The sequence below is a fragment of the Bufo gargarizans genome, chromosome 5, assembly GCF_014858855.1.
Source record: "Bufo gargarizans isolate SCDJY-AF-19 chromosome 5, ASM1485885v1, whole genome shotgun sequence".
NCBI classification, from domain to species: domain Eukaryota; kingdom Metazoa; phylum Chordata; class Amphibia; order Anura; family Bufonidae; genus Bufo; species Bufo gargarizans.
This window is the reverse complement of record NC_058084.1, coordinates 489,976,524-490,264,881: the sequence shown is the minus strand read 5'-3', so window position 1 is coordinate 490,264,881 and position 288,358 is coordinate 489,976,524. Positions and strand designations below refer to the sequence as shown.

General features: G+C 45.5%; 2 protein-coding genes across 3 annotated transcripts; one reads left to right on the top strand and one right to left on the bottom strand.

The window, feature by feature from the left end:
• Nucleotides 1-71,693: 71,693 nt before the first annotated feature.
• Nucleotides 71,694-196,442, top strand: NIPBL (NIPBL cohesin loading factor). 2 transcript variants are annotated; one of them, XM_044295230.1, is made up of 48 exons: nucleotides 71,694-72,470; nucleotides 128,097-128,240; nucleotides 132,142-132,307; nucleotides 134,160-134,290; nucleotides 135,266-135,365; nucleotides 136,557-136,708; nucleotides 136,790-136,950; nucleotides 138,585-138,678; nucleotides 140,013-140,621; nucleotides 146,461-148,557; nucleotides 162,702-162,881; nucleotides 162,965-163,144; nucleotides 163,301-163,372; nucleotides 163,476-163,565; nucleotides 163,835-163,938; nucleotides 164,019-164,105; nucleotides 165,275-165,506; nucleotides 166,052-166,203; nucleotides 166,338-166,418; nucleotides 168,289-168,389; nucleotides 169,787-169,919; nucleotides 170,000-170,082; nucleotides 170,168-170,300; nucleotides 172,250-172,393; nucleotides 172,905-172,994; nucleotides 173,105-173,316; nucleotides 173,563-173,665; nucleotides 173,776-173,874; nucleotides 173,959-174,105; nucleotides 175,338-175,472; nucleotides 175,767-175,865; nucleotides 175,971-176,024; nucleotides 176,111-176,219; nucleotides 177,469-177,605; nucleotides 177,692-177,832; nucleotides 178,829-178,922; nucleotides 179,227-179,381; nucleotides 179,462-179,552; nucleotides 182,633-182,806; nucleotides 188,653-188,843; nucleotides 189,105-189,212; nucleotides 189,297-189,497; nucleotides 190,931-191,077; nucleotides 191,177-191,457; nucleotides 191,582-191,756; nucleotides 192,361-192,552; nucleotides 194,598-194,658; nucleotides 194,973-195,115. In XM_044295230.1, exons 2-47 carry the CDS (start codon nucleotides 128,177-128,179, stop codon nucleotides 194,637-194,639), a joined length of 8,523 nt encoding a protein of 2,840 aa, XP_044151165.1. In that variant the 5' UTR covers nucleotides 71,694-72,470; nucleotides 128,097-128,176; the 3' UTR covers nucleotides 194,640-194,658; nucleotides 194,973-195,115. The 2 variants fall into 2 exon arrangements, with proteins under 2 accessions (XP_044151165.1, XP_044151164.1); XM_044295229.1 differs by lacking the exon at nucleotides 194,598-194,658 and having other exon boundaries at nucleotides 71,695-72,470; nucleotides 194,973-196,442.
• Nucleotides 196,443-218,019: 21,577 nt separating this feature from the next.
• Nucleotides 218,020-286,651, bottom strand: CPLANE1 (ciliogenesis and planar polarity effector 1). Its single transcript, XM_044293185.1, is given in 58 exon segments — nucleotides 218,020-218,655; nucleotides 219,369-219,517; nucleotides 222,209-222,337; nucleotides 222,809-222,898; nucleotides 226,208-226,323; nucleotides 226,628-226,789; nucleotides 226,878-226,930; nucleotides 228,346-228,505; nucleotides 228,593-228,724; nucleotides 229,519-229,549; nucleotides 231,050-231,190; nucleotides 231,322-231,409; nucleotides 231,685-231,896; nucleotides 232,435-232,570; nucleotides 234,128-234,219; nucleotides 235,264-235,356; nucleotides 236,563-236,634; nucleotides 236,885-237,016; nucleotides 237,226-237,283; nucleotides 238,364-238,475; nucleotides 239,096-239,205; nucleotides 239,967-240,629; nucleotides 240,781-241,065; nucleotides 242,430-242,628; nucleotides 244,068-244,138; nucleotides 244,216-244,295; nucleotides 249,304-249,440; nucleotides 249,521-249,684; nucleotides 250,594-251,500; nucleotides 252,448-252,730; nucleotides 253,047-253,155; nucleotides 253,905-254,036; nucleotides 254,038-254,061; nucleotides 256,243-256,352; nucleotides 256,868-257,006; nucleotides 257,101-257,265; nucleotides 257,520-257,737; nucleotides 258,164-258,303; nucleotides 258,386-258,608; nucleotides 258,915-258,990; nucleotides 258,992-259,061; nucleotides 263,486-263,669; nucleotides 264,631-264,711; nucleotides 272,273-272,484; nucleotides 273,147-273,859; nucleotides 273,972-274,127; nucleotides 276,215-276,319; nucleotides 276,321-276,471; nucleotides 277,982-278,164; nucleotides 278,242-278,345; nucleotides 278,429-278,464; nucleotides 278,466-278,586; nucleotides 279,933-280,039; nucleotides 282,232-282,467; nucleotides 283,008-283,127; nucleotides 283,388-283,511; nucleotides 284,342-284,479; nucleotides 286,448-286,651. Coding segments are annotated over 57 exon segments (9,318 nt in total). The 5' UTR covers nucleotides 284,423-284,479; nucleotides 286,448-286,651; the 3' UTR covers nucleotides 218,020-218,514.
• Between the last annotated feature and the right edge of the window lie 1,707 nt (nucleotides 286,652-288,358).

Sequence of the window (288,358 nt, the reverse complement as noted above, 5' to 3'; positions counted from 1 at the left end):
AGAACATCGAAAGTTTATAGGGCAGACATCCAAATGGATCATCGACGTCACAGGGACGTGCGATCAGGCAAAAGTTATCTAGAGTCAACAAAGCGGCAGCAGGCCCTCGCCCATAATGTTTTTGTTGGTCAGCTCACCTGCAGGCCCTCAACCATAATTTTTTAGATGGTCAGCTAAGCAGCAGGCACTCTCCCATAAGAGTCTGGTCAACACAATCCTCACCTCCGGGGGTCACATAACTAATTAGCACGGAGGAGTCTCGTTGGTTATCGGAATTAACCAGACAAATTGCTCCATTAACTCAGAACGGCCATGCACCACCACCCACAGAATCGAGAAAGAGCTATCGATCGGACAATCCTTTCCGTGTCCTGGCCGGGTGAGGTTTGCTGTGTTGAGTCAAATTAAGCCGTAGGCTCCACTCCTCGTGGTGCCCTTCCGTCAATTCGTTTAAGTTTCAGCTTTGCAACCATACTCCCCCCGGAACCTAAAGACTTTGGTTTCCCGGAAGCTGCTCGGCGGATCATGGGCATAACGCCGCCGGATCGCCTTTGAACCTCTGACTTTCGTTGTTGATTAATAAAAACATTCTTGGCAAATGCTTTCACTGTGGTTTGTCTTGCACCGGTCCATGAATTTCACCTATAGCGGCACAATAGGGATGCCACCGTCCGTCCCTCTTAATCATGGCCCCAGTTCCGAAAATCAACAACATTTTTGGCTGAACTTGCACTTTATATACAAGTAAATATACAGGAAAGAATGTTTCCTATCAATTCGGACAACATCGTTCCCTGCAGCGACCTGCGAGTACAAGATGCATCCAGACATCCTCCCCATGCTGTTCCCGAACCATTTCGGTGGTGTTTACATCAATTTCTGACATTTTCCTATGAACCAGACACCCTCCCCTCTTCAGAGCAGGCTCGGGTTCTCCCATTGACTTCCATTATACTCAGGTCCTCGGTAGAGCATCCCAATATGTTTCGGCCCAAACCCCCGAGCCTGCGAGCACTACGGTGCTCAATCAACACTAATTACAAATCAAAAGTGGTAATTTGTTTCACCTCATATATCAAAAGGCGTACAACACTTTTACAATGTGACTTTTTAAAATATAAACTTGATTATCTGCCTATTTCTCTCTATTTGCGACATTTTAACACCAATGGCACTAAAGTGCGACTTTTTTAAACTAAAATGTGCCATTTCAGCCAACTCTGCCAGACCGCACTTGAGACACTTAAAAGATATTTACGACATTTCCAGTGGTAAATTGCGACTTTTGTCTCAGACTTGGGACGTTTTTTTTGTTATTGTTTTGTTTTTTGTTGAATGACAAAACACTGCAGTTTAGCTCATTTATATTAGGCTACTTTCACACTAGCGTTCGGCTGTCCGCTCGTGAGCTCCGTTTGAAGGGGCTCACGAGCGGACCCGAACGCTTCCGTCCAGCCCTGATGCAGTCTGAATGGAGCGGATCCGCTCAGACTGCATCAGTCTGGCGGCGTTCAGCCTCCGCTCCGCTCGCCTCCGCACGGACAGGCGGACAGCTGAACGCTGCTTGCAGCGTTCGGGTGTCCGCCTGGCCGTGCGGAGGCGTGCGGATCCGTCCAGACTTACAATGTAAGTCAATGGGGACGGATCCGTTTGAAGATGCCACAATATGGCTCAATCTTCAGGCGGATCCGTCCCCCATTGACTTTACATTGAAAGTCTGGACGGATCCGTCCGAGGCTATTTTCACACTTAGCTTTTATATGCCAAAATAATGCAGACGGATCCGTCCTGAACGGATCCGATCGAACGCTAGTGTGAAAGTAGCCTAATACTTCCCGATCACCTGTTCCCATGACACGACAGGTTGGTTTTTATTTTCATGAATGCAACTTTTTCACAAAAAGTCACATCTTTCTGCTATTAATGCGACTTTTTACACAAAACACAACCACATAAGCTGGCTTAATTGTCAGCAACAATTTGAGTCATTTCTGCCAAAAAGAGCATGATAAATGAGGCGTAATATGCGCCAATTTGATAGCCACGCCCACTTTGACATTTATAACGAATTTCTGGCGTGATGCATTCTTTATTGTGAAAATTCTGGAGAAAACAGTTGATATTTTTGGCGCAAATCAAAACGCCATTCTTTTTGGCGCATTTTATGCCATAAGGCCTCTTTCACACGACCGTATGGCTTTTTCAGTATTTTGCGGTCCGTTTTAAACGGATCCGTTGTTCCGTTTTTTGTTTCCGTTGTGTTTCCGTTTCCGTTCCGTTTTTCCGTATGGCATATACAGTATACAGTAATTTCATAGAAGAAATTGGGCTGGGCATAACATTTTCAATAGATGGCTCCGCAAAAAACTGAACGGATACGGAAGACATACGGATGCATTTCCGTATGTGTTCCGTTTTTTTGCGGATCCATTGACTTGAATGGAGCCACGGAACGTGATTTGCGGGCAATAATAGGACATGTTCTATCTTTAAACGGAACGGAAAAATGGAAATACGGAAACGGAATGCACACTGAGTACATTCCGTTTTTTTGCGGAACCATTGAAATTAATGGTTCCGTATACGGACCGTATACGGACCGCAAAAAACGGCCCGCAAAACGGAAAAAAGAGGCCTAATTCTGGTGCAACATGCTTAGTAAATGTCCCCCATTGTGTCATGAGAAAACCATCTCAGAATGGCTTGGATAAGTAAAAGCGTTCCAAAGGTATTACCACATTAAGGCCTAGTTCACACGAACGTATGGCTTTTATAGTTTTTTGCGGTCCGTTTTTCACAGATCCGTTGTTCCGTTTTTGAGTTCCGTTGTGTTTCCGTTTCCTTTCCGTTTTTCCGTTCCGTTTTTCCGTATGCCATGTACAGTATACAGTAATTACATAGAAAAAATTGGGCTGGGCATAACATTTTCAATAGATGGTTCAGAAAAAACGGAACGGATACGGAAGACATACGGATGCATTTCCGTATGTGTTCCGTTTTTTTTGCGGACCCATTGACTTGAATGGAGCCACGGAACGTGATTTGCGGCCAAATATAGGACATGTTCTATCTTTCAACGAAACGGAAAAACGGAAATACGGAAACGGAATGCATACGGAGTACATTCAGGTTTTTTTTGCGGAACCATTGAAATGAATGGTTCCGTATACGGAACACAAAAAAACGGCCCGTACACTCGCAAAAAAAACGTTCGCATGAACTAGGCCTAAGTGACACATGTCAGATTTGCAAAAATAGGCTCTGTCAGGAAGGTGAAAAATGGCTGGGTCCTGAAGGGGTTAATGTATATGTCATGTGTATACATTAGGGCCTCATGCACACCGCCGTTGCCCGGCTGTTCTGTGCATTGAGGACCGCAATTTGCGGTCCCCAATGCACGGGCAACATCCATGCGGATTCCGCAGACGCATCCAGACCTATTCAACTTGAATGGGTCCATGATCCATCCGCACTGCAAAAAAGTAATGCATGCACTACTTTTTTGCAGTGCGGCGGCACAGAGAGAAACTCGATGGAAGCACTCCATAGTGCTTCCGTGGGGTTCTGTGCCTCCGTTCCGTACTGGACCTTCCGGATTGCGGACCCATTCAAGTTAACTGTTCCGCATCTGTGACACGGTCATATGCATGAGCCCTAATCCTAAAACAAAACCATGTTGTGATTATTTCTTGAACAGCGCTGCCATCTGGTGGTCACATGTGAAAACTACATCCATAGTTATAATTCGGATTGCCATCTTCATGTGTAAGGCTACTTGAACACCAGTGTTTTTGATGGATCCGGCAGGGTTCAGCAAAAACGCTTCCGTAACTCATAATACAACCATCTGCATTCGTTATGAATGGATCCGGTTGTATTATCTTTAACATAGCCAAGACGGATCCGTCATGAACTCCATTGAAAGTCAATGGGGGATGGAACCATTATTATATGTCTGGGCGATGGGGTAGAGTGGCAAGACGAAAGCCTTTTCTTACGAAGTAAAACATCCAAGCCAGGCTACATTTTTCAAAAACACATCTGAAGTCTCCCAAAATCATGTGGGAAAAGGTGTTATGGTCTGATGAAACCAAGGTTGAACTTTTTGGCCATAATTCCAAAAGATATTTTTGGCGCAAAAACAACACTGCACATCACCAAAAGAACACCATCCCCACAGTGAAGCATGGTGGTGGCAGCATCATGCCAAGGGGCGGTTTTTCTTCAGCTGGAACTGGGGCCTTAGTTAAGCTAGAGGGAATTATGAACAGTTCCAAATACCAGTCAATACTGGCACAAAACCTTCAGGCTTCTGCTAGAAAGCTGAACATGAAGAGGAACTTCATCTTTCAGCATGACAACGACCCAAAGCATACATCCAAATCAACAAAGGAATGGCTTCACCAGAAGAAGATTAAGGTTTTGGAATGGCCCAGCCAGAGCGCAGACCTGAATCCGATTGAAAGTCTGTGGGGTGATCTGAAGAGCGCTGTGCCCAGGAGATGCCCTCGCAATCTGACAGATTTGGAGTGTTTTTGCAAAGAAGAGTGGGCAAATCATGTGCCACGCTGATAGACTCCTACCCAAAAAGACTGAGTGCTGTAATAAAACCAAAAGGTGCTTCAACAAAGTATTAGGCCTCATGCACACGACCGTTGTGTGCATCCGTGGCCGTTGTGCCGTTTTCAGTTTTTTTTCGCGGACCCATTGACTTTCAATGGGTCCGTGGAAAAATCGGAAAATGCACCGTTTTGCAGCCGAGGCCGTGATCCGTGTATCCTGTCCGTCAAAAAAATATGACCTGTCCTATTTTTTTGACGGACAACGGTTCACGGACCCATTCAAGTCAATGGGTCCGTGAAAGAACACGGATGCACACAAGATTGGCATCCGTGTCCGTGATCCGTGGCCGTAGGTTGCTTTCATACAGACGGATCCGAAGATCCGTCTGCATAAAAGCTTTTTCTGATCTAAGTTTTCACTTCGTGAAAACTCATTTCCGACAGTATATTCTAACACAGAAGCGTTCCCATGGTGATGGGGACGCTTCTAGTTAGAATACACTGCAAACTTTGTACAAGACTGCCCCCTGCTGCCTGGCAGCACCCGATCTCTAACAGGGGGATATGATAGCACAATTAACCCCTTCAGGTGCGGCACCTAAAGGGGTTAATTGTACTATCATATTCCCCTGTAAGAGATCAGGGCTGCCAGGCAGCAGGGGGCAGACCCCCCCCCTCCCCAGTTTGAATATCGTTGGTGGCACAGTGTGCGCCCACCATCGCCCCCCCTCCCTCCCTCTATTGTAATAAATCGTTGGTGGCACAGTGTGCCCCCACCATCGCCCCCCCTCCCTCCCTCTATTGTCTTAAATCGTTGGTGGCACAGTGTGCCAACCACCATCGCCCCCCCCCCTCCCTCTATAGCAGTAACATTGGTGGCAGTGTGCGGCCTCCCATTCCCCCCCCCCCATCATTGGTGGCAGCGGAGTTCCGATCGGAGTCCCAGTTTAATCGCTGGGGCTCCGATCGGTAACCATGGCAACCAGGAAGCTACTGCAGCCCTGGTTGCCATGGTTACTTAGCAATAGTACAACAGTAGAAGATTCATACTTACCTGCTTGCTGCTGCGATGTCTGTGACCGGCCGGGAGCTCCTCCTACTGGTAAGTGACAGTTCTTTAGCAATGCGCCGCACAGACCTTTCACTTACCAGTAGGAGGAGCTCCCGGCCGTTCACAGACATCGCAGCAGCAAGCAGGTAAGTATGAATCTTCTACTGTTGTACTATTGCTAAGTAACCATGGCAACCAGGGCTGCAGTAGCTTCCTGGTTGCCATGGTTACCGATCGGAGCCCCAGAGATTAAACTGGGACTCCGATCGGAACTCCGCTGCCACCAATGATGGGGGGGGGGGGAAATGGGAGGCCGCACACTGCCACCAATGTTACTGCTATAGAGGGAGGGGGGGCGATGGTGGTTGGCACACTGTGCCACCAACGATTTAATACAATAGAGGGAGGGAGGGGGGGCGATGGTGGGCGCACACTGTGCCACCAACGATTTATTACAATAGAGGGAGGGAGGGGGGGCGATGGTGGGCGCACACTGTGCAACCAAGGATTTATTACAATAGAGGGAGGGAGGGGGGGGGGCGATGGTGGGCGCACACTGTGCCACCAACGATTTAATACAATAGAGGGAGGGAGGGGGGGCGATGGTGGGCGCACACTGTGCCACCAACGATTTATTACAATAGAGGGAGGGAGGGGGGGGCGATGGTGGGCGCACACTGTGCCACCAACGATATTCAAACTGGGGAGGGGGGGGTCTGCCCCCTGCTGCCTGGCAGCCCTGATCTCTTGCAGGGGAATATGATAGTACAATTAACCCCTTTAGGTGCCGCACCTGAAGGGGTTAATTGTGCTATCATATCCCCCTGTAAGAGATCGGGTGCTGCCAGGCAGCAGGGGGCAGTCTTGTACAAAGTTTGTAGTGTATTCTAACCTGAAGCGTCCCCATCACCATGGGAACGCCTCTGTGTTAGAATATACTGTCGGATCTGAGGTTCACGAAGTAGCTCATATCCGACAGTATATTCTAACATAGAGGCGTTCCCATGGTGATGGGGACGCTTCAAGTTAAAATATACCATCGGATTGGAGAAAACTCCAATCCGATGGTATAAAAGAACTCCAGACTTTACATTGAAAGTCAATGGGGACGGATCCGTTTGAAATGGCACCATATTGTGTCAACATCAAACGGATCCGTCCCCATTGACTTGCATTGTAATTCAGGACGGATCCGTTTGGCTCCGCACGGCCAGGCGACACCAAAACGACTTTTTTTTCATGTCCGTGGATCCTCCAAAAATCAAGGAAGACCCACGGACGAAAAAACGGTCACGGATCACGGACCCACGGACCCCGTTTTTGCGGACCGTGAAAAAAAACTGTCGTGTGCATGAGGCCTTAGTTTAAGGGTGTGCACACTTATGCAACCATATTATTTTATTTTTATATTTTTTCTTCCCTCTACCTAAAAGATTTCAGTTTGTTTTTCAATTGAGTTGTACAGTTTATAGGTCACATTAAAGGTGGAAAAAGTTCTGAAATGATTTATCTTTGTCTCATTTTTTTTACAGCACGGAAACCTGACATTTTAACAGGGGCGTGTAGACTTTTTATATCCACTGTATGTGGAGGCAGGGTCATATTAATGCTGGGTGGCATCTCCCCTTGTGGTGATACAGGCTGCCACTCTGGCATGGTAGCGGTCATACAGATGCTGCATATCTGGCTGAGCGTAGTTCATGGGAGATGCGTCGCCCCATCCAGTCCAGACATTCTTGATGGAGGAGAGATCTGGTGATGGAGCTGGCCAGGGGATCTGCTGGAGACCTTGAAGAGCACGTTGTATAGTGTGGGCAGCATGTGGCAGGCGTTATCTTGTTGGAACTCCACAGGACGGAGATGGTGCAATTACATCATCGTGACCGCCTGCCCCAGAATGCAGACAACTCGGGCTGCTGGCCAGTAGAGGCCTGTATCTCAGACGGTGGTGTGGAGAAGAAGTTAGTGATTTAGATATTTTTTCTTTATCACCTATACTAGGGGCACTATAAGCATACCTCCCAACCATCCCAGATCCGGCGGGACAGTCCCGGATTATAGTGGCTGTCCCGCTGTACGGGGGAGGTTTGTCCCGCTTTATGGCAGCTGTCTCTGCGTCCATAGGAAGCAGAGACAGTTGTCATAATGAAGCAGAGAGCCGTCGCCTTCATCACCTCCCTGCCTCATCATCCCTTCCCCCTGATGGCTCTCCACACCTCCGGTCTGTGCGGGGGGCGGGGCCGGCAGTCTGCCTCGGCTCCGCCTCCTTCACAGACTAGAGCAGCCGATGTGTATGGAGCAAGGTAAGTATTTGGTGTTTATTTTTTTACTTTCTGTGAGGGGTACAATGTGGGCATATTACTGTGAGCACAGCTGGGCATATTACTGGTAGCACAATGTGGGCATATTACTGTGGGCACAGCTGGGAATATTACTGGGGGCACAGCTGAGCATATAACTGGGGGCACAGCTGGGAATATTACTGGGTGCACAGTTGGGCATATTACTAGGGGTACAATTTGGGCATATTATTGGGGGCAGATAACTGGTCATATTACTGGGGGGCACATAGCTGGACATATTACTAGGGGCACATAACTGGGCATATTACTGGGGGCACAGCTGGACATATTACTAGGGGCACATAACTGAGCATATTACTGGGGGGCACAGCTCGACATTCTACTAGGGGCACATAACTGGGCATATTACTGGGGGCACAGCTGGGGCATAATTCTGTTAATAAGGCACAATGTGGGCATAAATACTGTGCGATGGCATCAAGGGGGAATAATTACTATGTGGGGCATTAAGGGGACTGGGTGGGATTAGGTGTATAGTTATGTTTTGGGTGAAGTTAGAGACGTGGCCTAGTGCGGAAAAAATGTGTCCCTCTTTGTTCGTTTACAAAGTTGGGAAGCATGTTTACGGTAAGTACTAATGCACTACATGGGGGCATAACTAATGGGGCACTATAACTACAGAGGCACTACAAGGGAGCATTATAGCTACTGAGAGCACTACAGGGGGCATTATAGCTACTGAGAGCACTACAGGGGGCATTATAAATACCTGGGGCAGTACAGGGGGCATTATAAATACTGTGGACACTACAATGGGGCATTTTAAATATTGGGAGCACTACAGGAGGCATTATTAATAATGGGAGCACTACCAGGGGGGATTAAAGCTACCGAGAGCACTGAGGGGGCCAATAATAAACACTGGGGCCCTGCAGGGGAAATTATAAATACTAGGGGCACTACAAAGGGGTATTAAAAATACTGGAGGTACTACAGAGGCATTATAAATACTTGGGGCACTACAAAGGGGCATTATACATACTAGGGGGGCACTACAAGGGGCAATTATAGCTACTGAGAGATACAGGGGGGCATAAATACTGGGGGCACTGCAGGAGACCATTAAAAATATTGGGGGAATATTATAACTGATGGGGGCACTCTAGGGGGCTTTATTACTACTGTGGGCACTGTGGGGCATTATTACTACTACTAATGAGGAACAGCCCAGGGCCTCTTGGCCACTTAATCCGCCCCTGTACGTGATGACAGTAGGCGCCCACCTGTGAACTCTGATGCGACCATCAATTGCAAACAATGGAGTTCAGTGATGAAAGCTGGTTCTGCTTTGGTACTAATTAGGGATGAGCGAAGCAGGTTCGGACTGTTCTGTCTAAACCCGATTCATTTCAATACTTCATTAATAATATGCGCTTCTTCATACACAATGTTGAGGCAATCTTCTTATCGCCACCAGTAACACGAGACTTGCTTAATCTTGTGCCTGGCCCATTACAGTCAGTATCTGCACATACATTAATCCGAATCCGAACTTGGGTTTGTGGCTCATTTGGATATTGAAACATTCCCTCAACCCTGAGTTTGCAGGAGGACTGGAGAGGGCAGTTACTACTGTATATCATGCAGTTAGTGGACACTCTGTGGCTGCAGTATACTATAGATCAGACCACGAGGATACTGTATAGTTTGTGGTATAATTTGTGGTTACTGTATAATATGCGGATATGAAGATGTGGTACATTATGGAGTTATGTCTGTGTGGTATGAATGATATGTGGATACTTTATATTATGTACATTTTGATACATTAGATATTGTACAGTATATAATGTAGTTATTGTATATTATTGAGATATTGTATACATTGTAGTTAGTGTATATTATGTAGATGCTGGATATTATGTAGTTAGTGCATATTATGTAGATATTGTATACTTTGTGGTTACTGTATATGATCTATTGTATGAATGATGAGTAAATACTGTATACTTTGTAGCTTTTTGGATATTATGGAGGTATTGTAGATAATGTAGTTAGAGTATATTACGTAGATGCTGTATTTTATGTAGTTAGTGCGTATTATGTAGATCCTGTATACTCTGTGGTTATTGTATACTATGTAGCTGCTATTGTATGAATGATATTTAAATACTGTTTATTATGTAGCTTTTGTATATTGTGGCGTTATTGTATATAATGGGAGACGCTGTATATAATGCACTGTAGTTGGTGTATATTATGTAGACACTATATATTATGTGGTTACTGTATATTGAGAAGATACTGTATAGTTTTGTGGTGTATGCTATGTGGATATTTTATTGTTACTTATACTTTGCAGATGCTGTATACCGTGCAGCTACTGTATATGCGCTCTATGTATTTTAGCAATTTCCGGGCACAGGTCTGGAATATAAACTTTCTTTCTGGCAGTAGAAATAATGTGACGAGGCCTCAGCAGTGGATTCAGCATTTGGTTGGAGTGAAGAGTTTTGTTTTGTAGTGCACCTTGGTCACATCAGTCATCTTCAGTCCCTTGCTGCCATCTCCATAGGAACTGTTGCATCAGATAGCTGGCACCAATAATTTATTTATCAGCAGAGGACAATGAGGCAAAAATATGTCAGCCGGTCCCAGGGAAAATTCTGGGAATATGACTAAGAAGTTTCCTTTTATCCTCTTTCTTCTCAGAACTGTGGTGGCTGGGTTTACGTGGGACCTCGCATGCCTCCTGCAGACACTACGCCATCACTATTGTGTCCCAGCTGTAGTCTGCAATATATTTACATGGAAGAAAGTGGATCGGTCTGTGGTGCAGCCATCTTTCAGTTCCTAGTGGTCAATGCAATATTAGGTGGACTGGTGGACAAGCAGTCTGGGGTCTTATCCCCGGTGTCCTTTTGGTATGATGTGTGTAATCTCTTGTGGCCCAGTGGTCTGATCTATAATGTCATGTGTCTTTGTGGTATGATGTGTAACCCCTGGTGGCCTTTTTATCTGATCTATAATCTCTGGTGCCCTTGTGTCAAGATGTGTAATGTCGGCAATGCTAGTGGCCTGAACTGTAATCTTTGATGGCCTACTAGTCTACTTTGAAATCTGTGGTTGACTTAAGGCATGATGTGTAATCCCGGGTGGTTTTGTGGTATGATGTGTAACCCTTGGTGGCCTAGTAATCTGATCTGTAGTCCCTGATAGCCTAGTAGTCTTATCCGTAATCCCTGGTGGCCTTGTGGTCTGACATGTAATCCCTAGTGTCCTTGTGCTATGATATGTCATCTCTGCTGACCTAGTGGTCTGATCTGTAAACTATGATGGCCTTATAGTCTAATATGAAATCCGTGGTCGATTTGAGGCATGATGTGTAATCCCGGGGGGTCTTGTGGTATGATGTGTAATCCCGGGTGGCCTTGTGATGTAACCCTTGGTGGCCTAGTAATCTGATCTGTAATCCCTGATAGCCAAGTAGTCTAATTTGTAATCCCCAGTGGCCTGGTTGTATGATGTGTAATCCCTGGTGGCTTTGTGTTCTGATATGTAATCCCTAGTATCTTTGTGGTATGATATGTCATCTCTGCTGGCTGCGTGGCCTGTTCTGTAAACTATAATGGCCTAGTAGTCTTATATCACATCCCTGGTCAATGTGTGGTATGATGTGTAATACTTGGTGGTCTAGTCATGTGATGTGTATTCCCCTATCCTAGAAATCGAATCTGTAATCCCTGGTGGACTTGTGGTATGATGTGTAATACTTGGTGGCCTATTAGTCTGATCTGTAATCCCTGGTTATCTTGTGGTATGATACACTACCTGTCCCAAAAAAAAAGTCGCCAAAAAAAAAAGTCGCCACCAAAAAAAAAAAAGGTCACACACTCTAATATTTCGTTGGACCGCCTTTAGCTTTGATTACGGCACGCATTCGCTGTGGCATTGTTTCGATAAGCTTCTGCAATGTCACAAGATTTATTTCCATCCAGTGTTGCATTAATTTTTCACCAAGATCTTGCATTGATGATGGTAGAGTCTGACTGCTGCGCAAAGCCTTCTCCAGCACATCCCAAAGATTCTCAATGGGGTTAAGGTCTGGACTCTGTGGTGGCCAATCCATGTGTGAAAATGATGTCTCATGCTCCCTGAACCACTCTTTCACAATTTGAGCCCGATGAATCCTGGCATTGTCATCTTGGAATATGCCCGTGCCATCAGGGAAGAAAAAATCCATTGATGGAATAACCTGGTCATTCAGTATGTTCAGGTAGTCAGCTGACCTCATTCTTGGAGCACATACTGTTGCTGAACCTAGACCTGACCAACTGCAGCAACCCCAGATCATAGCACTGCCCCCACAGGCTTGTACAGTAGGCACTAGGCATGATGGGTGCATCACTTCATCTGCCTCTCTTCTTACCCTGATGCGCCCATCACTCTGGAACAGGGTAAATCTGGACTCATCAGACCACATGACCTTCTTCCATTGCTCCAGAGTCCAATCTTTATGCTCCCTAGCAAATTGAAGCCTTTTTTTCTGGTTTGCCTCACTGATTAGTGGTTTTCTTACGGCTACACAGCTGTTCATTCCCAATCCCTTGAGTTCCCTTTGCATTGTGTGTGTGGGAATGGTATTACTTTCACTATTAAACATAGCCCTCAGTTCTACTGTTGTTTTTTTCGATTTGATTTCACCAAACGTTTAAGTGATCTCCGATCACGATCATTCAGGATTTTTTTCCCGCCACATTTCTTCCTCGAATACGATGGGTCCCCACTATCCTTCCAGTTTTTAATAATGCGTTGGACAGTTCTTAACCCAATTTTAGTAGTTTCTGCAATCTCCTTAGATGTTTTCTCTGCTTGATGCATGCCAATGATTTGACCCTTCTCAAACAGACTAACATCTTTTCCACGACCACGAGATGTGTCTTTCGACATGGTTGTTTAAGAAATGAGAAGCAACTCATTGCACCAGTTGGGGTTAAATAACTTGTTGCAGCTGAAAGATAATCGCCCATGCAGTAATTATCCAATAGGAGGCTCAGAACTATCTGCTAAGTTAAATCCAGATGGCGACTTATTTTTTGGACAGGCAGTGTATATAATCCTTGGTGGTATGATGTGTAGTTGCAGGTGGCCTAGAGGTCTGATCTTTAATCCCTAGTTGTCTTGTGGTATAATGTGTAATCCTTGGTGGCCTTATGGTAACCAAGTGGTCTGATCTGTAATCACAGATGGCTTAGTGATTGTTTCTGAAATCCTTGGTCATTTGGTGTATTATTTAGTCCCTGGCAGTAATCCTTGTCAGCCCAATAATTAATAATACTTGCTTGTCCAGTGGTCTGATCTGTAATTTCTTGTAACCCAGTTATCTGAACTGTAATCCCCGGTGGTCTAGTGATGTAGCCTTTCCTTCCTGGTAGCCCAGTAATTTGATGTGTGATTCTTTGTGGCTCAACAGTTTGATTTATAAGCCTGATGGTCCAGTTGTCTGATCTGTAATGTGTTGTGTCCTATTGTGAGCTGTAATCCCTGGTGGCCATGTGGTCTGTTCCTTACTCTTTGGCAGTTTGATCTGTAATGCACCTTTTTGGACCTAACTAAGGTTTGCTAATTTAGGAGGCAGATAGCTAAAGCCAGTGGCGTACCGCCCATAGAGGCAGACCACGCCACTGCTATGGGGCCCGCGGCACTGGGGGGCCCGAAGCGCAGATAAGGCCCCGCCCACTCATGACCTGCAGCCGGCTATACGGCTGCTTTTCTCCACAGGGCCCCCCCCATGTTTAGCTGAATCGCCTCCCAGAGGCGCGGCTAAGGCCCTAGACACCCGCCCCCCTCCTCAGCGTCGCGCTCTGCAAACACCCGATCTTCCTCTCGTCGGCGTCCCAAATCCCGCGCAGGCGCAGTGCCGGCGATTGCCTGCGCCTGCGCTCTGATAATACGGCTGAGGGCAACAGCTTCAACATCGTCACTGGGCATGCGCCGAGCCCAGTGACGATGTTGAAGCTGTTGCCCTCAGCCGTATTATCAGAGCGCAGGCGCAGGCAATCGCCGGCACTGCGCCTGCGCGGGATTTGGGACGCCGACGAGAGGAGGATCGGGTGTTTGCAGAGCGCAGCGCTGAGGAGGGGGGCGGGTGTTGAGGACTTAGCCGCGCCTCTGGGAGGCGATTCAGCTAAACATGGAGGCGTTAGTAGTTTTCATATTTAGGCGGGCACGGCACTTCAGAGGGGCACCGTTCCTGGGCACCGTGGAGAAAGAAAAACGCCCCTCTGGGCTCCAGTCCTTACAGCGTCATTTGCATGTCCTAAGAATCGATTTTTAGAAGAAAGGACAAGACTGACATGGAAAAGAAGAACACAGATGGAAAAAAGGTACTTTATTAAACATGGATCCATGAGTACCTTTTTTCCATCTGTCTTGTTCTTTGGATTGTGAGTCTTGTCATTTCTTCAAAAAATCGATTCTTATGATATGTAAATGACGCTGTAAGGAGCCCAGAGGGGCGTTATTCTTCCTCCACGGTGCCCAGGAATGCCCCTCTGAAGTGCCGTGCCCGGCTAAGTTTGAAAACTTAGGGTCCATTCACACGTCCTGTTTTTTTTCATCCTGAAAAACGGTCCGTTTTTTTGCGGATCCGTTGTTCCTGAAAATTTTTCCGTATGTCATCCGTTTTTTGCGGATCCGCAAAAAACGGAAACATGTATACATTTCAATAATCAAATAAAGTTGTTTGGATTTCTTTGAAAAAAAATTGAAAAAATAAAATAAAATTTGTTATGTGTTTCCAGGAACGGAATCCGCAAAAAACGGATGACATACGGAATGACATCCGAATGTCATCCGTTTTTTGCGGATCCATTGACTTTGTATTGTACCAGGATCCGATTTTTCAGGACAAGAATAGGACATGTTTTATATTTAAACGGACATGCGGAACGGAACAACGGAAACGGACAGCACACATTGTGCTGTCCGATTTTTTCCAGGACCCATTGAAAATGAATGGGTCCAGATCTGGTCCTGATCTGTTCCTGAAAAAACGGAACAGATCAGGAAAGAAAAAATGGACGTGTGAATGGACCCTAATAACGCCTCCAAGTTCATCTAAATCGCCTCTCGCTGGCATCCCAAATCCCGCGCAGGCGCAGTGCCGGCGATTGCCTGCGCTATGATAAGATGACTGACGGCACTGCGCCTGTGCGGGATTTGGGATGCCGGCGAGAGGAGGATCGGGGTGTTTGCCGCAGAGCGCGGCACTGAGGAGGGGGGGTGTTGAGCACTTAGCCGCGCCTCTGGGAGGCGATTTAGATGAACTTGGAGGCGTTATTAGTTTTCAAACTTAGCCGGGCACGGCACTTCAGAGGGGCGTTCCTGGGCACCGTGGAGAAAGAATAACGCCCCTCTGGGCTCCTTACAGCGTCATTTACATATCATAAGAATCGATTTTTTGAAGAAATGACAAGACTCACAATCAAAAGAACAAGACAGATGGAAAACAGGTACTCTGTTAAACATGGATTCATGAAAAAAAATTGGGGGTAAATTGCTAGTGACAGATTCCCTTTAAGGCTACTTTCACACTTGCGTTCAGAGCGGATCCGTCTGGTGTCTGCACAGACGGATCCGCACCTATAATGCAAACGCTTAGATCCGTTCAGAACGGATCCGTTTGCATTAACATGAACAAAAAAAAAACAAACATTTTTTTTTTTGTTCATGATAGTGCAAACGGATCCGTTTTGACTTTACATTGAAAGTCAATGGGGGACGGATCCGTTTGAAAATTGAGCCACAGTGTGTCATCTTCAAACGGATCCGTCCCCATTGACTTACATTGTAAGTCTGGACGGATCCGTTTGCCTCCGCACGGCCGCCTGCTGAGCGGAGGACAGACGGAGCCATACTGATGCATTCTGAGCGGATCCGCATCCACTCAGAATGCATTAGGGCTGGACGGATCCGTTCGGTGCCGCTTGTGAGAGCCTTCAAACGGAACTCACAAGCGGAGCCCCGAACGCAAGTGTGAAAGTAGCCTAACATGGCACCCCAAATAAGGAGACCTGCAGGCTGCAGCAGATATCCCATGTGACAGGTCACCCCCAGGAAACCCCTAACAGTTTCTGTAGGTCATGTATAAATTTATTTAATGGGGGTGTGGCATGGGAGGAGCAAAGTCAGGAAGTGGGAGGGGCCATGGTGGGTAGTGGGCGGGGTTAAGGGGCCCAATTCAGATTTTTGCTATGGGGCCCAGTGATTCCTATGTACGCCTCTGGCTAAAGCACATGAAATATTAATAAGTCCTGCAGAGTTTGGCTGGACTGGGCAATAATCTAATGTGTACAGAGCCTACAGACTCGCCAGATACCTGCCTTTGAGTAAGAAAAAAGGGGACCTGCATGTTGGATTTCAACAAGCCCACTCTTTTGTTCCCCAGTAAGATAAGCCACTGCCAGAGGGTCCTGGGTAGAGGATAAAATTCTGTCAGCCTGCAGCCACCACTAGGGGGAGCTCACAGCTTCTGTTCAAGTCATTGGGATCTTTAGACAGTTTGCGCCCTCTAGTGGTGGCTGCAAACAAATTATTTGAGGACAGGATATCAGGAAATTAGTTTAATGCAACCTCCCTAATGACAACAGCCTCCAATATCAATTGTGTAGTCTGTGTTTTGAGAATGTATGTATCTGTATATGGGTGATTTGGGATAGATAACTATTATATCTACAAAGCAGTGGGCAAACTCACAAAAAAAAAGGTCATAACAACTTCCTGCAGGTGCCACTAGGGGAACTTACTGCCTAGATTTATACAGCTACCATTGAGTTCAATACTATGAAATTCCACATGGAGTACTCACCACTAAAGGACTAGGCCACTAGGGGAACTCACTGCCTAGATTTATACAGCTACCATTGAGTTCAATACTATGAAATTCCACATGGAGTGAGCTTCCCCTAGTGGTAAACTGTATTAAGTCGGAATTTTGGAAATAAAAGCAGCATGTTGGACACCAGGACATTTAGCAGAGCCTTTAGTGGGGGGTAGGGCGCATTCTCATATTTGCTTTATTGCTTGACTGCTGACTACCAAATCTATCAAATCTCACATATTAATAACTCCTACGAAGAAATCTAGTATAATAATTGCATTACATGGAAGACAAAATATGCAGCAAGTAATAAAATGTATAATTAAGTGAAACTCAATAAACTGACAGCGGAGAGAAGCGGGTCATATCTTCTACTGAGGGTTATGATACCAGGGCTTGTTGTACAGTGTAGTCACAGGCCGAGGGCTATGTCACAATTAATATTTCCAATCTTTGCTTATGCCCAGGACACAAGATACTTGATGGTACACAGAAGGTCCAGGGAATGTTATATCAAATGGCAGCTCCGAGGCCCCAGTGTGAAATCTGTATCATACCCCCACCAACCATGCACCATTTGTAATACTGTCATGTTTTCTTATGTGGCTGAGGACCAGCAGCAAGGTATTGAATAATTGGCGCACTACTTTGAATGTCCCTTATATAATGACCTGCATAAGATGTACAGTATACAGATAATGGAGACGTCACAAGTGGCTTGACATATACCCTCAAGAAGGTTTTAATTGGGAGCTCAATGTGTGAGACAGAACCAGTGGTAAACTGCATGGTAGTTATCTAGCTAGTGGAGGTGAGTGGCGCTCGTAGATTGGCACACTACCTCAGGGCCTAAAGAAGATTGGAGCAGCAGCAACACCTGCAGCAGAGAAAGGTATCCTTGGAGGAAGTGTAGCTGACTTGCACTTCCTAGCCCTAGCACTCTCAATTGTCAGTGGAGCTGAGGATAGCCGGGGCTGGAGAAACAAACCAGCCAGCTTGCAAAATGTAGAGAAATGCCTGCAAAGTAGTTATCTAGCTAGTGTAGGTGAGTAGCACTCATAAATTGGCATACTACCTCAGGGCCTAAAGAAGGTCACAGCAGCAGCAACACCTTCAGCAGAGAAGGGTAGCCTTGGAGGAGGTGTAGCCAACTTGCAGTTCCTAGCCCTAGCATCCTCAAGCGTCAGTGGAGCTGAGGATAGCATGGACAAGGGGAACAGACCAGCAAGCTTGCAGCACGTAGAAAAATGCCTGTAAGGTAGTTATCTAGCTAGTGTAGGTGAGTGACGCTCGTCAATTGGCACACTACCTCAGGGCCAAAAGAAGGTAGGAGCAGCAGCAACACCTTCAGCAGAGAAAGGTAGCCTTGGAGGAGGTATAGCCAACTTGCACTTCCTAGCCCTAGCACCCTCGAGCATCAGTGGAGCTGAGGCTAGCCAGGTCTGGAGGAACAGACAAGCCAGCTTGCAGCAAGTAGAGAGACGCCTGCATGAAAAATGGCACACTAGACTGTGTGCATATGATTAGTGTTGAGCGAACCTGTTTTTTAAGGCTACTTTCACACTCGCGGCAGAGTGATCCGGCAAGCAGTTCTGTCGCCGGAACTGCCTGCCGGATCCGGGAAAACGTATGCCAACTGATGGCATTAGTAAGACTGATCAGGATCCTGATCAGTCTTAAAAATGTAAAAATGCATCGAAATGCATCAAAACGGACCCGGCATTTATTTTTGTCACCTTTTCTTCGGTCTGCGCATGCGTTGACCAGAAGGACGGGTCGGGCATTCCGGTATTTTAATTGCCGGATTCAGCACTAATACATTCCTATAGGAAAAAAATGCCGCATACGGCATTCAGGCAAGTCTTCAGTTTTTTTTCGCCGGAGATAAAACCGTAGCATGTTACGGTTTTCTCTTTTACCTGATCAGTCAAAATGACTGAACTGAAGACATCCTGATGCATCCTGAACGGATTACTCTCCATTCAGAATGCATGGGGATAATCCTGATCAGTTTTTTTTCCGGCATTGAGCCCTTTTGACGGAACTCAGTGCCGGAAAAGAAAAACGCTAGTGTGAAAGTACCCTAAGTTCTGCGTCCAAAGTTCGGGTTCGGGTTATCGAAGAATCCCATTATAGATTCCAAATTCCGTTATGGTCCATGGTAGCAGAATCCATATAGGGATTCTTCGATAACCCGAACGCAGAACTTAAAAAACAGGTTCGCTCAACACTACATATGATGTGTCTCGAAAATGGATAGTACAAACTGTGTAGACACCTGTACCACGAAGAGGCCCATAACAAGTAGCATTAACCATCTTCATTGCTACCAATGAGAGGGAGACTTGAGGGAAGAGTTATGGCTGCCCATTGAATCTGTGTGCAATATCTGAAGCTCATTGCCAGAGGAAAGAGCAAGCCTTTTGCCTTTTAAAGAGACTGTGTTTGCTAAATCAGTGACCTCTATCCAAGCCTGAGAGACTGTTGTAACCATTAAGCTTGCTGCCTCACATGAGACTGTAACCATCAAGCCAGTTGCCTCTTGTAAGAGCTCTGTAACCGTCAGACTTGTTGAACCCCTTGTAAACAGTAAATATGGCTGTTCCTTCTTCCATTGAGTGGGAGGCCACAAATACCAGGCCCTTTGGGTCCCCAACGATCCCAATAAAATGGTTTTCCCACTGCATTGAATTAGTCAGACTGATCAACACAATAGGAGTGATTTTCACAGGCCCCATACAGTATGTATTATCCATGCCTTTCATCCAAGTCCAAGGGCGTCAGATACATTCCGTGTGGCCCCAAGATGGTGGGTACCTCACAGATAAACCCACATACACACAGTGCTGACAAGCAGACAGCCCCATATTAAACCACTAGGTGGCACAATGTACCATTTCTAAATGAGATGTCTTCGATGTATCGCTTGTTTTAGCTATTTCCCTTTATTTATAACCTTTCATTCATATCGCACCGACATATTATGTAGTGCTATACAGAGTATGCACCCGCCATCACAAGATAACTGCTATACATCATAAGCTAATGTCCTGACTCATGCACTGCCCAATTTATAGGAGTTGTCCAAGATTTTAACATTGATGGCCGATCAATATATGAGCTGACTCCTGGTACCCCCGCCTATTAGCTATTTGAAAAGACGCATTGCTCACAGCATATCAAGCACAGCGCCATACATTGCATAGTGGCCGTGCTTGGTATTACAGTTCAGCCCACTTCACTTGAATGGGACTGAGCTGCACCTAGGCCACGTGAACGATGAGCGTGATGTATATTGATGAGCGAAGCGAGCTCCGTAGGCTACGTTTTTAGGCGCTAAAAAGTTTGTTATAATACTGTACGGAGATTCATCTCCGTACAGTATTAGAATGTATGGGCTCTGATGAGCCAAAGTAAGTTACTTTGGTAATTGATTATTACAGTGAAGAACCACTTCAAAACTTGGAACCAAACTTGGCCAAGTCAGGTTTCAAGGTTTTTCACTGTAATTATCAATTACCAAAGTTACTTACTTTGGCTCATCAGAGCCCATACATTCTAATTCTGTACGGAGACGAATCTCTATACAGTATTATAATGAATTTTTTAGCAAAGCGACTTTGTATGTAGCATCAAAAGTCACTTCGCTCATCTCTAGTGATGTCACTGGCCAAGGACGAGGTAGTAGCACTAACTGCCACAGCCTCTTCAAACAGCTGATCGCGGGGGTGCCAGGTGTTGGGCCATCGCCGATCACATACTGATGACCTATCCCAAGGACAGGCTATCAATATCAAAATTTCTGATTAACCCCTTTAATAAGAAGGAGCACTCTTGGGTGCACTGAGGGGGCAGAGTACCACACAGGGGTCTCAGGTGATCATTAAATTAAATCCTTGTGTCATGCTCCGCCCCCTCAGATCATGGCGACAACACAAATGGAGGTGGATTGTACAAATTTTCACACAGGAATTTATTAAGCTGACTGATGACAGGGATTAACCCTCAACACTTTTAAATAATTTTTTTATACCATTTATTTTGGGAGGCTAGACAAAAAAAATAAAAAAATAAAACTGTAATTCTGGCATTGCGATTTTTTTTTAATGGCATTTAATCGTATGGGATAAGGAACATGGTATTTCAAGATTTTGGAATTTTTTGGACACAATACCAATTCTGCTTATTTTTATTGTTTATATGATAAGAGGTGTGAATCTGTAATATTTTAGTTTTGTTTAACTTTTATTAAACTTTTTTTTTTTTTTGTCCCCTTAGGGGACTTGAACCTTTGATCGTTTGGTCACAAAAGTATTGCAGTATATTATGCCTCTGGCAGGGTGCAATAAGAGTACTAACATGGCACGCCTGAGTAACTTTACTAGGCCCCCGGCTGACGTGATACCCTCTCGGCACCCTGCCATTGTGTCATGACAAAAGAAGCCCCCCTCTGTATAATAGCTTAGAAGCTGCAGCATATAAGTGGTTAAACAGCTAGGACCAGCGTTCTCTCTTATCCCGGCCATTGCAGGTGGTGGTATAAAACATCCGACTCAGCTCCTGAGCCCGTGCCATACACCCCCTGTGGCATTACCATGTACATGTTGGATAATGGCTCTTACACATTGTGCGACATTTTTATCCCCGTCTGTTCCACAAGTTCACAAAGAAAATCCAGCTTTAACATCAAAGCATTTCACACGCGTATATATAACACAATTCACCACTAGAGGGAGACAGCTGTACCAATAATGACTGACATATAGTAACTGTCTCGGCTGCGATTGGGTTGCGACTTGAGCACTAAAAAGAGCTTAAAACGATCTGAGATGAAGCTCAAAATGAATTATTAGACACGTAACGAAATATAGAACAGATTATGTACTGGGGTGGAATATAAATGTCTCAGTTGTCCAGACACGTAGCGATCAGGCGGCGTTCACGTCACATATTTGTCCCGCGTTTAATGCATATGTCGGGAAAAAGGATGAAAAAGCGGAGTAAAAAAAAAATATGGCAAAAAACAAGGGGATCCGCTCACTTCTGTTTCCCTCAGGACAGGTGCTCCAATCCAAAAATGAGTCACCCCTCAGAATGGTAAGTAAATATGTAAAAAGGAAGGATTGGTCACTCTTATATGGAAATATAGGGTATTTGTTTTATTAATATTGCTAATATAAGTTAAAATGCAAAAACAATAATATAAAATACATAAAATAGAACAATCTCCTATATCTATTCTCTATTTGTAACGTATATAACAAAGACGATCATAATCTCAATGCTGGACAGAAAACAGTGTCACAGTGTCTCCACCTGAATTTGGTAGTCTGTTATGTGGAAGACAAATTGATACAAATATTCGCCCAGTGATTTGGATACAGTTTCAATTGAATAAATAAATCAGCTGTATAGTAGTAGAGAATGAGTCTCTAATATTTGTGTCAAAGTCCATATATATGAACGTAATCCCACTCGTTATTTCTGCTCCTTTTCTTGATGTTATAGTATACGGCACTAATAGTCCATGCAAGATGCTTTGAAAACACAGTGAGTATAGACGATTTGGCCACTATAGGCCGATGTTGCACCGTATGCGTCTGCTGACTGATGTACTATATTTTTAAAAAAATTATCGCTGTATGTACAATTTCAGTCTTCACAGACAATGTATTTGATCGGTGTTAGCTGAATGTTATACCCACTGGGATAGTGGGCTTACCTTAGTTGAAGCCGTCGGATAGAGGTAAGGGCTTGAATGCGAGACCCTGCTTAGCTGGATCAGCCGGCGTCCCGGCTGTAGGGCTGCTCGCGTCCCACGTGTTCTCCGCGGGAAATTTGAACCGGATATGCAAAGTCCTTCTCTCTCAGCGCTGGTAAATGACGTATTGCGATGCTTTCAACAATGGATCCAAGACTTTCTTTTTCTTTATAGTGCACTTGATAGAAGATGGGGTATTCGTCCAAAGGTGTGACGCTAGACGCGTTTCGGGGAAACACTGTCCCCTTCCTCAGTAGCATACTCCCATCTTGTAAAACCTCGTAATTTATACTGATGTTGGTTATCACCAAGGTCCGGACTGGACTCTGGAATGTTTCATTCAGGGTCAATGTAGCATTTTTAAATATTTTGATGCATTGTTTTCATATCTCAATCTAAGTCATTGTCATATTTGTACCTAACATTTTGGTCTACAGATATAGGGTATCATATCAGATATTGATATTTCATTTCTTAATTTTAAACATATGATAAAAATACACTTTAAAAGTATGTAAAAATATAAATAAATAATACCAAACATACTCAAGTCTGTTATTCCAAAGCTTTTTTAGAGGGTTTGTTCATCCTTCATTTAAATCTTCTTTTCATTAAAAAACACACTTCACTTCCAAAAAACGCACCTTATTGCAAAAAACGCAGATGCGGTTTTGCTGCGTTTTCTACAAATTTGATGCGCCCTTTCTCCTCTTTCACTTCCCAAGTATCCAATATTATTCAAAGATGTTATATATATGCTATCTCCTATTGTGCGGTGTATATAGTAATAGATGTAGTAGTACTAGCAGAAGTGATAAGTGGTTAAACAGCTAGGACCAGCGTACTTATCACTTCTGCTAGTACTACTACATCTATTACTATATACACCGCACAATAGGAGATAGCATATATATAACATCTTTGAATAATATTGGATACTTGGGAAGTGAAAGAGGAGAAAGGGCGCATCAAATTTGTAGAAAACGCAGCAAAACCGCATCTGCGTTTTTTGGAAGTGAAGTGTGTTTTTTAATGAAAAGAAGATTTAAATGAAGGATGAACAAACCCTCTAAAAAAGCTTTGGAATAACAGACTTGAGTATGTTTGGTATTATTTATTTATATTTTTACATACTTTTAAAGTGTATTTTTATCATATGTTTAAAATTAAGAAATGAAATATCAATATCTGATATGATACCCTATATCTGTAGACCAAAATGTTAGGTACAAATATGACAATGACTTAGATTGAGATATGAAAACAATGCATCAAAATATTTAAAAATGCTACATTGACCCTGAATGAAACATTCCAGAGTCCAGTCCGGACCTTGGTGATAACCAACATCAGTATAAATTACGAGGTTTTACAAGATGGGAGTATGCTACTGAGGAAGGGGACAGTGTTTCCCCGAAACGCGTCTAGCGTCACACCTTTGGACGAATACCCCATCTTCTATCAAGTGCACTATAAAGAAAAAGAAAGTCTTGGATCCATTGTTGAAAGCATCGCAATACGTCATTTACCAGCGCTGAGAGAGAAGGACTTTGCATATCCGGTTCAAATTTCCCGCGGAGAACACGTGGGACGCGAGCAGCCCTACAGCCGGGACGCCGGCTGATCCAGCTAAGCAGGGTCTCGCATTCAAGCCCTTACCTCTATCCGACGGCTTCAACTAAGGTAAGCCCACTATCCCAGTGGGTATAACATTCAGCTAACACCGATCAAATACATTGTCTGTGAAGACTGAAATTGTACATACAGCGATAATTTTTTAAAAAATATAGTACATCAGTCAGCAGACGCATACGGTGCAACATCGGCCTATAGTGGCCAAATCGTCTATACTCACTGTGTTTTCAAAGCATCTTGCATGGACTATTAGTGCCGTATACTATAACATCAAGAAAAGGAGCAGAAATAACGAGTGGGATTACGTTCATATATATGGACTTTGACACAAATATTAGAGACTCATTCTCTACTACTATACAGCTGATTTATTTATTCAATTGAAACTGTATCCAAATCACTGGGCGAATATTTGTATCAATTTGTCTTCCACATAACAGACTACCAAATTCAGGTGGAGACACTGTGACACTGTTTTCTGTCCAGCATTGAGATTATGATCGTCTTTGTTATATACGTTACAAATAGAGAATAGATATAGGAGATTGTTCTATTTTATGTATTTTATATTATTGTTTTTGCATTTTAACTTATATTAGCAATATTAATAAAACAAATACCCTATATTTCCATATAAGAGTGACCAATCCTTCCTTTTTACATAAAAAAAAATATATATGTTAAACGGATATTTGTTTTTTTACAATGGGACCCTATGTTGACGGACGGGCATCCTTTTAACAGGATAAAATCGTAATTTGAATACCGCCTTATTCTAAGCTCCCATGGGTAGTGTGCTGTACAGCTGAGAACCGTGCGCCATGTACAGGTTAATAAAATATAAGCTGGCGTAAGATGCGCCAAAGAGGAGCACTCCTGTATAATACTGGTTTCTTCTTATGTGGCAGAGGGGCCCTTTAGGAGCTAGGGCCCGGGTGGGACTGCTTCCTCTGCACCTTTTATCCCTAAACCCCCAAAACTCAGCCTTTTGCAGTTCCTCCCCTCAAGTTCAATGGGGACAGAGAGCTATGACCCTACTCACCCCCAGCTTTCATGAAGCCTTATGAGGGCATGATGGGAGTTGGAGTTTTGCAACAGCTGGAGGGCCACGGGTGGGGGGATGTTATTTGCTCTTCATCACTTGCTACTATAAATGTAACATAGTAACATAGTTTATAAGGCTGAAAACAGACATTTGTCCATCCAGTTTGGTCTGTTATCCTGCAAGTTGATCCAGAGGAAGGCAAAAAAAAAACTGTGAGGTAGAAGCTAATTTTCCCCACAAAATAAATTCCTTCCCGACTCCAATCAGGCAATCAGATAACTCCCTGGATCAGCGACCCCTCTCTAGTAGCTATAGCCTGTAATATTATTACGCTCCAGAAATACATCCAGGCCCCTCTTGAATTCCTTTATTGTACTCACCATCACCACCTCCTCAGGCAGAGAGCTCCATAGTCTCACTGCTCTTACCGCAAAGAATCCTCTTCTATGTTTGTGTACAAACCTTCTTTCCTCCAGACGCAGAGGATGTCCCCTCGTCACAGTCCTGAGTATATATAGATGATGGGAGTGATCTCTGTACTGACCCCTGATATATTTATACATAGTAATTAGATCTCCCCTCAGTCGTCTTTTTTCTAAAGTGAATAACCCTAATTTTGGTAATCTTTCAGGGTCCTGTAGTCCCCCCATTCCAGTTATTACTTTAGTTGCCCTCCTCTGGACCCTCTCCAGCTCTGCTATGTCTGCCTTGTTCACAGGAGCCCAGAACTGTACACAGTCCTCCATGTGTGGTCTGACTAGTGATGTGTAAAGTGGTAGGACTATGTTCTCATCACGGGCATCTATGCCGCTTCTGATGCAACCCATGTAAGGCCAGAAATGCTGTCCTCATACTGAGCTCATGTCTCCTGTCCATGGTACTGAAAACAGCAGCTCCTTAGTATTATAGAATTGCCTCTAGACACAGCAGAATTGTGTTTGCTTTGATCCGTTCACTCACAGATCGGCGTTGGGCATTTTTGACCTTCACGCTATTTTTTCCCTCCTCATTTCATTCATCATCAGCTCTCCAATCTCCTTCTACTTGATATTAAAACCTACTCTACGTCTAACTATCCTCCTTGCTCCAGAGCATCTAAAATGATAAATGAAGGGACGTTGCCCCATTTTGTGTCTGCAGCTCCAATGCTCGTCTTTACATCTCCATGGTAACAGACTACAAACAACCCAGGTGTAGTCTGAACTTGCAGTCATACGCCCTGTCAGGAGTTCCCCATTTCTTACTACCCTACCGAATGTAATGTAGATGATGGTAGGAAGGTATGACTGCAGGATCAGACCACACAGAGTTTGTAGTCTGTTACCATGGAGACATGTAGGTCTGCATAGCAGCTGCAGACACTAAACAGTATGAGGTTTGCAAAGTTGTTCATCTTTTATTTTAGCTGCAGTGGGACTGGACGACATCTCATTAAAGTGAGGCAGTAGATGACAGAGTATGACTGCAGGATCAGACTTAACTGAGTTTGTAGTCTATTTATTTGAATTAAAAATATCAAGAACCAAATAGATTTTGTAGCAGAAGGGGTTAATCATATTCTCACACACAATTATTTTATTAATGAGACCGATTAGTTTTTACAGACGAGAGGCACAGCCATGGGTTATGCGAATCTATTTATGGCCCATTGGGAACAGGAGTACATTGGACCAAGATTGGGGGTCAGCCTGGTGCTCTGGTGTCATTACATAGACGAAATCATCTTTATTTGGAAAGATACTGAAACAAATCTACATACATTTTTGATCAACATAAATAACTAAAATTAACATTTTTCAACAAATATAAGTAAAACACAAGTTAAATTTCTTGATCTAATAGTCAAAATCAATGGGAATAGATCAGTATGTAGTACATTCCGGTGATGAGAAATAATTATATATTATATTCCAGCTGCCACGCTGGCTAATAAATATTCCCACAAATCAATTTAGAAGACTCATAAGAAACTGTACTAATGAAGAACTATTTGAAAATGAAGCCAAAAATTTGAGAGAACAATTACAAATTAAAAACTACCTAAATGAAATAATAGAAACTTCCCTACAAATGGTAAGAGCCATGGATAGAAAATAATTATTTATAGCCACTAAAAAAAAAAAAAAAAAAAAAAAAAAAAAAAGATGAAAATACACGTATCATACTACCATTTAATACACAATATAAAACAATAGAGAAAATCATCTGAAAACACTGGCATCAGCTTATGAAAGATATACACTCACCTAAAGAATTATTAGGAACACCTGTTCTATTTCTCATGAATGCGATTATCTAGTCAACCAATCACATGGCAGTTGCTTCGATGCATGTAGGGTTGTGGTCCTGGTCAAGACAATCTCCTGAACTCCAAACTGAATGTCAGAATGGGAAAGAAAGGTCATGTAAGCCATTTTGAGCGTGGCATGGTTGTTGGTGCCAGACGGCCGGTCTGAGTATTTCCCAATCTGCTCAGTTACTGGGATATTCACGCACAACCATTTCTAGGGTTTACAAAGAATGGTGTGAAGAGGGAAAAACATCCAGTATGCGGCAGTCCTGTGGGCGAAAATGCCTTGTTGATGCTAGAGGTCAGAGGAGAATGGGCCGACTGATTCAAGCTGATAGAAGAGCAACGTTGACTGAAATAACCACTCATTACAACCGAGGTATGCAGCAAAGCATTTGTGAAGCCACAACACGCACAACCTTGAGGCGGATGGGCTACAACAGCAGAAGACCCCACCGGGTACCACTCATCTCCACTACAAATAGGAAAAAGAGGCTACAATTTGCACAAGCTCACCAAAATTGCACTGTTGAAGACTGGAAAAATGTTGCCTGGTCTGATGAGTCTCGATTTCTGTTGAGACATTCAAATGGTGTCCGAATTTGGCGTAAACAGAATGAGAACATGTATCCATCATGCCTTGTTACCACTGTGCAGGCTGGTGGTGGTGGTGTAATGGTGTGTGGGATGTTTTCTGGGCACACTTTAGGCCCCTTAGTGCCAATTGGCCATTGTTTAAATGCCACGGGCTACCTGAGCATTGTTTCTGACCATGTCCATCCCTTCATGACCACCATGTACCCATCCTCTGATGGCTACTTCCAGCAGGATAATGCACCATGTCACAAAGCTCGAATCATTTCAAATTGGTTTCTTGAACATGACAATGAGTTCACTGAACTAAAATGGCCCCACAGTCACCAGATCTCAACCCAATAGAGCATCTTTGGGATGTGGTGGAACGGGAGCTTCGTGCCCTGGATGTGCATCCCCCAAATCTCCATCAACTGCAAGATGCTATCCTATCAATATGGGCCAATATTTCTAAACAATGCTATCAGCACCTTGTTGAATCAATGCCACATAGAATTAAGGCAGTTCTGAAGGCAAAAGGGGGTCCAACACCGTATTAGTATGGTGTTCCTAATAATTATTTAGGTGAGTGTAGTAATAGGCCCACACCTACCCATAAGCCCATTAATAACATATACTAGAGCTCCAAATCTGGGCTTAAAAATTGAAAGTGCTCCATCAATAAAAAATAGGTCAAGCAAAACCCAAACCAGCTGACTAATGTTAAAAGGTTTTTTATAGGTGTTGAGATGCAGTAGTTGTAAAACTACGAAGTTGAAAAAACTAAAATAAGTTCAACACACAAGACCCGTTCCCTCCAAATTAAAGAACATCTAATATATGACTCTTCGGATGTTATTTACCTTTTGGAATGTCCACGTAAAAAACAATACATAGGACGGACCAAAAGAACACTCAAAAAGAGAATAGCGGAACATATCTCCAATATTAGGAAAGGTTACGAACTACACACTGTCTCTAAACAGTTCAAGGAATTCCATAATAAGGATCCAACGTCGCTCATCTTTGTAGCATTTGAGAAAGTTAGAAGACAGTGGAGAGGAGGCTTTCATATTGCAAATATGTCAAGAGTCGAATCCAGAAGGACTTTCGAGTTTGATACAATAATTCCTTCAGGCCTCAATGCTCAAAATGGAACTCTTTAGGTTCCTATAGAAATGGGGTGGGTGCCCTTTTGAGGGTGGGACATTGATGTCCGGCTGTCTACCAGCACCTCGATCTCCCCTCCTTGAATGGGCCCCCATCCTTCACCTCCCTTCAAGTAGACAACCATATATGAACCAAATATGCAGTGCTGCCCATAATTATTCATACCCCTGGCAAATTTTCACTTAAGTTACTTTTATTCAACCAGCAAGTAATTTTTTTTCGGGAAATGACATAGGTGTCTCCCAAATAATAAAAAGACTGTGTACAAGAGGCATTATGGTGGGAAAAAAACATTTCTCAGCTTTTATTTACATTTGAGCAAAAAGTGTCCGGTCCAAAATTATTCATACCCTTCTCAATAATCAATAGAAAAGCCTTTATTGGCTTATACAGCAATCAGACACTTCCTATAATTGCAGACCAGCTTTTTGCATGTCTCCACAGGTATTTTTGCCCATTCATTTTTAGCAATGAGCTCCAAATCTTTCAGGTTGGAGGGTCTTCTTGCCATCACCCTGATCTTTAGCTCCCTCCACAGATTCTCAATTGGATTCAAGTCTGGACTCTGGCTGGGCCACTCCAAAACGTTAATGTTGTTGTCTGCTAACCATTTCTTCACCACTTTTGCTGTGTGTTTTGGGTCATTGTCATGCTGAAATGTCCACTGGTGCCCAAGGTCAAGTTTCTCTGCAGACTGCCTGATGTTGTCGTTGAGAATCCTCATGTATTGCTCTTTTTTCATGGTGCCGTTTACTGTGATTAGGTTCCCTGGTCCATTGGCTGAAAAACACCCCCAAAGCATTAGGTTCCCACCACCATGTTTGACAGTGGGGATGGTTTTCTTTGGGTTGAAGGCTTCTCCTTTTTTACGCCACCTGGACACTTTTTGCTCAAATGTAAATAAAAGCTGAGAAATGTTTTTTCCACAATAATGCCTCTTGTACATCGCCTTATTATCTTTTGGGAGACACCTATGTCATTTCCCCGTCAAAACATTACTTGCTGGTTGAATAAAAGTAACTTTAAGTCAAAATTTGCCAGGAGTATGAATAATTATGGGCAGCACTGTAGATAGAAGAAACTAAATTAAAAGAAACAAGCAAAATATAGTAAAAAAAAAAGGGAAAATAAATACCAATGTGTTGCAAAACAGAAGTCATGTTGCTCTTCCATGATATAATGTATGAATAGACAAAGCTATCAAGTATTTTTCTCTTTTTATAAAAAAAATGCATGAAAACTGCATGAGAAACGCATGTGCGTTTTTTGTGATTTTGCGATTATGTTACTACTATACATTTTTTTAAACTATTTCTATATGTCTTTGAATGTTATTAATATTCTCCATATGGGATTTGTGATTATTTGTGTTTTTGGACTCATAATATTTGGATTTGCTTTCTATAATACCTTGAACATAAATACATAGAGCAAACAGTATACATAGCATATATATGGAGAGCTAGAATCCAGACCAGCTATTCACAATTGCTTATAACTGGGACACCTTGATACCCCTGCTCCTCATTAGTAGATGACCCTATAAAAACACTGTTCATGCCCACTGAAGAAGGAGCATGTATACTCCAAAACGCGTTTGGGATTTGAACAGTGTTATCTCGACTAAATATAAAGAAAATAATATGCCACGATCCAGCAAGTGATTTATTTACATCACATATGGACATATACAGCGCCATTGAACTTCAATTATAAAGGTACCTCCCCCACCCACTCCGAATCGCTAACATAGAAAGCTGGACGAGAGCATCGTGAATAACCACGTGTCACATGAGACGCCAACAGAGCGGCTGGGAGTTCGGAAAAAAAACGAAGCGAGGTGATCGGAGTGAGGTGCCTGGCAGCCTTACCACCAAAGCGTGAGTTACCCCATGAAGGGATATTATTTGGAATAAGGAAGAGATTTATTACAAACTAATAATCCAAATGCAAAAACAGTTGGACTCACTGGAGGATTCGTTCCCAAAAAAAACAGTATTGAAAGAGATAATAAACAATGATTGATATTGAGTGGTGATATATGAAACCTAACGACATAGAAGATCTACAGCACTAACAACTATCATCCTATTATGATTTAATCACCAACTACCAACCATCTAGACCATTATCTACTTTCACTATAAGTCGGGACATTGCTACAATCTGAAGAATTATTATTAGTGTACAGGTGAAACTCGAAAAATTAGAATATCGTGCAAAAGTCCATTTGTTTCAGTAATGAAAATGAAAAAAAATTGCATTAATGCAGCTTAAAATTAGAATTTTGTGAAAAGGTTCCATATTCTAGGCTCAGAGTGTCACACTCTAGTCAGCTAATTAGTCCATACCCCCTGAGCAAAGGGGACCTCAAAATTGTGACTTTGGGGTTTCATAAGCTGTAAGCCATAATCATCCAAATTATAACAAATAAAGGCTTGAAATATCTCGCTTTGCCTGTAATGACCTTTTAAGTTGCATTACTGAAATAAATGAACTTTGCACAATATTCTAATTTTTCGAGTTTCACTTGTGTATCGACTACAGGAGGACTAATAATAAATAAGAATATTTTTACAATTGTGTTTTTCCCTAAATATTAAGGACAAACTAAACCTTTTCTTTTATATGTCTTTTATATACTATAATATTATTAGGGATTATTTGATGTTTTTGTAGGGATATTTTGATATACCTTTTATCATCAATTTGTTATTGATAGAATCAAGATCAGTCACCAACCAATTTAAGATTTCTGATCCAATCGACACATCTTGGATTCTAGTATATAATTGATTTGTCTGATCATGATTAACTATCTCAATTATCACTAATCATGTATATTGAATAGTATTCATACCATTTGCTATCTATTTACGGGTCTATCCTTTTATGTGCATTTTGTACATTTTTATTCTTTAGATTTTTTATTCAAATAAATATACTATATATTCTTCTAAACTGTGTGTGCCATCCATATATACTTATGCTATCTAATTTTTATACCAGGCGGAGGGTACACCCAGGATAGAGCACCACAATCCAGAAAGTCCGAACAAGTGAGCCACAAAATTTTATTTTATACTTACATAAGAGTTTGTAGTCTGTTACCATGGAGACGCATAGGTGTACATAGGAGCTGTAGACACAAAACGGTAGGAGATTTCTCATTAAAACTAGCAGTACAACATATTGATGCAGACTTTCTCTCAACTGATAATCTTGCTGGCTTTTTGTCTGTATGTAGTTCACAAAGTTTTTGTCTTCATGCTCTTTTTATCCTACATTTTTATTGTTGTATAGAAACAGCTATATGGGGTTCTGGGATACGTATACCTTCTCTATTAATTTACTTTCAGGAGCAAGCAAAAACCATTCCACCATGATTTATATATAGAAGAAAAAAGTTGTGGTATTATGGAAATCACAGGAACGATAGGCATGGTAATGATATGCAAATGAGAAGAAAATGTAAATGAAATAGTCAAAACATCTTGATTTATTCAGTATAGAGTATGAGTGACACACACTTCCACACCGTGGCATGCTATCAATTAGTTTATTAATGGTTGTCTGAGGAATGTTCTCCACGCTAAATGCACTTGAGCACACAAATCATCAAGATCTGCTGCTGACAGCTCTCTTTGCAATTGCCGACCAATGACGTCCCAGATGAGCTCAACGGGAGACAAGTCCGGAGATGCTGCAGGCCATGGTAGCACGTTTAGGTCATGCAAGCTGCTCACAGTAGCACAAGCAACATGCAAGGTATTGTCCAGTTGAAAAACTGTTCCTGGGACACTTTAGAGAAATGGCCGGACCACTGGATCTACGACCAAATCAATGTAATGCTGAGTTGTTAGTGTACATGAAATCCCACTCCACACCATAATCCGGAGAGAAGGACCTGTATAATGTTCCCTTCTGAAGGCCTCTTCATGGAATTGCTCACGTAGTCTTTAGGCCAATCTCTGGGTACCATTGCGTCCGAGACAAAAGAGGGATTCATCTCTGAAGAGAATAGACCTCCATTCCAACCTCCATTGCCGTCACCTTGATAGCCTGAGAGCGGTGGTGAAAGGTCAATGGGCACCTGTAGCTGGACGTCCTGCAGGTAGCCCACTGTCGTACAGATGCCTTCTGATGGTTTGAGTAGACACTGTTTGTCGCCCTAGGCTTGGGATGTGACAATTTCACTTGCAGTACAGAAAGGATCAGTACGCGCCATTCTTCTAATCAGACGATCCGTCCGTGCAGAGGTTCTCCTAATGCTGTCATTCCAGTTCATTGCTGTTCATCCAACCACCAGGACACACAGTGCTGACATCTCGGCCTCGGTGCATAGCAATCTACCGGAGCCATAAACCAAGGCCTCTCAGCTCACGGCTTCTGTCCCTCAGTGTGTGCACATTGATAAACAGGAGGCATCACACAATCATTCCACACAACCTGATCCGGTTTTTGAAGTTTCATGTGACTTTGCTGTTAATATGGCTGTTATAACCCTCCCACCTACCACAGATTGGAGCTACGTGCTTGAAAATGTCATCATCTGCAGATCTTAGCAACACCTGCAATATCCTTGATTTGTAAAACCTTACGGCTCGTCCTTCTTGGTGCTGCAATTTCAATGTTGAGGAGGGTGTATATATATATATATATATATATATATATATATTGGTTATTGGTATATCGTTACTGTACTTTTGTGTTTTTAACATATATATATATATTTTTATTTTTTTTTGGGCACTTCCAGGTGCTATAAAGGTGTTCTCCAGGATCTTTATATTGATGGCTTATCTTTAGGATAGTCATCAATATTAGATCAGCGGGAGTCTGGATCTCGACACCCCCACTGGTGGCGGAAACAGGAACTACACAGATCCATTTACTGTGTTGTGGCCGCAGCTGGTTACTGCAGCGTTGCTCCCATTAACTTCCAGTCACTACACAGTGTATGGCGCTGTGTAGTTCTGATGCCTCTTTCCGATGCTGGAGTTACTGATAATAAGGTGAACTATGGTGGTGCAGGGAGTTGGACCCCTGCTGATATGAAATTTAACAGTCCTGGAGAACCCCTTTAAAGGGCTTGTCTAAGTTATCTGTATTGATGACCTATCCTCAGGATAGGTCATTAATATCAGATCGGCGGGGTTCCGATACTCAGCACCCCCACTGATGAGCTGGTTGAAGAGAAGGCGCGTGCCAGTGCAGCCTTCCCTTCATTGTTTACCTGCTCACCATCGTAACAGCAGCGTTGCATTGCGATTTCAGCTCTTGGGTCGCCTACAGATGCCACGAACAGTCTGGTTCCAGCACTGGCTCTCATGGAGGTTGACTGCGCACATGCACCCTCCTCCGTATTGCAATGCATTGGAGTAATGGGAAACGACAAGCACTGAACGTCCTCCTGAAGAACACCTCTAACGCTAGGATGGATGCTTCGCTTGCTGGAATCATTGCCGCCATTTGGAGGCGTCGTCTGACACGCTGTATGACTGTTTAGATAGATTTCTATTAGGGTGTTTAGCGTGTAATGCACCTATTATTACACATAACTGCAGGCTCTGCATTTCGTGCACAGTTTGTCAGGAAAGATGGGATAATAGCTGGAGAGCGCTGACAGTTATAGCTTTATTTACACTTACAAATGTACAAGTGACTCATTGCAAGAGCACTTACTGAACCGTTATTGTACCCACAATGCAGGTTAGGGTAATAAATGCACATAGCAGCATAATGTATATTTATTTCCTGGCTCAGGGTTAAAAAAAAGGGGCAAACAGAAAAGTGGAGGTAATTACCAAGTAAATCCTAGAGGTTGGATACCCTCTGATTATAACAAATATTATTTTGTAAAGTGAGGCGTCTAATGGTTCAGTGCTTTAACACATTCACTTTGTGCTGTCCAAGTTCAAGTTGTGTGCTGATGAAAAGCTTGTTTTACTATTGTTTAGCTATAGATTTGAATGATAGAATTCTATCTGCAAGCACCAGTAGGGGGAGCTCCAGACTTTACTCCACTCCATGTAAAGCCATCACTAGTGAGAGCCCAGGAACTTACTGTATACAGATATATATAGCCACCACTAGAGGGGGCTCAGGAGCTTACTGCATACAGATATATACAGCCACCACTAGAGGGAGCTCAGGAGATTACTGCATACAGATATATACAGCCACCACTAGAGGGGGCTCAGGAGATTACTGCATACAGATATAAACAGCCACCACTAGAGAGAGCTCAGGAGATTACTACATACAGATATATACAGCCACCACAAGAGGGAGCTCAAGAGATTACTGCATAGAGATATATACAGCCACCACTAGAGGGAGCTCAAAAGATTACTGCATACAGATATATACAGCCACCACTAGAAGGAGCTCAGGAGATTACTGCATACAGATATATACAGCCATCACTAGTGAGAGCCCAGGAACTTACTGCATACAGATATATACAGCCACCACTAGAAGGAGCTCAGGAGATTACTACATACAGATATATACAGCCATCACTAGAGACAGCTCAGGAGATTACTGCATACAGATATATACATCCACCACTAGGGGGAGCTCAGGAGATTACTGCATACAGATATATACAGCCACCACTAGAGGGAGCTCAGGAGATTACTGCATACAGATATATACAGCCACCACTAGGAGGATGTCATGGTCTTACCTTCTTACTGTTCTCCTTCGTTTGACATGTGCTGGCGGCCATCTTGGTTTCTGGGTTTCTTGTGGCCTCCCACCCTGCGGCTTCTCCTTCCCACTGGGAGGAGCTGGATGCCTAGCTCATATATATAGGAGGTCTGTGGCTTCAGTTCCTTGCTTGGTCCTCCTGTGTTCACATGCTTCTAAGACTGCTGCTGCTTCTGGTTCCTGATCCTGGCCTCATCTGACTACCCCGTTGGTTCCTGATCCTGGCTTCGTCTGACTACCCTGCTGGTTCCTGATCCAGGCTTCGTCTGACTACCCTTCTAGTTCCTGACCCCTGTCTACGCAAGACCCTGCTTCGGTTTAGACATCCGTTTGGACTTTTGCTTACAGCTTGATTTTCAATAAAGCCTTCTTATTTCCACTTATCTCTTGTTGTACGTCTGGTTCATGGTTCCATGACATTAGGACCAAGCCATGAATTTTGACGGTACAGGGCCATCCTCGCTACCTACGCTGGTTGCCAGACTTGATCAGCAGGATCACCTGTTAGGTCGGTTCGCTGTGGCGTTGCAAACCCTGCTTGAACGCACGGCTCATTTCGCTTCCGTTGCCGATGGGTCGGTTGTCGCTCCTGGGCCCGCTCCTACCGCCGCTCCGGTTGTTGCGCAAGAGTCTACCCCGACACCTGTTGCTGCGCCTGCGGTGTCTCGGGGTATGACCGGTTCTGCCCCCCTTCCACAGCGCTTTGGGGGAGAGCCAACTCAGTGCCGAGGTTTCCTTAACCAGGTGGGCATTTTCGTTTGGCATGTCCGAACCGTCCGGGAAACGCTCGCACCTGAGATCCTGTCGGGGGCAGATCTTGGGTGGAGTCTCCTCGTCCCCGGTTTCCCGTGTTGACAAACCACTGATCACTGTTGTCCTCTCCTGGGTCGGGGGCTCGGTGACGACCCAGGCGTTGGTGGACTCTGGTGCTGGTGGTTTGTTCATTGATAGTGTGTTCGCTGCCGCCAATTCCATTCCTCTGCAGCCTCGAGGTTCCCCACTGGCTCTTGAGGCGATAGACGGCAGACCCCTTCTGCCGCCACACGTGACTCATGAGACCCTTCCAGTGGGGATAGCCATTGGTGCCGTTCACAGAGAGTCGGTCTGTCTCCAGGTGATTTCGTCTCCACACTACCCGGTGGTCTTGGGGTACCCCTGGCTCCAGAAGCATAATCCGACTTTCGATTGGAGATCGGCCGAGATCCTCTCGTGGTCACCGCAGTGTGGGGCTAGTTGCATCCATGGGCCTGTCAAGTTGCTGTGTACTTCCTCGGACTCTCTGTTGCCTCCTGAATACGAAGAGTACCGGGATGTATTCGATAAGGTGCGCGCGGTTGCCCTACCTCCGCACCGCCCATACGATTGTGCCATAGAGTTACAATCTGGTGCCGTTCCTCCTCGTGGCAAAGTCTATCCACTGTCGGTAGCGGAGAATGAGGCCATGGAGGAGTACGTGAGGGAGGCGCTTTCACGCGGACACATTCGCAAATCCTCGTCCCCGGCAGGGGCTGGATTTTTCTTTGTGAAAAAGAAGGGCGGTGAGTTGAGGCCTTGCATCGATTACAGGGGTCTCAATCGCATCACGATCAAGAACGCTTACCCGATACCCTTGATTTCCGAGCTGTTCGATCGCCTCAAAGGGGCCACGGTCTTTACCAAACTCGACCTGAGGGCGGCATATAACCTGGTAAGGATCAAGGCGGGCGATGAGTGGAAGACCGCGTTTAACACCAGGACCGGTCATTATGAATCCTTGGTTATGCCCTTTGGGTTGTGCAATGCGCCCGCAGTCTTCCAGGAATTCATCAACGATGTTTTCCGTGACCTGTTGCAGCAGTGTGTGGTGGTCTATTTGGATGACATCTTGGTATATTCTGAATCCATGGAGGCCCACATTATGGATGTCAGACGAGTGTTGCAACGGTTACGAGAGAACAGGCTGTTCGGTAAGCTTGAGAAATGCGAATTTCACCGATCCCAGGTAACCTTCTTAGGTTACATCATTTCCGCTGAGGGGTTCTCCATGGATCCTGAGAAGGTTTCGGCTGTCTTACAGTGGCCCCAGCCCAGTGGTCTCCGTGCCCTGCAGCGCTTTTTGGGCTTCGCCAATTATTATCGGAAGTTCATCAGGGACTTTTCTATGCTAGCCAAGCCTCTCACGGATCTGACCAGGAAGGGCAGTAATTTCCAGGTCTGGCCGCTCGAGGCCATCCGAGCTTTTGAGGCTCTAAAGTCCGCCTTTGTGTCGGCTCCGATTCTGTCGCATCCCAACCCTGGGTTGCCCTTTGTCCTCGAGGTGGACGCGTCTGAGACGGGAGTAGGCGCCCTTCTGTCTCAGCGTAGAACACCAGAGGGTCCTCTGCTTCCCTGTGGGTTTTACTCCCGGAAACTGTCTTCCGCGGAGTGCAACTATCAGATTCGGTGACAGGGAGTTATTGGCCATCGTGCAGGCCCTTAAAGAATGGAGGCACTTGCTCGAGGGTTCGGTGGTTCCGGTTCTCATCCTGACGGACCACAAGAATCTGACCTACCTTTCTGAGGCCAAGAGATTGACACCACGTCAGGCCAGATGGGCTCTGTTCTTGTCACAGTTTTAATTACGTGGTCTCCTACCTACCCGGTTCCAAGAACATCAGAGCGGATGCCTTATCACGGCAGTACTCCGAGCTGTCCGGGGAGGAGTCGATTCCGACTTCGGTCATACCTCCGAATCAGATCCTGGCCTGCCATTCGCACCAGCCTGACCTCTCCCCTGGGTGAGCAGATTTTGGCGGCTCAATCTGGTGCTCCCTCTGGGAGACCCAACGGCAGGTGTTTTGTGCCTGAGGAGTTGCGCACTCGGTTGTTGCGAACCTACCATAACTCCAAGGCCGCGGGGCATCCTGGTAAGAATCAGCTGTCCTGGGCTGTTTCACGTCTGTTCTGGTGGCCTTCTCTACGTTCCGACATCGCCGCATATGTAGCGGCATGCTCCGTTTGTGCCCAGAGTAAGTCCCCTCGGCACCTTCCGTTGGGCCTTTTGCAACCCATAGCCACCGGGGAGCGCCCATGGTCACACCTGGGGATGGATTTCATTGTGGACCTCCCTGCATCCCGAGGCCATACGGTCATTCTCATGATTGTGGATCGGTTTTCCAAAATGTGCCACTGTGTTCCTCTCAAGAAGTTACCCTCTGCACAAGAGTTGGCCACGATTTTCGCCAGGGAGGTCTTCCGGTTGCACGGTTTGCCCAAGGAGATTGTGTCGGATCGGGGGAGTCAGTTTGTGTCCAGGTTCTGGCGCGCCTTTTGCTCCCAGTTGGGGATTCATCTCTCTTTCTCCTCGGCCTACCACCCTCAGTCCAATGGGGCCGCAGAACGATCCAATCAGGCCTTGGAGCAATTCCTTTGTTGCTATGTCTCCGATCACCAAGACAATTGGGTTGACCTCCTGCCTTGGGCTGAGTTTGCCAGGAACACGGCGGTGAACTCTTCCTCTGGGACGTCTCCCTTCATGGCCAATTATGGGTTCCAACCTGCCGTGTTACCGGAGGTATTCTCTCCCCAGGATATTCCGGCTGTGGAGGATCACCTTTCCGTCCTACGTGCTTCTTGGGTACAGATCCAGAGGTCCCTTGAGGTCTCTGCGCAGCGCCAGAGACTCCAGGCTGATCGCAGACGAGCGCCCGCTCCTTCCTACCAGGTCGGAGACCGTGTATGGTTGTCCACCCGCAACCTCAACCTTCGAGTGCCCACTCCCAAGCTGGCGCCTCGCTTTGTTGGTCCCTTCCGAGTGCTTCGCAGGGTAAACCCGGTAGCCTATGCCCTTGCGCTTCCTCCTGGCATGCGGATCTCCAACGTGTTTCATGTCTCCCTGTTGAAGCCATTGGTGTGTAATCGTTTCACTTCCTCGGTTCCTCGGCCCCGTCCGGTCCAAGTGGGCAATCGTGAGGAATATGAGGTGAGCAATATCCTGGACTCACGCCTGGTCCGCGGTCGGTTGCAGTTTTTGGTCCATTGGCGTGGTTATGGTCCAGAGGAGCGTTCCTGGGTTCCCTCCGCAGATGTCCATGCTCCTGCTTTGCTCCGAGCCTTCCACGCACGCTTCCCTCAGAAACCGTTCCTTACTCCGCGGAGGAGGGGCCCTTGAGGGGGAGGTACTGTCATGGTCTTACCTTCTTACTGTTCTCCTTCGTTTGACATGTGCTGGCGGCCATCTTGGTTTCTGGGTTTCTTGTAGCCTCCCACCCTGCGGCTTCTCCTTCCCACTGGGAGGAGCTGGATGCCTAGCTCATATATATAGGAGGTCTGTGGCTTCAGTTCCTTGCTTGGTCCTCCTGTGTTCACATGCTTCTAAGACTGCTGCTGCTTCTGGTTCCTGATCCTGGCCTCGTCTGACTACCCCGTTGGTTCCTGATCCTGGCTTCGTCTGACTACCCTGCTGGTTCCTGATCCAGGCTTCGTCTGACTACCCTTCTAGTTCCTGACCCCTGTCTACGCAAAACCCTGCTTCGGTTTAGCCATCCGTTTGGACTTTTGCTTACAGCTTGATTTTCAATAAAGCCTTCTTATTTCCACTTATCTCTTGTTGTACGTCTGGTTCATGGTTCCATGACAGAGGAGCTCAGGAGATTACTGCATACAGATATATACAGCCACCACTAGGAGGAGCTCAAGAGATTACTACATACAGATATATACAGCCACCACTAGAAGGAGCTCAGGAGATTACTACATACAGATATATACAGCCATCACTAGAGACAGCTCAGGAGATTACTGCATACAGATATATACAGACACCACTAGAGGGATCTCAGTAGATTACTGCATACAGATATATACAGCCACCACTAGAGGGAGCTCATGAGATTACTGCATACAGATATATACAGCCACCACTAGAAGGAGCTCAGGGGATTAATGTATAGAGATATATACAGCCACCACTAGAGGGAGCCCAATAGATTACTGCATACAGATATATACAGCCACCACTAGAAGGAGCTCAGGAGATTACTGCATACAGATATATACAGCCACCACTAGAAGGAGCTCAGGAGATTACTGCATACAGATATATACAGCCACCACTAGAAGGAGCTCAGGAGATTACTGCATACAGATATATACATCCACCACTAGAAGAAGCCTATGACCTTACTGCATACAGATATAGATAGCCACCACTAGAAAGAGTTCAGAAGATTCCTGCATACAGATAAACACAGCCACCACTAGAGGGAGCTCAGGAGATTACTGCATACAGATATATACAGCCACCACTAGAGGAAGCTCAGGAGATTACTGCATACAGATATATACAGCCACCACTAGAGGGAGCTCAGGAGATTACTGCATACAGATATATACAGCCACCACTAGAAAGAGTTCAGGAGATTACTGCATACAGATATATACATCCACCACTAGAGGGAGCTCAGGAGATTACTGCATACAGATATATACAGCCACCACTAGAGGGAGCTCAGGAGATTACTGCATACAGATATATACAGGCACCACTAGAGGGAGCTCAGGAGATTACTGCATACAGATATATACAGTCATTACTAGAGGGAGCTCAGGAGATTACTGCATACAGATATATACAGCCACCACTAGAGGGAGCTCAGGAGATTACTACATATAGATATACACAGCCACCACTAGAAGGAGCTCAGGAGATTACTGCATATGGATATATAAAGTCACCACTAGAGGGAGCTCAGGAGATTACTGCACACAGATATATAGAGTCACCACTAGAGGGAGCACAGGAGATTACTGCATACAGATATATACAGCCACCACTAGGGAGAGCTCAGGAGATTACTGCATACAGATATATACAGCCACCACTAGAGGGAGCTCAGGAGATTACTGCATACAGATATATACAGCCACCACTAGAGGGAGCTCAGGAGATTACTGCATACAGATACAGTGGGGAAAATACGTTTTTGATACACTGGTGATTTTGCAAGAATTCCAACCTACACAAAATGGAGAGGTCTGTAACTTTTATCGTAGGTACACTTTGTTCATTCACGATAGTAGACAGGCAGTAGTTCTGGACAGGCAGCAGACAGGTAGATGTGGTCAGAGGAAAAGCTGGGGGCCAAACAGCAATAATACCTGCTGGCCCTTTAGGCACTATACAGGCCTATGTTTCTCATGGTTCTACAAATGATGGGTACTATAATACTCCAGTTGTACACCTCGCCATCAGTTCCCTACTTCTTATTACCCTACAAAATTACAAAATTAAGAAGCAGGAGATAGATGGAAGGTAAGGCTACTTTCACATTAGGGTTAATATTTTTCGGTGTTAAGATCCGTCATAGGGTCTTAATACCGGAAAAAAGCGCTTCTGTTTTGTCCCTATTCATTGTCAATGGGGGACAAAACTGAACTGAACAGAACGGAATCCTCCAAAATGCATTCCGTTCCATTCATATGCCGGAGAGCAGCATACTGCGGTTTGCTTTTAATCCTGGGATGCGGAGCGAATGGGACGGATCTGTTTTCTCTGACACAATAGTAAACGGATCCGTCCCCCATTGACTTTCAATGGAGTCCATGAAATGTTCATGGCAATGTTAAAGATAATACAACCGGATCTGTTCATAACGGATGCAGATGGTTGTATTGTCAGATTAGACTGCAAGGTCAGACTACACAGAATTTGTAGTCTGTAACCATAGAGACACCTAGGTGTGCCTAAGAGATCATTGTAAGTCAATATTTGGTCAGGTGCTATCGATGTCCTTCATACCACAGATCTGGAACAGCATTGTGTCTTTAGTTCTAAACAAAGCCTTACAGTAGAAAATAGTACCGGAAAAAAAAAAATTTTGGGAACGTATTAATGAAATAGAATTTAAAAAAAATTTCATTTTTTTATTAGATAGAAATGAAGTAAAAAAAATAACACATATGTCTCCATTGCCAGCCTGTCACCGAAGGTGAGGGAAGGGAAGCAAACCAAGCACAACAAAATTACACAAAACAACAGGCTAGGCCCCGCAGCTAGGGAACAGGGAAAGGTAACCTCCTGATAATCCCTGAATCTTTCCCTGACTGCTACCAACATGAACAAATCTCGATGGTAGAAGTGTTCATGCACTCGAACCTAAGCCCTGCTGCAACTGATACAAACCCTCAGCTAGGGAGCAGGCGAAAAGACAACCGGTTCCTTGCACAGGATGAAGGAACCTGCGTCTACCTAAGGCCTAGCCAGTACAAACAACAGAAGAGAAGGAAGGAGGACTTAACTGAAGACGAACTGGGAGCAGAAGATCCTCAAAACACCAACAGAGAACTCTAGGAGAAACTATAAACCGCAAGGGCTATAGTGAGAGGCTGGTATGAATAGCATCACTAACTAACTAATGAGCAGAACCTGTGAGGGGGTGGGATCCTGCCCAAAGCCACAACAAAGCAATCTGTCAGATAGATTCACGTGCAGCAAGTCTGACAGATCTTCTCAGATCACTTACGGGCAGAGCGTGACACAGCCCATCACACGAGCCTGTATTTATGTTAGTAGCTAAAACAAGAAAAAAAAAAGTTAAAGTGGCTCTGTCACCCGGATCAACCCTATGCAACCAGGCATATAGGCCGGTAGGGTTGCTGACACTGATTAAAATGATACCTGTCTTATGTCTGTAGGTTGTGGAGAGTCGTGGAGAAATACAAAAAAACAATGCAACAGCACTCTGCAAACACAAATAAAATACAATAGTGCCATAATCATAGAAAATATTCTGGTACTAATAATACACTTATTTTATAAGTTTGAGATTCTTGACAAATACATTTTGTACTAAATTATTTGTGCCAGTCCGCCAACGACAAGGCGATCTCTCTTAGACAAGAACCTAACACCAAATACTACCTTTTATGGTGCCATACTAACCACCATAAAATACAGGGAATGCAGGTTCCACTTGCATGCTCGGATGTGCTAACTGACCCCCTTTTTCTTTGCAGTCTGCATTGGAGGTGTGATGACTCCATTGCTTGTGCACTCCGGACTAGCCTGTCTGCCCCATAGGATGATTTTAATTAGTGCAAGTATAAAGCTGTAGCCTGCTCTCCCTACATTCATTGGAAGCCATCTGGCACCAGGAGAGGTATAGAGTGGGCTCGGCATGCATGTTGGACCTGCATTCCCTGAATTTAATAGAGGCCATTATGGCACCAAAAGGCAGAGTGGACCCAGCATGCATGTGGAACCTGCCCTCCCTATATTTTATGGTGGCCAGTATGGCACCATAACAGTGTATGGTGTTCGGTTCTTGTCTTAGAGACATTTTCTTTGAAAGGACCGTGCTGCTTGTCTTAGAGAGATCACCTTGTTATTGGCGGATAGGCAGGCACAAATAATTTTGTATAAAATGTATTTGCCAAGAATCTCAAATTTATATAAAATGAGCTTAGCATTGGCACCAGAATATTTTCTATATGGCATCATTGTACTTTATTTGTGTTTGCAGAGTGCTGTTGCATTGTGCTTGTCTTTGGTTTTGTACTTTTAGCCATGGCGGTGTGCACCTGCGCATTGGGATATGCTGACTGACTCCCTTTTTCTTTGCAGTTGGGGAGAAATGTGAACTTTAATGAATATGTTAATGAGCTATTGGAGCACAACGAAGGTGGGCTTCGATAGATCTGAATATGGTTGGCGTGGTCTGGAAAATCACACGGAAATAATCACCAGCTACATGAAAACAATGGGAGCGTGGATGCTGCGCAACTTTTGGCTTTCATTTCTGGGCAAAAATCCTTTGTGTTAACATAGCCTTAAAGGGGTTGTTAACTTTTTGGGAGTCTTTGGGGTAGAGCCCCCCCCTCCTGGCCACTGCAAAGGGAAGCATACGTATCTGGTCCCAACTCCTTTGCTGCCCCACCACTGCTGCCTCGCTTGGGTCCCAATGGCGGATTACAATAGGGGCGTTCGGGTCGGCAGCCCCAGGCCTAGCATCGCCCAATGCCGGCCCGAACGCCCACATACTGCGACGGGGCACAGGAGCGCATAGTTCCCTGCCCCGCTGCTGATAGCCACCATAGGCTTCAGGCCTAGTGGGCCTGAGGCCTATTCGGTAGTGAAATCCCGGTGCAGGAGGGATGCATCACAGTGACGTGTGCGTGCCTGGACGTGAGTGAGTATTTAGCTTTTTTAGGTTTAGGTTTTTATTATTTTATGTGCCAACTTTGGGGGACATGGGGACACACACACAGGAGGACATGTGAAGAGACTACATCGGGGGGAATTACTATATTGGTGCTGGCTGTATGGGGCAAATTACTATGTGGGGAAAAATTATTATGGGGGATTACTGTGTGGGGGCAAATTATTATGGGAGGGATTACTATGTGGCGACAGTGTGGGGGCAAATTATTATGGGAGGGATTACTATGTGGCGACAGTGTGGGGGCAAATTATTATGGGAAGGATTACTATGTGGGGGCAAATTTTTATGGGAGGCATTACTATGTGAGGGAAAATTATTATAGGAGGGATTACTATGTGGGGCAAATTACTATATGGGCAGTGTGTGGGAAATTACTGTGTGGGGGCAAATTACTATGGGGGGAAGTGTGGGGAAATGATTGTGTGTGGGAAATTACTGTGTAGGGGGAAATTACTGTGTAGGGGGAAATTACTATGTGGGGGCAGTGTGGTGAAAATTACTGTGTGGGGCAAATTACTATGTGGGGGAAATTACTGTGTGGGGGTAAACTACTAGATGGGGGCATTGTGGGGGAAATTACTGTGTGGTGGGCAAATTACTATGGGGGATTACTATGTGGGGGGAGTGTCACGAGGGTATCGAGAACCACGCCTGACTCCGTTATACCCGGGGTCAGGAAGTCGCAGCGGTTGGCTGCACGCTCTATTTAAGATAGGGCTGTTTTCCTTATAGTAGCTTTCTGGGTTTGCTTTGCAAACCCTTTTGGCTCACTCAGGGATCCGTAGCTCCTTCTCCTCAGCTGTTCCTTGTCCAGCACTCCCAAACCTCCTTATATTCCTCTCTCACACTTCTCTGGTTGCCAGAGATAGAGCTTCCTGCCTGGACATCTATCCTGACCCACTGGAGCTGTGTTGCTGCGTTCTCTGACTGTTGATTCAGAACGCTACCCTCCGGATCCCTGTTGGACCTTTGTGGACTGCTGTGGTCGCCCACCTGGGTGTATGTGTTTGTCTGTATTTGTCTGTCCTCTCCATGGTGTTTCCCTCTTAGTGCAGTGGTGCGGACTAGCGATCCCACCGGCCCGTTCACTATCTAGGGCTCATTTCAGGGAAAGCCAGGGTTTAGGCACGTGATCGCCGCACGGGTGAGGAACCCGTCTAGGGACGTCAGGGCAGTCAGGTGTCAGCCGCAAGGTGAGTTAGGGGTCACCACCTTTCCCTCTCCCTTGGGCAGGGCTTTCCCTGTTTTCCTCCCTGTGCATGACACCGGTCATTACATTATCTCTGGCCCTTATTTTGTGTAGGTAAAAAAAAAAAATAAAAAATTTTTTTACCTACTTAGAATCCAGTATGGATCAAATTGCTGCTCTGTCCAAACAATTTCATGGCCTGTCTTTGGAGGTGGTAGGATTGAAGGCGTCGGTCCTCCAGCAACAGCAGCAATTACAACTGACCGCAAGCCCAGCGGTTGCTACTGGTAACCAGGTTGTTGCGGAACCCAAGGTCCCTCTCCCTGACAGATTTTCTGGGGGAAGGGACAAGTTTTTGACATTCCGTGAGGCCTGTAAGTTATATTTTAAACTGCGCCCTTACTCCTCTGGTAATGAAGATCAGCGGGTGGGGGTTGTTATTTCCCTGCTGCAGGGGGACCCGCAGTCCTGGGCGTTCTCTTTACCTACTGATTCCCAGGCTCTTCGGTCAGTGGATGAGTTTTTCGGGGCCTTGGGTCTCATATATGACGACCCTGACCGAGTAGCACTGGCTGAATCAAGATTACGGAGACTCTTACAAGGAGAACGGCCGGTAGAGGAGTATTGCTCTGAATTCCGTAGGTGGGCTACGGATACCCAATGGAACGACCCGGCTCTCAGGAGTCAGTTCTGCTCTGGGTTATCCGAAAGGGTTAAGGATGCGCTTGCATTATATGAGACCCCCTTTTCCCTTGATGCGGTTATGTCCCTTTCTATCCGTATAGAGAGACGCCTTAGGGACAGGTTGAAAGAACCGGAGAAATTGGTAACTCCTCCCAAGCAGCAGTTAGTCTGTACGGACTTAGACGAGCCTATGCAGCTAGGAGGAACTACTCGTCAGGTCCGTCCTCCTGAGGCTCGCCGTAGGCGTGGGGTTTGTTTTTTTTGTGGGGAGAGGGGTCATTTCATTAATGTCTGTCCTTCTTTCCTCAGAAACAAAAGACCGTCGGAAAAACTACTAACCCCAGGCTGTGTGGAGGATGTCAGCCGGGGGGTATACGTCTCCTCCATACGTACATCGCAATTTGTGTTGCCAGCGGTTATTATTTTTGGTGATAAGACGGAGACTATTTCTTTCTTTTTAGACAGTGGAGCAGGGGTAAATTTGATAGATGCCCATTTTGCCCGCACTTTGGGTTTGTCTCTCTGTACGTTACAGAGACCCATTCCCATATTCGCTATTGATTCTGCTCCCCTGTCTCAGAGAAACCTCACCCACATTGTTCATAATTTACACCTTCGGGTAGGGGACCACCATAACGAGATGCTTTCAGGTTATGTTCTGGAGGGGCTTCCCACTCCGGTGGTGCTGGGTCTTCCCTGGTTGGTAGCGCACAATCCAGTAGTGGATTGGCAGGCCAGGGAGATATTGGAGTGGAGTGAGCAGTGCAGAGAAAATTGCTTAAATAGCAATTGCTTAGTCGCCTCCATAACTACCCTACCTACATTTATTTCGGATTTTGAGGATGTTTTTTCTGAAAAGGGTTGTCAGAAGTTACCACCTCATCGTCCTTATGATTGCCCGGTTAACCTTATTCCCGGCGCAAAATTACCCAAGACCAGGTTATATAATCTTTCGGGTCCAGAGAGACAAGCCATGAAAGATTATATCTCCGAGAGCTTGGCTAAGGGACACATCAGGCCCTCTTCTTCACCCGTGGCTGCAGGGTTTTTCTTCGTTAAAAAGAAAGATGGGGGCCTGCGTCCTTGCTTGGATTTTCGCGAATTAAATCGGATAACCATCCGAGACCCATACCCTCTTCCTCTCATTCCTGACCTGTTTAATCAGATTGCGGGTGCTAGGTGGTTCTCCAAACTTGATCTTAGGGGGGCCTACAATCTGATTCGTATTAAGGAGGGGGATGAGTGGAAGACAGCGTTTAACACCCCTGAGGGGCATTATGAAAATCTAGTTATGCCTTTCGGTCTGACCAATGCTCCTGCCGTCTTTCAACATTTCGTTAATGACATTTTTAGTCATCTAATCGGCAGGTTTGTGGTAATATACCTAGATGATATTTTAATTTATTCGTCTGATCTGAAAACACATGAGGTGCATGTCAGACAAGTACTGCAGGTCCTACGGACGAATGAATTATATGCTAAGATTGAAAAATGTGTCTTCGCCGTTCAGGAAATACAATTCCTGGGTTATTTTTTATCTGCTTCAGGTTTCCGTATGGATCCTAGGAAGGTCCAGGCAATTTTAGATTGGGATCTTCCTGAGAACCTCAAAGCACTACAACGGTTCTTGGGCTTCGCGAATTTCTATAGGAAATTCATTAAAAATTATTCACTTATTGTAAAACCGCTTACTGACATGACTAGGAAGGGGACTGATTTTTCTAAATGGTCTGACGCCGCTAAAGTTGCTTTTTCCTCTCTAAAAGAGAGGTTTACCTCAGCACCTGTACTAGTCCAACCTGATGTCTCTCAGCCTTTTATTGTTGAAGTCGATGCGTCAGAGGTGGGAGTGGGGGCTGTGCTGTCTCAGGGTCCGTCTCCTGGCAAATGGCGTCCTTGTGCTTTCTTTTCGAAAAAACTATCTGCAGCAGAAAAGAACTACGATATTGGCAATAGGGAACTATTAGCTATTAAACTTGCGTTTGAGGAGTGGCGTCACTTCTTAGAGGGGGCAGTCCACCCCGTCACTGTGATTACGGACCACAAAAATCTCCTGTACCTCGAATCAGCTAAGCGTCTCACCCCTAGACAGGCTAGGTGGTCGCTATTTTTTACCAGGTTTAACTTTGTTATTACCTATCGTCCTGGGGCAAAGAACACCAAGGCTGATGCACTATCTCGTTGTTTCCCTGGAGGGGGTAATGTGAGTGATCCGGTGCCCATTCTACAAAGAGGAGTGGTTGTCTCTGCGGTACACTCTGTTTTGGAGGGGAAGGTGTTAGAGGCCCAGGGGGACGCCCCGGTCTCTTGCCCCTCAGAGAAATTGTTTGTACCGTTGAACCTACGTTTCGAATTATTAAAGGAACATCATAATTCGGCACTTGCTGGGCACCCGGGTAGTAAAGCAACCTTGGAGCTATTGTCTCGTCGTTTTTGGTGGCCAAGGTTGCGTCAGGATGTATTGGATTTTGTGTCTTCTTGTTCTACCTGTGCGCGCGCAAAAGTTTCACATACACGTCCTGCAGGGTCTCTATTACCACTCGTCATTCCCAATAGACCGTGGACACATCTGTCAATGGATTTTATCACTGACTTACCTTTGTCTGCGGGTAAAACAGTTATTTTGGTAGTAGTGGACAGGTTTAGCAAAATGGTACACTTCATTGCGTTACCCGCACTACCTAATGCTAAGACTCTTGCTCAGGTATTCGTCAGTGAAATCGTGAAGCTTCACGGGGTCCCCTCCGATGTTGTTTCGGATCGGGGTACCCAGTTTATTTCTAAATTTTGGAAAGCTTTTTGTTCCCGTTTGGGGGTACACTTGTCCTTTTCCTCAGCTTTCCATCCTCAGTCGAATGGACAGACTGAGCGTACCAACCAAAACCTTGAGACATATCTAAGATGTTTTGTGTCTGAAAACCAAGAGTTGTGGTCATCATATTTACCGTTAGCTGAGTTTGCCATAAATAATCGTCGTCAGGAATCCACTGGCAAGTCACCATTTCTGGGTGCATATGGTTTTCATCCCCAATTCTGTACTTTCAAAGAGGGGGGGTCTTCTGGGGTTCCCGAAGAGGAACGTTTTTCGTCATCTCTTTCATCGGTATGGCAGAAGGTGCAAGCTAACTTGAAAAATATGGGAGGTAAATACAAATGCATGGCTGATAAGAGACGGTCGCCAGGTCCGGACCTAGGAGTGAATGACTATGTGTGGTTGTCTACTAGGAATATTAAATTGAAGGTTCCCTCTTGGAAACTGGGTCCTAGGTTTATTGGCCCTTACAAAATTGTAGCCATCATCAACCCCGTGGCTTTTCGCCTGGAGTTACCTCAGACTTTTAAAATTCATAATGTTTTTCATAAGTCGTTACTCAAAAAATATGTTCCACCTCTAGAACCATCACCGCTGCCACCCCCTCCTGTTGTCGTGGATGGTAATCTAGAATTTCAGATATCCAAAATTGTTAATTCTCGTCGGGTCCGCCGCTCTCTTCAATATCTGGTGCATTGGAGAGGTTACGGTCCCGAGGAAAGAATGTGGGTTCCTGCGTCTGAGGTAAACGCCGACAGGTTAGTTCGGGTTTTTCATGCCTCTCATCCTGAGAGACCTGGTCCTGAGTGTCCGGAGGCCCCTCGTAGAGAGGGGGGTACTGTCACGAGGGTATCGAGAACCACGCCTGACTCCGTTATACCCGGGGTCAGGAAGTCGCAGCGGTTGGCTGCACGCTCTATTTAAGATAGGGCTGTTTTCCTTATGGTAGCTTTCTGGGTTTGCTTTGCAAACCCTTTTGGCTCACTCAGGGATCCGTAGCTCCTTCTCCTCAGCTGTTCCTTGTCCAGCACTCCCAAACCTCCTTATATTCCTCTCTCACACTTCTCTGGTTGCCAGAGATAGAGCTTCCTGCCTGGACATCTATCCTGACCCACTGGAGCTGTGTTGCTGCGTTCTCTGACTGTTGATTCAGAACGCTACCCTCCGGATCCCTGTTGGACCTTTGTGGACTGCTGTGGTCGCCCACCTGGGTGTATGTGTTTGTCTGTATTTGTCTGTCCTCTCCCTGGTGTTTCCCTCTTAGTGCAGTGGTGCGGACTAGCGATCCCACCGGCCCGTTCACTATCTAGGGCTCATTTCAGGGAAAGCCAGGGTTTAGGCACGTGATCGCCGCACGGGTGAGGAACCCGTCTAGGGACGTCAGGGCAGTCAGGTGTCAGCCGCAAGGTGAGTTAGGGGTCACCACCTTTCCCTCTCCCTTGGGCAGGGCTTTCCCTGTTTTCCTCCCTGTGCATGACACCGGTCATTACAGGGAGTGTGTGTGAAATTACTATATGGGGCAGCGTGGGGGTCGTTGCTATTGAGGAGGCACTGTAGGGGCAATTCTATAATTTTTGGGGACACTATACAGGGATTATCTGGAGAACAATATAGGATGTTATTACTGGGGACACTCTAGGGGACATCATATCTGCTGTGGACACTATAGGGACATTTGGGTTAATTTATCAAACTGGTGTAAAGTAGAACTGGCTTAGTTGCCCATAGCAGCCAATCAGATTCCACCATTAATTTTTGACAGCTCTTTTGGAAAACCAGTTCTACTTTACACCAGTTTGATAAATGACCCCAATTATGTCTACTAGGGTCACAATTTTTTCAGCAGTATAGTGACCTGGGGCACCACGGGCAAAGTATTGGGGGTGGCAGCAAAAATTGAGAAATCTAACGTGTCTGTGTTACAAACTCTGTAGAGATGAGGTGCGGCTAAAACAATTTGTCATGGCGGTCTGGGTCAAACGGAGGAGAAGAGGAAAGAGAAGGTCTACATGACAGGAGATGTCCCTGGATGTAATAGGTGTGTGGTGCTGTATTCTCCTCCAAGTAGTTTTTATTAGCATTATATGTATTTTAAATTTGGCAACCAAATTTTTCAGTTTAGGAGCCAATTTGGGGTATTTTTTTTTTGTCTGGAGATGTCATATGGCCTAGGAAGAGACTGTGGCACTCACAAAGCACTGCAGCCTCTTTATAAAAAAAAACCCAAAAAAACAAAACTAAAATGGAGAGAGGGGCCCAAGTTGGGTAGACAGACCCGGGTCTATCATGCACTTAATCCACCCCTGTTGGATCCCCCACTGTCAACATCTGCTTTGACGGCACTGCAACCATCGACTGGCCTCTGCGTTGACTAACCCTTATTGTGTCGCATCAATTGGTCCCAGGACACAAGGGCAGCACGTCACCGCAGAGGCCAGTCATTGGCTGCAGCGACGTCAAAACTGATGTTGACATCGGGAAAACCAGAGTGAGGTAACGACGGAAGAGGGAACGAAGGAGCTGGGACGCAGGTAAGTACGCTTCACTTTGCAGGTCTGACCAGGAGACGGGAGGTCTGCCAAATGACCCCCAGTAGATGAACAACCCCTTTAAATTCAATGACAATTTCCATGTGCAATCCGCACCAGTGGACACGTTACTGTTTTCCCACAACGTGGATTTTTAAATGCTCCGTATGATCTACAGCTGGGATTTGCCATTGAAAACAGAGGCAGTCTGAACACAGATTCTGTGCGGAAAAGGTGGGAAAATTCCACCGTGTGAACATGGCTTAAGGAAGCGATATGACGTCGTATTAAACACCATAAAGAAGCCAGGGACAGGGCATTGCTAGGGCCCAAATATAGTAATATTTTGGAACCCCCATTGCACCTCTAGGCTCTATCCCATTGCATTACTAAGCCACACCCCAGCTTAGCAGTGCAGCCTGGGCACTTTGGCTACTGCTCTACATCTGGGAAGGGCCCCCCTTCCTCCAGGGCCCCTCTGCAGCTGAACTAGATGCACAGACAGTGTTCTGCTCCTTTTGTCATAGCTAACAGGAGGCCCCTTGCAATTGCCCGGTTTGCATGGTGGTATAGATCGCCAACAGCATATATAGCAGAAAGTATAGTGCCTAACACTCCGCAGTACAGAGCTGCAGGGACTCCACGCCGTCTGCTGAGATCTAATGCCATGAAATAAATCTGCCTTGTGTGCACCTACCCCTCGGCTACGCTCCAGATTCATGTTTTCACTTAATGGTGCATGTGGCGGTATTATTCTCAGTTGCGAAATCCATTCTTTAGATGTGGAGGGCGCTGTTGCCGCAAACTCTATTCAGATCAGTGGGACGGAGGGAGAAATTCTGCAACAAATCTGCCGCGTGTGAACAAAGCCACATGCATCTCCTGCCTTTAGAATCTATCCTTAGTTTTGGCAGATCGCCTATAGAATGCATCAAAAACTTCCCAATCGAAAGATCTAGTCATATGCAAATCTTGGTTAAGTTGTGGGTCGTCATTTTTTCCTACATCCTTGATTTTCTGGCGTTGTGAGATTGGAGAGCGGAGGAGCTCGGTAATGACCGGATAAAAACAACACAGAAACCGAAGTGGCATGATGCACATCTAGAGGAACCAAGTGTCACGCTTCGGTGTGGGAGGAAAACACCACGCCTAGCATAAGGGGGAAGGGGGAACAGGGAATCAGGCCTGAGAACTAGGGAAGAAAGATGGACACCTCCTAGTAAAACCCTAACCAAGATCCTGACTGACTACCAGTACGAACAGACCCCAGAGGTAGGTGAGTTCATATGCAGGAATACCTAGAGTCCTATCTAGCCCTATAGGACCCCGATACTAATGGCAGGGACGAGACTACCTGTCCCTTCAAAAGGCAGGACGAACAGGAGTCTCCTTCAGGCCTCATACACACAATAGGGAAAGGCAACGCACAGAATCCAAACAAAATACAAAAGGGGAAGGAAAGACTTAACTTCAAAGGGGCTATGGAAGCACAAGGAACTCTGCCGAGATCCACACACCAGCTGTCCACAACTGAAACTGAAGCTATAAACCGCACAGCATAGTGGGAGAAGCAACTATATATAAGGAAGGTTAAATGACCACAATAGTAACACCTGAGACAAGGGGTGCGGCCATTACCAGAAACAACACAGATGCCTATTGATCCACAAGGAAAACCTGTCAGATCAAACCATGTGTTGTCAGTCTCGCAGATCTCCTGCCACCTGTTGCGGGAACGTCCATGACACCAACCTTTGCTGATCCCCGCCGGTTCTTCCCGAGGCCAGACCTCATCTACATGTGTAAGGACAGACACTTAGCATCTCCAGTGCTATCTACACCCAAAAATGCACACACAACCTGTAACAGACTGTTCTGTATTGCATTTAACCCCTAAGGGGCAGGGCGGATACGCTGCAGATTTGCCATCATGGGAATTCGGTGCCATTGTGTGGAAAATCTGCATTGCTTTACTGCACCAGCAAGGTCCATAAGATTTTAAGAAATGATGATTTTTGTTTTCACTGCTGGTGACGATTTTAAATCCACAGCATCCGTCAATTAATACTGCGGATTTCACGTTTTGCAATGTACAGGGTGAAATCCATGACAAACCTGTTAAAATCTGCAGCGGAACTGGACTCACAGCAAAATCTGCAGCAGAATTTTCTACTGCAAAAGTTTTCCCCATATGGCGGCACCTTGAGGCACATGATTTTTCTTGCGGTTTTCGGTGCAAACATGCTGCGGAATTGCTACAGATTTCACCCTCTGTATGAAAGAATCAAAGTTGTAGTAGATATTTGCAACAGCATCTCAAGGGTAAATATGCAGATGGTCCAAGCGAATTTCCCTGCTCTTCTTGCACGTACTTGTGGATTTTGTTGCAGATTTGATGTGGTTTTGCCGCAGATCTCACTCTTCCATTGAAAAGGGTGAAATCCGCGCCAAAAATCGCAAATTTTTTTTCTTAAAATTGACCTGCTGTGCAGATTTAGGCTACTTTCACACTTGTGTTTAACTTTTCCGGTATTGAGATCCGGCAGAGGATCTCAATACCCGAGAAAAACGCTTCCTTTTGGCCCCATTCATTGTTAATAGGGACAAAACTGAACTGAACGGAGTGCTCCAAAATGCATTCCGTTCCATTTGGTTGCGTTCATATACCGGAGAGCAAACCGCAGCAAGCTGCGTTTTTCTTTCTGTCATGAAGTGCGGAGCAAGACGGATCCCTCATGAGACACAATGCAAGTCAATGGGGATGGATCTGTTTTCCTCGGACACAATAGAAAACGGATTCTTCCCCCATTGACTTGATGCTCATGCTGGATCCGTCATGGCTATGTAAGGCTGGGTTCACACCTGAGCGTATTCGATAGGCGCTTTTTACAGGCGTTTTTGTATTTTGTACGCGCGTTTGTGTGATTATCCACAGAGGCATCCAATGAAAAACTGCCACAATACGCTCAGGTGAGAACCATGCCCATAGGGAAACATTGGTTTCTGCCTGTTGAGCGTTATACAGCGCGTAGGAACGAGCTGTAAAACGCTCAGGTGTGAACCCAGCCTTAAAGATAATATAACCGATCAACCTGCCGCATCAGGCAAAAACGCAAGAGTGAAAGTAGCCATAGAAATCCGCAGTCTGTCATTTCTTGTGATTTTTTAGTCCGGATTTTCAATGGAAGGGTGAGATAACTGTAAAACTGCATTAAATCTACACCAAAAACGACAAGTAACACATGCAGTTTTTGGTGCAGATCTGCTGCGGAAACGCACTGAAATCTGCACGAAAATCTGCAATTTTAAATTTTAAAATCTGCACTCGTGTGCAGGTACTATAAGCGGTGAAAAATTGTATGCAGAAAATCGGCACCAAAAAAATTGCACATAAATCTGCACTATTTATTGAGTTTTTTATGATTTTGTTTTGCATATTTTCAGCTATCGTTAACCACCTCATTGAAGTCTATGGGGAAAACCACTCTACACTCTACAACTGGCATGCTGCGGGTTAGAAAATCCTTACAACGGGTCAACTTCCGAATGGAAGAAAAAAGCAAAGCGTACAAAAGATTTGGAACTCTATTACAGTGCGGCTTTTCTGCACAAAAATCCACACAGAAAAACCGCACTTTTGTCGCATTCGGTCACAAAGTGGATTTCCCACTTTTCCCCGCTCACACCACTTTTCCGAGGTGGCGGAAAAAGGGGGCGAGTGCCCAGCCCATCTTATTTACCATTTTCTACGCCAGTTTTTGGCATAGAAAACGGCTTAAATCATTGTCAGCAAGGGGAGCTGGCGTAGGTTTAAGCTTGTACGCCGCCGGAACATGCGCCTACGTTATGTAGAGGCTGGCACCTCTACATAAATTAGGCGCATCCACCGCCAGCGCAGGGGTAATAAGACCGACATTAAATCGCCAATCTTAATAAATGACCCCAAAAATGGCCATGAGATTTGTCTAATTTCATACACTTTGCAGGAGCTATACTACGCTGTGTTTTTTCTTTACGGAAAAACTGTAATAAAATTTGTGTCCAAGAAATTTTCACCAATACTACAAAAAAAATTAAAAATCACCATATAAATCTGCACTATTTATCGTGGTTTTGGAGCATTTTTGGTACAGATTTGATGCGATTTTGCTACATCCTTTTCTACAGCAGAAGATCTGTAGCATTTCAGTATTAAAATCGTAATCGTAGTGATGCGGAGAATGAAGGGAACAGCTCAGTTTTACCACATAGGGAACATCATAAAAACAAAACCCATATACAGTTGCAAGAAAAAGTTTGTGAACCCTTTGGAATGATATGGATTTCTGCACAAATTGGTCATAAAATGTGATCTGATCTTCATCTAAGTCACAACAATAGACAATCACAGTCTGCTTAACCTAATAACACACAAAGAATTAAATGTTACCATGTTTTTATTGAACACACCATGTAAACATTCACAGTGCAGGTGGAAAAAGTATGTGAACCCTTGGATTTAATAACTGGTTGAACCTCCTTTGGCAGCAATAACTTCAACCAAACGTTTCCTGTAGCTGCAGATCAGACGTGCACAACGGTCAGGAGTAATTCTTGACCATTCCTCTTTACAGAACTGTTTCAGTTCAGCAATATTCTTGGGATGTCTGGTGTGAATCGCTTTCTTGAGGTCATGCCACAGCATCTCAATCGGGTTGAGGTCAGGACTCTGACTGGGCCACTCCAGAAGGCGTATTTTCTTCTGTTTAAGCCATTCTGTTGTTGATTTACTTCTATGCTTTGGGTCGTTGTCCTGTTGCAACACCCATCTTCTGTTGAGCTTCAGCTGGTAGACAGATGGCCTTAAGTTCTCCTTGAAAATGTCTTGATAAACTTGGGAATTCTTTTTTTCTTTGATGATAGCAATCCGTCCAGGCCCTGACGCAGCAAAGCAGCCCCAAACCATGATGCCCCCACCACCATACTTCACAGTTGGGATGAGGTTTTGATGTTGGTGTGCTGTGCCTCCTTTTCTCCACACAAAGTGTTGTGTGTTTCTTCCAAACAACTTTGGTTTAATCTGTCCACAGAATATTTTGCCAGTACTGCTGTGGAACATCCAGGTGCTCTTGTGCAAACTGTAAACGTGCAGCAATGTTTTTTTTGGACAGCAGTGGCTTCCTCTGTGGTATCCTCCCATGAAATCCATTCTTGTTTAGTGTTTTACGTATCGTAGATTCGCTAACAGGGATGTTAGCATATGCCAGAGACTTTTGTAAGTCTTTAGCTGACACTCTAGGATTCTTTTTCACCTCATTGAGCAGTCTGCGCTGTGCTCTTGCAGTCATCTTTACAGGACGGCCACTCCTAGGGAGAGTAGCAGCAGTGCTGAACTTTCTCCATTTATAGACAACTTGTCTTACCGTGGACTGATGAACAGAAAGGCTTTTGGAGATACTTTTATAACCCTTTCCAGCTTTATGTAAGTCAACAATTCTTAATCGTAGGTCTTCTGAGAGCTCTTTTGTGCGAGGCATCATTCACATCATGCAATGCTGGTGTGTGTTTTTTATAGTAAAGCAAAAGTAACAGCTCACGATCCTTCACGCTGCACGGAAAGGGGCAATCCCCAGATCAAATCCAGCAAAAAAGGTCCCAGCAGACGTTCTAGTTTTCAATCAGTTGTATTCTTTAATTGTGACTAACAAAGTAATAACAGGATGCGTTTCGGCCCGTCCAGCCTTTCTCAACTGCATGATGACAATGAAAACCTGGTTACATTTATAGGTGCAGGATCACCTGGTCATGACATCATCAGCTCATTAAACAAACAGGAAATGACATATATAACATAACAGAATGTTGTCACCACCAGACATCTGAGAAGCTCTGACAGACGTCTAGAACCTCCTCCTTGAGGTTCCTTTGTTTTGCTTTCATTTTCTCATCTCGTTAGCCTCTCTCAGCTGTCGTGTAGTTGCACTGATTGCATCCCTTTAAATCCTTTTCCCATAGTGCATCACTTTGCGGTTTATACAACTTCCTGGAGTGTGTGCATGCTGTTCCTACTTCTGAGTCTTCTACAAGATAAGTTTTGTTCATTTATTTGTGTTTTTCTGTTTGCTGGATCCCAGGTGACCCTGACTCCCTCCGTATCTAGTGTAGGGAGCCGGTGGTCGTGTCCCCTTCACTATTATAGGGTGTTCAGGTGTTATACAGTCGAGGTACGAGGATATGCGATCATCTACTATTGGGATTTTCGCATAGGCTGAGCAGTCAGGGAGAGAGCCAGGTCTGATGCAGGGCTCTCCCTTTTTGTTCCTTAGTTTTGGATCCAGTGAGTCGTATATTCATTTTGTGTTTTCTAGTTTCCTGCACACTTTCCGTGACATTATAAACCGCCAAAACCGTCTCAAGCATGGATCCGGTTTCACTTTTGACTGAACGCTTCCAGGGTCTTTCATTGGAGGTAGCTGATCTCCGTAAGACTCTTTCTCAGTTTCAAGTGACCGGTTCAGCTTGCGTTCATGGAGCTTGTTCTGAGCCTAAGATCTCGCTCCCGGATACGTTCTCCGGGGGTAGTGAGAATTTTGTGCGTTTTAGAGAGGCTTGCAAACTCCATTTTCGTCTACTTCCCCATTCCTCTGGTGATGAGGAACGGAAGGTGGGGATCATCATATCGCTGCTCAGGGATAACGCTCAGTCCTGGGCTTTTCCGCTGCCGGTGGGGGCACGGCCCCTCCATTCAGTGGATGAATTCTTTTTAGCCCTGGGTCAGATATATGATGATCCGGATCGTGTTGCTCTGGCTGAGTCTAGACTATGTCTTTTATGTCAGGGTAAACAATCCGCAGAGATATACTGTTCAGAATTTCGGAGATGGGCAGCTGATACTGGTTGGAATGATGCTGCACTCCGAAGTCAATTTTGCCATGGTCTTTCAGAGGGATTGAAAGATGCATTTGCCTTTCATGAGAGGCCTACCTCCTTGGACTCTGCCATGTCTCGGGCCGTTCGTATTGACAGGCGTCTTAGAGAGAGAGGAGAGATCACTCCTTCCTGTCATACTCAATCCCAGGACAGTGCGGTGGTCTCATTCTGTGCACAGGGGTCTCAGTCGCTGTCAACCCCTTCTGAGCAGGAGCCCATGCAGCTGGGTTTGATTGCCTCTAACAATAGAAGATTCAGCCCTCATGGGAAGGTTTGTTTCTGTTGTGGAGGTATAAATCATTTGGCAAATGTTTGTCCCTCTAGGAGATTCAGGCAGTTTATTTTAGAGTAATAAAGAAACAAAAAGGAAAAAATCCTTTAAAAATGTTTCATCTGTTACCATTGGCAGGGTTGAGGCGGAAATTGAAGGTTTTCCATTTGCTTGTAGTTCCCGTTTTGTCCTACCTAGAGAGCAAGAACATTTTTTGTGAGATTTTTGTGGATAGTGGAGCAGCTGTCAATCTCATTGATAATCAATTTGCTATAACTCATGGTTTCCAGGTATGCACTTTGGGAAAGGATATACAGACGTGGACAAAATTGTTGGTACCCTTTGGTCAATGAAAGAAAAAGTCACAATGGTCACAGAAATAACTTTAATCTGACAAAAGTAATAATAAATTAAAATTCTATAAATGTTAACCAATGAAAGTCAGACATTGTTTTTCAACCATGCTTCAACAGAATTATGTAAAAAAATAAACTCATGAAACAGGCATGGACAAAAATGATGGTACCCCTAGAAAACACAGAACATAATGTGACCAAAGGGACATGTTAATTCAAGGTGTGTCCACTAATTAGCATCACAGGTGTCTACAACCTTGTAATCAGCCATTGGGCCTATATATATGGCTCCAGGTAATCACTGTGTTGTTTGGTGATATGGTGTGTACCACACTCGACATGGACCAGAGGAAGCAAAGGAAAGAGCTGTCTCAAGAGATCAGAAAGAAAATTATAGACAAGCATGTTAAAGGTAAAGGCTATAAGACCATCTCCAAGCAACTAGATGTTCCTGTGAGTACAGTTGCACATATTATTCATAAGTTTAAGATCCATGGGACTGTAGCCAACCTCCCTGGTTGTGGCCGCAGGAGGAAAATTGATGACAAATCTAAGAGACGGATAATCCGAATGGTAACAAAAGAGCCTAGAAAGACTTCTAAAGAGATTCAAGGTGAACTTCATGCTCAAGGAACATCAGTGTCAGATCGCACCATCCGTCGTTGTTTGAGCCAAAGTGGACTACATGGGAGACGACCAAGGAGGACACCATTGTTGAAAACGAATCATAAAAAAGCAAGACTGGAATATGCCAAACTACATGTTGACAAGCCACAAAGCTTCTGGGAGAATGTCCTGTGGACAGATGAGACAAAAATCGAAGTTTTTGCCAAGGCACATCAGCTGTATGTTCACAGACGAAAAAATGAAGCATATCAAGAAAAGAACACTGTCCCTACTGTGAAACATGGAGGAGGCTCTGTTATGTTCTGGGGCTGCTTTGCTGCGTCTGGCACAGGGTGTCTTGAATCTGTGCAGGGTACAATGAAATCTCAAGACTATCAAGGAATTCTAGAGAGAAATGTACTAGCCAGTGTCAGAAAGCTTGGTCTCAGTCGCAGGTCATGGGTCTTGCAACAGGACAATGACCCAAAACACACCGCTAAAAACACCCAAGAATGGCTAAGAGGAAAAAATTGGACTATTCTAAAGTGGCCTTCTATGAGCCCTGACCTCAATCCTATTGAGCATCTTTGGAAGGAGCTGAAACATGCAGTCTGGAAAAGGCACCCTTCAAACCGGACACAACTGGAGCAGTTTGCTCATGAGGAGTGGGCCAAAATACCTGCTGAGAGGTGCAGATGTCTCATTGACAGTTACAGGAAGCGTTTGATTGCAGTGATTGCCTCAAAAGGTTGCGCAACAAAATATTAAGTTAGGGGTACCATCATTTTTGTCCATGCCTGTTTCATGAGTTTATTTTTTTACATAATTCTGTTGAAGCATGGTTGAAAAACAATGTCTGACTTTCATTGGTTAACATTTATAGAATTTTAATTTATTATTACTTTTGTCAGATTAAAGTTATTTCTGTGACCATTGTGACTTTTTCTTTCATTGACCAAAGGGTACCAACAATTTTGTCCACGTCTGTACCTGTTTTTGCTATTGATTCCGCTCCACTTTCTCAGAAATCATTAAAGGGCATAGTTCACAATATCCGTTTGATTGTGAGTGATGCTCATGTTGAGGATGTGTCATGTTTCGTCCTTAGCGGGTTGCCTACTCCTCTAGTGTTGGGGCTACCCTGGCTCACTAAACATAACCCCACCATTGATTGGCAAGCGAGGCAAATAAATGGTTGGAGTGACTTTTGCAGAGAGAATTGCCTCACGACATCTGTTTCTGAGGTTTCTACTAAGACTGTACCATCTTTTCTCTCTGAATTTTCGGATGTCTTCTCTGAGAGTGGTGTTCAGGACTTGCCCCCGCACAGGGAGTACGATTGCCCTATTAATCTCATCCCAGGCGCCAAGCTGCCTAAATCTCGTTTATACAATCTTTCCCAACCTGAGAGGATCGCTATGCGTACTTATATCTCTGAGAGTCTGAGAAAAGGACACATACGACCCTCGAAGTCACCTGTTGCCGCTGGTTTTTTCTTTGTTAAGAAAAAAGATGGTTCTTTAAGACCATGTCTGGATTTCAGGGAGCTGAACAGTATCACAATTCGTGACCCTTATCCGCTTCCTTTGATCCCGGACCTGTTTAACCAGATTGTTGGGGCTAAAGTTTTTTCCAAGTTGGATCTAAGAGGGACATACAACCTGGTCAGGGTCAGAGAAGGAGACGAATGGAAGACGGCCTTCAATACCCCTGAGGGCCATTTTGAGAATTTGGTTATGCCTTTTGGTTTGATGAATGCTCCAGCCGTCTTTCAGCATTTTGTGAACAGCATTTTTTTATCATTTAATGGGGAAATTTGTATTAGTGTATCTGGATGACATTTTGATTTTTTCTCCTGATTTCAAAACTCATAAGGAACACTTACGTCAGGTCTTGCTCATCCTGCGGGAGAATAAATTGTACGCTAAACTGGAGAAATGTGTGTTTGCGGTTCCAGAAATTCAATTTCTGGGGTTTCTTCTCTCCGCTTCTGGTTTTCGCATGGACCCCGAGAAGGTCCGCGCTGTGCTTGAGTGGGAGCTTCCTGAGAATCAGAAGGCGCTAATGCGTTTTTTGGGCTTTGCCAATTATTACAGGAAGTTTATTTAAAAAATTACATTAACATTAGTGGGTAGCTTATTTAAGTTAAAACGTAACATTTAATATGATATTCAAAATAAAATAATAGGCCCTTAAGTATTGAACACAAGATTATTGTAGCCACTGTGGCTACAATAATCTTGTGTTCAATACTTAAGGGCCTATTATTTTATTTTGAATATCATATTAAATGTTACGTTTTAACTTAAATAAGCTACCCACTAATGTTAATGTAATTTTTGGGATCTAAAGGGTCTAGCATTTCAGATATTACTATAGTGTGACCGACTATAATCGGTTGTGTTATTATAGGAAGTTTATTTAGAATTATTCCTCTGTTGTTAAACCACTCACTGATATGACTAGAAAGGGGGTAGATTTTTCCTCCTGGTCAGTAGAGGCGCGTAAGGCCTTTTCTAATATCAAGGAGAGTTTTGCTTCCGCTCCCATCTTGGTACAACCTGATATTTCTCTACCCTTCATAGTTGAGGTTGATGCTTCTGAGGTGGGTGTGGGTGCGGTCTTGTCTCAGGGTCCCTCTCCTGCCAAATGGCGACCGTGTGCCTTTTTCTCTAAGAAACTCTCCTCCGCAGAGAGAAATTACGATGTGGGAGATAGGGAGTTGTTGGCCATCAAATTGGCTTTTGAGGAATGGCGCCATTGGCTAGAGGAAGCCAGACACCCTATTACCGTGTTTACTGACCATAAGAATCTGGCCTACTTGGAGTCAGCCAAGCGTCTGAACCCGAGACAGGCCAGATGGTCTTTGTTCTTTTCCAGGTTTAATTTTGTTGTCACGTTCCGCCCTGGGGTTAAGAATGTGAAGGCTGGTGCCCTGTCACGTTGTTTTCCGGGAGGTGGGAATTTTGAAGACCCGGGTCCCATTTTGGCTGAAGGTGTGGTGGTCTCTGCTCTTTATCCTGAATTAGAGGCAGAGGTTCAGGTAGCCCAGTCAGAGGCTCCTGATCTTTGTCCTCCTGGGAGGTTGTTTGTGCCTCTCGCTTTAAGACACAAGATTTTTAAGGAACACCACGATACTGTCCTTGCTGGGCACCTGGGGGCAAGAGCCACAGTGGATCTCATCGCTCGGAGATTCTGGTGGCCGGCGCTTCGTAAGTCGGTTGAGGGTTTTGTGGCAGCCTGCGAGACCTGCGCTCGTGCCAAAGTCCCTCATTCACGGCCATCAGGTCCTCTCCTTCCCTTACCCATTCCTTCCCGTCCTTGGACACATCTGTCCATGGACTTCATTACGGACCTGCCTCGTTCCTCGGGGAAGACTGTGATTCTGGTGGTGGTGGACCGTTTTAGCAAAATGGTGCATTTCATCCCTTTTCCTGGCTTGCCCAATGCTAAGACGCTGGCGCAGGCATTTATTGATCACATTGTCAAATTGCATGGTATTCCTTCAGACATAGTCTCTGATAGGGGCACGCAGTTTGTTTCCAGATTCTGGAAGGCTTTCTGTTCTCGCTTGGAGGTTCGGTTGTCATTTTCTTCTGCTTTCCACCCGCAGTCGAATGGCCAGACAGAGCGCGTCAATCAGAATCTGGAGACATATCTGCGCTGTTTTGTGGCGGAGAATCAGGATTGGTGTTCTTTTTTGTCCCTTGCTGAGTTTGCTTTAAATAACCGTTGTCAGGAGTCCTCTGATAAGTCACCATTTTTTGGTGCATATGGGTTTCATCCGCAGTTTGGGACATTTTTGGGAGAGGGGTCTTCTGGTTTACCTGATGAGGACAGATTCTCCTCGTCTTTGTCATCTATTTGGCAAAAGATTCAGGATAATCTAAAGAGCATGAGTGAGAGATATAAGCGTGTGGCGGATAAGAGACGTATGCCTGGTCCGGACCTGAATGTTGGTGATCTGGTGTGGTTGTCTACTAAGAATATCAAATTGAAGGTTCCCTCCTGGAAGTTGGGTCCTAAGTTTATTGGGCCTTACAAAATCTTGTCCGTCATCAATCCTGTTGCCTACCGTCTTGATCTTCCTCAGACGTGGAAGATCCATAATGTTTTTCATAAGTCCTTATTAAAACCTTATGTCCAACCCATTGTACCCTCGTCTTTGCCTCCTCCTCCGATTGTGGTTGATGGTAATCTTGAATTTCAGGTCTCTAGGATTGTGGATTCTCGTGTTGTCCGCGGTTCTCTCCAGTACCTCGTTCATTGGGAGGGTTATGGTCCTGAGGAGAGGATGTGGGTCCCAGTGACGGACATTAAGGCCACTCGTCTCATCAGGGCTTTCCATAGGTCCCATCCTGAGAAGGTGGGCTCTGGGTGTCCGGAGTCCACTCGTAGAAGGAGGGGTACTGTCACCACCAGACATCTGAGAAGCTCTGACAGACGTCTAGAACCTCCTCCTTGAGGTTCCTTTGTTTTGCTTTCATTTTCTCATCTCGTTAGCCTCTCTCAGCTGTCGTGTAGTTGCACTGATTGCATCCCTTTAAATCCTTTTCCCATAGTGCATCACTTTGCGGTTTATACAACTTCCTGGAGTGTGTGCATGCTGTTCCTACTTCTGAGTCTTCTACAAGATAAGTTTTGTTCATTTATTTGTGTTTTTCTGTTTGCTGGATCCCAGGTGACCCTGACTCCCTCCGTATCTAGTGTAGGGAGCCGGTGGTCGTGTCCCCTCACTATTATAGGGTGTTCAGGTGTTATACAGTCGAGGTACGAGGATATGCGATCATCTACCATTGGGATTTTCGCATAGGCTGAGCAGTCAGGGAGAGAGCCAGGTCTGATGCAGGGCTCTCCCTTTTTGTTCCTTAGTTTTGGATCCAGTCAGTCGTATATTCATTTTGTGTTTTCTAGTTTCCTGCACACTTTCCGTGACAAGTGTCCATACTTGTTTCAAATCATGTTATTCTTCAGGCCCAAACACCTCAGCTATCTAGCCTGTAAACAAAACACTCCAAATTATATACTATTAGAAACACATAATCTCATAGTCCCTATTCATCTCCTTGGGTTGTAGAGTATCCGATGTGTGGCTCCAGTACGCCTCCCTTTTAAGTAATGATTTTTTTAGATCACCTCCCCTTCTCGGTTGACTAACCTGCTCTATAATTTTGAATTTAAATTGTGAAACGGAATGGTTACGGAAGAGAAATATGTTTACACTTATGAGGATTTTCAAAAATTTGCATTAATCTGGAAAAGATATATAGATGATGTGTTTTGCGTATGTTCGGGGCCACTCGAGTCCCTCCTCTGATTTTTCCAGCATTTGAATAATATCTGGGATGAGTTACAATTTACCCTGACCTATAGTCGTGACACTGTGGTGATGAAAAAAGAGGATGGATACTTGTGTACAGATTTATACAGAAAGGAAACAGACAAGAACAGTATTTTACATTTTCAGAGCTCCCATCCTCCAGCACTTAAGAAAGCCATTCCCAAATCTCAGTACATGCGGGTCAAGAAGATCGTGACAGACCCTGAGAAACAATGCAATAGGATAGAAGAGATGACATCTAGATTTGTGGATAGAGGCTATCCTGATAAAATACTGGTGGAGGCTATAGAAAACAGTGGGAGACAGGCTATGCGACATAACAAAATTAAGAGCAATCGTGTGGCTTTTGTACACAGGTTCCATCCTTTTAATCATCATGTTGACAATGTGGTGCGGAAACATTGGCACATTCTGGCAAAGTCTTATCCTACAGTGGAGGAGTTTAAAAACATGCCTTTGATTTGCAATAAACGGAGTGCAAATTTGAGAGACCAACTAGTCCGGGCTGATATAGGGAGTATTAGAGGGGGACAGATACAGAGAACCCCTATTAATCAAAAACCTGGTACATACCCCTGCCTTCACTGCATGCAATGTACCAATGTTCAAAAGGGTCAGTTTTTCTACCATCCACATACTGGAAAACCGTACGTGATCAAGGGTTATTATACCTGTGATACAACAAATGTGATTTACCTTATAAAATGTCCTTGCGGCCTACTGTATGTGGGGGAGACCATGCAAACAGTGAGAGCCGCATTGGTAAACACAAGTCCACCGTACGGAATAAGTATTTATTACTCCCTGTACTTTTTTTAATTTTGATAGATGTAACCATTCCGTTTCACAATTAAAATTCCAAATTATAGAGCGGGTTTATCAACCGAGAAGGGGAGGTGATCTGAAAAAATAATTACTTAGAAGGGAGGCGTACTGGAGCCACACATTGGATATTCTACAACCCAAGGGGATGAATAGGGGCTATGAGATTATGTGTTTTTATTAGTATATAATTTGGAGTGTTTTGTTTACAGGCTACAATCCCGTGCTGATAGCTGAGGTGTTTGGGCCTGAAGAATAACATGGACGCTCTGTTATGTTATATATGTCATTTCCTGTTTGTTTAATGAGCTGATGATGTCATGGCCAGGTGATCCTGCACCTATAAATGTAACCAGGTTTTCATTGTCATCATGCAGTTGAGAAAGGCTGGACGGGCCGAAACGCGTCCTGTTATTACTTTGTTAGTCACAATTAAAGAATACAACTGATTGAAAACTAGAACATCTGCTGGGACCTTTTTTGCTGTGTTTTTTATAGGGCAGGGCAGCCGTAACCAACACCTCCAATCTCATCTCATTGATTGGACTCCAGTTGGCTGACACCTCACTCCAATTAGCTCTTGGAGATGTCATTAGTCTAGGGGTTCACATACTTTTTCCACCTGCAATGTGAATGTTTACATGGTGTGTTCAATAAAAACATGGTAACATTTAATTATTTGTGTGTTATTAGGTTAAGCAGACTGTTATTGTCTATTGTTGTGACTTAGATGAAGATCAGATCACATTTTATGACCAATTTGTGCAGAAATCCATATAATTCCAAAGGGTTCACATACTTTTTCTTGCAACTGTAATTAAAGAGAAATTGCTTTTTTTTGGGGGAATTTTTTTTCAGCTTCCCACTACATCGTACACATTATAAAATGGTGCCATTAGAAAGTACAATTTGTCCTGCGAAAAACAATCTCTCATACGTCTATGTGAATGGAAAAATAAAAAAGTTATGGCTCCAGGAAGGCAGGGAGTAAGCTATGAAAAACGCAAAAACAAAAAGGGTTAAAGAACAGGCATCCGTTTAATCTTCCCAGCATGTTTGTGGAGGTGCATCATGGCACGAACAAAGGAGATTTCTGAAGACCTCTGAAGAAGAGTTGTTGATGCTCGTCAGGATGGAAAAGGTCACAAAACTATTTCTAAAGAGTTTAGACTCCACCAGTGCACAGTCAGACGTATTGTGTGCCAGAGGAGGAAATTCGAAACCATTATTCCCCTCCTCAGAAGTGGTCAAACGACAAAGATGGCGCCAAGAGCAAGGTTTGTAATACCGTAGTTTGCGAGGTCTCAAAGGAACCAGAGGTAACCTCTAAGCAACTAAAGGCTTTTCTCACATTAGCTAATGTTAAAAGGGGTTTTCCAGGATTTTTATATTAATGACCTATCCTTAGGATAGGTCATCAATTTGAGACACCCGGCACCCCCACCGATCAGCTGGTTGAAGAGAAGGTTGTGCTCCAAGTAAGCCTGAGAATAGGTCATTAATATTAAAATCCCGGAAAACACCTTTAATGTTCATAAGTCCACGATCATAAGGACACTGAACAACAATGGTGTGTAAGGAAAGATTACAAGGAGAAAGACTCTGTTCTCCAAAAACAACATTGCTGCCCATCTGCAGTTTGCTAAAGATCACCAGGACAAGGCAGAAGTCTACTGGAACAATGATTTGTGGCTGAACGAGGCCAAAATAGAAACTTTTGGTTTAAAAGAGAAGCGTTATATGTGGAGAAAGGAAAACCCTGCTTGGCCGAGTCAAAGTGGTGGGTTTTGTTTTTACAGCATTCTCTAGGCGGTAAAACTGACCTATTAATGGCAGCATGGCTCAGTGGTTAGGACTAGTGGCTTGCAGTTCTGGGGTCCTAGGTTCGAATCCAACCAAGGACAACATCTGCATGGAGTTTGTATGATCTCCCCGTGTCTGCGTGGGTTTCCTCCCACACTCCAACGACGTCCTGATAGGGAACTTCGATTGTGAGCCCCATTGGGGACAGCGTGATGCTAATGTCTGTAAAACACGGCAGAATATACTAGCGCTATAAGGACTCATGCACACGACCGTATGCCCTCCGAGACATACGGCCCGTGAGCGGGCCATATGTCCCGGAGCGGCATTGATCGTGCGCACAGCACCATAAATTACAATGAGGCTGTGCGCGTCGAGCTGCCCGCGGGGCTATTGGCCCGCACTCATAAGATCATATAAGTGCGGGACAATAGCCCCGCTGGCGGCCCGACGTGCACAGCATCATTGTAATCTATGATGCTGTGCGCTCCCGTGTGCACGTAGTAAGCCGCTCTGGGATATATGGCCCGCTCACGGAGGACATATGGTTGTGCTCATGAGCCCTAAGTGTGTAAAATAAATTCTCCAGATCAGTACGATTACGGCATTTATCTTGCGTTTTAATACTGAAAAAAAAATAAAAACCTTGAAAAAAAATGAGTTTTTACTTTTAGTCGCCATATTCTGACCCCTGTAACATTTTTGCTCTTATATGTACAGAGCTGTGTGAGGGCTTATTTTTTGTGGGGCGATCTGAACTTTTCATTGATATCATTTTGGGGTGTGTAAGGCTGGGTTCACACCGGCGAGATTTCCGCGCTGGTGCAATGCGTGAGGTGAACGCATTGCACCCGCACTGAATCCGGACCCATTCATTTCTATGGGGCTGTGCACACGAGCAGTGATTTTCACGCATCACTTGTGCGTTGCGTGAAAATCGCAGCATGCTCTATGTTGTGTGTTTTTCACGCACAGAATAGAAGTGAATGGGGGTGCGAAAAAATCGCAAGCAAGTGTGGATGTGGTGCGATTTTTACGCACGGTTGCTAGGAGACGATCGGGATGGGGGCCCGATCATTATTATTTACCCTTATAACATGGTTATAAGGGAAAATATTAGCATTCTGAATACAGAATGCATAGTACAATAGGGCTGGAGGGGTTAAAAATTTTTTTAACTCACCTTAATCCACTTGTTCGCGCAGCCCGGATTCTCTTCTTTCTTCTTATTTGAGAAAAAGGACCTGTGGTGACGTCACTGCGCTCATCACATGGTCCATCACCATGGTGATGGGAAATGTGATGGACCATGTGATGAGCGCAGTGATGTCATCAAAGGTCCTTTACCCAGGTCCTGAAGAAAGAAGAGATGCCGGCTGCGCGAACAAGTGGATTAAGGGGAGTTAAATTATTATTATTATTTTTTTAACCCCTCCAGCCCTATTGTACTATGCTTTCTGTATTAAGAATTCTATTATTTTCCCTTATAACCATGTTATAAGGGAAAATAATAAAATCTACACAACACCTAACCCAAACCCGAACTTCTGTGAAGAAGTTCTGGTCTGGGTACCACATTCAGTTTTTTATCATGCGCGTGCAAAACGCATTGCACCCGCTCGATAAAAACGGAACGGAACGCAATCAAAACTGACTGAAATTGCGTACCTACTCGCGCGGGTTTGCCGCAATGCACCCGGGACGCATCCCGAGCCAAAACGTGACGCCCGTGTGAACCCAGCCTAAGACTTTCTGATCACTTTTTATTCAATTTTTCGTGATAGGTGAAGCCATCAAAAAAACCTTTGAATTGTCCATTTTGACTTTTTTCCATTTCGCCATTTGCCGTATAGGATAAATATTTTTATATTTTAATAGTACAGGCCGTTTTCGCACACAGCGATGTTCATGATGTTTATTTTTTTCTTGTTTATGTATTTTGGGCAAAGGAGGGTGATTTGAACTTGTATATTTTTTTTTAACATTTTTTGTTTTTATTATAGTTCCCATAACCATTAGTTTGCTTCTCTCATAGACTCCAGTGCATTAGCATAGGTGTCTATGAGGATTATACTGTGTTCCTGTGGAGCTCTGCCACAGGCAGGGGCTCCATAGGGACTACTGTGCGGCAGCCTCATATCATTAGGGAATACAGAGGCTGCCGCACACCCGGAAATGCGCGCTTCCGGGTTTTCGTGTTTCCAGATGCCGTGTTCACGTTTGACAGCGATGTCCGTCTGACACTTGCGAGCGGGTGCCATCTTTAAAGTCAGGCCCATATAACTGTGGCGACCACCACTGGTGGATTGCAGGGTGGTCGTAACCATGGAAACAATCAGTGTACAACGTGAATGAATCCAGCCAGCAAAGGAGGCACAATATGGACAATCCCAATACATTAGTAAGTGCCTTGTGTTACCTTTCTCTACATGATAAATGCTATTTGCTGATGCGAGACGACCCCTTTAAGACTGGAGCCACTGGAAAGTACAACTTGTCCTGCAAAAAACAAGCCCTCCTATGGAAAAATGAAAACGCTATGTCCCTCGCAAAGCCTGGAAGCGAAAACTCAAAAGCGAAAAAACCTCCAGGGCTGAAAAGGTTAATTCAATAGAAATGACTGGCGTACCCTCTAACGCCCGTCACCTTATGGTGGGAATTCAAAATCCCAAAAAAATCAGGTCAAATTTCTTCTGCTACTGTAAGAGCCTGCTCACATGATGGCTTGTTTTATATTTTTTTTGCTGGCGGCCGCGTGGTTTCTGCCTCGCGTTCGTTTCGATCGCGGACAGAGAACGACCACGTCTCTTCTCTGCGATCTTCAGCGCTGCTTAGGATAGAGGGAGGAACCGCGCGGCCACCATTGAAACTCCGGTGCGCCAAAATTCTACCAGCAAAAAAACGCAGTGTGAACAGGGCCTAATACTAACCCACAAAACCCGCCCCACGTGATCGTACCCTCGCGAGGTGACACCGCTATGGACACCGTACCGCAAAAGGAAAGCGTGAACAGAAAGAAAGAAATAGACATTTCATGGAGTTTTCTTTATTTGTCACGTGTACATTGCCCACAGGGGGGCACTGAATGCGTTTTTTTTTCTTGGGGGGTTTCCTTCAGGTGTAAACATCCCCCTCAAAACTTAGTGAAGTAAAGAAAATAAGCAGCGGTTGCCCATAGCAACCAGTCAGCCGGCAGCGCGGGAAGGAGACTGGCGCGGTTGCTACGGGTAACGCCTGCTCTGTGGTAACCCGAGTACAGAGGGGTAAGCGCGCGCACAGAGCCGCTCTGTCTGAGGGGGGCGGCGTTGTCCCCCACCTCATGAACCCCCCACCCAGCACCGGGCTCTCCCATACCGGAAGTGGCCGTGTTGTCCCGTCGTTGCGCCCTCAGCAGCACTGTGTCACACTCACACACACCGGAAGTGGCGCTGGCTGCGCGGCGGTTTGGCGCCGGTGGAGGGAGTCCTTCGTGCGGCTGCACTTCCGGTCGGCATTTTGTTCTGTGTGAGGGAGAAGCGGATCCCGATTAGCCTGAAGCGGCCGCCGCGCACTGACCGGACTCCTCCCCTTCGCCGCCAGCCCCCCCCCAGCTCTCTCTTCTCCCTCCGGGCCGTACTCGGCAGCCCGTGTCTCGGGGACGGGGGACAGCGACGCCCGTTGTGAGGACGCACGGAGAGCTGCGGCCTGACGGGAAGGCAGTCGTGTCCGGATAGAGAGCGCTCGGGCCGGGGAGTGTACGTGTGTGTGGCGGACACTCGGACTGTGAATCTTCCCCCCCCTTCCCTCTGTTGGTTCCCGGCGGCGGCTGCAGGCGGGAGGGAGGGGGGCAGGACGGGGGAAGGAGGAGGAGGAGAAGGGATCGGCTCCTTCCCCGCTCCCCCTCTCTCTACATGTCCGGATTATCCTCACCAGGCCCGGAGTGACGGAAGATCGGCTCCCCCCTAGCGGCCCGGACTGGAGGCCGCAGTCCCAGCCTGCCGCTCAGGTAACTACTCTGCTGGGGAGGTCAGGACTGAGCGCGGGCGAGACGGAAAGCCAGAGGGGCGCCTGGGCCTCTGCTAGGCCGCTGCGGCTGCTGCCCGGCCGCGGATTACGGGGCTAGCTGCGGGGGCGGCCGCTGACAGGCCGAGGCCTGGGGCTCCACAGCCGGGGCCAGGGAGGTAGAGGTGACCTCCAGCCGCAGCCCCTGTGTGGAGTCCCGGGGACTGTGCGGAAACTTCTGTGCGGACAGTGGTGTCACCGAGCGGCATGCTGGAGAGTAATAATACTAGTACTACTGCTGGAGAGTAATAATACTAGTACTACTGCTGGACTGTGATAACTGTGTATGACTAGTGCTGGAGAGTAATAATACTAGTACTACTGCTGGAGTGTGATAACTGTGTATGACTAGTGCTGGAGAGTAATACTAGTACTACTACTGGAGTGTGATGACTTTCACTAGTGCTGAAGAGTAATACTAGTACTACTGCTGGAGTGTGATAACTATCAGTAGTGCTGGAGAGTAATACTAGTACTACTGCTGGAGTGTGATAACTATCACTAGTGCTGGAGAGTAATAATACTAGAACTACTGCTGGAGTGTGATAACTGTATCACTAGTGCTGGAGAGTAATAATACTAGTACAACTACTACTGGAGTGTGATAACTGTATCACTAGTGTTGGAGAGTAATAATAGTACTACTGCTGGAGTGTGATAACTGTGTATGACCACTGCTGGAGAGTAATACTAGTACTTGTGCTGGAGAGTAATAATAGTACTACTGCTACTGCTGGAGTGTGATAACTGTATCGCTAGTGCTGGAGAGTAATACTGGTACTTGTGCTGGAAAGTAATAATAGTACTACTGCTGGAGTGTACTAACTGTATCACTAGTGCTGGAGAGTAATACTTGTAAGTGATACTGGTGCTGGAGTGTGATAATAGTACTGGAGTATAATAACACTACAATACTAGTGCCGGAGTGTGATAACTGTGTAATACTAGTGCTGAAGTTTAATAATATAATACTTGGGCTGGTGTGTAATAGTATAATAACACTGGTGATGGAATATAATAACAGTATCACTAGTGCTGAAGTTTTATAACTGTATAATACTACTGTGGGAGTGTAAAAGGATAATACTAGTGCTGGAGTGTAAGTCCTCTTTTACACGAGCGCGATCGTTTAGGTCCGGATGCGCTCAGTGATACTCGCACCATTTTGCAAGCAAGTTCAGTCAGTTTTGTCGGCGATTGCGTTCAGTTTTTTTCCACACGAGTGCAATATGTTTTGATACGTTTATCACGCGTGTGATAAAAAACTGAAGGTTTACAAACAACATCTCCTAGCAACCATCAGTGAAAAACACATTGCGTCTGCACTTGCTTGCAGATGCAATGTGTTTTTATTCGGAAGCCCCATTCACTTCTATGGGGCCAGGGCTGCGTGAAAAACACAGAATATAGAACATCGCTCATGTACACAGACCCATTGAAATGAATGGGTCAGGATTCAGTGCGGGTGCTATGCGTTCACGTCACGCTTTGCACCCGTGCAGAAAACTCACTTGTGTGAAAGGGGCCTAATAGTATAATAACTAGTGCTGGAGTGTAATACTATAATAACACTAGTGCTGATGTTTGATAACAGTATAATACTGTTGGAGTGTAATTAGGGGTGCACCGAAATTCCGGCGGCCGAAAATGGGCTTAATCCATTTCGGCCGATATTGGTACATATCGGCAGAAAATATGGTTGGTTATATACAGGGCTTTTTTTCTGGCGGAACGCACCGGAACGGCGTTCCGCCACCTTTTGACATCGCAGCCTGCCATGCTCCAACATCGCAGGCTGCGATGTATCAGCGGGGAGGGACTGGGAGGAGGAGCTGGGGGCCGGTGCGTTCACTGTGCTCCGGCCCCCAGCTCCAGTAGTTATAAAATGTGTACAATTAATAAGGATTCTATTCATGAGGCCCCCTCTGCAGTAGAACATTCAATATGGCCACATCCTACTCACAGGGCTGTTATCTTAATGCTGGCCGGCCGGGCAGACGAGCGGCAGCGTCACAACTGACGTCATGTGCCCGGCCTACTTTCTGAATGAAGGAGGCGGCGCAGGCATGTGACGTCAGTCGTGACGCTGCCGCTCGTCTGCCCGGCCGGCCAGCATTAAGATAACAGCCCTGTGAGTAGGATGTGGCTATATTGAATGTTCTACTGCAGAGGGGGCCTCATGAATAGAATCCTTATTAATTGTACACATATTATAACTAGTCTGTACTGGAGCGGCAAGGGGGGGGGGGGGGTCTGTGGATGGCACTGTTATGGGGTGGGTGGGGGTCTGTGGATGGCACTGTTATGGGGTGGGTGGGGGTCTGTGGATGGCACTGTTATGGGGTGGGTGGGGGTCTGTGGGTGGCACTGTTATGGGGTGGGTGGGGGTCTGTGGGTGGCACTGTTATGGGGTGGGTGGTGGTCTGTGGATGGCACTGTTATGGGGTGGGTGGGGGTCTGTGGATGGCACTGTTATAAAATCATTTAAAAAAAAGTATTTGGGCAAAAAGGCAGTTTCGGTCAAGGGCATCCTGAATTTTCGGTTTCGGACCAGAATTTTCATTTCGGTGCACCCCTAAGTGTAATAATATTATAACAACACTAGTGCTGGAGTGTAATAATACTATATTACTAGTGATGGAGTATAATACTAGGGCTGGAGTGTAATAACAGTATAATAACACTAGGGCTGGAGTGTAATAATACTATATTACTAGCGATGGAGTATAATACTAGGGCTGGAGTGTAATAACAGTATAATAACACTAGGGCTGGAGTGTAATAACAGTATAATAACACTAGGGCTGGAGTGTAATAATACTATATTACTAGGGCTGGAGTGTAATAACAGTATAATAACACTAGGGCTGGAGTGTAATAACAGTATAATAACACTAGGGCTGGAGTGTATAATACTATCACTAGGGCTGGAGTGTAATAACAGTATATACACTAGGGCTGGAGTGTAATAACAGTATAATAACACTAGGGCTGGAGTGTAATAACACTATAATATCACTAGGGCTGGAGTGTAATAACAGTATAATAACACTAGGGCTGGAGTGTAATAACAGTATAATAACACTAGGGCTGGAGTGTAATAACAGTATAATAACACTAGGGCTGGAGTGTAATAACAGTATAACAACACTAGGGCTGGAGTGTAATAACAGTATAACAACACTAGGGCTGGAGTGTAATAATACTATATTACTAGCGATGGAGTATAATACTAGGGCTGGAGTGTAATAATACTAGATTACTGGCGATGGAGTATAACACTAGGGCTGGAGTGTAATAACACTAGGGCTGGAGTGTAATAACACTAGGGCTGGAGTGTAATAACACTAGGGCTGGAGTGTAATAACACTAGGGCTGGAGTGTAATAACACTAGGGCTGGAGTGTAATAACACTAGGGCTGGAGTGTAATAACACTAGTGCTGGAGTGTAATAACACTAGTGCTGGAGTGTAATAATACTATATTACTAGCGATGGAGTATAATACTAGGGCTGGAGTGTAATAACAGTATAATGACACTAGGGCTGGAGTGTAATAACAGTATAATATCAGTCTTCAAAATGCGTTCAGTGTTACTATGGCAGCCAGGACGCTATTAAAGTCCTGGTTGTCATAGTACTAGTGGGGAGCAGTATACTTACCGTCCGTGCGGCTCCCGGGGCGCTCCAGAATGACGTCAGAGCGCCCCATGCGCATGGATGACGTGTCCATGCGATCACGTCATCCATGCGCTTGGGGCGCCCTGACGTCACTCTGAAGCGCCCCGGGAGCCGCACGGACGGTAAGTATACTGCTCCCCCGCTCCCCACTACACTTTACCATGGCAAACAGGACTTTAGCGTCCCGGCAGCCATGGTAACCATTCAGAAAAAGCTAAACGTCGGATCCGGTAATGCGCCAAAACGATATTTATCTTAAGGCCGGATCCGGATTAATGCTTTAAAATGGGCATTAATTTCGGATCCGGCCTTGCGGCAAGTGTTCAGGATTTTTGGCCGGAGCAAAAAGCGCAGCATGCTGCGGTATTTTCTCCGGCCAAAAAACGTTCCGGTCCGGAACTGAAGACATCCTGATGCATCCTGAACGGATTTCTCTCCATTCAGAATGCATGGGGATAATCTGTTCCGAACTCTATGCCGGAACAGAAGAACGCAAGTGTGAAAGAGCCCTAAGATATGCCCCCATTGTCTGATAGGTGCGGGTCCCACCTCTGGGACCCAAACCTACAAGGAGAACGGTGCCCGGGAGAGTTGTGGCTGGTGGACCCCGGGGTCCGTCCACCACCAGGCGCAGCTCCCCGCCTCTCCTATTGAAGTGAATGGGAGCACACCACGCATGCGCGGCCACCGCTCCCATTCATTTCTATGGGGCCGACGGAAGTAGCCGAGCCAGCGCATGCGCAGTGCGCCCTCAAGTTTCTCCGCTCCGTTCTCCTTGTAGGTGCGTGTCCCAGAGGTAGGACCTGCACCTATATGAAATTGGGGGCATATCCTAGCGATATGCCCCCATTGTCTAATGGGATAACCCCTTTACGTAACCTATATAATAAAAATATACTACTACTACTCAGTAGCTGAAATAACTGTTATAGTAATACATTATTACTGCGCAGATATGCGCCACAAAAGTGGCATATATCTGGTCATAAATGACCTCCATAATTATACCGCAGTGGTACCAGTACAGAGCTGGAGTCCTGCCCTAGAGCAGGGATTAACAACCTCCGGCACTCCAGCTGCTGTGAAACTACAACTCCCAGCATGTACTTGTACAGGGTGCACTTGGCTGTTCTTGTAACTCCCATAGGAATGAATGGAGGATTGTGGGAGTTGTATTTCAGAACAGCTGGAGGTTTCTGATCCCTGCCCTAGAGTATCGGTTAGTCTATATAAAACTATACTGTTATGAATACACATGACCTGCTGAGTAATAATGACATGTATAATACTGCAGCTTTACAAGTGCAGAGCTGGAATAATACTCCAGGACAAGTGTGTGCATTCCGTTTCCGTATGTCCGTTCTGCAAAAAAAAGTAGAACATGTCCTATTGGCCGCATTACTGACAAGGATAGGACTGTCCCGCGCTGGACTGATTATTACTCGTCCTGTAGTTATCAGTATAAGGCCTCTTGCACACGGCCGTTGTGCGTCCGTTCTGTGCATTCGGGACAGATCGAGACCCATTTAGCTTGAATGGGTCCGTGATCCGTCTGCACTGCAAAAAAAATAGAACAAGTTCTATTTTTTTGCGGTGCTGAGGCGCGGACAGAAACACCCCGGAAGCACTTCCGTTCTGCATCTCCATGATTGCGGACCCGTTCAAGTGAATGGATTTGCATCTGTGATGCGGAGTGCACATGGGCCGGTGCCCGTGTATTGCGGACCCCCGCCCGGTGCAAGAGGCCTGACAAAATTAGTACAGACTTACTAATGCCTGCATGTTCGGGTTTATTATTCCAGAGCTGGAACAATACCCGTATAGAGCTGCACTCATACCTCAGTACTAACCCATACTATGTTGTGTTACTAGTGCGGACTTCTGAACAGCGGTGGTAACCCATATAATAATATTATCTCCATGTTACTAGAGAAGAGGTAGACTGATATCCCAGGCTGAATAGTAGTAATAATAATGGGGAAGAGGTAACCCATATTATGTTAGTGTTGCTACTAAAGAGCCTGGCCCTTATCTCAAGACCTGCAGAGGAGTATTAATACTGTGCAGGTTATCACAGTGCAGCGTAATACTAGTACTAATCGCTTATATAGGACCAGGAGAATGTAACTAGCACTGACATAAACCACAGCTGGTGTAGGGTATTGGCATTATAATAATGCCTATATTAGCTGAGACGCTGTAATAATAAGTCACCGTATACTGCATACATGCTTCAGGCACCTGATGAGGTGGAGGGTTGGTCGGTGACTGCACATCAGGCCTTGTATCTCTGTACAGTGCCGCCCCTGGTTGTGTCCTCTGAAGAGCTTTGATGCCTTGAAAAGGGAGGGTGGGTCGAACGTTGACTTATATCATAAAATAGCGAACAATGGCCGGTGCAAGGTGGTGAGAGGGATTCGGTGCGCGCTCCACCAGTATTAATACTAATACTCTAATGCCTACTGGGCTTCCGGCATTGCTTCAGCTTTGTTGGAGATGGTTATAAAGACAGGAGCCCCCCTCAGCAGTGCTCCTAAAAACCAGTACCTGGCCCCTGACCCTTGTTCTTGTCTGTGCCCCTGGAGTGGAGTAACTGGCTGATAAAGTCTACAGTATTTTGGTCCCCTGATTTTGGAGAATATCTGGTCCAGGGGGTATAAATTCCAGGTAGCACAGAAAGCTGCTCTGCCTCTGGTGGTTTCTATTATCTATTCATTAGATATCATTTAGCAGTATGTGGTAGGTGTATCTATAGGAATACTAAATACCGCAACAGTCTATCCTGCAGTGTCACTCGCTGTACCCATAAAAGAGGAAACAAAATAGTTAAGAGAAAACTTTAGAAATCTGAGCGTCACTTCCTTTTGGGCATTCACGTCCTCACCTATCCCTTGGTTGAACTTGATGGACGTATGTCTTTTTTCCCTTGTGCCGTGCAGGATTGTAAAGAGCGTCAGTATACGTAAAAAGTGCAATATGTTATAATAAGTAAACATGTATAATACTGTAATATTCCACAGTGCTTTACTATAACCCCAATATCCATGTATTCTACATACTCCACAGCAGTTTCTGGTGATCCAGGTACTTGTAGGAAGATTGTGATAAAAATATACCGTATGTTATTTAGAGCAAGCATAGCCTTCAGAGGCCCCTACCTGCCAGTGTTTTTAAAGGGGTTGCCCAGGTAAGAAGAAAAAAAAAAAACTGCTCCAGGCCATGTCCACGCTGACTGATTAGCTGCGGATTTGCTGGTGCAGATTTTTGTGTGGCAGATCCACAGTCGTGCGGCACCAGCAAAGTGGATGACATTTTAGCAAATCTCATCCACACACCGCCTACATTTGGCCATCACTGGCACTCCCATAGAAATATATGGAGCAGCGCAGTACTTTTCCAACCATCCTCTGTCCGTTTCGGGTTGGGTTCCACAGGGTACAAGGCCTCCATTCTTGTGATCGGTGGGGGTCCCAGCAGTAGGACCCCCCCTCCTGGTTCTGATGGTTATCCTCTTGTTATAACAGGAATACCCCTTTAAGGTCTTTTTACACAGACCGATGTTTCTGGCAGACGAACCAGGCGTTCACAATAATGGTCTGCTCTTCGGTGGAGGTGAGGGCTGGATACATATGGGGCAGTTACTTGTTTGTGGGCAGCAGATCCCTATTCACACAGGTCAGTCTGCCTCACAGAAAGTAAGATTGTAGCTGAAAGACACGGTGATGAGCATTTGCGCATTCATTGGGTGATCGCTGGCATCTTTTACACAGGCCAATTATCAGGAACAAGGAGCAGTGCCAATATAATGCCAACATATACCAAAATATAAAGTAATAAGGGAGCAGTGCCCATATAACACCAACCATTACCAAAATATAAAGTAATAAGGGAGCAGTGCCCATATAACACCAACCATTACCAAAATATAAAGTAATAAGGGAGCAGTGCCCATATAATGCCAACATATGCCAAAATATAAAGTAACAAGGTAGCAGTGCCCATATAACACCAACATATACCAAAATATAAAGTAACAAGGAGCAGTGCCCATATAAAGCCAACATACAGTTCCTTGAAAAAGTATTCACCCCCCTTGGCTTTTTTCCTATTTTGTTACATTACAGCCTTAAGGCCTCTTTCACACTTGCGTTGTCCGGATCCGGCGTGTACTCCACTTGCTGGAATTACACGCCGGATCTGGAAAAACGCAAGTGTACTGAAAGCATTTGAAGACGGATCCGTCTTCAAAATGCTTTCAGTGTTACTATGGCATCCAGGACGCTATTAAAGTCCTGGTTGTCATAGTAGTAGTGGGAAGCGGGGGAGCGGTATACTTACAGTCCGTGCGGCTCCCGGGGCGCTCCAGAATGACGTCAGAGCGCCCCATGCGCATGGATGACGTGCCATTCAATCACGTCATCCATGCGCGTGGGGCGCCCTGACGTCACTCTGGAGCGCCCCGGGAGCCGCACGGATGGTAAGTATACTGCTCCCCCGCCCCCCTACTACACTTTACCATGGCTGCCAGGACTTTAGCGTCCCGGCAGCCATGGTAACCATTCAGAAAAAGCTAAACGTCGGATCAGGCAATGCGCCGAAACGACGTTTAGCTTAAGGCCGGATCCGGATCAATGCCTTTCAATGGGCATTAATTCCGGATCCGGCCTTGCGGCAAGTCTTCAGGATTTTTGGCCGGAGCAAAAAGCGCAGCATGCTGCGGTATTTTCTCCGGCCAAAAAACGTTCCGTTCCGGAACTGAAGACATCCTGATGCATCCTGAACGGATTTCACTCCATTCAGAATGCACTAGGATAAAACTGATCAGGATTTTTCCGGCATAGAGCCCCGACGACGGAACTCTATGCCGGAAGAAAAGAACGCAAGTGTGAAAGAGCCCTAAGTTCAATGTTTTGTTAATCTGAATTTTATGTGATGGATCACAACACAATAGTCTAAGTTGGTGAAGTGAAATGAGAAAAATATATAAATAAAATTATTGTTTAGAAATGGAAAACAGAAAATTGGCCTGTGCGTATGTATTCACCCCCCTTTGGTAGGAAGCCCATAAAAAGTTTTGGTGCAACCAATTACCTTCAGAAGTCACATAATTAGTGACATGATGTCACCTGTGTGCAATCTGTGTCACATGATCTGTCATTACATATACACACCTTTTTTGAAAAGCCCCAGAGGCTGCAACACCTAAGCAAGAGGCATCACTAACCAAACACTGCCATGAAGACCAAGGAACTCTCCAAACAAGGGACAATGTTGTTGAGAAGTACAAGTCAGGGTTAGGCTATAAAACAAAATATCCAAATCTTTGATGATCCCCAGGAGCACCATTAAATTTATCATAACCAAATGGAAAGAACATGGCACAACAGCAAACCTGCCAAGAGATGGATGCCCACCAAAACTCACGGACTGGGCAAGAAGGGCATTAATAATAGAGGCAGCACAGAGACCTAAGGTAACCTTGGAGGAGCTGAAGAGTTCCACAGCAGAGACGGGAGAATCTGTACTGTAATAAGCCGTACGCTCCATAGAGTTGGGCTTTATGGCAGAGTGGCCAGAAGAAAGCCATTACTTTCAGCTAAAAACAAATAAGGCACCTTGTGAGTTTGTGAAAAGACATGTGGGAGACTCCCAAAATGTACGGAGGAAGGTGCTCTGGTCTGAGGAGACTAAAGTTGAACTTTTCAGCCATCAAAGAAAACGCTATGTCTGGTGCAAACCCAACACATCACATGACCTAAAGAACACCATCCTCACAGTGAGACATGGTGGTGGCAGCATCATACTGGGGGGATGGGACTGGGAAACTGGTCAGAGTGGAGGGCAAGATGGATGGTGCTAAATACAGGGATATTCCTGAGCAGAACCTGTACCAGTCTGTGCGTGATCTGAGGACCAGGACGGAGGTTCACCTTCCAGCAGAACTACGGTTGTTTTGATACCAAAATTTTGATTCGGTTTCAATACCATAAAAAAGTATTGCGATACTCGATACCACGCAAAAATAAATGAAATGCAAAACAAAGCTGCGTGCATTCCGCATTTTATGGAACGTCCGGCCCATAACAGAACAGTCCTGTCCTATTTTTGGGGGGGACACTGTGACTAAAAAAAATATATCGAATCGCACAGTTTTACTTTGATTTTTTTTTTTTCTTTTTCAGTGTTCACCGCAAGAGATTTTTTTTTTATATTTTGGATGTGGCAATATGTAATTATTTCTTGTTTGTATATTTTATATGTAAAATTGGGGAAGGGGGTGATTTTTACTATTTTGGTGTGTGGGATCTTTTAATCCCTTGCCCTATTCACCCTATTAGAGTGAATAGGACTTTACGCTGCCCTGGGCTTTGTGCACACAGCAGCAGGCAGTAGTGTTGAGCAAACTTGTTTTAAGTTCGGCGTCTAAAGTTCGGGTTCGGGTTATGGAATCCATAACGGGATACTTCGATAACCCGAACATAAAACACAAGTTTGTTCAACACTAGCAGGGAGCAGACTATGGCAGCCAGGGCTTCAGTAGCGTCCTGGCTGCCATGGTAACCTATTGGAGCCCCAGGATTACACTGCTGGAGCTCTGATCAGAAGCTGCCACCAATGAGAGGAGGTGAGGGGACCTTGTGGCCACTGCCACCAATGTTTTTAATACTGGAGGGGAGGGCGCACTTCACCACCAATGATAATTAACGTTTAATATACAAATACAGCCGGCGGCAGAAACACTCTGACGGCGCTGCAATCAGTGGCAGTTAACTCTTCAGGTGCTGTCAGAGGCAGGGTACCGGCAATGTGTTTCTGCTGCTTGTATTTGTAATGTATTAAATGTTAGTTATCATTTGTTGGGGGGGCCCCCCCCCCCCCCCCCCTCCTCCGCCCCTCTGCGCTCTCATTGGTGGCAGCGGCAGCACAGGGGGAGGGAGAGACTGCTTCCTTCTCCCCGTGCTGCTGAGGGAACGTGGCCGCGCTGAGAGCAGCGCGATCCATGTTCTCTGATACTAAAAGGCAAATCCCGGTATCTTATCGATTGGGTATCGAAAGTTCGATACCCGAAACAACCCTAAGCAGGACAATGACCCCAAACACACTGCTAAAGCAACACTTCAATGGAGCTTAGCCGTGCCCACGCCAGTTGATACTAGTCGTGAAGTTACTGGACCTGCGGTAAACAGTGAGAAGGAATGCGGCGCTACTTGAGCGCCGCTGCCTTCTCAAACGGCTGATCGGCAGGGGTCCCGGGTGTCGGACCACCGCTGATCAGATGCTGATAATCTATCCAGAGGATTGATAATCAGTTTAAACAAACTGCAGAACCCCTTTAAGTATAATGGGGCCCGGCAGAGATCCAGAAAAAATGCAGAGAATCGGCCAGACACCTACCACTGCATGCTGCTGTTTGTGCCCAGCCGATTCCCGTCAATCTCTGCCGAAACTGGCGGCCAGGTCTCTGTGCCTAACCTCCAATGCCCTTTTCACACGGTCAGGCTTAATTCACACGTCAGTCATTTCAGTGACTGAGCCAAAGCCAGGAGTGAAGCCTACAGAGAGATGAGGTATAATAGAACGATCTGCTCCTCTTCTCTGTTCAGAGCTGCACCCATTTTTTTTCGGGTATGGAATTGCGGACCTGGGGACGAATGAATAAATGGGTCCGCAATTCCGTTCCGCATAATGCGGAACGAAATTGCGGACGTGTGAATGGACCCTTCTTGTGTGCAAAAAAGACAATCTTTTTTGTGGGGCCGCAGAACGGACATTCGGATGCGGACAGTAGACGATGTGTTGTCCGCAGTGTTTGCTGGCCCATTGAAATGGATGGTTCTGCATCTGATCAGCAAAAAATCGTGTGACCGGGGCCTTAACTGAATTGGTTCTCATGTCTGCTGTTAATAGTGGCCTGTGGAGGCGCTCTTCACACTGCACACAGGTGTACTGGCTGCAGCCTACTATAGGTTTACTACTCTGCAGGGGCGTGTGAACCTTGCTGTTTCCCTATGTAGGTCCACACTACACCATTCAGGTGTGTGCCCAAAACCAGCTATTCTAGGACCATTGCTTGAGCCTAGGGACCTCCATAGACGTGAGAGATTCCGCCGACATCTGGGTCACATTTAGAGATGTAGCTGTGGCTTCCAGTTGGGTATGGAAGAACTGGGCAAGTGTGCTGCCTCTGGTTGTCAGAACTGGGTGACCCCCAAGCTGACGGTGCCATAAACTGCCAGGTTCGAGGCATAGAGGGGGTTAAACTGATAATTTCAGGTCTCATGACTGCAGGCTTGTTCCAGGCTGTTTGTGTCCATGTATAGGGGGGTGTGTGTGTGTGTGTGTGTGTGTGTGTCGTATATGAACGCTGGTGCCTGGAGGAGGCGTCCTACCAGGGGAGGATACAGCAGTGTGCACTGTGCGCGGCACTACATCACGGCTGTGTTATGTGGTGGATTATGAAGCCTCTGCCGTGCGGTAATCTCTGTATTCGGTCACGCCGTGTTCTCATAAGCTTGTGAAGAGCTTCAGACGTGTCATTTCAGCCGGCCTTTGTTGTTCCTGTGCGGTTGTCACTTGTTAACCCTTTACTGCTGACACGCGATAAAAGTTTTTTTTGTTGTTGTTGCTGGAATGACCTTCTGCTTGGAGCTCTGGTCACTTGTACTGGGCCCAGTACTGTGGACAATGTGCGCTCCCAGTACAGCTCTGGGGAGCAGCAGGTCTCATTGTGTGCTGATAAATAAATCATGGCCAGCGGAGGGGGACAAGGATTGTGTGGCCGTCATGGGGGGGCGCCCTGGAAGTTCTCTCCTCCCACTTAGTTTGTTTTCCCCGGGAATGTCCTCCTTGTCTTGTGCTACACAAAGCTGAGGACACACGCAGCAGCCTTGGATGGTCACAGCCTGACCTCCCCTCTCTGCCCCTGTAACCCGGCCTCCCTGTCCGGCTCTCCTCCTCTCTTCCCTCTAATCTGCTTGTCTTATGTGCTGCCTGCTCCAGCTGGGTGCTTGCTGGGGCCCGGGGCCTGAATATGCACCTTTTAACTGCAATCAGAAAAAAAAAAAAGGGGTAGCAGCTGGTGTTCAGCCCCTTTTTAACTCTTCCTCTGCTGGAAGCCTGAGAGCAGTACTGCAAAGTGCTGTCTGTTCTGGTAACGAAAGGGTTATGGCGGTGTTCACACCCATGCCCTTAGATCTGCCCATCCCCGCCCTGCTTTCCACCCTCTTGTGCATTCCCAGAGCAGGTCTTGGCTGAGATCCAAGTTGACGAAAACAGAATAAAAAAAAAAAAGGAAGCCCTGGGAAAGGAGAAGGCTGCCCTCCTCCCCCTGACATAGATGCTGCCGCCTCCTCCTCTTTCCCTGGAAACTGGCTGCTGGTTTCATCATCAGGCGGCGACACAGGGGTACGATGTGTCGTGTGATGGGGAAGCTTGCTTCCCTGTGTCCCCTTGTTGTTTGCCATCACGTGACCCCCTCGCTGCTGACTACAGTCGCCCCCTCCACTCCTGGACGTCTTTTGTGCTCACTACATGGACGTAAAGTGCCTCGTACCTCTTTTCTATAATGTGCGTCCAACTTTTTGCCTCTTCCTGCTTGTCTAGATTGTAGGTACTGTACCTGGTGCTTGCATTGGTTTAGCGGCATTGAATGCATGAGAAAACTAGCAGGGCTTATTAGTTGGCAGCACTTTTCAGCCCCTTTGCTTCATCAGAATGTGCTTAACTAGTAATCTACATTAAGCGTAAGTTTAAAGGGGTACTCCCATCTAGGGCATTGATGGCACATCGTTGGGATATGACATAGGTGCTGGTCTCACCTCTGGGATCTGCTCCTAACACCTATCTAGAGAACGGAGCTTTCATAGGGAAGGCGAACACGCGACGCAGGCATGGCTCCATTCATCGCAGTTGGCATTCTGAAAATAGCTGGGCAAGCCGAGAGCACCGCGCAAGCGTGGCCACAAGGCTTGAGCGAATCCACCTTCAGATCATAGACCTGTAGTCAATTCGTTCCAATACTTCAATTTTAAAGGGGTTTTGTCACTTCAGCAAATGGCGTTTATCATGTAGAGAAAGTTAATACAAGGCACTTACTAATGTATTGTGATTGTCTATATTGCTTCCTTCGCTGGCTAGATTTATTTTTCCATCACATTATACACGGCTCGTTTCCATTGTTACGACCACCCTGCAATCCATCAGCAGTGGTCGTGCACCATTGATGGATTGTTTTTGATGGAACAATTAATCTAGCCAGCAAAGGAAGCAATATGGGTAATGACAATACATTAGTAAGTGCCTTGTAGTAACTTTTTCTACATGATAAATGCCACTTGCTGAAGTGACAAAACCCCTTTTAATGCAGTTTCTGTACAGTCTCTGTGGAGCCAAAGTTTGTTTCGCCCAAAGACGTGCGAGACTTTGGTGAATTACTACTGCATTCATATCTGCGTATTTTAAAATAGGAATCCGAAGTGGCCACACATGCGCAGCTGCTCTTTTTTTCATTGGGGTTCCCATTCTGTAGCTAGACTTGGGACCCGCATTAATCTGAGGGAATACCCCCTTTTAAGCATGGACAAACGCTTCAGACAGTACCCCCCTTTTTACAGTAGTATGCTCAAGTGGATGGAAAATATTTAGCATTATAAAGCATTTGCCATATTTCACTGTGTCTTAAATAGAGATGAGCCAATTTCATATTTTGAAATTCGTTCACACTTTGTTTACTGGTAAAAGCAGAACTGCGTTATGGATTCCGTTACCACGGACCGTAACGCAATTCTATGAGGGAATGCCTTTAGAGGCATTCTGTTATTCATTCCGTCATAATAGAAGTCTATGGGCTGCATAACGGATCCGTCCCATTTCCGTTATGCAGAAGAGGACTCCCCTGCATAATGAAAACCGGATGGATCCGTTTTGCAGGCCACAAACTTCTATTATGATGGCATGAATAATAGAATGCCTCTAAAGGCATTCCATCATAGAATTGCGTTACGGTCCCTGGTAACGGAATCCATAACACAGTTCTGCTTTTACCTCCAAACGAAGTGTGAACAAATTTAATAAGCGGAAATTTGCTCGTCTCTAGTCTTAAATGATAGGCGATCTCTTGATGGGATATAGCGAAGTATATTAAGACAAGAGAATGGGCTCCTTCAAATGAGCGCGTTCAGTCCGAGAAACGCGCTCTGTGGGATGGCCACATTTCCTGGACTGAACCCTGCTCCTCTCACTCGAAGGCTACATGCACACGACCGTGCCTTTTTTGCGTACCGCGGATCCGCAAAAAAACAGCCGCCCGTGTGCCTTCAGCAATAAACGGAACGGGCGACCCATTGTAGAAATGCCTATTCTTTCTGCAAAACGGACAAGAATAGGACATGCTATATTTTTTTTTGCGGGGCCTCGGAACGGTGCAATGGATGCGGAGAGAACACGGAGTGCTGTCTGCATCTTTTGTGACCCCATTGAAGTGAATGGGTCCGCACCCGAGCCGCAGAAAATGCGGCTCGGATGCGGACCACAAAAATGGTTGTGTGCATGAGGCCGAACTCAGAGGTTCCTGCCTGCCCACGGATGTGCTTATGTACGGTAAGCAGACCGGCCGGGCAGGACAGGAGTCATTTTGATGATGTGCATTCAGGTCAGAGGAGCAGCGTCCGGTCCAGGAAATGCGTCCCTCACGCGGAGCGCGTTTCCTGAACTGAACATGCTACTGTGAGGTAGGCCTATTCCTGTCCGATTGCCTAGAGAGGTTCTTGCAGAGATCCAGTAGCAGTTTTAATATGCACAGGGTTATACATTCAATGTTTATATCATTTACAAAGGCAAGGTCTAACTAGATTGGCAACTCACTTTAAAATACCTTTATTGTATGAATTCTGAGTAAAGGTCTTTTTAAATGGCTGATTGGCTAAAAGAAAGTTGGTATGAACATTGGCTCCCAACCATTGCCCCCTGTAAATATGCACATGGCCTAGGTGCAGCTGCAGTACCCAGCACAGCCACTATACAACGCACAGCGCTGTGAGGAGGCTGCAGCGCTCGCCAGACTGCCGCAGCCTTTTAAAACTGCTGATTGGCGGTACAGTTTTGCCGTGTAATCGCCTGCAGCGTGTGGACCTTACGGGTGCTATCCTTATGCCTATATTACATTTAGTGATCTTACAGGCGATTGTCAGGAGGGAACCGTTGCTCGTTAGTGTAGGAGACTGCTGCTGCTATGCTTCATCCACACGTCAGTGTTCGGTCAGTGATTTCCATCAGTCATTGTGAGTCCAAAACCAGGACTGGAACCTCCACAGACATAAGGTATAAGGGAAGGATCTGCCCCTGTTCTGTGTTTAGAGCAGCCATCTGGTTTTGGCCTCACAATCACTGATGGAAATCACTGACGTGTGAATAAAGCATTACATGCAGCTATCATTAATGCCATCGCTCGCCCCCATGATAGCTAGTTGTTTGTCGGCAGCAGATCGTGACTACACAGCATCATCTGCCGCCGGCAAACTAGGATTTTTAAGCCGGATGAAAGATTCCGATTACCCGACGATCTAGGTAAACAGAGGCTGGGAGGAGCAGCACCAACATATCTTCTGTGGAATTTTTGTTGTTAGTGTGAATAAGGACTTTATTGCTCCTGTCTTGTGTTCTGGGCTGTGGTCACATGACCATGTCCATAGGGACTACATGAGCGTTAAAAACCATAATATTCCCAGAAAACCCGTTTAATTCACGTCAGCGGTGGAAATAGGTTTTCTTTTCTCGGTACAAACAGCATCAAATCGTTTGGACTTGTGCCATATACGTTATTCGTAGTCTAGTATGTAGATTTGATGCTTGATTTTGCAGCATGCATTGTCAAGCCTGCGATGTCTATGGAACAGTTCTGTGCGTCTTACATGCGCCCTCCTGGTGTGACCTTATAAAACCAGAGTCACCCACAAATACTGGTGGCCGTATGCTTAATGAAGAGGCGGCCAGGCCGCTTTTAGACCTGTGTCCCAAGATGTTCTACTTTTTTAAACCAGTAGTTTTATACTTTTACTGGTCGTAATGTCCCGTCTGGCATTTTCCCTTCATGTGTGCCGGATGTGATAATTGAGTTGGGTGTTTCAGCATGTTAGGGTTTAGGGTTTACGCTTTGATCTCTGTAACTTACAGATGTGGTCCATGTGCGTGCTGCGCCTTTCTCCAGTCCCGCTGCAACAGTGCACGTTCTTGTCCGCAAAACGGATAAGAATAGAACAGATATATGGATACATACAGCAAACGATGGGCTGCTGACTTTTTCGGAAATGGGAAACGTGCGTCGTATGTGCGTTCTTGCGATTGACCAGAGGGGTCCAATGAATAACAGAGGTGTTTATGTACAGAACGTGCGACAATATGCCCCAGAGAAGCTCCTGTACTACTTTGGGCGTAGGGCGTTTTACAGCGCGTTCGTACACGCTGTAAAACGCGCAGGTGAGAACCATGCCCATAGGGAAACATGGGTTTTCGCCTGTTGAGCGTTTTACAGCGCGTAGGAACGCGCTGTAAAACGCTCAGGTGTGAACCAGGCCTTAGGGCCAGATTTATCATTAGCTCAAGTCAGAATAATGGAGTGAAAAAGGCAAAAAAAATATGCGCAATCGCTAAAACTGTGCAAAAATGTGCAACTTTTATTGGCTCTGCTCTATGCTCGCCAGTTTTCTGAAAGTGGGCGTGTTTTCTTATGTAAATGAATCTCTAGACAGATTTACTATTGCGACAATTTAAACAGTCGCAAAAAAATCCCAATTTTACTCCAGTGAGGACCATGCTTATCTTATGCGACTTTTTAATAGAGCATGCTACTTTTTCGTAAAGACGTGCGCCTTTTCCAAAGCCGCTTACTGACGGATAAACTGCTACCGTCAAACCACATTTATCACAGTATTAAAGGACCATTAATAAATATGACTTAGCCAAAAGTGACTTTGGACATATGTAAAAGTGGAGTAAGATGTAAGTGTAATGATAAATCTGTCCCTTAGTCTAAGGGACCGCTCAGATGGCAAAAGACGGGTTTATCATCCAGCCTCAGCCGCTATAGTAAAAATATCATGCTGTGTAACCCATTAATGACCAGGCCACAGCAACCAGACACCTTTTGATTTTTTAACAGTAACCTTTTAGTTGTTTGGGCCACCAAAATAATTTGGCTTTGTGTGTGACACATTGGACTTTTTATTAACACTTTTTAGCAAAATTTTATTTTTATTTTTTTATTTATATAAAAAAAATTATGTAATTTTTATTTTCAAACTGTAGCTCTTTATTCTTTAAATATGCAAACTGGCACAGCTTATTAAAATAGGTTCCCTATTTTGTGTCAGTCATTTCGAAATGTAATATGTATCGTTTTGCCTGAACGGGACCGCTATGGCAACGCTTTTGGTTGACGTGGGCATTTTAATTTTTCTTTTATTTGTATTATAAATTTTAGTAATTTAATTTTTTATTAATTTTTATTTATTTTTGACATAATCTATGCCCTAAGAGGTCATTAAAGGACACTGACTTTTTTATTTTCTTTTGGAAACAGGCCCCTGTGAGGGCATTACACCCAACTGATCAGGGTCTGCTAAGATCCTGCAGCTCTGCCATGCCAAGACACCAAGCGGTCACATGATCCAAGAGAGGATGTGTCATGGTCACATTGACCGCTCCCTGCAGGAGCTTCATTCCTGCCACATCAATGTAAGGCGTTCTGGATTAAAGTCCATCACCAAGCTCTGTTCATGTACGGCGCTTGGCTGCCTACAGGTCTTACTTTTTAGTGAGGCTTCATACACACGACCGTGTGTTTGGTCCACATCCGTGCTGCATTTTTTGTGGATTCATTCATTTCCGTGTCTGCATCCGCCTATCCGTTCAGTGGCCCCGCAGAAAAGGCAAGGATAGGACATTTCTATTGAAGTGAAAAAGAAAATGGCAGCGTGCACAGGGCTGGGGTCCGTAATTTGCAGACCCCAAAACAAATACGGCCGTGTTTACACGAGTGCTTAATCAGCCGCGCTGCATCTTGTCGATTCCGTGTGCGTTTGGTTTAGGATTCAGTCTGCTTCCTTCGTGTAGCCAGTGACAAGCCTTCACACGTCGCCTCTAAGGTGTGAGTGCTATGACTCGTCTTTCATATTTGATGTAAAAAAAAAAGTCGTTTTTTTTTTGTCCGTCTGTCACTACGTCCCGCGTGGTTAGATCTTCAACTTTTTATTAGCTTTTCTCTGCACCATAAAGTGCATTTATTTCCTATTGTGTCTAGACTGGACTGTCAGAGATCACAAGCAGAGCGATTACAAGTTTAAATGTGCAAATAATCGTGATTAACGGTAAAAACCATTTAATGTTGATGAAAATCTGATGTACAAGGTTGTATTCCGCTCTGTCCCCGCTGTTCTGTAGTATTGCAGCTATCCGTCAGTGATTTCCATCAGTGATTTTGAGCCAAAACCAGGTGTGGCTCTAAACAGAACAGGAGCAGATTTATCCGTCTGTGGAGGCTCCAGTCCTGGTTTTGACTAACATTCACAGATGGAAATCACTGACCACTGATGTGTGAATGGGCCTTAAAGGGGATAAAATTTATATGGGGTAAAAAATAAATAAAAGCATTACTCCCCTCCCCCATCCTTTCCAGCGCTTACCAAGGACAACAATGGTCTCCTTCCTGTGTCTAGCTGGACACACGGGAAATGCCTGCCATTTGCTGTCTGTGTAAGCTTTGGTATGACTAGGAGATCTGTGATGGGAGTGATGCTTTTTTATTAAATTTTTTTTCTTCCCCTCTTGCCGGACCAACCCCAGTTTTGTACCTTTGACAGCGGCTGACTGACCTGTTACATGTGCGCTTGGCAGCTGAAGGCATCTGTGTTGGTCCCGTGTACATATTTGCCTGCATTGCTGAGAACAATGATGTGTTTATAAACTTTATATATGCAAATGAGCCTCTAGGAGCAACAGGGGCATTACCATTACACCTAGTGGATCTGCTCTCTCTGCACTTTGACCGGACCAGACAGTAAAAACGTGATCACACCTGGTCCTGTCTTCTCCTAGAGTCTCATGCTACGCCATCCGCTTCACTATCCAGAGCAGGACAGGAAAGGGGCTCGCCAGCAGTTCTCTTCTATACTGCCAGTTTTTTTTCCTGTTGCAGTTGCAGAGAGAGCAGAGCCTCTAGGTGTAATGGTAACGCCCCTGTTGCTTTTAGAGGCTCATTTGCATATATTAAAACATCATTTTTCTTAGCAATGCGGGCACATATGAACATGGGGCCAACACAGATGCCCTCAGCTGCCAAGTGCACATGTAAAAGGTCAGCCAGTGTCATAGGTACAAAACTGCTGACGGATGCCCTTTTTAAGGTTGCATTCAAATTTGCAGGTGGAAAATTCACAGCATTTTACAATAGCGACAGTGGATGAGGTATTAAAGGGATCCTGTCACATTAAACATGGTGTCTGAGCTACAGGCTGAAGTCCAGGAGGTGGTCCTATCAGCGATGGACAGCGATCTCTGTATTCACAGCCATAGAGGGAAGGCTGTCAATGACTGATAGGACCTCCTTCTCATAGAGGGAAGGCTGTCAATGACTGATAGGACCTCCTCCTCATAGAGGGAAGGCCGTCAATGACTGATAGGACCTCCTCCTCATAGAGGGAAGGCTGTCAGTCACTGATAGGACCTCCTCCTCATAGAGGGAAGGCTGTCAGTCACTGATAGGACCTCCTCCTCATAGAGGGAAGGCTGTCAATGACTGATAGGACCTCCTCCTCATAGAGGGAAGGCTGTCAATGACTGATAGGACCTCCTTCTCATAGAGGGAAGGCTGTCAATGACTGATAGGACCTCCTCCTCATAGAGGGAAGGCCGTCAATGACTGATAGGACCGCCTCCTCATAGAGGGAAGGCCATCAATCACTGATAGGACCTCCTCCTCATAGAGGGAAGGCTGTCAGTCACTGATAGGACCGCCTCCTCATAGAGGGAAGGGTGTCAATGACTGATAGGACCTCCTCCTCATAGAGGGAAGGCCGTCAATGACTGATAGGACCTCCTCCTCATAGAGGGAAGGCCGTCAATGACTGATAGGACCGCCTCCTCATAGAGGGAAGGCCATCAATCACTGATAGGACCTCCTCCTCATAGAGGGAAGGCTGTCAGTCACTGATAGGACCGCCTCCTCATAGAGGGAAGGGTGTCAATGACTGATAGGACCGCCTCCTCATAGAGGGAAGGCTGTCAATGACTGATAGGACCTCCTCCTCATAGAGGGAAGGCCATCAATCACTGATAGGACCTCCTCCTCATAGAGAGAAGGCCATCAATCACTGATAGGACCTCCTCCTCAGAGGGAAAACTGTCAATCATTGATAGGACCTCCTCCTCATTTAGGGAAGGGATGTCAATCACGGATAGGACCGCCCCTGGACTTCAAAGCCCAGAATGAGCAGGAATTTAAGTGTATAAAATAGATTAGACTGAATATTTTCGTATCAAACTATATATCAGTCCGCTCAGCTCCTCCTGCTCTATAACATCCTGCGGATTTTAAAGTGTTTTTTCTGGGATCAATACATTGATGTCCTATCATGCATAGGTCAACCATATGAGATTGGTGGGGTCCAACACCTGGACCCCCACTGATTGGCAGTTAGTGGCAGGTGTTGGAAGTAAACGGGGTATGTTGCCGAAACACCACAGGGCTGTTTACTCTGTAGTGGCTGTTCTTGAGTACTGCAGTTCCCGTCATCTGTGCTCTTACGGCACTTTACGCCCTTTACTTCTGGAACCTGTGGTTGCTGGTAACAGCTGATTGTGGGGGTGCCAGGTGTTGGGTCCCCGCTAACCTCATATTAATGACCCATCCTATGTTAGTCCTGGAACCCTCTTTAGTCCCTGTTCTTTCTGAGGATTTTTACAATGCAAACGATGAATCCGTCACAAATGTGTGATAAAAAATGCTGCTGAGTTTTTGTTGAAATCCATAATGGATTGATTTCACCCTGTGGATTTCACTTGTGGAATGCAGTTTTGCCTGTAAGAAACAAAAATAAAACGTAATGTGATTCTCTCTCCCCCCCCCCCCCCTTGGGGCGCATTACCGCAGTGTGTGATGCCAGTGTTAGGGTATGTCTGCATCGTGTGATGGGCACGGCGTCGTACAGTGCAGCTATCAAAGCTGTGGTCGTGCATGAGAAAGTAAACAACGAAAGTTGGAAGACCGCAAGCAGATGTCTTGAAAACCAGAAGCAATCAATACAGAAAGTGTATTGGAAAATTTGTAAAACGTTAATGCTACAAAGTAAGGGTCCATTCACACGACCGTTTTTTTTTTCGTTTGCGGGCCGTTTTTTGCGTTCCGTATTTGGTACGTATACGGAACCATTTATTTCAATGGTTCCGCCCCAAAAAATGGAATGCACTCCGTATGCATTCCGTTTCCGTTTTTCCTTTTTTTTTTGTTCCGTTAAGATAGAACATGTCCTATTATTGCCCGCAAATCATGTTCCTTGGTTCCATTCAAGTCAATAGGTCCGCAAAAAAAAAACCGGAACAAATGCCTCCGTATGTCTTCCGTATCTGTTCTGTTTTTGCAGAACCATCTATTGAAAATGTTATGCCCAGCCCAATTTTTATATATGTAATTACTGTATGCTGTATATGCCATACGGAAGAACGGAAACACAATGGAAACAAAAAACAGAACAACGGATCTGTGAAAAACCGACTGCAAAACACTGAAAAAGCCATACGGTCGTGTGAAAGAGGCCTAAAACAGTTCATTACTGAAAAGGACCCTCCATCTGTATGCTGTATTAGGTCAGAGGCTGGGGGGGTCTCTTGCTCGTGACTTCCCTCTATAAGACATAGTGGCCCCCACTTTGGCGGACTCCCCTGTGCATTGTGATATATTTATTAAAGGGGTTGTCTCATGTCAGCAAATGGCATTTATTTATTATGTAGAGAAAGTTAAAGGTGTTATCCACCTAAAAAATAACCCCCATATGCCAGGGCCCCTTACACTGAATCTACTTACCTGGCTCCCCACTCCCTGCGCCGCTACTGGTCCCTGCACCACCCGGGTGTATGGGGAAGCGTTTTTTTTTTTAGTCTCAGATAACCCCTTTAATTCAAAGCACTTACTGATGTGTTGTGATTGTCCATATTGCTTCCTTTGCTGGCTTGATAAAAATAAATAAATTTCATCACGTTATTAACTTCTCGTTTCCATGGTTACGACCACCCTGTAATTTTATTTGTGTAATTAACATGGCTGTGAGCCAACACACAGGTTAAAAACGTTGTTTGCCACTCCTTTGTGTACACGGATGTCTCCTGAACGGGCGGTGGAGATGTGCACAATCTCCTATCGGGGTCCATTCACACGTCCGTAGTGTATTGTGGGTCCGCAGTGTCGGATAAGTTGTCAACGTTGTCAGAGGACGTGTACATCAGTGAAGTCACTTGATTACAACCTATAAATAAGGGCACACGGACCCAGCCACGTATCTAGGGCATGTGAATATCAGCAAATTAATTGACGTTCAATCACAGATGTGACAGCTACCGATAGTGTCAGATACAAATACATACCTTTTTCTGCGGCATTACTAAGCTGGGGGATCAGTGAAATAAACGGACTCGCTGGTGATTGTGTGCATCTCCACCGCCCTTTCAGGAGACATCCGTGTACACAAAGGAGTGGCAAACAACGTATTTAACCTGTGTTGGCTCACAGCCATGTTAATTACACAAATAAAAGGGAAGTTTTAATTGATTTACTACCTCGGTGCAGTTAGGTTATGAGCCGTTTAGGCTTTAGAATATTTTGTAGGTGATGTACAGGGGAAACTCAAATTTTTAATATTGTGCAAAGTTCATGTATTTCAGTAAAGCAACTTTAAAAGGTGAAACTAACATATGAGACTCATTACATGGAAAGCGAGATTTTTCAAGCCTTTGTTATAATTTGGATGATTACGGCTTACAACCTATGAAACCCCAAAGTCACAATCTCGGGTCCCCTCTGCTCAAGGGGGTATGTATTAATTAGCTGACTACAGTGTGACACTTTGAGCCTAGAATATTGAACTTTTTCACAAAATTCAAATTTAAGTTGCATTACTGAAATAAATGGACTTTTGCACAATATTCAAATTTTTCGAGTTTCACCTGTACCCAGGTATTGGCCCCTCTTGAGAATGACCACCCTGTAATCCCACCATGGTGGACGTGCTCGCACACAATAGGAAAATGTGGTAGCATATGTGCACTCCCTCGGTCCCAGCCACCATAGAGGCCAGCACTTTTCCTATAGTGTGCAAGCACGGCCACCGCTGTAACCATGGAAACAATGAATCCAGCCAGTAAAGGAGGCAATATGTGCAAAAACAATATATTAGTAAGTAGGGATTGACCGATATAGAATTTTTAGGGCCGATACCGATAATTTGTGAACTTTCAGGCCGATAGCCGATAATTTATACCGATATTCTGGGAATTTTCATTTTAGAAAAAAATAAATAAAAATCCTACACAAATCTGCTGAAAATTGTTTATTAATGTGTATTTTTTTTTTTAGGGATCGACCGATTATCGGTTTTGCCGATATTGAGGATTTTGACTGTTATTGGTATCGGCATTTATTTTGCCGATATTCCGATAACTTATGGGGAATATAGATCGCGCTGCTGTCAGAGCTCTCCGTGTTCCCTCAGCAGCAGCACAGGGGAGAAGGAAGCAGTGTCTCCCTCCCCCTGTGCTGCCAATAGGAGGACATCCCAGGCATTTCTGCTGGTCCTCGTGTAGTCCTTTCCCTTGTTGCGCTATGTTGTATTACGTGTGACATGGATATTTCTAGTACTCTTTGTACGCCGCGAAACAGATCGGTCATTTAATTCGTTAATACATGTCTGGAACACAAACAATGGTTAAAATGCGGGTGAATCATGCTGTCATACGCATATGTAGGTGTGGCGGGTTTCTTTGTTCTTGTGCTTCAACGTGACCTGAGGTTTCTGTATCTCCATTCTCATTTTAGTCTTCCTTCACACGGACCTCTGCGAGTACCGAGCACTTGTATTGGTAAAACCGGTTGGGAAACCTGGCATGAAGCCTCACATCAGGACCAGTCTGTTCACTTGTAGTTGTAGAGTAACCACTTTCTCTTAAAACTGTTCTAAATAGTAATGCACTTTATTAATCAATTATGCGGTTTTCCTACTCAAAAGGACCCAAAGTCCTGGATTTTACCGCTTCTTAAAGTCTTCATTGCCGTACGGCGTTGACTTGTCATCGCTATACTGGTGTACAGATTTAACTGGCTGCTGTGGTGAACACCGCGCGGACCGGAGCATAGATCGCTGCTTGTGCCTGTGCTCCCCTCAAGCTGCTACAGTACATGGGTACCCCGTGCCCTGCCAGGATTTAGAGGAGCGCAGCACCGCTCAGGGCTCTCTATGGCACATCAGGCCAGGAGTAGCAGTGTGCCATAGAGAGCCTTGAGCTACACTGCGACATGTGTCTTGAGCTACACATAGGGCACAACTACACTGCGACATGTGTCGCGCGACAATTTTTATAATGTTAGTCTATGGTGCAACGTGACAGTCACAGTGAAATCCATCTTGAATGGATTTTACTGCGACAGTCGCAGCATGTCGCAGTGCGACACCATAGACTACAATTATAAAAATTGTCGCGCGACAAATGTCGGCATAGCACATCTGTACAGGGCACAGGGTACCACTGTGCCAGAATTGGCTTGAGGGGAGCATAGACAGGAGCAGCGTTCACTGCTGCAGCCAGTTAAAGCCGTACGCCAGTATAGGGCTGACAAGTCAGCGCTGTACGAACAGGAATGATTATTTTAACAAGCAGTAAAATCCAGGGTCGTTTTTGGAGTAGGAAAACTGCATAATTGATTAAGTACATTACTAAAATAAGTTTTGGGCTATTTAGAACAGTTTTAAAGCATTGCTGTATTGCTAAAGTTAACCAGGCCCGGATTTCGCTTTGGGGGCGCTTACCCATTGGCACTCTGGTTGCTCAGTTTCTGGATCGTAGTTGATGATCTGCCGCTTGTTGGTGTATTGTGATGTAGGAATGCCGTATACTGTAGGGTTCCAGCTCCACAATATAAAGCAGGGGAGCAGACGAGGCATATTGTTATACCAAGGTCCAGCAGTGATTGTGACCGCCTCCGCTGAAGTCAGTAGGACTCCCAGAAAGCTTCAGCTGCCTCTCTGACGGGGTCTGGGCTGCAGATGGCTGCTCAGGGCCAGATACAGAAGAGGAAAGTGGTGGTGAGTAGGAGGTAATTCAGTATTTAGCAGTAAGTGGAAACGCAGTTTAGCTTTAGATTAGTCGATAAAGACATGCACGGCTTTACTGCGTTAGGCGAGTGGCATCGAAAGTTTAAATCCGTGTTTAGAAGATGCACTTCTTTATGCTTCTGTATTAAAGTGACAGAGCGTCTCTTATCCATCGTAATTACTGTACCGTTATGACCAGTAATTGCTATTATTACTCACTGAGGGGTTTTCCCGGTGATTTTATGTTGTCAGTCAATTTTATGTAGGCTTGAAAAAAAGGTTAGGTTCCTAATCATTCAGAAAGGCCATATTCACGTTTGCAACCACATTTTTTGTAAATGTTCCAATGCACCTTAAAGAAATATGAAGTAACTGCTGTAGGTTTGGTGTCCACTGCTCTTATGCGTCTCCATCAGAGGCATACAAAGGGGTTAATCACCTGCAACCCAGGTATTACCATGTGCTATTAAACACTATACAAAGACCAGCATTATCACTGTAAAATGATTGTGCAGTAGATAGTAGCTTTACACAGTCTCTCTGCAGACCATATAAGGCTACTTTCACACCAGTGTTTTTGCTTGATCAGTCATGGATCAGCAAAAAAAACAAAAAAAAAAAAAAAAACTCTTCCGTTCTGATAATATAACCACCTGCATCCGTTAGGAACACAACCGGTTGTATTATCTTTAAAATAACCAAGACAGATCCGTCATAACACCATTGTAAGTCAACGGGGGCGGATCCGTTTTCTATTGTGTCCAAGAAAAAGGATCCGTCCTGACACACGATGTAAGTTGATAAGGACGGATCCATTTTCTCAGACGCAATAGAAAACTGATCTGTCCCCCATTGATGTCTAGCTCCGCACCACATCGCGGACAGAAACGCCCTGCTTGCAGCTGTATTCTGTCTGCGATGGGGAAGCAACCAAATGGAACGGAATGCATTCTGGTGCATTTCATTCAGTTCAGTTTTGTCCCCATTGACAATGAATGGGGACAAAATGAAAGCGTTTTACCCTGCTATTGAGGTCCTATGACGGATCTCCATACCGGAAAGGGAAAGAGCTAGTGTGAAAGTAGCCTAAGCCATTACATTGCGATTAAAATCCAGTGACCAGTCCACCACACTTGTTCTCCCAATTGCTTCTTCACTTTTCCCATTTTTTTTTCCATCTGGCCCAGACCACCATGACAACTTCTTCCACCCACAACTTGCATCTGTGGAGTTTAAAAGATACATCATTTGGTGCCTCACTTTTCCAGCATCCGCCTTACCTTTCCCCAATGTGCACAAACTTCCCTTCCTGCTGATTGCCCCCATTTCTGTAGGGAGACATTTTTAACCCCCGATGTGAAGGAAAGCATGTGGCGCATGCGCAAGGAGCTTTCTGTGCAAGTGTGTTCACTTTGGGGGCATCGTTCTATTGAAGAATTAAGACTGACTTAAAAATGTCTCGTGATAAATCTCCCTCTGAGAGTTGCTTTTGTCCTAGTTCTTTCCAGTCATTGCTAAAGAGCATTTGTGATGGTGACAATGTCGATCATCCGCGGACTAAAAAGCAGCCATCTAGTGATTTTACCGAATGTGTGCATTACAAAATAAATATATATTTTATCGGGAGATTTTCAGACGTGTCTGTATTGGGCCTCTTGCAGACGAACGTCAGGGCTCCATGTCCATGCTGTGGCCCTCAAATTGCGGTCCGCTATGCATGGCCACAGACCCTGGGCCAGCCGTTTGCGGATTGCGACCCCATCCACTTGAATGGGGTCTGCGATCCATCCGTTCCGCAAAAAGATAGGACAAGTTCTATCTTTTTGTGGAATAGAAGCATGGAACGGAACACCACAGAAGCACTCCATAGTGTTTCTGTTCCGTTCCGCATTGCATCTCCCGATTTGCCGACTCATTGAAGGGAATGGGTCTGAATCCGTGATGCAGATTGCTCACGGCCGGTGACCTGTGTGTTGCGGACCCGCCGTATGCTGGCCACGGACACACGGTTGTGTGCAAGCGGCCTTAGTGGTCACTTCCTTTGCATCGTGAGATCTTTGCTTTCGACTTCCAGTCAAGTGATTCTTAAAGAGGAGCCGGCTCCTGACATGTCTGTTTTAATAGCTCCATGCATTCCCCATGTAATAACAATTCTGGAGCATCTGTTGTTACATCTCTATGTTGTGTCCTTCCTTTATTATTTATACTAGACGTTATGAATGAATTGCTAGCAGTCTGCAGTAAGGGCACAAAGGGGAGGTAACCAGTTTGGGGGGGCGGGGGGGGGGTGTACCTGCACAGACTGACAATGGCAGCACTGATTGGATAGTGAGTCTGTGCAGGTACACCGCCCCAACTGGTTACCTCGCCTCTGTACCCTTACTGCAGACTGCTAGCTATTAATTCATACTTTCTAGCAGGAATAATAAAAAAAGGACACAACATAGAGACCTAATAGATGCTCCAGAATTGTTATTACATGGGGACTGTCGAACGGTGCACGGAACAGACCCAAGCCAGTCCTGATGAACATCCACGTGAAAAGAGAAAAGGATCCAGCACCAGTTTTGGAAGTTTTTTTTCCGTTCCCGATCTTTATTCACCAAATTTTTCAAAGTATGTACAAAATACAGTGGCACTTGTTCCCACTCTTCCCCAGTTGATTTACGCGTTTCGAACACTTCTGTTCTTAGTCATAATCAAAGGTGTCTGATCCGCCATGATCTTAAATAGGGTCCACCTTCTCCTTCCCCATCCATAAGGGGAGGGGTTGGGAAGAAAGGGGAGGTGAGCCCAATCATCAGCATGTCAGACACCCGTTCAAACAAACACACCCGTGACACATAAAAATCCAATTCAGTTATAAGGTAAAATAATTCTTGCGATTGTGTGTGGCCAAGTTGGCAGCAAAAAAATAATATATATATATACACACATGTATTTCAAAAGCCAGATATAAACACACCATGTCTCCTTGTCCTGATATGTCATGTTGTATCTTATTAATTATCCAAAGGTGCTGTACTATTCCATAATGCTCTATTTAATATATTAATAGAATCTTACAGCATGTTCGATATCCCTCAATGGTGTCCATTCAATTACTTAATGCGTTGTCTGCTCTGCGGTATTAAATTTTCATAGAGAATCATATACAGTACAGACCAAAAGTTTGGACACACCTTCTCATTCAAAGAGTTTTCTTTATTTTCATGACTATGAAAATTGTAGATTCACACTGAAGGCATCAAAACTATGAATTAACACATGTGGAATTATATACATAACAAAAAAGTGTGAAACAACTGAAAATATGTCATATTCTAGGTTCTTCAAAGTAGCCACCTTTTGCTTTGATTACTGCTTTGCACACTCTTGGCATTCTCTTGATGAGCTTCAAGAGGTAGTCACCTGAAATGGTCTTCCAACAGTCTTGAAGGAGTTCCCAGAGATGCTTAGCACTTGTTGGCCCTTTTGCCTTCACTCTGCGGTCCAGCTCACCCCAAACCATCTCGATTGGGTCCAGGTCCGGTGACTGTGGACGCCAGGTCATCTGGCGCAGCACCCCATCACTCTCCTTCATGGTGAAATAGCCCTTACACAGCCTGGAGGTGTGTTTGGGGTCATTGTCCTGTTGAAAAATAAATAATGGTCCAACTAAACGCAAACCGGATGGAATAGCATGCCGCTGCAAGATGCTGGGGTAGCCATGCTGGTTCAGTATGCCTTCAATTTTGAATAAATCCCCAACAGTGTCACCAGCAAAGCACCATCACACCTCCTCCTCCATGCTTCACGGTGGGAACCAGGCATGTAGAATCCATCCGTTCACCTTTTCTGCGTCGCACAAAGACACGGTGGTTGGAACCAAAGATCTCAAATTTGGACTCCTCAGACCAAAGCACAGATTTCCACTGGTCTAATATCCATTCCTTGTGTTTTGTTGCCCAAACAAGTCTCTTCTGCTTGTTGCCTGTCCTTAGCAATGGTTTCCTAGCAGATATTCTACCATGAAGGCCTGATTCACACAGTCTCCTCTTAACAGTTGTTCTAGAGATGTGTCTGCTGCTAGAACTCTGTGTGGCATTGACCTGGTCTCTAATCTGAGCTGCTGTTAACCTGCGATTTCTGAGGCTGGTGACTCGGATGAACTTTTCCTCCGCAGCAGAGGTGACTATTGGTCTTCCTTTCCTGGGGTGGTCCGCATGTGAGCCAGTTTCTTTGTAGCGCTTGTTGGTTTTTGTGACTGCACTTGGCGACACTTTCAAAGTTTTTCCAATTTTTCGGACTGACTGACCTTCATTTCTTAAAGTAATGATGGCCACTCGTTTTTCTTTACTTAGCTGCTTTTTTCTTGCCATAATACAAATTCTAACAGTCTATTCAGTAGGACTATCAGCTGTGTATCCACCTGACTTCTCCTCAACGCAACTGATGGTCCCAACCCCATTTATAAGGCAAGAAATCCCACTTATTAAACCTGACAGGGCACACCTGTGAAGTGAAAACCATTTCAGGTGACTACCTCTTGAAGCTCATCAAGAGAATGCCAAGAGTGTGCAAAGCAGTAATCAAAGCAAAAGGTGGCTACTTTGAAGAACCTAGAATATTACATATTTTCAGTTGTTTCACACTTTTTTGTTATGTATATAATTCCACATGTGCTAATTCATAGTTTTGATGCCTTCAGTGTGAATCTACAATTTTCATAGTCATGAAAATAAAGAAAACCCTTTGAATGAGAAGGTGTGTCCAAACTTTTGGTCTGTACTGTATGTCTGATTTTATCTGTCACGAGCAGAAACGCATGGTGTGAACTAGGTGAGATGGTTTATCCCTTGATCTATAATTTTCCTGACAAGTATACATTGGATTACATGTCAAAATCTAGCTTCTACAGTTCATTTTGAGACATCACATGTGTTTCGATCTCATCTATCCAGAAAAACACCTGGTGTGAACAAGACCCAAAGAATTGAGCCTTAATTGAGCTAAATCTTACATTAAGAATGTTTTTTTTGGATTCATCTGTGCCACTTAAAGATCTCAACTCGGACAGGGATATAACAACTATTAATACTTATACGAATTTATCATTCAAAGAACAACAGTCCCTGTTCTGTCTCGGAGATCTTCAACTGGAAAACACGGAATTATATGAGCCTGCCAGTAAACATGATTTTTCAACCGTGAATAAAAATTACTACCCCCTTAAATTTCGTACACTGGGCATGGATGTTTTCCAGGAGATAATTGAGAAAGAACTGTTACTAATACAAAATTTAGAATATGAAAAAGAAAAACACGATCTTAATAAAAGACAACTAACAGCACTAAAAGAATTAGAAGAGAAGAGGGATCTCATATTTAGGATGGCGGGCAAGGGGCGCTCAGTGGTGGTGTTAGACAAGACCTGCTATCATACACAGATGTTGGAGGTTCTGTCTGACGTCTCCACTTACCAAATACTGAAACATAATCCCCTAATAAAATATAAGGAAGAATTAGTCCATCTTGAATAGAAGTAAAGAAAGGGGATCCTGTAACACCAATCATTCATGCTCTCCCAAAAATACACAAAAGGGGTTAATCCTCCCCCATTACGACCCATAGTATCAGGTATTGGATCCCAATTGAGTGAATGGTTGGATTCAGTGTTACAACCACTGGTCAAGAGACTTCCAGGATATATCGGGGATACTACTGATGTACTGAAATATATGCATAATAAGTGGCAAAATAATTATATGTGGTTGACACTTGATGTTGTCTCACTTTATCCATCCATCCCTCATGCATTTGCTCTCCTAGCATTGGAATATCATTTGCATAAATACAGCAGATACTCGCATATATTCATCGATTTTGTTTTGGAAATAACATCTTACCTATTGACACATTATTTCTTATTTGATGAGATCTTTTATGTTCAGATTGCAGGAGTTTCAATGGGAGCCAAATCCTCCCCTTCTTTGGCTAACCTGGCTATGGCCTATTGGGAGGAAAAGTAAATTTTTACGGTGAACAATCCTTTTTCTGATTGTTTGGTCTGGTATGGCAGATACATCTACGACCTACTCCTCATTTGGGGAGGCGATGTGTCTGCCATACCGGACTTTACGAATTATGTTAATGGCAATGCTTATAATTTAAAGTTTATCCATGTACAACATACTGAGACTGTTAGTTTCCTGGATTTAAAACTGACAGGAATCCCAGATCAGATAGTAAATACTGAAACATACCAAAGGGAATATCAGGGAACACAATTTTGAAAGCAGATAGTCATCATCCCGCCCATACAATAAAAAGCATACCAGTAGGAGAATACGTGCCCGCAGGAATTGTGGCACAGAAATGGCATTCAACAAAGAATGTGAGAACATATGGAAACGCCTCAAGATGAGGGGATACCCTCATTGGATGCTTTCCAGAGGCTTAAATATTGCAAAAAATAAATTAAGATCAGATTTACTGGGTCTCTCAACAAATAATCATAGAAGATCAAATCCAATAAATAGGAACAACAGTGTCCAAACAAAAAGGAAAAAATCTGAACACTAATAAAAGAACAGGAATGTATGTGAAAAATAACAAAACTGACATGCCCACGGTAGTCCAAAATAAAGAATCTAAACCTACTCTTGTACTAACCTACAGCCGTCAATTTCCAAGAATAAAAAGGATTATTGAAAATTGTCTTCCGATCCTCTACGAGGATGATATACTTAGGGAAGTCCTGAAAGACGGTTACTGTATTGTGTCTAGGAGACCCAATACTTTAGGTACTACATTATCACCATCTATATATATCCCAGCACAGGCTTAAATATACAGGTGGTTCAAAATGTGGGGGCCAACGTTGCAAAACTTTTAAAGTAGCAAATATAACCAAGGAATTCCATGATGCAACACACTCCGAAACTTTGCCCATCAAAAGCTACATTAATTGCAATACTGTAGGGGTAATCTACATCATCACGTGCACATTGTGCGATTTGATGTGGGATGCACAAGTAGAAAAAATATAAAATTACGGGAACATCTAAACTACATTTCTAATCCTTTAACAATTGGAATATCTAATGCAGCTAACCATTTTATTAATGTACATAATCATAGTATTAATAGCTTCAGTACATTCGCGTTTGAGAGTTACAATGCCACGGAGAGGGGATAATATAAAACTGAAAATTCTCTGACGCGAAGCTTTTTGGATCTGGAGACTTAATACCAGATATCCACAAGGTCTAAACTTTAGGAAAGAATTGATGTACCTATACTGAAGTTATCATGTAGCGAAGCCGTCTTTTTGCACTGTTTTTTATATTTAGTTATTTTTATATTATACATATGTTCTCCTTTTTTTGTTTTTATGATATGTTTGTGCAGTGTGGTCAGGCCGGCACGTTTGTAGCATATGCGCATGAAAAGACCAGATTGAGGCTCAATTCTTTGGGTCTTGTTCACACCAGGTGTTTTTCTGGATAGATGAGATCGAAACACATGTGATGTCTCAAAATGAACCGTAGAAGCTAGATTTTGACATGTAATCCAATGTATACTTGTCAGGAAAATTATAGATCAAGGGATAAACCATCTCACCTAGTTCACACCATGCGTTTCTGCTCGTGACAGATAAAATCAGACATATATGATTTTCTATGAAAATGTAATACCGCAGAGCAGACAATGGCTGTTTGAGATATAGATATATATATATATATATATATATATATATATATCTCTCTATATATCCATATCCAACTTAGCCACACACAATCGCAAGAATTATTTTACCATATAACTGAAACACGGGTGTGTTTGTTTGAACGGGTGTCTGACATGCTGATGATCGGGCTCACCTCCCCTTTCTTCCCAACCCCTCCCCTTATGGATGGGGAAGGAGAAGGTGGACCCTATTTAAGATCATGGCGGATCAGACACCTTTGATTATGACTAAGAACAGAAGTGTTCGAAATGCGTAAATCAACTGGGGAAGAGTGGGAACAAGTGCCACTGTATTTTGTACATACTTTGTAAAATTTGGCGAATAAAGATCGGGAACAAAAAAAACTTCCAAAACTGGTGCTGGATCCTTTTCTCTTTTCACATAAGATGACAGTACTCATCCACTAATGGCTTTAGTGGGTGCACGTCCCAAGTTGATTCCTTCCAGCACAGAAATATACATACATCGTTCCTATTGAGTTTGAGACAGCACGCCAAATAGTGATATTCAAAAGTTCAGTTTTTATTCATTAAACTTTGAACACCAGTGGTACATTTCTAACATTTATTAACCCCCTCACGTATTTTGACGTACAGGTACGTCATTGCGTGCCAGGGGATGTATGGAGCGGACCTCTGCAGTGAGCCTGCTCCATATGCGCGATCTGACGGCTGTATGATACAGCCAGCATCCGGCCGCACTGACAGGAAGCGACGATCGCACTGCCCCTGCCATTTAACCCCTCAGGTGCCGCGATCAAGGCTGATCGTGGCACCTGTGAAGTAATGCTGCTCCATCTTCCTTCCGATCGGAGCCCCCGCAGTGAAATCGCGGGGCTTAGATCGGTTGCCGTGGCAGCCTGGACGCTGCTGAGGCGATCCAGGCCTGCCATGGCTTTCTCCATACTGAGCTATGCACGAGGCATATCACTGAATGGAGAGAGTAAAAATCCTATTCACCGTAATAAATCTCTATTATGGTGAATAGGAGAGGGGATCAAAAGATCCCATGTACGAGGCCCCTATAGGGCTAATTGTTGTAAGTAATAAAAAAAAATAAGTTAAAAAACACCAATATATTAAGTTTGAATCGCCCCCTTTCCCAATTTTACATATAAAAATAGATAAACTATTAAAAAAATAAACATATTGGGTAAATGTCTGAACTAAAATATTTTTTTAAAATTCTTGTGCGGTGAACTCAGTAACAGAAAAAAAAATGAAAAACGCACGATTTGCCATTTTCTTTCATTTTGTCCCCCAAAACAATTAAATAACGGTGATCAAAACGTTGTATATACTACAAAAAATGGCATCAATGAAAACTACAGTTCGTTATGCAAAAAACAAGCCCTTATAAAGCTCTGTAGACCGCAATATAAAAAAGTTATGTCTGTCAGAATATAATGATGTAAAGAAAAATTAGATTTTTCTAAAGGTTTTAATTTTTTTTAAAAGTAGTACAACAAAAAAACAACAACTTTGTTTGGTATCGCCGCATTCAGCCGCAGAATAAGAACTTCAGGTCATTTTTAGTGCATAGTGAACGCTGTGATGTCAAAACCCTAAAAATCTTGGTGGAATTCACACACAGAATTTCTTTCCTTTTTTCTAATAAAAGACATAGTAAATTAAATGGTGGCATTAAAAATGCATCTTGTTCCACAAAAAATAAGCCCTCATATAGTTATGTGAACGGAAAAATAAAAAAAGTTAAGGCTTTTGGAACATGAGGAGGAAAAAAATGTAAAAATTAAAATAGGTCTGGTCTTGAAGGGGTTAAAACAGACAGGTCAGGAGTGGGGACAGATCCTCTTTATTTCAGCCCTGGAGTCCCCCCCCCCCCCCAAGACCCGTTATGGTAATTATCTGGGTGACGCCATAAGCCTTGCGTTTACATGTTAATGCCCCCTCCTTTCAGTTCTCCTTTTCGCACATGTGTGAATTAGCCTTGTGTCGGTCTGTAACCCGGCACCCATGAGCCACCTCTGTACCTCCACAATATATACGTCATGGAGACACCAGGCCATGTGAATGTAGCCTAAAGGCGGTCTATTACACGGGCAGATGGAGCGTCTGATTCCCGACCCCCGTATTTACATGCAGCCATCTCACAGGATGAGGAATGGCAATCCAGAATCATTGTTTCTGGGCAGCAGACGGCTGTTTAGAGCACACGATCTGCTGCCCAGAAACGATGGTCGGTGGTGCCTGCACGAATGACAGGATCACCCGATGATTGTGAACGACCTGCGAATTGTCCTTCCCAATAATCTGGTCGATTAGTGGTTAGTGTAAATGCAGCTTAAAGGGGTTGTCCGGATTCAGAGCTGAACCCGGACATACCCAGAGTTTCACCCAGGCAGCCCCCCATGACAAGAAATGTTCCGATGCTCTTTTTTGCCCTGCGTTAAATCGCGCAGGGCAAAGGCATTTTCTGGAGTTCCGGTGACGTACCGGGCCCTCCATGGGGCTTCCAGGCGGAGGCTTCCACCCAGCACGGAGTCCGGTGACGTCACCAGCACTGATGGGCAGGGTTTAGCGCTGCCCTAGCCTGTAAAATGGCTAGGGCAGTGCTAGAGCCGGTGATGTCACCGAATACACTGCTGGGCGGAAGCTTCCGCCCAGCAGCGTATTAATGTAAATAAAAAAGCCCTTGGGATGGCAAGGCAGCGCATCAGAGGATGATCTGCTCTGATTGCTAACATCAGAGGGGCTGCCTGGGTGAAAATATGGTTATGTCCGGGTTCAGCTCTATAAGCTGTTGAGTCAGATGATTGTGGATAGTAGGTAAACCATGTATAGATGCCAATAGAGAAATCGGCAGAATTCTTGCATTCACTTTGGGTGTGAATGGAGAAGAAAACCTGTAGCTCAAAGAAAAGAAAGAAGTTACTTCACTTCTGACGGATCATTTTTAATATTCACGTCTCAGCAGTCCTGGAGCATATTTTCTTAGAACTCAGCATTGTGTCGTTCCTCTGTTATTTCTTAAAAAAATGTGACTATATTGACGACTGTGTGGGAATTGTGGCCATGTCTACAGTTTGTTACTGATGATTGGACGCTATCAGACTGTGCAGGGACATGTCCCCTTTTCAAAGGAATAGCAGCACCCACTTCTCAATTCGGAAATTTCCAGGAGGAATAAAAGAGGAATGGGACATATGCTTCAGAATTATTTCACACGAAATATAGATCCCCCCCCCATTAAAAAACACAAGTCTGGAGTTGTGACGGGTGCTTATTAGGCTTGTATGTGTCCTATGTAGGTGAATTTCATGTATTTGTGCTGTAGTTTAGGAAATGAGGACGTTCCTGTTTTCATGTAGGACTTTTCTGTTTGGATTTGTGATATTTTAGGTTATTTAGTTCTAGTGATATCTTGTCAGATCAGTTTTATTGCCAGTGATCACTTCAGATGCAAAATGACGGTAAATTCCAGACATTATGACCCAGATTTACTGATCTTATAGCTGGTGTAACCTTAGACCGGCCGCATAGACCTGCACCGATTTATCACCGGGGCTCAGGCGCGATAACAGCTGTGGTGCAACTATTGCCTGACAGATTTTTACGCCAGATTTGCGACAACGTTTTGGTGCAAAATGACACATCTTACCCCAGCCCCGATCCCTGAAGCCCAACCAGTTAATGAGGATGTCAGTAAAAAGTGTAGAAACCCTAAAGGGGAGGATTCATCCCCCGAGCTGCTTCTGTGCGCCTAGTTTATGCGGAGGTGCATCCTCCGGCAGTCCGTGTGCTCCGAGCTGCCATAAATATCAGGCTTCATTTATGCCAGAAAACTTGGGTAGATGGAGATAAATGTGCCGGGCTATGCACAGCCTAGAAACGCCACTTGCGACACAACTTTGTCACAACATGGGGTTTGTGACTTTCTTACTCCAGAAAGGTGGTGTGGGAGGAATGGTACCTCATTTTTACATCGTTTTTGGCGTTGGTAAATTGGTATAACAGGACACATATTCTTGGTTTCTTCTGCTCTTCCTTTTTCTCCTAGTCATGTTCTTCTGTGTGACTTTTTGAACTCGACCGGCAGAAAAGGAATCTTGAGGAAGTGATGAAGTTTTCCTCAGGCCGCGTTCATATCTCCATTTAGGAGATCCGGCAGGCCGTTCATACACCGAGCAGCCTGATGGATCTCGCAGGATCCGGGATTGCCAGACCCTCTACTTCACCGCCAGATCTTGACTACAATGAGGTCCGGAGGTGATCCGGCTGATTTCTGCCTGGTTTCAGCTGGACAGCCTTGCTTTGTTCCAGATCAGGCAGCCAGATGTCCTAAACGGAGATGTGAACGCGGCCTTACAGTTATATACAGAATTTATCATCATTGGGACAGCTGATTTATCTAGGATTAGAAGTCACCTTTCAGTCTAATGGATACTGTACCCGGCATACATGCAGGTTTTCCTCTGATACGGTTACTGTACCTGGCATACATGCAGGCTTTCCTCTGATACGGATACTGTACCTGACATACATGCAGGCTTTCCTCTGATACGGTTACTGTATCCGGCATACATGCAGGTTTACCTCTGATACGGTTACTGTACCCGGCATACATGCAGGCTTTCCTCTGATACGGTTACTGTACCCGGCATACATGCAGGCTTTCCTCTGATACGGTTACTGTACCCGGCATACATGCAGGCTTTCCTGATACGGATACTGTACCTGACATACATGCCGGCTTTCCTCTGATACGGTTACTGTACCCGGCATACATGCAGGTTTTCCTCTGATACGGTTACTGTACCCGGCATACATGCAGGTTTTCCTCTGATACGGTTACTGTACCCGGCATACATGCAGGCTTTCCTCTGATACGGATACTGTACCTGACATACATGCAGACTTTCCTCTGATACGGATACTGTACCTGACATACATGCAGGCTTTCCTCTGATACGGTTACTGTACCCGGCATACATGCAGGTTTACCTCTGATACGGTTACTGTACCTGGCATATATGCAGGTTTTCCTCCGGTTACTGTATCCGGCATACGTGCAGGTTTTCCTCTCAGGTTACTGTACTTGGCATACATGCAAGGTTTTCTTCTGATGCGATTACTGTACCCGGCATACATGCAGGCTTTCCTCCAGTTACTGTATCCAGCATACATGCAGGTTTACCTCTGATATGGTTACTGTATACGGCATACATGCAGGTTTAACTCTGATACGGTTACTGTACCCGGCATACATGCAGGCTTTCCTCTGATGCGGTTACTGTATCCGGCATACATGCAGGTTTTCCTCTGATGCGGTTACTGTATCAGGCATACATGCAGGTTTTCCTCTGATATTGTTACTGTACCCGGCATACATGCAGGCTTTCCTCTGATGCGGTTACTGTATCCGGCATACATGCAGGCTTTCCACTGATGCGGTTACTGTATCCGGCATACATGCAGGTTTTCCGCTGATGCGGTTACTGTACCCGGCATACATGCAGGCTTTCCTCTGATGCGGTTACTGTACCCGGCATACATGCAGGTTTACCTCTGATGCGGTTACTGTATCCGGCATACATGCAGGCTTTCCACTGATGCGGTTACTGTATCCGGCATACATGCAGGTTTTCCGCTGATGCGGTTACTGTATACGGCATACATGCAGGCTTTCCGCTGATGCGGTTACTGTATACGGCATACATGCAGGTTTTCCGCTGATGCGGTTACTGTATACGGCATACATGCAGGCTTTCCGCTGATGCGGTTACTGTATACGGCATACATGCAGGCTTTCCGCTGATGCGGTTACTGTATACGGCATACATGCAGTTTTCCTCTGATACGGTTACTGTACCCGGCATACATGCAGGTTTTCCTCTGATGCGGTTACTGTACCCGGCATACATGCAGGCTTTCCACTGATGCGGGTTATGCCGGTTTTCGGACGGACAAAAAAATACTACTTGCAGCCTTTTTTTTGTCCGAATAAAAGCCGGCTTATATCCTGGAACTCGCCTGGGTCCTATGACAGTGAAAGGAGATCTGGTAGTGCACGGTAGTATCCAGCTGTGCCAGATACAGTGAACTCCTGCAGTCTTTCTCCAGCGCAGATGTGAACACGGCCTTAGACTGCTCTTCCAGCTGCTGTCACATGAGTGTCTCACTGCTGCAGTCGACGGACGGCTCATTTGAAGCCTTAGCCAGTTTGCCTGATGTGTTTGGGCTATTGAACTCAAATCGAAAAAGGTTCTATAATTTGAGGCCAAAACTGTACATTTGTAATTTAAAAAACAAACCAAAAAAACTACATTGTGGCGACAGCTTCATGCTACATGGACCCCGTTTTGCAGGAGGTCTATGTTGGATCCTGGACGACCTAGTGCGCTGGAGATGTTTGGCCATAGGTGACTTTACTCTGGTCTTGGGGATAGAGACGCTGGATCCACCATGCACTGGCTTCTGCTTAGAAAGGTGTTGTCTTCATGAAATTACTGTTTTATTCAGAATATATCTGTATAAAGCCACAGCTGTACAGCAGCTGCTTAAAGGGAATGTGTCCTAAAAAAAAAAAGACGAATTGTTTAAAGGGGTCCTCTCACTTCAGCAAATTACATTTATCATGTAGAGAAAGTGAATACAAGGCACTTACTAATGTATTGTAATTCTCCACATTGCCTCCTTTGCTGGCTAGAAGGTTAATAAGGCACTTACTAATGTGTTGCGATTGTCCATATTGCTTTCTTTGCTAGCTGGATTCCTTTTTCCATCACATTATACACTGCTTGTTTCAACGGTTATGACCACCCTGCAGTATATCAGTGGCAGTGGTCGTGCTTGAACACTATAGAAAAAAAGCATCGGCTTCTTTGATGGCCGAGACCATGGGGACGTACATAGGCACACGTGCACAGCGGCTCGTATCTGTGCTGCAGCCATGACTGTAACCCCTGGATTTGAGCTGTGTATAATGTGATGGAAAAAGGAATCCAGCTAGCAAAGAAAGCAATATGGACAATCGCAACACATTAGTAAGTGCCTTGTATCAACCTTCTCATGATGAATGCCACTTGCTGAAGTGAGACAACCCCTATCAATAATTTTGTTTATGTAAAACTCATTTTTAACCGCTTGACTACGAGGCTACCTGCACACGAGTGCGAGCTGTCTTGCAAGAGATTCCACATGTATTTCCACATATTTCTGCACCAAATGCATTGAAATGGGTGAAATCTGCACAAAAGATCCACAGAAAGAATTGACATGCTGTGGGTGTTGATATCAGCACAGAATGAAAAATCTGTATCTCTGCGATTTGTGTAATCACATGCAGTGTGCTGGCACTATGTATTACGCTGTGGTTTTTCCACATGAGAATCCGCACAGAAAAAACATGCTTAATCCCCAACGTGTGCAAATAGCTTAGACATCCAGTAGGTCACGGCCTTGTCTCAGCTTTTCCTAGGCCATGACAGTCACGTTCATCAGTCACAAGGCTTAGTCATGATCACATTTGCTCTGTCTGGTCCTGTTAATCAAAGATGCAGAGGGTGCGGCAGTTGCAGAGAGAGCTGAGCCTCTAGGTGTAATGGCAACGCACCCGTTTCTCCTAGAGGCTCATTTGCGTATAGTAAAACATCACGTTTCCCAGCACTGCAGGCACATACAGTATGAACATGGGACCAACACAGATGCCTTCAGCTGCTAAGTGCACATGTAACAGGTCAGCCAGTGTCATAGGTATAAAACTGCTGACAGATGCCCCTTAAAAATTGGACATTATACATAACAAAGCTAGAACCAGCCCTGTACCTCACATGTGTCCAGAGATCTCCACATTCATTGCTCTGCTAGATTTATATCAAGCTGACAGCTCAAGGGGAGTGTCCTTTCTGCTGCAGCTCAGGGAGTGTGCCCATGTAGGGCTGAAGCGATTACTCGAATTAATCGATTAACTCTGCACAAAAAAAAAATCCTCTGCAAATTTTTGGCATCGATGATTTGTTTGTGCCATGTGACCTTGGAGTGTGAATGAGGATCTTGCTATTACTCATGCTCCGCGGTCACCCGCCTGCCCGCACAGCGCTGCACTGGATCCTGACATACACACATAGTCAGGACGTAGTGCACGTAAGTACACACTATGACCTGATGCTGTGTGACCTCAGGATGACAGCGCGTGAAGAAGAGGATGGAAGATCTCTGGAGTGTCGGCATCACCCATACAGGAAAGGCAAGAATTTTAAGCTCACTGGCGCTGCGGCTGGGCACTACTGGCTAGGAGGGGCAGTGGGGTGAAGATGAGTTTTTATAGAAAACATTCTTTTAATTAGTTTTTTCTTATTAGAGTACTTGATTTTTTTTTTTGATTAATCGGTAGAATACTTTATTACTAAAATAATCGATAGCTGTTGAAGGATGAAACTGAGCATGTGCGGCCTTCTCAGTGAGCCGGGCAAAGAAATAAGAAAACAGCAGGTGGCGCTATACAGATGCATTTTATTGAATAGTTCAGTGGTTATACAAAATTTTAAATTTACACGCAATTACAAAAGAATTCAAATCCAGGGGCTGGTTTTAAAATTTTGCAGGACAACTTCTTTAATGGGGTTTCAGGGGTTCAAGGCATTATCCTTGAGGAGGTATTGGGGGACACGGGACCCCCTATTCTCATGATCGGTGAAAGTGCCACTGAAGAACCCTCAGCGATCAGCAATTTTCCCCTAATCTGTGGATAGGTGGTAAATGTTAAGAGATTCGCTTTTCTCTTGAATATGCCTGTTTCTTGGTCCTCGTCACTTCCATGTTACTCTATAACCACTATTCTCACTGATGGGTGGTTCACACCATTAGACTCTTCCATCCATTCCCCCTGAGAGTTGCAGTTTTCTATCGTCCCCCAGGATCACTTTGCAGCTTGGCTTCCTCACTTCCTATCTTCTGAATCACCAACTCTTATTTTGGGTGATTTTAATATCCCCATTGATGATCCTATCTCCCCATCAGCCGCTCACTTTCTCTCTTTAACCTCCTATCTTGGCCTATCACAACTTGCTTCCTCTGCCACGCATAAACAGGGCAATATACTTGATCTAGTCTTTTTTCCGTCATTGCTCAGTCTCAAACTTTAGTAACTCATCCTTCCCACTTTCTGACCACAATCTTCTTTCATTTACCATAAAGACCTCTCATAGAAACATAGAATGTGTCGGCAGATAAGAACCATTTGGCCCATCTAGTCTGCCCAATATATCTGAATCCTATGAATAGTCCCTGGCCCTATCTTATATAAAGGATAGCCTTATGCCTATCCCATGCATGCTTAAACTCCTCCACTGTATTTGCAGCTACCACTTCTGCAGGAAGGCTATTCCATGCATCCACTACTCTCTCAGTAAAGTAATACTTCCTTATATTACTTTTAAACCTTTGCCCCTCACTTTTCTCATGTCAATCCTACTTGTCACACTTGCAGAAACCTACACACCATTAACTGCCAGCAACTTATTAACACCCTACAATTGCCCCAATCTCTTCCCTGTCCGGTCCAATCATTACAACCAGACCCTCAAAGCCACCCTAGATGAAGTTGCTCCAATATCAATCCGACCCTCCCGAAACAGAACACGGCAACCCTGGCACACATCTGAAACATGTTTTCTACAGCGCTCCTCCACATGTGCAGAACGCTTATGGAGAAAATCGCGAATATTAGCAACTTCCTACATTATAAATTTATGCTTAAAACATATAATTCGGCTCTCAACATTGCCAAACAAAAGTACTTCACCTCTCTCATCTCCTCACTCTCAAATAACCCAAAACGACTGTTTGACACTTTTCATTCCCTTCTAAGCCCTAAAGTTCCAGAACCTGTCACTGACCTCTGCGCTGATGGCATGGCCACGTACTTCAGAGACAAGATTGGCAGTATCCAGCAGGAAATAATCTCCCAGTCCCCAAATAATTTAAATCCTCCTCCCTCCACATGCTCCATCTCCTCTTTTGACCCTATAAGGCCTCATTCACACTTCAGTGTTTGGTCAGTGATTTCCATCAGTGATTTGTGAGCCAAAACCAGGTGCAACTCTAAACACAGAACAGGAGCAGATCTTTCCCTTTTACCTCATGTCTGTGGAGGCTCCACTTCTGGTTTTGGCTCACAAATCACTGATGGAAATCACTGACCAAACACTGAAGTGTGAACGAGGCCTAACAGAGGAAGAAATCTCCAGGCTTCTCTCTTCTACACCCATGACCTGTAGCAGTGATCCTATTCCATCACACCTCCTCCAGTCCCTCTGCCCGGCTGTCATTACTCACCTAACTACAATTTTTAACCTCTCTCTCTCTCTCTCTCTCCTGGTATCTTTCCCTCCTCTTTCAAACACTGTTATAACCCCACTACTAAACAAACCATCTCTTGACCCGACCTGTGCTGCTAACTACCGACCTGTTTCTAACCTTCATCTCTAAACTCCTTGAACGTCTGGTCTACTCTCACTTAATAAGCTATCTCTCTGCAAAATCTCTTCTTGACCCCTTACAATCTGCCTTTCTCCCTCTTCACTCTACAGAAACTGCCCTTACTAAAATGTCTAACGATCTCCTAACAGCAAAAAGAAATGGTAACTATTCTCTACTGATTCTGCTGGATCTCTCTGCAGCGTTCGATACCGTAGACCATAAACTCCTCCTCCTCACCATGCTCCACTCAATTGGCCTTAAGGACACTGCCGTCTCTTGGTTCTCTTCCTATCTCTCTGGTCGCTCCTTTAGTGTATCATTCGCTGGCTCTTCTTCTCCTCTTCATGTCGGCGTTCCTCAGGGCTCAGTACTAGGTCCTCTACTCTTCTCCCTCTATACAGCCCCCATCAGACAGACTGAGTAGATTTGGCTTTCGATACCATCTCTATTCTAACACCCAACTATACACTTCATCCCCTGACATCACCCCTGCTTTACTCCAAAACACCAGTAATTGTCTGGCAGCTGTCTCTAACATCATGTCTTCTCTGTATCTAAAACTGAACCTCTTGTCTTTCCCCCATCTACTAACTCGCCTAAACTTGATATTTCAATTTCGGTCTGCAGCACTATCATAACTCCTGTGCAACATGCCCTCTGTCTTGGGGCCACATTTGACTCCGATCTTTCCTTTGTTCCCCATATTCAATCACACGCTCTTGTCATCTGCACCTCAAGAATATCGCAAGAATCAGCCCTTTTCTTACGGTGAAAATGGCAAAAACGCTTGTTGCCTTGAATTATTCTCATCTTGACTACTGCAACGCATTACTAATCTGTCTCGTTCTCACTAAACTCTCCCCCCTTCAGTCTGTCCTAAATGCTGCAGCCAGGCTCATCTATCCATCCAACAGCTACACTGATGCTACTAGTCTGTGCCAGTCACTTCACTGGTTGCCCATCCACCACAGAATACAGTTCAAACTTCTCACCTACAAAGCTCTCCACAGTGCTGCACCTCCATACATCTCCTCCCTCATCTCCATCTACCACCCTACTCGTGCTCTCCACAGTGCTGCACCTCCATACATCCCCTCCCTCATCTCCATCTACCACCGTACTCGTGCTCTCCACAGTGCTGCACCTCCATACATCTCCTCCCTCATCTCCATCTACCACCCTACTCGTGCTCTTCACAGTGCTGCACCTCCATACATCCCCTCCCTCATCTCCATCTACCACCCTACTCGTGCTCTCCGTTCTGTTAGCGACCTAAGATTAATAACCTCCATAATTCGTACCTCTCACTCCCGTTTTCAAGACTTTTCTCGAGCTGCACCTACTCTCTGGAATACTCTGCCCCGGAATACTAGGTCAATCCACAACTTTTCCACCTTCAAACGTGCCTTAAAAACACATCTTTTCAGGCAGGCTTATCAAGCTTCCTAAACTGACTATTCCCCGACTAAACCTCTCCCCCACCAACTCCTCTGGCCTAAACTTGATCCTCTAGTAGTCCCAAACCCGAAGCAGATCGCCCGGCACCACTCCTGTCAGTTCAATAATGGCTCAAATCGCCCTTATGTGTCACCTCCAATTCCTTATAGATTGTAAGCTCTTGCGAGCGGGACCCTGACTCCTAGTGTTTCAGTTGCATATTAGCCATTTAGTTTTGTTTTGTACATGAACCCTACGAATTTGTAAAGCGATGCGGAATATGGTGGCGCTATATAAATACATTTTATTAGTATTATAATGGGTGATAACTGTTAGATTGGTGGAAGTGGGGTTGCTACCGATTACTAGAATGGGAAGGGGGGTTTCTGTTCCTTGTTCCCCCTGCTAATGAGCTCTGAAATGTGGATTACTGGGTGGTGGTCAGGTTCATGCGTACCACAGCGCAGATATTGCTTTGTCACTTACACACCTTGTTTCATAGACTTTGTTAGATCTTAAAAAGAGAAAAAAAATTAAATGGCCGCACAACCCAAGAAAGGTGTCGGGCTCCACTGCTGCTCGGACAGATTTCTTCTATTTCTTCAGCTTGTAAAAACCGAGTGGTTGCTTTTTTCAGCAATTTCTAGGTTTTTGATTTCCTTGAAATTGAAGCCATGTGCTGTTATCATTTATACTTTATGGTGCATGTGTCTGTTTGCATTTTGTCTCCAATTTTTATTCGGGTTATTAGTTTTTTGTAATGAATGTGTGCTTTGGTAATACTTAGCAGCTGATTGGAAACTTGTCATTTCATGAACTGCACTAGAAACGCAGTCAGCGCTGCAGCCCCTTCAAGTGTCTGATCGACAGGAACGCCAGCAATTGGGTCCTTAATGATCTGATATTAATGGCCTCTTCTACATCTGGAAAACCCCTCTGAAGGTGTCTGACCCCTCTACAAGTGATAGTCTGTCCTTGGGACAGGCCGTTACTATCTGATTGGTGCGGTTGAGGTGGGTGGGTGGGATCATGGATCAGCTGTTCTGTGCCAGGACTATACAGAGCTTTAGCTGTATACTGCAGCACTGCTTCCATGGAGCTGTGTAGTTCTGGCGCCAGAGCTTCTGAATGACAGCTGACTGGCGGGATGCAGGATGTTGGACCCCCACTGATCAGATAAGCCTGCGGATTGCCCATCACTTGTAAAGGGTTGGACAACCCCTTAGTATTACAGCTGCTATCAGCATTTTTAGATATGCTTTACAGCAGCCTCATAGACCCTAGTGTTATATGTACTTGTAATGATGCCTATGATGATGATGACATGACTGCTGAAAAGTGAGTCTTAGTGGCCAGTGAGAAAACTGTATTATAGAAAATGTTTAAAAAAAAAAAAAAACTACTACAAAAGGTTTTTAATGTTTTTTTAGGCTACTTTCACGCTTGCGGCAGTGTGATCCGGCGGGCAGTTCCGACTAAAAAGCATTTGTGAGACTGATCCGGATGTGGATCAGTCTCACAAATGCATTGCAAGAACGGATCCGTCTCTCCGCTTGTCATGCGGACAGACGGATCCGTCTTGTATTTTTTTTCTTCACATTTTCTACCGGTCTGCGCATTTAGGCAAGTCTTCAGTTTTTTTCACCGGAGATAAAACCGTAGCATGCTGTGGTTAGGGCTGAAACGATTATTCGAATAACTCGATTAAATCGAGTCAAAAAATTCATCGATGCAGTTTCCCTGCATCGAGGAATCGTTCAGATCACGTGATCACGGAGCGGGAGTGAAATTAAGCGTCTCACTCACCGCTTCCGTGTCCTCCGGAGCCAGAGAGGCAGGACTGAGCGGCCGACACGGAGGAGGGAGTCTCTCCCTCCCCACTGTGCGCGGCTGCCGCTGAAGACCAAGTAGGAGGAGGAGGGGAGGGACGGAGGAGGAGGGGAGGGGAGGGACTGTGGCCACTGCGCCACCAATGAATGTGCCGGCCATATCCCACAGGGTCCCCCTCCTCCCCCCCATCATTGGTGGCAGTGTCAGTTCCGATCGGAGCCCCAGCAGTGTAATGCTGGGGCTCAGATCGGTTACCATGGGAGCCAGGACGCTGCTTAAGTCCTGGCTGCCATGGTATGTTAGTAGTGAGCAGAGAGCAGCACATTATACTCACGTGCGCTGTGGCGGACGGTCGCTCCTTCTTCTGTCTGTGCGGCGGATTGCTAATGCTTACAGCATTAGCAATGCGCCGCACAGACCTATGAGAAGGAGCGACCGCCGGCCACAGCGCACGTGAGTATAATGCGCTGCTCTCTGCTCACTAACATACCATGGCAGCCAGGACTTAAGCAGCGTCCTGGCTCCCATGGTAACCGATCTGAGCCCCAGCATTACACTGCTGGGGCTCCGATCGGAACTGACACTGCCACCAATGATTAATACTGGGGAGGGGGGGTTGCGTTACCAGAGGGGGCATATCAGAGGCTGGGGGAGGCAGATCAGAGGCTGGGGGGAGGGAGGGAGGGGAGGCAGATCAGAGGCTGGGGGGAGGCAGATCAGAGGCTGGGGGGAGGGAGGGGAGGCAGATCAGAGGCTGGGGGGAGGGAGGGGAGGCAGATCAGAAGCTGGGGGGAGGGGGGGGGAGGCAGATCAGAGGCTGGGGGGAGGGGGGGAGAGGCAGATCAGAGGCTGGGGGGAGGGGGGGAGGCAGATCAGAAGCTGGGGGGAGGGAGATCAGAGGCTGGGGGGAGGGAGATCAGAGGCTGGGGGGAGGGAGATCAGAGGCTGGGGGGAGGCAGATCAGAGGCTGGGGGGGAGGCAGATCAGAGGCTGGGGGGGAGGCAGATCAGAGGCTGGGGGGGAGGCAGATCAGAGGCTGGGGGGGAGGCAGATCAGAGGCTGGGGGGGAGGCAGATCAGAGGCTGGGGGGGAGGCAGATCAGAGGCTGGGGGGGAGGCAGATCAGAGGCTGGGGGGGGAGGCAGATCAGAGGCTGGGGGGGGGAGGCAGATCAGAGGCTGGGGGGGGGAGGCAGATCAGAGGCTGGGGGGGGAGGCAGATCAGAGGCTGGGGGGGAGGCAGATCAGAGGCTGGGGGGGGAGGCAGATCAGAGGCTGGGGGGGGGCCAGATCAGAGGCTGGGGGCAAGCAGATCAGAGGCTGGGGGCAAGCAGATCAGAGGCTGGGGGAGGCAGATGGAGAGAGAGTGGTTAATGGAGGCTGCAAGCACCACCTTGGCATGTATAAAGTTATTGGTTTAGAGAGGGGTTAATGAAGGCACCTCCAAGGTGCTTTCATTAACCTCTTCAGACCAATAACTTTATACATGCCTAATGCCAAGGTGCTTCCATTAACCCCTCCAAACCCAATGGGCATGTATAAAGTTATTGGTTTGGAGGGGTTAATGGAAGCACCTTGGCATTAGGCATGTATAAAGTTATTAACCCCTTCAAACCAATAACTTTATACATACCTAATTACGTACATTATTTTAAGTAGCTTTTTCTTATTAGATTACTCGATGAATCGAGAAATATAATCGATAGAATACTCGATTACAAAAATATTCGTTTACTGCAGCCCTAGCTGTGGTATTATCTCCGTCCTGACAGATTGCTCTCCATTTAGAATGCATTCTTTTCCGGTATAGAGCCCCTACGACGGAACACTATGCCAGAAAAGAAAACGCTAGTGTGAAAGTGCCCTAACATAAAAGCCTGTTTTAACCGATATTTTAATTTTCTTTAAATATAAGCTGCTTTTGGGTGCTTCTTTAACACAAATGATAATTACCTGTTACCTTTGTGTTTGACGTCTGTTCTCTCCATCTGAAAATTTTACAGACCTCATTCAAAAGCTCACCTTCCCCCTGGCGGTGACACTGTCCGCTGTGATTAGATCGCGGCACAGCCAGGGAGAAGGAGACCCCATTGAGAAACCCTGGCATCTCCTCCTCCCTGTACCGATGCTCAGTATTAGCATACTGGGGGAATGGGGGGGGGGGGGGGGCAGGGATGAGGTATTTATCTTATCTAAAAATAAACTAAAAAAACATGAAAGGTCCTTTTTAAGAAAGGTAATTGAGCACCGACCAACATGCTGTCGCATCGATTCGTTCACATTTCAGGAAAACATCAGACGACTAGGGCGCTTTCACCGCTGATTTTGTTGCAGAAAAGTTCTGTGATCATCTGATACCTGCAAGTCCCATTCATATTAATGAAACCGATTTTCTGTTGCGTCTTGAAGGCGTCCTGAGAAATGCACGACTGCTTGTTATTTTGTCAGTGTTTTAGCAATATCTGACGACTTATTGTAGTGTCATCCTCGAGATGCTTATAGACCGCTTCCAATTGCAGATCTTCAGGCGACCTAAAAAGTGTAATCGTAAGATGCTCCTAACACTGTGTGAATGCGCTCCTTTGATGTTCCGGCAATTAAAGCACCCATCTGGACTTCGGTTCACCGTCTCTGTGCCGAGGGATCATGATTGCAGTATTGAGAAATTGTCACATGTAAACACACATTTCAGTTCATGTCAAGCAAAAAGTCACCGATTCGCACGCGTTATCGAAGTGCATCACTTTAACAGCTTTACATAAAATACAGAAAATTATAATTCAAAGCAACAATGACTGCACTTCTTGGTGTCAGTATTGCTTCAGAAGGAAGCGGTCTCATCCAAACTCACTCCACTGTGGCCTGCACACAGCAGTGTAACGGCAGGCAGCTCCTGCTTCTCTAACCTGCGCGTTTCACTCATCTGCTCCCGCTTCTCTAAACTGTGGCCACTTCTACTGTATTCCTATAGAGGGATGTACAGCGTAATGTGGGCAGTACCAATCTGGGGGGCGGCTCCTGCTGTATTCCTGTAGAGCAGTGGTTCTCAACCTTTCTAAAGCTGTGACCCCTTAATACAGTTCCTCATGTTGTGGTGACCCCCAACCATTACATTTTTTTCTTTGCTACGTCACAACTAATTTTGCCACTGTTATGAATTGTAATGTAAATATCTGATCTGCAGGATGTATTTTTATTGCTACAAATTGAACATAATTAAAGCAGAGTAATTAATCACAAAGACAAAATGTTGGGTACCCCTCAAATAAATAAATCAGTGGTGCTTCAAGTCCCCCCCCAAATAAATCAGAAGTGCTCAGGGTCCCCCAAATAAATAAATCAGTGGTGCTTCAAGTCCCCCCTAAATAAATCAGAAGTGCTCAGGGTCCCCCAAATAAATAAATCAGCGGGGCTTCAGGTCTCCCCCAAATAAATAAATCAGCGGGGCTTCAGGTCTCCCCCAAATAAATAAATCAGCGGGGCTTCAGGTCTCCCCCAAATAAATTAAGCCTTGCTCAGCCAAATAATTAAAATAAAATTAGCCAGGCTCAATTAAATCATTGGTGGCAGTGGTGCTCAGCGGCGGTGTCATTAAAGAAAAAACTCGGACCTCAGCAGACAGGCGGCCCGACTTACCCGTCCAGATGTCAGGCTCCTTCAAGCGAAGGCAGTGATAGGACATCACTTCCTGTGCGCGAGGATAAGGGGCCGCTGCCGTTGTGCGGGCGACCCACAATAGGAAGCCTCAGGCGACCCCCCGGAAAGGGCCGATCGACCCCTAGGTTGAGAACCACTGCTGTAGAGGGATGTACATGATGTGGGGCGGTGCCACGCTAGGGGGTGGCTCCTGCTGTATTCCTATAGAAGAGGGATGTACATGATGTGGGGCGGTGCCATGCTGGGGGTGGCTCCTGCTGTATTCCTGTAGAGGGATGTACATGATGTGGGGCGGTGCCACGCTGAGGGCGGGTCCTGCTGTATTCCTGTAGAGGGATGTACATGATGTGGGGCGGTGCCACGCTAGGGGGTGGCTTCTGCTGTATTCCTGTAGAAGAGGGATGTACATGATGTGGGGCGGTGCCATGCTGGGGGTGGCTCCTGCTGTATTCCTGTAGAGGGATGTACATGATGTGGGGCGGTGCCACGCTGAGGGCGGGTCCTGCTGTATTCCTGTAGAGGGATGTACATGATGTGGTCGGTACCACGCTGAGGGCGGGTCCTGCTGTATTCCTGTAGAGGGATGTACAACGTGATGTGCTCGGTACCAAGCAGGAGGGTGGCTCCTGCTGCATTCAGCTCCCACACCGAAGAGCTGTTTCAGGAATGTATAGCGTGATGTGGGTGCTAGCAAGCCAAGGGAGTCCGTGCTTAGCGGCTCCTGTGCCAAGCGGTTCGTGCTGCCCAAGCTTGGAGGGGGTGGGTATTCAACCAATATCTACGAGAGTAGGCCAGTGGGGCAACAGCGCTGGGTATTTTGTGTATTCTGATGTCTTTGTGTTAAAACTATTTGTAATTTTACAAAGTAATTTTGATAAGCGTGGCTATTTCTATATAGAGTTCGCAGTTTACTATCTTAGGACAAGAACTTTGCCCTTAAAGGGGATGTCCACTTTTGCTTTATTGATGACCTGTTCTTAGGATAGGTCATCCATATCACATCGGCGGGGGTTCGAAGGCCAGCACCGCAGCCAATCAGCTGTTTGAAGAGAAGGCAGTGCTCAGGCGGACAACCCCTTTAAGTGGATGCTTTTTCTATCCTGGGACAGGCTATCCACTTGTGCTGCCCATTTACAGTCGAGCTGTCCTACTCATGTACCTGTCGGCTCCATTACGGTGTTGTATAGCCTCAGACAATATTATTTCTCTCGTCGTCTCTAGCGGAGCCGGGCATTTTATTCTGTCTCCTCCATGCTAGTCATTGTGTGTAGTAATGTGGATAAAGCTGTGACGGCGAGGTCATGTCGGAAGGCTGCAGATTCTCTGTGTTTTTCTAAAAGTATTTGTAGAGGAATGTGGAGGAGCGGGGAGAAATGACAAGTTTAGGTGATGTAAAAGGCATGTACAGCATATGGTATACTAGAGCTGAGCATTGAAGATTTCTGTGTATACAGTGTGTGTATAGCCAAGAGATGGTCACATTTCTGGATGCACCTGATGGTTGCACTTGGCTGAGGCCACTTTATGGGACCTAGTGCTGCCCCGTATTACAGAGATTCTCCTCTAAAAGCAAGAATCCCTTATGTAAGACTGCGTCCTGCGGAACATGATTTATTTATTGCTTCCTGCGGGATTCAGATGCAATCGGACATAGAAAACCTCTGCATGAAACCAGGGGCTGACCAAATCGGAATGCGGCCTGTGCGACTTGAGGAGGTAATTAACCCCCTGCATCCCTCAGCTTTGGCTAGCCTTAGCTATGAGAGAACTGCTCTGCGAAAATGACAAATATGGAGAGCAGCAGCATCTGTGGCGGTGTGCAGGGTTCAGTATTGAGGTGACCCATTGTAAACGTTAAAGGGGTTGTGTCACTTCAGCAAATGTCATTTATCATGTAGAGAAAGTGAATACAAGCCACTTACTAATGTATTGTGATTGTCTATATTGCTTCCTTTGCTGGCTGGATTCATTTTTCCATTATATTATACACTGCTTGTTACCATTGTTACGACCACCCTGCAATCCATCAGCAAAGGCAGTGCTTGCACACTATAGAGAAACGCCAGCCTGTGCATGCTGCCACAGACCATCACTTTTTCCTATAATGTGGAAGCATGGCCACCGCAGATGGATTGCAGGGTGGTCGTAACCATGGAAATGAGCCGCGTATAATAAGATGGAAAAATGAATCCAGCCAGCAAAGGAAGCAATATGGACAATCACAATACATTAGTAAGTGCCTTGTATTCACTTTCTTTACATAATTCCACTTGCTAAAGTGAGACGACCCCTTTAAGCCTCATGACTGTCTCTTCAGTCCGCATCCAAGCAGCATTTTTTATTTTTTTTTTGCGAATCAAATCAGACGCAGACTCATTTATTCTAGTGTGGCAGCAAAAGGTGCTGTATTCTGTCTGCATCCGTACTTCTGTTCCACGGCCTGCCAAAAGAATGGAACATGTCCTGTTTTTGACCGTTTTGCGGTCAAGAATAAGCATTTGTAACCTAGTGCGGGACCTGCAGAAGGGGAACATGCGGGATGCACATGGCCGGTAGCCACGATGTGTGGACTGCCAAACTGATACGGTGTGAACTAGGCCTGCACAATATATCGCCAAAGCAATCGCAATAAATCGCAATCGCCAATTGGCCGACACAAAAATGCTGCAATTATATTACTATATTTTTCGCTTTATAAGACAAACTCCCCCCCTCCCCCCAAAAGTGGGGGGAAAATGGCAGTGCGCCTTATAAAGCGATGGTTGACTTTTTACGTGGTTGCTGCACAGCGCGGCCGGCGATACATCAGTTACAGTGCGGGGAGGGAGGAGGGGCTGGAGGCAAGTCGTTATTTTAATGAACAAATGTTCTTTTATTTATTCTATTTTATTTATCTGTTCTGTGCAGTGCTATTAAGTACAAAGTTTTGTATTTTGTACTTTTGCAGTAATGCAAATATGTTATTTAATTTAGTAAAAGATGTTTTATTTTGAAAAACACTGCATTTCAGTTCTTGAGTTAAGCATAACTACATTTCTGCATTATCAGTAATTTGTGTGTGCTTTTGCCTTGAAAATCCAAGCAAATAGACCTCTAGCACAATTCCCCTAAAATATCGCATCGCATACCGTTATCGCAATTTTTAGGGCCCTAATCGCAATCGCACAAAATTCCCATATCGTGCAGCCCTAGTGTGAACTGATATAGATTTGCCTGAACATGTGATTGTTGGCTTTATAGAAACATATCTGTGTTGCATTTTTCTGGACATTTGCATTTTTTGGCTCCAGATGTTAGTTGAAGGTCTATGAGAAATGTGAAACGCTTCTGTAGTTTTTCTTAATTTGGTGGCTTTGTTGTTTTTTTTTTTTATAAGAAAATGCAATTGCCACTAAAGACAGGGCAAAAACCACAATAAAATGTACCACAAATATTGTGAAAAATTTTTTTGGACAAACCCCCACCAGAGCCATATTACTGGGTGTAAGGAGCCTGTATTGAAAGTGTGTTCTGAATGTTTAGCTGATCATTTTTGCTTTTGACTACTTTTGTTGTATCGGAGCATGTCCTCAGATTGTAAGCTCCCCTCACTCCTAGTGTCTCATTTGTGTATTAGCCCGCAATCCTGTGATTATTCTGTTTGTACATGTACTCTCTGAATTGTGAAGCACTGCAGTATATGGTGGTGCTATATAAAGATGATTCTGTGGATAGAGGTGTACGGGGTGCGCCTTTTATATAAATCTTTCTGGTTCAGATTCTTATCTGTTAACAAAAAACAATTTGGAAATTTCACAATTTGTGAAACTTTATTTCTAGAAAGCACCGACACTACTGCCGGCAAACGAGTAGCGGCCATGTTCACCCCATTATAGCTGAGTACTCTGTGAGCCATGCCGCCTCCTGCAGTAGTAATATGCTATATATGTCTGGGGGTGATTACATAAAGGGCCCCTATAGTTTGAACGCCAGTGATTATCCGGCAGACTGGCGCTGTATTCTGAGGACCATCCATTCAGAGTACTGTCGGATGAACCACATGCATTGATTTTTATGTACTTGACACAAGCAAAATATAGAAATGCGGATGGTAGAAATATATACTCGGTGGGACATATTTACTAATCTTATAGATGGCCTAACCTTAGACCGGCTGTCTGGCCATATACCACATTTATCAATCAGATTGGTCCTTTCATTTTTCAGGGTTCTTTTTGAAATTGAAAGGCAGTCTGGTTGCTATGGGCAACTACATCAGCTTTGATAAATCTCCTGTAATATCTCTAAACCTATATGCGCTGGGTGTCGGCACAATTTACACCAATTGGTAAATGTGGGCCAGTGTTTTCTGCTTGCATGATTTATCAGTTTAATTTTAGCTATACACTGACATTTGGGATTTTTGTGCCTTTTTGTATAACGCAGTTTTCTTTTCCTCTTTCTAGTGTATAGGAGATGGGAAGTAATGACAGGTGGCACCTTCATTAAAATACCTGCCTAGATTCCACCATCCTACAGCTTCAGGATGAATGGGGATATGCCTCATGTTCCCATTACGACTCTAGCGGGAATTGCTAGTCTCACAGACTGTAAGTACATCGTTCATCCATCTACGTTCTTCATTGTCTGCATGGTGTGTCACTTTACCTACCTGTGGGTCACCTGAGCTGGGATGAAATGGCGTATTCTGTCCCGACTCTGCTTAGTTTAGGTGATCTTAATGTAGACAAAAGCAACTCTCCATCCAATATGGCTGGCACTGAACGACAAATGCATGCCTTTCCTACTTTTGATTTACAGGGGTTTTCCAGGAGCACAGTATCGATGACCTATCTGCAGGATAGCACATCAGTATCATATTGGTTGGGATGCGACTCCCGGCTCTCTACTGATCAGCTGTTTGAAAGCTGCACGTAGGCCCTGTGACCAATGGACATGACTTCACTGGCCTAGGAAGAGGCCCCATCGCCCATTGGCATGCCTCAGACAGCTGATCGGCAGGGGTGTCGGGTGTTGGACATCCACTGATCTGAGGATCGGAGGACAGGAGTTTTCTAAAAGTTATTGGGCACATGTTGTATAAATGAGACTAAAGAAGGTCTTCCCCAGTCCCTGTGTTTGTAGTGGCCACCGCACTGTTGTTCACATTGCTGTACGACATGACATTCATGGACTTTGCTCCCCCGTAAAGGGAATCTGTCACCAGCCACCTCCCTATCCATCTATTTGCATAGACACATAGCTGTGGTTCACCTGATTAAACACTATCATTTTTTTTTTTCTTTTGTTGATCCAAGGCTATGTTCCCAAGTTGATACTTTTTCTTAATATGCAAATTAGGACTTTAGTGCAGTGAGGGTGTCACCTTTGCTCTTGTTGCACTCGAGCTCCACTTCTTTCTGCGGCCATCCCCTCCCTTGCTGCTTTGATTGACTTTATTTTTTTTAAAGTGTTTTCTGATGCAAAACTAGTGAAACAAATCCTCTTATTAGAATGAAAGTTATGATTCTGGGTGACAGAGGTGAACGGAGCGGTGACCCAACATGTGTACTACTGCTCCATTCAGAAAAGGGCCTCGTCAGTCAAGGGGGAGGACTCTAAGTGCAGAGCACCCCTCTGTTCATCAAAGACCTAATTTACATATTGTATTTGTTCAGGAGCAGCACCACAAAGGAATATGTGTGGTATTGTTTTACTCGGCAGAATCAACCTTGCTATACATAATCCCTGCTTTAATAGAGCAACTGCTGATTGAGGTGGTCTTATATATCGGACATTGATGGTATATGGCTAGGGATATGCCATAAATGTCAGATACGGGTTCCACCTCTGGGACCTGCGACTATCTCCAGAATGGGCCCCTGAAAGCGGAGAGCACTCCATTCACCACTTAAGGAGTTCTGAAAACAGCCTAGCGTGTGGGAAATAATGGCAGGGGAAGGGAGATAATAAGGGAGCATGTCATGGTTACATAGTGAATACGGTAGAAAGAAAGACATACGTCCATCAAGTTCAACCAAGAGATAGGTGGGGACGCAAACTCCCAGAAGGAAGTGACGCCCATATTTCTACATGTTTATATAAGCATTAATGTTTTTTTACTTTTAAGAATTCAACTAAACCCTTTTTAAACTCGTCCACTGTTCCTGCCGTGACCACGTCCTGAGGAAGTCTATTCCACAGATTCACAGTTCTTACAGTAAAGAAGCTTTGACGCTTCTGGAGACTGAAATTATTCTTCTCCAGTCGGAGGCCGTGCCCCCTTGTTTTTTGAGGGGATTTTACATGGAACAGTTTTTCACCATATTTTTCTGTATAGCCCATTTATATACTTGTATAGATTAATCATGTCCCCCCTTAGACGTCTCTTCTCAAGACTAAATAAATTCAATTATTTTAATCTTTCTTCATAACGAAGACCCTCCAGGCTCCTTATCAGTTTAGTCGCTCTCCTCTGTACTCTCCCTAGCTCCAGGGCATCCTTTCTATGGACTGGTGCCCAGAACTGAACTGCATATTCCAGATGAGGCCACACCAACGCTTTAAGCTGGTAATATCACATCCCTGCCCTGTGAGTCCATGCCTTGTTTAATACATGACAATATCCTGGAAGCAGCTGATTAATATTGTATACTTTAATTTAATCTACCATCCACAAGAACACCCAAATCCTTCTCTATAAGTGACTCTCCCAGTGTTACATCCCCTAGGACAGTGATGGCGAACCTATGGCATGGGTGCCAGAGGCGGCACTCAGAGCCCTCTCTGTGGGCACCCGCGCCTTGGAAAAAGTCTATGGCGTACCAATATGCTTTAGACTTTTCCTGCCATTCATCAGCCCAGGACGCACTATGAACAGCACAGGCGGCTCACTGAATGTAGGCTATTAAGCTATTATAGCTAAATGATAAAGTACATGGATGATATACTATATTGGTATTCAGGTTAAATTGCTGTGTTGGCACTTTGCGATAAATGAGTATTTGGTTGCAGTTTGGGCACTCGGTCTCTAAAAGGTTCACCATCACTGCCCTAGGACATATGAAGCACAGAGATTGTTAACAAGATGCAGAACTTTACATTTGTCCACATTGAACCTCATTTGCTGAGTTGATGCCCAATCACTCAGTGTCCCAGTCAGCTTGTAGTTTATGGACATCTTCCATAGACCGTACAGCACTACACAGCTTAGTGTCATGTGCAAAAAAAATAAAAATAAATGGTGCTATTAATCCCGTCCTCAATATCATGAATAAATTAAATAATAGAGGGCCCAGCACTAAACCTTGGGGTCACCGCTTCTAACCCGGGACCATTTCGAATAGGAATCATTAACTCTCAGGACACGGTTCTTGAGCCAGTTTTCAGTCCAATTACAGACTATTCTTTCCAAGCCAATAGACCTGATTTTACCTATTAAACGTCTGAGGGACAGTATCAAAAGCCCTTGCAAAATCCAGAAACACTACATCCTTTTTTCAATACGGGCACCATGTTTCCCTTGCGCCAATCACTTGGCACTGTACCAGTATCTAGAGAGTCTCTAAAAATTATAAACGGGGGCACAGCAATGACTGAACTGAGCTATATAAGAACTCTTGGGTGTAATCCATCTTGTTCACATTTACCTTATTTACACGTCATGCATGTGCGGTGTCCTCTCCTTCACTTTAGGGGCCCTGTTCAGGAGATGGGTGCGCTCCCACCTCTGGGGCCTGCTCCTTTCTGACTTGATGGTATATCCTAGCAGTATGCCTTTTAAAGTCTGAGATAAGCCAGCCCCTTTAAGTGTGTAGAAAGAAGAAAGGTATTAATGGTGCGTTCACCTGGCACTTCTATCATCTGCATCACAAGTCCTCTCTGCTAAAAACATATACCATCTAACGCCATCAGCAGGGCATCCGTTTGCCTCTGCTTTAGAGCTCATGCAGACTGCTACGTGTGTTCCGCATTTTGCTTAACGCACAGGGCTAGCGCTATATAGAAATGCCTATTCTTGTCTGCGATTACAGACAAGAATAGGACATGTTCTATATTATTTGCGGGGCCACAGAACGGAACTACCGCATCTTTTGCGGCCCCTTTGATTGCAGAACGGATGCGGATCCGTACGTATGACTGAATGAGCCCTTAATTAGATTTTTTTCTAGACGGACACGCATACATGGTAGATAATGCCATAGTGTCTGTTTAAAAAAATAAAAAATGTTTTTTTTAAAGTGACACATTTTTATTTATTTATTTTTTTTACATTTATATAAACCTTTGTAAAACGGATGCCCTTCCGCTGCCATCTTTTTGTTTAAGTTGTTAGCGGATCTGTTAAGCAGATGGTAGAAGCGTGATGTGAACATACCCTAAGCTAGCACTTTTTTTATATTGCCGTTTGTACCTGTTTTGCCTCAGCTGCCTATGCCAGTAGGCTGCACATAAAGCTTGCTACACGTTACAACGTAGTGGTTCATATACGACTTTGCTTTTTCTCCACAGTACTGAACCAGCTGCCTCTTCCATCCCCTTTACCTGCTACAACTACAAAGAGCCTCCTCTTTAATGGACGGATAGCAGAAGAGGTGAACTGCCTTCTGGCATGCAGGGACGAACCTCTGGTGTCACAGCTTGTCCACAGCCTCAATCAGGTGTCAACAGACCACATGTAAGTACCAACGTTATTACTCTCATGTCTTTGCCTATTTTGTGTGACACTTTTAGCCATCCACTCGCCATCCAGGATTAGCAAAAAGGGCGTCTTTCTTTCCTGAAACAGCGCCACTCTTATCCGTGGGCACGGTTTTGCATTACAGCTTAGCCCTGCTCACTTTTAATGTCTGCAATTTAGAAATGACGTGTAGAAGTAAAGTAGGTAAAATCCGTGTTAAATTGTCCCTATTGTTTAAAGGGACACTGACAGGGCCAATAAGCATATTGAGGTATATATATGGCAGTACAGGTCTTATAATGGGTATTACAATCATATAAGTATCCCCCCTGTCCACATTATACATACAGTAAACTTTAAGTTTTATAACCTGCTCCAACGGTCTTCAATCTGCCCAAGGGGCGGCGTTTCACCTCTCTTGCGCCCAGCCAGCCTGCCCCAACTGCCGCTTTGAAGCGCCGCCCAGCTCATGAATATTCAGTTTGCTGGGCGGCTTCTGCGGTCCCCGCTCTGAAGCGCTGCGCTGAACAGTGCCCTGCGCATGCGCCGGATCTTGTGAAGTCGGGGACAGTAAGCGCCGCCCAGCGAAGTGAATATTGATGAGCTGGGCGGCGCTTACTGTACCGGACTTCACAAGATCCGGGCACTGTTAAGCGAAGCGCTTCAGAGTGGGGACCGCAGAAGCCGCCCAGAAAACGGAATATTCATGAGCTGGGCGGCGCTTCAAAGCGGCAGTTGGGGGAGGCTGGCTGGGCGCAAGAGAGGTGAAACGCCGCCCCTTGGGCAGATTGAAGACCGTTGGAGCAGGTTATAAAACTTAAAGTTTACTGTATGTATAATGTGGACAGGAGGGATACTTATATGATTGTAATACCCATTATAAGACCTGTAGTGCCATATATATACCTCAATATGCTTATTGGCCCTGTCAGTGTCCCTTTAAAGAGGACCCGCCGATGCACCGGATGTGCACGTTTTAGCACATACTAGTATTCCCGGTGAAATAATAAAAATTTTGAGCACAGTGACACTTCTCTCGTTCTCTGTATGAATTGACAACTGGGTGTTAATATTCCCTTTTTCAATAGGGTGCAACACTTTGAGCCCTGATTGAACAGTGTGTATAAGGGCGCATACCTTTGGTAAGTGTAATGTTAACGTCCAGTTGTCAGTTTAGGCTACTTTCACATTAGCGTTTTAGTTTCTGAGATCCGTTCAGGGCTCTCGCACGCGGTCCAAAACGGGTCAGTTTTGCCCAAATGCATTCTGAATAGAAAAGGATCTGCTCAGAATGCATCAGTTTGCCTCCGATCCGTCACCATTCCACTTTGGAGGCGGACACCAAAACGCTGCTGTCACACCATATGTCCCTTCGACAACTTATAGAACACGTCCTTCTCCGGTCCGCATTGCAGATGAGTAGCCATTTCTATAGTTGGCAGAGAGAAAAATGCGGAAAGCACATGCAAGGCATCCATAATTTGTGGATCTGTGGACCAAAATAATCGTGTGCATGAAGCCTAACATTGTATTGAATCAAAAATGTTTTGCGGTTGTCGTCCTGTATCTGCAATACAACTGCTCCTCAGTGGCCTTATATAAAGAGGTGACGTTATTAAACCTGGTTCACAAGTGACATTTTCTAAGTGTTTGTGTATTTAGCTGCTATAATAGACGACAGTCCTCGTCATGAAGAGGATTTGTCTGGACGATTATTAATCCTTTCTCAAGCTCTTTTGGCACTGTACTAATAGGCATTACCTTTACATTCTAAGTTGGTTAGCAAAGTGATTTATTACACTGAGAAACGTGCAGCCCTTTTTGCCATTTACCTTCCTCCTTTTAACAGAGAACTGAAAGATAACCTGGGAAGCGATGATCCTGAGGGCGACATACCAGTCTTGCTGCAGGCCACCTTGGCCAGAAATCCCAATGTTTTCAGGGAAAAAAGTATGCAGAACAGATATGCGGTGCAAAGTGGTAAGACCTAAAGGGGGGATTAGTCTTATCTGATTTGTAACTTAGACTCGCAGCGAATTATCAGATTAAGGTTCCTGTTTTAAGATCTCTGCTTTCTAACCTGATTTTTTAGTAAGCTTGTTAAGTGAGTTTTGCTTCTCTCTAGCGGTAATCGTTTGGTAACCCCCAACTGATTTGATTTTCAGTTGATGGCAAATTATTGGACATGACCTTGTGAAATTACTATGAATGCTGACAGATGTAGCAGTCAGTGCATGGTCCAGCTTCACCCACAGTGCGGTCAGGAGGCGCTGGTCCATGCTGGTGGCTGGAAGAACTGCTTACTCCTTGCTCTTTATTGACCACACACAAGTTTTCCAGTCATTCGTATCTGATCGTGGGGGTCTGACACCCAATCAGCTCTTTGAGGGGGCGCCAGGCGCTCCTGTGAGCTTGGTAGCCCCCTTCCTGCTCACAAAGCCCAGCGCCATACATGGGGCTGATCTGTGCCTAGGCCATGTGGGCGATGAACGTACCGTCACTTAAGCTGTGAGAAGGCTGCGGCACTACTGCGGGTGCCGGTGCCTTCTCAAACAGCTCCCCCCCCCCCCCAATCAGATACTTTGACCTATGCAGAGGATAGGTAATCAGTATTTAAGTCTTGGAAAACCCCTTTAACAAAGAGCAAGGAGATTAACCTCTTTCATCAGCAAGCTGTTAACGCCCATGTTTCCTAGTTGCATATTGCAGCTACTGCTCTGCCGTCTAAAAACTGCAAAAATGTCAGTCCCTTTCATCGCTCTGTATCTTACTAAGTTTACAATTTACAGCATATCTTCTACATTTACGCAAATCTTTATCAAGACCTAAGTATGTGTATTTCTATTTTTGAAAGGAATTTTCTACTTTTACATACATAAAGCTGCACATTTTTAGTATGCCTTGTTTCAGTGCCACACTATTTTCTGTAATATTTTTGTGTGTTTTCCACCTCAGGGATGATGATGCCCCAGTATAAGCTTCCCCAGAATTCCATGCATGGCAGCCCAGCATCTTCCAATTATCAACCAACCACTATCTCTCATAGCCCTTCCAGGTAACGCTCAGTCCAGCATTTCTATTTATGGCTTATGTTCCCAAGTGCATTATCCACATAACTGCGTCTTGGCTGAATAGTCACTCCATGGATGTACACTCTTTCTCAGTGGGAAAGGACACCTGTCTTGGGTATTGCAGACCTTTTCATGTATGGAGCAGATTTATTATTATTGCAGTAAATGAGTGGTCTGCTTTTAATGGATAGATGCTGCAAGAGTCAATCAGCAGGCAGTCATTCTCTTACTCCCTTCAAGCTCCATAATGTACATGTACTTCACAGGTGCCCCGGGAGTGTCAGAAGCTGAGCCTGCTCCATGTGTGGCGGGTGCCAGCTATGTTATACAATGATGACTCCGATTCTGGTCATATAACCCCTCAGAAACTGGAGTGCTTAGACAGACGTGGCTCCTCTAATGGCCCCACCCCACAATCAAATCGATCAGCCGATCAGCTGTCAAGGCATCCTGGGGTCCTCATAGGCTTGCCATTTTAATCTTCCTTTTAAGCCCTACCAAAGTCAGTCATCACAGAATGCAATAATAAATATATATATATATATATAATTTTTTTTTTATTTTATTATTATTGTATGATATAGGATTCTAGTTGACTACTTTGGTAGGGATATGTTTGGGTTCATTTATCAGTTAAAGAGGACCTTTCACCTCTCCTGACATGCCTGTGTTAATAGCTTCATGCATTCCCCATGTAATAACAATTCTGGAGCATCTATTCTTATGGCTCTATGTTGTGCCATCCCTTTATTATTCACACTTGCAGTCTGCAGTAAGGGTACAGAGGGGAGGTAACCAGTAGGGGGTGTGACACTGCACAGACTCACTCTATCAGATCAGTGCTGCCATTTTCAGACTGTGCAGGTACACACCCCAGCTGGTTAACACCCCTCTGTACCCTTACTGCAGACTGCTAGCAATTCCTTCATAACTTCTAGTAGAAATAATAAAAGGAATGACACCACATACAGACGTAAGAACAGAGGTTCCAGAATTGTTGTTACATGGGGAATGCATGAAGCTAAAAACAGGCATGTCAGGAGAGGGGAGAGGTCTTCTTTAAATATCATCAGCTCTACATATGTTATTCAGTGCTGTCACCATATGCCGGTTTATTCCTAAGAAAATAAGTGAATTATTTATGAACGGTTAAAAACTTTCCCTTTCTCTTTCAGTCGATTTGTGCCACCTCAGACCAGTTCATCAAATCGATTTATTGGCCAGCAAAACAGTCCTGTTCCTAGCCCTTATGCTCCCCAAAGTCCTGCAGGATATATGCCATACCCACACCTTGGAAGTTACACACAACATCAACAAATGCAGCAAGGTTAGTGAGAGAGGCACATTGAATGGCTGCTGTCACGCTCCAAGTAGTTGATTGTAATAACCCTGGTCTTGTCTTCGACAGCTTCTGTTTCCAGTCCAATTGTGGCAGGGGGTCTGAGGAACCTGCATGAAAACAAAGTCTCCGGCCAATTGGCAGGGAACTCTGCAAACCACCATGCTGATAACTCCAGACACAACACTAGTGAGGACTATCTGCAGATGGTACATAGACTGGGCAGTGAGGTATGTCCATAGATATCTGTTAGGGTGAATACTGTAATCCTAATCTATTCTAGGGGCCACTGGAACAAGCATTGTCTGCAGCTGCGTTTGTGGCATCACATGTGAAGCTGCTCATATGGCTTTGTCTTAAAGGGGGTCGTCTCACTTCAGTAAGTGGCATTTATCAAGTAGAGAAAGTTAATACAAGGCACTTACTAATGTATTGCGATGGTCCATATTGTGTCCTTTGCTGGCTGGATTCATTTATCCATCACATTATACACTGCTCGTTTCCATGGTTACAGACCACCCTGCAATCCATCAATGGTGGTCGTACTTGCACACTATAGGAAAAACCGCTAGCCTATATGCGCTCCCATGGTCCCAGCCACCAGAGAGGCTGACTCTTTTTCCTATAGTGTGCAAACACAACCACTGCTGCTGGATTGCAGGGTGGTCTGTAACCATGGAAGCGAACAGTGTATAATGTGATGGAAAAATGAATCCAGACAGCAAAGGAAGCAATATGGACAATTGCAATACATTAGTATGTGCTTTATATTAACTTTCTCTACATGATAAATGCCACTTACTGAAGTGAGACAACCCCTTTAAGTGCAGACTCCAGAGCAGTACAGCGTCTACATGTGTTTTCAGAGTAGCTGCTTTAATGTGAAAATGTGAAGATATACGTTGCATAGTATAAACCTTAGGCCTCATGCACACGGCCGTTGCCCGGCTGTGGCTGTATTGTGGGACGCAAACAGCAGGTCCGGCCTTATGCTCCCCGCATCACTGATGCAAACCCATTAACTTGAATGGGTCCGCAATTCGGAAGGTCGGTGTGGAACGGTGCTTCCGTGGTATTTCTGTCTGTCTGCCTCTGCACCACAAAAAAAGTGAATTGGTCAGAGTTCGCAAGCGGCAGCCCTACGGTCGTGCCTGTGCATTTGCGGACCGCAATTTGCAGTCCATGTGCATGAGGCCTTATGGGGCATTTTCACATCCTGCACTCCAGGTTTGTCTTAAAAAAATGGGCTTTGTGACTTTTTGGAGGTTACTTGCCTAATATTTTACGACTTTCTTTTTGCATTTAAATCCCCCTCTCCTGTTTTTGAAAGTGGGTGGGAAAGCTTGCATGGGTAATTATGTAAATTTGTTACTCTCCAGATTAATCACTGTGACTTTCTGAAAAAACCCTAAAATAATAAATAAAATGTAGCACACTCACTCCATGGGGGGGGAGTGTAAAACAACTGGAGTAGCATTTCTACACAAGTATTGCGTTTAAAGATAAACTTTATCTTTATCAGACATAGTTACAGACAATGCGACTTCTGAAATTTGGCACAAAGTATGCCAACGTATCACTGACTTCAAATATTACCCTCATTATAAATGTACCCCTATGTGTACTCACGCCGTGTAACCTGGTGTTGAAGTGCTTTACACTACTTCAGCAAATGGTCATATTACATTGTAAACATGGAATGTTTTTTTGAGAGATTATTACCTTGTACCAATCTGGAGGAACAAATCCATCTCTAGCGGTCCAACTAAGAACTGCATTCCCTTTCATGTGCTAGTTTCTTTGGATAATTAAAAAAATTTTGCACATGTATTTTAATTTAAACATTTCTGTTCTTTGTTCACAGGATAGTGATTCTTCAATAAGGAATGCTGCCTCATTTCCTCTACGATCCCCACAGTCAGTGTGCTCTCCTGCTGGAAGCGAAGGAACACCGAAAGGTAAATTTTGACACTCTAATATTTCCCTGTGTGTCATATAACATAATTTAGGGAAAAGACAAACCCAGTAAAGAAGTCATCGCTCCTTAAACGGGTGGTCTGAGATCACAATATCGCTTGAATAAAGAGCAAAAGATCTCCTTGGAATGAGGTGTGATTTTATATATATATATCATAAACTGCTGGGCAATGTCCAACTGAACACCCACAGACAAACCTCTTAGGCTACTTTAACATCTGTGTTTTTTCTGGATCAGTCATCGATCAGCAAAAACACTTCTTTTAGGATAATACAAACGGCTGCATCCGTTAAGAACGGGTCCGGTTGTACTATCTCTAAAGTAGCCGTGCCACTAAAACCATTGTAAGGCTACTTTCACACTGGCGTTTCTGGGTCCGCCTGTGAGATCCGTTTTTAGGGCTCTCACAAGCGGCCCAAAACGGATCAGTTTAGCCCCAATGCATTCTGAATGGATAAGGATCCGTTCAGAATGCATCAATTTGGTTGCGATTGGTCTCCGTTGCGTTTTTTTTTTTTTAGACTGTCACTAAAACGCAGCTTGCAGCGTTTTTGTGACTGTCTGACGATGCAGAGCCAAACGGATCCGTCCTGATTTACAATGTAAGTCAATGGGGACGGATCAGTTTTTCACTGACACAATATGGTGCAATTGAAAACTGATCCGTTCCCTATTGACTTCCAATGTAAGTCAAGACGGATCCCTTTTGGCTTAGACTTTTTTTTTTTATGAATAATGCAAACGGATCTGTTGTGAACTGATACAAGCGTTTGCATTATCGGTGCGGATCAGTCTGTGCAGATACAAGACGGATCCGCACCAAACGCAAGTGTGAAAGTAGCCTGAGTCAATGGGTACTGGATCCGATTTCTTTTGTGTCCGAGAAAACGCATCCGGCACCATTGACTTAAACTCTTTCATGCCAGATCTGTCTTGCTTCGCATCCCATGACACACTCAAAAATGCTGCTGGCAGTGTTTTACTGTCCAGCATAGGAGCGCAACCGAACAGAATGGATTGCATTCTGGTACATTTTCCGTTCAGTTAAATTTTGTCCCTTATGATGGATCTCCATACCGGAAAGGAAAAGCACAGATGTGAAAGTAGCCTTAGACACATTTGTGCAGTACAGTTTCTTGAAAAAATGGTTTTAAAAATAAGGTGTAATTTAATTAAAGCTCCCATGAGGATTTAATGTAATATTGGTTTGCATTAGATGCTCTGAAATATACAGTATGAAATGTGCTGTGCTTTATGCATGTATAATCATTTCATACATCATATCCTAATCACTTGTCATTTACGCTTCTTTAGGATCAAGATCATTAATTCTTCAGTCGCAACCTCCTCCCTACACCTCTCCGAGAGATGCTCCTCCTGATATTTTGCTGGACTCCCCTGACAGAAAGCTAAAAAGACAGAAAAAGTTAAAGACGAGCAAAGATGAGAAGGAGTCGAGTGAAAAGTCAGCAATGTATGACATCATTAGTTCTCCCTCCAAGGACTCTACCAAACTCACATTAAGACTGTCACGTGTAAGATCTTCAGAAATGGACCAGCAGGGAGACATTCTCTCCAGCATGGAGAACAGTAACGTTTCGGAGGGTGACTCCTCATTCAATGTGCAGTATCCTGGGCATGCATCAAAAACGCCAGTCACTCCACAAGACGTAAATCGTCCTTTAAACGCTGCTGCTTGTTTCCAAGAGCAGAATGAATTCCTGCAAGTGCCCGTCCTACAGCCCAACACGTCTGCAACTGCAAAACCGTCTCAACCTCCCGTGGCTCAGTCACAAACCCAACAAACAGGAAACATAACGCCATATGACGAAGTTGAACTGGATGCTCTGGCGGAAATAGAGAGGATAGAACGGGAATCTGCCATTGAGAGAGAACGCTTTTCAAAAGAAGTTCAGGATAAAGGTAACATGGACATTGTAGTTACTTGAAGGAATGGCAAATTGATTTGTGACTTCACGTGGAAATTTCGGATAAGTAAAAAGGATAGCCATATATTAAATGCTAAAAGTAAGGCTGAGCTTACACTGCGTTTGCATATCCAGTTGCTACATGTCCTCGTAAAGTTCCTGGCACGTATACATCAACCTGATGAAGGGTGAAAGAGTGTCCTTTTTTTTTTTTTTTTTAAGTATACCTTTTTCAGCTGTATGAAATAGTTTAGTCTGTAGTGCTATTATGTAGGCATCCTGAAGATCATCTGTAGGCTGTATGCAGGTTTGGGGGGGTATTCACCCCCAAACTGCAGCCAATACATTCATACTGGCACCCCCAAGCACTTTGGGTGCAGTCCAAGGAAATATCAGACTGCACCATAGCATTGGCTATGGTGATCTGAAACTCTGATCAGAATAAGACACGCTGTAAATTATTTATTTTTTTTGTTTGTTTTAAACATATTTTGTTAGGATCCACAGTCCACTTAAAAAAGCTAATGTGTGAATAACTTTATTGACTGCACTGGAACAGGAACATCATCTCTCTGAATGGAACCTTAAATGGGGTTTTCCCATCATAGACAAAGGGAGCATATCGCTAGGATATGCCTCCATTGTGTCTGATCAGTGGGACCCAAACCTACACTGAGAATGGGTTGAGGAGGGTGCTCTTGCATGTGCAGCCGCCCTCCGTTCATTTCTATGGGGCCGCTGAAAATGGGGGAGCTGGTTCGGCTATTTCCGTCGGCTCCCACTCATGTTCTCAGTGTAGGTGTGGGTCCCAGAGGTGGGAGCAGCGATCAGATCCTAGCGATATGCCCCCATTGTCTGTGATGGGAATACCACTTTAATCCCTTAAATGGGGGGGGGGTCCAACATTATCTTGTTTTGTGTAAAAGGAAGATTACTTGCCTACTCACCTCCGCTCGGTTCTGAACTGCCTTCACATTTTTTCTGGTCTCTGTATGTAAACGTCCTGCACAGACAGGGTCGTATACACCACAGCCAATGACTGGCCTCAACCTTGATGTGTTTCCAAATGGCATGCCACTGCCAGGTCACGTGCCTCTTGGGGACACGTCACCGAGGAAGGTCAGTCATTGACTGCAGTGTAGTATGTCAGGCAATCTGTTCCCAGATACAGATTTATGAATCCAACTTACATAAGGGTGCAACTCACATCAGTACTTTGTATTGGTCTTGGTCCTATTTAACCCTTTCAGGACCCAGCCATTTTTCACCTTTTCTGCCCAGGCCATTTTTAGCAAATCTGACGTGTCACTTTATGTGGTAATAACTTTAAAGAGCTTTTACTTATCCAGGCCATTCTGAGATTGTTTTCTCGTCACATATTGTACTTCATGACAGTGGTAAAATTAAGTCAAAAAATAAAATTTTTATTTTTTTTAAAAATACCATATTTACCAATAATTTGGAAACATTTGCAAATCTTTAAATTTCTCTACTTTTATAAGAGATAGTAATACCTCCAAAAATAGTTATTAGTTTACATTCCCCATATGTCTACTTCATGTTTAAATCAGTTTTGTGAATGCCATTTTATTTTTTAGAAGTTTAGAAGCAAATCTTGAAATCTTTCAGAACATTTCCAAAACCCACTTTTTGAGGACCAGTTCAGGTCTGAAGTCACTTTGTGAGGCTTACATAATAGAGACCACCCAAAATGTACCCCATTTTAGAAACTACACCCCTCAAGGTATTCAAAACGGATTTTTATAAACTTTGTTAACCCTTTAGGTGTTCCACAAGAATTAAAAGATATTCAAAACGGATTTTTATAAACTTTGTTAACCCTTTAGGTGTTCCACAAGAATTAAAAGATAATGGAGATAAAATTTCAGAATTTCACTTTTTTGGCAGATTTTCCATTTTAATCCATTTTTTCCAGTAACAAAGCAAGGGTTAACAGCCAAACAAAACTCCATATTTATTGCCCCGATTCTGTCGTTTACAGAAACACCCCATATGTGGTCGTAAACTGCTGTACGGGCACACGGCAGGGTGCAGAAGGAAAGGAATGCCATACGGTTTTTAAAAGGCAGATTTCACTGGGATAATTTTAAGCTGCCATGTCACATTTGAAGCACCCCTGATGCACCCCTAGAGTAGAAACGCCAAAAAAACTACGGGATAAGGTGGCCGTTTTGTTGGTACTATTTTAGGGTATATATGATTTTTGGTTGCTCTATTACACTTTTTGTGAGGCAAGATAACAAAAAATAGCTGTTTTGGCACCGTTTTTATTTTTTGTTATTTACAATGTTCATCTGACAGGTTAGATCATGTGGTATTTTTATAGAGCAGGTTGTTATGGACAAGACAATACCAAATATGTATACTTTTATTTGTTTTACACTAACAGCATTTTTGGGGGGAAAAAAATGAAAAAATCATATTTTAGTGTCTTTTCTCCATAGTCTGAGACCTAGATTTTTTTTGCGGGATGAGATGACTGTTTGGCACTATTTTGGGGGTGCATATGACTTTTTGATTGCTTGCTATTACACTTTTAGTGATGTAAGGTGACAAAAATGGCTATTTTGACACTTTTTTTTTTTATGGTGTTTACCCGAGGGGTTAGGTTATTTGCTATTTTTATAGAGCAGGTTGTTATTAATGCGGCGATACCTAATATGTCTACTTTTTTTTATTTTTTTACTTTTAACACAATAAAGCATTTTTGAACCCAAAAATAAAAATCATGTTTTAGTGTCTCCATAGTCTGAGAGCCATAGTTTTTTTTATTTTTTGGGCGATTGTCTTAGGTAGGGGCTAATTTTTTTGCGAGGCGAGGTGACTGTTAGATTGGTACTATTTTGGGGGGCATATGCTTTTTTGATCGCTTGGTGTTGCACTTTACGGTGTTCACCTGAGGTGTTAGGTCATGTGATATTTTTATAGAGCCGGTCGATATGGACGCAGCTATACCTAATATGTCTACTTAATTTTTTTTTCAATTTTCCTTTATTTTGCGAAAGACGTATTTTTTTTTTTCCCCTTAACTTTTTATAATTATTTTATTTCACTCAATTTTTTTTGTCCCACTCTGGGACTTCAACTTTTGGGGGTCTGATCCCCTTTACAATGCATTACAATACTTCTGTATTGTGATGCATTGGCTGTAAGTGTATTACTGACATTAATACACTTACAGCCTGCTTGCCTGTGAGATCCAGGGGTTGGATCTCACAGGCTCTCCCGGAAGGCAGCCATGATGCCTTAGGAAGGCATCGGGCTGCCTTCCCTGCATCTGGTCCCCGTCACAGCAGTGCGGGGACTCGATGGCTGCTTCCTCCCTGCACGGACATCGCACGTGACGAGGTCAGCGCTGACCGTGGCCGTGCAGGGGTTAATGCGCCGGCATCTGTGATTTTACCGATGCAGGAGCATACAGCAGGGGTACGGCTATCGCTGACTGCCGGACTCCTGCCGCGGAGATGCTCTGGGCGTTAAGGGGTTAAATATGTGGCTCCATTGTGTAGACGTCAACATTTTTATGTTATGCTAATTAGCCCCTAGGTGCGAAGAGGGTGGTGCTGTTGCACCTCAGGCTCTATTCCTTTCCATTCCCCCCACCACTTTGAATGACAGGGCCAAGCACGGTCTGACTGCAGTGCGTTCGGTGCGCTCGCTGTACAGGGATGGAGACCGCTGGGAGCTCCATCCCATGAGACTTCAGGGCCAGGCGTTGAGTACTGTACATCTTCACTGCCTGGCCCTGTTACTTAAAATGGTTTGGGCGAGCAGGTATTGGAACGGCGTGGAGCCTGAGGCGCAACCACACCATCCTTGTCGCACCCAGAGGCTAATTAACATAAAACAAAGACGCTGAGTTCTACACAAAGGGGCCACCATTGCAAAGTACTGATGAGCATGCATCTTTCATGTAAGTTGGATTTATAATGATGTACCTGCTGCCAGATTCCCTATAATAGGCAGTGCAGAAAATTCCCATAGGCTACAATAGTATTGTAGTCTATGGTAAGCTATCAGCGTGCTGAAGTCCCCTGAGGGGACTAAAAATATGAAAAACTAAAATTTGTATAATTAGCACTGTCTAGTAAACTGTACATAGTAAGAGCATGTTCTTCTCCAGGAAGTGCTACACACCACACGCTTTATTTTGCATTTATCCGACATTTGTCAGTGCAGAACATTTTCTCGTCCTCTTTGGCTAATTTGACAGCCAGCTTTGGAAATGTTTTCATTGCAAAATGTAGTGGTACCTGATTTTTACTTTACCATGCTGAGTATTTTTGTAGACTTTTCAGACCTAATATAATGATAATTTGTTGTAATCCTTTCATGAATTGGTACCTTGTTTTGCATACTTGTGAATAACTTCTCTAAATCTTTTTTCATATGACTTTGCTTACACCCTGACTCAGTGATGTAAAAGATATATATGCTAAATTTCAAGAATATTGGATAATATTTAGGGGTTGCACATATTGATCACTTTTATTACTACTCTCACTCCTGTACCTAGGAGGTTGGTCTAATAACGACTTTAGTTTCAGGATCCCAGGGGCTCTGCATCAAGCAAGGTGGATGGCAAAGGCAATATATGCACTTAATATTGTCCTCTTCACTAAACAGTTGAATATTCCTCGGGTTGCACATTTTATCAGCTTCATATATGTTCGCTTTTTGCACAAGGCAATTGTAAGTCGATGGGCTCCAAAGAATGATTTGGACATGCTCCAGCTCCTGAGCACTTACCCAGATGCAGACGTAAAAAAAAGTGCTCTCACAGTTGCTAAGAGACACCTTTTGGTATCTGTCAGAAACAAACGTAGGATTGGCTTTTTTGGACGAACGTATTAGTCAGGCTGTTAAGGAAAATAGGACAAAAAATTTAGAAACCAAACCTGCAAAGAAAAAGAAAATGAAACTATTAGAGGGTGAAAACCTAGTTTTTAAAGGAAAAGACATGAGCCATTTTGTTACTAATAAAACAAAGACGTTCTTTGAATTGTTTGGGATCCACAACGTGACAGAATACTGCAGTGATTCTCTAAGAAGCCATGTGAACGCTCTTAAGGTGGTCATTGATACCGCAGAAAGAGGAATCGCTCTGATAAAAAAAGTCTAACGAATCGGTCAGGGACGAACAACAAAAACAATTCTTGTTGAGGGAAGTAAAACATCACAGTAAAGTCGTCACCAAGCTAACAAAAGAAGGAATTGCATCGTTCAAAGTTGATTAATCTAACACGTTTTGCCCACCGTACTACGTATTAATCTTAGTGTCTAGTTTTAATATTATAAGTTTGTGATTTCTAGTTTTCCCAATAAAAGTAATTAATATTGAAAAATCAAAAAAAAATTTGCCTACTTTTGCAAAACTGATCAAAGTGTGCAACCTCTAAATATTATCCAATCTTTTTGAAATATATATCTTTTACATCACTGAGACTCGGGGTGTAAGCAAAGTATGCAAAATGAAACACTTTAAGGCTCCATTCACACGTCCGCAATTCGGTTCCGCATTTTGCGCAACGGAATTGCGGATCCATACATTTTTTTGGGGCCACACTATGTCCACAAAATGCGGAACGCACATTGCCGGTGTCTGTGTTTTGTGGATCCGCAAAACCCATACGGATGTGTGAATGGACCCTAATCGAGGTGTTTAAAAAGATGCATTAGAGGTAATCTACAGGTGTAAAAAGTGATTTAAAAAAACGTAATTTGTCTTGGTAAAGCTGAATTTGCCAGTGCTAAAAATGAATGAAACAATATCTGGAGTTCTCCATTTTAAACCAGTTTTTGTCAATTCGCAGATAAACCTTTAAAGAAGAGGAAGCAAGATTCCTATCCATTAGAAGCTGGAGGTGCTACTGGGGGAAACAGACCAGCTTCCCAGGAGACAAGTGCTACAGGAAATGGGTCACGGCCAGCTTTAATGGTTAGCATTGATCTTCTGCATGCTGGCAGAGGGGACTCTCAGGCAACTGCAACTCAGGACTCAGACTCGGCAAAGAAATCTGAAGAAGCAAAACATTGTAATGATGGAATTGTTTCTGTGCCTCCTGAAGACCCTATGGGAGTTCATAAAAATACATCGGAAAACAATCCAGGGACTCCAAGAAAGACGTCAGAAACTGAGCATCCTGAGCAATCCGTCATAAGCACACCTACTAAAGATCCAGGTGACCTTGTGCCGGAGGAGTCGCTGAAAGAGGGCAACCCATGTGACATCAAAGCGGAGACCCCTGAGGGTGTTGGAAATCCTAAAGTTTGTGAAGAGAGCAAAAGCGAGACAAAGCCTGGAGAAAGCGAGATAAAGCCTGGCGAAAGCGAGACGAAGCCTGGCGAAAGCGAGACGAAGCCTGGCGAAAGCGAGACAAAGCCTGGCGAAAGCGAGACGAAGCCTGGCGAAAGCGAGACGAAGCCTGGCGAAAGCGAGACGAAGCCTGGCGAAAGCGAGGCAAAGCCTGAAGAAAGCGAGGCAAAGCCTGAAGAAAGCGAGCAAAGTTGTGAGGACAACAAGATGGAGAGTAAAACAGATGAGGTAACTGAGGATGTAAAGGCAGAGTCAAATGACACCAAGCCGTGTGACAACCAGGAGGGAGAGACACCCAATGAAAGTGTCAGTGACTCTAATAAAGATGATGACAAACAGGAGCAGAAACAGCAGCCAAGTACTCCAAAACAGCGTAGTGAAGGCAAATCGGACACTTCCAAACAAAAACCTGAGTCAAGGCGGGAGACCAGACAGAAGGGCGACAGCAAACCAGAGCAAGCCAAACAAAAGGCTGAGCAGCCAAAACAGAAAGGTGATGGGAGGTCCGATACGCCCAAGCAGCGGACTGATGGACGCTCTGATAATCCAAAACAGAAAAGTGATGGGCGCCCAGAAACACCGAAGCATAAAAACGATAGACCTGATACACCTAAGCAAAAGGGTGAAGGCCGACCCGAAACACCTAAGCAGAAAAGTGATGCCCGACAAGAAGGCCATAGACAAAAAAGTGATGAGCGTACGATATTGACTAGACAGAAAAGTGACAGTCGCCCAGAGACGCCCAAACACAAACATGATAACAGAAAAGACTCAATCAGACTCTCATCCGACAAGAAACCAGATTCATCCAAAAATAAAACAGATTCAAAGCCCGATTCTCCTAGGGTCAAGTCTGAAAGTCGCTCTGATGCCGCTAAGCCGAAAGTGGATGGGCGACCAGGTCGTGAATCTTCAAAGCGAGATCCTGAAAATCCAAAACAGAAATCTGAAGACAAGAGTGAATCTGATCGTCACAGGGTCAGGAAACCGGAGTCTCTGAGGTCCTTCAACAAGAACGAACAGGATTCTAAACAAGGAAACAAGTCTGACCCTCCCAAAAAGGATAATTCTGAGCGAAAGCTCAGGCACGATTCTGAGTCACGGGACAGACTTTCTTCTGGGGAGCATAAATTAAGACCGGGAAGCCCACGGATTAAATCTGACAGTAAACCAGACCCAAGTAAATCAAAGACAGATAAATCTGCATTAAGGTCGCCAACTGGTAAAGATGACAAAAGGACCGATGGGAATAAATCCAAGGTGGAGGGGAATAAGGCACATGGGGACAACAAGGGAGGTTTCCCAAGTTACTTGTTGGGTGGGAGTCAGGGCACACTGAAAAACTTTGTCATTCCAAAACTCAAGAGGGATAAGGATGGCAAAGTCACCCAGGAGCCTAAGCGAACAGATCAGAAAGGGCAGCAGAAAGCTGATAAAGTGGGTTTTGTGGAAGATCTTAACAAAGGAGCTAAGCCTGTAGTGGTTCTTCACAAAATGTCTTTGGATGAAGTACAAAAACTCCTTAAAGAAAGAGAGGAAAAATCCAAGGCGGCATTGAAGTCTAATAAGAACAAGCAATCGAAATCCAGCAAAGGTAATGCAGCAAAGGCTTTTTCTTTTTTTGGAAATGGATGGGGGAAGCTTATTATTCAATCAAGGCAGATGTAGAAATTAAAGAGCAATGTTTTATTTGTCTGGTTGTATTAGGCTGAGTTCACACGGGCCAGATTTCCGCGCGGGTGCAATGCGGGAGGTGAACGCATTGCACTCGCACTGAATCTGGACCCATTCCTTTCTATGGGGCTGTGCACATGAGCTGTGATTTTTCACGCATCACTTATGCGTTGCGTGAAAATCGCAGCATGCTCTATATTGTGCGTTTATCACGCAACGCAGGCCCCATAGAAGTGAATGGGGCTGAGTGAAAATCGCAAGCATCCGCAAGCAAGTGCGGATGCGGTGCGATTTTTCACGCATGGTTGCTAGGTGACAGTCTATTCACTGTATTATTTTCCCTTATACCATGGTTATAAGGGAAAATAATAGCATTCTGAATACAGAATGCTTAGTAGGTGATCAATTGAGGGTTAAAAAAATAAAATAATTAACTCACCTTTTCTTGATCACGTAGTTGCCGGTCTCTTTACTTTTTTAATGATGAGCTGTTGGCTAAAGGACCTGTGGTGACGTCAGATCACATGCTCCAATCACATGGTCCATCACCACGGTGATGGACCATATGATTGGAGCATGTGATCTGACGTCACCACAGGTCCTTTAGACAACAGCTCATCATTAAAAAAGTAAAGAGAAGACCGGCAACTACGCGATCAAGAGGAGAAGGTGAGTCATTATATTTTTTTTAACCCTCAATTGATCACCTACTAAGCATTCTGTATTCAGAATGCTATTATTTTCCCTTATAACCATGTTATAAGGAAAAATAATAACATCTACACAACACCGAACCCAAACCTGAACTTCTGTGAAGAAGTTTGGGTCTGGGTACCACAGTCGGTTTTTTATCACGCACGTGCAAAACACATTGCACCCGCGCGATAAAAACTGAACATCGTAACGCAATCGCAGTCGTGGTTTGCCGCAATACACCGGGACGCATCCGGACCTCGTGTGAACCCAGCCTGGCTGGTGTCCTGTTTGATACCGTACCTCTTAATGTCCATGATTGGGAGTTTTCAATGCATTTGTCAATGGAAGAGGGGGTAATTGATTCTTGGGTCTTAATGTGTTCTCACATGGATATTCTCAAAGGGTTTCATCTTGAATGTTTCGGTGCTGTGGGATAGGTGTGCTGGGACACCACCAGCCAATACAATGAAGTAGCCTCTGGCTTATAGTCTCTGGTATGGCACAATGGGGGTAATTTATTTAGACTGGCGTTTTATACAGCAGTCTTGTATTGTCAATCTACTAGTACATTCTTTATCCTCAAAGGTGATGAGATCAACATGTAATCCATTAAATGGGATGTCCAATTTTTTTTATTTTGATTACTTATCCTCAGGATAGGTCACCAATATCTGATCAGTGGGGGCTAACTGCTGGGACCCTTGCCCATCAGCTGTCCGAAGAGACCGCAGTGCTCAGGATAGGTCATCAATGTAAAAAAATAAAGTCGACAACCCCTTTAAAGCTGTGTTGGTGGATCTTATTCCTTCTTGATGTAAAAAACAAAGTATATGTATATACAGTAATGCAGGAGGTAGAAGCTGTAAATAATGTATATATGTATATATTTTTTTTACCTCTACTACTGTTCAAGAAGGAAGGAAAACGCAGCCTTAGGGCTCATGCACACAGACGTATTTTCTTTTCTTTGCAGAACCATTAATTTTAAATGGGTCCGCAAAAAAAAGGAAGTTGCATTCTGTATATCCGTATTTCCATTCTGCAATAAAATAGAACTTGTCCTATTATTGTCCGCATTACGAACAAGTATAGGACTGTTCTATTAGGGGCCAGCTGTTCCATTCCGCAATATACGGAATGCACACGGACGTCATCAGTACTTTTTGCGCAAAATACATACAGGCGTGTGCATCAGCCCTTAAAGGGGGTTGTCTAATGCTTTACAAGTGGTAGCCTGTCCTCCAGATAGCTCATCCTTAGGCTACTTTCAGACTTGCGTTCGGGGCTCCGCTTGTGAGTTCCATTTGAAGGCTCTCACAAGCGGCCCCGAACGGATCCGTCCAGCCCTAATGCATTCTGAGTGGATGTGGATCCGCTCAGAATGCATCAGTCTGGCACCGTTTGTCCTCCGCTCTGCTCAGCAGGCGGACACCCGAACGCTGCTTGCAGCGTTCGGCTGTCTGCCTGGCCGTGCGGAGGCAAACGGATCCGTCCAGACTTACGGATCCGTTTGAAGTTGAAACAGTATGGCTCAATTTTCAAACGGATCCGTCCCCCATTGACTTTCAATGTAAAGTCAAAACGGATCAGTTTGCACTGTTCATGGTAATGCAAACGGATCCGTTCTGAACGGATCTAAGCGTTTGCATTATAGGTGTGGATCCGTCTGTGCAGATACCAGACGGATCCGCACCTAAACGCAGGTGTGAAAGTAGCCTTATCTGAATGTTGCAGGTCTGACACCCCACACCCGGCCGATCAGCTGCTCCGCAGTAAGGGCCGTATTAGACTGGTAGATTTCTTAGGGATCCTTCACAGTTTTTGTTACCGAATTTTCCATGACTGAATATCTTTTCCATTTGGGTCTACTAGTGGGGTGACGGGGGGTGGGGGGGGGGGAGCAGGGTCATTAGTGGGGTGATGGGAGGAGGGGGGGAGCAGGGTCACTAGTGGGGTGAGGGGGGGAGCAGGGTCACTAGTGGGGTGACGGGAGGAGGGGGGGAGCAGGGTCACTAGTGGGGTGACGGGAGGAGGGGGGGAGCAGGGTCACTAGTGGGGTGATGGGAGGAAGGGGGGAGAAGCAGGGTCACTAGTGGGGTGATGGGAGGAAGGGGGGAGAAGCAGGGTCACTAGTGGGGTGACGTGAGGAGGGGGGTAGAAGCAGGGTCACTAGTGGGGTGACGGGAGGAGGGGGGAGCAGGGTCACTAGTGGGGTGACGGGAGGAGGGGGGGGAGAAGCAGGGTCACTAGTGGGGTGACGGGAGGAGGGGGGAGCAGGGTCACTAATGGGGGGGGAGAAGCGGGGTCACTAGTGGGGTGACGGGAGGAGGGGGGGAGAAGCAGGGTCACTAGTGGGGTGACGGGAGGAGGGGGGAGCAGGGTCACTAGTGGGGTCACTAATGGGGGGGGGGGAGCAGGGTTACTAGTTGGGTGACTGGACGGAACCATGATTGGGGGAGGGGGGAATCACTTACTTGAAGACTGACAGGCCGGGCTCCTTAGCGCTCCAGCAGCCCTGTCCCCTCCTCCTTCCAGCTCCCGCTGGCTTCCCCTGCCTGTATGGCTCTGGCGTGCCAATACTCAGCCAATAACAAAGCTTCTTGCTGTAAGTAGCTTTGTTATTGGGTATTTCAGGCCGCAGCAGCATCGCTCGGCTGCCTGTGCCGTTCACAGCGCTCGCTGCTCTCATGAATGTGGGGGAAGAGTCTAAGTCATATTGGGGAAGCAGGCTTTCAGTTTTTAGGCAGGAAGGTCACACAGTGATTTTGAATTGATGCATGTGGGCACTGAGTGTGCGGCTTCAACCCTTCAGGGTCACAATTGTTCAGAAGTGAATCACAGTTTAACAATATAGATTGTCATCCCGTGTATGACCCATTCCTGATAGTTTTAATTGTTTGATCCCGAGACTTACATGTGTTTTTAGTTGAAAAACAATAAAGATTAGTTTTAACCACTGCCGGGAGGCTGCAATAACACGCTATGGTCCTAGAGACCACATGATTTTTCTTTTCTTGCCCGATTTATTAGCGTGGCAACCTCCTGTGGGATCCATTTGTTTGTTAATAAAGGTAAGTCATATTGGGTACACCTTAGACTTTTTCCAGGGAGTAAAATCGCCTGAACAAGCGTCAGACGCTTGTACAGGCGTTATTGCGACCTCTGCCTGGGGGTCCCAGCGGTAGGACCCCCATCGATCTGATAATTGTCCTGTGGTTGGGAGTAACTTTAACCCGCCAGAATACCCCATTCATACAGTCCTAACCCTCGGGCCAGAAGGACACGGCTGTGCGGCGGATGGAGCTGGTTACTGCACCACTGCTGAGACTGGAGTGAGAGGGCAGGTAGTGATGACCTCTGACGTAAAGGGTCGGGCAGACCCTGCAGCAGACTCCATACTGATGTTGTTCTGTTCCATGTACGTGTTGAGGAGTTTGCCGCCTTCTTGCTGTATGTTCTGTTCCACCTACAAGTGTCCAGATCGTTGCCTTATCAATGTGTTCATTTCAGTTTGTCAATTTTACAGTTGGTAATTAGTGAAAGTTATGACTACTTTTAAGTGATCATTTTTATGTTGAGCCCATAAAATATTGCTTTCTGAACGAGGCTGTTTTGTGTGGTTTAGTCTTTTTCTGAACAGATGGGAGACGCAAAAGGTCTTGCGTTTTTGCGCAACTTGTTTTTGACAGAAAACTGCCGTATGTGACACGTGATAAATCCCCACAATAAGCTCCGATGGTTTTTATATTCCATAGCTCGTGCCGTCTGCTCCCTATGTGAATGCCGCCGTTACTTGCTCTCAGCATTTCTTAGCGGTTTACGATAAAGGAAGATTTACTGCAGAAATGGACGCGACTGCCCCGTTCCTCTAACCTCATTGAGAATTACGAAATGGATTTCAAGTCGCAGAAATGTTTGCAACATGTCTGTCGCATGTGAACTTACCCTTGTTTACCAACCTGCGGCACCTTTGTAACGTTGGCAGTCCAGTTGGCAGAGCTGCCCATGGAGGGAACTTTCTGGTTTTATAAGGAAAATGAAGCTGTGCTCGGATTGGGATCTCATCGTAAGGTTTGCTCCAGGGCTACAGAAGAGCTCATATTTACGTATTATCCTTTGGCGCACGGGGTCCAGGGACGCAATGAAATGGTCTGAATTTCCGCGCTTCAGAAAGAAAGACCAGTTGTTGTTTTTCCTATGGAGGAATGCGTTTTGCATCTATCATCAGATTACACAAATAGTTAGAGCGCTGCCTCACCTTCAGGTTCTCAAATGCAGTTTTTAAAGCAAACATTAGGTGCGGATCATAAAAAAAAAAAAAAAAAAAAAGAAACTTTTGAGGTCAGATACTACTACTCTTTTCAATCCATTCCTGTTGCTGACTTCAAAAACGGCATCTAAAAACCAGAATGTGTGACGGCATCCTTTACTGCCGCGCAGTCGCATTTAATCCGAGGCAGCCCCGGCCGTACTTGAACGCAGCACGGCTGCGCCATGACCGCAACACAACCGCACCGCGTGGTCATGCCCCAATACTGGCCATTTGTCCGGAAATGAGACGTCTTATGGCCCCAAAGTCATGCAGTCTAATAGGGCCTTATGGCGGTCCCATGGTATGAATTGTGATGGGTGAATGGTGCACGCGTCTCCCATACAACTCCTTGTGAAATGTGGTGGTGTGCTTGGTGACTGCTGGGGGCAGGGTGTGTGCCCCCTGGTGCAGGGAGGTTTAGGCCTCTGCCCACAGGCTCAGGGGTTGGTACACTGCCATCCAGGGGTTGGTGCAGTGACGTGCCCAGTGGATAGTTGCCCCTCTTAGCTAAAGGCAGTCTCACCTTGTTGTCCGTGTGACGGCCTCTGTATAATGACTGCACCTCTCCACAGCCCTGTGACATGCAGCACTGTCGCGACAGCCGATTCCCCGTGTACCTACCTGCCTTGCCTAATATGAATGATTCCAGACAAATAATAGCGTCCTTCGTCTTGCGGCGGGGAGTGGCCACCAGGCGGCGCTCGCTGCCTCCACTCCGGCGGTTGTAAACACGTTGTGGCCGTGACGTCGGTAACCAAAACCGAAAGCGCTTCCTGTTCTGAGGCGCGCGCTGAGCTTTGTTTGTGTTCCGCTCTGCGCCACAAGAGGGCGACGTCCTGAGAAAGCGGCAGCACGTGTAGCGAGCGGCGGGCGCGCCAAGGGGGCACAGCCACAGCAGCGGCAGCAGCTGCCCGGTCCTGAGCGTGCGGGCAGTAAAGCCAGGCACGGTGTTAACCCTTTCGGGATGCAGGTGGTTATTGTACAGTGCTGGTCTAGACTTGATATTACATGCAGCGGTCTTTGTCCAGCTGGAAGCAGCCAGATCCCATTCTAGTCAGTGTGAAGGATCCAGGTGACCTGTACATCAAGGGGTCTTTAGTCTCTTTTCTCACTGGTGTTGTCGGTGGGCTATGGGCAAAGAATCCTCACAGACCCCGCTTGCTTTAATGTGGCCCTTCTAAGGTTTTATTTTGTATTTTAACTGTCAGTAAAAAAAATGTGTAATCTGAATTAATTGTGACAGTGGGGCCGCCCCTTGTGACAGTGGGGCCACCCCCACTGGGACCCACACTATACACGAGAACCCCAGCACAGGGGCGGACTGAGGCTGAGCCCTCCTCATGCCTGCGGCCGGGTACATAAAGATCTGATGTATTAATTTAGGATCCTCGGGTACCCCTGACAGGCAGTGTCTGGCTGTCTCCGGACTTCCCATAGAGATGAATGGAGCGGCCGTTCTCATGCCCAGCCTGCTGCTCCTTTCATTTTGGGATGCTCCGAGGGGTTTTTGGGCCTCTGTTTTTGTGATCAATGGTATAGCTATGCTCTATCCTGTGGATGCCAGCATACCCCTATAATATCGTCACATTTGCATTATAGCATCCATGCGTAAGGACCCAAACAGCGCCGTGCGAATGCCTGTTGGCCTATAGTGGTGGTCATCAAGGTTTCCATCACCTCGGCGACCTCAGCGGTGCGGCACTAGTCTTACCGTCAGGTGATGAAACCTCGCTGGAAGCAGCAATGTGAACAGAGCCTTAATTATACTGAGAAGAAATGGCTCTAAACCTTGGGGTCTAACAGGAAAAACACTGGCTCTAAACCTTTGCTGATGTCAGTCCTGGTGAAAATAAAATGTGTAGTTACACTTAACCCTCTGTGTGCAGTGAATTATTGATGATTTGTCAGCAGACAACGGGCTCTTCATGATATCAATAATTCATTCACCATTTTCATTTACGGACCGCGCAGTGTTACATCTCGCCCCGAGTGTAATCGGATGGAGAGTAAGTTAAGTGTCCTCCTGCGTCTGATGCCCCCTTTATGGACTCCAGATGCCACTTTCCTGAGAGGGGTGGGTCAGTTTTTCCTTACGGACTCGCTGTTAGGACAACATTGGTCATATATAAGACACTAAGCCCAGCACCGACGGGAGCTGAAGTCTCCCAGCATTCCTTACTAGCTCAGGAGAACGCACTGACCTCTTGCAATACAGGGGCTTGGTTATGTGGATAGTTATGTGCAGGAAAACCTGCTTGCTGACTGTTTCCTAAAGCAACCGGCAAAATCATGTATGCTGCAGCTGCATGCGCCGTAACTCAGGGAGTAGGATAATGCAGAGTGTACCGTATATGCAAAACGCTGCAACCAGACTTATAGGGGTTTTCAAGGAGTAAATTTGGTGGCCTATCCTCAGGATAGGTCCTCCATGTAAGATCAGTGAGGGTATAACTATCAGCGTCTCCGCCAATCAGCTGTTTACAAAGGCTGCAGCGCTCCATTGAGCTTACCGGCCCAGACCATGTGATGTCACATTCATCAGTCACATGACCTGTGTGCAGCTCTGCTTCATGAACATAATGCATCTCCCGATGAGAAAGAAAAAAATAAAATTGTTAAAAAATAAATAAAAATTCAAACGACTTATTCCCCTTGAAAATAAACAATAAAAAAAATTGCACCGCCGCACCCCAAAATGCGGGAGAAAATAAAAATGGCCGATTTTGTAAAGTCCCCCTATTGCACATGCAATCATCGGCGGTCAATGGGTGACTCATTATGTTTCTATGGAGGTAATTGATAACGCCGCCTAAGGGGTTAAATGTCAGTGATTGGCATCATCACCGTTCACAGACTTGCCTCTGGACAATTGGAATAAAAAGATCACTACAGGTCACCCCGCAAAGAGTGAGCGCTCACACAGCTTTGTAGTGTTAAAACACAAGGAAAACGTTATAAATATGGTATCGCGGTAATTATACTGATCCGCAGAATGAAGGCCGTAGTAAGTTTTACCTCCTGGATTTATGTAGGGCAGTCATGAACTTCCCGTCCCGGTAATGGCAGCTGAAGTGTTTCTTACTGTCTGCATTTATTACTTGGTTATTGATCCGTCTCTGGCGTTGTTGGTACCATTATAGTCAGTCCCACATTCCGGTTGGTCTTCTGCTACTCTGTGCAACTCTATAGGAGGCGCCGGCAGTCAGATCCTTGCCGATCAGACGCTTAAAGGATATGTACACATTTAGGGGGCATTTTCTCTAATTGCATTAGGGCTCATGTGCAGACCGTATGTATTTTGCGGTCTGCAAAACATGGATTCGCAAAATAAAATAAAGTGGCGTGTTACATCTGTTGTTTTTGCGGGTCCATTGTAACAAGAATAGGATATGTTTTTTTGTTTTGTTTTGTTTTTTAGGAACGAACATACGGAATGCAGTCATTTCCGTGTTTTTTTTATTTTTTTTAATTTTATTTCATTTTATTATTTGCACACCCATTGAAATGAATGGTTCTGTATACGGGCCGCAAGAAGAAAAAAGCAACGGGAAAAAAAAATACGTTTTGTGTGCACGGTCCCTTATACTCATTTTGAGCTAAAAATCATATTTTTCATTTGGTCTTTATTTAAAAAGGGAGTCTTTTTCATTGTGCGGCCTTGAGTTTCTCTAGTAGCAGGATTTTCCTCTGTTCAGTCAGGCAGCTTAGGCTATTTTCACACTGGCTTTTCTGGATCTGCTTGTGAGATCCGTTTCAGGGCTCTCACAAGCGGCCCAAAACAGATCAGTTCAGCCCCAATGCATTCTGAATGGATAAGGATCCGTTGAGAATGCTTCAATTTGGCTGCGTTTGGTCTCCGTTCCGCTTTTGAGGCGTACACCAAAACGCAGCTTGCAGCGTTTGCAGCATTTTGGTGTCCGTCTGACGATGCGGAGCCGAACGGATCCGTCCTGACTTACAATGTAAGTCAATGTGGACGGATTCGTTTTCACTGACACAATATGGTACAATTGAAAACTGATCTGTCCCCCATTGACTTTCAATGTAAGTCAAGACGGATCCGTTTTGACTTAGACTTTTTTCTAAAGAATAATGCAAATGGATCCGTTCTGAACGAATACAAGTGTTTGCATTATAGGTGCGGATCCGTCTGTGCAGATACAAGACGGATCCGCACCGAACGCCAGTGTGAAAGTAGCCTAAGCTGATGGCTCCCGATCGCTGACCTTCTATACACTCATTATAGCTCCGTTCTTATCTTTATTTATTAGATGACAGGCACAGATTTGCACAGCTAGACAGCTATCCCTTTGTGACAGAACAGCTCAATATTTTTAATAAAGACCAGTGATGAGCGGCAGGGGCAATATTCAAATTCGTGATATTTTGCAAATATTTGGGCGAATTGTCGTCATATATTCTCGAATTCGTGATCTTGAGTCATTTTCTTGATTGCGAGAATCTGCAATCGGAAAATTCGCGATACGAAAACTTTCCTATTGGTTGCTAGGGATGTTGCCAAGTGCCAATAGTCGCAATAAATTCGCGATTAGAATATTCGTGAATACGAATATATAGCACTATATTCAAAATAGTCACGAATTCTCAAAGTGGTGATATTCGCATTTAAATTTAGCGATTCGAATGTTCGCACTCAACACTAATAAAGACCAATTGAAGAATTTTTATTTTTTTTAAGCTCAGAATGAGTAAAATGCAATCCTAAAACGTTAGCCCCCGAAGGTGTACATAGCCTTTAACCCCTTAAGGACTCAGCCCTATTTCACCTTAAAGGGACTCTGTCACCACTTTCTAACCCCCACTTTTAAAACTATAGTTCTGTCCATGGAGCCCCTGTGATTACAATGGTGTTGCTATATGCGAAATCCGCAGGCTCGTTTTGATAAAAAAACCTTTTATCTAACCTGTCGATCATGAGGATAAGGTGCCCAGGGCGTTTCTCCCGGTCTGAACATGCCGCCCGCCGCCGCCGCCGTTGGTGCCCAGCTCCTCCTCTGATCCTTTCAGCGCCGCCTGAATGTGAAGAAATACGCCTCCGGCTCTCCCTCAGTCCCCCCTCCTTTTCTAAAATTTCGCGCGTGCGCACAGGCCTGTGCCTGATGCGCCCGTGCGGACTTTTCGATTCAGCCTCATTGAGCGAAGTGCGCATGCGCACTTCGCTCAACCTCCCGATAACGCGAACACTGCTGCACGCGTGGGATCTTAGAAAAGAAGGAGGGGGGACTGAGGGAGAGCCGGAGGCGTATTTCTTCACATTCAGGCGGCGCTAATTCAAGGCAGAGGAGGAGCTGGGCTCCAACGGCGGCGGGCGGCATGTTCAGACCAGGAGAAACGCCCTGGGCACCTTATCCTCATGAGTGACAGGTTAGATAAAAGTTTTTTTTATCAAAACGAGCCTGCGGATTTCGCATATAACAACACCATTGTAATCACAGGGGCTCCATGGACAGAACTATAGTTTTAAAAGTGGGGGTTAGAAAGTGGTGACAGAGTCCCTTTAAGGACTTGGCCATTTTTTGCAAATCTGACCAGTGTCACTTTAAGTGCTGATAACTTTAAAATGCTTTTACTTACCCAGGCCGTTCTGAGATTATTTTTTCGTCACATATTGTACTTCATGACACTGCTAAAATTGGGTCAAAAAAGTTAATTTGTTTGCATAAAAAATACCATATTTACCAAAAATTTTGAAAAATTTGCAAATTTCAAAGTTTCAGTTTCTCTACTTCTGTAATACATAGTAATACCCCCAAAAATTGTGATGACTTTACATTCCCCATATGTCTACTTCATGTTTGTAGCATTTTGGGAATGATATTTTATTTTTTGGGGATTTTACAAGGCTTAGAAGTTTAGAAGCAAATTTTGAAATGTTTCAGAAATCTTCAAAATCCCACTTTTTATGGACCAGTTCAGGTTTGAAGTCATATTGTGAGGCTTAGATAATAGAAACCTCCCAAAAATGACCCCATTCTAGAAACTGCACCCCTCAAGGTATTCAAAACTGTTTCAAACTTTATTAACCCTTTTAGGTCTTCCACAAGAGTTAATGGCAGATGGAGAAACAATTTTGAAATTTCTATTTTTTGGAAAATATTCCAATATAATCATTTTTTTCCATGAATAAAACAAGAGTTAACTGCCAAACAAAACTCAATATGGCGTGCCCTGATTCTCTAGTTTGCAGAAACACCCCATATGTGGTCGTAAACTACTGTTTGGCCGAACGGGAGGACATAGAAGGAGGGGAACACCATATGGGTTTTGCAAGGCAGATTTTGCAGGACTGGTTTTGTTTTATACCATGTCCCATTTGAAGCCCCCTGTTGCACCCCTAGAATAGAAATTTCTAAAAAGTGACGCCATCTAAGAAAGTACACCCCTCAAGGTATTCAAAACTGGGTTTACAAACTTTGTTAACCCTTTAGGTGTTCTACAAGAGTTAATGGCAGATGGAGAAACAATTTCGAAATTTATATTTTTTGGAAAATTTTTCATTTTAACCCTTACTTTATTACTGGAAAAAATGGGTTAACAGCCAAACAAAACTCAAAATGGGTTGCCCTGATTCTGTAGTTTGCAGAAACACCCCATATGTGGTCGTAAACTACTATTTGGCTAAACGGCAGGACATAGAAGGAGGGGCACGTCATATGGTTTTTGGAAGGCAGATTTTGCTGGACTGGTTTATTTACACCATGTACCTTTTTAAGCCCCCTGATGCACCCCTAGAGTAGAAACTCCATAAAAGTGACCCCATCTAGGAAATTACGGGATAAGGTGGTTGTTTTGGGACTATTTTAGGGTAAATATGATTTTTGGTTGCTCTATATTACACTTTTTTGAGGCAAGGTAACAAAATTTTATTTCTAAAATTGTTTCTACATTCTCAATTTAGTTTTGTGGAACACCTAAAGGGTTAACATAGTTTGTAAAGTAACTTTTGAATACCTTGAGGGGTCTAGTTTCTTAGATGGGGGTCACTTTTTTGGAGTTTCTAGTCTAGGCTACATCAGGGGGGGGCTTCTAATGGGACATGGTGTCAAAAAAAAAATCATAATCTGCCTTCCAGAAACCATATGGAGTTCCCTTCGTTCTATGCCCTGTCGTGCGGCTATATAGCCATTTACGACCACATATGGGGTGTTTCTGCAAACTACAGAATCAGGGCAATAAATATTTAGTTTTGTTTGACTGTTAACCCTTGCTTTATTACCGGAAAAAAGGATTCAATGGGGTGTTTTTGCACAGTTTTTTTATTTTATATTTTTAACGCTGTTCTTCCGAGGGGTTTGGTCAATTGTTATTTTTATAGCGACGACTTTTACGCACGCAACGATGCCCAATATGTATGGCTCTCAGACTTTGGAGACACTAAGCAGGCATCCTAAAACTGCGGCCCTTTAGATGTTGTAATCGGAATAATGCAGACATTTCCGGATGGCCTCAAACCGGGGACGTGTCGTGGGGTCTGGTATAGGACGTCCCCACTCCAGTATTGCCTGACACTGGGTATTTGGACTAGACCCATATGCAGCACGAGGCCCCAAAATGTCCTCATCTCGGCTGCACTGACCGGCGTCCAGCCACCGGGTCTAGCCAAAAAATGAGCCTGGGTTTTGAGCGACGAACTGTTGGGCGTTCAGATTCGTCTGCTCCACCATCAGATTCACCAGTGGGTTACTGAAAAAAAAAAAAACTAAAATAGTCAATTTCAGTAAACCCCACGGTGGGAATCTGGATTCCAGGATTGCCAGCAAAATCCGGAATCTCAGGCTCAAATGACCCCCCTGCGTTGTTACGGGATGCCGGCTGAATGATTTCAGCTGGCATCCCGTTCTGATTAACACCCGCGGCGCCGGAATTGCGAATTAAAGCCATGACGTACCGGTACGTCATGGGTCCTTAAGGACTCGGGATCCATGCCGTACCGGTACGTCATGGGTCCCTAAGGGGTTAAAGGACATCTGTCAGCAGTTTTGTACCTATGACACTGGCTGACCTGTTACATGTGCACTTGGTGGCTGAAGACATCCGTGCTGATCTCCTAGTCATATGTGCCCGCATTGCTGAGAAAAAACTTTTAATATATGCAAATGAGCCTCTAGGAGCAACGGGGGCATTACCATTACACCTAGAGGCTTTGCTCTTTCTGCACTTTGGCAGGACCGGGTGTCATCATGTTTTAACTGCCTGGCCCTGTCAATCAAAGAACAGGAGGTTTGGCTGACAGTCTGTGTGTGTGGGGGGACTCCCTACAGATGATGTTGGAGAAGAGACAGATCGGGCGAAGACTGTCACTATTTTAACCTGATTCTTTTCTCCTCCAAGGAGATAAGCCATCACCAGAGGTGTCTGGCAGCGGCTTTCTCCCCTCTCCCTATTGAATGCACTGACACGTTCTTTGGAGCCGGGAAAGAGAGAGGGCTATTGGCCAAATGATCCCTCTGCCGATCTCTATCAGATGTGAACGGCCGCCTTTACTCTCTATCTTGTGGTAAAGGATAGGAGTACTGGTGGTAATATAGCTTTCAGCAGCATCCGTACTGAGCTGTAAGCAGGTCGCTTCCACAATTGGTAAAGAGCCAGACAAATTCAGGTTTTTTAGTAAAGGGGTATTCATGTTACAAATAACACATTGCTAGCGCACGCCACGAGTTTGTCATCAGCGGGTGTCCACCCTCTGGGAACACCACGCAGCCCATTGTAAGTCTCCCCTGCCTGGCGGCAGCTTGCCCCCACCTGTGCGGGGGGGGGGGGAAGGTGACGAGGACGCACTCTATAGAGGATGGTCCCCCACCGCTCATAAAGTAATATGCCATCAGTTTATAAGAATGGAATAAACCTGCATAAGTAAATCCTAGACCTGTCTGGTCTTGAAGAAGGGTAGTGTATTGTGAGAAAAGTGCCCTATAATGAATTTTGCTTGTATTTGGGGATTTTACATGCCACAAAATAAACCATGTGTCCAGTGACCATCTATATGACATGATGCCATGCATGTGGGGATAACTATATTTTGTGTGTTTGTGCAGCGGGCATCGACCAGTCGGTCCTGAAAGAGCTTCCCCCTGAGCTGGTGGCAGAAATTGAGTCATCCATGCCACTCTGCGAACGTGTGAAGATGAACAAACGGAAGCGGAGCACGGTCAACGACAAGCCCAAATACGCCGAGATCAGCTCCGATGATAACGAAAGTGAAGAAGACTTTGAACGTAAGGGTTCGCTCTGCCGTCTGAGCCAGAATATGTCGCGTAGACCACCTGTAACGTGTAGTAAATGTAAAACTTTTCTTCAGCCTCTAAGAAACGACACAAAAAGGAGAAAAAGGATGAGGAGTGGAAATGTGAGGAAAGAGAGCGACGAAGCTCAGGGGATCACCGTCGTGGGAACGATAACCGGCGGAGCAGCCGCTACAGGGAACGCAGCCCTGAGGACTCTGATATGGAGGGATCTCCACCATCAAGCCTCAGAGAAGGCAAGACTCCATAGCTGAATGTTAGGATGTGTCAAATGTCAGAGCTTTTCATGTGTTGCTGACATGTTAATCGCAGAAATTCCCATCGCATACGCCAGAGAATTGTTCAGTTGTCAGTGGTAAAGGTTGTTTAATGGCTGTCATCTTTCCCTTTAGTCGCCCGGCAGATGAGGAAGAAAGAACGTCTAAAGAAAAGGAAAGCCTACGAGCCCAAGCTTACCCCGGAAGGTGAGAGAAAATGCACACTGTCATCTTTGGTAGGTGCCATCTTTTTCAATCAGTTAACAAGTCTCCATGGTTTTTAATTTTTTATAAAAAATTTTGTGTGCAGAAATGATGGACTCTTCTACGTTTAAGAGGTTTTCGGCATCAGTGGAAACTATATTAGAAAATCTGGAAGATATGGACTGGAGCAATTTTGGTAATGTGTTAAATGAAGAATGATACTTGCATTGCCTGTCTTTCTCTCTAACATTGGCTATGCAAAGTTTCGGCTAATGAATTTGGCTTTTTTGTGTGTCCATTGCATACTGGCCATTTTTAACCTGATTTTTGTTATGGATCTTGATCTCTCCCTCCCCCTCCCCCCTTTTTTAAATTGCAATGAAACTTAACATTTTCTGTAACCATAAAAAAAGCATTTAAAACGCATGTAATCATTTTGCTTTTTTAATTCTTCCCCACCCCTAGGTGACGATGAAGAAATCCCTGCAGACCTTCTGTTGGGAAAACATCAGTTGAATGAGCTTGGCAGTGAGTCTGCAAAAATAAAAGCAATGGGCATCATGAATAAGGTAAGGGGTTTCCACACGTATGCCTTCAGGTCAGTATGGTTAGGATATCATTACATATTGTTTTATTTTTAATCCTTCAGATTTCTTCAGAGAAAATGGTCAAGTTACTCGGGATTCTCGAGAAGAATATCCAGGATGGTTCCAAGCTTTCCACTTTGCTGAACCATGTAAGTGGGCATTTTGAGTTACCTTAAAGGGCACCTGTCACCGGGATTTTGTGTATAGAGCTGAGGACATGGGTTGCTAGATGGCCGCTAGCACATCCGCAATACCCAGTCCCCAGAGCTTTGTGTGCTTTTATAGTGTAAAAAAAACGATTTCATACATATGCTAATTAACCTGAGATGAGTCCTGTCTCTGACTTATCTCAGGGACAAGACTCATCTCAGGTTAATTTGCATATGTATCAAATCGTTTTTTTTTTTGACACAATAAAAGCACACAGAGCTATGGGGTCTGGGTATTGCGGATGTGCTAGCGGCCATCTAGCAACCCATGTCCTCAGCTCTATACCCAAAATCCCGGTGACAGGTTCCCTTTAAGAATAAGGTCAGTCATTGATGACCCATCTTAAAGGGAATGTGTCACCAAACATTTGCTGCCAGTTAAAACCAGTTAGTAACACACAGCATTTTTTTCCCTAATCTGTTTTTATTTTGATTTATTTATTCTATTTCCTGAACATGATTATGGGGGTGGTCATCTTACCCCCAGGTGACTATGAAGAAATCCCTGCAGACCTTCTGTTGGGAAAACATCAGTTGTATGAGCTTGGCATTAAGTCTGCAAAAATAGACCATTTTGAAAATTGCTTTACATCAGACACCTGGGCCATATCTAGAATGGACAGGAGGGGGACCCCTTTAACCTGTCTGTGGGAGTTTTCTAGATATGCTCTATAACCTATGCAGAGGTCAGGAAGGAGTAGATATGCTTTGACAATCGCAATGTTGTGAATGCTAGATCTGGTGTTATTTGTATATAGAGGTGCCATCCGCTGTTGTAATCCTGCCTGTAATGATAGGCAGTAAAGTGATCTGCACAGACCAACAAGTGGCGCCTAGCAGGCTAAGTGGCCAGTGTCAAAACTGCAGGATTTTATGATTTTTGTTTAAACATATTTATATGGAAAATTAAAAGTAGCCACCATAAATTCTTTAAAAATATGTTAAACATAAAACTGCGATTTAAACAGTAGGTCATTTTCTGATGACACATCCCCTTTAAAACAGTTGCCCGGTTTTAGATATTGATGACTTATCCTCAGGATAGATCATCAGTATCAGATTGGCGGGGGTCTGATTCTCCTGGTGCTAACTGGTGTTTTTAATTTTAGAACAATGATACAGAAGACGAGGAAAAGCTGTGGCGCGATCTGATCATGGAGCGAGTAACCAAGTCTGCTGATGCCTGTTTGACGGCCATCAACATTATGACATCTCCCAGTATGCCCAAAGCAGTTTATATTGAGGATGTCATCGAGCATATTCTTCAGTACACTAAATTTCACTTACAAAACACACTTTATCCCCAGTATGATCCTGTTTATAGGGTCGATCCCCATGGAGGTGAGTCAGGCATAGAAGTGGTCTTGTACGTTCTGTATGTATTATTGACCACTTGTGTGTCATTTCTTTTGGTTTATGATGCGTTAGCGTTGTCTTTGGCTATCCTGCTGTATTTAGTAATACTAGAGGTTTATTTTTATTTAATTAGTGCTTTAGAGATGAGCCAATTTCCGCTTATGAAATTCGTTCACACTTTGTTTGGTGGTAGGAGGGGAATGTCGTTATGGATTCCGTTACCACGGACTATAACGCAGTTCTATGAGGCATAATAGAATTCTATGGGCTGCAAAACGGATCCGTCCCGTTTCCGTTATGCAGCCCATAGACTTCTATTATGACGGAATGCCGCTAAAGGCATTCCGTCATAGAATTGCGTTATGGTCCGTAGTTATGGAATCCATAACGAAATTCCCCTTTTACCACCAAAGTGTGAACGAATTTCATAAGCGGAAATTCGCTCATCTCTAGTTATTTGGGTAAATGATGTGTTACTGTTGAGTTTTTAGCTTATGCTTTACTATGAATATTCTGCTGTTTTTATTCAGGGGGTTTAATGAGTTCAAAAGCAAAACGTGCAAAATGTTCCACCCACAAGCAGAGGGTCATTGTTATGCTGTACAACAAAGTGTGCGACATTGTGGCCAGCCTGTCAGAGCTCCTAGAGATACAGCTGCTCACAGACACCACCATCCTGCAGGTAAAGGGCATTTATATATATTTTTTATGTTATATGTATATATAATTAAGCATATTCTGCCAAGGAGCTAAATCTTGCCTGTATGCCTGGTCTTTGCTTTACTACTATATTCACTGTAATTTATGCTTCAACAGGTGTCTTCGATGGGGATTACTCCATTTTTTGTGGAAAATGTCAGTGAATTGCAGCTGTGTACCATCAAGCTGGTCACTGCGGTAAGAAGCTGTGTGATTTATAGCTTGTTTCATTTGGATGCAGATCTAGTCTCTAGTTAATAGAGGAGCTATCCTCCCTTGCCAAATGGCCTAAGACTGTATTTCCACATTAAGGTTTTTTGATGCAGTTTTTGAAATCAGGAATGGATCATAAATGGAGGACACGGCATCAAAAACCTCTGCCTTAATAGGACTCTCCGTACCCTACCCAGCTTTAAATACTAAAAATCTCAAGAACCATCAATGTGCCTTCTAAGCCTTTGAAGCTAGAAAGCAGGGCAGATGAGACCTTGGTGTTGCTTTGTCTAAACCACATAGCACATCAAATTAAAGGCTATGTAAACCTTTGGAGTCCATTTTTTTTATGATTGCATTTAAGACTACTTTCACACTCATGTTTGGTGCGGATCAGTCATAGATCTGCACAAACGCATCCGTTTAGATAAGGCTACTTTCACACTTGCATTTTGTGCGGATCCGTCACATAGCCAAGACTGATCCGTCTTGAACACCATTGAAAGTCAATGGAGGCCGGATCAGTTTTCTATTGTGCCAGATTGTCAGTGAAAATGGATCCGTCCCCATTGACTTACATTTTGTGCCACGACTGATCCGTTGGCCACAGTTTCATCAGACGGACACCAAAACGCTGCAAGCAGCCTCCAAAGCGGAATAGAGGCTGAACGGAGTCAAACTGATGCATTCTGAGCGGATCCTGATCCGTTTTGGACCGCTTGTGAGAGCCCTGAACGGATCTCGCAAACGGAAAGCCAAAATGCCAGTGTGAAAGTAGCCTAACTTATTTTTGTCTAAAAATCATATTGGCCTTTATTAAAAATATTGAGCTGTTCAGTCACGAAGGGTTAACTTTTTCTAACTGTGTGACTGGTACTTTCACTTTGTGCCATCATCTAATTACCCTTATCTCTAAACTACTGAGAGGTCATAAACAACTTATTTAAGCCACATTCTTATCAGTAAGACAAGGATTGAGCTATAATGAGCTTTATGATGTAAGAGAGCAGAGATAAGGAGCCCCTCTTCTCCTCAGATAATGGAAAGGACAAAAAATCCACAGGCAGCTAGTAGAGCAGGTCAGCTCTTTGCACAAAAAAGATTCCATATTGTTAATAAAGACCAATTGAAGAAATTATTTTTGCTCAAAATAAGTATAATGCAATAAAAAAAGTTCCCCCAAAGGTGTACATAGCCTTTAAGGTAGTGCATCCTAATAATTTGCTATAAAGTAGTCAGATTTACTGGACCAGCACTAGTGTATTGAAGATCGTCTACATACCTGGTGGTCTAGGGCAGTAAGGTGGTTAATGTAAGGGATCCCTTGTGGTCTAGGGCAGTGAGGGGGTTATTGTAAGGGTCTCTGGTTGTCTTGGGAATTTAAATGGTTACTTTTAAGATCTCTGGTGGAGGTCAGTGTGAAGGGTTAATGCTGCATACCTGGGGTCCAGTGGTTACTTACCTCCCCAGGCTCCAGCATTGTTGGTCCAGGTTGTTCAGCTTCCTGTTTCCTCCCTGCATTCATAATAGAGATGAGTGTAGAGAGGACAGAGCTGCTGTAAGTGTATGATTGCACAGTTCGCTCTATGATCAGGCAGGGAGTCAGGAGCACTCTGCCAGCTCATTTGTACGTCTGATCCTGAGTGTTTAAAGCTAGCCGGGCGCCTAGAGCTAATGTCTGTTCGATATTTAACCCCTCAGATGTTATGGTCAGTTGTGACCACTGTATCTGAGGCAGCTTTTCCCAGGAGAACTTTATTAGGCATTGTTAAATAGCTTTGTGATTTACCACCATGTTTCATCCCATTTCTTTATGTCTGTACAGTGATAGCTAATTTACTTTCATCCCTCACAGGTGTTTTCCAGGTACGAAAAACACAGGCAGCTGATTTTGGAGGAGTTGTTCACCTCTCTTGCAAGACTTCCAACAAGTAAAAGAAGCCTGAGGAATTTTAGGTACGGTGTTTCTTGCCTTATGATTATACACTAGCGGAAAAAAGTATAAACTGCTAGTGGTGCTTGATCAATGATCGCACAACCAGGGTGGTGCCCCCTTTATTGGATTCTGCAGCAGAGTACATGATGAGGCAGAATCACATAAATTCTGGTTGCCATCTCCCCTTGCTGTGATAATGGCTACCACTCTTGCATGGTAGCGGTCATGCAGATGCTGGATATCCTCCTGTGGTCATTCCAAGCTCTTTAAACTTGGAGCCGTATATCAGCCAAGGTGGTTGTTGGCTCCAGCGCATAGAAGATCCATGGCTCCATCCAGTCCTAGAGCTTCTCGATGGGGGAGAAATCTGGTGATCAAGTTGGCCAGGGGAGCTGCTGAAGACCCTGAAGAGCACGTTGTGTAACGTAGGCAGCATGTGGGCGGCTGTAATCTGGTTCTACATCCAAGTCTCCTGAGTAAAATAAAAGGCTGTAGGACTGGCTCCACTGAACATACCAAAAGACTGGTCAATGTTCCCTTCTTGAATACCAGATAAGAATGACCATGGTAGCCAATCGTGCCACACACCATGACACCAGTTCTTGGTCCTGTGTGTTTCCGCACTATGCATAAAGGCAGTAGGCGCCCTCCTGCCATCTCTGATGCGGCCATTAGTACCAAGACAGAACTTGCTTTCTTCACTGAACACTATTGTTTGCCGTTCATGCCGCCAATGGGCTCTCTTGCGGCACCAGTTCAGGCGCTCTTGGTGATAAGTCAGTGACTAACAGCCTAGTGGAGTGTGTGAATGCAGTCCTGCTTCAAGTAGTGATTTCTTATGGTCCAACGAGTCACTGCATGGGCTACTGCACAACCTATTTGTGATACTGTGTCTGTTCTTTGAAATAAATCAACTCTTCTTATATGGCGATCTTGGCGTGCGTCTGTCTGTATTGCCCATCCAGAGCCCTCGGTACGTGTTTGAGTGCACTCCTCTAACTACTGTTGACACCACCCATGCACTACAGAACCTTCTCGTCCAACTATTTTCCAAGTTTTTACCGATGGACTATCCTGCTTCCATATTTGGCTCCTTTCAAAGTCTGTTAAATGCACAAATGGTGCGCGCCTTGTCTAGCAGGCACTGTGAACACTTTAACACCACACAATCGACAGTCCTGTATAGGAGAAGACGAAAAACAGTGCTGTCAGTCAAAAAATAGTGATGCCAGATAAAAATTAAGTCTGGAACATCCGTATGAAAAGTAAGGATCTTGGAAGTTTGATCACCTCATGCATTGCCATATAGTGAAATAGGCTTTTTCTCTCAACTGCTTCTATTTTTTTTTTTTTTTTTTTTTCTGGTAGTGTGCCTCTTAGTCTGTTAATATTCCTGATTTGTTTGATGTTACTACAGGTTAAACAGCAGTGATGATGACGGGGAAGCCATGTATATCCAAATGGTAACTGCACTGGTCTTACAGCTCATACAGTGTGTGGTGCACCTTCCTAATGATAGAGACCATGCAGAGGAGGAGTCAAACAAGAAGGTAAGGAGTCTTGTATTTTACTGAAAGATGTTATGGAGATGCTTTCCACCATTATTACCTGTCTGCATTTGTGTTTCCAGATCGACCAAGATGTCTTCATCACTAACTCGTATGAAACCGCCATGCGGACTGCACAGAATTTTCTGTCTATTTTTCTTAAAAAGTGAGATAGAAGGCTTGGTTTAATTTCCTGCCAATATAATTGAATGCAATTCGCATGTATTCTAATGGTGTTATCTTTCTCATAGGTGTGGCAGTAAGCAAGGGGAGGAGGACTACAGGCCACTGTTTGAAAACTTTGTCCAGGACCTTCTGTCTACAGTGAACAAGCCTGAGTGGCCAGCAGCTGAATTGTTGCTGAGTTTGCTTGGTCGGCTCTTGGTAGGTTTTCATATATTTAGGAATGACTACCTTAATGAGTGCATTTATTAACCTATTTACACCACTGTGGTGTTAAAAAGTAGAAAATTATGGCACATGACCTATTTGCCCCATAATTTGTGACATTTTGAGCATCTCAACACTTTTCCAAAGTGGTAAGAAAAGGTTGGGGCTGAAAATAAGGTGTGGAGCCTGTTGTGGGCCGTCGGATTTACTATAAGGCTACTTTCACACTTGCGTTCGGAGCGGATCCGTCTGGTGTCTGCACAGACTGATCCGCTCCTATAATGCAAACAATGGGATCCGTTCAGAACGGATCCGTCTGCATTATATTTCAGAAAAAATTCTAAGTTTGAAAGATAGTCAGACGGATCCGTCCAGACTTTACATTGAAAGTCAATGGGGGACGGATCCGTTTGAAATTGCACCATATTGTGTCAACTTCAAACGGATCCGTCCCCATTGACTTACATTGTACGGCACGGCCGTAAGCTGCGTTCGGGTGGCCGCCTGCTGAGCAGAACGGAGGCCAAGCGGAGCCATACTGATGCTTTCTGAGCGGATCCGCACCCACTCAGAATGCATTAGGGCTGTAGGGATCAGTTCGGGGCCACTTGTGAGAGCCTTCAAACGGAACTTACAAGCGGAACCCCGAACGCAAGTGTGAAAGTAGCCTAACTTGCTCCAGAAACATGGCTGGCATAGTTTTGATTCTGGTGCACCGACTGCCAGAGATGCGCCTTATTTATTAACAGGTATCTACGCCTTAATAAATGAGGCTGCTTTCACTCCAGCACCAGGAGCTCAAGACTGGTGTATGGTAATGTCAATCTTGGTAAATGTCTCTCACTGTGTTAATTATGATGGTAGTATTCAAGGTTATCTAATATTGTGTCAGGGATATCAAGCAAATGATTTCTATAAAAGAAAGGATCAAAGGAAAAATGTCAAAGGGAATTGATCCTAGAGGTGGACATATAAAACACCTCAAAAAGAGATCGTCGTTAATTTTATTATATTGTGCAATTAGTAAAACATGGTATAAGCGTCTATGCAAAAATAAAAATGTATTATACAATAACTTAAAATACAATCAAAGCTTAATCAATATAAAATGCAATAATATGCAATAAAACGCAGTGATATGCAGTTCCCTAAATTTGCCACTAGATTGCTGTAACACAAATACCAGCGTTCCTTGTTACCTCTCAAACATAAACTGTAATACAACCGTCTCGACCACAATTATGCGATATACTATCAGTTGATTATACACAGAAACTTAATAGTGATAAGTATAGCTACGAACCCTTGCTCTGCTCAAACTATGACCAATCTCGGATATCGGCCAAGTCAATCACCTGAGCTGAATCCGATTGAGCATGCATTTCACTTGCTGAAGACAAAACTGAAGGAAAAATGCCCCAAGAACAAGCAGGAACTGAAGACAGTTGCAGTAGAGGCCTGGCAGAGCATCACCAGGGATGAAAACCAGCGTCTGGTGATGTCTATGCGTTCCAGACTTCAGGCTGTAATTGACTGCAAAGGATTAGCAACCAAGTATTAAAAAGTGAAAGTTTGATTTATGATTATTATTCTGTCCCATTACTTTTGGTCCCTTAACAAGTGGGAGGCACATATGCAAACTGTTGTAATTCCTGCACCGTTCATCTGATTTGGACGTAAATATCCTCAAATTAAAGCTGCCAGTCTGCTGGTAAAGCACATCTTGTTTGTTTCATTTTAAATCCATTGTGGTGGTGTACAGAGCCAAAAATGTTAAAATTGTGTCGATGTCCCAATATTTATGGACCTATCACAATATGGCCTCTTATATATAATCATAATTATGATATTTAGACATAAATGTTATATACCTATGAGAAAGCACAATGATCGACTGTCTTTTAAAGTCTCATAATTTATTAAGATTTTCTTGCGTATGTTAGGTTCATCAGTTTAGTAATAAGTCAACAGAGATGGCATTACGTGTGGCTTCATTGGATTATTTGGGTACAGTAGCAGCGCGACTCAGGAAGGATGCAGTTACCAGCAAGATGGACCAAGGATCAATAGACCGAATACTAAAGCAGGTGAGAATTACTATTGCAAAGCAGGTAAAAATCCGGTTTAGGGGTATTGTGACATGCCTTTAGCTTTTTACGGCTCTGTTAATTAAATGCTGTATAGGATATCCTGCATCATATTTAGGTCTGGTCCCTTGGTGTCAGACAAATGGGCATGCCCATCTGCCTTCTATATAGCGCACTGTGTATGCCGTGGCAACAGCACCATTGGTCCTAGTGATCATGACAGAATTCACATCATGCTGGTGGATCTGAATAGACCTTGCAAAGCTGTGACAATGACTCTGGACTCTCTTCCTTTATGTACAAAGCAAAAAATATATATAAAAATAAATAAATCCATATGTCAGTCATTTTTATTTTTTTGTATTAGCAAAAGGAATTGTAAAAGGTTAAGAGAGCAACATTGGCTTTGGAATAATGCTGTCTAGTGTTAAAGCATATATCTGCAGCTATACTGGAATTAAATGCAGACTTGCTGCTGCGATGTGTATTTTTTTAACCTATTTCATTACAGGCCCCCAAAGGTGAAGATGAGATTCAGCAGCTGCAAAAGGCTTTGTTGGATTACCTCGAGGAGAACACAGAGACAGATCCGTCTTTAGTGGTAGGTTTTGCTGTCTGATCAGTACTGTACCCTGTGCAGCAACCTTTCAGGGCTCCAGGTAAATATTTTCCCATGCCGTAACACATTCCCCGCTGTCTCCCCTTTTTCAGTTTTCTCGGAAATTTTATATAGCTCAGTGGTTCCGGGACACTACAATGGAGACAGAGAAAGCCATGAAATCCCAAAAGGATGAGGACTCTGAAGGAGTACACCACGCAAAAGAGGTTGAGAGCACAGGAGATATCATGCAGCGAGCAGAAAAACGCAAAAAATTCCTCCGCAGCATCATTAAAGCAGCACCATCACAGTTTAGCACTTTGAAGTAAGTCGCAAAAGTAACTTAGGAATACCTCTCTATCTGGACATTTATGGCATATCCACTGAATGTGTCGTAAGTGTCCCACAGTCCTTCCATGAATGGATATGTGGCTACACATGCATATCTGTCTCCCATTTACTGGTGTATCTGGTGGGTATGCTATTAATTTCCAGACAGCGCAGCTCTCTTTATTTATTTCTGGTTTCATTTGATGGCTGTCGTAACTGATTTTGCTCTTTCCACCCGTAGGTCAAATTCTGACACAGTTGACTATGATGATGCTTGTTTGATTGTGCGATACTTGGCCTCTATGAGGCCGTTTGCCCAGAGTTTTGATATTTATTTGACCCAGGTAAATATGAACTAATAAAATCATGTTGACAGAACTATGGCTGAAGCTTTGAGAGTCTCATGCATTACTAATAAGTGGATGTCCTTTTATTTTTTATATATATATTCCAGATTCTGCGGGTACTAGGAGAGAATGCAATTGCTGTCCGAACGAAAGCCATGAAGTGTTTGTCTGAAGTTGTAGCTGTAGATCCAAGCATTCTTGCCAGGGTAAGATTTTGAGTTGCATTGCAGAGAATGGTGACTTATTTGTATTTCTTCATTTGTTAATTTTTGTGCTTTCTAATCCTACAGTTGGATATGCAGCGAGGAGTTCATGGGAGACTTATGGACAACTCGACCAGTGTGCGGGAGGCAGCTGTGGAGTTACTGGGGCGTTTTGTGCTCTGCAGACCTCAGCTCGCTGAGCAGTATTATGACATGCTTGTAGAGAGGATACTAGTAAGTCTCGCGACTATGTGAAAACTCAGTAGTCACATTGCGGGAATGTGAAGCACCAGCCTTAAAAGGGCAGTTCAAGATTTTAATATTGGTGGCCTATCCTTAGGATGGGCCTTCAGTATCTGATCGGTGAGGATACGACACTGCACCCCTGCTGGTCAGCTTCTAATGAGAACTACTGGCACCTGAGCTTCTGTCTATTGTTAAGAGCTGGTTACTGCAGCACTGCTCTCATTCACATAAATGGAAGCAGTGCTGCAGTAAGCAGCTCCATCCATGGACAGAGCTCTGATGCTGACTTCCTAGGCCTTCAATATTAAAGTACTTTACCTTTTTGATACCACACAGGGCATCTGCAGCTCTCCTGAAAAACATATATTTGCATGCTTAAAGTAAGATCTACTTTATATTTGTGCATCCTAAGGCTACTTTCACACTTGCGGCAGGACGGATCCGACAGGCTGTTCACCCTGTCGGATCCGATCCGTCTGCTGTTTAGCCGGACCGCCGCTCCGTCCCCATTGACTATAACGGGGGCGGCGGTACGGCAGTTTGTGGTCAGAGGCTGCCGGGCTAAAAAGTCGGACATGCAGGACTTTTAGTCCGGCAGCCTTTCGCCGTGCACTGCCATACTGCGCCGGAGCGCCGCCCCCGTCCCAATTATAGTCAATGGGGACGGAGCGGCGAAACAGTGGAAGGACGGATCCGAAAGGGTGAACAGCCTGTCGGATCCGTCCTACCGCAAGTGTGAAAGTACCCTAAGAAACTTTTGGTGACATTTTAACAAGCACATGAGGTTTTTTTTTTTTTGTTTTGTTTTGCTAAGTGACGGGGATAACGTTTTAAAACGGCCTCCTGAGATGGGCTATAGAGCTGATCTGAGTCTGCTTAGATCCAGCAGCTCTTACAGCTTCCCATCACCTGGAGATCATGTAATTATCAGGACTGCAGCAGTAAGTAATGATCACTGACTGCAGCGTATCCAGCAATCAGAAAGGCAGACTGTAATGACCATCTCTGCCTTCTGTCTGGAGAGCCTGGCTTCTTTGACTCCCATTGAGCTGCAGACTCTGTGGAGAGTTAGGTCTCTGCAGAGTTATATTTGGGACCGATCTGATATTTAACGACATTGTGTGGTCCACAAACGGTTAAAAGAATTTATTCTTATAAAAGCCAGAATAAAATCTGCACATCCAGAGCATTCTGATTACATCTGTGTCATTTTCATCCAGGACACTGGTATTAGCGTAAGGAAGAGGGTGATAAAGATCTTGCGAGATATCTGCTTGGAGCAACCAACCTTTCCCAAAATTACAGAGATGTGTGTGAAGATGATCCGCAGAGTGAATGATGAAGAAGGCATTAAGGTAAGAACCTTTGAGAATGTGTACTGGGGCAATACAGTAGGTAAGACATCCTGCTGCCCTGTATCCTAAGATTTAGGTCTATGTCTCAAGATATCTCTGTTTGGGTGATGGGCTGTGTATAGTGGTCACGTCTTATACACATCAGTTCTTCTTCATTATCCTTTATACTAAGGAGAACCTTTTAAAAATTGTAATGTAAAATGTCTGCTCATTGCACTGACTGTATAAAACCGTCACTTCTCGCTACATAAAGTGTTAATGCTGCTGAAAGTTTGTGGCATTTTTCCTCACTAGAAATTGGTGAATGAGACATTCCAGAAACTCTGGTTCACGCCAACCCCCCAAAACGATAAAGTAGCGATGACCAGAAAAATACTGAACATAACAGATGTGGTAAGCACTTTGGAAGGAGTTTTGGAAATACACATTGTGTGCATCACAAGAAGCAAATACACTTTGTTCACTAACCAGGACTGCCATGGATTTTTTTTTTTTTAGGTTGCCGCATGTCGGGACACGGGATACGACTGGTTTGAACAACTGCTGCAAAATGTGAGCATAAGAGCTGTTCAGATCTTAATGATAATGTGGTTTGCTTCTAAAGAGACCTTATTAACTCTCTCGTCTTCGTTTCCCAGCTTTTAAAAGCAGAAGAAGATACATCGTACAAACCTGTGAAGAAAGCCTGTACGCAGCTAGTGGACAACCTGGTGGAACATATCCTCAAGTATGAGGAGTCCATGTCTGGTATGTAGACGGCTTGCACAGATAACTCAGGGGTCAACAACCTTTGGCAATCCAGCTGTTGTGAAACTACAATTCCCAGCATGCTTCTTTCGTTTTTATGAGAGTTCTAATAACCGCCGTGCAAGTATGCATGCTGGGAGTTGTAGTTTCAGAACAGCCAGAGTTGCAGAGGTTGCCTACCCCTGTGATAACAGGTTCACATCTGGTGTATTTTGGTCCTGTAGGAGCAGATTCAAAGTTCAGTTTTAGTATGCAGTTGGTCTAGTGATGTGGTCAAAAAAGAACATTTAGGGGACCTTTTTATTTGATATCTTGTCATACACTCACGCAGGTATAGGGAAGATCAGCTCTGATGTCCTGGGTCTTGGTAGCCTTAGTAACAGCCTTTTGCCGCCAGCAGTCATATGATCAGGTTCATTATCATGGGACCAATGTGTATATATGGTTGCCTTTATTTTACGCCTGAATCGGAACTGCTCGCTTCTGGTTTTTAACATTCTCAGATGCCGTGGTTACATTTGACCAAGGCATCTGAATGGTTAAATGTCAAAAGACATTAGCTGCAGGTGCCTGCTGTTTCATACTATAAAGCAGGTACCATGTTTAAAGACCCGACATGCACATCGTACATATGTGGTGGAGGTTTGGAAGGGGTTAATAGTACAGGCATTTTTGAATGCAGCAATGCAAATCTTTTTTGTTTATTTTTGTTTTTGTTATAGGGAAAGGGAGATGATTAGAATTAGTTTTTAAACATTGTATTCCACTTTTTTTTTTGTCAAATCGCTTGTCCCTAAAGGTGCAGTTTTTGATAGTATCCAGCTGCAATTAAATAATTTTGATAATTTCTGCTATGCTGAAACATCAGTGTTTCATTAGGTGCTAAACTGGCTAAATTCTATCATTGCGTTGTGAATGCATGTTTGACTGCAATAAATTTACATTGCAGACACTGGGAGTTGTGCTGTGTTTCTATGGACCGCTGCCACCTGCAGGCCTCCATAGGAACTTCCTGCTGTGATAGCTTTGGCCCTCTGAAGGAGCCAAGACTATCACAAGGAACAAACAGCTGCGCTGGGGAAGTTGTTTGGGCACTGGGAGCACAGCGCTCCCTGGGAAAGCCTCTGTACCTGTAGGATGGAGGATCAGGAAGGGGGTTAAGCAGTTAACAATAAAAATCCTGAACGTTATGAAAAGACATCAAGCAAAATATAAAGTTTTTCAAATTATTATTTTTTATCTCTACCAGATTCGGACAATAAAGGTGTGAACTCTGGACGGCTGGTTTCTTGCATCACCACTCTGTTCTTATTTAGTAAAATCAGGCCTCAGTTGATGGTAAAACACGCCATGACCATGCAGCCATACCTCACCACTAAATGTAACGTAAGTATGTGTTCGATTACACAGACACTCATCAGGATCCACCAAGGAAATCCTGTGTTTACCTCCAGCTTGATCTGTGTTCACAGACCCAGAATGATTTCATGGTAATATGCAACGTAGCGAAAATCTTGGAGCTGGTTGTGCCACTAATGGAACATCCGAGTGAGACCTTCCTCACCACAATAGAGGAGGATCTCATGAAACTAATCATCAAATATGGCATGACGGTAAGTTTCTTGTGTGCCGAGCAGTATCAGGTGTGTTTAGCTTTACATGGATCTCTTCCCTTAGCTTTTTAGATTCAGCTTCTGTACCTGGGAGATAATCATCCAAATGCAGATTTATTTAGTAGAGGTGGACAGGCATAGAACAGACTAATGTTGATGGCTGGGGGGGGGGGGGTTTATTTTATGTTGGTGGTATCTTACATTCTGCCTGACAGACCTATTAATGTCTCGGCACAATACACTCGTAAAACGCCCTTATGTTATGCAGAGGGTTTATTTTTATTTTTTTACGTTTCACTTTATTGATTTATTCTGGGGCTCATGTACACGATCGTATGTATTTTGTGGTCTGCAAAACACTGATATGCAAAAAAATAATAAAAATTAAATAAATAAACATACGGATGGCGTCTGTGTGCGTTACGTATTTTGCAGAACAGCTGGCCCCTAATAAAACAGTCCTATCCTTGTCCGTAATAATAGTACATGTTCTATATTTTTGAGGAACAGACATGGAAACGGAATCCACATGGAGTAACTTCAGTTTTTTTGTGGACCTGTTGAATTGAATGGTTCTGCATACAGTCCGCATGCCTCCGTTTCCATGCCTCCAAGCCCTGTCTGCACTGATGACATAAATGCCAATGTTATGGGGTACTCTAACAACCACCTGAATACTGGAGCCAGGCTTTAGCACTTAGGAACAGGGCACTGATTATTTCAGTTTCCTGTTACACTAGATGGTTGGTCTGTCAGTATGCAGAAGCATGCAGTGCCTTAGGAGACAGCACATGAATGAATGAACTTCCGGCATAGGGACAGGGCCATTAGTCTGTTCATTTGTGTGGGATGTACAGAAAAACACCCTTGACCTGTGATCGAGAATTTATTACTGTACTTCCTGCCCTGCTCACGAAGTAGACTGCCTGAACCAAACAAATGTATAGTATTGCTTTAGGTTTTAGTCTCATTTTTTTGCATTTTTCTTTATTCCAGGTGGTACAGCATTGTGTGAGCTGTCTCGGGGCTGTTGTCAACAAAGTAACCCAAAATTATAAGTTTGTTTGGGCCTGTTTTAATAGATACTATGGTAAGTTTCCATCTGTAGCATTCTCAATTAACAGCCACATAGAAGCAGCTTATCCACCATGTAAACAGGAGAAATTATAAATGTGCACCCTGCCGATGCGACTCAGGGTTCCTTGTTCTCGGCCAGGACTTTGTCCACTGGGTACAGGCAATATCAGCTTTTAGGCAGTGGGGGAGTAGAATAAACCTGCTGTTCCGTTGGACGTGCTTTTTTTTTTACCTCCTACAGTTAGCCTGCTGAATTAGTTCCACAGTTAATGCACTTATTTTCACTTCTTTGTGCACTTACCCATTTGTTTTTCTAGGTGCGCTGATAAAGTTAAAAACTGAGCATCAGGAAGACCCCAACAGCACCGTACTGACCACCAACAAACCAGCTCTCCTGCGCTCGCTCTTCACTGTCGGGGCTCTCGCTCGACATTTTGATTTTGATCAAGAAGATTTCAAGGGTAGCAGTAAAGTAAGTTTCAAAAATTGAGGTAATAACCCTGCAGATTAGGGAAACATCACATCTAATGCCACATCTTATTTATCTTTCAGGTCAACATCAAGGACAAAGTTTTGGAGTTGCTGTTGTACTTCACAAAACATTCAGATGAGGAAGTGCAAACTAAAGCCCTTATTGGACTTGGTGAGAAAAGCATTTTATTAGCCTTTGCTTTCTTCTCCTTGAAAAGATAATGATGTCTAAGGCTAGGTCTACACGACGACATTTGTCGCGCAACATTTTGTTGCACCAATGTCGCGCGACAATTTTTATAATGGCAGTCTATGGTGTCGCACTGCAACATGCGACATACTGCGACGCGACAGTCGCAGAAAATCCATTCAAGATGGATTTTTCTGCGACTGTCGCGTCGCAGTCGCAACATGTCGCATGTTGCAGTGCGACACCATAGACTGCCATTATAAAAATTGTCGCGCGACATTGGTGCAACAAAATGTTGCGCGACAAATGTCGTGTAGACCTAGCCTTAGACATCATGTCGTCGTGTAGACCTAGCCTTATCCTCAGGATAGATCATCATTATCACATGATTGGCGGTCCCGGCATCCCCACTGATCAGCTGTTTCAGGGAGCTGCTGCTCTCACCAGAGCAATGCAGGCTCCCGGCAGCATTCCTAGTACAGTGTGGTACATGGTATAATGGCAGTGCTTGGTATTGCAGCTCAGCTCTATTGAATGGAGCTGAGCTGCAACTAGGCCACATGAAGTATGTACAGTCGTGGCCAAAAGTTTTGAGAATGACATAAATATTGGAAATTGAAAAAGTTGCTGCTTAAATTTTTATAATAGCAATTTGCATATACTCCAGAATGTTATGAAGAGTGATCAGATGAATTGCATAGTCCTTCTTTGCCATGAAAATTTACTTAATCCCCAAAAAAACTTTCCACTGCATTTCATTGCTGTCATTAAAGGACCTGCTGAGATCATTTTAGTAATCGTCTTGTTAACTCAGGTGAGAATGTTGACGAGCACAAGGCTGGAGATCATTATGTCAGGCTGATTGGGATAAAATGGCAGACTTGACCTGTTAAAAGGAGGGTGATGCTTGAAATCATTGTTCTTCCATTGTTAACCATGGTGACCTGCAAAGAAACGCGTGAAGCCATCATTGCGTTGCATAAAAATGGCTTCACAGGCAAGGATATTGTGGCTACTAAGATTGCACCTCAATCAACAATTTATAGGATCCTCAAGAACTTCAAGGAAAGAGGTTCAATTCTAGTTAAGAAGGCTTCAGGGCGTCCAAGAAAGTCCAGCAAGTGCCAGGATCGTCTCCTAAAGAGGATTCAGCTGCGGGATCGGAGTGCCACCAGTGCAGAGCTTGCTCAGGAATGGCAGCAGGCAGGTGTGAGCTCATCTGCACGCACAGTGAGGCGAAGACTTTTGGAAGATGGCCTGGTGTCAAGAAGGGCAGCAAAGAAGCCACTTCTCTCCAAAAAAAAAAAAATCAGGGACAGATTGATCTTCTGCAGAAAATATGGTGAATGGACTGCTGAGGACTGGGGCAAAGTCATATTCTCCGATGAAGCCTCTTTCCGATTGTTTGGGGCATTAGGAAAAAGGCTTGTCCGGAGAAGAAAAGGTGAGCGCTACCATCAGTCCTGTGTCATGCCAACAGTAAAGCATTCTGAGACCATTCATGTGTGGGGTTGCTTCTCATCCAAGGGAGTGGGCTCACACACAATTTTGCCCAAAAACACAGCCATGAATAAAGAATGGCACCAAAACACCCTCCAACAGCAACTTCTTCCAACAATCCAACAACAGTTTGGTGAAGAACAATGCATTGTCCAGCATGATGGAGCACCGTGCCATAAGGCAAAAGTGATAACTAAGTGGCTCGGGGACCAAAAGGCTGACATTTTGGGTCCATGGCCTGGAAACTCCCCAGATCTTAATCCCATTGAGAACTTGTGGTCAATCCTCAAGAGGCGGGTGGACAAACAAAAACCCACTAATTCTGACAAACTTCAAGAAGTGACTATGAAAGAATGGGTTGCTATCAGTCAGGAATTGGCCCAGAAGTTGATTGAGAGCATGCCCAGTCGGATTGCAGAGGTCCTGAAAAAGAAGGGCCAACACTGAAAATACTGACTTTTTGCATAAATGTCATGTAATTGTCGATAAAAGCCTTTGAAACGTATGAAGTGCGTGTAATTATATTTCACTACATCACAGAAACAACTGAAACAAAGATCGAAAAGCAGTTTAGCAGCTAACTTTGTGAAAACGAATATTTGTGTCATTCTCAAAACTTTTGTCCACGACTGTACAGTGATGTCACTGGCCTAGGAAGAGGCTGTGGCGTTCAAGTCCTCTTGTCCTGGGTGTTGCACCCCCACAGATCTGATACTGATGTCCTATCCTGAGGATGTCAATTTCTTTTGCTGGATAACCCCTTTAAAGGAAATGGGTCACTACAGCCGAAGATGTTTAACATATGCGGTTCCAGCCGTTAACAGCCTGCCAGATCTCTCTGCATTCCGGCATTCCCCGAAGTAACCAAATCGCTGTCCTGCCGCAACCCGACAAATATGCTGATAAAAGGCAGGACAAATAGCTCTGCATGCAGTGGTATTTTGCCGCTTCTTGGCATATTTACCAGGTTGCAGTTGCCACTGGTCCTCGTTATAGTAAATGAGGCCGGGTAATCAGTAGCTTGCGGCAGTGCTGGACATCTCCAGCAGGCTGCTCCCTTGCTGGAACTGCCGGCTGGAAATGTGAAACTAGCCTAATCCACATGCTGTGGAAATTCACATGCGGTGTGAATTTAAAATCTGCAGCATGTCAATTCTTTTGACTCCCCTGCCCCCCCCTCAAATTATATACCCAGTTTTCAGTATAGCTAGGATCCGAACACTCAGTGCAGCAGAAATTCTACTATCGCGTGGGGAACTGGCATTGGACGCACAGCAGCTAGCTGCAAGAAGTTTATAGCTTCTGGAAGGTCATTTCTTAATTCATAACCAAAGACTCCTGTACATCAGCCCCCCTAGCTTTAATTTAGCAGAGAGTGCCCCTGTCTGAAGTCTGAGTTAATTTTTTACATTCCCTGCTATTTATTTCTCTACCTCTTGTAGAGCGATGTTTGAATTCAAAGCTTTTTTTCAATGAATGTTACATTTGAAAGTTTGTATTCATTGTCCTCGAAGTTAACAGATTTCGGTCATAACCTATTTTGCGTGTTTTACATTTTTTAGGGTTTTCATTCATTCAGCATCCAATTCTCATGTTTGAAGTGGAGGTGAAAAATTTGTATAACAGTATTCTCTCCGACAAGAACTCATCGGTGAACCTGAAAATTCAAGTACTGAAGAACCTCCAGACCTACCTGCAAGAGGAAGATACCAGGATGCAGCAAGCTGACAGAGACTGTAAGTGAACTTCAACTCTTACCACCAGTCAGCAGCTTCTTCTGTGGGCAGGTGGAATAGAGTTTGGTGCTTGGGCTGAGCTTTAACATGCTTTAAAGGGCTTGTCCAGTTTCAAGATTTTGATAATCATCAGTGAGGGTCTGACAACTCTTGGCACCCCCAGCGATCAGTAAACAGAAGGGGTTGCGTTTTTTTTATCAGTAAATTTTTATTGGTTTTTGATATATGGTTACATTTCATTTGTTTAATTTAACAATTGATCAGTAAACAGAACTTATACAACAGTTTCCTTGTATTATCGTTATTTGTTAATTACAGTGGTTGAATTTTATAATATTAGTGAGTGGAGAATAATTTGTCATAACAACATCTGGTTTTCAGTTGTTTTTAATCCATGTATATCCGTACAAAAAGACACACGTGTATATGTGCATATACATACAGTGGATATAAAAAGTCTACACACCCCTGTTAAAATGTCAGGTTTCTTTGATGTAAAAAATAAATAAATTCGACAACGATAAATCATTTCAGAACTTTTTCCACCTTTAATGTGACCTATAAACTGTACAACTCAATTGAAAAACAAACTGAAATCTTTTAGGTGGTGGGAAGAAAACTAAAATAATGTGGTTGCAGAAGTGTGCACACCCTCCTATAACTGGGGATGTAGCGGTGTTCAGAATTAAGCAATCACATTCACAAGCCTCTGATTAACCCCAAATAAAGTTCAGCTGCTCTAGTTGGTCTTTCCTGAAATTTTCTCAGTCGCATCCCACAGCAGAAGCCATGGTCCACAGAGAGCTTCCAAAGCATCAGAGGGATCTCATTGTTAGAAGGTATCAGTCAGGAGAAGGGTACAAAAGAATTTCCAAGGCATTAGATATACCATGGAACACAGTGAAGTCATCATCAAGTGGAGAAAATATGGCACAACAGTGACATTACCAAGAACTGGACGTCCCTCCAAAATTGATGAAAAGACGAGAAGAAAACTGGTCTGGGAGGCGACCAAGAGGCCTACAGCAACATTAAAGGAGCTGCAGGAATATCTGGCAAGTACTGGCTGTGTGGTACATGTGACAACAATCTCCCGTATTCTTCTGGGTTATGCGGTAGAGTGGCAAGACGAAAGACTTTTCTTACCAAGAAAAACATCCAAGCTAGGCTACCTTTTGCAAAAACACATCTGCAGTCTCCCAAAAGCATGTGGGAAAAGGTGTTATGGTCTGATGAAACCAAGGTTGATATGTTTGGCCCAAAAACAACACTGCACATCCCCAAAAGAACACCATCCCCACAGTGAAGCATGGTGGGGGCAGCATCATGCCAAGGGGCTGTTCTTCTTCAGCTGGAACTGGGGCCTTAGTTAAGCTAGAGGGAATTATGAACAGTTCCAAATACCAGTCAATATTGGCACAAAACCTTCAGGCTTCTGCTAGAAAGCTGAACATGAAGAGGAACCTTATCTTTCAGCATCACAACGACAACAAAGCATACATCCAAATCAACAAAGGAATGGCTTCACCAGAAGAAGATTAAAGTTTTGGAATGGCCCAGCCAGAGCCCAGACCTGAATCCAATTGAAAATCTGTGGGGTGATCTGAAGAGGGCTGCGCCCAGGAGATGCCCTCACAATCTGACAGATTTAGAGTGTTTTTGCAAAGAGTGGGCAAATCAAGTCAAAATGTGCCATGCTGATAGACTCATACCCAAAAAGACTGAGTGCTGTAATAAAATCAAAAGGTGCTTCAACAAAGTATTAGTTTAAGGGTGTGCACACTTATGCAACCAAATTATTTTATTTTTATATTTTTTCTGCCCTCTACCTAAAAGACTTCAGTTTGTTTTTCAATTGAGTTGTACAGTTTATAGGTCACATTAAAGGTGGAAAAAGTTCTGACATTTTAACAGGGGTGTGTAGACTTTTTATATCCACTGTATGTGCATATGTGTTAAAACGCGCACCCACATCCGCACACATATATAGTCATACATTCATCTTAGATTGTCCAGATATGTGCATGCACACATGCCCATATACAGTCAGGTCCATAAATATTGGGACATGGACCCAATTGTAACATTTTGGGCTCTATACACCACCACAATGGATTTGAAATGAAACAAGCAAGATGTGCTTTAACTGCAGACTGTCAGCTTTAATTTACATCCAAATCAGGTGAACGGTGCAGGAATTACTACAGTTTGCATATGTGCCTCCCACTTGTTAAGGGACCAAAAGTAATGGGACTGAATAATAATCATAAATCAAACTTTCACTTTTTAATACTTGGTGGCAAATCCTTTGCAGTCAATTACAGCCTGAAGTCTGGAACGCATAGACATCAGCAGACGCTGGGTTTCATCCCTGGTGATGCTCTGCCAGGCCTCTCTTGTTCATGGGGCATTTTCCCTTCAGTTTTGTCTTCAGCAAGTGAAATGCAGCTCAATCGGATTCAGCTCAGGTGATTGACTTGGCCATTGCATAACATTCCACTTCTTTCCCTAAAAAAAAAACTCTTTGCTTGCTTTTGCAGTATGCTTTGGGTCATTGTCCATCTGCACTGTGAAGCGCCGTCCAATGAGTTCTGAAGCATTTGGCTGAATATGAGCAGATAATATTGCCCGAAACACTTCAGAATTCATCCTGCTGCCTTTGTCAGCAGTCACATCATCAATAAATACAAGAGAACCAGTTCCATTGGCAGCCATACATGCCCACGCCATGACACTACCACCACCATGCTTCACTGATGAGGTGGTATGCTTAGGTTCATGAGCAGCTCCTTTCCTTCTCCATACTCTTCTCTTCCCATCACTCTGGTACAAGTTGATCTTGGGCTCATCTGTCCATAGGATGTTGTTCCAGAACTGTGAAGGCTCTTTTTAGATGTCGTTTGGAAAACTCTAATTTGGCCTTCCTGTTTTTGAGGCTCACCAATGGTTTACATCTTGTGGTGAACCCTCTGTATTCACTCTGGTGAAGTCTTCTCTTGATTGTTGACTTTGACACACATACACCTACCTCCTGGAGAGTGTTCTTGATCTGGCCAACTGTTGTAAAGGGTATTTTCTTTACCAGGGAAATAATTCTTTGGTCATCCACCACAGTTGTTTTCCATGGTCTTCCGGGTCTTTTGGTGTTGCTGAGCTCACCGGTGCTTTCCGTCTTTTTTAAGGATGTTCCAAACAGTTGTTTTGGCCGCGCCTAATGTTTTTGCTATCTCTCTGATGGGTTTGTTGTGTTTTTCCAGCCTAATGATGGCTTGCTTCACTGATAGTGACAGCTCTTTGGATCTCATCTTGAGAGTTGACAGCAACAGATTCCAAATGCAAATAGCAGACTGGAAATGACCTCTGGACCTTTTATCTGCTCATTGTAATTGGAATAATGAGGGAATAACACACACCCGGCCATGGAACAGCTGAGAAGCCAATTGTCCCATTACTTTTGGTCCCTTAAACAGTGGGAGGCACATATGCAAACTGCTGTAATTCCTACACTGTTCTTCTGATTTGGATGTTAATACCCTCAAATTAAAGCTGACAGTCTGCAGGTAAAGCACATCTTGTCTGTTTCATTTCAAATCCATTGTGGTGGTGTATAGAGCCAACAATGTTAGAATTGTGTCGATGTCCCAATATTTATGGACCTGACTCTATACACACATCCACACACATACATTCATATACATATCTATATTTGCACATGTATACTTGTCAACATATATAATACGCACAATATATTTGTAAATAGTGTACATGCGTACACATGTGCACACACCCACATAAATATTTATCTTAAATATTTAAGGATTAGTTATTTATATATTTTTAGAATATAACAGGTAAATAATATCAACATTAGTCTGGAAAATTATCTATTATTAAGGGAAAATCAGTTCGGTCTGGTACTGGAGATGGTTGAATGTTTATCTGGAGCATCTTGTTTAGTTTTTCAAATACCGTTTTCCAAAATGTTTGCTTTCTTGGGCATGACCACCATAGATGTAGATACGTTCATTGAGCTCCACAATGTTTCCAGCATAGATCAGAGTAGCTGGGGTCAATGTGGTTTAGTTTTACTGGTGTTAGATGCCATCTCAGAATTATTTTTCGGGAGAGTTCACAATGGTGCATTCCTTTAGATATTTCATTAGTCCAGTTGAACGCAGGTCTCCAATTTTCGGAGGAATAGGTTGTTCCTAGGTCTCTTTCCCATTGTAGTTGATATTAAGTCTTTAGCTTATTTTTGATGTTATTAATATCAGCATAGAAGTTAGAAATACCTTTCATTGCAGATTTGGTGAAAAAAAATTCACCATCGGGCTGTTCTCGGAAGTGCCTGCTCCTGGTGACTGCATTTGATTTCAGACCGGCACAAGCAAGGGCTTACCTGTGCATTGCCGGACGGGTGAGTCTACCTTACTAAAGATGGCAGCCCGCATGTGTTCGCTGGCGAGCACTGCAAACTGACCATCACTGCTTAGGGTACTTTCACACTTGCGTTGTTTGATTCCGGCACGCAGTTCCGTCGCCTGAACTGCCTGCCTGATCAGGCAACGTGTATGCAAACGCATGTCATTTTTTTCTGACTGATCAGGCATTTTTCAGACTTAGCCATCATGCCCCAATGTCAGCCATCATTTAGATATGGGTATCCGGTGTGCTTGATCAATTATGAGTAGCATATTGTCACGTGTAGGTCAAATTGATTTGAGAAGTGGTTGTACGTAGTTTTCTAAATGGGGGGAAGGGTCAACTTCAGGTATTCCTCTTATTTTTACATTATTTCTGCGCAATCGGTCTTCTAGATCTGTAATTTCTTCCTTCAGCCATTTTATTGTATGCGTCTGTTAGGTCGTTATGGGCTGTGATAAATTCCTCCATTTTGTTTTCTATGTGGGAGGTACGTGAGCATATTTTGCATTATTTGTCGCATATATTGGTTTGTAGGGATGTTAGCATTTCTTTCAGTACGTTTTCTGTAATGGTTTGTTCGTTTGGCGACATCATGGCTTAGAGTATTTTGAGGCGTTTTGGGAGGGTATATTTAGTGTTTTTTGCAGGTTCATTAGTGTTTGTGAAAAGGTAAGCATCCCTTTTTTTTTTTTTTTTTTTTTTTTTTTTTCAAATTTATCTGGGGTAGAAGTGGTTTTTAGGGATAATAGATTTGTTTAGAGTTAATATCTGTATTTTACGGGTACTGCTGCCCCTGCTGGTGTCTTCATTAATAACAGCCGTTGTTAGGCTATTTTTTGTGATGGACTGGCGCCATCTTGTGTAGAGTTCGTTGATTTGACGAACTCTGTAATGCGGCGCGGTGTCCGCTCACTTCTCTTTCCCTTCGACATCGCGGGAGACCGGGAGTCGGTAAGTATATTAAAGTACTTGTTTTGTGTATATTTCTGGTCGTTTTGACTTATGTGCCGTTATTGCGGCGCTCATTCACGGAGCTGACGGGTTAAGCGGCCATATTGTCACGCAACCAAGCTCCGCCCCCACGTTGTACATGTTTACCTGCACACCATCTCCATTGTAGCAGTGGTGCAGTGTAATTACAGCTTCCTCTCCCATTCAACTGAAGGGAAAGAACAACTGTGATTACGCTGCACTGCCGCTACAGTCAACATTGAAGAGCACACAGTGCTCGCACAAGACCCCTTTAAAAAGCCGATCAGCAGGGCTCCCTGTAAACAGACCCCCACTAATTTGATATTGATGGGCTATCCTGAGGATATGTCATCGGTATCCTGAAACCCGACAGTCTTTAGAAATTTTTATTGTACAGGGTTAGTGTCGGCAGTGATGTTTAACGGTCTGTTATATGTTCTTGTTCACAGGGAAAAAAGTTTCAAAGCAGGAAGACCTGAAAGAAATGGGAGATATTTCCTCAGGGATGAGCAGCTCCATTATGCAGCTTTACCTCAAACAGGTTCTGGATTCGTTCTATCACAAGCAGTCAAGTGTCCGGCACTTTGCTCTCAATGTCATCGCATTGACGCTAAACCAGGGTCTCATTCATCCTGTGCAGGTGCGCCAAACAGTTTATGGAATGATGTTACCATTCTAATTTGGGTCATTTAGAATATACAGGACTGAGGGGTTTTTTAATGCAGTTTTTAAAGCCAAAGCCAAGATCGGATCCTAAATAGAGGACAATGTGTAAAGGAAAGATTTGAGTCTTCTCCTCTTTTACATACTCCTGGCTTTGTACTGAATAGCCTGTCATACAATGAATGTAAAAAATGCTTTGTCTGAATATTTTTTTTATATCCATTTGTCCTGATTTCAGTGTGTGCCATATCTGATTGCGATGGGGACGGACCCTGAGCCTTCCATGCGAAACAAATCAGATCAGCAACTGGTTGAGATAGACAAGAAATACACTGGATTCATCCATGTGAGTGCATCCCCCTACAGTATGGCTTTTAACCTCGATGATCTCTAAATGACATTGACTCATATTCTTCCTTGTTCATCCCAGATGAAAGCTGTAGCAGGCATCAAGATGTCCTACGTGGTGCAGCAAGCAATTGTGTCCGATGCCAAGCGTGTCGTGCGTGGGTTCCGGCAAGACGAATCCAACAGTGCTCTATGCTCTCACCTGTATTCTATGATCCGAGGGAACCGTCAGCACAGACGCGCTTTCCTTATCTCATTGCTCAACCTGTTTGATGATGCTTCGGTATGACTGTATTTACTTTAGATTAAAGGGAACCTGTCACTGGGATTTTGTGTATAGAGCTGAGGACATGGGTTGCTAGATCGCCGCTAGCACATCCGCAATACCCAGTCCCCATAGCTCTGTGTGCTTTTATTGTGTAAAAAAAAAAACGATTTGATACATATAAGCAAATTAACCGGAGATGAGTCCTGTCCCTGAGATGAGCCCAGCACCGCCCCACATCCTCAGAATCTCCTCCTGTCTCCCCGACGTCAGAAAGCTAGAATGCTGTAATCTCGCGATGCGTGAGCTAGCGTATGCGCAGTTCGTTTCCTGAAGCTGATGCCAGCACAGGGAAGGAACACTGACAACACTGCGCATGCGCTAGCTCACGCATCGCGAGATTACTGCGCTCTAGCTTTCTGACGTCGGGGAGCAAGGAGGAGATTCTGAGGATGCGGGGCGGTGCTGGGCTCCTTCACGCTGGACTCATCTCAGGGACAGGACTCATCTCAGGTTAATTTGCCTATGTATCAAATCATTTTTTTTTTAAGTTTTTTTTTTTACACCATAAAAGCACACAGAGCTATGGGAATTGGGGATTGCGGATGTGCTAGCGGCCATCTAGCAACCCATGTCCTCGGCTCTATACACAAAATCCCGGTGACAGGTTCCCTTTAATTTTCACTTTGTTGGGTATAGATAACAATAAACTGATCCAAACCTGTTCAGATACCAGATTCTGCCAGTCACATTCCTGAAGTTTAAAGACTTATATTGGTTATGTAATGAGCCATTCAACATATAGGCTAGGCAATTGTCTCCAACCTGCAGCTCTCCAGTGGCCCTCACTGGATAAGTCATCAGTATCTCATCAGTTGGGGGTCTGTGACCGGCTCTTGCATTAGTACTGCTCTCTTAGCTCACCAAGCACAGCGCCGTACGTTGTATAGCGGCTGTACTTGGTATCGCAGCTCAGCCCCATTCGCTTCAATGAGACTGAGCTGCACCTAAGCCATGTGACCCATGTACATGATATCACATGGCCTAGGCCAGGGTTGCCCAACCTGCCGCCCTCCAGATGTTGCAAAAGTACAACTCCCAGCATGCCCAGACAGCCTACAGCTATCAGCCTACAGCAGGGCATGGTGAGAGTTGTAGTTTTACAACGAAGGGCCACAGGTTGAGCATCCCTGGTCTATGCAAATCTGTATGAAAGGCTGTGGCACTATGGTGTACACCGGTTCCTTCCTAAAAAGCTCATTGGCAGGAGTCTTGTGTTCTGGACCCCCACCCATCAGATACTAATGGCATATTCAGAGGATAGGTCATCATCTAAAATATCTCTGAAAGCCCCCTTAACATTACAGATTATCAGAGGAACACAAAGTGAACATCTACTGCTGTGAATCTGAAGGATTTAACCTGAATAATTTCTCCTCTCTGTTTTGCAGAAAACGGAAGTGACTATGCTCGTGTATATAGCGGACAATCTAGCCGGTTTTCCATATCAAACTCAGGAGGAGCCACTGTTTATTATGCATCACATAGACATTACGTTATCTGTGTCGGGTAGTAATCTCTTGCAGTCATTTAGGGAGGTAAGTGTGCCCTTGGTTGGTCTGGAATCGCTCATCTGTTGAATTCAGGAGTCTTTGGCTTATGGTGTGGATCTAATGGGAAGCCTTTTTACTTGGCAGTCAATGGTAAAAGGTGGTAAGCGCAAGAAAAAATCCAAGGGCGAATCGGAGGAAGAAAACCGTGAAAGTGAGGAGGAGGTGGTGGTGGTAAAGCCTAGAAGAGCAAGACGGCGAGCGGCCGAAGAGTCCGATTCTGATGATGAGGACAATATCGATTATGTCCTGAACTGTCTGCCGGATGATGCTGCTCCACTCATCGAGTTTGCAAACGCCTCACAAGGAATCCTCTTACTTCTGGTGTTGAAGCAGCATTTGAAAAACCTCTGTGGATTCTCTGATAGGTAAGAATTGAGTCAGAGTTACATGCTCTGCAGAAAGCGTCAAGTGCAGATAGACTTGTACAGTGTTAAATCATAGTCTATTAAAAAAATGGGAAAACCTTTTAATTTTTTCCACCCCCCTCAGTAAAATTCAGAAGTATTCACCGTCAGAATCTGCAAAGATATACGATAAGGCTATAAACAGGAAAACAGGAGTCCATTTTCACCCGAAGCAAACCCTGGAATTTCTTAAGAGGGACATGGTCAACAAGAAGATTAATGATGACATCAAGAGGACGATTGCGAAACAATATTTGGACGTAAGTATTCTGTGTCTCATCATTGTCTCCTGGCTTTCCTTACGACCAAATAAATCTCTGTTCACAGACCCTATTGAACAATAAAGGGGTACGTCTGGTTCCACCACGTTGTCCGTTGTTTGGAATCGAAATATAGATCTGTGTGGAGCGCTATTGTTTCTCATAAAAAAAATGGTCTTGCATTGGAGGTTCCTGAGCCTCCGATGAAGATGAGAATACAATATAAAAATTATATCAATAACCTCATTTTACAGGCCTTAATTCAGTTACTTAAGGGGGATACTGAGTTAATAGGGGGTGTTTACATAGAACGTCTGTCCTGTATTACACAGGCAACTCATTGATATGAATGGGTATAACGCTTTATCGTCTCTGGTGGCGATGCATTTACTGCCATGTTCTCACAGATCCAGCAGGAGGACACCTTGTGATCAGATTGTCAAGGCACCCTTTTAAGGAGTAGGAATAGTCCAGAAATGGAGAACCTCTTTAAAGCTCTGCTTTAACAGATTTGATTGTATAGAATATGATTTATTATGTAACCAGATCTGTTCACATCTTTATACGTTTTCTTTTATAATTTATTATTATTATTTTCTTTTAGTTCAAGTTACTCATGGAACACTTAGACCCTGATGAGGAAGAGGAGGAGGGAGAGGTTTCTGCCAGCACAGATATCCGAAACAAAGCCATTACTAATTTGCTTGGAGGTAACAGCCCTAAAAACAATGTGGCTGTGGCTGAGACTGAGGAAGAGGAAAGCGATGGGGAGGAGAAAGCTGGGGCGACGTCAGGGGTAAGTAGCACTGTACTAACGTCTGTGAACGCTCCTGTACTATAGACTAGTCATGAAAGTGAATGTCTTCTGCACCCAGTGAAAGCACCCACTTAAATATATAGTCAGACAACTTTTGACCCCTGGTTAAATAAAATATAAAACTTCAATACGTTAACTCAATTGTTTACCGCTGCAGGTCCCAAAAGTGAAGTGGGCTCAATTTACAGTATCTATATGCGTTTCTCTAGGACCGCGCAAATTCCTAATGGTTAATGAGTCTCTTTAAAGCTACTTACACACTTGCGGCAGAGTGATCCTGCATTCCACCTGCGCTTGTGCGTATATCAGTAAAGAGTGCGCGTTATTTACAGTACTTCACTATTGGTATTAGTGTAGTTTTGATGTCTCACAGGTGCTGTTGTTGGAAAAGGACATCTGCCTGTACACACACAGTTGGATGGTTTGACTTAGGGAGCATTCACACGACTGTAAGTGTTTTGCGGTCCGCAAAACACGGATACTGGCCTTGTGCGTTCCGCGCTTTGCGGACCGCACCTGGCAGGCGCTATATAGAGAATGCCTATTCTTGTCCGCAACCGCGGACAAGAATAGAACATGCTCTATCTTTTTTGCGGGGCCATGGAACGGAACAACGGATGCAGACAGCACCATTGAAATAAATGGGTCCGCACCCGTTACACAAATTTGTGGAACGGATGGAAATCCATTTATACGGTCGTGTGAATGCTCCCTTAAAGAAACTCATAAGCCATTAGGAATTTGCGCGGTCCTACAGAAACGCATTTTGACCCCTGGCAGTGCTTCCATTGGTATTGCCTTTTTTTTTTCCTACTGCCACGTGACTGCTTCCACTGTGATTCAGATTAACGCTGCTGCTGTACAGGTCGCCCCCGTGTGTCCTCTGCAGCAGTGAGCGAGCTCTGTGCATGTCAATCACTAATCCTATATAGTATCATATAATATTCCGGGGGGGGGGAGGAGGGTAGTTTGCATGTGATATAACATGTTCAGGTTAATCCAAGCCTTTGGGATGCCTTGCTGCTCTGTTTCCTGAGTGTATGAGTTTTGGTCTTTAAAATGAACCTCCCTGCTCTTTCCGCTTTGTCCTTCACACCTCTCGGTCTGTTGCTAGCTTCTTACCTCCTAAGCCTCCAAGCTTTCCTTTTTTTGCTTCTTCGCCAGCAACTGCTAGAAAAGCTCCTTCGTGTTATTTTCCTACTAATTTATGTTGTATGCATGGTCAGCGGACAAGGCTTTATTCACTTCCAAATTACCTCTTACCTGGGTCTCTATGATCAGTTTTAACCCTTTGTTGTTAGAAACGATGACACGCAGACCACCCGTGTCAGGCTGGCCACTCTAACAACAGAGGAAGTTGTGAGAAACCTTTACTTGCCACAGCACTGATCAGAATCCAGATTGGGAAAGTTATCCCCTTTTTTTTTTTTTTTTTTTTTTTTCCCCTCTTGGCTTTTTTTTTGTCTTTTATTTTTTATTTTTATTTTAGACTTTGGTCTGTGACAGGCTTTTCCCTTTTTTTTGTAATATAATTATTTATCTGTGACACAAAGTGAACAGCCTGTTTCATGCCCCCCACTTTAGAGTGATCATGTTGGCGTGTATGAGAGAAATCTTATTTATATCTTGACCCCTATTAAATAAAGTGTCTTAATTGGCTGATCTTAATCGATATTATTTCTCCCCCGTGCTGAAGGGATGTACATCGTGCAAAAATGTGAGGTACTTTCCTGCAGCCACCAGTCCTTGTCTGAAAATGCATCAGGCGTTACGTAATGTAAAAAACAAATTGGTCTCCTTTCCTATTTTGTAAAATGTCACCAAAACCTCTCGCCCCGAGCCTCTAAAGCCTGATCTATGTCCTTGTGCTTGTGTTCTCTACGGGATGAGATGTGAATATGGTTGTTTGGTCCCTGTGCTGTGGTCTTTTTGAGTCCAGGGCTATTTCATGAAGTCATTTTGCTGTGGGGGTAAGAAGCTAATTTTGTAGCTAGACTTAACCTTTTATACATCTTTTTTTGTAGAAAGGGTTTAGCGGAAAAGGCAAAAAAAAACGTAGAAATTGAGATTTATCCAAAGTAAAAGGTAATTTTAATTTAGATTTCCTCTTCTATTCTGTCCCTATTTTTTTTCCTTGGTATGATTTTGTAACACGTAATAGATTTTGATTAGTAACATTTTGGTGGTACACGTTAAAGACCTCACACTCCCCCCCCCCCTAGGCACTGGTGATTAAAATGCATCCCACAGATTGGATTGTATGCGTGCTGGCAAACTCACCACGGTGCCTGGGGTTTAGATTTCTGTGTTCTGTCAGTAACGCCTGACTTTACAAGTTAAGTTTTTTTGGTTCTTTTTCCCTATTTTTTTTTTTCTTTTTTTGCTTCTTCCACGTGTAGTTAAGAAAATCGAAACGGTTATCAGACTCTTCAGATCTATCAGGCCAGATGAATGAGACGGTCGACGCCCAGGATGTCATTGCAATTTGTTGTCCAAAGTACAAGGACCGGCCACAGATTGCAAAAGTAGTTCAGAAAACCAGGCACGGGTACAGCATTCAGTGGATGGCGGGCTCCTACAGTGGCACTTGGGCTGAGGCCAAACGCCGTGACGGACGAAAGCTTGTGCCTTGGGTCGATACAATTAAAGAGTCGGACATCATTTACAAAAAAATTGCGCTCTCGAGCGCGAATAAGCTGACTAATAAAGTTGTTCAGACTTTACGATCGCTGTACGCAGCCAAGGACGGGACTTCCAGCTAATAATACGTTTGTATATTTGCAGCCAAATTTACAGGAAAAAAAATACACAAAAAGAAAAAAAAAATAAGTCATAAACTTGAAATCTCAGCATTCTGGCAAAAAAAAAAAAAAAAACAACGTAAAAGATCAGTTTTATGAAGCGCAAGAGTGGAACATGGCGGCCTGAAGGAAATGTTTGGAAAACATTGTCGTGGGAGCTTCCTTCGCTGTTGTACAGCAGAAACTTCTCAGTTCATTTTTACTCCCACTGTATTATAGTTTAACAAAAATTTGTTTATATCTTGAAGAATACTTTCTGTTTAAAAAAAAAAAAACGAGCGAAAAAAAATGACAAAAAATAAACAAGTGAATGTTGAAAATTAGTCTGTTAATGTTCTTAATAAAGTGTTCTTGGAGTTTAACCTAGCAGCGGATGGCTTTCTTTAGCTTAGCCCGTTTTCCAGAGGAGCATCAATTCTTATTTTTATTTTATTATAATTTTATTTTATTTTTTTCCTTCTTCAGGCTGTAAAATGGCAGAATGTTCTGAACACATATAATTTATTCTGTTGGACGGGGAGGGGGAGCATGCAGTATCTATGACCGTTTCTGCAGGAGATTATTTTTTATTATTATTAGTTCTATATTATTTTCAGTTTATTTTTAATTTTTTCCTCTTTTGGTTTGTAAATGTAGAATTCTTTTGATGTATTGAGTCACCCTGAAAATGAGTATAAAAAAAACACACAAAAGGGATCCCGAGAATACCTGCTGGAGAAAATACTGCAATAAATTTTTTTACTACTTTGTTACTTGTCTTGTTTCCGGTTGCATTTCTTAATGTAAATCTGTTTGCAATCCAATTATATTATTACTTTTGACGTCTTTTATGTAAAAGTTGCTTTTTTAAATTTTTTTATTTTAACGCAAGTGATATTGTTAATAAGGTTTGTATAGGCTGAAATGACCGCTCTCCTATTTTCCTCCCTTCTTTTTTTTTTAAGGGGCATAGACACGATTTTAACTCCCGATTTTATTGTATCCTGAAATATCTAGTGTTTATCTATATGATCTAGCACTGTGCCAAACACATTTTCAAGACTGTTTGATAAAAAAAAAAATAGTTTATTCCTTGTATGTTTCACTTTCTTTATTTTTTTATTATTTGCTAGTTTTTAAGCAGGAAAAGGTGAATAAAAAATTAAGAAATTTAAGAGAAGAGAAAAAAGAAGAAAAAAATGTAACTTTACCCCAATGTCAAGTTCTGCAGCCTTACCCATATGCAGTTTGTGTGCTGTTTTTTTTTTTTTTTTTTTTTTCTCCTGTTTCTTTCCTTTTATTGAAAAAATAAAGGTTGGTTAAAGGGGTTTGTCCAAGTGTTTAATATCCTGAGTAGGGATGAGCGAATCGACTTTCGATGAAATATCTGAAGTCGATTCGCATAAAACTTTGTTTCAATACTGCACCGAGCAAGCAATTCGTACAGTATTAGAATGTATTGGCTCCAATGAGCCGACGTTATTACTTCGCTAAGTCTTGCGAGACTTTGCATAATAACTTTAGAAATGTATTTATACTGTAAAAAAAAAAAAAAAATTCACAAACTCGTCGGAGTAATAACTTCGGCTCATCGGAGCCAATACATTCTAATACTGTAAGGAGCGCTCGCTGTGTACAGTATTGAAACAAAGTTTTATGCAAATAGACTTCAGATGTTTCATTCGAAGTCGATTCGCTCATCCTGTGGATAGGTCATCAATATCTGGCAACCAGCTGTTTGCATGGACCACGGCTCTGAGTGCTGCGGTTTCCTTCTTAGCCAGTGACGTCACGTTTACGGGTCACATGACTTAACCACGGCTCCATCCCATTCAAGTGAGTTAGCCTGTGCTGCAATACCAAGCACAGCCACGATGCACACACATCATAGGCCTAGGAAGAGGCTGCAGCACTCACCAGCAGTGATAGCCAGTTCGCCATGTTCGCCCGCAAACACATGCCGGCTGCCATCTTAAATCACAAGTCCGGCAAGGCACAGGTAAGCCCTTACCTGTGCCTGCGCCGCGAGCCGGTCTGAAACAAATGCGGTCCCGAGAACAGCTCGATGAAGGCCCCCAGTGGCTGTTCTCGGAACTGCCTGCTCCCGGTGACCGTATTTATTTCAGACAGGCACATGAAAGGGCTTACCTGTGTCTCGCCGGACTTGTGATTTAATATAGCAGCCCGCATGTGTTCGCAGGCGAACGCGGCAAACTGGCCATCACTGCTCACCAGCACACCCTTGCCTCATCAAACAGCTGATCAGCGGGTGTGCCAGGAGTTGGACCCCCACCAAACACATACTGATGACCTGTCCTAAGGATTGTCATCAATTTTCAACACTTGGAAAACCCCAAGGCTCCAGTGACTTTTTTTTTAATTTTATTTATTTTTTGGTCAATCTGATGTTTGTATTTCTGAAGGTATGTTCACACAGCAGATTTTTCCGCTTTGGGATCTGGGGCTGATTTTCAGATCTCAGTAGCCCTGTTCATAATGCTGCTAATCTGCATGGATGTGAACATTGCCCTAAAGTTTAAACCAGGGTTGGCTGAACGTCTGCTTTAGGCCTTGGTAACATTTCCTTGTCCTTTTGACATCTGTGGAAAGTTCATTCTTGTTTTATCCATGAAGGGTCTGAGTGTTTGTTTTCTGCCCTCTGTGTGTCATCTGTATTCCATAGACACTGCTCAGCTGAAAATTAAAGGCTACACCTTTTGGGGACAATTATTATTTTTTATTATTATTGCATTATACTTATTATGAGCTAAAACATTTTTTCAATTGGTCTTTATTAAAAATATGGAGCCCTTTTCTCTGTACAGATCTAAGATGCTCTACTAGCAGGATCTGAATTTTCTGTTTGTCAGGCAGGGAGCTGACTGACTCTATCTCTGACCTAATAAACACTCATTATAGCTCAATCCTAATCTTACTGATAATTATGTGGCTTAAATAAATGTTTATGACCTATAAGGGTACTTTCAAACTTGAGTTTCCTGCAGGTACTTCAGTTGCCGGCACTGCCTGCCGGATCCGGAAAAACGTGTGCAAACGGAAACAATTTGTTTCCGTATCCGTTTGACAAATGCATTGAAATACCAGATCCGTCTCTCCGGGTTCATCCGTAAAAATGGATCCGGTATTTATTATTTTCTCATTTTTAAAGGTATGCGCAGACTGGAAAACCGGATCCGTCAATGGGAATTGATGCCGGATCAGGCAAGTGTCCCGGAATTTTGGCTGGAGAAAATACTGCAGCATGATGCAGTATTTTCTCCGGCCAAATACCGTAAAGTTGACTGAACTAAAGACATTCTGATGCATACTGAACGGATTGCTTTCCTTTCAGAATGAATTAGAATAAAACTGAAGCGTTTTTTTTTCCCGAGACTGGACAACTTTAACGCTAGTGTGAAAGTACCCTGAGTAATTTAGTGATGAGGGTTATTAGATGCCCAGCACACAGTGAAAGTACCAGCCACCCAGCTAGAAAAAGTTAACCCTTTGTGACAGAACACCTATTTTTTAATCAAGACCAGTTGAAAAAATTATTTTTAACCCAAAATGAGAAATATGTAGTCACCTCTGAAGTTTTACATGGTCTTTAATTTCCAGAGCATCTCTCTACCAACGGTCTGTGAAACACTGACCGAACACGGATGCCATCTGTTGTGGCAGTGTTTCTTTTTTCCCCCCACTGACCCAAAGTCTTTGTAAAAACAAAAACATTTAATACCAGTATGTGTGCTGTCCGTGGAAATTGTGGTTAACAGGCGTTAAAGGCTATAAACTGGGCCCCTCCCCACATAGGCCAGGCCCCTCACGTTGAATATACTTACCTCGCTTCCTGTGCCACTCCTGATCCTCGGTGGCTTCTCCCCGTCCATGGATGAAAACATCTGGCGTCGAGAGAGAGAGAGAATATGCAGCCAATGGAAGGCGGGGACGAGCCTCCCTAGCGTCATCCACGATGCTAGGAAGACTCTCCCACATCACCGCCTGCCATTGGCTGCTCCCCCTTTAAACCCTTTTTAAAATAATGGGTAGCATTTATTGAAGAATCTTAAAGGGGTTGGCCAGCTTACATTACTAGCTGCACATGTGCTAGTACTAAGCATTTTCAATCTACCAGCACTGATGTCCGATGGTGTAATGTGAATTAATCATGTTTACACACAGGTCAGCTGTGCTGGGAACATGGCCGCTGATGGAGTATTCCATCCATCCACAACCTTCATTCACTAAGGGCTCATACTCACGGACGTACTGTATATTTGCGGATCCACAAAACATATGTATTGGCCCTGTGCGTTCCACATTTTGCGGAACGGACGGTCTGGCCCTCAGTAGACCAAGTCCTATCCTTGTCTATGATGCGGAGTGGGTCTGGGGAAAAGGCCTGGTAAATTTGCAAACGGTTACACCTATTTACAGGCATATAAACAACACAGGCAGGATCTGGACTAGATTCCATTCTAGGCACACAAACTGCAACAAGACAGATTAAGCACGTCATCTGGCAGCGCCGAAGGGATATCAAAGACTGATGTAAGATGCCGGTCTTTGATAAATGACCCCCATTGACTAAATATGTTCTTTGTGTTACTGCAGGTTTTTATGTTGCTTAAGAAACAAATATTGATTTCCACAGTTCGTTGCGTCAGTGTTTTGGGGTGGTTTTCTCAGATGTTTCTATGGTAACTGAAGTGCAATTATAGGCTTTTGTAAGTTTTATAACTTTTCTTGAACAATCCATAAAGTTTCTTAGACTCAATATTTCTGGTGTTGACCCTTCCATTTCAGGACTTGTGCAGTTTGCCCTGGTATGCTGGATATCAGCTAATGGGCCAAATCCTAACTGATGACAACCTATTCTTACCTAATCAGTTCTTTGAGTTTATCACAATTTCTCTGTTCTGTGAAGATTGACCTCCGGTTCTCAATGGGGTTGAGATCTGGCCATGGACCCAAAATTTACATTTCTTTACCATATTCATTGGGGGACATAAACGGTGGTTATAGCTATGTCCTCTAGGAGGCGTTGACACTAGGCAGAAGCTGTTAGCTCCTCCCATGGCAGCTATACCCCCTCCAGCCTGGAGAGAGAGCTTCAGTTTTAGCTTAGTTTCTGCAGGAGGCAGACCTCCCTGCCATATGCAGGGTGGCTTACTTAGCCGATTTCTTTCTTTTTCCCTTTTAGGTTTGGAAAACAGAGGAGCCCAGCTTCTCTGTTATCCCAGGGAGCAAGGCCGGTGTCTGAGTCCCTCACCGCTCGACTTCCCCACAGAAGCAAAAGGAGGATCCAGGGCAGCCCTGCTTCCCGTCAGCCAAGGTGTCGCCTAGGACCGCCAAAGAGAGACCCTCCTGCCATACTAGACTCTCTACTGAGGTTGCTGGAAAAGGTGACCTTGCGGGTCCACTTAGGGAGGATGAAGATGAGGTGAGTACACGGGACTAAGTAAGTATGTTTAACTCTCTTCCCCCTCCCTCTACCTTTGGTGGCAATTGTTTTAAGGGGTCTATAGGGTTAATAGGCACCGGGCTCCACTTATAGTAGCCCAGGACATATTATGGCCGGCCCTCGCACTCCTCTGTGCCGACGGTTACACGGGCACATTGGGGGTTAATAGACCATGCCCTCTGGCACTCAGCGCACGGCCGAGCAGGCAAGGAGAGGAGCGCAGGTGCCTTCTCGATATACAGCGCCATATTCTGCCCCTTTTGGGAGTGGGTGCCAAGCGCGCAGCTCTGAAAGGGTTCATGCCAACACCGACGATATCTCGGACGCCGCGGAGCACTTATTAGACATGGGAGACTCTGGCTGCGGGGGTGGCTACCGCTGCCCGACTCCGGGTTCCAGCGGCAGTGTTTTTAATCTTCCTGGCCCACGGGGCGGGCACCCCCAGACGGTGGGTGCAATTCGTGCGCCGATCCAGGTCCCTCTATCCCCTGGCTGTCCGGCAGGGTTCCCGGTTGGCCGTGTATTAAACTTGGGCCCTGGCTTTGCGGCATAATAGGCCACAACTTCATCCCCTGGTGTGAGGGGGGGGCGGCGTGCTGGCGTGAATGCTTCCTGCCTAGCTGTTTCCCTCCTTCAGAAGCCAGCTGCGCACTGGCTCTGGTCTTCAAGGCACTTTTAACCCTTCCTGGCCAGCCACTTCTTTAGATAGGCCTTTTGAGGCTAGGCATCCCAGTCGTATAAAAAAAGAGAGAGCATTTAATATTGGCCCCCGGCCCTCTCGGCACACATCACCCTGACTGTGCGGTACCAGACTGGGCCCATGTCCTGTCCCGGTTACAGGAGGACCTCTCATAGTTCCCAATCCACCCTACACGGCCGCTTGGTTGATAATTCTGCATGCACCTGCGCAATACAGTGAAGGACCTCTAGAACTTCCCAATCCACCCTCCGGGGTCGTTTGGTTTATAATGCACCGCCTGCTCAATCCGGTGGAGGGACCTCTAGAAGTTCCCATTCCACCTCCTGCGTAGTTTGGTTGATAAGTCCCCACCTGCCAGGGGTGAGATTTTGAGTGGTAGACCTACGCACAAGCGGACCACAGCAGGACATATTTTCTCCTTGAATATCCCTGCACACCCACCCTTCCTCCCTGGGTCTTGCTCACACACGCTGATTCAGACCCTGACATGAATCGGAAGCAATCTCCTAGGATTACATCTACGGTGGCCAGCAGTACTTGCACTACTACAGGATACAGTACTTGCCTTATACATTGTCCCCTTTCAGTGCCGGACATATACATTCCCTCTTCTGTAGGTGGCGGAATTGCATCACCACTGGGTTCAGTACCTGCCGTATGCATTAGCCTCTTCCATAGGTGGCACGATGACATTATCACTGGTTACAATGTGTGCTGTATGCATTACCCCCTTACTTGTACTCCTATAGGGTACAGGACTCGCCATATGCACCAGTTCCCACTGTGGGCATTAACCCCCTTCATAGGTGGAGTATTTTCCCTACCACCGGCTTAAGTATTTGCCGTATGCATTCCACCTTCCATAGGAAGGGTAATTGCACTCCCGACTGTCGCGCTATGCCTTTCTATAGGCGGAGTATTGCACATCACCATGCTTCCTGTTGCATTACCCCCTTCCACAAGTGATCCACTAGCGGGGGAATAACTAAACATCTTGGGATGCCGCAATTCATCTACGCCATGGCTCTAGGTGCCTGTGCTTATTGCACAAGTGGGGCGTGGCAACAGTCGTGCCCGGTACTCTTCCTCTAGTGGTATATGGGTGCCACCAGTGGATACGGTGGCTATTCCTCATTGTATCCTTTTCTTTTTGGTGCTGGTTTTGGGCATGATTATAACATCCTCTGTCTTCTCAGGGGGTTACGTAGCATCACTTATGTGTCCTAGAGACCCCCCATCTCCATGGGCCTTCACTGTTCCAGTCGGTCATGATATTGTCCACATCAATACGTAGTGCGTACACCATTGCACATAATATGGGGAGTATGTTCCAGCGAGTCGTGTGTTTTCACTGACTCTGTATTCTCTATCCACCACGCCTCCTTCTCTGGGAAAGTGGTTATGCTGGCACTATGGTTTAGCTTCTACAGCGTGTTCTCCTCCACAGGTGCAGCTTTAATGCTAGAGTTTGTGGTCGCTGCAGTGGGGCATCCCCCTCAGGTAGGTGTCCAACCCTGGCACTAGCTTCTGTTCAGCGCCCTTCCAGGTAGGGTTTTTAAGGTTAGCTCTACATAACTGGGGCAGTATGGTACATGGCTTCTACAGATAGTCTCAGGCCTCCCCCTCAGTTTTGCGCTGATGGGGCAAGCGCTGACTACTACTGTGGGAGTGGTATTTGTGTTACCACTACATACTAGGGTTCTTACTGCACAGCTCCTTTGCCAGGTTATGGATTCTTCTAGCACTGAATTCGGTGGCCTCTGCGGGTGGCCCCCTCCTTTGCTGGGGTATGGGCTAGCAATGCAGTGTGACTCCCCTTGCCTGGCTTCCTCCTCAGGCAGAGTTTTTGCACAGCTACTAACTCCTTGGCTACTTCTGTATAGCTCCGGTCTCAGATGGGGAATGGGCTTTAGACCTAGCCTATTCTTCTCCTTCTGTCTTTTTCCTCCTCTGGCTCATGGTTCATAGCCCCCCGCAAGCCTTAGTAGCTCCTACGTTACTACCTTTCCCTCATTTGCATTGCACGGGGTATTCGTTTTGTGGGCTTCCATTTCCAGACACGCTCTGATCTCGACTTGTGGGCTGTGGCGCCCACCAGATCCCTCCTTTTACAGGGAATCCTTCTATTGGTCCTGGGTGTGCTAACTGTAGCTACACAAAAGCTTCCCACCTTTCTCTCCCGAGCAAGAGATCCGGAAGCATGCGGCATGGATGCCCTGATATCTCCTTGGCCGGAGTTCTCCCTACTTTACGTGTTCCTTTACGTGTTCCTCTGGGGCCCCTAAAAACCTTCCTTCGGGGAGTGGCACATACAGTTCCTCCGTATCGTCGTCCTCTACCGCCTTGGGATCTGAATATAGTCCTCTCAGCGCTCCAGTCTTCTACCTTTGAGCCCTTGCGGGAGATCTCACTCAGACTCCTGGCCTGGAAGGTAGTTTTTCTTGTGTCTATCACATCTATCAGACGGGTGTCCGCGTTGGTGGCGCTCTCTTGCAGAGAACCCTTCCTGGTTCTTCACAAGGATAAGGCGGTTCACCGGCCCATTCCTTCTTTTCTCCCGAAGGTGGTCTCTGACTTCCATATCAATGAAGAAATTGGCCTTCCTTCACTGTGTCCCTCTCCTTCACACCCTAGGGAAAGGGAGTTATATCATTTGGACGTTGTCAGGGCTCTGATTATTTATTTTGCAGTGTTAAAGTAGCCCTAAATTAGAGCATTTAAGATGCACTTTGGTGCTCCAAATCAATGTACCCCCAAGGGGTTAATATCCACGCGTGGTTGAGAGACTGGACACTGATACAGAAGTTGGTCAAAGCAATCTCTAATTTATTACAGAAAGTAAGTGGTATATGTATCTTCAGAAAAGGGCAGTACTTTCTGAGGCCCAGGCATTATTTTATTGGCTCAAAAGGAAGAAGAGATAGAGAGGAGATAACATCCTGGCATCTGCGCACTGGGCACTACTTTGGAATGTGAACTAATGTAAACATCTGGTTATCGTTGCCATTTTGTAATGGCGTTTATCCTAACACTAATACTGCATATGTCATATGTGACACCTCAAGGAGGTGCTTCTCTATAGGCAGTGTATACATATCATCAAGTCATGTGATTGGCTTAGGCATTCCTCCACAATCTATACACCTATACAAAGATGAGAAAACAGACACTTCTCACAGCACAGCTCTTTGCGCCGCCAACCCAACCCCCCCCCCCCCCCCCTTCCTCCAGTCTTGAAACAAAGAGGGGGGTTGGGAGACACTTGAAGAAGAAAAAGTTAACGCATTACAGTCTGAGAGATACAAAATATAGAATAAAATTCACACATCTTTAACAGTCCCGCCTTGAATTTTAATTCTCTCCCTAAACCTAAACATCTGTCCCAATGCTCTGCCTCCTCTTCACCAGCTTCCATGACAAGCCATTCCTAGTGAACAGCCTCCCATGACACTGGATTTGAGCATGGGGAAGTCAGATGATCTTTGATCTTTCCCTAATTGCGTTGACATCACATGGGGAAGTCAGATGATATTTCCCTAATTGTGTTGACATCACATGGGGGAGACTGGAGGTCATCAGTGCTTCTGATTTGACTGGACCGAAGTTTTCATACAATTTTTCCATATTCTTTTGAGTCATGATCAACAGTCACACAAAGGAAAACCAGTCTCAACACTTTCTTGAATTTAATCTAACTATGCTTTTCTTTGAGCTTCACTGTGCTTGTGGTCAACAACACTCGGAATGGACCATCAAAGCAGGGTTTTGGGACTTTTCTAACGTGTCTTTTACTACCACCCAATCTCTAGACACAAGTGGGTGGGTTCCTGGTACTTTGTCAAAACCTGGAAGTGAAGCAAAAACTCGAAAATGTACTTTAGTCAAATGCTTGTACAAAACTGATCACATAATCTGTCAGACAACCATGTTGCATCTGAAGCTGCTGTGGGAAATAAAATCCTATCCTAGGGGCTGACCCAAAAAGGACCTTATAGGGACAAAGGCCTGTCACACGGTTAGGCGTATACCTTACTAAAAGAGGGCTACCAGCAGGCACTCTATTAAGGCTTTTGAATATTTAACTTTAGTGTCCCGTACAGTTCCTTTTCCCTACTCTACTGCTGCTTTGTGGATGGTACGAAGCATGTAAGGCCTGTTCTACACCCAAAACTTTCATCATCTCCTGAATCACTTCCCCTGTGAAGTAAACACCTGTGTCACTTTCAATGATCTAAGGTACCCCATACCTGCACACAACTTCGGCCATAATCTTCTTTACTTCTTTGGGTACGGTTTTGGCCATCCTGAAAACAAGTCATCACATATCAATACATACTCATACATGCCCACCTTGGGTATTTGAAGGTAGTCTGCAAATTTTGAAACAGATACAAAAAGCAAGACGTGTTTCTTGGGTACCTTAACCACCTTGTTCTGGGCACAAATCATTTATCCTTGAGTATGTCTGACTGTTACAGTGCTGAACCCTGGGGTGTACCATATGCTACGTACTAAATCACACATAGCAGTTTTTGTCTGGCGCATCACTCCATGGGTTGCCTGTGGCATCGTGGAGTAGAGGGGCCTGGGAAGGCAAAGTTTCCCTTCTTATTTGTAGTCGTCCCCCCCCCCCCCCCCTTTTCCATCCACCAGTCCCTTTCCTCCTTCCCCATTTGGTTCTGTAAGGTCTTAAGAACTTTCGGGAGACAGGAGGAGTTATTTCAGGAACCTGAACTGTGGCCACTTAAGACAGGGGTCTGCTTAGGTAATTTGGCAGCCATTTTTGCCGTCTGATCTGCCGTGGCTTTCCCCTTTGCCTCCGTTTACAGTGGCCTTTCGTTGCTATCATCACCCCTCATGTTAGTGACAAGAGGGCTTCCATCAGAAACCTCACTGCTTCCCCATTTTCGATGGGTTTACCTGAAGCGATCAAGGAGTCTCTGGCTTTCCATATGGGCCCATAGTCATGGGCTATCCCAAATGCACACCTGGAATCAGTGTAAATGTTGGCTGTTTTTCCATCTGCATATCTGCAAGCCATCTTCAGAGTCTTTTAGCTCCACTTCTTGAGCAGACATGGGCAGTGGTGATTAAACGTGAACTACCACACAACCTGTGTAGTATCTGCCATCCTGGCCATACCTCGATCCGTCCACAAAGAGCACATGATCTAGATTACCTAATGGCTGATTTACCAAATCCCACTACCTCTTGTGACATCATCTGCAAACAGTCAGGAGCCTCTTCCTTTGAATCTGGAAGAAAAGTTTAAAGTGCGGTGCCCTAACTCTTCCCTCCCCCCTTGGTCCAGAGGCAACAGGGTGGCTGGGTCCAAAGTATTACACCTTTGGAGAGCAACATTGTCAGGCAACAAAATGGAACACTGCATTCTAAAATAAGAGGCAACAAAACAATTATTTGGATTGTACGTTCATGAGGATAGATGTAATATCACCATCACTTTGTGGTTCAGAACTATCTCAGAGCTTTCATCAAGCATAGCTAGTACAACTACTACAGCTCTGATGCAGAAAGGGGCACCTCTGGCCATGGGATCAAGTCTGACTGAATAATATTGTTGGGTATTTATTTCATATAAGATGAAATCATAAAAATTATGATTTCATATTTTTATGAAATATGAAAAATTTAATTGGCGGACATATAAACGCCAGTTCTTTTATTGATGAGATCTAAAGTTAATTTGTGCAGATAATGAAATCGGGTGCAATTAATTATATAAAATATAATTTATTATAAATACATGCAGTAAACATGGCATACAAATGAATACAAGGATAATATCAAAATTGATCACAAGATGGTGCTCCACCGTTTATGCCGGGCTCACTTAATTTACTACACCAAGTACAATACAATACTACTTTTTCCTTTTATCAAATTATTACCGATTAATGTATTGGTTATCAATATATTATAATGCAACAACAACAAAGAAATAATAGAAATGAATCTGTGGAAAACCCCTTATGCTCAATCAAAGAATATGGCAGTAAGAGACACCTTATAAATACGCCCGTTGGCCTAACTACGGATAATAAAATCCGATCAGAGATTCCACTCTGATAGCAATATTACAGGAATTCTAATGATGTGCACGTTCATTAAAATTTCCCATAAAATTATTGTTTTAACACTATTGACCCACTAATAATGGCGTCTCAACTATAGTCCAATTGGATCTATTTATAATTACTGCAAATTAAATAAATCATACATTACCCCTGGCTTTGGGATAAAAAGCTTTTAGACGGGACCCAGCTTTCCAAGATTTAGATCTATCCCGTCCTGTGGTACGTTCCTGACGTGTGAAGTGATTCCTTCATCTCCCAAAAACTGGATCCTATATTCTCATCCTTATCTATGCCCATCCCCTCTTGGATTAGGGATTTCCAATTAGATAAGGTGGGTGTGACGTATGGTAATGATGCCATTTAATTGGCATTCCTTAGAAACTTCTGCCCACCTACCACTTGATGGCACTGTTGTATCATATATCAATTTTAAATATTTTAGGAATTAACACATATATATGGCTTTATTACACCACTTAAACTTTGGCCTCTCCCAACTTAAATCAATTAGGAGGGATTATTCTTTGACACTTTATAATCACTTTCCCAGACATCATGGATCCATCTTGACAGTTAACAGACCATCTTATTTATGGTCAGATAAGAGAACCATAATCTTTTAACTTTTCCCCTGGTTTGTATACACCTAATTGTCTCAGCTATTGAGTAATGATGTTTGAAATAACATCAGCTCCTGTGAATCAGATTTAGGAAAATACAACTTACGCTCTCTATATCCCCTCAAATATATCCCCTCAGTGAGATACACGCAATATAAAGATACATTAATAATGTTTGGGTATAATACATCAATATTGCATAATATATATGAATCATTAACAAGTCCAAACGCTAAATAAATGCACACAGGAATATATATATATATATATATATATATATATATATATATATAAATAGATATCTATTCCACACCAGATGTGTTTTATGGATGTCTCTTATCAGATCATGGTTTAGCTATGAAACACCATTGTTCCTCAGACAGACATGTTTAGAGAAAGCAGTGTTTTAAGCAATAACCTCTCTTGACCCCGGTAGTTGAGACCCATTACGTTCTCTAAGATACCACATCTGTTGGTAACAGGGGCGTACATAGAAATCATTGGGCCCCATAGCAAAAATCTGAATTGGGCCCCCTAACTCCACCCACTACCCACACCTGGTCCCTCCCACCTCCTGCCCTGGCCACTCCCCCACCACACCCCCATTTGCCAATTCCACCCCATTTGGAATAGTTTGCCCGCTTACCACTACATTGTATGCCATATTAAAGTACAACTTGTTCTGCAAAAAATAAGCCCTCATGCAGCTATGTGAATGGAAAAATAAAAAAGTTATGGCTCAAGGAAGATAGGGAAGAAAAATGAAAATGAAAAAAAGGAAAAAACCTCCGGTATCCTAAGGGTTAAAGGGGTTATCTAACCCCTATTATGCCTCCCAAAACGCCCGGGCACCGCATACAGATAATACTTATGCCTAGTGGGGGGGTGCAGCCAATAGTAGGTAGTGTCGGAAATTAGCATCCCTAGCGTCACCCGCTATAGGAGGCTCGTTCCCATCGTGGCCTGCTATTGACTGCCCCCCACGTCGCTGGATGTTTTCATCCATGCGACAGTTTGGATGCAGTGGCAGCTAGGCGGGCAACAGAAGCGATGTGGGTATGTAAGGTGCCCGGGCATTTTGGGGGGCATTATAGGTGTTGGATAACCACCTTAAACGCCTTGCTGCTGATGCCACCAATTATATCCCCCCCCCCCCCCCCTTCCTGCAAGGTAACTGATGTGCTGGGGAGGGCCCTGTAGGCTCATAGAGGACTAAGGAGTACGGGGGGGAAGGGGGGTAAAGGGGGGATACGACACGGATACAAAATACGGTGGTGGGCATGAGGCCTTAGTATGGCTGTAATATTCAGTCACACTATGCGGTAGTAATTTGCCTGTTCTCAAATGTGGAAAAACTGGCTCTAGGTCTCACTTATCTGAGCAACGTGTTAGTGGAGAGAGAGGGGGGGCGGTCTAGAGGAATGGCCAAAATCTAACACAGCATACACTTGCATCTTAATTTCCATTTAATTCCTTTTTCAGAAAAATTTGTGAATAGATGTAAAAACTGCACCTATGAAGCTCGCGTAGCACGGATAAAAGACCCGGACACGGTCATACCAAAGTTTCCCAAAAATTGTTGTTAAGTCCAGCTTCCCATAAAAGAAGTTCTTTATTGATATGGAATAAAATCCTGACATCAATTACATGTACAGTGTGTACAGTCTACGCGTTTCGGACCCCAAACATTTGGATCCTTCCTCATGTCATGAGGAAGGATCCAAATGTTTGGGGTCCGAGACGCGTAGACTGTACACACTGTACATGTAATTGATGTCTGGATTTTATTCCATATCAATAAAGAACTTCTTTTATGGGAAGCTGGACTTAACAACAATTTTTTCTGAAAAATGTACAAAAAAAACCCACTTTCCTATACTCACACACATCATAAAACATGGCGTGTAAGGGGCTTAAAGGGGTATTCCAGTGATAAATTATACCCTATTCATTGGACAGGCGATAACTGCTGGGAATGGTGTGGTCACTGATCACCAGAATAGGGTGGGGGATTAGCATGTACCCTGCAGCTAAATTCAAAGTCACCAGGACCCACATCCGGGACAATTTATTACTGGAATACCCCTTTAAGTTCAGCAAACCTCTGGGCCATGCATCTGAAGCATAAGCATACAGACTGGAGGGTGGTGGGCTGCAGGTGTCCGTGTAACACAATGCCAGTGGGCAAACACACATCTTTGGCACAGGTCTGCACTACAGAAGACTATGGTTACACTACAGTGTATGGCTGGATGCTTCCTTCTGTACACAGCGACATCCCTGAGGTAGTGACAACGCTTAGTGTGAACAAGGAATGGCCAGATATACTAGTTTCTGTTCAAATACGGCATGCAATATCCCAGAGATGTGCCCAAAGGCTTTCATAGCTATATGTGCCCAGTCAACAGGGCAGGGCCAGTTCTCCCCTGTGTACAGCCCCCTCGCCCAGACAACACTTCCTCCTATAAGCCCAACACACAGCAATACCTCTAGAACAGCCCAGCTGTCAGTCTCCCGACACCCGCTCATCATATACAGGCTTATTCTGCAAGGCACTGTCATGATAGATGCGGCTCATCGTGACAGCGACTCACCGCGCTCAGGCCGGAAATAGACCGGTCAGATACTGGAGGGAGCAGGGTCAGGAAGTGGCCCGGGGCAGGGACGTACATAAAAATAGTAGGGGCGGGGCCTTTCATGCGCTATAGGCTGCCATGAGTGGGCGGGGCCAAATAGTGTGGGCGGGGCCTTCTCTGCGCTCCGGGCCCCCCAGTGCCGCGGGCCCCCCAGTGCCGCGGGCCCCATAGCAATGGCGTGGTCTGCCTCTATGGGCGGTACGCCACTGGTTGGTAATAACTTTTAAAACAATATACATTGTATGCCAGTGACTATCATGAACTCCTCTGGCTTATTCCAACAGAGAGTTTGGCCTCTTAAAGGTAATGTGAATCTCCAGTTTGGTTCTAATATTGTCAGACCTTAATGTGCAGATATAAATATGCCCGACAATATGCTACGGGGCGTTATTGCTGGCCATGCAGTTGGGGGAGGACTGCTGAGTCATGGCCACTCACTTCATAACAATACAATCTAAATGTAATAATCTGATAGGCTCAGTGTGTGGGAACACAAAATTGCCAGTTCTAGGCATAAAAAGCATCTACCACCTCATCTGTGAGGCGGTAGGGACTAAAGGACAAATCAATCACAGTGGAGTGAGTAGGGGTAATGGGAACCTGAGCCGACAAGGTGTGTGTGTATTGGGCATGATGTGGGTGTTAGAAACTGTGGCTTCATTAACGGCATGTAGGTCATGCACCATCCAATGGTGAGTGGTTTGCTTTTCTCAGCTTCTGGGAGTACTGATACAAACATGGACCAGGGAATTTTATCACTAATGGCCAACAAACAAAGTTCCTGGTCGTTGAGGGCACCTGTAGGCTTCACAGTGCCGTCCTCCTGATATGAGATACTAGCATGTACTTTTGCAAGCAAATCTGCACCCAGGAGGCAACAAGGGGCGTTACCACTGACCAGCAAACGGGCAAGCGCATCTTGGTTAGGGGCAAATCTAATATGGATGGTTTCTGTTCAAAAGGGAGCGTACTACTTTCCCATTCACTTCTACCCAAAGACTGGTGTCCTTGGAGTGTAAATCAGGGGAGGCCATGTTTACTGTGAACAACTGTCTTGGCTGCTCCAGTATCAATCAAAAACGGGAATACTTCTTTTATCACCCTGAATGAGGGATATCATTGGGCCAGACTGAATCTACTTAAAAGTAGAGCCGATACTGGATTTCCCGTTTCCTAATCTTGATCTAACCCCCCCCCCCCCCCCGTCTTTGTGTTCTCCTTATGACAAAAAAACATGGGTGTCTGTGGGGACGGACAGTGATCCGGGCATGGTCAACATAGAATACAATCCTCCCGTGTGGTGTGGACCAGGAGTACCACACACAGCACAACACACTCTTCTGGGATCTGGGTCCCACAGACTCTGCAGGCCCATCTCCCAGGACCATTATAGGGTGGCAGACTTACTTTTTCCTCACTTCAATGAGGCGTTTGATATCAGGGCTGAAGCAATGCCAAAGGAACACTACCTATGGTTGGCACCACTGAACCACCCAATGCTGCTTGATGTTACTTTGCATTTTGGCTTACAGAAGTATCCAACTTTTCCTATTGCGGAATTAATAGACTGGAAAACAGGACTTCTCATCTTCCATGGGAGTGTCTTATAACTAGGGTATGGGCACAAGGGCTGTTGTTGTCTGTAACGTCCACCCCTATCCTCCTCCCTCCGCTCTGAGTCATCCAAGTCCACCCCTTTCAGTCGGACGCTGTGGTCCTCCTTTTGTCCGTCAGTAGTGTGCCAGCTGTCCATAAGAACAGAGCTCTGATGTGAAGCACAACACTTAACATGTAACACGTAACTTCAAACATTGAAATAAACAGATCTGACAATACAGGCATGAACACACAAAGGGCCCATAAGAAACTTTTCATTGACTTCAATTTAAAAAAATGTACAGCTCAATCAACATTGTTGGCACCAATAAAAAAAACTAAAATCTTCCAAGAAAAATAAAATTCTTAATGCGCATATTATTTAAAAACAAATATTGTACTCCATACGCATTCACATTTTCATGTACTCATTTTCACAAACGGCTCATAACCACGCCCTTATACATAAAATATGAATTGCATTCACAGCTCTGCTAAAAACATCCATCAGTCTTCACACATTTTCAACTCAACTACAACTCAAAGCCACACCCATTCACATTCCACTGAATCATTTATGTCTTCCAAAACTTGCAGCACAGACAAACACAGCTTTCCTGGAAACAGATAGCCACACCAAACCCAGAATTGCTGATATTCTATGTCGCTGTTGTGCTGTTTTTTCCAATGTCTTCTGGTCTTTACTCTGTGATTAAATCAACTCTTATAAGAAGACAATATACATGTTATAATCATACAGTCATTTTGTTAAAAGCTGGATTCCCACATTACACTGCTTGGGAAAGAAAAAAGAAAATTATTGAACAATTCTTTGTCTTGTATAATATATTACACATCACTTACTCTGCACGATTCCCTCCCCCCCTCTTCATTTGCCCGTTTTTCTTATCTCAGGAATGTTTCTGTGTGAAGGCAGGGGAAAGTGAATCTCTGTAGCTCACACTAGATAATTATCCATTAATTGACCGGGCTATGGGTCTTCCCTATTTCCCTATTTAAACACACACATAAAATTCACACATCTTTAACAGCAGCCTCCAGTCCCTTCTGGCATACAGAACCCCTTTTTGTCATCCCGGAGGGTCCTCGCAAGGGAGTGGCGGCCTCCAAGGTGGCAATTGCTGAAGCATACCGCTCCCGGGGCAGGGTTCCGCCCTTAGGTGTCACGGCTCACTCCACCAGAGCGGTGGGCCATTCTTGGGCTCGGAGGAATCGCACTTCGGCTGCACAGTGATACAAGGCGGCTACGTGATCCTCCTTACATACACACTCATAAATTCTACCAGGTGCATACTTATGCATCAGCGGACGCTGCTTGGGCTTGCAGGCGGAAGTTTCTTAGTTGCCCGCTGGGACGCTTGCTTCCATGGGTCTGTCGTTTTCCCTCCCTGCGGACTGCTTTTGGATGTCCCACGGTTTGTGTCCCCCAATGAATGTGGGCGAGAAAACAATATTTTTGTAAACTTGCCAGTAAAATCTCTTTCTTGCTCTTCCTTGGAGGACACAGCACCCACCCAGTATTGTTTGGCCACAGTTGCGGCAGTGCTGGTTAGAACCCTGTTGTGGTTCCTTGGCATTGTTGGTGTTCCACGTTTTTTCTTGGTTGGCTTGCTTCTCCTACGGCTTGTACACAAACTGAAGCTCTCTCTCCAGGCTGGAGGGGGTATAGCTGCCAGGGGAGGAGCTAACAGCTTTTACTAGTGTCAACACCTCCTAGAGGACATAGCTATACCCACGGTCTCTGTGTCCCCTAATGAAGAGCGAGAAAGAGATTTTACTGGTAAGTTTACAAAAAAAATCTTGTTATTTTGTTCATTAAGCCACTTTTATATCTGGACTTCTCCAAAGCATTTGACACTATACCACATAAAAGGTTAGTATATAAAATGAGAATGCTCGGACTGGGAGAAAACATCTGTATGTGGGTAAGTAACTGGCTCAGTGATAGAAAACAGAGGGTGGTTATTAACGGTACACACTCAGATTGGGTCACTGTCACTAGTGGGGTACCTCAGGGGTCAGTATTGGGCCCTATTCTCTTCAATATATTTATTAATGATCTTGTAGAAGGCTTGCATAGTAAAGTATCAATTTTCGCAGATGACACTAAACTGTGTAAAGTAATTAACACTGAAGAGGACAGTATACTACTACAGAGGGATCTGGATAGACTGGAGGCTTGGGCAGATAAGTGGCAGATGAGGTTTAACACTGACAAATGTAAAGTTATGCACATGGGAAGGAATAATGCAAGTCACCCGTACATACTAAATGGTAAAACACTCGGTAACACTGACATGGAAAAGGATCTAGGAATTTTAATAAACAGCAAACTAAGCTGCAAAAACCAGTGTCAGGCAGCTGCTGCCAAGGCCAACAAGATAATGGGTTGCATCAGAAGGGGCATAGATTCCCGTGATAAGAACATAGTCCTACCACTTTACAAATCGCTAGTCAGACCACACATGGAGTACTGTGTACAGTTCTGGGCTCCTGTAAACAAGGCAGACATAGCAGAGCTGGAGAAGGTCCAGAGGAGGGCAACTAAAGTAATAACTGGAATGGGGCAACTACAGTACCCTGAAAGATTATCAAAATTAGGGTTATTCACTTTAGAAAAAAGACGACTGAGGGGAGATCTAATAACTATGTATAAATATATCAAGGGTCAGTACAGAGATCTCTCCCATCATCTGTTTATCCCCAGGACTGTGACTGTGACGAGGGGACATCCTCTGCATCTGGAGGAAAGAAGGTTTGTACACAAACATAGAAGAGGATTCTTTACGGTAAGAGCAGTGAGACTATGGAGCTCTCTGCCTGAGGAGGTGGTGATGGTGAGTACAATAAAGGAATTCAAGAGGGGCCTGGATGTATTTCTGGAGCGTAATAATATTACAGGCTATAGCTACTAGAGAGGGGTCTTCCTCTGGATCAACTTGCGGGATAACAGGCCGAACTGGATGGACAAATGTCTTTTTTCGGCCTTATGTACTATGTTATGTTACTTTTCTCATCCAAGAAAGTAGGCTCATTCACAGTTTTGCGAAGTGACCCCACACATGAATGGTCTTGGCATGCTTTACTGTTGGCACGCACAGACAATGGCTTTTGGGTGGCCTGGTGTCAGGAATGGCAGCAAAGGAGACACTTCTGTCCAAGAAGAACATCCAGGACAGATGGACATTCAGCAGAAGTCCTGGGATTGGACTACAGGGGGCTGGGGGAAAGTTATTTTCTCTGATGAAGCATCCTGGGAAAATGATTGGATTGTCCGGAGAAGGATAGGTTGAGTAAAGCCTCCTGCGTGGGCTCGCTCACAGTTGTGCCTAAGAACACTGCCATGAATGAAGTATGGGATCAAAACCTCCCCTAAGAGCAACTCCTCCCAACCATCCAGGAGCAATGCTTTTTCCAGCATGATGGAGACCATGTCACAACCCAAAAGTGATAACTAAGGCTTCTTTCAGATCAGCACTATTGGATCTGGCAGGCTCAGCCGAAGCTCTCTTTTTATAACTGAATCTGTGCATATTTGCCAGGTAGCACCCAGATATCCATAGGATCTCATTACAGGTAACGGGGTCGGCAGGCATTGCAGAAACATCCAGCTGTGCCGCAACCAGAGAGCTCCAGCAGGTTCTCAGCCAGATAAGCTTGCTGGAGCTAATATTGCTGCTGTAAAACTAGCATAAGGGGCTCAGTGCACAAAACATTGAAATTTTGGGTCTATGGCCAGGACGGACTGCAGATGTCCTGTAATAGAAGGGTCGACACCAGAAATATTGAGTATTTGCAGAAGCTTGATGCATTTGTCAAACATTAAAATAAATCTTATGAATTGTACTTTAGCTAGTATAGAAACATCTGACAAAAAGAGCCAAAAACAAGCAGCAAACTGTAAAAAACTAAATTTCAGTTTCCAAACTTTTGGCTTTGACTGCACGTAGACTATGCACTAAATGTGGCTCAGCTGGCTGGTTGCTACCACCGTACTTTCTAACTAGCTGCTGCCAGAACTGGGCTGAAAATCTCTTTAAGGCTCATTTTACATGACCGTTTCAGTTTTTGTGGTCCGCAAATTACGGCCGTGTGCGTTCTGCAGTTTGCAGATCGGATCGCCCTCCTGTGTAGAAATGCCTATTGTCTGCTATTACAGACAAGAATAGGACATGTTCTATCTTTGCTGAGCCACAGAATGGAATTGTGCTGTCCACATATTTTGCGGCCCCATTAAAATTAATAGGTCTGTATCCCTTCCACAAAATTGCCGAACGGATGCGGACAGAAATATGCAATTGTGTGAATGGGCCCTAAGCCTGTAGTAAGCGAGTGGGCAGTTTGGGACATGTGTGTTGCTCGCTCCTAGCTGGGCAATACAATTACCTTACACTGCAGCGATCTTGTTGTAGGGCAGTCAAATGGTTAATTTTAAAATCCCTTATGGTAGTGGAAGACTTGTTCCTAAATGCCTTGGGTTCTGCTGTTTCCAGGCTGATACGGATGGTTCAAGTCGCTCCCAGCAGAGATTACTGTAAGGCGCAGCTTGCAATGAATGGGCAGAATGTGCATGGGTAGCTCCTGAGCATGCAGCTTAGAGGGTAAAGTATGGGCTGACCTCATCAGTTCATTACAGGGGTTGTATCTGTTTCTGCAGTGAGGTGGTCACAGAGCCTGTGTCCATGTCTGTAGAGAGAAGATCACACAAGAGCCGTGTCCGTAGGAAGGTCCAGCAGATCAGGAACTAAGCTGTATCTAATACATAGCTAGGGAAGACAGCAGCACCAACAGTACTCGCATCCAGCATGACTGGGAGGGACACAGCAGATCTGAAACTTGGAGCAGATCCTTTAGAACAGAAAAGAAAAAAAAAAAACAGGTTCCTGTGCATCAGTTGGCACCTTTTTTATTTGTTCTGTTGTATCAGAAGAAAGGAAAATGAAACAGTGATGCGAGTCCAGTGTAATATGTGTCTAACCTTTGTTTGTTTTTTTTGCTATTGTTGACATCTCTGTAACCACAGATGGAGGGGTTTATGATGCTGAAAGTGAATTGCCAAGTTCTGCCGAAATGCATGCCAGCGGATGTTACATACGAGAGTGCCGCTCCATACCCGACTGGAATTTGTCTGCAGAAATGTGTAAAAGTTTGGTTATTCTGTTGATTTACTGCTCAAAACATTTGAAACAGGTGGGAAAAAGTTATTTAAAAAATTTATGGAATTTGCGCAGTGGGAATGGTAATAACTGGCCTCAAACCCAGAGACCCCTCAGGATACTGGAACTAGAACATTTGCTAGATGGTGAATATAAAAAGGGCCTGGAAGATGGGAACTGAGACAGGGAATGACCAAGGGGGAGAGAACCCTCAGCTTCGGTGGGAAGGTCATTGGTCAGGACAAATCCAGACAAAGCATGAGGTGTGGCGGGGAAGCGGTTTGAATGTAGGCATCAGATACTAAATTTCCCGGTTTTATAATCTTATTAGAACATAAATCTGTGCATGGCCGAAAGGAAGACGATAATCTGTACAAAGTTCTGCTTTATTCAAACTTTACATAAAATATAAATCATCTCCTAGAAAACCAATATAAATTAATAAAACTTTTTTTTTTTTTTTTAGAAAAATAAGCCATTCAATGAACTTTATAAAACCTTACATCATACAGAAGATAAAACTAGAGTTAAGACCACAGGAACTAATTAAGATGATGGGTGTCTGTTAAAAGGAACACTCCTGAGTGGGCGGAGCGTGACAAGAGCATCAGGCATAACACAATGCAGCCGTTTGTCTAGAACAGGCATGCTCAACCTGCGGCCCTCTAGCTGTTGTAAAACTACAACTCCCACCATGCCCTGCTGTAGAATGTTGAGGCATGCTAGGAGTTGTAGTTTTGCAACAGCTGGAGGGCCGCAGGTTGGGCATCCCTGGTCTAGAGTGTTCCTTTAATTCTTAGGCTCTTCCTGTCACAGAATTCCTATACAGGTCCACTTTGGGGGGGTTCCAACAATAAAGTGCAGCTTCTCCAGCTATATTTCGGTACCCCCGACATTGGCCACCATGTCTTCTATTGCTTTCCAATCAAGCTTGCTAAGAATACTTCCTGTGCTCTCTGAAGAATTGTCCAGGTTAAGGTTTTTGGAATCTGCTTCTCCATTGATCAAAGACCCCTATGTAGGAGGAAGGAAAAAGGGATGAAATCAGAAAGATGGTGAGACAATAGGTTACAGGCCAAATAAAAAGACTGGTTGTGAATCCCTGTGATGCAGACTGTGCACCAGCAGGAGGCGCTGCACGCTTCTATACTAGGGAGGGGTACAGCAAGAGAAGCCCATGAGTTATAACCTTATGCTGCAAAGTAAATTATTAAAAGAAGAGAAAGAGTTAATACCCTAAAGAGTTAGCACAGCAGTATAAGGAGGGGTACACTAAAATGAGAATTTAGGGTTAAAAGGCTGGGGGAGGGGTGGATCACAATTGCTTCAATTCACCTAAATAAATAATAATCTTTTGTGATCATCAGCTACTCTCCAGACCTATGTGTCTCCATGGTAACACTGATCCTGTGGTCGTACATTTAGTAGGTGGGTAAGATGCTGGAGAATGGAGTAGGACTGCAGGATCGGAAGTGTTCATTTGTAAGATCACTCTGTCTAAATCACGTCTTCGCTGTCCCGCTAATATTAATGCCATCTTCATGTGGTAGAGGCTCCTTTGGGCCCCGGTTGGTACCAGATGTGACTGCAGTCTCTACAACCCTGATAGGTGATGCCTTCTCTCTAGCTAATTTTTCGCTCCTTGAGGATCTGTCGCCCCCTGCTGGTGGCTGATGATATTACAGATCTATGTATATATTACTTTTATATTCACATGACATTTGTACCTGAGAAAGGATTGAGTTTCTGCTTCTGTTTAATATCCTGTTAATGTCATCAGGGATTTCCCAAGGGCTCACAATGTCCCTTTCATGTTCTTCTTCTAGCTGGAATTCACCATATTGTGACATCGGGCTTGTTCCTTTACTGCTCTTATCTGTCCAGGGAAGGACACAACTCTGATTATACAACCATAAACTAATCACTAGCACAAGATATACATAAAAAATGAGCTGCACTCACTATTCTGCTGGTGCAGTCACTGTGTACATACATTACATTACTTATCCTGTACTGATCCTGAGTTACATCCTGCATTATACTCCAGAGCTGCACTCACTATTCTGCTGGTGCAGTCACTGTGTATATACATTACATTACTTATCCTGTACTGACCCTGAGTTACATCCTGTATTATACTCCAGAGCTGCACTCACTATTCTGCTGGTGCAGTCACTGTGTACATACATTACATTACTTATCCTGTACTGACCCTGAGTTACATCCTGTATTATACTCCAGAGCTGCACTCACTATTCTGCTGGTGCAGTCACTGTGTACATACATTACTTATCCTGTACTGATCCTGAGTTACATCCTGTATTATACTCCAGAGCTGCACTCACTATTCTGCTGGTGCAGTCACTGTGTATATACATTACATTACTTATCCTGTACTGATCCTGAGTTACATCCTGTACTATACCCCAGAGCTGCACTCACTATTCATGCTTGACAAAGGCTAGATGTAGCCGAAACGTTGCATTTTTGTACACCGTGCCATGGAGCTTTGAATAAAGAAGTAACTGTTTGGAGATGCTGCTGTAGCCCTCGCTTTCTACTGTATTCTGCCGGTGGAGTCACAGTGCACATACATTACATTACTTATCCTCTACTGATCCTGAGTTACCGTATTTTTCGCCCTATAAGACGCACTTTTCCCCCCAAAAAATTGTGGGGGGAAAGGCAGTGCGTCTTATGTGGCGAATACTTGACTTTGTATACCGCCGACCGCATGCTGCGCAGCGCGGTGGCGGGTGTATTAGTGGGCATGGGTGAGGGAGGAGGGGCCGGCATCCAGGTCTGTAACTACAGCGGGCCCGGTGCAGTCACTGTATTCTGCTACACCGGGCCCGCTCACTGTAGGAATCCTAACTGCAGGCAATGCTAACAGTCTTTTATCCAGCCTGTACTTACGATACTAACTTTCCGGCAGGCAGCGGGCAGGAGGCTGAACTGGTGGGCGGGCGCTTACAACGTAACTCACTATGTCACGCGCCGGCTCCGCCCACTTTATGAATGAAGAAGGGAGAGCCGGCGCGTGACATAGTGAGTTACGTTGTAAGCGCCCGCCCACCAGTTCAGCCTCCTGCCCGCTGCCTGCCGGAAAGTTAGTATCGTAAGTACAGGCTGGATAAAAGACTGTTAGCATTGCCTGCAGTTAGGATTCCTACAGTGAGCGGGCCCGGTGTAGCAGAATACAGTGACTGCACCGGGCCCGCTGTAATTACAGACCTGGATGCCGGCCCCTCATCCCTATTGGGGGTCATTCTATGGATGGCACTGTTATGGGGGTCTGTGGACACATAGCGTAAAATGCTATTTATGTGTCATCAACAGATCCCCCATAACAGTGCCATCCACAGTGCCCAACATAACCGTGCCATCCACAGTGCCCTCCATAACCGTGCCATCCACAGTGCCCCCCATAACCGTGCCATCCACAGATCCCCATAACCGTGCCATCCACAGATCCCCATAACCGTGCCATCCACAGATCCCCATAACCGTGCCATCCACAGATCCCCATAACCGTGCCATCCACAGATCCCCATAACCGTGCCATCCACAGATCCCCATAACCGTGCCATCCACAGATCCCCATAACCGTGCCATCCACAGATCCCCATAACCGTGCCATCCACAGATCCCCATAACCGTGCCATCCACAGATCCCCATAACCGTGCCATCCACAGATCCCCATAACCGTGCCATCCACAGATCCCCATAACCGTGCCATCCACAGATCCCCATAACCGTGCCATCCACGGACCCCCCATAACAGTGCCATCCACAGACCCCTATAACAGTACCATCCACAGATCCCCATAACAATGCCATCCACCGACCCCCCCATAACAGTGCCATCCCCAGATCCCACATAACACCATTAGGCACACCTTTTGGTTCAAATTTTTTTATTTTATTTTTTCCTCCTTAAAAACCTAGGTGCGTCTTATGGGCCGGTGCGTCTTATAGGGCGAAAAATACGGTACATCCTGTATTATACTCCAGAGCTGCACTCACTATTCTGCTGGTGCAGTCACTGTGTACATACATTACATTACTTATCCTGTACTGATCCTGAGTTACATCCTGTATTATACTCCAGAGCTGCACTCACTATTCTGCTGGTGCAGTCACTGTGTACATACATTACTTATCCTGTACTGATCCTGAGTTACATCCTGCATTATACTCCAGAGCTGCACTCACTATTCTGCTGGTGGAGTCACAGTGTACATACATTACTTATCTTGTACTGATCCTGAGTTACATCCTGTATTATACCCCAGAGCTGCACTCACTATTCTGCCGGTGGAGTCACAGTGCACATACATTACTTATCTTGTACTGATCCTGAGTTACATCCTGTATTATACTCCAGAGCTGCACTCACTATTCTGCTGGTGCTGTCTCTGTGTACCTACATTACTTATCCTCTACTGATCCTGAGTTACATCCTGTATTATACCCCAGAGCTGCACTCACTATTCTGCTGGCTACATGCTATAATACAGGCTGCAGGTGATAATCTTAGCCCTTTTTGTCGTTATTAACCCTTACCTTGTCTGGACGTTTGCTTTGCTGCGGACATCAGAATAGGCTTCGTACTTTTACTGTTTCCGGTGTTCCTTGCAGTCAGAATCCCTCTACGAGTGATTTGGGAAAGGCGGTCACCAGGCAGGGACGGATCTACGCACAGATTTACCCAGGTCATTACAAGGATGACATGATACTGCTGGTATCATTCATGTGTGTTGCACAGCTGGCGCAGACTGAGTGTATGGTTCTACAAAACCCCATTCCCACGCAGCAGAAAGGATCTGCATGTATGGAGCATGCTCACACAGCTCTTTCCTATTAGGTTGTATGAAGCAACAGGGGTAATTCTGGGTGGAGGACTTGTGTCCTAGTGACTAGTGCGTGTCCCAGCAGTCAGGCCTCCACCCATCTGACATTGATCATCTATTTAATGCATGGACTACACAGAGTTCTTTATGGAGTTCCCCTTTAAACTTAATTGAGAAATTATCTAAGTGTGATAATCATAGGGGGTCACCACAACCTTGTGAGTGCACCCCACAGAGACATGGTCCATGGAAAGGGTGTAGACAGCTGGTCAGCCTGGTGGTCCCTGTGCATCAGCCTCTGGTGGCCTCTTACCATATCTCCTATGGACGGCGTAGCTGGGTGCACTGCGAGTCCGGATTTTGGGTTCCCAGTTGCTCTTTGGAAGCACAAAGGTTGCTGATCCTGTAGGAGAACCACATAACATCATGGATTCTGCTCTTGCTGGTGTAGATACATACAGAGCAGTGGTCCCCATCGTACCTCGAGAGCCACATTCAACACGACCATCATCCTCGTGTCCTACTCTAATAGTGTACGATACTTGCTGGACGCTGCGTGGCAGTAGAGTACCGCCATGTCCTAATGTCACACCTAGCTTTCATCTGCGCTTGTGCAGCTCATGGATGTGAAGGAAACTAGTGTGGACGCTCTGCTTTTCAATGGATGGGGTCCATCCCATGTCGTGTCTCTCCCCCCCCCCCCCCCCCCAAATCAGTGGCCATTTTTTAAGAACACAGCTGACAAAAGGCCTGATGGAGGGTCCCCTCTACTACCACTCACACATTTACACCTACCTCGGATTCCCAACCACCAACTATATTTATTAAAGGGGTTGTCCTACAAAACATATTTTATATTACAGTCTAATAACTCAAGTACTGCTCAGTTAAGCTGGCTTAACCCTTTTATGACCGGGCAAACTTACTCCCAGCCCTCCTAAAGCCATAACTTTTTAATTTTTCTGTTCACATAGCTATATGATGGCTTTTTTTTTTTTTTTTTTCTTTCTAATGGCACTATTTACGGTTGCATACAATGTAGTGGGAAGTGGGGGGGAAAATTAAATATGGGGTGAAACAGTTTTCTGGGTTTTGTTTTTACAGCGTTGCGTAAACCATAAAACTGACCAGTTAGTTTCATTCTCTAGGTCAGTACGAATCCGGCGATAACACATATGTATATTTTTTTTATTGCATTTTTATACTGAAAAAAATAAATTATTCCTTGAAAAAAATAATAATCTTTTAGTCTCCATATTTCGGACCCCTATAACTTTTTTGTATTTATGTGTGCGAGCTGTATGAAGACTTTTTTTTGCGGGGTAAACTGTACTTTTCAGTGATACCATTTTTGGCTCTGTAGGACTTTTTGATCACCTTTTTATAAAATTTTTGAGGGGAGGAGAAGCGACCAAAAAACTACGACAATATTAAATTTGATATATTTTAATAGTATGGGCATTTTTGCATGCCCAGATACCTATGATGTGTATTTTTTTTTATTCTTTTAGATTTGAATAAAAATATAATTTTTTTTATAAATTTTTATTTTTTTTTTACACTTATTTTTATAGTTTATACAACCAATAATTGGATTGCTTTTATCATAGACTCCAATGCATTAGTGTTAAGTCTATGAGGATTTTATTGGCAGGGGCGCCACAGAAATGACTAAGCAGCAGCCTCCTGGAGGACAGGGGCGGCTGCTGTTAACACACTCCCGCTCCCCCGAGCTGGAGCACACCCGGAAGTGTGCGTGGTCATGATTCACCACAGCATCTGAAGTGTTAAATGTCTGCGATTGGCATTGCCGCCGGTCACGGACATTAGCTGCGGGTGTCTGCTGTATGAATCAACAGGCACACCACAGCTATGGCGCCAACTCCCCTCATGAGCGGACGCCATCTTTAGAGTCCCAACCGTCTACGTAAATAGCTGTATGGCGGTCGGGAAGGGGTTAAAGGGTTTTTAGTCTGTTATTCTCTGGATAGGTCATCAGTATCTAATCCAATACCCGAGCTTCCTGCCGGTCAGCTGTTTGAGGAGGCCTCGGTACTCTGGTGAGTACCGCAGCCACACAGCTTACCAAGCACAGTGCCATCCACTGGATAGTGGCTGTGCTAGGTATTGCAGCCCAACTGAATGGGGCTGAGCTGCGCCTAGGCCATGTGACGTCACTAGCCTCGGAAGATCTGTGAGAAGGCCATTGCGCCCACCAGCTGCTGGTTTGAAAACTGCAGATTTCAGCACCTCTGTAGTATGGAGACGGCATGTCATCGGTAGACACTGTGGTAAGAGAAGTGTTTGGTAGTTTGTTTTTTAACCAAGGCTCAAGCTACATCTTTGACTTTTGAGTAGGGGCGCAAGGTGAGCACCTTGCCTCAGGCAGCCTCCTGACTGGCTGCAAAGCAGGTAATGCCAGACACCACCTGGGATGTGCCTAATAACCTCTTCACCATCCTAGACCACCAAGGATGTGCTTATTAACCTCCTACCTAACTTAGACCAGGGATCTGCCTATTGAGCTCTTCCCTAACCAAGAACACAAGGGATGTGTCTATTAAGCTCCTATCTGCACTAGAATAGGGAAGTTTGGGCAGTGCAGGGGGCGTGACCAGCAGATCAGGCAGTGCAGGGGGCGTGACCAGCAGATCAGGCAGTGCAGGCGGCGTGACCAGCAGATCAGGCAGTGCAGGCGGCGTGACCAGCAGATCAGGCAGTGCAGGCGGCGTGACCAGCAGATCAGGCAGTGCAGGCGGCGTGACCAGCAGATCAGGCAGTGCAGGCGGCATGACCAGCAGATAAGGCAGTGCAGGCGGCGTGACCAGCAGATCAGGCAGTGCAGGCGGCGTGACCAGCAGATCAGGCAGTGCAGGCGGCGTGACCAGCAGATCAGGCAGTGCAGGCGGCATGACCAGCAGATCAGGCAGTGCAGGCGGCATGACCAGCAGATCAGGCAGTGCAGGCGGCGTGACCAGCAGATCAGGCAGTGCAGGCGGCGTGACCAGCAGATCAGGCAGTGCAGGCGGCGTGACCAGCAGATCAGGCAGTGCAGGCGGCGTGACCAGCAGATCAGGCAGTGCAGGCGGCATGACCAGCAGATAAGGCAGTGCAGGCGGCGTGACCAGCAGATCAGGCAGTGCAGGCGGCGTGACCAGCAGATCAGGCAGTGCAGGCGGCGTGACCAGCAGTGCAGGGGGCGTGACCAGCAGATCAGGCAGTGCAGGGGGCGTGACCAGCAGATCAGGCAGTGCAGGGGGTGTGGCTTGTTGCTCCAACCAGCACAGCCGTCTTCACAGTGACGTTCTTTGCACAGACACAGATCTCCTCCCTCAGGCTTGTGCACGAATCAGAACAGAGAAAGAAGATGACAACTCCCAGCATGCCATAATAGCTATAGGCTGTCCAGGCATGCTGGGAGTTGTAGTTTTGCGAGAGCTGGATGGCCACAGGTTGGGCATCCCTGGTCTAGTGCATCTCATAGTTTTGTCATCTACTTATAGACACTGCTGATGGACTACTACTCCACAAAACGACATATGCAAACCTCTGGATGTTTGACATACAAGTCTGCACAAGGTAGGAGAGCTACATTTTGATAAATTTGGTAAAAACGATATACAAAAATTGCAGACCTAAAGGGTTAAATGGCAATCAGCTCTGCTTCAATAATTTTCTCAGATTTTCCTTTATCCCATGGAGACATTCCTACCTCTTATTTGTGTCCGCGCCGGAGTAGATGTGGACCGTATTGGAGGAGCGCCGCCTCTGGAGGTGTATCTGCGCTTCTCTTGGTTGGCAGACAAACTGCGCCCTGCACCGCGAGCCCTGGAAGAACAAGGTAAAATATTAACCCCTTACTGACAACCAAATTCAGCTGACTTTACTGCTTGTGCCGTCGCATTCCCCGCTGTATAAAACCCACAGCTGTGTTGCTGTTAGTCGGTGGGAACAGGCAGCCATCACACACAGAAACAGATAATGGCAGCATGACCGCAGTGTACACGGCTCTGTACAGCATCGGGCAGGAGCAGAGTGTACAGCCTATGGACAGTGTGGTCATGTGACATCGCTAGGACAACCTTTATGGGGCAGATTTTTTTCACATTTGCCTCTTAGGCAGGAAATTTACCCTTTTGGAGAAGACTTTGAGGTCTGGTGTCTGGAGACGGAGACTCGGGGTGTGTTGGGCTGGGAAATTGCAGAGGGAATTTGCTTGGCTTCTGACAACATTTCCTGCATCAAACCAATGGCATCTGACACCCGATGACTGTGATGCTCTGACAACAGAGACCTACAAGACAAAGAGCAGACAACACACTCGGATGCGGCTCCGGGCTACACTAGGTCACGATCCCTTGGGGTGTGGGTCTCGGACTTACCGATCTCGCTCACCCTTCACATGCTGCATCTCCCGGGTTGTCTTTGATGGGTTCTAAAAAAGAAACAACGTCCCTGAAATGTTCTGTAATAGCATATTAGAGTCCAGAACACACTACCCGCCGCCCAGCGATTCCCAGTACCTCTAGTAACAGGAGCGACCGGGTGCTTCAGTATAGTAAATGATGGGAGTGATCAGCGTCGCCAGAACTGCTGATCATTTATATATCACCACTAGGTTAGGTTGTGTTCACATGGGCGCTGTTTATTTAAGAACTGTCATTGGCAACTCGGTTTTTAGGGAAACTGTGTGGCCATTAGCAAGCAGCAACAAGGGAGCAAATCTGTCAGCAGCATTCATCAGCAGCCGCTACTTCTGACCGCACCCTGAGGTGTTTTGCGGTCTCGTATACCGGCTGTGTGCATGCCGCATCACAGTGCAGACCCGCTGACTTCAGTCCTAGCTTTTGCATAGTGGCCGCATGGATGTGGAAGCCGTTCTGTGTGCTTCTGCATCCGTGCCACAAAAGATACTTTGCTGCAACATGCGGATGACTGACCCATTGAAGTCAATGGGTCTGCGCCGTGATGTGGCGTGCACATGGCTGGTATCCATGATTTGAAGACCACAAAACACTTACGGTCGTGTGACTGCACTTAAAATGAGAATTAACAGCGAACTTCAGCTGCTGACTAATGAGTGGGGCTTTACTGCTGGGTCCCCACTAACTACTAGCTTTTTATTGGCCCAGCAGGAATCACAACTGAGCCCCATTCCCCTGATCGGATGGAGCAGCAGGTCGAGCATGCACCCCGTCACCCCATTCATTCTCTATGGGACTGCCGGAGATAGTAGAGTACAGAGCTTGGCTATTTCCGGCAATCCCATAGACAGTGAACTGTGTGCGACCTGCCACTCTCCTACCCCAATTCTCGGGATCGATGGGGGTCTGACCGCTGGGATCAGTTCCTTATCCCCTATACTGTGGATAGGAGATGACTTCAAAACTTGGCACAACTCCTTTAATGAATCATTTATGCTGAGAAAGGTAGAAAACATAAAATAGGTAAGATGACTGGCAGGTTTAAAGGGGCAGTCCAGGATATTCCTCAGGATAGGCTATCAATATCTGACTGATGGAAGTCTAGCACTCCACCGATTTGCTGTTCTGCAGTAGCTACGACGCCATAGGTCAGCTTCACAAGTACAGCTCAATCCAAAATGCACTGGCGGAGGTGGTTCTTCCCATTGAAGTGAATGGTAACCAGCTCAGTCCACGGCGCAATGGGCGGAGCTGTGTAGCTCTGGCGCCGGGCTACTCTGAAAAAGCTGATCAGTGGGGGAATGGGTTGTTGGACCCCGGCGATCAGATATTGATGGTCTATCCTGAGGATGGGCCATCAATATAAAAATCCTGGACAACCCCCATAAGATATGAGTGCAGTCCCAGCAACATCTGATGTACATACTGCAGCCTGCTGAGACACGAAGGGTTTGTGCTCCTTCTCCCTCAGCTCCTGCAGCCTCCTCCGGTGCTCGGCCAGACGCTCCCTCTGCTTAGTCTTCATCCACCATAGCAGATCCGCCCGCTCTCTCGGGGTCCTCTTTGATGTCCCCTGGAGCCTCGCCCTGTGACGACAAGAGGTTTTGTAGCTTTAATCAAAGTCAGTGCTGCACCATTGTGGTTAGAGGATCACTCGGCTGACATGTTCATACCTGGATAACTTCTCTGCCTGGGCAGGTGTCAGCCCCAGTTCAGAAGCAGAGGCTCCTCCATCTAGGAGATCACCCACGATGTCAGCAATGTCACTAAGGCCGGTCATCTGCAGAGCATCCTGCCAAACAGTGCTGGGAAAGAAAGAAAAAAACTATATGTTTTGTTTTTTTGCGTTTACGTTCCGTTTTTTGGTCCATATACAGAACCAAATAATTTCAATGGGTCCACAAAAAAAATGGAATGTACTCTGTATGTCTTCCGATTCTCCGTTCCATTCAAAGATAGAACATGTCCTATTATTGTCCACATAACGGACAAGGATAGTACTGTTCTATCAGGGGCCAGCTGTTCCGTTCCGCAAAATACGGAATGCACACGGACGTTATCCGTATTTTTTGCGAACTGCCAAATACTGAAAAAGCCATACGGTCGTGTGCAATAAGCCTAAAGGCTCAGTTTTGTGGGGGAACGTCTCTGTACCTGGGGGTCCTGGTGCTGATATTACTATGGACAGTGCAAATATATAGCGTGCTCTGATGCTCACAGTACAGTGCAAGTTTCATAAAACCTTATTCACAGGTAAAAAACATAATAATCTGTGCCGATCCTAGGGCATGCTGCAGATTTGAAATCCACAATATGTATAGGAAATGCTAAGAAGGATCTCCTCCACGACGTCTATGTCCCATTACTCTATGCAGCATCTGCAATCGACATCTGTGTCCATATCTGCAATACAGCCAATAAACAAAAAACGCAGCAGAGGCGGGAAGCGACCTGCAGACCGCATCTGGCTCTGCATTTTATGCTTAATTCAATACATTTGTGTGAATAAGCCCAGCACAATCGTGTCCAAGCAGATATGAGACGTTATGTATCACCACATGCAGGACGGTATACAGAGAGTGGTGTTGGCGTTCCTTACCTTTCATCCATGGCCTCTGACAGTCTGAGAGCTGAAAGGAGAAGAGAAAGTTACGTGAGAGCGGCTCAGTCGTAATGTGGACGAATGCCTCTATTCCCAGTGCTCGGCTTCTCACTTGCTGGGGAACCCAGGGAGATAACTGGAGACACAATGATCCCACTGACGCCTCAGGTTATGTAAGGTAACGCTGACAATGGAGAACCGTGAGGACTATCACACCAGCCATCCTGCTGGATATACGGTCAGTGGATCTGCTCTCCTGCACATCTCCTCTCATCACAAGTGGGAACAGAACCCAATACAAATTTTTTTTAAAACATGTGGAACATGGACCTATTGAAGTCAATAGGTTTGGTAAAAAAAAATGGATGCCTTACAGATGTTATCCACAAAATCCATACGGTCGTATGAATGCCCCTAAACCCTTTACGACGCAGTGAGTTTTCTCCTACTGAATCACTGCCTTCCGACAGCCATGACTTTCCATTTACAAACAGACTGCGCAGTTTTGCGCATATTTATTGGGGTATATATCTCAGCAATTAATTTTGCAGAACAAATACATTTATTCTGAGGGGTGCAGTGTTTATACAGAGGGGGCTAACAAATATATATAGTTTCATTTGATTTTTTGATTACTTTTATTCACTAGATGCTATTTTTATCTAAGCATTCTTTTACTCGTATGTGTATTCCAATGCATTAGTGCCTAGTGTGATCTGAGAGATGCCTAAGGGACATGCCTCAGGCCTCGCTGCCATATAACAGTTGTCCCCCAACAAATGCTTCTCTGGGGGGTTGACAATATCACAACAAAGGGAGTCCCGACATTTGTTTTCATCCCTTAGATGCTGCGGTCACTACTGAACAAAGTATTGAATGAGTTAAATGGCCAAGATTGGACTGATCTCCGATTCTGGCCATTGCTGCAGGAAGCTGGCTTCTTCATCGCTATGCAATACATTTATATAGCTGGTCTTTAAAGGGGTATTCCGGTTATTTCAAGTTATCCCCTATCCACAGGACAGGGGATAATTATTAGGTTGGTGAGGGTCCAACTGCTGTGAGTGACCCCCTTCAATCATGAGAGCAGTGGTCCCTGTACCCCAAAATTAATAGAGTGGCAGGTCAAGCATGCGCCGTGCTGCTCCATTTATCCCTATGAGACAGCTGGGAAGTGCTCTATTTCCAGAATTCCCATAGAGATGAATGGATGACCGTTCTCATGTTTTACCTGCCACTCTATTAAATTTTGGGGTACAGGGTCCCAGTTCTCATGATCAGTGGGGATCCCAGAGGTCAGAACCTGCACCTATCTGACATTGGTGGCATATCCTAGCGATATGCCATCAATGTCTCAGATGAGACAACCACCTTAAAAAAAAAAACTACCCGACGACTGGTGCCAAATTTGTTAGGTCGTTTGGTAAGTTGCAGCACTGTGCGAGACATACGTCCTGAACCATAAGATTTTCTGGACATTGCTTCATATCGCAGTAAATGTGAATAACTGCACACAAAACCCACGTACCTGTGGTGTGATCTCCATCACCTCTAGAAGATATTAAGGCCTCCAGGGGGCGCTCACGAGAGCCGATACCCACAGGGCTTGTAAGGTTATATTCATCCTCCTCGGTCAGGTCTTCTAATTTTATATCACTTAACGGCAGCACTAAAAGATATGAGCGCAGTCAGTGAATGGAGAACTAGAGTGCCGCCATATAAACCAGCATAACTCTGCCGCTACACCATGTGCGAGTGTAAGGAATACCATTATTATCTGCACTGGAATATAGTCAGTACCTCTCTGTGGGGGTCTGTCTCCTCTGGAGGGGGCGTCTTTAGGCTCCATCTGAACTGCAGATGTTAAGGTCTCCAATGTGTTCACCAGCTGCAACCATTGGAAATAGGAAGGACAATCATTAAAGGGGGTCCCCCCATCAGGACCACCCTTGTCCATAGGCCCTATTAGAGCACATGGACATGACCATGGTGGACCGGCTGCTCATCTGAATTGCCGCCATGTGAGATACTCCATTGCGACTGCAGCCGTCCAAATCTTCCCCATGATGTTTGCCGGCCGGGGGTTTCAGGAGCTGGACCAGGATGGCAACTGTCATGTTAAAGGGGAGGTCTGTGATGTAACTAGCCCTTTTTAAAGCTTACCAGTTTTGTATTGGCAAAGTCATGCTCCATGCCATCGGCCATGTTCTGCAGCGCTTGTAGCTGGGCGTCCATCTCCTTCAGTCTGGACGTGGCCTCGTTACTCCTGACGCGAGGGGTCCACACTCTAGGGGCCAATGTCAAATCTGAAGACCTGACATGATGTGTGACCTGGTCGGCAGCATAGTCCCCCGTCAGTGCCATATCCAGTATATCTGGTGAGGACACAAAGCAAAATGTCTTCAGGATTCGCTACGTACGTGGATTTAAAGGGGCAGTTACTTATCACAGCATCTTCTCTGTAAAATAACAGCAAGATTCAGGCTCAAGTTACCATACCACATTTTCAAGATCTCTGCTTGCTGTGAGCGAATGGGAAAATTCAGGTTTACATCCAAAGGCAGAAAGTCCATATCAAACTGACAGCTGAGGGTTTGCTTCAATTGTATCCAGTACAGTCAGTCCTCGAGAGCTAACCACATCACAGCGCTACATCTCCCTCCTGTCTGGGTACTTTGTTACAATGTTACAGTGCAGGTGAAAAGTTATCAATCTGGAGGCCAGACTGTTCAATGTCATAGAGGATTGGATACAACTGTAGCAGACCCTCAGCTGTGAGAAGCAAAAGGGTCTGAATATAATCATGAATGCTTCTATCCACTGACAGCAGGCACATGTATTGAAAATGGCAAGGCACCGTAACACAATTATTTTGTAATGAAAGGTTCTGGCCCTTTTTCATATAGTATTAACCTCCGTGGCGGACGTCTTCTGGGATCAGCGGCGCCGCTCTAGTGGCAGACGCCGCCATGTAATGAAGTTCAGCTGCAGATGGAAGATCCTGACGAGCGGAGTCTGGAAATTTCTCTCCATCCTTACGATGTCCAAACTGCAGGGTGAAAGGAAGAAGAAGTGTCAGCAATCTCCTTACACCCCAAAAATCACCCCGACAGTCACCCACATGTCTATGGAGGATCGCCCTACTGCAGACTCCGGGACTACAGGTCTTGTGCAACCACAACTCCCAGCCTCCATGCTTGCTCGGCTATTCTCAGAACTGCCATAGAAGTGATTTAAACAAGCTGGGAGTTGTCGCTTCACAACAGCTGGAGGTTGTCGACCCCGGTCCTACTGCGCCCCCAGTGAGCTGCCACTTACCTTAGTATACTGCCCGTCATCGCCATTCGCACCAAAATCAGGGAATTGCTATTTATGCAATTTCTTAACAGTCAGTCTTTAATAAATATTCTTGGAAATAATCCTAATTTGCCATTCGCCCAGCTCCTGAGGACAGTCTTAAAGGATGCCACCTGCTTCTGAGAATCACATATTAAAGGGATTCTCCAGGACTAGAATAAGAGGGCAGCTTTCTTCCAAAAACAGCACCACCCCTGTCCACAGGTTGTGTGTGGTATTACTGCTCAGCCCCATTAATTTACGTGGATCTAAGCTGCAATACCAGACACAACCCATGGACAGGGGCGGTGCCGTTTCTGGAAGCCATGTTTTTATCATCCTGGAAAACCCCTTTAATAGAAAGCCGCCCTGAAATAAAGCTGAATGCAGAAATCCTGGATCGGCTGAAATCTACTGGTAAACAGCGATGGTCAGTTCGCAGTGTTCGCCAGCGAACACATGCGGGCTGCCATCTTTAGTAAGGTAGACTCACCAGTTTGGCGATGCACAGGTAAGCCTTTACCTGTGCCTGTGTCGGGAGTCGGTCTGAAATCAAATGCGGTCACTGGGAGCAGGCAGTTTCGAGAACAGCTGCCGGGGGCCTTCATCGGGCTGTTCTCGGAACTGCCTGCTCCCGGTGACTGCATTTGATTTCAGACCTGCTCGCGGCACAGGTAAGGGCTTACCTGTGCATCGCCGGATGGGCGAGTCTACCTTACTAAAGATAGCAGCCCGCATGTGTTCGCTGGCGAACACTGCAAACTGACCATCACTGCTGGTAAACCTTGCAGCGCCACCACAGGTTAAACAAAGCATTACATGGTCCCCACTGAATTCAATGCGCCTTTTCTATGCAATGAATGGATGTGTTTGGTCCTCCAAGGACAGGGACCCTCTTAGTGGCTGCTTTCCGTTCTGGGTTATTGTAGGGGGTGGTCACAAATGAGGGATTCCCATCAAGAAAATCACTTTAAAGGAGTTCTGAAATGTGCTGTTTTTGAAGCCAGCGTCAGCAGTAGATTGTAAGGGGAGAGCATACAGGAAAGACTTCCATTTTTTTTTTATCTATTCTTTGCTAAGGCTTTGAAAACCGCACCAAAACTCTAAAGGCGGAGACGACACCATGCCAAGTAATAAAAGGTAGGGTCCTGGAGGACTAAAAGTGCCAGCATGACGCATAATTATTAGCAAAATTGTGTCCCCATGCAGAAATAACACATGACACAGAATCGGAATAAATGTGATTTAAGGAAATAAAAGAGCTTCTTACACGACCGAGCGGCTCTTCCGATTCATCCGGATATTGAAGATTTAAGAATAGCTGTGGGGGCATCTGCTCCTGTAAGTCGGGGGGCAGCAGCTCTGTGTAAAGAGAACAATACAGAACCGTGACTACATCGAAAAAGACTGAATTCTACTGAGCCTGGCGGGATGTAAGTATCATCTGGCGCAGGCATGCTCAACCTGCGGCCCTCCAGCTGTTGCCAAACTACAACTCCCATCATTCCCTGACAGTCTACAGCTATCATCCTACAGAAGGGCATTGTGGGAGTTGTAGTTTTACAACAGCTGGAGGGCCGCAGGTTATGCATCCCTGAGATTCTGGCGAATACTCTAACCTTGGAATATGGGCCCTGCCGCTAGGAGGTCCACATGGTGAACAGGATGAGATGACGAGCCAGTAATGCAAGTCACCCGCCTCATGGCAAGTGGCTTTATCAGGAGGCTCCCAAATGTGTGCATAAGAGGTGCGGCCTCTGCTGGATCCCCCTATCAATGACATGTGGCCATACACACTATTAAAGGGATTGTCCGGGTTCAGAGCTGAATCCAGACATACCCTTATTTTCACCCAGGCAGCCCCCCCTGAGGCTAGCATCGGAGCATGTCCGATGCCCTCCCTTGCCCTGTGCTAAATCGCGCAGGGCACGCGCTCTTTTGTTTTCAATAACACACTGCTGGGAGGAAACTTCCGCCCGGCAGTGTGTTCGGTGACGTCACCGGCTCTGATGGGCGGGCTTTAGCGCTGCCCTAGCAGTTTTACTGGCTAGGGCAGAGCTAAATCCCGCCCATCAGTGCCGGTGACGTCACCGGGCTTCCTGGCAACCACATGGAGAGCCCGGTTCGTCACCAGATCTCCAAAAAAATGCCTTTGCCCTGCGCGATTTAGCGCAGGGCAAAGGAGAGGATCGGAGCATGAACTGCTCCGATGCGCAAGTCAGGGGGGCTGCCGGGGTGAAAATGGAGGTATGTCCAGGTTCAGCTCTGAACCCAGACAACCCCTTTAATAGGGAATGGCTCTCCCAAGTTTGCAGAAAAACCCACACTGTACTCTTTTTTTACTTGAAGTTACTGTTTGGTGCAGATTTACGGAACGTGTTTCTCACTACAATTATGAGGACAAACCTGGAGCCGAATGAGAGACGGCCGCAGCAGAGCAAGGAAACTCTTCAAGCTTCGTCCTGGAGTCCTTAAGAGGCGTATGGGATTCCACAGACCCTAAGAGACAAGAAGGGAAAGGGAAAATGGATTATTACAGGATCTATAGGGAGGTGACCGCAAGATCGTTCATCAAGAGTTAAATGTGAGTGAACTGGAAGATGATATGGTCCAGTATAGCAGTGACATAACACTACCCCCCCCACCCCCCCATCTAATAGGATCTGACATAGACCCACGAGGTGTCTTTCACTCCTTAAGGACGTCTTTGTTTTTTCATGTTATAATCACCGTGTACTTTATCATTTTGTCGACTACTGGAACGCCGGTCTCCGTGAGTTGTTTATAAAGGCATTATTTTGTCTTTTTATTGCGTTTTTTTTCCTTTTTTTTTTTTTTGACATTTCTAAACTTATGTAATTTTTTTTTACATTTTTGTTTAGGCCTAATGCGCATGACCGTATTTTCAGTCCGCATCCGAACCACATTTCAGTGGGGCAGCAAAAGAGGAGGACACGACACCATGCGCTGTCCGCATCCGTATGTCTATTCCGTGGCCCCGCAAAAAAAAGATTTGTCTCATGCATCTATGACCGTATCCGTTTTGTGGCCTGCAAATAGCGGATCCGCAAAACACGGACCCCTGCCTTGTGCATGCCACCATTTTTTTGCAAACTGCAGTAGAAATGTCTTATCCTTGTCCACAAAACGGCCACAAATAGGACATGTTCTATCTTTTCTGTGGGGCTGCGGAACGGACAAACGGATGCGCACAGCACATGGTGATTGTCCACATCTTATGTGGCCCCATTGAAATGAATGGATTCACATCCGAAACCACAAAAAAAATGCAGACTGGATGCAGACCGAAAATACAGTCAAGTGCAAGAAGCCTTCTACTGGAGTTTGCAAAAAAAAATATGTCGTGCACACGGCCGGGATCTGTGTTTTACGGATCCACGATTTGCAGACTGCAAAATGGATACAGTCGTGTGAATGAGGCCTTAGTCTCACTGTGGCCTCTGTCCTGCAGTGTATTATGCCTATAGCCCTACACACATACATATAGTTATCTCGGAGACCAGCTGACCCCCCCCACCATACACGGATGGTCTGGGCCCCCCACTTATCTTATATTTATGACCGATCCAGTGTAACGACATATCAGCTTTTAGCAACACTGAGCTCAGCAGAAAAACGTTACTTAGAATATACACAGGAGGCAGAGCTTGGGCAAGCAAAGTACGGAGAAATCGGTGAGCAGACCTGGATCAGGAACAACGGCAGCTGAGGTGAAGTCTTCTGACTCCAAACATTTGTCTTTAACATTTTTGGAAGCTGTGGCAAGAGACGAAAGGAAAGAGCAAAGCGAGATCAGCGGCATCAAGACGAGAAGCCTGATTATCGGAGCATTTATGACATATCACCCCAATGTAAAGAACTGCAGGATCCCCCCTCGGCCACGGATCCCCATACTGCATGTGTCGCCAGTATATATTACATATAATGTGAATGTGGCCAAGCTGTGAGACATCCAATCTGGATGCCTTCATAGCGCCTGAACCCACGTCCCAAACCTGAGCATTACCAGAGTCAGTGTTGGTGCTTGCATCCCGAATCTCCGGCGGTCTCTTCATCGTGGAAGCTATAAAATGTAATTCTGCCATAGAAGAGATGGGAGCCTCTGGGATCTGATGCGACAACATGGATTCAAAAGAGCCTGAAATAAAGCACATGTAAATCTAAAATCACTGCCTCCATGATTTACATTTCCACGCTGCTCGCTGTGATCTGGAATGTGGTTCAGGAGTTGTGATGGACGCTTGCATGTTAAATGATGCAGTATATGTCATCTGTAGAGCGAGGGCTGTCACAAAATAATAAGTGTAAAGAGACCGCCATTGTTATATAATGGAGGGGGGCACTTACCAAATGGAATGACAAATTCATTTCCGTCTTCCAGATCCTGCTTGTCATGATGTACAATCTAAGGTCAAAAATGAAAAGAGATCTCTAAAAGTGTTATGGGGGAAGCGAAGCAACAAACAAATGGCATTTTGACTTTTTCCCCGTTACAGCGCTCACCGTATGGGGTAAATCCGTTTATATTTTAATAGTTTAGACATCTTGGGAGGCGGCAGTGCTAATGAGGTTTATTTTTTTTACTGTTTATCTTTATTTTTATTATGGGGAAAGGGGGTGATTTGAATTTTTATTTTTTTATATTTGGTGACACATTTTTTTATTTTACTTAAGGCACCTGAACATGCAATCATCAGATCGCTTTTCCTACACACTAATGTGATTTAAAACATCAATGTATGGGGAATTCAGTATATTCCCAATGCAGTACTGCCACCTGCAGGCCTACACTCGAATATTTGATAGGCCTGGCACAGACTCGCACAGGGCCCAGCCTATCACCACCAAATAACGGCTTTCCTGATCTCAGAAATGGGAAGCTGTTCGGGCCCTGTGAGCACAGTGCTCCCGAGAAAGCCGTCTCAGATGTCGTGGTCACAATTGACCGCGCCATCTGAGGGGTTAAATGTCTGTGATCTGCATGATCGCGATCACAGATATTAGCTCAGGGTATCTGCTGTGTGAAACGGAGTGGGTGCCATCTTTAAAGAGGCATGCACTGTACATATACGGCGTATGTTGTCAAGGGGGTTATCCCAAGGGTATGTCGGTCTACCCTCCTATTCACTTCTATGGGACTAATGGAGCGCTATAGAGGTAAAGAAAGTGGTGGATGGAAACTGCTGCTCCATTTAAGCTGGGGACTTGAGGAACCTGTTCTTGGAATTGCCGGGTGTCCCAGCGAATGGACCTCCAGCCATTCAGCATATATCACCCATCATGCTGCTCATGGGATAGCTTTGAAATACTCATCAGGACAAGTTTTATGCTCCAAAATGTAAACATATGTCCTCATTCACTGACAGCAAGAAGAACACAGTGAGGGGCTAAAAACACAATGTATAACAGAAAGCTGAAGGACTCCCCTTTTCACATACAGGGCAAAACCAAGATTATGGAAACCTGCTGTCGGGGAAGTGCGTACCTCAGATCGCGTGACCTCGTCCAGATTGTTAGGTGCAATGATGGAGTCTTCTCCACGGAACTTCACAGATGCCTTCTTCTCATTCTTATCCTTCAGAGTGCGCCTGTTTTTCCTAAGGGAAAAATATACCCGTCTGTAAGCGAGGGAGTAGAGCCTGTCTGGAGGACCTGACTGCGTAATGCCTCATTTCTCCTGCGGAGGCGCTGCAGGGGTATGGAACACCTACTGTCAGTGTTCCCTCACAGATTACAGCTGATCGCTGCAACTCTTTGTGGGAAGAAACTCCCCGGTATACAGTACGTAGTGGACATGTATGTATAATGTGTGCTGAATATTACAAGTGCACACGCATGAGAATATTATACATGCAACGTACATACATGTACACCTCTTATATGACTGGTTCACAATATAACTGGTACTGGAGCCAGGTGTATTGTAATTGGAGCATCATCATCATGTGCGCATCATGATGCGCACTTACCCGCTCAACTGTAATACTAGGGTCTACCTGGTGGGCACCTGCGCGGTCTGCCACCTCTGCCCCCCATAACTAAACGCTACACCCCTGTACACACTGGAGCATCTACATGTACACTGAGCTGTAAATGGCGCAGGACACCCGGATGGTAGGGCTCATATCCTGGCCTATATTTTGGGGTCTACGTGGAACGGTCATGGACCTGACAATGACTGACTTCTACCGCCACAGGTCTGAACAGTGGAGTGCACCTTTTCATACTGTCCCCCGCTTTTGCCACATCTTCAGAAGGCTGGATGTTCGTTTTCACCCTCTGGAGACTTTCTTCAGTAACGCCGGGATCCCTTCTCTGGGCTTCAATCTGAAAAAGCCAAAAAATGATATCCAAAGAGCGAATTAACTGGACTTAAATGGATTACCCAAAATGAATATGGAAGCCAAAGCCCCCCACACTCCTTCAGCACCATGTCTGCAGTAACAAATTGGATGGAGCTGAGCTGCAGTACCAGATACAACCCGTGGACAGGAGGGGCGCTGTTTCTGGAGGGAAGAAAGAAGGCCTTTTTTTCTAATTCTGGACAACCCCTTTAAGAACTGTAATAGAGCCAGGTAAGTAAAAGAAGTCCCTCGTGTAGTCACCGAAGAGCTGCAGCCCCTTCAAACAGCTAATAGGTGGGGGTGCTGGGTGTTGGACTTCAACTGATCAGATACTGGTGGCCTATCCCGAGGACAGGTCATCAGTATTAAAAACCTGGAAAACCCCTTTAACATATAACATTCTCTCTACCTGCAGTCACCACTAGAGGGAGCTCAGGAGATTACTGCAGACTGTTATACGCTGAATTCATCAATGATACAGTATGCAGTGGCTCCCCCTAGTGATGGCTGCATGAAGACAACATTTTATCATTTAATTCTATGTCTGCAGGATTTGGAGCTTGGACCACTATAAAGACATATATAGAAATTATAGAAATTAATCAGAATACATGAAGTTACTTTCTCCTGATGACAGACATTGGGGATGACGTGGTCAGCAGACCAGCACTAGTGTAAACGTCTATGTCCTGCTTCCCGCCTCTTTTGTGTATACCTGTCATGTGATGCAGTTATATCACTTACCTGTACTTGCTGAGGTAAGTTGGTTTTTAGCAATGTCATCTTTGCTAGTGGCGAGGACGTGCACGGGTCAGAAAAGTCTTTAGAGAGATGCAGTAAGGCTGGCGCTCTGGGGCCGAGGTCCTGAACGGGTGGGATATAGAGCACGGGATCTGAGCGCAGGTGGAGCAGAGGCATTCCCGTCTGGATCTGGTCACTTCCAAGAAGCCTGACTTGTGGTTGCTGGTGACTATGATGTCTCGGGGGTCCTCTACTCACAAGCTCTGCCCACTTTTGGCTTTTCTGTTTTCTGCTGGGATCACTGGCACCTGTAGGCTGGGTTAGATGAATGGGGGCGGGCATCCTCTGGGAAAAGCTCTGTGGTGCCCATGCTTCTCTGAGTGGGGGATGAACGGGGGTGGGCATCCTCTGGGAAGAGCTCTGTGGTGCCCATGCTTCTCTGAGGGGGGGTCTGAGTGGTAAGCACTGGGGCTCTGGCTGCAGTTTTAGCAGTGGAAATCCATTTTGGTTGGTTGTTGCTGGAAGTCTGATGAGAGTTGTTGTGTGCTGTGGTCCTGATGGAAGGGTTATTAAGGGCAGGCCTTGATGAGGGACTGTTATTAATAATCCCATCCTCGCTGGGATCTTCTGTTCCTGGTGAGCAGGAATGCTGAGCTCTGGAAGTCTCTGTGAAGGAAACAGAAAGACAATGAGAAGTCGGGACCCGTCACTAGGCAGCTGGGTGGGCACAGATTAGCACTGACAATACAAATCCTAAGATCATCTTGTATTGTGACCCCCCCCCCCCCCCACACACCACTATAACAGAAGACGATACCTGCACATCCTTCATGCTCCTCTGCCCGTCCTTGGCCCCTTCCTCAGCAGCAGTGTCTGCGCTCCCTGTCTGCACTACCTCCGCCTCCAGCGGTGTGTCCGCCACAGGTGCTGCTGCTGTATTTGCTGGTAGGACTGGATTAATGACCTGCCGATCACTCGTAGGGTTCACTGTCGGATTCCTTCCGATTAGGGAGGTTTGCTCCAAGACGTGCTGCAGCGCTGGCATGGCCGCGAACGACGAGCCCACCACTTGCATCAGACTCATGAAGTTAATTTGCTGGAGCTAGGAAGGAAACAGATCAGACGCAGAGTCATTACAGTCCACACTGCGGACCCTCAGCAATCCCTACATATGAGGAGCCCCTCGAAGGTGACATAAGACGGAAATAGCTGCTATGCTCATGTGGACACTGAGGAGGACGTGGAACCTGCAGGAACGTTGCAGATCCTTCACTGCACCGGTCACCAGCGGTCAAACATTTATGAACTTTACTGCTGGGAAGCTTCATGCAAAATCTTAAGTAAGTTATATGTTCACAAGGTGGAAATACACAAAAATCCGACCTGTATTTTTTGTGGATTATGGAGCAGAAATCTGAGGCCGACCACTGGATTTCTCCTGCGGGTCCAGACACAAATTAGCCCTTATTCAATGCCACATCCAGGTGCGGGTTTTAAATCCACATGGAAAAAATCTGCAGCCGTATGAACAGCAGTGCAGATTCACATGGCGCAGATTTGAGCACAGAATATATGCCATGTGAACATACCCTTAGGCCTCATGCACACGACCGTATCCGTTTTGCTGTCTGTAGAACACGGATACCGCCGGTGTGCATCCTGCATTTTCCCATTCTGCACGTCCGTCCGTCCCATTAGGGCTGAAAACAATTAATCGATTGAATCGATGTAATCAAGGCAAAAAAAATTGGCACATGCGGGGGCTGATCTGGGGGAGTGGGGGACATGGTGGATGGCATGGAGGCACTGGGGAAGGCAGACGACATGGCAATCTGGATGGAGGGGCTGATGGCAGTGCCATCATGGGGACAACTGGGGGACATGGCATAGAGGGGCTGCTGCTGATCTGATGGCACTGGGGGACATGGTGGATGGCATAGGAGGCACTGGGGAAGGGGGACATCATGGCAATCTGGATGGCATGGAGAGGTTGATGGCAGTGCCATCATGGGGGCACTAGGGGACATGGCATGGGGGGGCTGCTGATCTGATGACACTGGGGGAGTGGGGGACATGGTGGATGGCATAGGAGGCATTGGGAAAGGGGGACATTTTTATAAAGCAATACATTATTTTAAGAAGGCTTTTCTTATTAGATTGCTCAATTAATCATAAAAAATTATTGATAGAATACTCGATTACTTAAATAATCGTTTACTGCAGCCCTACCCCCCATGTTACAAATGTCTATTCTGGTTCACAAAACGGGCAAGCATAAGACATGTTCTATCTTTTTTGCGAAACAGACATACGGACAAGGATAGCGCAAGGCGTGCTGTCCGCATTTTTTGCAGCCTCACTGAAATGAATGGGTCCGCATCCGATCCACAAAAAAATTCGGATCAGATGCAAACCAAAAATACAGTTGTGTGCATGAGGACCTAATAAGAAATCTGACAACTTTACCTGTAGGAGCTTGAACATTTCATCTTGAAGAAGTTGTCTGACGGCTTCGGAGCTGTGGACGGATGGAGGATTTTGGTTTCCATCGGGATTGGCAGGTTCTGACCTATTTGCGGCAGGAGGCGGGAGGGAAGGCGCTGCGCTGGAGACAGACTGGGGGGTCAGAGAACTGCATCCAGCAGAAACTAGGGGCTCACTAAGTCTGGAAGCCGAAAAAAAAATGTAAAATTAAAAAACATTTCAAAAAAAATATTTAGGGTAAAAATACCCCTCCTCCGCAGCTATAAACGGCGTCCGGTGACTTTACCTGTCTACTGCATGTGCGGTCATGTGTGTATACAGACTGCGGCACGCTACATGTAGGTCATACACCAGCAGATCTCACTCCTGCTGTCCCTGCTACTTCAGTCAATGACTGTTTGCTTTTTTTTATCTCCAGAGCAACCAATCCGACTCTGGATGCTCCGCCTGCTCCTGCCCCCTTACTGTGCGCGCTGAAAAGCCAAACTGTGTACGTCTTAAAGGGACACTACACCTAGAGAAAAAAACAGCCCTCTGTTTGCAGAAAGGCCTGCAAGTCTGGAGGGACATGCTATTTAGCTCACAGAAAGCATATTCTAACTCTCAAAGACTCTGATTAACATGGGAAATCCAGCCAAAAATGTTAAAGGTGTAACAATGATTTCCTAAAAAAAATAAGAGGTGGAAGCAACCTGCCGAGAGCTCTGTATCTTCAGGTCTGGTCGCCCCTGCTTGGAGAGATTCATATACTTTCTAGAAGACATCCACACACCGCTCACTGGAGAGCAGATCACAACCAAAGGGGGCACAAAGCTCAGCGGACAGCTTCTTCCCCTTCATTTTCGTGATCGGCTCAGCACCCAAACCCCCCTGATCTAAACTTTTGACATGTTAAAACTTTGATGTGACAATAGATACATATTTAAAGGGGTATTCCGGTTAAAGGTTACCCTCGAAATCAATGGAGTGGCTGGTTGATCATGTACACATTCTTATGATCGTTGGGGGTCCCAGTGGTCGGATGTTCATCGATCTAATAATTATTCCCTGACCTGTGGATTGGGGACAACTTCTTCTAATAAGATTAGCCTTTTAAGTCTTAAATAAAACAACTCTTCCAGCTGCCACTAGGGGGAGGTCACTGCATCCTGTCTTATGATTGAGCTCAACAGATGCTCTATGCAGTGAGCTCCCCCTAGTGGGGGCTGCTGGTAGACAGAATTTTATATGTAACTCATTGTCTATGTGAAGGATAACAAGGCATTTGGAGTTCTGTATCAGAAAAACAGAGCTCAGGCCCCTTAAGGGAATTATTCACACATATAGGTAAGATTTTCCTGCCCTAAACCGCCTCCAAAAACCACTGACTACCCCAAGCCACCCAACCACGGAGCGCTTTGACCATCTCCTCAATTAGAAAACCCTGTTTATGACGTATGATATCGCTTTTGGTGTGGGAGTACCCTACAGAGTCTCTCCCACGCCCGCTCTGAGATTTCTGCTACCCGAAGCCACTAAGTTACGCAATGCCGAAACCGCCATACAGTTCTGGATCTCGGGGAGGACAAAGTTCACAGCCCAAGGAGGAAATACCGCTGGAATAATCGGTGCTGCACTCACTGCGACTCTTCAGTTCTTTCCGGGACGATCGGTTCCTCTGGATCTTGACGTCTGGACTCACAGGACAAGTTCTGTAGAGAAGAGCACGTCTAGTGAAGAAAGTGAATTGGTTACACTGACAGTCAGTGACTCGGGGTCTGGGGCTCACCTCCCCCTCGTGTACTGCACGGCGGATACTGACTGCGATTTTCACGCTTCTTTGTGTTTCGGGTTCATCTTCTTGGTCGTCTTACAAACAAAACAAAAAAAAAAAAAAAGATTTGTTTTTTAAGATTATTACATATTTCTTTTTATAACACTTAGAGGACCCTGAGATTCTCCATTTTTGTGTTTTAGTTTTTCACTCCCCGTCTTCCCATAGTCCTAACTTTTTTTATTTTTCTGTTCACATAGCCTTATGAGGGCTTATTTTTTTTGCTGGACAAGTTGTACTTTCAAATGGCGCCATTTACAGTTGCATACCATGTAGTGGGAAGCGGGGGAAAAAATTCCAAATGGGGTAGAATTGTTTTTATTTATTTTTTTACACCGTACACTATGCGATAAAAAAGACCTGTTATCTTCATTCTCCAGGTCAATACGGTTACAACGATACCACACTGTATAATTTTTCTTGCGTTTTAATACTGACATTTTTTTTTAAACCTTTGAGAAAAAAATAAATGTATCACCATATTCTGACCCCCATAACTTTTTTGTAGCTATGTGTACGTGAGTGAGGGCTCATTTTTTGCGGGGCGATCTGTACTTTTCAAAGTGTGTGCGAGTTTTTGATCACTTTTTATAAAAAGGGGAGTTGAAGCGGAGAAGTTGAAGGAACAAAAAATGGCAAATTGGCAGTTTGTTTGTTTTTTGTTACGCCATTTGCCGCATTTACGCAAATTCAGCTTCCAGACTGCTCTGATGCCGTGGTCACGTTTGACCACGGCATCTAAAAGGGAAAATGAATGCGATGAGCCTCATAGCAGAAACCCGGTGGCTTTGAAGCCCACTGCACGTGCGAGCGGTCGCTATGCTTAGAGAACGGACTTCTGCCGTACATGTACAGCGGTGGTCCTCAAGGGTTTAATCATATCATTTTTATTAATTTTATAAACATACAAAGACCCCTTGTTGGTAACACAAAAGGAAGAAGTAGAGAAAAATACAAAGGCGAAAAAAACAATTCCGCCAACTCGCCCTCCTTCCTTCCCAAGAACAGCATTCCCACCGATCCCACAGACGGGCACAAACCCTGAACCACCATTCTCACATGCCGCCGTGAATGGAGACCTGGAGCCGTCACCAAAGGGCCCCATATGGAGTCTTTTTTTTTTCTGCCCTCTTTTATGATAGACATCTTCTCTAATCTGACTGCCTCATTCATGCAGGCAATAATCTCTTCTTTTGTGGGGACACTAGGTTTAATCCAATATTTGGCTATTTATTTTCTGGCCCGGTAAAGCAATCTACAGACACCTAGATGTATGCTATCATTTAGCAAAAACCCTAAAATGCAAACTATGGGCTCAGCAGGAAGTCGTGTCATAAAGCAGAAAAATAATGTCTAAGACCGCCAGCCAAAAGGACCCCAGAGCAGAGCACTGGAGAGGGTGACCATCAGAGATATGCCAAACTCCTATATGGGAAAACAACAAGAACCTCCCCCCATTGTGCATCTGTAAAGGGACCCACATCTCGTGACCAGTTACCCTGCCCTTACAATGGATAATGCTCATGATAAAATTGAAGAGGACCTCTCCCCTCCCCTGACATGCCTGTTTTAAGAGCTTCATGCAGTCCCAATGTAATAACAATTCTGGAGCATCTATTCTTAGGCCCCTTTCACACGAGCGAGTATTCCGCGCGGATACGATGCGTGAGGTGAACGCATTGCACCCGCACTGAATCCGGACCCATTCATTTCTATGGGGCTGCTCACATGAGCGGTGATTTTCACGCATCACTTGTGCGTTGCGTGAAAATCGCAGCATGCTCCTCTTTGTGTGTTTTTCACGCAACGCAGGGCCCATAGAAGTGAATGGGGTTGCGTGAAAATTGCAAGCATCCGCAAGCAAGTGCGGATGCGGTGCGATTTTCACGCACGGTTGCTAGGAGACGATCAGGATGGAGACCCGATCATTATTATTTTCCCTTATAACATGGTTATAAGGGAAAATAATAGCATTCTGAATACAGAATGCATAGTAAAATAGCGCTGGAGGGGTTAAAAATAAACAAACAATAATTGAACTCACCTTAATCCACTTGCTCGCGCAGCCTGGCATCTCCTTCTGTCTTGATCTTAGCTTTGTGTAGCAACAAGGACCTTTGGTGACGTCACAGTCATCACATGATCCATCACATGATCTTTTACCATGGTGATGGATCATGTGATGACCGGAGTGATGTCACCACAGGTCCTGTTGCTACACAAAGCTAAGATGAAGACAGAAGGAGATGCCGGGCTGCGCGAGCAAGTGGACTAAGGTGAGTTAAATTATTATTTTATTTTTTTAACCCCTCCAGCGCTATTTTACTATGCATTCTGTATTCAGAATGCTATTATTTTCCCTTATAACCATGTTATAAGGGAAAATAATACAATCTACAGAACACCGATCCCAAGCCCGAACTTCTGTGAAGAAGTTCGGGTTTGGGTATCAAACACGCGCGATTTTTCTCACGCGAGTGCAAAACGCATTACAATGTTTTGCACTCGCGCAGAAAAATCGCAGGTGTTCCCGCAACGCACCCGCACATTTTCCTGCAACGCCCGTGTGAAAGTGGCCTTATAGCTCTATGTTGTGTCCTTCCTTTATTATTCCTACTAGAGATTATGAATGAATTGCCAGCAGTCCGCAGTAAGGGTACAGAGGGGTGGTAACAAGTTGGGGGTGTGTCCCTGCACAGACTGAAAATGGCAGCACTGATTGGACAGAGTCAGACTATGCAGGTACACCCTCCCAACTTGTTACCTCCCCTCTGTGCACTTACTGCAGACTGCTAGCAATTCATTCATAACGTCTAGTAGAAATAATAAAGGAAGGACACAACATAGAGACATAAGAATAGATGCTCCAGAATTGTTATTACATGGGGAATGCATGGAGCTATTAAACGAGGCATGTCAGGGGAGGGGAGGGGTCCTCTTTAAAGCAAAAAATATATTTAAAAAAAGTCCCTCCCCTAGACATGACCTGCTCTCATAGAAGGGATGAATGAATGGTGAGAACTAACGTTGTAAAACTCGGATTTCAGTTGGTCAGAACTTTTCAGGCCACTTGGGTATAATTGAGACAACCAGTAAATGCCTTTCTTCTCCCAAACATGAAATCCAGCTAACCCTTTTAGTTCTGGTAATTTATGATTGTTAAAAGGGTGTCAGAGCAGTTCACCCAGAAAGTTTAGCAAGATCCTTCAGTTTTTTCCAAACTTTAAAGAAAAGGAGTATACTAGGGGTATTGTCAGGGCCCAATACCAATATGTAATCCTCACATATTTCTAGGTGTCTAGTCCCCACTTCCCGCCATCATTAGGCGGTGGTATGGAACGGGCAGGGTCACGCCCCAAGACCAAATCCTAAGTTGTCTCTTAAAAGTTTTTTTTTCCAGTTTTATGTAACTAAAGTTAAACTGAAAAAATGTAAAGAATTAATTAAACTGAAAAAATATTTTTGGGCAGATTAAATAAAAAATGTCCCCAGTTTTCTGAAGTCAAAAAGTCTTGTGTGGGTTTGTGACTTTTTCAACACCACTGTTTCCACAAGTGGTGTTTCGCCGCTGCCTTCGACACTTTCCCAAAAAGGGACTAGCGGCCCTGCCCCATTTCTCATCTTTTAACCTCCATTACAAATTTTGTAACGCCGCCGATCTATGATAAATCTGCGCCTTTGTCTTTCAATTGCTTACTGATTTCAAGATCTCTGCCTGCTGTGTGAATGAGCATGCTCTAGTTTCCATTCAGATGCAGTAATCCTGTCCATAGCTCGTCCTTCTCTCAGCTGAAAAGTGGATACAATTGTATCCAGTGTAGACAATGCTCTGTGAGCTAAACAGCCCGGACTCCAGACTGATACATTGTAACAAACTAGCAGTTGTATCCAGTCTAGACAATGCTCTGTGAGCTAAACAGCCCGGACTCCAGACTGATACATTGTAACAAACTAGCAGAGATGTATCCAGTCTAGACAATGCTCTGTGAGCTAAACAGCCTGGGCTCCAGGCTGATACATTGTAACAAACTAGCACAGTTGTATCCAGTCTAGACAATGCTCTGTGAGCTAAACAGCCCGGACTCCAGACTGATACATTGTAACAAACTAGCACAGTTGTATCCAGTATAGACAATGCTCTTTGAGCTAAACAGCCCGGACTCCAGACTGATACATTGTAACAAACTAGCACAGTTGTATCCAGTATAGACAATGCTCTTTGAGCTAAACAGCCCGGACTCCAGACTGATACATTGTAACAAACTAGCACAGTTGTATCAAGTCTAGACAATGCTCTGTGAGCTAAACAGTCTGGACTCCAGACTGATACATTGTAACAAACTAGCACAGTTGTATCCAGTCTAGACAATGCTCTGTGAGCTAAACAGCCCGGACTTCAGACTGAAACATTGTAACAAACTAGCACAGTTGTATCCAGTCTAGACAATGCTCTGTGAGCTAAACAGCCCGGACTCCAGACTGATACATTGTAACAAACCAGCAGGGAGACATGTACAGCAGCTGCTGCTGGGCTTAGCATGCTCTGGCCGAGCGTGCATGTTGGGGAAATAAGTGGCAGTCAGACTACTCTGGCTTATATCCCAAAGCAACAAAGGATCAGGCAAACAGAAATCTAAAATGCCTGATCCCTCTTTCTGCCTACAGGGACCATACAAATAAATTCATCGGCTCATCCTTATGAAGTCAGCAGGTCCAGCCAACTTATCTTCTGAGTGTGGCCATCATTAGGTCTCATTCACAAGGTGCGGTATCAGGTGGTCGCATCCTCTGTCTAGATGACCACAGCAGTCAGCAGTAAAGGGGCTTCACACAATCTGCACTACCAGGACTGGGGCCTATCCTCACCAAGGACAGACAGCAGCGCAATTCCATAATGTTAGGGGGGAAAAAAGCCACCGTCACTGGCAGCAAAAAGATTACTAACGTACAGGGAAATAATGCACAACCGCCTCATGTGAATGAGCCCTTAGTCTCTGTGTGAAATCCCTCCTTTAAGACGCACACAATCTACAGAGCACTGACCTTCTGTTTCTGACAGTATGGATATTTGGTCCAGACTGTAGCTTTCAGACGCGCCGTCCTGCGACTTTTCCTGAGGAACGGGATGCCTCTCAGGACTTCGTTTGGGGCTTCTCAGTCTTTTTTCTGATGACGCCGCCCTGCGAGGAGAGGTCAGAGTTATGGCGGCTCATCCGTGATAAAGCCCAAGCTTACTGTAACGACCACAATGGACTCTTACTGGGAAGAGTTTTCCTCCTCCGACACATCATTTCGCTCATGGACTGTGTATGGAGAAGACCTGCCCGGCTCCAGATATCCGGGGACCACACTGGTTCTGTCCTGTAGTTCGGAATCAACTTCACTTTGTATAACTGGAGCAACGAGGTGATCGCCTGGGGAAACCTGCAAGGACAATGGTGGACAGTGACATCAGGGTGAATCTTCTGATCCTGGTTTATGACCCTTGGGATAAGCGGTGACGGAGATGTCTGCAGCTGCTTACCATTCAGATGAATGTGCTACTGCAAAACTGCATGCGAAAGGGCTGTTCCCGTATTATATCACTAGGATATGCCTTTACTTTTTGATCAGTGGGGGTCCGAAACGAGGGACCGTCACCGATCCTGAGAACGAAAGGGCCACGGCTCTGATTTATCACTGTGTCTATTCACTGCCCGTTTAACCCTGCACAGTGCCCCCGCCTCCCGCTATAACAGGAACTCAAGCACAGATCTTGCACCTTCACTCTCGGGACTGGTGGGGTCCCAGACGTTGACCCCCACTGATCATAAAGTGATGGTCAAATAAGTGGGGGTGGTCCACAAGCAGATAGCTGGGGGCCCGGTTACAGGAGCCCCCTTGCAATAAGTCGTGAGGCAAAATATAATATTATACGGTGCTCGCTTACAGGTGTTATCTAACGGGTATACTTACCCTGCTCCCCGGAACCCACATCGCTCCTGATGCACTGCCGCCGTTCTGTCTGCCCGTCGTGCGGATCAAAACATCCGGCGACAGGGGGGGCGGGGGGAGAGTGGGGCAGCCAATAGCAGGCCGCAATGAGAACAAGCCTCCCTAGCATCACGGGTGCCGGGGAGCAGGGTAAGTATAACCTGTATGAGGTGCCCGGGCATTTGGGGGGTCATTATAGGGGTTGGATATTCCTTTTAAGCCAAAGTAGCACAGGGTCCTGCATAAGGAGAGCTGCAAAATTTTCAAAAAATCCCATCCATGTGCAAAGCTGAATGTGTCTACTAGACCAGCACTAAATATTATGACACTGCCCCCTATGGGCAAGGAATTAAATCTTACAGGTTGAATATAGCAGTTTCCCAGGTAAGGCTTCTCCAGCAGCCATATTGATGTGAGCAATGCAGCGGAGGAGGTCTTGACACGGATTGCAGTGGTTGCAGGGACATGGCACAGCTCTGCTTTACCCGCGCTCCAGAACAGTCTGCGGTCGGACCATCGGATCATCCACTCGACCAGTTTGGCTTCACGACTGTACTTGGCCTGCTGTTGCTCCCCCAGTTCTTCATTAGGGGTGCAGGGTTTGCCCTGGATTAGCCTGTACGTATGCTGCTCATGTTTGGGAGCAGACGGCAGGGATGAAGATGACAGGTTGATGTCATAGTCCTTACGCTTCTTTGTTCCTTGGTCTTGTAGACCAAACAGACCACTGCCGACCGACCGTCCCGAGGTGAGGCTGGAGAAGGATCTCTTGCTGGAGATGAGCGGCTTCCCCAGCACCACCGTAGGACAGGGGGCATGGGAAGGCTCAGCTGCACCTTGCGTTTGAGGCGATGCAGCCTCCATATCCACAGAGTCCCCTAAACTTTCCGACTGTAAAGTAAAGCAGGATCCAGCCCTAAACACGCTCCTCATCCCGGCTCTCACCAGCTTGCGCTTCAGGGTGGTGTGAACGTCAAAGACGAGGGAGTTCAGCTCATGTTCACGTAGCTGCGGAGAGAACGCGGTCAGGAAAGGGATCCCCGGTTCACTGCTATGAAGAAGATCTCGCTCCAAGAGGTAGCTGAGGAACAGATCTAGAAATCTGGTGTACTCCTCATCATTACACTCAAACTCCCAGGTGCCGACTTTAGGCGGAGAAGGTCCCGACTCGCTGCACACTTGTCTTTTTGCACTTGGTTTCTTACTGGCAGCTTTGCTCGGCTTTCTAGGGTTCACAGCCCCAGCCGGAGGAATGCTGGACTCCATTCTGCAAAAAAAAACATAAAAAAATAATAAAATTCTGTTAAATCGAAAATATGCAAACTTTATAGTTCACAGAAACAAAGTTACATGCAGAATGCCGTCAGCGGCCGACCATATAATGTGTGTGGGGCAGATAAGGATCGGGCACTTGGATTTCAACATGCCTGATCCCTTTGTTCTTGCCGAGGTTTCCGGCAGCAGCTTTATCTCCTATCCCCTTTCAGGACACGTGCATGCTAGGCTGAGCTGGGTGTGAATGTGTCTGGCGGCTTTGGCTGTCGGCCACACAAGCTCTCAGCTGACTATGGCCGGCTTTGGTGAACTGAAGCGAGTAATCTGTCCTGCAAGGTTTTTTTACGGGGGGGGGGGGGGATCTCCTCTGCAGTGTCTGGAGCCAAATCTTCAAGGGGTTTTTCAGGCTTTTAATATTGATGACCTATCAGGTCATCAATATCAGATCGGCGGGGGTCTGACACCCGGCACACTTGCCGATCAGCTGTATGAAGAGAAAACACGCGCCGTGCATGTGTGCCATCTCCTGTAGCTCTTCCTGCTCGACACATACTCTCTTCATACAGCTGATCGGCGGGGGTCTGACACCGATCTGATATTGATGGGATAGGTCACTGATAGTAAAATTCTGGGAAACCCCTTTCAGTTTATGACCGCCTTTAGAACTGTAAAGCCAGCCATACACCTGTAGCAATCTTCCCCATATACAGCTACTCTTGACTGAGCATGCATGTGTATTTCAGTTAGGAAAGACAGACAAACTGCTGCCAGATACTTCTGTCAGCAGCTCATCTCTAGGCTAAACCAAGGGGTACTGAAATTCAATATGCTTGATCCCCTTTACCCTATGACCTCTGCGAGAGAGTCAGGAGACCCCCATACACATGAGATCCACTGTCCTACAGCAGTAAATGCATGCAGGTGGCACGGAAGCCTTACCTGTCCTCTGCTCCATTCCACACCAATGCATCAGATAGAGTGTCCGTGTCGCTGTAAATCTGCGGCCTGCCCAGGTCAGTGAGCGTGCTCCTGCTGAGACTAGTGGTGCCCAGCGAGAACTTATCATAGCAGTGAGCCTCATCCCATAGGGTTTCATCCAGAGGGGGCTCCCACATATGCATCTCCACCGGGCCGATATTTCTATGGATGCGTCGTAGAGTCTTCAACTGCGACCTCTGCATGTTGTGGATGATAACGGACATCATCTCCTCACCGTGGAGTCCTAGAACAAGAGCAGACCCTCAGAGAACTGAACGCAGCTGCGTTACAAAACCTTCATATAACTGCAGCTAATGCAGTCCGGTGAGGATTTATGGGAATATTTTACCAATTTCAGTCATATCAGTCTTTGAGAACCGATACGGCCGCCATTACAAGGCTGAGATACACCGAGGTCCAGTCAGGACCCATAGTGGTCTCTGGGGATCTGGTTGAGGCTCTGATTTTACCATATATTTTGCACCCTGTGGATCCGTACTGCAGCCAAATCTCGTTCATATATACTTAAATACTCTTTTCTAGAATTTGCTAGGATTTACCTCTTATTTTGGAGTGTCTCAATCGCTGCTGAACTGACTGGTACTTTTCCCTTAAGGAAACCCGGACGTCTTCTGGATTGGGAAAAGCTCTGACCATAATCTCTGCAACCTGGAGAAAGACAAGAGGATAGAAAACTACATTCAGGATCCAGCGACTCCCTGCACATCGTAGACTATGCTTGTCTTGCAATATCTTATGGAGTTTGTATGTTCTCCCGGTGTTTGCGTGGGTTTCCTCCAGGTTCTCCGGTTTCCTCCCACACTCCGAAGACATACTAGTCCCAGAATAACTACTTATGACCTATCTACGGAAGATCAATGCTGGGGGTTCAACAGCTGGGATCCCCCAATGATCATGAGGATCCATGTGCCCCAATTAAATGCAGCAGTGGTCGAGCATGCACGCTACACCTTCATATATAATCTATGGGACTAGAGAAGCCAAGTAAAGGGATCGGCCATCTCCTGCAGTCCCATATAGAATGGAGCAGCAGTGCACATGGAAACGGGGAACATGGGATCACCGGGATCGGTGGGGTCCCAGCAGATGGTACCGGTCAAACACACAGGATAGATGATAAGTAGTCATTTTTGGATAGCCCTTTTCAGGTCCGTAGTCTGCCGCGTCCGCAGTGGAGGCCCTGTGTGGATCCCAACGACCAACTGATGAGCAGTGACAACTACATGTGCATACATTTGGAAATTGATGTAAATGGTGACCTGAATCTACACATGGCCTCCGTGATGTCAGAAGGGTATATGTCGTGCTTCAGTGGTGCAGCCTCATTGTCATAGCCCTTCAGTTATTCATAAACCATACAGCAGGTGAACGGCCATAACATGAAGTGCGGTTTTTACCTTCTTCACTGTAGGCAGCTCGCTGATCAGGCTGAGGATGAGATCTTGTATCAGCTCTTCACAATTTATAGCCCTCGTGAATGGCAGCATGCGACAGGCCCACTCCAACGCCTGGAAACAATGTTCGATCACAGCAGGAATCCACCTCATCTGCGCTCTACGGGAGACAGAGCTGCGGTCAGAAACGTCCACCCGACACCATGCTGTATCACCCCTGTTATAACCTGCCACCTCAGCCTCTCAGATGTGGTGAAACTACAACTCCCAGCATGTCCTAATAATCATAAATCCCTTCTGTCAATCATCTAATGAACAGTCTCAATCTATGACAATCAGTGTCAAAACCCATCTCTACCAGCAAACAAATGAGCGTGCGCCAAAACCACTTAGCGAAAACACGTGAAGCGACCAAATGATTAGAGCTCAAACTATAGCTGATCATGTTCAAAATGCACTTAAAGGGGGTCTCAGTTTTCCCATTAGCTGCAGCCTCTTCCTAGGCCTGTGACGTCACCGTACATCGGTCACATGGCCTGGATACAGCACAGTCCTGTTTAAGTGAATGGGGCTGAGATGGAATACCAAGGAGGTAACGGACTCCCGCTGATCTGACATTGATGACCAATCCTTCTCTCAGCAGAGAGGTGGATACAGCTCGGGGAGCTAAACCCATCAGCAGCAGCTGCACAAATCTCTCCGCTAGTTTACTATAATGTATCAGTCTGGAGTCCGGGCTGTTCAGCTCACCGAGCATTGTCTAGACTGGATACAACTGTGCTAGTTTGTTACAATGTATCAGTCTGGAGTCCGGGCTGTTCAGCTCACCGAGCATTGTCTAGACTGGATACAACTGTGCTAGTTTGTTACAATGTATCAGTCTGGAGTCCGGGCTGTTTAGCTCACAGAGCATTGTCTAGACTGGATACAACTGTACTAGTTTGTTACAATGTATCAGTCTGGAGTCCGGGCTGTTTAGCTCACAGAGCATTGTCTAGACTGGATACAACTGTGCTAGTTTGTTACAATGTATCAGTGTGGAGTCCAGGCTGTTTAGCTCACAGAGCATTGTCTACACTGGATACAACTGTGCTAGTTTGTTACAATGTATCAGTCTGGAGCCCGGGCTGTTTAGCTCACAGAGCATTGTCTAGACTGGATACAACTGTGCTAGTTTGTTACAATGTATCAGTGTGGAGTCCAGGCTGTTTAGCTCGCAGAGCATTGTCTACACTGGATACAACTGTGCTAGTTTGTTACAATGTATCAGTCTGGAGTCCGGTCTGTTTAGCTCGCAGAGCATTGTCTAGACTGGATACAACTGTGCTAGTTTGTTACAATGTATCAGTCTGGAGTCCGGTCTGTTTAGCTCACAGAGCATTGTCTACATTGGATACAACTGTGCTAGTTTGTTACAATGTATCAGTGTGGAGTCCAGGCTGTTTAGCTCACAGAGCATTGTCTACACTGGATACAACTGTGCTAGTTTGTTACAATGTATCAGCCTGGAGTCCGGGCTGTTTAGCTCACAGACCATTGTCTAGACTGGATACAACTGTGCTAGTTTGTTACAATGTATCAGTCTGGAGTCCGGTCTGTTTAGCTCGCAGAGCATTGTCTAGACTGGATACAACTGTGCTAGTTTGTTACAATGTATCAGTGTGGAGTCCAGGCTGTTTAGCTCGCAGAGCATTGTCTACACTGGATACAACTGTGCTAGTTTGTTACAATGTATCAGTCTGGAGTCCGGTCTGTTTAGCTCGCAGAGCATTGTCTAGACTGGATACAACTGTGCTAGTTTGTTACAATGTATCAGTGTGGAGTCCAGGCTGTTTAGCTCGCAGAGCATTGTCTACACTGGATACAACTGTGCTAGTTTGTTACAATGTATCAGTCTGGAGCCCGGGCTGTTTAGCTCACAGAGCATTGTCTAGACTGGATACAACTGTGCTAGTTTGTTACAATGTATCAGTCTGGAGTCCGGGCTGTTTAGCTCACAGAGCATTGTCTAGACTGGATACAACTGTGCTAGTTTGTTACAATGTATCAGTCTGGAGTCCGGGCTGTTTAGCTCACAGAGCATTGTCTAGACTGGATACAACTGTATCCACTTCTCAGCTGAGAGCAGGACCCGCTGTGGATAGGATTACTGCCTCTGAATGGAAACAAGAGTCTTCTCATTCACGGACAGGAAAGCATAAGACTTCAAGATGGTGGAGAAGTGAAACACAAAGTAGCAATTAATTTATACACATAATATTTCATGATACTGTGATTCGGTCTATGAGGTGCACTAATAGAGTTCCACAATTTAAATGTCCGTCCTGAATCAGTCCACTACCTTAAACAGTTTGCCGTTGTCTCTGGCCTTCTGGTATTGTCTGCAGCTGATGGACAATCGCTCCCGCACGTGAAGCATCCAGCATAGGGCACACAGCTCCCTGAAACACACTGTGAAGACACAAATGTCTGTTCGGTTGGCCCATCTGGGACAATGAAGGCATATAACTAGGATATGCCATCAGTGTCAGCTAGATGCAGGTCCCACCTCTCTGTCCCGCTCCTATTAACAGAACAGGGCCCCTAAACTAATGCACTTGTGGTGTGCTCTCCATTCATCGCTATGGAAGTTTGGTTATTTTCAGAAGTCCTATAACAGTAAATGGAGAGCGCAGCACAAGTACACAGCCACCTCTCCACTCACCGCTCTGGGACTGCCAGAAGTAGTTGAGCCAACGCTTCACTATCTTTGTAACTCCAATAGGTGTGAACAGAGAGAGGCTGCACATGTGCAGCTGCTTTCCGTTCACTGCGGGGGTCCTGTTCTGGAAATAGGAGCTGGTCCCAGATGTGGCAACCGAACCTAACTGACTGATGGCATATCCTAGCAATATACCATCACTGTCTGCGATAGAAATATCTCTTCTAATACTACACATGATGTTCTCCTATTAGATCAGCCATACCTATTACACTGCAGGATACCAGGTTATTCATAGGTTCACCGCTTGGTCCCGGCTTAAGTAACACTGTCCTACTGTTGGCGTAATTAAGCAAGTTTTCGGGAAGTGATTCAAGAGGAGGCAGAGAAGCTTTAGCTCTAATCTGGAAAACAGTCGACTCATTAGCATTAGAAAAGTGCGGAGGTTTATACATAAATCATGCCTCAAATGTATTAAAAAGAAGACAGAAGAGAAACCTTTTGCATGATTTTTCTTGCTCGCTTGATCTGCTTGATGTACCACTGGGCAGTGGGAAGAGAGCAATGGGCCGCACGTAACAGCAGGAGTATACGCTGCAGGACGCCGGACAGTTTCTGACGGCTGCGCTTCTCCAACTCCAGGAGCAAATCGTTGGGATCCTCCTAAGAATCATACAAAGGGGTGAGGAATGGATGGCTCCAAATAACCTTGAAGAGTATCCAATAAACAGAAAGTGGGCAGAAATCGGAAATCGTTCAATCCTCGCCTTCTTTAAGTTGGTAAATTATCTTTTCAGTCCTATTTACTTCCAGGAAGGCTGAGTGACAACCCGTATGACCACTACAATCCCCACTGAGCATGCCCACACTCCTACATGAGAAACCTCCCTGTCAATACAGAATTGTAGGGCACTTACTTCGCTGACTGAAGAAGGCTGCGGACAGTAGAGCGGTGGTGCTGGGAGATACAAGCGCTCGGGCACTAACCCGGAGAGCTTTCCGCTGAGTTCCTTCGCAGACTCCATCAGTTGGTGGAGGGTTTCAGTGAGAATCTCTGCATCGGCCATTACCGCTGCCTTCAACATCTCTTGCACAGAACTGAACAGTATGTCTGCATCCTCTTCCTCAATGGGATCTGACGTGTGAAATACAATATAAAAGAGGATAACTTGTAGCCTTTATTAACCCCTTCTAGGTTAAAATGAAAAAGTAAAGCTATGAGCAAACCAAGTCTGCACAGTGATGAACCCATCCTCCTCTCCTTAAAGAGAAGGTCCATCTTTGCAATCATTTTTTGTTTCAATGCATCTAAAATGAATGAAAGACTTTCTATCATGTTGCATCTACAGGTCTCAAGCAGGCCAACGCGTCTCCATGGTAACAGACTACAAACAAACCCTACGCAGTCTAATCCTGCAGCCATACTGTCAACAATATGTACCCTACAGATGGCAGGGAGAATGACTGCAGGATCCGACTGCACAGGGGTTTATTGTAGTCTGTTACCATGGAGACGGAGCTCTGCAATTAGGAAGAGTTGTAAACAACTGGACATAATTACCCGTGAATTGCTTTGTTTCGGCATGGCCCTTATTTTTGGCTTCTAAACCGGGTGGATGTCCTAGGAAGGACTGCAGCTTGTCCTGGAATATGTGTGCAGGAGTCAGACACAGAGGCATCGCGGGAAATTCTACTTTTTGTCTAAAATCAAGCAAATTAACAAAATTACGCCTTAGCAGACGAGACAGAATCAGCCTCCTGTCATCTTCATAGTGGCACCTACTCCTCGGCGACGCTGCTTCTGTGCAGGTTATAAGCCACCACCATCGAGACGGACATTTTCCAGTCTCCCAGCTTGTCCGCCAGCCACGCTGCTTCTGACATCAGGCCGCCAACAAGGAGCAGGTCCAGAGTATACTCCACCGTCCAGACGCTGGACAGATTCTGGTCTCTGACCATGCAGGCTACTGTACTGTGCTGCAGAGGGACAACTCGAGGAAGCTTATCTATGGGAAACACAATGTCAAAGCATTAAGGAGGTTCTATCACAAGCCACGAAAGTCCCAGGATATGTCCTCAAGCAGGAAAGCTAGGTTTACCAACCCCAAAATGGATTGGTTGTGCAATGCATCTGCTGGAAAAGCCACCACCGTCAGAGCTTTGTGGCAGGATCCAGCCTCTCACACCACGCTCATTTTCCAGGGATACGTTTCCTCTGCAGCGGCCACATTGGTGACAATGTAATAAATGCATAGCGGAGGCAAATATATATGGAGACTCCCATATACAGCTTGTGTAATCCGGAGCATTACCTGTAGAGGCATGAAGAGGAGGCAGGACACAGACGTTGTGTGGAGGAAACACATACAGCAGCTGGTTGGTGAAATACTGCCGCCATAAACCTGCCCATAGATCGGATCACAGCAAGTGCGGCATCTGGGTGCACCCGCTCCAATGGTCTGCGACTGGTCAGGGGATCTGCTGCGGAGGAAAAGGAACAGGCACTTTAATCTGCATGAGTATAGCACAGAGCCGGACATTGATTAGCTGCTGAGAACAGGAGTGGTCGCTCTGAGCAAATATATCGGCACTCATGGAATGTCAAGCCTCTTCCCATTATGATGGGATGGAAGATTTTTTTTTTTTTTTTTTATGCAGCCTTAGTAGCTGTATGAATAATGCTTTATATTGCCCCTGGCCAAAGGCATCCATAGTGTGGGGGGTTTACCTAGTATTTCACCCTCTGAGCAGTTCAGGAGAAATCATTGAACAATGTCACCACTAGGGGGAGCTCACTGCATATGTATCTGTTACTGAGACCAATGGGAGCTGTACAACTCCTTATATTGTGAGCACCACCTAGTGGTAGCTGCAGGCAGACACTTATCATATGACAATGGATATGTGCCCTAAACCACGGGCCAAAACTCCTCCATCATCCCAAACAATCCAATAATAAACACATACTGTCATTATTATATTATGTACTGACCACTAAACCTCCAGGGATATTAGATATTAACTCAGAACGACTCTGGACGACTATGCTTAAAGAGGCTCTGTCACCCGGATCAAGCCTACCCTACCAGGCATATAGGCCGGTAAGGCTTATGACACAGACAAAAAAAAAAAACATACCTTTATTTTCTCATGTAGTAGGTCCGGTGTGGCAGAAAAAGCTACTTTTAAAAATATGCAAATGAGGAGTTTGAGCACTCGGAGACCGGCTTATGCCTTCCGAGCACTGCTTCTGCGACGTCCCCATTCCTTGCTAATGCCGGCCTTCTGCACCTAATCATGTCCCCATGTCCTTTGACTGACAGCGACAGACCCACTAATCTAGCGCTGATATGCCACGCCTGCGCACTCGCTTCCATGCCGACGCTTGCGCAATGAATCTTTTCCTTCCTTCCCGGCTTGTGTGTATGTCCAGTGCACACATGCCATCATGGAAGCGAGTGCGCAGGCGTGGGATATCAGCACTAGACCTGGCGGGTCTAGCGCCGTCAATCAAAGGACACGCGTGATTAGGTGCAGAAGGCCGGCATTAGCAAGGAACGGTGGCATCGCCGAAGCAGTGCTCGGAAGGCATAAGCCGGCCTCCTGAGTGCTTCAAACGCCTCATCTGCATAATTTTAAACGTTGCTTTTTCTGCCACACCGGACCTACTACATGAGAAATAAGGGATGTTTTCTGTCTGTGTCATCAGCCCTATCAGCCTATATGCCTGGTAGGGTAGGCTTGATCTGGGTGACAGAGCCTCTTTAATGTACAGTGCATTCAGAAAGTCTTCAGACCCTTTCACTTTGCTCACATTTTGTTACGTTGCTCCTTGTGCCCCTCATTCTGCACTCAGTCCTCCATAATGAGAAAGTGAGAACAGAATGTCCGAAATCTTTACAATCTACTTACTACAATCCTGCACTGACATACGGTAAGTATTCAGAATGTTTTTCTGTCCCCTTCTCCAGATCTCTAGCCTCCACACAATCCTGTCTCTGAGCTCTACAGGCAGTTCTTTCCTACTCATGGTTTTTGCTCTGATCTGCATTGTCAGCTGTGAGACCTTATACAGACAGGGCTTGTCTCTTTCTAAATCATGTCCAATCCACTGGATTTACCACAGGTGACGCCAATAAAGGTGCAGAAACATCTGGAGAGAAATGAGAGGCCCCAGAGCTAAATGTCAAGTGTCAGAGCACAAAGTCTGAAATACTTATGGCAAAGTTTTAGTTTTTCCTTTTTAATAAAATTGCAAAAAATTATAACATTTTGTTCTCACTTTCTGATTATGGGTATTGAGAGCAGAATGATGGGGAATACGTGAATTCTTTTTATTTTTGCACAAAAGAGTGAAAGGGTCTGAAGACTTTCTGAATGCATTGTATAGTGATTAACCCCTTCATCAAGTCAGACCACCAGAAATAAGACAGGGACACTATAACTGACCCTTAGTAAAAAATGTGTGGTTCTTTCATGTAGACTTAGGCAAAGTCCTTATATTCAGGGGAATGTTGCTGACTCAATTGTGCGCACCAAATCTGGGAACCTCTCTTTAACAACCCCTTCCCGGCCAGAGCCGCAACAGTACGGGCGCTGTGGGAAGTGACTTCCCGATCAGAGCCGTAGTACTACGGCGCGCTGATCGGGCGGGTGCAGGAGCTGCGCCCACCCGATTAGCTGTAGGGGACCGGCTGGTCCCGTTAGCCGGACCCATGCTGTATGCGCCGGCTGCCTTCCATGTAAGCCTGTGAGATCAGCCCCCAGGATCTCACAGGAAGCAGGCTGTAAGTGTATTACATTGGGTAATACACTTACAGCCAATGCATTACAATACAGAAGTATTGTAATGCATTGTACAGGGGATCAGACCCTCAAAAGTTGTGCGGGAAAAAAATGTTAAAATAAAAGGTTTTGCATAATAATAAAAAAAATAAAAGAAATGTAAAAAAAAAAGCGTTCTTTTCCCATAATTAAATTTTTTTTTAAAATAGGAAAAAAAGAGAAAAAGTATACATATTAGGTGTCGCCGCGTCCGTATCGCCGGCTCTATAAAAATATCACATGATCCACCCCGTCAGGTGAATGCAGTAAAAAAAAAAAAAAACTGTGCCAAAACTGCAATTTTTTGGTCACCTTCCCTCACAAAAAGTGTAATATACCAAGCAATCAAAAAGGCATATTTAGCCCAAAATGGTACCAATCAAACCGTCATCTCATCCAGCAAAAAATGAGATCCTACCTAAGTCAATCGTCCAAAAAATAAAAAATATATAGATCTCAGAAAATGGCAACAAAAACAAGATTTAATTCTGTTCAAAAATGCATTTACTGTGTAAAAATTAACAAAAATAAAAGTAGTAGGTATCATCACAATCGTCCTTAACAACCGGTTCTATAAAAATATCACATTATAGGCCCCCTCAGGTGAATACTGTGAAAAAAATAAATGTAAATAAACTACGCCTCACAAAGTGTAATAATGTAATACTAATTGATCAAAAAGTCTTATGTACCCTAAAATGGTACCAATGATAAGCGAGAAATAGATTTTACAGGCGAGTTTCACAAAAATCTAGTTTTCTCTTCCGTTCATTGGGGGGACACAGGCTTGACTATGGGTATAGCTGTTGCCACTAGGCGGCGGACACTTAGCACAAAATAAGTGTGCGCTCCTCCCCTTCAGCTATTCCCTTCCTACAGGGACGAAGCTACATCAGTTAGTGCAAAAGCAGTAGGCGAAGCAAGACAAAAAAAAACAAAAAAAAAAAAAAAAAAAAACACACTATGTACAAACCCAGAACCACACAAGCCAGAAAAGGCCCGTAAACAAGAGAAGGGTGGGAGCAGAAGGGTGGGAGCTGTGTCCCCCAATGAACAGAAGAGAAACAGATTTTACAGTAAGTACAAAAATGTCGTTTTCTCATCTGTATCATTGGGGGACACAGGCTTGACCATGGGACGTTACAGAGCAGTCCCCCAGGGTGGGCATAACAACAAACACTCCGGCCAATCAGAGAACCGCCGTCTTCAAAACTCCCCAGAGACGCGTCAGAAGATGCAAAGGTGTGCACTCTGCAAAACTTGGAAAAAGTGTGCAAAGACTCTGTCCCGACAGCAGACAACTCCTGGAGGGACCCAGCCCTGTGGGGAACAGGTAACCCGAGAAGGGGAGGGTGCTGGAAGGAGGGGACCTGTCCGGCGTCTTCTGCCCCCCCTGGATCCAGCCGGATCACCACCTTCGGTGTGCGGCCCCTTGGAGAGGGACGCTACACCAGAAACAGAGGGGACTTGCAGTGGGCGGCCATGGGGATCCGAAGGCTGGCGGGATGCAGAGGCTTTTAGGAACCTCTGGTCCTCCTTGTCTTCTGGAGAACGGGAAGGAGCAGAGGGCTTGGGGGACCCTCTGGTCTCCCGTCTCCGGGGTGGGAGTGCAGGCAGCTTTTAGGACTGCCTGAAACTCCCGCTAGAAGAAAGAAAAAACAAAACAAAAAAAGGAAAAAAAACAAAACTGCAGACCTGTAAAGCAGGGAGATTTGCCTCCTACAGACACTAAGCTAAAACTGATTTAGCTTAGTCCCTGTAGGAAGGGAATAGCTGAAGGGGAGAAGCTCACACTTTTGTGCTTAGTGTCCGCCTCCTAGTGGCAGCAGCTATACCCAAGGTCAAGCCTGTGTCCCCCAATGATACGGAAGAGAAAATATATTGACTCAAATTGTAAGGTGAAAACTGGCCCGGGGTAGAAAGGGTTAAAATCCTGCAATTACCTCTGATTTCAAGACCCCCTATGTTTGAGAGTCAATCTGCTATTGCTCCACCTGCTGGTATAACGTAGTAACTGTTGCGCTGTAGCGTTCCAAGTGTTACCAGTTCACCCAGAGACTGACCTGCGGTGATGTCTCCTTCAATACGCTGCTCGGACTCGGGGAGAAGACTGGATCGGATCAGCAGCTCTCTCACCAGCTGGTCGCACACGCCCTGGGCATCAGTCAGGTTGTAGTGGTAGAGGTGGCAGTAGAGAACCGCCAGGTAATAGCGAGTCTGGAGTAACCCACTTCTCCTTCCTCCTAGAAACAAGAACGACAAGAAGATTATGCTGCAGTCTGAGAATGACCTAAGACAGACGGCGACTAAAAGCCACGTGTCCGGCATGGACTGCAAGGGTGCAGCAAGGGGTTGTGTCTGCTGGGGTCCTGTGTGTCCCAGTATGATAGGTGGGGGGCTGACCTGTCTTCTGAAATGGAGGGACTGATGAACTTGGCTGGAGCTAGACTATGAGAGTGGAGCTGAGAAGCAACACCAGACCGCAGACAACGCAGTACAATCTTAAAGGAGCTATCCCACTAAATGTATGAATGACGAGGGGTCCAACCACTGGGACCCTCAGCAATCCCTAGAATAGGGATGTCTCTGAGTCCACTGTTAATGGAGCAGTAGTACACATGCTGACCACTGCTCCATTCACTTCTATGGCACTGAAGGGACGCTGTCCATGTCAGTCCCATGTAAATGGAGCAGTGGACTAACATGGGGAACCTCTGTTCTTAGGTGATCGCAATGGACCTTCTGCACAAACCCAGACAACCCTTGTTAAACTCTATGTCCACCTTCCTACTAATTTTATTCCTTCAATGCAGAAAGAAACGCAACTTTGCAAATAGTCTGGATTAAAGATGCTCCACCGTTTTAGGCCTGCAGCTCTAATGCAAATCTATGTGTCTCCATGGTAAAAGGCAACAAACAAATCCTGTGTTTTCTCATCCTGCAGTCACACTCTCTTCTCTGTGCCCCCTACGACTTGGTAACCTACCGAAGGCATGTGAGCAAAAAGTGTAGGCCAGACGGTAGGAAGCGTGACTGCAGGATCAGGATTGTTTGTAGTCTGTTACTATGGCGATGCCAGTCTGCATAGGACCTATATACACAAAGGTCATTTTAATTAAGACCATTTGGAGAGTGCATAGCAGTAATGGTGGATAAAGCGTTCAACCAAATAGACAAGGACGATATGGACACTGCGCCATTTACCTCGATCGGCGGTCTCCTGTAGTGCTTTTCTCCAGAACTCTACCGACTCTCTGTACGATCCCAACAAGAAATATTCTTCCCCTTAAAACAATATAAAATGCAGAGAGCATTAATGAACGAGAAAGACAACATAGCATTGAAGGTTTATAAAAATAAAAAAATAAAAAAAACACTGCAATCGGGGAGGTCGATGGCTCCATGAGGGGTCAGTACACCGCGCCACGTACCCAGCTCCCCCTCAATAGTCAGGCCGATCCCCAGACCCATGTCCTGCTGCTTAGGGATCAGGCCCATATTAAATGGAGCTTTCATCTGTGGTTTATGGCGTACACACAAGTGACGTTTTTGTTGTGATTTTTACAAAATTGCAGGAACAAAAACTGCACCATCAGAAAATCGCTGTGAAAGTGCAGCAGTCCTGGTGTGATTTTGCGAACATATAAAAAAGCAACAGAAGTAAAAAATAAATAAATACATACATAAAAAACGAGATTTTTGTATAACTTACCAGTAAAATCTCTTTCTCGCTCTTTCCTTGGGGGACACAGAAGACCTTGGGTATAGCTCATCTCCATAGGAGGCGTGACACTAAGTGAAAGCTGTTAAGCCCCTCCTCCATCACCTGGAGAGAGAGACTGCCAGTTGCGTGTCCAAGTAGTGAGAAAAGGCAAAGTCCAACAAGTGGAAACAACAAGCCAACTACCCAACGGGTAAATAAAACTCGGAAACCGTGCAGAAAAAAACCAATGAATGGGTGGGTGCTGTGTCCCCCAAGGAAAGAGCGAGAAAGAGATTTTACTGGTAAGTTATACAAAAATCTCGTTTTCTCGCCCAATTTCCTTGGGGGACACAGAAGACCTTGGGACGTTCAATAGCAGTCCAAGAGGGGAGGGACCACAGCACCAAGGCGAAGCACCCGAAGGCAGCAAGGAAAAGCCACCTGCAAAACCAGGCGGCCCAAGGCAGCAGCCGCCGCAGCCAGAGTACGCACTCTGGAGAACCTGGTAAAGAGTGCAAGGAAGACCGTGGCCACCCTGCACAATGGCATGGCTGAAGCCCAATGCCTCCGGCCCCGGAGGCACCAACCGCTCTGGTGAAATGAACGGTGACACCAAAAAAACAGAACCCTGCCCTTGATGCAGTAACCACAGCAATAGCCATTGGGTTAAAGCGGAGGAAAGCACCCAGGAGCCGTCAACCTTGGCGCGGACCTCCTGGAACACAAGAGACCGAACGTCGACAAGAGTCGGAGATGTCCAAGCAAAAAAACTGCAGACACTTCAAGTAACAGAGTCCCAGTCGCAGGTCCAGGCCAGACTGGAGAAGACAGAATCATGGGAAGAGAAAGGCAGAGTGGGGGAATGCCCAGCTTCCTAAAGAACCCCAGGAAAGATCCCAAGACAGACAACAGAACCTGGACGAAGCACGGCCGGGAGCGAACACTAGTGTGCTCGCTGGACTCGTCTGGGCAGGCGGGAGGAAACCCAATGAGAGTAAGCGCAGATCAGTGACACGGGCAAAAAAGGTTGGTAAAACTGGTCCCGACGGCCCCCGAGCAACGCCGTCCCGTATCCACACGGAGTGGGGGAGCAGAAGGACAAACGGAAGGAACCGAAAGGGACCCGGCCAGCATCCAACAGACGCCAGGACAAGTCAGGCTAAAGTCCTTGTCGTTGTAGCCACCACAGGAAGGTGTTCTACAGTCCCGGTGTGGGGGCTTGAAGGGAAATCTTGACAGAAGAAAGTAGTCCCGCCAGGCTACCGAGAAGGTAAAGTCCAAGCAGGACCATCGCCCAGAATGGTAAAAGTAATCTGCACCCAGCGGGAGGACAGAATGCGGCAAACCCGGTAAATAGGCACACAGCTAGTACAGCCAGTGTGAACAATGGAGACAGTATGAGGTCATAAGGAACACCGGGACCATCCATATGAACAACCATGTTCTCCCCAGAGGGGAGGGCAGTGAAGGAACAGCCCCTGAAGCCTGGCCGGGGCAGAAGCCACATCGGAGTAAAACTGTCCCAGGAGAAGCCAAAACAGAGCCGTCGAGAAAAAACAGTCGAGAAGACGGATGACACCCTCCAACCGAAGGAGGAGTGGGCAACAGGGAAGCCACAGGACCGCTCAAAGCAGAACTCCGCTACTCCGAGGTGTCCGGCTCACCAATTCGCAGAAGGCGAATACCCTAATGAACCGAAAGTGGAGGTCCCTGGGACCTGGGTAATCGAGCACCCAAGAGAAGTTGGGCGACCCGCTCGAAAAGAGCGGCTAGAACCTGGTAGCAAAACAAACTGAAGCACGGAGGGTGCCAACAGGAAGGACTCAAACTAAAACGCATCCAAGAGGGGGAATGGCAACAGGCGAGGGAACCGTAATCCCGCCAGATCCAACGTAGACTGCGAGGGACGCTGGAGACAGCACTCTCGACCATGTGACCGCTTGCGCTGGGAAGCAATGCCACAGGGGAACTAATGGGTACGCATCTAGGAACCACAAACACTCCCCAGGCGGAAGGGCCAACGAATATGGTGGATACCGTCACAACGGAAACACAATATACCCTCCGAACAGAGAATGGATACCACCCAGCTCGCTGCAGTAGAGAGCAATAGAGCCCGTCCAGGTCAGGTGAACAGAAAGATCTCTTCAGAAAAGAGTGCCAGGCCGGCGGCAATCACCGTATCCCAAGAGAAAAACGGCAAGTCGCAGGAAGAATGGAGGCAAACGTACAAGCAGCCCCATAAGCAGTGAGAAAGCCAACCCACCTACGGAAGGAGAAGGCATACACAGCCCAACAACGCCCAGAGTGCACAAGAGCGTCCGCCCACTGCAAAATAGTCATTCAGCGAAGAGGGCCAGCCACAGAGTCCCACAGAATCCACGGAAGTGCAAAGTGCAACCGGAAGGGGGAACATACACAAGACTAGTATGGCATGCGATGGAACGCAAGCAGTCCGCCCAGAGGAGAGGGAAACGTACTTGGCAAACATTGCAGACAGCAAGCGCGCAAAGCCCGCCCCACAAGGGGGTGATGCCCAAGACCAGTACCTACTTTAGAGAAGTAGGACATACCATATTCCGCCCAGAAGAGGGCCATGCACATGGCCACACAGCATCCAGCAGGACGTCCACCTAGTGAAAAGGGGACATGCACAGGGTTATCCTAGCATTAAGTGAGTGTGCAATAATCCACCAAACACCGAATTTTGTGAGAGTACAACTACTCCGCCAATGAATGGGGACCAGTACAAGTCCAGCACAGCATATACACGGACAGTTGTGAGTCCTGTGAGCGTACAAAAGTCCACCCATGGAATGAGGGGTGGTCACGCACAAGGCCAGTACCGTATCCAATGGGAGTGCAAGTATTCCACCCATCTTAGAGGCCAGCAACGTATCTGGTGAGAGTGCAGCATGCTGCCCAGAAGGGGGAGCCATGCCCATGGCCAGTATTGCAACCAGGGAGAATGCGAGCACCCCGCCATGGATGGGGGTCATGCACCTGGCCAGCAGCACACTGGCGAGAGAACAAACACAGACAGTGAGAGTGTGTGTATGTTGCCTGAGGAAAGGAGACATGCCCATGGCCGGCAGCGAATCAGTGAGAGTGCCGTACACCGCCCACGGAAGGGGGAACATGTATATGGCCGGCAGCGGATTTAGTGAGTTGCAAGCACCCCACCATGGAAGGGGGTCATGCACGCGGCCAGCAACTTACCGGCGAGAGAACGACCCCAGTCAGTGAGGGTGTATGCATGGCGCTTGAAGGAAGAAGGCATGCCCAAGGCCGGCAGCGAATCCAATGAGAATGCAGCATACCGCCTATGGAAGGGGGTTATGCACATGGCCGGCTGCCCAGCACCATAACCGATGAAGTGCAGTATTCCGCCTATGGAAGGGGGTCATGCACAAGACCGGCAGCGAATCCAGTGAGTGCAGCATTTCGCCTATGGAAGGGGGTCATGCACAAAACCGGCAGCAAATCCAGTGAGTGCAGCATTCCGCCTATGGAAGGGGGTCATGCACAAGGCCGGCAGCGAATCCAGTGAGTGCAGCTTTTCGCCCATGGAAGGGGGTCATGCACAAGACCGGCAGCGAATCCAGTGAGTGCAGCATTCCGCCTATGGAAGGGGGTCATGCACATGGCCGGTATCAAATCCAGTGAGTGCAGCGTTTCGCCTATGGAAGGGGATCACGCACATGGCCGGCAGCGAATCCAGTGAAAATGCAGCGTTCCCCTATGGGAGGGGGTCGTGCACCAGACCAACACCGTATCTGGTGAGAGTGCAGATTCCACCTATGGAAGGAGGACATGCACAAGACCGGCAACGAAACCAGTGAGTGCAGCATTCCGCCTATGGAAGGGGGATGTGCACATGGCCTGCAGCGAATCCAGTGAGTGCAGTGTACTCGTGCACATGGCCAGCACCGGATTCGGTGAGAGTGCAGTATTCCACCTGAGCGGGGGGTCATGCACCAGGCAAGCCTGCAGCCCGAGAGAGTGCAGTATCCCGCCTAGGAAGGGGTTGTCATGCACATGGCAGGCACCATAGCTGGAGGGTGACGAATTCTGCCTACAGAAAAAAAAAAAGAGAGCGCATGCACTTGGCCAGCGCTGTATCCCGGAGAGGGCAAGAACCACTTAGAAGGGAAACATGCACCAGCCGGGGAGTGCGACACCATGCCGCTCATGGAAGGAGCACGCAAACAGGCGGCACTACTGAGATAAGGCTGCAGCGTCCTGCGCAGCGCACAAGAAATCCATTAGTTAACCATTTCATTTATTACTAAATAAAAATAGCCTCACTGAGGCAGAAAGAAGTGCCACCATACAGGTGCACAGCATAGAAGTAGGGAAAAAAACGCGCCAGCCATACAGGCCCATCGGGAGCCGCCGGTACCCGAAGGGTTAACAGCCAACCAACCTGGGAAGGGGGGAGGAGGCGGCGCCGCGATCCCCTGGGGGCGGAGAACCTCCAGGCGGGAGAATTCGCGCCTGGAGAAGTTCCCGCCCCCTCCAACAGAGGCCGGAAGTTTGCGGCCTAGCAGGCCGTGAAGCCGGGGCCTAAATTTACTGCGGCACCCGGCTGACCGGGGCCGCACAGGAAAACCGGAGCGGGCTGCCTGTACATACCGGCCGCGGAAGCCCACCCCGCGGACCGGAAGTCCGGGGCCCGGGTAGAGCGCCGGAATGCGGCCCAGTAGGCCCGAAGCCTGGGCCAAAATTTTGCGGCGCCCGGCCGACCGGAATAGTTGGAGCATCGTGCTCAAGCCAAATGCCGGCCGCGGGAGTCTACCCCGCAGGCCAGAACAGTCGGGGGCCGGGAAGGAGCGCCGGAGTGCGGCCCAGCTCGGAGGTGCGGCCCAGCAGGCCGGGAAGAAGCGCCGGAGGTGCGGCCCAGCAGGCCGGGAAGTAAAAACTCACAGCACCGCCGTCAGTAACGGGCCCCCGGCCCAGAGCTGGAGAAGCCACTCTCTCACCCTAGTCGTCTTCACCCTCGGTCCATTCCAGCAGGGTCGCCCCTTCAGCTACTGGCACCGTAGTGGCAGGACGCTGGAAGAGGGACTTGGCGTGCGGGCGACCCTTGCGCTGGCGGGATGTAGGGGAGCTGGGCTGCCCTGATCCACCTTGTCTTCTGTGGGGGAGGCAGCAGTGCGGGTGACCGGCACTGGCGCAGCTCAACCCCGGGAGAAACAGAGAGGTCTAGTGCGTCTCTGTTGTCCCTGATGATCTGGAACAAAAAGAAAAGAAAAAAGTAAAAATCAAAATTTAAACAAGGAGAATCAGCCCTGCAGTAGCAGGGAGTGTCTTGCCTCCTTGGACACTAAGCAAAAACTGGCAGTCTCTCTCTCCAGGCTGAGGGTATAGCTGATGGAGGAGGGGCTTAACAGCTTTCACTTAGTGTCACGCCTCCTATAGAGATGAGCTATACCCAAGGTCTTCTGTGTCCCCCAAGGAAATTGGGCGAGAAAGCACATATATAAAAATATACATATATAAAAATCTAAATGTATAAAATGCACATATATAAAAATCTAAATGTATAAAATGCACATATATAAAAATATAGATCTATACAAATGCACATATAAAAATGCACATATATAAAAATATAGATCTATACAAATGCACATATAAAAATGCACATATATAAAAAGCACAGATAATAAATAATTATGCATATATAAAAATCTAAATATATAAAATGCATATATATATATATATATATATATATATATATATATATAGATAGATCGATATATACAATGCACATAAAAAAGTACATATAAAAAATCTATAAAAATGCACGTATAAAATGTACATATAAAAATATAGCAAAGGAAAACAGCAGGCACACCGCCTTCTGGAAAAAATGTGGAACACTCTAAAGTACTGTATTTGAATATTTATTCAACACTTCAATAGTGCAAGATATCACACAATGTGTAAAAACACCCAATATGCATAAAAACACTCAATAAAAATACATTCAAATGAAATACATGATATAAAATAAAACCCCTAAATAAAACGTCACTAAATGACCAAGCAGGGAATGTTCAGAGGTAGCACTCTCAATTAGTGCAGAGTCTGGTGTATACAGTCTCCTGAAATATATCGCAATAATTACATAGCAATGTATTAATTATAAATAACATTGCTATGTAATTATTGCGATATATTTCAGGAGACTGTATACACCAGACTCTGCACTAATTGAGAGTGCTACCTCTGAACATTCCCTGCTTGGTCATTTAGTGACGTTTTAGGCTACTTTTTACATTTGCGTTCAGAACGGATCCGTCTGCATTATATTGCAAAAAAAATTCTAAGTGTGAAAGTAGCTTCAGACGGATCCGTCCAGACTTTACATTGAAAGTCAAAGGGGGACGGATCCGTTTGAAAATTGAGCCATATAGTGTTAAATTCAAACGGATCCGCCCCATTGACTTCCCCATTGACTTCCATAAGTCTGGACGGATCCGTTTGGCTCCGCACGGCCAGGCGGACACCCGAACGCTGCAAGTAGCGTTCAGGTGTCCGCCTGCTGAGCGGAGCGGAGGACAGACGGTGCCAAACTGATGCATTCTGAGCGGATCCGTATCCACTCAGAATGCATTGGGGCTGGACGGAAGCGTTCAGGGACGCTTGTGAGAGCCTTTAAACGGAACTCACAAGCGGAACCCCGAACGCAAATGTGAAAGTAGCCTTATTATGGGGTTTTATTTTATATAATGTTTATTTGAATGTATTTTTTTTTTGTGTTTTTATGCATATTGGGTGTTTTTACACATTGTGTGATATCTTGCACTATTGAAGTGTTGAATAAATATTCAAATACAGTACTTTAGAGTGTTCCACATTTTTTCCAGAAGGCGGTGTGCCTGCTGTTTTCCGGTTTTCACTTCCAACTGGGTGGGTGACCCAGTGAGCAGTGAACCCACCGCTATCCGTCCATCCAAGTGTTGAGCCTCCCTATCTTGACAGTTTTCACATATAAAAATATAGCTCTATAAAAATGCACATAAATAAAATGTACATATAAAAAATAAATCTATAAAAATGCACATATAACTACACCCTAAGACTAAAGGGTGGTGGATAATTAATCTTCATGAGCAAAGTGTGACGTTACATTACCATTGACTGGAAGGAGATGCACGCCCCCCGATAAACGTCCTCCCCCGCTCTGGAGCTCGGCCTGTATATGGCATAACAGGTTCCTAATGGCTTTCTCCTCATTCTGGACCTCCAGTGCCGACTGCATAGACTGGTGGAGAGCAATCTGCTTTCTTAATCTTGTCTGGTACTTAAGGGTCTGATCATACAAGAAACGCCAGAGCACCGCCAACCTGCAGCAGAGAAGAAAGCATAATGGCGACATCTGCCTAGTGGTCACCGAAGTACCCCTGCCCCCATATTAAATGCCCTACTTTGGACAGTCCTTACTTGTTACAAGGGTGCATTGACAAAAAGCTGATCACTAATGACCTCCAGCGATCAGCTGTGATCTGTGAGGAAGCCTGCCAGTAAGTGTTCAGTTTCCCTGCAGCACCTCCAGAGGAGAAATTAAGTATTACACAGTGTCCATTCACATCAATGGGCTTTCTGCGTAATACAGGACAGGTCAGGTCCTCCAGAGAGAGAGAGAGACAGACACTTTATGCAACCGCTCTCCACTCTGGCTGTGTCCCCTTCATGCTCAGGATTGTGAGGGTCCTAGAGGATGGACAGCACCCCCCCAATTAAAAAGTGTTGGCATATCCCATATGGGAATACCCTTTTAAAATAAGCATTGAACAAATGGGCACTAAGCTGCCCACGGACCCGGCTGCCAGCTGCGCAAAGGGACAAGTGGCTGCCAGACAACTGTGGAGCCGCTTATCTGTGGAACCAAAAAGTAAATAAAAGAGATTTTACAAATATCACGGATGATCCCAATCCCACTAAAAGACCAGACTACTGGCTGACCCCAGTATTCCAACACTACTTAGGCGCTGTTTTCTCAGTGTACCTTTTCTCTGACTTCATAGTAACCCCTAAATTTGGGGGTTCCTTAATAATGCACTGAAGAGGTGACCCTATGATGGGCTGTTTCATTGCTTCGAACACTGGAGTCTTCAGAAAGTCACCATGAGCCACGTCGTCTGTTGCAGGTGCCTCAAACCTCAACGCGTACATTGATTTCAAGCTTCGGGCCGCCATCTTTAACAGGCAGAAGCCTTCCAGGAGACTCTTGGAGTGGAGCTGCCGATGCTGGAGAAGGATTAGCTTGAGGGTCTCTGCGGTCAGTTTTATCACGTGACTGATGGTCTGCCGTGGAGCCACGTCCCAGGAGAGCGCCGTGAGGCATTGGTGGAAGACAGACACACAGGACGTCCAGGGGTCTCCGCTTGATTTCCCTTTATCCGATTTGAGCGTTGGACATTTGGGGTTCTGGAGAATGGACAGGAGGTGAGACAGGCAGCCCACGGTGTAGCGCAGCAAGGTGCCTGTCTGTGCCACGTTACCCATGGACACTCCGACCGCCCAGGCCATCAGTATGGTTCTCTGTATGCGCAGCAGCTCACCCACGACATCGCTCTTCTCTATGTATTGATCACTGGCGTGGATTGTATCAAACATGGAAGCAAATTCAAGTCTTCCCTGCTCAGCTCTGCTGAAGGTACTGCCCACAGGGGCAGTAGGTGTATAGTCCTCCTGATGATCGGACTCCTCACTGTCCTCCTGAGAACAGAAAACGGACAGAACATTTCCTGAAATACTGGGAACAGTAGACTGAACGCACACTCCGCTGTCCTATAAAAATGGCGGCACAATACCGGAGAAGACTCCATACCTGGGCAAGCACCTTCTGCAGGTGTCCGCAGACGTCCTCCTCCTCTTGTAGGAAGCTCGGTACAGATGACATCGTGGAGGGTGCTTTCCAAGGGTCCTTCAGTAACGTGGCTTTTAATGAAGAGAGCGGCCTCAGCATGACGCCATTTTTCCTTGACTGCGCAAAAAGGCAAAGAGAATCCTATTATAGAACCCGCTGCCCTTACATACTCTGTTAGGGCGCCCCCTGCCCTTACATACTCGGTTAGGGGGCCCCCTGCCCTTACATACTCGGTTAGGGGGCCCCCTGCCCTTACATACTCTGTTAGGGGGCCCCCTGCCCTTACATACTCGGTTAGGGGGCCCCCTGCCCTTACATACTCGGTTAGGGCGCCCCCTGCCCTTACATACTCGGTTAGGGCGCCCCCTGCCCTTACATACTCGGTTAGGGCGCCCCCTGCCCTTACATACTCGGTTAGGGCGCCCCCTGCCCTTACATACTCGGTTAGGGCGCCCCCTGCCCTTACATACTCGGTTAGGGCGCCCCCTGCCCTTACATACTCGGTTAGGGCGCCCCCTGCCCTTACATACTCGGTTAGGGCGCCCCCTGCCCTTACATACTCGGTTAGGGCGCCCCCTGCCCTTACATACTCGGTTAGGGCGCCCCCTGCCCTTACATACTCGGTTAGGGCGCCCCCTGCCCTTACATACTCGGTTAGGGGGCCCCCTGCCCTTACATACTCGGTTAGGGGGCCCCCTGCCCTTACATACTCGGTTAGGGGGCCCCCTGCCCTTACATACTCGGTTAGGGGGCCCCCTGCCCTTACATACTCGGTTAGGGGGCCCCCTGCCCTTACATACTCGGTTAGGGCGCCCCCTGCCCTTACATACTCGGTTAGGGCGCCCCCTGCCCTTACATACTCGGTTAGGGTGCCCCCTGCCCTTACATACTCGGTTAGGGGGCCCCCCTGCCCTTACATACTCGTTAGGGCGCCCCCTGCCCTTACATACTCGTTAATTAGAGTTAGTTAGTTAGAGGGCTGTTGCATTGTATGTTTTGTTCTATGTTGTGTTTTCAGCCATGGCAGCGTGCACCTGCCCATTGGGATGTGCTGACTAACCCCCCCTTTTTTTCTTTGCAGTTTGCACTGCAGGTGTGGCTGACTACATTTGGTCGTGCACTCCTGACCAGCCTGTTTGCCTGATAGGCTAATTAAAATCAGCCTGAGTATAAAGCTTAGCCTGCTCTGCATGCATGTTGGTACTTGCATTTCCTGGATTCAATGGAGGCTATTTTAGCACCAAAAATGATAAAAACCAAAAGGGGGCCCAGCATGCATGTGGAACCTACACCCCCTGAACTTCATGGTCGCTGTCATGGCACATAACAGGTAGAATTTAGTGTTAGGAACCCGTCTTACAGAGATCGCCTTGACGTGCGGCAGACGGGCTCAATTAATTTTGTACAAAATGTATTTGCCAAGCATCTCTAACTTATAAGCATAGCATTAGCATTACAATACATTTTTGTACTTTATTTGGGTTGCAGAGTGCTGTTACATTGTATGTTTTGTTCTATGCCGTTACAAACTTGTTATAGCGCCCCCTGCAGTTCCAAACTTGTTAGGGCGCCCCCTGCAGTTACATACTTGTTATGACGTCTCCTGGTTTAAATATGCCCAATATTGGGCTCCGAGCTGTTTAAAGGGAGTCTTTCACCTAAACTGACCATTATAGAACACTAACACCGTGATCTCCATTATAGTCCCCATATTAGAATGCTACTTACCGTATAGCTGTCCATCGCTTATTTTCGCTTAAAAACACTTTTATTCAATATGTTAATTAGGTTCTAAAGGTGCCCAAGGGCGGCGTTCATGCGGCCGGTGCCCAGGCCCCTTGTCGCTTTTCATATGAAACCCCTCCCCTTTCACCCCTCTGGCCCGCCCTAGGTTCTTCAGAAATCCGGCGCCAGCGCTGTTCAAAAGGATTTGCCGCGCATGCGCACTTCATTCCCCATTATGGGCAGAGGCACAAGAGCGTTTAATGCGCATGTGCCGGCGTACATCTAGCCGGCCTTGTGCCTCTGCCCATAATGGAGAATGAAGTGCGCAGGCGCGGCGAATGTTTTGAACGGCGCTGGACTGCCTTTTTTTAAAAAAAAATGGTACCCTAAACAACTGCAGCCACCCCCCAGTGCCTATCCTGACATGTTACATATTATAGGATAATGCTAATACTATTGTGACAGGCAGCGTAGAATACCTTCCCGATCTGCAGGACCTGCCGCACGTTCTCCAGTCTCTGGGCCGTGTCCAGCAGTAACGACTTCATGAAGTTCTGCGGGGAGACGTTTTCTGCAAAGCGCAAGCGCGGTCACCATATATCCATCGGACACCATGACGTAGGGAAGACGAGGGTGACAGGTCACAGAATATCTCTGTCTCATGAGATCCACTTCTGAGGCCACCGACCCCAGCGAGTCATTGGGATTAGAGGCTTCTGCCAACGGCACCGGGGGTCTACAGGAGGGGAAATAAGGTTTTAGTAAATACAACTTATTGAGAAGTATTAAAGCAGAAAGGCTAGAAACATTTTTGGTGGGGGTGTTCTCAAAAGCACTGTGTCCTACTAGGAGAGCTGAGGCAGGAGGCTCCTGCTGCAGCCAGATGTCTCACAGCCAGACACAGGACAGTGAGGAGGAGCAGGGGGACATGGCTGAGGTCCTGGGAAGCACAGAGTAGATTTCTTTATATATTTCTCATTTTATCTATGAAACTAAATAGGATCAAAGGGAACGAGGAGATGCAGAGAAGAAGTGCAGGGAGAGTTTTACTTTTTCTAAGCTTAGTGTTCATTTCAGCCCTTCTATGAAGCGTCAGGAACGTTCACACTCTCTCAAGGGAAAGCCCCCGGCACTAAGGGAATATGAAATAATGGTACGACGACTGGACTGTGATACTTACACGTAGCTTATGTCAGCAGCACAGGACAGGTGAGAAAAGGAGGCTAGAATGAGAAAAGGATGAGCGAAAAATAAACGGAAAGACACAAAGGAGAACACAGAAAAATGTGCAGAACGCGGGAAACGGAAAGAAGGAATCCAAGACAGCGGTGAATGGAGGAGGTAAATGGAAACTTGATGCTTAAAGCGGTTGTCGGGGTTCAGAGCTGGACACAGAAATATCCCCTTCTTCACCCAGGTAGGCTCTCTGATTTGAGCATTGGAGTATTTCATGCTGGATCGCGCAGGGCAAGGGTTTTTTTTGTTAACATTTTTCACTGCTAGGCAGAGGCTTCCGCCTAGCAGTGTTCCTGGTGATGTCAGCGGCACTGATGGCTGGGCTTTAGCGCTGTCCTAGCTGTTTTACAGACTAGAGAAGTGCTAAAGCCCACCTATTAGTGCTGGTGATGTCACCGGGCTCACTGCTAGGTGGAAGCATCTGTCTAGCTTACCCATGGAGAGCCCGGTACGTCACCGGATCTATAGAAAAAGCCCATGCCCTGCGCCATTCAGCTCGTGCCAGAGGGGCTGAGTGGGGGAAGATGGGGATATGCCCAGGGTCAACTCTTACGGGTTTAAAGGGGTTTTGCAGGATCATGGATCCTTTTTACCTAGGCCCCCCCGAGCGTGTGGAGCCTAATGAAAAATTCCCACAGACTTTGAATGGAGCAGCAGGGCGCATGCTCACCTATCCCACTCCATTCACACAGGGACATAGGAAACCCGGTTCTCGTGATGGAGGTACCCCTACTTACTACCCATCCGATGGACAGCTGAAGAGTCATCAATCTGGGACTATCCCTTTAAGGGTATAGAGTGAATCATAAACCTCGCAATATGAATGTGATCTTCACATACCACGTGAAGTACGTGGCACAGCTCCTAATAATTACACTGCTATCTGACAACCCGATTAGAGGCTCAAGTGCTAAGTGCACCCTGCACTTAGAAGGCCCCAGTGATGAGACTCCGGCCTCCATAGACCAGGGCCTATAGTCCGATACCAGTATGGTGCAGGGAACACTAACCTGTATGTAATGAATGGATGAAGTGGGATAAACTCTGCCGGGCCAAATTCTACGCTACATCCAAAGGTTGTCAGAGTCAGGAGTTCACCCATCCGAGTCAGCAGAAGCAGAGACCCTCTCTTCAGTACACAGGCCAGGAAGAGACTGTCCGCAGTCCAGGACATATCTGCCACCCAGTACGACCTGTAAAGAAGAGGAAACCTTAGACCGGGGATCTCCAGCGTCACTTAGAGAACACATAGAAGGAACGCTCTCCTGACCGTAGCAATCTGGGTGGGATCGGCTGATCCCTACTGCCGCACCCCCTCAGGCTGCCGCACACGGTGACGAAGTTCATGGTGTTTATGAAGAGGACACGGGTCTCCTGGAAGAAGGAAGGAGGCATAAGATCCAGCAGAGATGTCACACAGGCCCTGCAGGGGGTCACTGTACGCTTCAGGGCAGTACCTTCGGGTCTTTTTGGTTTAATGCCACGGTCAGAACAGGACCCGTCTCTGGAGAAGCGAGCCAGCAAGGAGCCTCGGGATTTCACCGGTGCGCAGGACGGAGCGATGCCGACCAAAGACAGGTCCTGCGTGGTCCATTGAACATGGTATGGGGCCGCACTGAAAGGAGATTAACCCTTTAAATAACCTAATATACAAAAGCGTTCATTTACCCAACCCTCAGTATACGAGAAGGAAAACTGTATGCATTAATGTATTATTCTTGTGCACTGACATCAAGCAGAGATCTTGACAACATGAAGGAGTGGAAACTCGAATTCGATTAGAAAGTTGTAGAATGTTTCATTCATACAGTGATTAAGCTTTAACACTTTTCTGACCAGAGGATTTTCCATGTTTGCGTTTTCATATTTTTTCTTCTCCGTGCCTTCCCGGAGCCATGACTTTTATTTTTTTTTTTCCCTTCACATCGCCATATGAGGGCTGGTGTTCTGTGGGACAAGTTGTACTTTCTAATGGCTCCATTTAATATTGTATACTAGGTGGTGGGAAGCTGGGGAAAAAAATTCCAAGTGGGGTGGAATGTGGAATGGGGAAAACAAAAAAACACGCAATTCCGCCACAGTTTTATTTTTACGTTGTTCCCTATGCGGTAAAAGTGTCCTCCATTCTCTGGGTCAGTACAATTACAGCGATACCACATTTCTAAAGTTTTTTTGTGTTTTAACACTGACAAAAAATAGAAAATTACCATTGTAGCCTATGGGAGTTCCATACTGTTCCTATGGAGCCCTGCCTGTGGTAGCCTCGGATCCTTCAGCGGGACGAAGGCTACCACAGCAAACCAATGGCTCCCCTAATCGCCACGCAGCGGAGCCGTTCACGCCCACTCAGGTGCCGTGGTCACAATTGACCAAGGCATCTGAGGGGATAAATGCCTGTGAATGGCGTCATCGCCGATCGTAGACATTAGCTCTGGGTGTCTGTTGTGTGAAACAGCAGAAACCCGGCGGCTATGATGCCTGCACCGCTACGGACAGGGAGCCAATTTTAGAGACCTGGCCAGCACTGTACAAATACGGCATGGGTCGGGAAGGGGTTAAGGATGATACACAGGCAGATCCTGATCTTACAGATGCAAGCTATGCGGGGAGATCAGCTCTGGGCAAAGCCTACATCCAACATATGTGCTACGATACCCCCTCGCAAAGAGATCAACTATCTAACGTGGTAAGGACCCAATGGCAATTTAAAGGGCCCCTCCAAAGTAATAAAGGGGTGAACAGGTCTGAATTTAGTGTGCCTGATCCGTTTTTTGCCGCAGGAGATAAGCAGCGCCAGGCGACCACCAGTATCGTAGCTCCTACCCCTCACAGTGTCTGGCTGATGCATGCATTACTATGGAGAGAACCAGGCAGAAAGCTAATAACTGTCTGCCTAAAGTCCTTGGCTGGTTGTAATTAACCCTTCATGGTGTACAGAACCCCTAAAACGGCGGCATTTACCTGTGCAGCTTCTGATCCTTCTCAAACCATTGCAGAGCCAGGAAAGTCATCACAAGCCGTAGTCCTGAATAGAAGAGGAACGCGCACAAGCAGCAGTCGCCCAGCACCTACGAAAATGGAAGAGCAGAACTAGAATAATGCACCAGGCAGGATACAGGAAAGCTGGGTGACAACCAGTAGGACCACCTAATGCCAGATACATCCAGGCTCATCCATCACTGCAGAAACGGGAAGACCTGCCGTTCAGGGCTCTCAGAAAGCTGGGTGAGGGCCATACTGGCAGCTGTTATGGTGGCCATTAGGGATGAGCGAATCGACTTCGGATGAAACATCCGAAGTCGATTCGCATAATACTTTGTTTGAATACTGTACGGAGCGAGCGCTCCATACAGCATTAGAATATATTGGCTCCTATGAGGCAAAGTTATTAGTTTGTGAAGTATCGCGAGACTTCGCATAATAACTTCATAAATCGATTTCTACTGTAAAAAAAAACTATTTCCCGAACTCGGGTTCGGTTCCAAGGTACCACTTCTCGAGTTCTGGAAATGGTATTTTACAGTAGAAATCGATTTATGAAGTTATTATGCGAAGTCTCGCAAGACTTCACAAACTAATAACTTCGGCTCATAGGAGCCAATACATTCTAATGCTTTACGGAACGCTTGCTCTGTACCGTATTCAAACAAAGAATTATGCGAATCGACTTCGGATGTTTCATTCAAAGTCGATTCGCTCATCCCTAATGGCCATATCTGCATAGAGGGGTATTCGGCAAAATAACAAGGATTTGCAGTGGGATCCTATTGTTGTACAAAAAAATAAATCAGCTTATACTAACTTCCCCGATGCTCAGGCGCTGCCGTTCTGATGGTGGCCATTTCCCCTCCGCTTCCTGCGTTACCTTTTTTAAAGCAATACGACCCCACAGCAAGGCCTTTTTATTTTTCAGAGCATTGTTTAGACTGGATACAACTGTACTAGTTTGTTACAATGTATCAGCCCGGAGTCCGGGCTGTTTAGCTCACAGAGCATTGTCTAGACTGGATACAACTGTACTAGTTTGTTACAATGTATCAGTCTGGACTCCGGCTGTTTAACTCACAGAGCATTGTCTAGACTGGATACAACTCTGCTAGTTTGTTACAATGTATCAGTCTGGAGTCCGGGCTGTTTAGCTCACAGAGCATTGTCTAGACCGGATACAACTCTGCTAGTTTGTTACAATGTATCAGTCTGGGGTCCGGGCTGTTTAGTTCACAGAGCATTGTCTAGACTGGATACAGCTGTACTAGTTTGTTACAATGTATCAGTCTGGAGTCCGGGCTGTTTAGCTCACAGAGCATTGTCTAGACTGTATAAAACTGTGCTAGTTTGTTACAATGTATCAGTCTGGGGTCCGGGCTGTTTAGTTCACAGAGCATTGTCTAGACTGGATACAGCTGTACTAGTTTGTTACAATGTATCAGTCTGGAGTCCGGGCTGTTTAGCTCACAGAGCATTGTCTAGACCGGATACAACTCTGCTAGTTTGTTACAATGTATCAGTCTGGGGTCCGGGCTGTTTAGTTCACAGAGCATTGTGTAGACTGGATACAACTGTACTAGTTTGTTACAATGTATCAGTCTGGGGTCCGGGCTGTTTAGCTCACAGTGCATTGTCTAGACTGGATACAACTGTACTAGTTTGTTACAATGTATCAGTCTGCAGTCCGGGCTGTTTAGCTCACAGATCATTGTCTAGACTGGATACAACTGTGCTAGTTTGTTACAATGTATCAGTCTGGAGTCCAGGCTGTTTAGCTCACAGAGCATTGTCTAGACTGGATACAGCTGTACTAGTTTGTTACAACGTATCGGTCTGGAGTCCGGGCTGTTTAGCTCACAGAGCATTGTCTAGACTGGATACAACTGTGCTAGTTTGTTACAATGTATCAGTCTGGAGTCCGGGCTGTTTAGCTCACAGAGCATTGTCTAGACTGGATACAGTTGTCTCCACTTCTCACTGAGAGCAGGACCAGGTATGGACAGGATTACAGCCTCTGAATGGAAGCAAGAGTCTTCTCAGTCACTGACTGCAACCAGAGATCTTGACAATGGGGAAAAAATAAAACATGAAGGGGGAGATTTATCAAAACTGGTGTAAAGGAAAACTTGCTTGGTTTCCCATAGCAACCAATTCCAGCAGCTCTGATAAATATCCCCCAAAGTATTTTAGAAAGTTGTAGATTTACTCTCTGCTCTTCATTTACACAGAGACTTTACAGCGCAGTCGCCGCGCCTCCGTAGGGTGGCTGTACCTCATTCTTGATGAAGATGGCGTGCACAGTCGCCTCCTTGTCCGTCGCACTGGGGAACAGGCCGCTGTCACCATGCTCTATCTTGCTCCACCGGCTCGGCAGGACCCTCTTCTTCTGGGGCAGGGGTGGAGGCTTTTGCTCGGTGTTCTCCCACAGGTAGACGGCGCCGGTGTGAGTCGCCAGGAGAACCCTGCTGCCGGCATCACACACATAAAGGTGCAGCTTCAAGGAGTTTCCTAGATGAAGACATGAAGGGCACTTTACCGGACGGTCTCCAATCTCTGCTTATCACTTGCACAAGTCATAGAACTTCTTATCGCGTTCAGCACCACGTTAAAGGGGTTCTCCTGGAACCGGCCTTGGTGGTGCATCCCTAGTCCATCAAGATGTGCTCAGAGGGGGTAGGACCCTAGCAGCCACCGTGTAGTGGTGTTCAGAACAGTGCCACTTTCATCTCAGTGGTCACGTCCGGTATTGCAGCCAGCTACAAAAACTAATCCTGGATACACGTTACAACCTATTGGTTGGCAAACACTTGCGCGTTTCAAGCCACGCCCCTATTCCTCACTAATCCGCCTCCTCCTCACGGTACACAGCACAGTGGATTACTCTTTTTTGCGCATTTACTTCAGAAATAGGTCAGTTCATGCGTCATTAATGCACCAAATTTTAGATGACGAATGCAAGAAGGATGTGCAGGATCGGTCACAGAGGACGTGCAGGATCTGTACACCCCCGAGCACCCCAAAATGTGACCTTCCTGTCGTCAAGATTACCTTGAGCCGAGACGATTTCCTCCGAGATCTCGCCATTAGCCGGAATGATCTGCAGACAGTCCAAATCCTTATTCCACAGAGACAGCTCCCCGGTGAGGTGCAGGGCGGCCAGCCAGGCTCCTGGGGGGGGCACAAGGAGACAAGAAGATGACCCCCACTTTATACAGACCACCTAACGATTCGCACAAGAGCAGGGAGCGATGGGTTGTCTATGTAATACCGGACAGGAGAGAGACGCTCCAGACAAGAGATGAGGATCCTGTACAGAGGACCCCCCTCTATTAACCCACTAATAGGGTGTACGACAACGGGTTTTATAAACTGGCCGAGCCCTGTAGAACATACAACTCAACGCGTGACATCTGCAGAGAGCTCCTGACCATTATCAGACGTAGCAAGGATCACAATGCTGCTCTTCTTCAATAACGTCCTCTTCACATGGCCAGACCGCAGCTTCACCTCGCTGACCTGCCGCTCATCAACCAGGAACACGCCTTCCTTCTCCTAGAAGAGGAAATCCCAAGAGTCAGTGTGCCCCAGGTGATGTGAGTACACAGTGACTGCACCGGCAGAATAGTGAGTGCAGCTCTGGAGTATAATACAGGATGTAACTCAGGATCAGTACAGGATAAGTAATGTAATGTATGTACACAGTGACTGCACCAGCAGAATAGTGAGTGCAGCTCTGGAGTATAATACAGGATGTAACTCAGGATCAGTACAGGATAAGTAATGTATGTACACAGTGACTCCACCAGCAGAATAGTGAGTGCAGCTCTGGAGTATACTACAGGATGTAACTCAGGATCAGTACAGGATAAGTAATGTAATGTATGTACACAGTGACTGCACCAGCAGAATAGTGAGTGCAGCTCTGGAGTATAATACAGGATGTAACTCGGGATCAGTACAAGATAAGTAATGTATGTACACAGTGACTGCACCGGCAGAATAGTGAGTGCAGCTCTGGAGTATAATACAGGATGTAACTCAGGATCAGTACAGGATAAGTAATGTAATGTATGTACACAGAGACTCCACCAGCAGAATAGTGAGTACAGCTCTGGAGTATAATACAGGATGTAACTCAGGATCTGTACAGGATAAGTAATGTGTGTACACAGTGACTGCACCAGCAGAATAGTGAGTGCAGCTCTGGAGTATAATACAGGATGTAACTCAGGGTCAGTACAGGATAAGTAATGTATGTACACAGTGACTGTACCAGCAGAATAGTGAGTGCAGCTCTGGAGTATTATGCAGGATGTAGTCAGTAGAAGTAATACACTGTACATGATACTGCTGTTACGTAGGTTGATGATTTTGGTACTGACCTGGCCCAACCAGCACAGCCTGGGACACGGCTTTTTCCTCTTGATGCTGGTAGATAGAAGAACCTCTAACGAGACGTCCATGTTCCTCACAACATATCAGCGATGTCTTGCACTCGGCTGGAAGGTGCGTCCCGGTACCTGGAGCCAGTGACAGGAGCAGAAAGGAAACACTCGGTTATGGAGCTGCACTGTGAGCGATTTTCTGACTTTAAAATAATTTTCACAATCTGCCGAAATCTTTGAGAAACATGAATAATGTCAGCAGCGACGCCGTATAATACTGCATACCCAGCCCTCTCCACAATGACACCGTGCCACCCAGACCCAGTCACCACAATGACACCGTGCCACCCAGACACCACAATGACACCGTGCCACCCAGACCCAGTCACCACAATGACACCGTGCCACCCAGACACCACAATGACACCGTGCCACCCAGCCCTCTCCACAATGACACCGTGCCACCCAGACCTGGTCACAATGATACCTCTCCACAATGACACCGTGCCACCCAGACCCAGTCACCACAATGACACCGTGCCACCCAGACACCACAATGACACCGTGCCACCCAGCCCTCTCCACAATGACACCGTGCCACCCAGACCCAGTCACCACAATGACACCGTGCCACCCAGACACCACAATGACACCGTGCCACCCAGACCCAGTCACCACAATGACACCGTGCCACCCAGACACCACAATGACACCGTGCCACCCAGCCCTCTCCACAATGACACCGTGCCACCCAGACCTGGTCACAATGATACCTCTCCACAATGACACCGTGCCACCCAGACCCAGTCACCACAATGACACCGTGCCACCCAGACACCACAATGACACCGTGCCACCCAGCCCTCTCCACAATGACACCGTGCCACCCAGACCCAGTCACCACAATGACACCGTGCCACCCAGCCCTCTCAACAATGACACCGTGCCACCCAGACCTGGTCACAATGATACCGTGCCACCCAGCCCTCTCCACAATGACACCGTGCCACCCAGCCCTCTCCACAATGACACCGTGCCACCCAGACCTGGTCACAATGATACCTCTCAACAATGACACCGTGCCACCCAGCCCTCTCCACAATGACACCGTGCCAACCAGACCCAGTCACCGCAATGACACCGTGCCACCCAGACACCACAATGACACCGTGCCACCCAGCCCTCTCCACAATGACACCGTGCCACCCAGACCTGGTCACAATGATACCTCTCAACAATGACACCGTGCCACCCAGCCCTCTCCACAATGACACCGTGCCACCCAGACCCAGTCACCACAATGACACCGTGCCACCCAGCCCTCTCAACAATGACACCGTGCCACCCAGACCTGGTCACAATGACACCGTGCCACCCAGCCCTCTCCACAATGACACCGTGCCACCCAGCCCTCTCCACAATGACACCGTGCCACCCAGCCCTCTCCACAATGACACCGTGCCACCCAGACCCAGTCACCACAATGACACCGTGCCACCCAGCCCTCTCAACAATGACACCGTGCCACCCAGACCTGGTCACAATGATACTGTGCCACCCAGCCCTCTCCACAATGACACCGTGCCACCCAGACCCAGTCACCACAATGACACCGTGCCACCCAGCCCTCTCCACAATGACACCGTGCCACCCAGAGCTGGTCACAATGATACCGTGCCCCCCAGCCCTCTCCACAATGACACCGTGCCACCCAGCCCTCTCCACAATGACACTGTGCCACCCAGCCCTCTCCACAATGACACCGTGCCACCCAGACCCGGTCACAATGACACCGTGCCACCCAGACCCGGTCACAATGACACCGTGCCACCCAGACCCGGTCACAATGACACCGTGCCACCCAGACCCGGTCACAATGACACCGTGCCACCCAGACCCGGTCACAATGACACCGTGCCACCCAGGCCCAGCCCTGGTCACAATGACACCGTGCCACCCAGTGACCCAGACCTCGCCAACAGTTGTGGGACTACAACTCTCAGTATAAACCCGCAGCCATCTATGAAGGAATGCTGGGAGTTGTGGTTCCACAGCAGGTAGCAGTGCTGAGCTCCCCACAGTCCTATAGACCGGGCGTCTCACCTGGATCTCGGGCCGCCGCTCTGTACACTCAGGCTCCAGCTCTCTGACATGCCGGATCTCCTCCCAGGAAGCCCGGGAAGACGAGCGGCAACAGCAGGCTGTAACGGAGATGGACACGGCCCCTGGATACAGCACAGCCCTCCCCACACCCACAGGCGGCGCCGCCGCAACACTAGAGGGCGCTAGAGTACAGCCGGGCCAGAAGAGGCGGTGTATCACTCCTAAACTGTACCACCAGAGGGCCCTGGTCTTCCCTCCAGACTATATAGGTGGGCGTTAACATTGCAGAGAACTCCGCCCACAGAGGCAGAGAAGGCGGGCTGCTGCTGTGAGCGCCGCAGTCGGTGTTTAACCAGCAGCCGCCGCTAGGGGCGCTGTATCGGGGAGGCGGATGGATCCTAAGTATTGTGTGCATCTTCTGTTTTGGGCGGAATTAAAGGGACACTGACAGGCCCAACAAGCATATTTAGGTATCTATATGAGAGTACAGGTCTTATAAGGGGTATTAAAATCATATAAGTATCCCCCCTGTCCACATTCTAAATACAGTAAACTGAAGTTTTATAACCTGCTTGAACCGTCTTCAATCTGCCCAAGGGGCGGCGTTTCACCTCCACTTGCGCCCAGCCAGCCGCTCCCAACTGCCGTTTTGAAGCGCCGCCCAGCTCATCAATATTCACTTTGCTGGGCGGCTTCTGCTGTCCCCGCTCTGAAGCGCTGCGCTGAACAGTGCCCGGCGCATGCGCCGGATCTTGTGAAGTCTGGGACAGTAGTAGCCACCCAGCGAAGTGAATATTGATGAGCTGGGCGGCGCTTCAAAACGGCAGTTGGGGGCGGCTGGCTGGGCGCAAGTGGAGGTGAAACGCCGCCCCTTGGGTAGATTGAAGACGGTTCAAGCAGGTTATAAAACTTCAGTTTACTGTATTTAGAATGTGGACAGGGGGGATACTTATATGATTTTAATACCCCTTATAAGACCTGTACTCTCATATAGATACCTAAATATGCTTGTTGGGCCTGTCAGGGTGCCTTTAAAGGCGTGAAAAACATTTGCAGCAGCGCACATTTTGCCCATCATTGTCCTCACAGTAATATGTCCAGATATGTGCCCCATCACAGCTATGCCAGATATGTGCCCTCTCACTGTAGTTATGTCCAGATATGTGCCCTCTCATAGTAGTTATGCCCAGATAGGTGCCCTCTCACAGTAGTTATGTCCAGATATGTGCCCCCCCCCCCACATATCTAGTTATGTCCAGATATGTGCCCCCTCACAGTAGTTATGCCCAGATATGTGCCCCCTCACAGTAATGCCCAGATATGTGCCCTCTCACAGTAGTTATGCCCAGATGATATGTGCCACCTCACAGTAGTTATGCCCAGATGATATGTGCCACCTCACAGTAGTTATGCCCAGATATGTGCCCTATCACAGTAGTTATGCCCAGATATGTGCCCCTCACAGTAGTTATGTCCAAATATGTGCCCTATTACAGTAGTTATGTCCATATACGTGCCCTCTCACAGTAGTTATGCCCAGATATGTGCCCCTCACAGTAGTTATGTCCAGATATGTGCCCTCTCACAGTAGTTATGCCCAGATATGTGCCCCTCACAGTAGTTATGTCCAGATATGTGCCCTCTCACAGTAGTTATGCCCAGATATGTGCCCTATCACAGTAGTTATGTCCAGATATGTGCCCTCTCACAGTAGTTAGGTCCAGATATGTGCCCTCTCACAGTAGTTATGCCCAGATATGTGCCCTCTCACAGTAGCTATGTCCAGATATGTGCCCTATCACAGTAGTTATGTCCAGATATGTGCCCTCTCACAGTAGTTATGTCCAGATATGTGCCCTCTCACAGTAGTTATGTCCAGATATGTGCCCTCTCACAGTAGTTATGTCCAGA

Bases quoted from the DNA above. Each gene is read 5' to 3' on its own strand.
- NIPBL (XM_044295229.1), top strand. From the start codon at position 128,177: ATGAATGGGGATATGCCTCATGTTCCCATTACGACTCTAGCGGGAATT. The intron at 148,558-162,701 runs GTAATGCAGCAA...GTGTTTGTGCAG, and splicing joins GCAATCGAAATCCAGCAAAG to CGGGCATCGACCAGTCGGTC. The intron at 173,666-173,775 runs GTAAATATGAAC...TATATATTCCAG, and splicing joins TTGATATTTATTTGACCCAG to ATTCTGCGGGTACTAGGAGA.